The sequence below is a fragment of the Salvelinus fontinalis genome, chromosome 4, assembly GCF_029448725.1.
Source record: "Salvelinus fontinalis isolate EN_2023a chromosome 4, ASM2944872v1, whole genome shotgun sequence".
NCBI lineage: Eukaryota > Metazoa > Chordata > Actinopteri > Salmoniformes > Salmonidae > Salvelinus > Salvelinus fontinalis.
The window spans coordinates 38,052,517-38,340,874 of NC_074668.1; the positions used below are offsets into that span (position 1 = coordinate 38,052,517).

Sequence of the window (288,358 nt, forward strand, 5' to 3'; positions counted from 1 at the left end):
TACAGTCGTGGCCAAAAGTTGAGAATGACACAAATATACATTTTCACAAAGTCTGCTGCCTCAGTTTGGATGATGGCAATTTGCATATACTCCAGAATGTTAGGAAGAGTGATCAGATGAATTGCAATTCATTGCAAAGTCCCTCTTTGCCATTCAAATGAACTGAATCCTCCAAAAACATTTCCACTGCATTTCAGCCCTGCCACAAAAGGACCAGCTGACATCATGTCAGTGATTCTCTCGTTAACACAGGTGCGAGTGTTGACGAGGACAAGGCTGGAGATCACTCTGTCATGCTGATTGAGTTTGAATAACAGACTGGAAGCTTCAAAAGGAGGGTGGTGCTTGGAATCATTGTTCTTCCTGGGTCAACCAAGGTTACCTGCAAGGAAACGCGTTACGTCATCATTGCTTTGCACAAAAAGGGCTTCACGGGCAAGGATATTGCTGCCAGTAAGATTGCACCTAAATCAACAATTAATCGGATAATCAAGAACTTCAAGGAGAGCGGTTAATTTGTTGTGAAGGCTTCAGGGCGCCCAAGAAAGTCCAGCAAGCGCCTGGACCGTCTCCTAAAGTTGATTCAGCTGCGGGATCGGGGCACCACCAGTACAGAGCTTACTCAGGAATGGCAGCAGGCAAGTGTGAGTGCATCTGCACGCACAGTGAGGCAAAGACTTTTGGAGGATGGCCTGGTGTCACGAAGGGTAGCAAAAAAGCCACTTCAGGAAAAACATCAAGGACAGACTGATATTCTGCAAAAAGGTACAGGGATTGGACTGCTGAGGACTGGGGTAAAGTAATTTTATCTGATGAATCCCCTTTCCGATTGTTTGGGGCATCTGGAAAAAAGCTTGTCTGGAGAAGACAAGGTGAGCGCTACCATCAGTCCTGTGTCATGCCAACAGTAAAGCATCCTGAGACCATTCATGTGTGGGGCTGCTTCTCAGCCAAGGGAGTGGGCTCACTCACAATTTTGCCTAAGAACATACCCATGAATAAAGAATGATGGAGCACCTTGCCATAAGGCAAAAGTGATAAGTGGCTCAGGGAACAAAACATCGATATTTTGGGTCCATGGCCAGGAAACTCCCCAGACCTTAAACCAATTGAGAACTTGTGGTCAATCCTCAAGAGGAGGGCGGACAAACAAAAACCCACAAATTCTGACAAACTCCACATTGATTATGCAAGAATGGGCTGCCATCAGTCAGGATGTGGCCCAGAAGTTAATTGACAGCATGCCATTGCAGAGGTCTTGAAAAATAAGGGTCAACACTGCAAATATTGACTCTGTGCATCAACTTCATGTAATTGTCAATAAAAGCCTTTGACACTTATGAAATGCTTGTAAATATACTTCAGTATTCCATAGTAACATCTGACAAAATATCTAAAGACACTGAAGCAGCAAACTTTGTGGAAATTAATATTTGTCATTCTCAAAACTTTTGGCCACGACTGTACACGTGTGTTCAGAGGAAACTAAATGCTAAACAATAGAACTATTCACTTTCTAGCATTGCACCTGAGCTCAGTAAGCAAGATGCTCCTTCTGGCATGTTTCACTCTCACTGTGGAGAGCAGATCAGCCTTTCCTGTGAAACCGCCAGCACCCTCTGCTCTGTGGGTCGTGGCTGCAGATTGATCAGAGAGAGATAAGGGGCTCACAGAGCGGGGCTTGGAGCACACCCATCCATCCAGCACAGTAATGAACAAAGCCCAAACTAAAACCAGGAAACTGGGGTTATATTCCGCTATGTGGGCCAACGTGTATTAACCCATGCTCCAGATCAATAGACTGGGGGAGAAGGTTAAACCATCACAGTTTCTATGGTCCATATCACATACCGAAATGTTTTATTACACACCCTATTACAATGTTTCGAACGTATCCTTCCTTCTCCTAGTAGATGGTAGCTTCAACAATTATACGTGGATAAAATATTATTTATTAAGTGTTACATAAAATAAAATAAAACAAAGACAACAGAAGAAAAAAACCTATTTACATGAGATTTAAAAACATTTACAAAAAAACTGTACAATATACACATGGAATTGGCATCAAAGTGTCCAGAGCTGAATAGACAAAACATTGGAAATACTGTTCGCTGAATAAAAGAGGTGAAGCACACAATCGAGATCTTCATCACATTGGGCATGAATCTAATTGTAATGTCAGTCTCTTCCAGCATTGACAGCTTTCACATTTCACTTTCAGGAACTTTACCCAAACATCAGTGTGCCTTTGCCCTCATCACCCTGCTGTCCTTTCAGAAACTTAGTCCTGTCCTCCATCTTTAGCTCAATGACTGAAAAGGGAAAACACAGGTAAGGATGTGTGTCTGTGTGTCTGTTTCCATGGGGAAATGGTTAACACCTGATGATGTAATGCTTACACATGTAAGAATGACTTGAGGCATCTGATGAGATCCAAAATCAAGTATTGAACTGTGTGTAAGAAGAAAAAAAAAGTGTACAGGTTCCATCTGTAATGTGTCATGTCTGCTCTCTTGTGGCCAATATATACAATGACAAGAACATTTTACTTTCTAGAGGTGTTGAAGTGGTTGTGGAGAGTTCTGGAGCTGGTGCTCTCTGCTGCATTCTCAAAAGCACAGCCAATGAAACTATTGGAGGGGGAGAGGATGAGAGAAATTAGAGGCAGAGCAAATGAAAGGAAACAATTTGCAATGGTCATTTTTGGTTTTCCCACAAAACACAACCAAGAACATTCAAGTGCTGTAATCTTGCACACGACCGACACACGTTATGGACTCACTTCTTCTTGTCGGATGTCTCAGACTCAAGTGGGATGCCCAGAACGATGACAGTTCCCTTCAACACCCATGTGTGTGTACCTGGAGAGGAAGTCAAGGGCCTTGAGGAAGTTGTCGCCAGGGCTCTCATCCTTCTCAGTGTTCTCCAGCAGGGCAACAGCAGCGTGCACCACATCATTGGCCAGGAAACGATTCTTGAAGCCAAAGTGAACGCCGAACGTCTGGATACAGATGTCCGTCATAGTGAAGGAACAGTGATAAAAGCATTTAAAATGATAGTTATTGGGTATATTAAGAGAGGAGAATATTGTATTCATCATATACACAGTCAGACGGAGGAACCCATTGATACTGGGGATTATTTACAGATTCAGGTAACTGGCAAAATAAATTGACCACCACCATAAAGTGTCTTTAATAGGCACTGGGCCACCACGTGCCAGAACAGCTTCAATGCACATTGACATAGATTCTACAAGTCTCTGGAACTCTATTGGAGATGTGACACCATTCTTCCACGAGAAATTCCATAATTTGGTGTTATGTTGATGGAAAATGCTGTCTCAGGCACCGCTCCAGAATCTCCCATAAGCGTTCAATTGGGTTGAGGTCTGGTAACTGGGACGGCCATGGCATATGGTTTACATCGTTTTCATGCTCATCAAAACAATCAGTGACTACTCGTGTCCTGTGGAGAGGCATTGTCATCCTATGGGGACATAGCTTTGGTAGCCAAAATAATGGTCTGCACAGGACTTTTATACACGACCCTAAGCTTGGGTTGTTACTGCTTAATTAACTCAGGAACCACACCTGTGTGGAAGCACCTGCTTTTAATACACTTTGTATCCCTCATTTACTCAAGTGTTTCCATATATTGATGCACTAGAACAGACACTCTTACCTGTATTTGTTGGATGATTCTTCTATGACTTCTCGCAGATTGTCTTTGATAGACATGTCCATGGATTTGAACTTCTGCTTCACCTGCTTCAGGGGCAGGCTGGACAACACAAACAGTGAGTCTTTAATAATCATTCAAACAACTTATTATCATCAATAAATCAAATGACAAACTGCTGCTCGTTACTCTTGATGAAGTGACATTTGTCCTTCAGAGGCCACTGACTAATTGATTAGTAAATTATACTCAAGAATTTGAGTCCCGCATGTCCCTAGAGTGATAATTTGCTTATTTGACAGATGATTCTAGTTGACAGTCAAAACTTGAGGATAGCATACCCCATGTCAGCAAGGAACTCTTGGAGTTTCCTCTGGCCGTGCATGGACCAGAGCTTGAAGTTGCAGGAGGTTTAAGAGGAGTTACATATACAGAAACCAGTGTTGGTACAGGGCCAGACGCAGACTGAGACAGTGTTTCAAGGGGTTAACACACAAAGAACGCAGGACAGAGAGCAGAGGGTGACAAGCAGGACAGCATACACACAACCAGCCACAAAAATGTGGCAACGCTTAAGGTGTCAGCATACAGTGCATTCGGAAAGTATCCAGGCCCCTTCACTTTTCCCACATTGTTACGTTAGCCTTATAAAATGTTCCTCAAACTACACATAATAGCCCATAACGACAAAGCCAAAACATGTTCAGACATTTTAGCAAATGTGAAATGAAAAACAGGAAATACCTTATTTACATAAGTATTCAGACCCTTTGCTATGAAACTCAATTGAGCTCAGGTGCATTCTGTTTCCATTGATCATCCTTGAGATGTTTCTACAATTTGGAGTCAACCTGTGGTAAATTAAATTGATTGGACATGATTTAGAAAGGCACACACCTGTCTAAATAAGATCCCACAGTTGACAGTGCATGTCAGAGCAAAAACCAAGCCATGAGGTGGAGATGGGAGAACATTCCAGAAGGACAACCATCTCTGCAGCACTCCACCAATCAGGCTTTTAATGGTAGAGTGACCAGATGGGCCTTTTACAGAGGAGCGGCTTCCATGAGAGCCCACTTAAGAGTTTGTCAAAAGGCACCTAAAGGACTCTCAGACCATGAGAAACAAGATTATCTGGTCTGATGAAATCAAGCTTGAACTCTTTGGTCTGAATGCCAAGAGTCACATCTGGAAGAAACCAGGCAATGCTCATCACCTGGCCAATACCATCCCTACGTTGAAGCATGGTGGCAGCATCATGCTGTGGGAATGTTTTTCAGTGGCAGGGATTGGAAGACTAGTCAAGATCGAGGGAAAGATGAACAGAGCAAAGTACAGAGAGATCCTTGATGAAAACCTGCTCCAGGGTGCTCAGGACCTCAGACTGGGGCAAAGGTTCACCTTCCAACAGGACAACGACCCTTAGCACATAGCCAAGACAATGCAGGAGTCGCTTCGGGACAAGTCTCTGAATGTCCTTGAGTGGTCCAGATGTCCGTTTTTAATACATTTGCAAAAATGTCTAAACATGTTTTTGCTTTGTCATTATGGGGTATTGTGTAGATTGATGAGGGGAAAAAAAACAATTTTACCAATTTTAGAATAAGGCTGTAACGTAACAAAATGTGGAAAAAGTGAAGGAGTCCCAATACTTTCCAAATGCACTGTACATTCAGTTTGCTCCTAGCAAAACTAGGCTAGAAAAGTCTGTGCTCGCATACTACCTTAAATACATTCGCTTGAAAAACAAGAAAAAAAGGCAGCAATATTGCGGTTTGTCCCTCCTCAGACACTGTAAGCCAGTATACTTCCTCAAATTAGTCAGAATTCATCTAAAATAACTCAAGAAATCTGTAATTCCTTTTGACGTTTTTGGTCTTAGTCGCGCAAATATACATCTAAGATGTTTGATGCAGTATTTCTCAATTGAAAAAAATGTGCATGAAAACTAGTTGTTGGCAGTTAAATGACAAACATTTAGTTGAAAAATCCCTACTGTTGACCAACTCACCAACGAAGGGGTGTAGATTTTGGGTACCGTACTAAGACTAGTCTAAAGAAAAAAAAAATACCCAAAGGTCTCAAAAAGTAATGTCTCAAGTTCTCATGCACAAGTCTAAGCTCCCCTGGTCCTTGCTGAGTGATTTTATCATGAACCCAATTGGTCAGTCAGCCCAATAATGGCCCACCTGTCAAAACATCAAAGTCAACATAATTGTACTGTCATTGTCATCTTCTGCCCATGCAAATAAACAATTATAGAATTTCACATTTACAAAAGAAGCTGTCAAAAATATTAAAAAAGGCAGCATGCAACAATTTCAAAGATATTACCCCCCCCCCTGGACAATCCCGCAGATAAAGAGGATGGATGTGGAGGTCCTGGGCTGGTGTGGTTATAAGTGGTCTGCGGATATGAGGCCGGTTGGACGTACTGACAAATTCCATAAAATGACGTTGGAGGCAGCTTATGGTAGAGAAATGAACATCCAATTCTTTGGCAACAGCTCTCCTGGACATTCCGGCAGTCAGCATGCCAATTGCACACACCCTCAAAACTTGAGAACTTGAGATATCTGTGGCATTGTGTTGTGTGACAAAACTGAACATTTTAAAAAGTGGCCTACACAAGGTGCACCTGTGTAATGATCATGCTGTTTAATCATCCTCTTGATATGCTACACCTGTCAAGTGGATGGATTATTTTGGCAAAGGAGAAATGCCCACTAATAGGCATGTAAACAAATGTGTGCATGTATGGAACATTTGGGGAATTTTATTTCAGTGCATTAAACATGGGACAAACACTTTACATGTTAAGTTTATATTATTTTTGTTCAATATATTATTAAATTACACATACACAGTGCCTTCGGAAAGTATTCAAACCCCTTGACTTTTTCCATTTTGTTAAGTTACAGCCTTATTCTAAAATGTATTAAATCCCCCCCCCCCCCCCAATCTACACACAATACCCCATAATGACAAAGCTAAAACAGTTTATTTTTTATATTTACATAAGTATTCAGACCCTTCACTCAGTACTTTGTTGAAGCACCTTTGGCAGTGATTACAGCCTTGAGTCTTCTTGGGTATAACGCTACAAGCTTGGCACACCTGTATTTGGGGAGTTTCTCCCATTCTTCTCTGCAGATTCTCTCAAGCTTTGTCAGGTTGGATGGGGAGCGTTGCTGCACAGCTTTTTTCAGGTCTCTCCAGAGATGTTCGATCAGGTTCAAGTCCAGGGCTCTGGCTGGAACACTCAAGGACATTCAGAGACTTGTACCGAAGCCACTCCTGCTTTGTGCTTAGGGTCGTTGTCCTGTTGGAAGGTGAACCTTCACCCCAGTCTGGAGGTCCTAAGTGTTCTGGAGCAGGCTTATCAAGGAACTCTCTGTACTTTGCTGCATTCATTTTTCCCTCGATTCTGACTAGTCTCCCAATCCCTGAAAAACATCCCGATAGCATGATGCTGCCACCACCATGCTTCACCGTAGGGATAGTGCAAGGTTTCCTCCAGACGTGACACTTGGCATTCAGGCCAAAGAGTTAAACCGTGGTTTCATCAGACCAGAGAATCTTGTTTCTCATGGTCAGCGTCTTTAGGTGCCTTTTGGCAAACTCCAAGTGAGCTGTCGTGTGCCTTTTAGTGAGGAATGGCTTCTGTCTGGCCACTCTACCATAAAGGCCTGATTAGTAGTGCTGCAGAGATGGTTGTCCTTCTGAAAGATTCTCCCATCTCCAGAGGAACTCTAGAGCTCTGTCAGAGTGACCATTGGGTTCTTGGTCACCTCCCTGTCCAAGGACCCTTCTTCCCCAATTGCTCAGTTTGGCCGGGCGGCCAGCTCTAAGAAGAGTCTTGGTGGTTTAAACTTCTACCATTCAAGAATGATGAAGGCCACTGTGTTCTTGGTTACCTTCAATGCTGCAGAAATGTTTTGGTACACTTCCCCAGATCTGTGCCTCAACACAATCCTGTCTCGAAGCACTACGGACAATTTCTTCAAACTTATAGCTTGGTTTTTGCTCTGACATAGACAGGTGTGTGCCTTTCCAAACATTGTCCAATCAATTGAATTTACTACAGGTTGACTCCAATCAAGGTGTAGAAACATGTCAAGGATGATCAATGGAAACAGGATGCACCTGAGCTCAATTTTGATTCTCATCGCAAAGGGTCTGAATACTAATGTAAATAAGGTATTTGTTTTTTATATATTTGCAAAAAATTCTAAAAACCTGTTATAGCTTTGTCATTATGGGTTATTGTGTGTAGATTGCTGAGGATTTTTATTATTTTTTAATCAATTTTGGGATAAGGCTGTAACTTAACAGAATGTTAAAAAAGTTAAGGGGTCTGAATACTTTCCCGAAGGCACTGTGTATGTGTGTGTAATATAGATACACAATACCAGTCAAAATTTGACACACCTACTCTTTCAAGTAGTTTCCTCATAGCTACCCTTTGCCTTGACAGCGTCGCACACTCTTGGCATTCTCTCAACCAGCTTCATGAGGTAGTCTCCTGGAATGCATTTCAATTAACAGGTGTGCCTTGTTAAAAGTTAATTAAGGGAAATGATTTCCTTCTTAATGCGTTTGAGACAATCAGTTGTGACAAGGTAGGGGTGGTATACAGAATATAGCCCTATTTGGTAAAATACCAAGTCCATATTATGGATAGAACAGCTCAAATAAGCAAAGAGAAATGACAGTCCAGTATTACTTCAAGACATGAAGGTCAGTCAATGCAATAAATGTCAAGAACTTGAAAGTTTCTTCAAGTGCAGTCGCAAAAATCATCAAGAGCTATGATGAAACTGGATCTAATGAGGACCGCCACAGGAATGGAAGACGCAGAGGATAAGCTTATTAGAGTTACGCGGCTCAGATTGCAACCTAAATAAATGCTTCAGAGTTCAAGTAACAGACATCTCAACATCAACTTTTCAGAGGAGACTGTGTGAATCAGGCCTTCATGGTCGAATTGCTGCAAAGGAACAACTTCTAAAGGACACCAATAAGAAGAAGAGACTTGCTTGGGCCAAGAAACACGAGCAACGGCCATTAGACCGGTGGAAATATGTCCTTTGGTCTGATGAGTCCAAATTTGCTATTTTTGGTTCCAACCGCCACAGAGTAGGTGAACTGATGATCTCTGCATGTGTGGCTCCCACCGTGAAGCATGGAGGAGGTGTAATGGTGCTTTGCTGGTGACACTCAGTGATGGTTTATTTAGAATTCAAGGCACTCTTTACCAGCATGGCTACCACAGCATTCTGCAGCGATACGCCATCCCATCTGGTTTGCGCTTAGTGGGACTATCATTTGTTATTCAACAGGACAATGACCCAACACACTTCCAGGCTGTGGAAGTGCTATTTGACCAATAAGGAGAGTGGTGGAGTGCTACATCAGATGACCTGGCCTGCACAATCACCTGACCTCAACCCAATTGAGACGATTTGGAATGAGTTGGACCACAGAGTGAAGGAAAAGCAGCCAACAAGTGCTCTGCATATGTGGAAACTCCTTCAAGACTGCTGGAAAAGCATTCCAGGTGAAGCTGGTTGAGAGAATGCCAAATGTGTAAAGCTGTCATCAAGGCAAAGGGTGGCTACTTTGAATTATCTAAAATATATTTTGATTTGTTTAACACTTTTTTGGTTACTACATGATTCCATGTGTTATTTCATAGTTTTGATGTCTTCACCATTATTCTACAATATAGAAAATAGTAAATATAAAGAAAACCCCTTGAATGAGTAGGTGTGTCCAAACTTTTGACTGGTACTGTGAGGATTAGATAGAGAGGACCCAGTTTCAACATAATATATAATCCGTACTCACTGAAGTCCCACGGTATTCATAATGCTCATAGTCAAACAAGATCTCGCGTCTGAAATGAAAATGTTTCAATAGTCACAATCTGCACGACATCATTACTGTTTAAACTTTTAAAACTCTAAAGAACCATTCCCTTCGTGCCTCCCACTCTCTCTTTGCTCTATCCTTCTCTCCACTGCCCCCTAAAACATGGGAACATGTTGGTATAAATAGCAATACATCACTGCAATATGATCGGCTTTGTCCACTATTTGTGGAATCATCATTGTCATTCACACAAATCAAATTACACCGGACAATTGTTTAATAAGAACCATAAATATGAGAAAGATACACCTAGGCTCAAAGGGTTATTTATGTAGAGGTGGGATGGGATCAATAGAGGGTATATATTCTTTGTCATAACTTTTGTGACATCAATATGGTAATACCTCATCGTATCGTCTCCCAGAAGGCACTGAGCCTCCGTCGCTCTTATTCCCAGAGTCCTCGCTGCCTTCCTCTTCATCATCTTCATCGCGGAAGATGTCGTCATAGGAGAGCACTCCAAGGCCATCATCCTGCTTTATCATCAGCTTCACCTTGGGGTGGGGGTGGGGGGGTTGTGGGAGATTGGGTTCAGAACACTGGTTGATGGTGGTTATGCCATCTGGACAACAACTTCTTTGCTCTTTAGCATTTCAAGGGTAGTATCCTCAAGGACTTTTCTCCTGTGAAGTCACCCAACTGCTGCCAAAGTCAATCAACCACTTGTGAAGGACTAGCCCAAACTTAGACCTCATTATTAATAATTTAATTTATTAATAATACAAGGTCTAATTGTATTCCAATAGCAAATGCTTTCAAGAACTCACAATCAAATTACTACGTGTGTAGTGGCACATATTCCACGTTGGAATGTATATCCATAGTCAGTAGACAGTTCTTAAAAATCCCTCCCTTACATGGCCACGCAGTGCACAAGAAACTATTAAATCAAATTGTTAGATGCTACCACCGCCCTCCAAATCAAAACCAAACATGCATTCTATGTTGTGTTCTCGCTTTGCGTGCACACCTGTCTGTTTCTCACACTTGTTTGTCCTAGCTAATCAGCCTTGCAATATAGGAGCCATGATGCCACAGACAAGAAGCAGAATGAGGCATGCACACACTGACATCAATGTTTTGTTTTGATTTGGAGGGGGTAGGGTCAACAATTGGATTTAATTATTTCCCGGGCACAACAAGGCAATGCAAACAATGCATTATGAAGAGAATCCGTCCACCAAAGAGCCACAGACAAACGCCGGTAAATAAGTGGGCTAGGGTTATACGGCTAGACATAGAATATAATCTTGGTCTAGAAGCTGGGCTAGTAAAGGACCAGTGTACCCTAAATAACAGACCTTGACTATGTCCCAAATGGCACCCTATTCTCCACATAGTGCACTACTTTTGCACTTTTTACAAGAAAAGGTGTAATTTGGGAGATAGACATTGACTGCTCACCTGGGTGTCATTGTAGACATTGACTACATCCACAGGTCTGTGTGTGTCACAGATGAAGAAGATGGAGTCTTCCTCTGGCTGCAGGGGTTCCAGGAGATCAACATTTGCTCCACAGTTGATCAGGACAAAATAGTGGAACTGAAATTAGAGCAAATAACACACCTGTCATGGAGGTTTGTGTTCTTGATAGTCATGTTTGACACCATAAGATTAACTCCTGGGCTATCAGGACTGGACAGGAGTCTCACACTACCTGCTCCTTGTGCTCTAGGAAGGCGGTACCAAGGTCTTGCCACCCTGTCACTGGCACCAAGGTGTACTGGACCTGGTCACAGTGAAACAGTGCCTGTGTAGAGGGTGGTGTAAGAAGCAATCAGAATACATTTGAATTACACAACTATGCAGCAGAACAGTTGACAACAAACAGTGCAGCTATGTCAGATAGTTAACTTATTTGACAGCAAACGAAAGGGCTCTAATTTACCTGTAATATCTTACAGGCGCAGAGTGCATCGATATCCGATGACACCAGGAGAGAAATTCTCTGACAACAATGCAATGGAGGAACATAACAATTTAAGTCACAGAAGCTTGTAAAAGTAACATCGTATTCACTTGTTGCAAAATAGCAGGGAAATTAACGTTAGCCGACTGAAAAATAGTCCTCTCCTCTCTATTGTTAGCTAAGTACGTTAACTAATTACAGTAGTCAACGTTATCTAACTAACTAGTTAGCATGCAGGAAGCTAATTTCCGTTTCAGAAGCTCGCACCTGGTTGACAACAATGTCGTAGAATTCCTTTCTTATGTCCGTAATAAACGTTTCACGCTATTTTCGTAAGGTTGCATAAAAATATAATATATTTGTTCTTTGAGCTCAAGTTGCAACGCCCGGGGCTTTTTGTTGTATGCCCAACATTTCCTTGAGAAAATATCACGCCAAATTCGCACGTCAGCTGACGAAATTTAAACAGACAATAAAACTCCACTTTGTAGAGTTTGTGTAAAACTGAACAATAGAAATTGCATGCTGGTAGGTCTCTATCCATCCAGCTCTTTGAGCCAATCGCGTAGGATGTGATCTTGTTTTGTGGATTATGATTACTGTTCATGCTTTGTTTTGTGATATTCGTCACTTCCTGCTGTCATCGTGGCTAAGCGGAAAACAACATTGGAGTTTCAGCCAGCAGCCAGTTTGCCGGAGCAGTAATAAGCTATTTAATAGAAGAAGAATAACAAATACGCTATTTATTATAGCTTTATTCAATACATTTTGATTTATAACGTTTGGCGTACAGTAGCACATGATGGTAAGTAGTCAATAACATTGGTTTTGACTGTTGCTTATGTCAAATAGTACCTACAATAACAACATCGCATTCGAAATTCACTAGCTAAGTTAACTACCGTTAGCGATAGGAAATAGGTAACGGTAGCTAGCTCGCCATTTAACTCAAATGATACATTGTCTCTATGCGATTTAAGATTAAATGAATATCTCTACCTTGCTCAGATACTTTACTACTTTTCTTGTGAATCGTACTGCTTTAAAAAATCGTTATAAGGTGTCACTTGTCAGCTAGTTTTACATTACTCAGGCTAGCTAGTAGTTATGAAGATGTTTGAAATTAAAGATTGTTTTTTAAATAAATCGGGGTATGTTAGCTGCAGTAACCAGTTGGCTAACTGTCTCAAAATAGCTTATTTTAACCTAACATCACTGCCTAATTGTTTTTCGAAATATATGTCACAGTTTTCCTTCAACATGTTTGATCACCCGATCCCACGGGCTTTCCAAAACCGTTTCTCCACTCAATACCGCTGCTACTCTGTGTCCATGCTGGCGGGTCCCAACGACCGGTCAGATGTGGAGAAAGGAGGAAAAAGTAAGTAATCTACGTGATGGCTGTTCTATGAATTATACATTCGAATATATCGTAACTATACAAGGAATGTATGGAGTTTAACACCTATGCTTTGCACCAGTTCCCCATACACAAGTGAGAGATTGCAGTTACCCTCATCATACTGTCAAAGTAGTATTTATTATCCTGCTCTAAGTGTTCTTCAGTGCTCATATCACTGTAATGTTTTCTCCTTATAGTTATAATGCCGCCATCAGCACTTGATCAACTAAGTAAGTATACTCTTCCTACATTATCCAGATTTAAACTCTAATCTACAAATGCCATTTACCCAGCAGATGTTTTTTTTTTTACCCTTCACTCTTTTCCCCCAAAGGCAGACTTAACATTACCTACCCCATGTTGTTCAAACTGACCAACAAGAACTCAGACAGAATGACACACTGTGGTGTCTTGGAGTTTGTCGCAGATGAGGGTATTTGTTACCTGCCACACTGGGTGAGCAGGGTTGTTTTATTTCAACACTTATTTTTTATAAACTGATGAGGTTTTAATAAACATATTCATAGCCCCTGGAATATATCTAGTGCCATATTTCAGTTTTCTATCAAAGGATGTTTTAAATTAGAGACACACAGTGTAGGTTTATAAGTCACACTCATTAAAATCTTTGCTCACATATAGCCAGCTCTCTGTGGCCATGACCCATTTTGTGTAGTGTGTCTGTAGTGATATGGCTGTTTGTGTGTTTCGCTGTAGATGATGCAGAATCTCCTGCTGGAGGAAGGGGGCCTGGTCCAGGTGGAGAGCGTTAACCTCATGGTGGCAACATATTCCAAGTTCCAGCCTCAGAGCCCAGACTTCCTGGATATCACTAACCCCAAAGCAGTGTAGGTACAGTTATATACTTCTCTTTCTGCACATTGAATTGCCATTGAAAATAGACACAAAAACTAACTAACTAACTCTGAAATTATTCTCACATTCTGCTTCTCTGTCTTATAGGTTGGAAAATGCCTTGAGAAACTTTGCCTGCTTAACCACAGGAGATGTTATTGCAATTAACTACAATGAAAAGGTAACAATTTAAAGTTATTGGTACGATGACTGGGTTACAAGGCAAAACTGTAATGGAATTTCACTTTCCAGCAGAATGTTGCTTCTAAATTTAAGGTGTGGCATACAGTTGTGCCTGACCTGTATTATCTTTCTAACATCTGTTTTTTCTCTCTATACTGATTTCAGATCTATGAACTGCGAGTGATGGAGACTAAGCCAGACAAGGCAGTATCTATCATTGAATGTGATATGAATGTAAGATCCTCTGTACTATCTATCATACCATAAATGGAGACACAACACTGTAGCTTAGATTATGGTACCGAATAGCTCTACCTCACTCAGCCATACATGTTGTTGTCTCTCAGGTGGACTTTGATGCTCCGCTGGGTTACAAAGAACCAGAGAGACGTTACAAAGCACCAGAGGAGCCCACAGTAAGAACCACACATATTTAATATTTCTAATCTGGTCTCAGTGTTTATACTGTATGTTTGGATGAACTCTAATCACTCCTCACAACAGGAAGAGGAAGAAGACCCCAGCACTTGGACTGACATGGACATGAGATTCAGAGTGAGTTTGCTTATATTTTTATGACTTACTGCAGTTTATACACATACTGTATGGTTCACTTTCATTTATTTGTATCTCATACACAGTCATTTGCAATTTAACCCATGAATTAATCTATGAATACTTATTCTCTATAGGCCTTCACTGGTTCAGGCAATCGTCTGGATGGCAAAAAGAAAGGCATTGAGCCTAGCCCCGTCCCCATCGATCCCAGTGACATTAAAAGGTTGGGAGCTATGACCAGTCTAAAACCAACCCCTACTCCTTTTCCCCATATCCTGTCACTTTTGTATTTGCAGATCAGATCTGCATATCTCCCTGGATGCACATGTGACTAGGGTTGCAAAATTCTGGGAACTTTTAAAGTTCCTGGAATTTTGCAATCCTACATGTGACATGCTATGATGACATCAGCTCTGATCTGAACCTTTAACCCCTCTCTGTCCCCATACAGAGGGATTCCTAACTACGAGTACAAGGTCGGAAGGATCACCTTCATCAGAAACTCCAGGCCTCAGCCCAGGAAAACAACAGAGGATGTAAGTACGATGGTCAAAAAAGTAAAATGTAATAAACCGCTCAATCCCTTTCCTGCAAAACTGAAATTCAGAAACGTATAAAAGCCATATTTAGACGGTTCGTATTGGATGTGCCAAATTTGAATGCATTAAGCTGAAGCTGGTCTTATTTATTTACAGGAGGATTCAGAATTCATCGCCTTTTCTGGTGAGGGACAGTCACTACGCAAGAAAGGTGGCAGAAAACCTTGAGGCACTACAGTATTCAACTGCAGAGACTGACTGACTTACTGTAGACTCTACATACCCACACGCCCATCATAAGAAACCAATAAAAGCAAGTCATGAAAAGAGCTGGGTTCATTTTTCTGTCCCTTAGCAGGAATCAGCAAGGTTTTACTTTCCTTTGATGATATTGTAACGGTCTTTTCCATGGTCAGCATGTTAAAAGCTCTTCTAAAAAACGGAATGCTATTCGGACTGAGGTTAGTCAGTGGAGACTTCTGCAGGGAGAACGGCTCACAATAATGGCTGGAACGGAGCGAATGGAATGGCATCACACCATGTCTTTGATGTATTTGATACCATTCAACTTGTTCCGTTCTAGCCATTACCGTCGTCCCCAATTATGGTGCCACCAACCTCCTCTGGTTAGAGTACAGGGTTGCTGGTCTGAGCCCAGCCAAAGCCAGCTACCCTTTCCTTTTGCTTCAATATGATGAATAAAAAAAAATTCTACCTTGTTTTCTCATAATGGGTTTACCATTGTTGATGATGGAGTGGGCTAGAATTTGCTTTGAATATGTATCAAATTAATTAGGAAACGCTTCTGACATTGGAACCTGTTGAACTCGAACTTTGAGAGTGATGAGTGGCAGAGAGCCATTTCCTTTGTTTATTTATCAACTCTGAAATAAAGTACAGCGTTTTGAATAAAGTGCACTCTGTATAAATCTCTGTTTATTTTTGTCTTTAAATAATTGTGTGTGGAATGATTTTAACATTTTGGTTTATAGAGCCCAAAGTAAATGTGTATCAGCAGGTATTGAAATGGCTACATATTGTAATTCATACGTGTGTAATAAGCACAGTAAAGGGATAGAACAACTTAAACATAAATGTGAATAATTTTCTTTGCATGCAAATATCACCTTCTTGTTCTCGAGTTCATTCATTACCGGAAGTGGGTGGGACTCCTGCTTTTTCAGTTTTCCATTAGTTACCATAGCCACAAAGACATCGTACATTTTTTTATGAAAACAAAAATGTGATTTTTGCTCTTAATTTTGGGTTATAGATAAGGTTAGCACGGTGGTTAAGGTTAGGTTTAAAATAACATTTTAAGAAGCGGAATTATAGAAATAGACGGGGTTTATGAATTTGTGGCTAAGGTAACTAGTGACGACCTTTTCACAGTTCTTGATTGGCTGTTTTCGTCCTCTTGTCAAAAGTCATAACAACGGAGGTGATGATGGCAGATTCTGGAGCAATGTGGAGGGTAATGTACCAAATTAATGTATTGTTTATGATAACGTAAGGTCACCGTATTTCACTAAAGGCCCTAGTCACCAATGTAACTAGTTTGTAGCTAGCTAACGTTAGCGTTACATGACTCGATAGTGTGCTCTGCTGTTCGAGGCTAAAGTGTAAATGTTAGCTAGCAAGCTAAAACCACATTGAAAGGGATAGCATGAATTTGAGCAAAGATTTTCTTCCCTCGCCTGATCCTCCGACTTGAATGTCGATGCTAGATAACCAACTAGCCATAGATTAGTTAGTATCTAGCAAATTGGCACTTTGATAGGTGTTGTTTAGTGGACGGTCAAGGCCTCACCATTATGTGCTTTTCTTGAACTCGGATTATACTGACATATCTCAGTTTCAAGGTCTCAGTTTAGAGAGGAGTTGTTCGTCTGTCACATGTTATGAAACCGTATTGTTCGGTCACATGTAACAAAATGGTAATGATTCATGAATTATGCTAAATTATGCAAATATTACTTGTCTGTGTATAGCTGTATATAACGCAACTGTTGGGTCTACCCAAGGAGAGCTCCTGATTGACATGTGTACTATGGTGTATTGAGTTGGTTGGAACCTCTCCAGCGTGCGGACAATAAACGATGATTCATTTAATATTGACTTCAAGTGTACCTGTGTAAGAATTGTTCCACAAAACGTGGAACAGAAAACCAGACCGTATCTGATGTGACCACCATTTGCCTCATGGAGCGCGACACTTTGGAAGTTGCTAATGTAACTATGGTTCTACGAATACCTGGAAGACGGTTGAAAGTATGGATTATATTCTTCGCGCTCTGTGCAGATCGAGTAATAATAACAAAGTCATGCCGGTGTGGGAGGACGTGCCCGGCGCGGTTCATATAAAACTGTATGTCAGACCACGCACCGGTTTAGAGAATCTTCTCGCCCAAAAGGTTCAGAGTGAAAGGAAAGTACTGACGGTCGTCCAGGTATTCGTAGAACCATAGTTACATTCGTCAATTCCGTTCTACTTCATACCTTTCAGACCGTCAGTATGGTTGAAAGTATTGTAATGAAACAGGCAGGGAGCGGGTCTCGAACCCTCGACCTTCTAGCCCGAGGTCCGGCGCGCTATCGACTGTGCCGCAAAAGCATGCTCGAGCGGCAGAGTCGATTTCCGCGCTTATAAACCCAGGGTCGTTACACTACTCCCTCCTTTCAAAGAGCGCGTCCTCGCGCTAGCTTGCGACTTTACGTCTTACAGGAACGCGCTCAAATCAAATCAAATTTATTAGTCACATACACATGGTTAGCAGATGTTAATGCGAGTGTAGCGAAATGCTTGTGCTTCTAGTTCCGACAATGCAGTAATAACAACAAGTAACCTAACAATCTAACATAACCTAATCTAACCTAACAATTCCGCAACTACTACCTTATACACGCAAGTGTAAAGGGATAAAGAATATGTACATAAAGATATATGAATGAGTGATGGTACAGACGGCATAGGCAAGGTGCAGTAGATGGTATAGAGTACGGTATATACCTATGAGATGAGTACTGTAGGGTATGTAAACATAAAGTGGCATAGTTTAAAGTGGCTAGTGGTACATGTATTACATAAAGATGGCAAGATGCAGTAGATGATATAGAGTACAGTATATACATATACATAAGAGATGTGTAATGTAGGGTATGTAAACATTATATTAGGTGGCATTGTTTAAAGTGGCTGGTGGTACATTTTTACATAATTTCCATCAATTCCCATTTTTAAGGTGGCTGGAGCTGAGTCAGTTTGTTGGCAGCGGCCGCTAAATGTTAGTGGTGGCTGTTTAACAGTCTGATGGCCTTGAGATAGAAGCTGTTTTTCAGTCTCTCGGTCCCTGCTTGGATGCACCTGTACTGACCTCGCCTTCTGGATGATAGCGGGGTGAACAGGTAGTGGCTTGGGTGGTTGTTGTCCTTGATGATCTTTATGGCCTTCCTGTGACATCGGGTGGTGTAGGTGTCCTGGAGGGCAGGTAGTTTGCCCCGGGTGATGCGTTCTGCCGACCTCACTACCCTCTGGAGAGCCTTACGGTTGTGTGCGGAGCAGTTGCCGTATCAGGCGGTGATACAGCCCGACAGGATGCTCTCGATTGTGCATCTGTAGAAGTTTGTGAGTGCTTTTGGTGACAAGCCGAATTTCTTCAGCCTCCTGAGGTTGAAGAGGCGCTGCTGCGCCTTCTTCACAACGCTGTCTGTGTGGGTGGACCAATTCAGTTTGTCCGTGATGTGTACACCGAGGAACTTAAAACTTTCCACCTTCTCCACTACTGACCCGTCGATGTGGATAGGGGGGAGCTCCCTCTGCTGTTTCCTGAAGTCCACAATCATCTCCTTTGTTTTGTTGACGTTGAGTGTGAGGTTATTTTCCTGACACCACACTCCGAGGGCCCTCACCTCCTCCCTGTAGGCCGTCTCGTCGTTGTTGGTAATCCAGCCTACCACTGTAGTGTCGCCTGCAAACTTGATGATTGAGTTGGAGGCGTGCATGGCCACGCAGTCGTGGGTGAACAGGGAGTACAGGAGAGGGCTCAGAACGCACCCTTGTGGGGCCCCAGTGTTGAGGATCAGCGGGGTGGAGATGTTGTTACCTACCCTCACCACCTGGGGGCGGCCCGTCAGGAAGTCCAGGACCCAGTTGCACAGGGCGGGGTCGAGGCCCAGGGTCTCGAGCTTGATGACGAGTTTGGAGGGTACTATGGTGTTAAATGCTGAGCTGTAGTCGATGAACAGCATTCTCACATAGGTATTCCTCTTGTCCAGATGGGTTAGGGCAGTGTGCAGTGTGGTTGCGATTGCGTCGTCTGTGGACCTATTGGGTCGGTAAGCAAATTGGAGTGGGTCTAGGGTGTCCGGTAGGGTGGAGGTGATATGGTCCTTGACTAGTCTCTCAAACCACTTCATGATGACGGAACTGAGTGCTACGGAGCGGTAGTCGTTTAGCTCAGTTACCTTACCTTTCTTGGGAACAGGAACAATGGTGGCCCTCTTGAAGCATGTGGGAACAGCAGACTGGGCTAAGGATTGATTGAATATGTCCGTAACACACCAGCCAGCTGGTCTGCGCATGCTCTGAGGACGCGGCTGGGAATGCCGTCTGGGCCTGCAGCCTTGCGAGGGTTAACACGTTTAAATGTTTTACTCACCTCGGCTGCAGTGAAGGAGAGCCCGCAGGTTTTGGTAGTGGGCCGTGTCAGTGGCACTGTATTATCCTCAAAGCGGGCAAAAAAGGTATTTAGCCTGTCTGGGAGCAAGACATCCTGATCCGCGACGGGGCTGCTTTTCTTTTTGTAATCCGTGATAGACTGTAGACCCTGCCACATACCCCTTGTGTCTGAGCTGTTGAATTGCGATTCAATTTTGTCTCTGTACTGGGACTTAGCCTGTTTGATAGCCTTGCGGAGAGAATAGCTACACTGTGTGTATTCGGTCATGTTTCCGGTCACCTTGCCCTGGTTAAAAGCAGTGGTTCGCGCTTTCAGTTTCACGAGAATGCTGCCGTTAATCCACGGTTTCTGGTTTGGGAATGTTTTAATCGTTGCTCTGGGTACGACATCGTCAATGCACTTCCTAATGAACTCGCTCACCGAATCTGCATATTCATCATTGTTGTTGTTGGACGCCGTGCGGAACATATTCCAATCCGCGTGATCAAAGCAGTCTTGAAGCGTGGATTCAGATTGGTCGGACCAGCGTTGAACAGACCTGAGCGCGGGAGCTTGTAGTTTTAATTTCTGTTTGTAGGCTGGAATCAACAAAATGGAGTCGTGGTCAGCTTTTCCGAAAGGAGGGCGGGGGAGGGCCTTATATGCGTCGCGGAAGTTAGTATAACAATGGTCCAGAGTTCTGCCAGCCCTGGTCGGACAATCGATGTGCTGATAGAATTTAGGGAGTTTTGTTTTTAGATTAGCCTTGTTAAAATCCCCAGCTACGATGAATGCAGCCTCAGGGTGTGTGGTTTCCAGTTTACAGAGAGTCAGATAGAGTTCGTTCAGGGCCATCGATGTGTCTGCTTGGGGGGGAATATATACGGCTGTGATTATGACCGAAGTGAATTCCCTTGGTAGATAATGCGGTCTACATTTGATTGTGAGGAGTTCTAGATCAGGTGAACAGAATGACTTTAGTTCCTGAGTGTTGTTATGATGGTCACACCACGTCTCGTTAATCATGAGGCATACCCCCCCGCCCCTCTTCTTACCAGAAAGATGTATGTTTCTGTCTGCGCGATGCGTGAAGAAACCAGCTGGCTGCACCGACTCCGTTAGCGTCTTTTCAGTTAGCCATGTTTCCGTGAAGCAGAGCACGTTGCAATCCCTGATGTCTCTCTCGAATGTTACCCGTGCTCGGATTTCATCGACCTTATTCTCAAGAGACTGGACATTGGCGAGTAGTATGCTAGGGAGTGGAGCGCGATGTGCTCGTCTCCGAAGCCTGACCAGGAGACCGCTACGTTTGCCCCTTTTTCGGCGTCGTGTAGCTTCGCCGGCTGGGATCAGGTCCATTGTATTGGGTGGAAGGCAAGACACTGGATCCGTTTCGGGAAAGTCATATTCCTGGTAGGAAGGGTGGTTAGTTGACGTTAATCGTATATTCAGTAGTTCCTCCCGGCTGTATGTAATGAAACTTAAGATCACCCGGGGTACCAATGTAAGAAATAACACATAGAAAAACAAAATACTGCATATTTTCCAAGGAACGCGAAGCGAGGCAGCCATCCTGTTCGGCGCCGGAAGTATATATCACCGGCCAAGCACACGCACTGTCGTGGATGCGAGGTCCGATCACTTCCGACACCAATGTAATGAAACAGGCAGGGAGCGGGTCTCGAACCCTCGACCTTCTAGCCCGAGGTCCGGCGCGCTATCGACTGTGCCGCAAAAGCATGCTCGAGCGGCAGAGTCGATTTCCGCGCTTATAAACCCAGGGTCGTTACAGTATGGATGACTCATACCAACAAGGTCACGAGGAATAGCACTACTAACTATGGTCATATAATCTAGGATTTATTTTTAACCAAATGTTGCAATTGCGATTTGACTTGCGAATTAGGGCAAAACTGTTAGAATCATGGAAATATAATGACTATTCTAATTCTTTAGTTAGAATATAATAGTGGGCACTTTGAATACAGTGTTTGAGATGACAACGAATTAAAATGCCAGGGAGTTATTGTGACAGGGTAGGAACTAGTGTTGTGTTTCCTAGGGGACCCTATAAACTTAGGCTACATTGCATGTATTCTCTTAGCTACATCATGTAGCTAACATATTCTGGCTTTGCATATTCCTCATTGATTTATAAGATACTGTTGCACAAACAACATGCCAATTTAGTTCTACACCATCACTGGTATTATCAGGCTGTATTTGCTAGCTACGTTTGCTCTTACTCAGTACATTTATTAGCTAGCTAGCTATTAGCATTAGCGGCTAACAATTATTGTTTCACAAGATTTAGGGCAACTTGCTAAGAAAAGACAAACTAGCTGTTTGCTGATGTAAGAAACACAAACTAATAGTGTCATAATAGAATGCTAGTGGATTTATATTAAGAAGCAAGGTGAAAACAACATTGTTCTCATCAACATTGTTGCATGTGCTGCATTGACCATGCAGACTGAACACGTCTCCTGGTTGAGGAACATCAGATGCGCTCCTTGAGTGACAGGTGGCGTGGCTAGGTCTGTGGAACGTGGCACGGAGAGAGATGACTCAAGTAGTGAAGTAAACTATAAAAATGTACATTACACATGGCGTATCACATTTAACAAAACAAACATTCAAATACCGGTATAGAAGGTAAAGTAAAAACCCAAACCGGTCCCTGCATCAATACCGGTATGTCATAAAATACGGTATACCACCCAGCCTTACTACTAACCTCTGATTAATGCACCAGTGCCACTGGAAGAGTGGCAGAGCCTATGGTCTGGCAGGATGCGACGTTGACCTTGTAAAATCTTGAGAACGTACAGGGTGACGACCAGGTAGCAGCTGCACATATCTAATTTATGGGGACGCCTCTCAGCTCAGCCCAGGATGTGGCGACACTTCTGGTCGAGTGACATATCACACCTTCTGGGACAGGGAGCCCTACACCCTTGTAGGCCTGAGTGATTACATCTACAACCCAGTGTGAAAGCCTCTGCTTGGACAATGCAACTTCCCACAGAAACAGCTGGTCTACCTTCTTTTAGTGCTCCGAGGCTTGCATGTAGCGTTTGAGGGAACTGACTGGACACAGGAGATTTGCTTGCTCCTTCTCCGCATTCTGGAAAGGAGGGAGGCAGTAGGCCGCCAGCTCGATGGCTTGATTGCTGTGAAGGGGTGATAAAACCTTAGGCAAAAAGGCTGGATTGGGCCATAAGGTCACGCCTAGGTTGTCTGCCTTCCTATGTTGGCTGCCTTCCCGGCAGACCGGGCTCATAGAGAGCGTGTGGAGCTCACTCACACGTTTCGCTGATGAAAAGCTAAGAGGAAAGCAGTTTTCAGAGAGAACCATTTTATGTCTGGTTTCTCTGTATGTTCGAAAGGAGGTTTCGTCAAAGCCTCCAATACTAGTGGCATGTCCCAGGATGCAGTGCTGACGGTCTTGCGGCGATGCAGCCGACAGACACCTTTGTAAGAATTGGCAGATGAGGTAGTGGGCCCCCTTGCCGATTTTCCATTGACTAGTAAATGGTTATCCGACATGGTTGAGGCATACACCTTCAAGGTAGAGGAAGAGCGACCTGAGTCCAATCATTTCTGAAGGAAGCTCAGTATAACCGGTACAGAGCAGGACACTGGTTCCTCAGCCCTCGTGGAGCACCATTCGTCAAACAGCTTCCAGCGACCAGCATACATCATCCTGGTCGATGGGGCTCTGGCGTTCTGTAACGTCTCGATAATGGCAGGATCGCAGCTGATCAGTGGAGGGTCAGGCTCTTCAGAGGTCACACCCATAGCTGTAGTTGGTCTGGGCTGGGATGCCATATCCTGCCATCCAACCATGAGAGCAGGTCCTATCTGGGAGGGAGCTGCCATGGCTCCAGAAGACTGAGAAGGGTTGGAAACCAGGGTCTCGCTGGCAATCTGGAGTCGACAAGCAGCAGCCTGTGCTAAGCCTGAGAGACCTTGTGCAGCGTTGCTAAGATCGGGAGGTTGGAGGGAAAGCATACAGTAGGCCCTGTGGTCATGTGTGAGCTAAAGCGTCCATGCCCAGGGGGTTCTTGGACTGCCAGAGAGAAACAGAGGGAGCAGTGGGATGTTTGCGCTGAGGCGAACAGGTCCACATGCTCTGTTCCTAACCGCTGCCATTTTATCTTAAACTACTTGAGGTCTCCGTTCCCCCGAGGGGGGGGGGGGGGGGGGCTTGTTCACCTTGCTTGGGAGATGAATGGCTCGTAGGGAGGCTAGATATGGTAAGGCACATATCAAGAGTTGTTGGGCCGCCTGTAGGGACCGTTTGTGTCATTGTGTCACTTCTCTTGCGTTCAGTGCAAGCAGGGTCAGGCTATATGCAGCAGTTTGGGCCGCCCGTCTCGTTGCAAACTGTGTGAAGACCATTTCTTCCTAACAAAGACCATAATTAATTTGCCAGAATTTTACATAATTATGACAACAGTGAAGGTTGTGTAATGTAACAGCAATATTTAGACTTAGGGTTGCCACCCGTTAGATAAAATACCGAACGGTTCCGTATTTCACTGAAAGAATAAACTTTTTGTTTTCGAAATTATAGTTTCTGGATTTGACCATATTAATGACCTAAGGCTCAAATGGTATAGAGAGAAATAGTCCTATAATAACTACAACCTAAAACTTCTTAACTGGGAATTTTGAAGACTCATGTTAAAAAGAACCACCAGCTTTCATATGTTCTCATGTTCTGAGCAAGGAACTTAAACGTTAGCTTTTTTACATGGCACATATTGCACTTTTACTTTCTTCTCCAACACTGTGTTTTTGCATTATTTAAACCAAATTGAACATGTTTCATTATTTATTTGAGACTAAATTGATTTTATTGATGTATTATATTAAGTTAAAATAAAAGTGTTCATTCAGTATTGTTGTAATTGTCATTATTACAAATATATAAATAAAAATTGTCCGATTAATCGGTATCGGCTTTTTTTGGTCCTCCAATAATCGGTATCGGCATTGAAAAATCATAATCGGTCGACCTCTAGACAAGACTGTAACTACCAATTGGATACCACGAAATAAGAGACAGTGCAAGGTCTGACGTAGTTTTATATGAACCGCGGGGGCACGTCCTCCCATGCTGTCATGTCACCGGCTCGACCTGCGCAGAGTGCGAGGGATATAATCCATACTTTCAACCGTACTGACGTATGAAGTAGAACTTGCATAGTTTGTGGATGTGCGAAGTTGCTGGATATTGGTGGGAACTGGAACACGTGGTCGTACACGTCGATCCAGAGTATCCCAAACATGCTCAATGGGTGACGTGTCAGGTGAGTATGCAGGCCATGGAAGAACTGGGACATTTTCAGCTTCTAGGAATTGTGTACATGGGGCCGTGCAGTATGCTGAAACATGAGGTGATGGTGGCGAATGAATGGCACGACAATGGGCCTCAGGATCTTGTCACGGTATCTCTGTGCATTCAAATTACCATCGATAAAAATGTAATTGTATTTGTTGTCTGTAGCTTATGTCTGCCCATACCATAACCCCACCACCACGTGGCACTCTGTTCACAACGTTGACATCCGCAAACCGCTCGACCAAACGACGCCATACACGTGGTTGTGAGGCCGGTTGGACATACTGCCAAATTCTCTAAAACCACATTGGAGGTGGCTTATGGTAGAGAAATTAACATTAAATTATCTGGCAACAGCTCTGTTGGCCGTTCCTGCAGTCAGCATGCCAATTGCATGCTCCCTCAACTTGAGACATCTGTGGAATTGTGTTGTGACTAAACTGCACATTTTAAAGTGGCCTTTTATTGTCCCCAGCACAAGGTGCACCTGTTTAATGATCATGCTGTTTAATCAGCTTTTTGATATGCCACACCTGTCAGGTGGATGGATGATCTTGGCAAAGGAGAAATGCTCAATAACAGGGATGTAAACAAATTTGAGAGAAATAAGCTTTTTGTGCGTATGGAACATTTTTGGGATCTTACAACACATGCTGTTTATATTTTTGTTCAGTGTAAATATGGCAGAAGTATCAACCTCGATCACGTCATATGCTTATGTCTATTTACCTGTAATATGTGACCGCCATAGCCGCCCCGGACCTGTGATGACTACTGGAGTGAATTCAGACACTGCAAAAGCCTGTGGAACCGTTTCCATAACTACTATGCCCATGGCACATCCCCCTCCTGCGGACAGTGGAAAGAAGACTACTACTCATGTAGAGAGTGGGAGAAGAACCCAGGCCCAGAGACCAAGGTACAGTTTAGCACTCAATCATCACTTCTGCTGCGAGGGGAAATGGCCTAATCAACATTGGAACGGCAATACTGTATTTACAGGGAAACTGCCATCAAGGTCCAGAAATGTTGTCTACAGTTTTCTTCTGTATAGGATACTACATTTGTGATATGTCTCAATTGTGAGAGGATCAACCAACCAACTCGGTCTGTTCTCTCTCTTATGCTGTCCCTACTGCAGGAGTCTTTACAGCAGAGTGAGAGAAACCGGGAGGCGGAGCAGAGGAAGTTCACCCCTGTGTGGGACCTGAGACGAGATCCGCCCAGAGACTGGCACATGCCCCTGCACCAGGGAAAGTCCCCAGATTCCCAGTCCTAACCATCCCCTGGGTCAATACTGCAATGGCCCTAAACATGGGCAGACCAAGGTCAATGTGGCATCTGAGATCTGTTTCACTACATAAACTTAACCAATTCTTCTGGCTTTAACTGTAGAGATTGTGGCTAGGGAGCCATGGTCCTGGGGTTATTCAGAGCAATCCATTGACATTAGAGCTAGAATTTTAAAGTACAAGTATTTTTGGAACAAGTCATAATTGTTCATGGCAGAATGTATGTTCTACACAATGTATTTTATCTTTATGTTCTTGAACTTTGCTGAATATGCCCCTTGCAGAGGGTGTGAATGCTTTTGCTTTGGTTAAGAGCTAATATGCTCTTAACCACCTGACTCTTATTGGTTCAGTTGAAACCATGTTTAGAAAGGTGTTTTAGTGCTAGGCTTGGCTGCTCTCCAGGAACAAAACCACTCTGGCGTAGATTTTTGTGTCCATATCTCTTTACTGGTATTAGGGCGGTGTTCTCTACTGCTAGAAAGTTCTACTCTAATCAAAAACACAATTATTGATAGTGACAGAGTGCTGTGCATGCTTTCCATACATTATACATATGTAAATGTGTGTATACTGGGAAATACTATTTTAGGGAACAGCTAAAAGAAATACTGGATTGGGAAAAGGGTAAGCGCACCATCCAGTATTCTGGCTTCCACCAGCGGTCTGACTGTTTTTGTCTAGTCATTGTGTAGACAGAGACTCAACTCTACCCATTGCAATTGAGGCCAGTGTTTCTGTAACACCGTTACACAGGATCTTTGCCTTTTATTATTTCACATGATACCTTATCTACAGTGTTACATACATGCATACATAAAAATGCATTTTAAATAAAACAAATGTGAATCTTTTATTTCAACCCCCTGGTATGTTTTACTTACCTGACTATTTAAACCTATGAGATCTATGAATGTAACATTACAGAGCACACACACTACAGAATGTGAATCACTTCATGAGTGTGAATTGAAATGTGTATCCATGCTAGGGCAGTTGTCAATACGATGAATAGGTCATGGTCAGTAAGCAGTTAAATTACCCTTACTTTGAATGAGACATACACCCACTATTGGTGCCCGGGCCATTGTTCTGAGCAAGCTTTAATGTCTCATCTTCTTTCATGAACATCCTCGTCAAATATTTAGTCTGTCCGATCAAATCATGTAAAAACATGGATGTAACAACCATGTCAACACGTATTATGCCCACAATGTTAATATCCCCCACCCTCTCGCTGGGTGTAAACTTTGGTGATGTTGTATTTGCCCTCAAGTGCCTCATACTGGGCCTCGTGAAGCTGGATCCCTGGTGGTTGAAAGGGAAGAGCAGGGGGTTTGGCATCAGTGATGCCTTGTAGAGCTCCCCTCACTCCAGCCTCAGCTCCTCCAGAGCATCCCTCTTGGCCTCCACAGCCAGGCCTACTGCCTCCATCTCAACCCGGTGCTGGGTCTGCTCATAGAGGGGCAGGGTGGAAAGAAATTAAAATGTGGCACAGGAACTGGGTATAACAAAATGTCTGCAAAGAAGGTACTGTAAATTGTCTGCTCACTGTTTTTTTGCTTCTAAATAAGGATCATTAACAGGGCTGTGGTGATAAAGCTTCGACCAACATTGGCTTACAAGATCACATACCTGTTTGTAGCAGGACCACTCCTTCAGCAGTAGAGCCCGGCATTCACTCTCCTCAAAGGGAAGCCGAGGAACACAGCGCACCCTAGAGGAAATAAACAAATAGAGTAGGGACCTGTTCAGGTGTACATTAGGACAGAGCAATGCATTTGAATTGCACTAATAGTGCTCTTTACGAGGGTCCACTTTCTTCTTCTTTGGCTCCGCCCTGTAAGGGCACACATAGGCAGAATGAGTGAGAGTTGAGCCTGTAGTGCAATTATAACAAATGGTGCCTATAGCAAACAGAGTATACGACGACAACTAAAGTGCACCAGAGAACAAACTCTTTGTAGACAACAAGGACCTTGTCTGACTTGACCATTCACTCCAATCAAAGAGCTGTTCAGAACACAGCAAGTAAGAGGAAGGGGAGTACTAGTTCGCTAAATCTAGCCCCTGTAACAGCACTGCAGTGAATAGATAACTTAGCTAGCTAACTGGCTCAGGTTTTAGCATACAACTGGACGACAACCATGAGAGAATTAAATACAAAATGTAGCTACATGTGGAATAAAACATGTTCAACTGCTGTAACAACGTTCGCTTGCCTATACTAAACATTGCTAGATATGCACACGGTGCATGTTACAACTCACATTGGCACTGCAGTCTGTCGGGACAATACCCTACACAGGGTACGCGATACAGCCAGATACGTGATTGCTATACTATATGACTCGTGTTTAAACACGTCAAATAACAGTTATTACCGTGTATCAACAAATGTTATCATTGCTGCCCCCTTGCTTGAAAATGGAGAGAATGAAGTACATTCATCTCGAGTTTCACATGGACACTTTCGGTAACATTGATCTGGTTACGTCAGAGATATAAAATTGGTAACATTAGAATAGACATAGCTACATCACTGAATAAATATTCTATCAGTAACCATTTAAAAATGTCCTTCCAGTACCATCTGAACATGAAACGTTCGTTGTATCGAATGTTGTTGTCTCAATGATTAGTTACACATTATTTAGGTAAAAGGTCAAGATTTGCCAGGGTTTGGCAGAAGGCGCCCATAAATTCACACAGATTCGCTGACCTTCGTGGACGTGAGGAGGAATCAATATGTCACTTATCAGAAGTAAGTTATATTTTGATATTTAGCATAAACCACGCACTCACCACGAAATGCATTCTTTTCTATGAACATGCTTTGCTTGCTCTGCAAAATAAAGGCAGTTATGCATACTGCGTGGCACACGTTAACATCTGTAAAATAATAACCAGGTGACTCCGGGAAATCGGTAAAGTTCTAGCTAGTGTTCATAGATTATTAAAACAATCAACTTTGAGCTGATTAATTTGTTCCTGTCTTTGGAGCTGTCGCTATTCAATGTACGAATGACAGCTGTCAGTCTGTCTACATGTAAACAAAGCTATTTAAGTTTTGTCTTGCCACATAGTTTAACAATTGCCTCTCTATCGTTACATTTCTATCGGCTAGGTGAGTTGGAGATGAATGTAGGGTAAAGGTGACAGTAACATTTCTTAGTTACATGATAATTACAATGGCACTGTAGTGGAGATTTATGATAGGACTCTAAAGCAGTGAATCTAGGCAAGGCAGCACTTTTCAAGTCAAATATTTGTATTGCTTTAGATATTCACAAAGATTATGTCATCAACAACTCTAAAGCTGCAGTAAAAATGGATTAGTCACCTCACACCCAAACCCTCTTCTTTCTCTCCATCCAGGTGTGTTTATTGTGTCTGCTAAGCGAACCCCGTTTGGCACCTACGGCGGGGTTCTGAAAGACCACAGTGCAACAGACCTAGCAGAACATGCCTCCAAGGCTGCTCTCGCCGCTGGGGGAGTGGCACCCGAGCTTGTCAACAGTGTCATCTTTGGAAACGTCATGCAGGTGTGCTTAAAACTCCAAAAAGCAAGCAGAGGCACCAATTTGTAAGTCGCTCTGGATAAGAGCGTCTGCTAAATGACTTAAATGTTAAATGTTAGAGGCAAGGATAAACTCAAGGAAGGAAATGTTTGAGCTGACTATACCTCCCTCTCCCAATCTCCTTCCCTTCAGAGCTCTGCAGATGCTCCATACATCGCCCGTCACGTGGGCCTGAGGTGTGGGGTGCCCATCCCAGTGCCTGCTCTCACCGTAAACCGCCTGTGTGGGTCTGGCTTTCAGTCCATCATCAATGGAGCTCAGGTATAGTAGACATATAAACACTGAGACTACACCAGGGGGGTCAAACTCATTTTGCTACAGGTGCTGCATTAGGTCTTCAACAAGGTCTGGAGGGCTGCACTGAAAAAGGGTTTTATTTTCTTGCTGTCAAAATGTGTTAAACATAGTCCTCTATTGCTTTGGGAGTTTTCTATGCTCCCTGAGCTGAAGAGCCAATAAACGTTGAATGTAGTTCCATTGACTGTGCACAGTGATAATTAGTGATCTGGACAGTCAATAAACGGTATGAATATAGGTCCATTATCATTTTGAGTTGTTTTTGTCATTTTAAAGTATATTGACCTCTTGTCCTCTTTAAGACCCTGTCTGTGTCTCTGTAGGAAATCTGTCTGAAGGACTCAGAGGTGGTATTGTGTGGAGGCTCAGAGAGCATGAGCCAGGCGCCATATGCTGTCCGCAACATTCGCTTCGGAACAAAGTTCGGACTCGACCTCAAGGTATTGAATTAATAAATGAGGAGAGATAAAATACCAAATGGGTATAGATTTTGTCACTTTTGACCATAAGGGCCCTCTAACAGCTGCTCTGAACCAATGCCAAGAACTAAGCTAACGTGTTTTCTGTTGCCTTTGTCTCAGCTGGAGGACACTCTGTGGGCAGGACTTACTGACCTGCACATTAAGATCCCCATGGGCATCACAGCAGAGAACCTGGCAGTGAAATACGAGATCAGCAGAGACGACTGTGACAAATACGCACACCAGACACAGCAGAGGTGGAAGGCAGGTCAGAAGTCAACCCTTACCCTAACTAAGCTCACATGTTTACAATCTCTGCCTTGATTAATCAGGGATTCCTGATTATCTGCCCTCAGAAATATTATGACAGTGAACTGCATATTACCATGACAATAAACTGTTTTTCCAGATTTCCATCTGAATGCTGACCACATCCCTGAGCTTGTCTGTGTGCTCTCTAAACCTTAGCTCACGAGGCAGGCCACTACACGGCAGAGATCGCGCCCATCGATGTGAAGGCTAAGAAGGGCAAGGTACCCATGACCCAGGACGAGCACCCTCGTCCCCAGACCACCCTGGAGCAGATGGCTAGGCTACCTCCTGTCTTCAAGAAGGAAGGAACGGTCACTGCTGCCAATGCATCAGTGAGTACTAAATAAGACTGATTCAATTCTGGACCCAAGCTCTTCCACCCAGTTCCTACCATCTTCTGCTAACAGAGTATCACATTCAATCTGTCCCCAAGCACACCGGTTTTAAATGGAGTGCAGATCATTTTAGTTTTCTGGGTGTAAATCCTGTGTGCTAGTTTTGAATGTACTCATCTTCATGTTCTGTTCCTATTCCACAGGGTGTGTCTGATGGAGCTGCTGCCGTGGTGATAGCCAGTGAGGAAGCTGTGAAAGAGCACAAGCTCACCCCATTGGCAAGAATAGTGGCATATCACGTCTCCGGATGTGACCCAAGCATTATGGGAATCGGTGGGTGACTGACAACAAATGGCTTATGTACTTGATGAAAACATATGATGCATCCCAATATATAGGCCTTTCTAGCATGCCCATCTAGTGATTTCTGTTGGTAAGGTTCTGTTATTCTCCCCCATCAGGCCCAGTTCCAGCCATCACTGAAGCCCTGAAAAAAGCAGGTCTCACCCTCCAAGACATGGATCTGGTGGAGGTATACTCGTCTGTTTTATGTTCATAAATAGGAACTGATGTAGAAAGTGGCAAATATTTGGTTGCTCTGTTTTGGTATACTCTGGGTCATGTAGCTTACCTGATAGAATTAACAACCTCCTTTTGTCTCCTTTTCACTTGCTCTGTCTCTCCCTCTCTTTCTCCTGCTCTTCTCCTGTCCTTCTCTCTATCCCCTCTCCTCTCTCTCAGGTGAATGAGGCGTTTGCTGCTCAGTACCTTGCGGTTTCCAAGGCTTTGGGTCTGGACCCAGAGAAGAGTAATACTGATGGGGGGGCCATTGCCATCGGTCACCCCCTGGGAGCCTCGGGAGCACGCATCACTGCGCACCTGGTCCACAAGCTCAGGTAACCCCACCACTCCAGTAGTCTTCTTACTACTCCGGATCACGTCTTATCACTGTAAATATGTAGACAAATATTGTCAAAAAAAATCTGAACAATTCATTGTTGTCTCATGTGAAGTAACAGGCAAATGCTTTTAACTAGAAAAAAATAAGACAATTCAATGGCTGAGCAATTCATGTTATGTCACAGAGAAGTGGTTTAATGATTAATTTGTGTTTTTCTTTCTCTCAGGTCGATTGGGGGAAAGTATGCTGTGGGATCAGCCTGCATCGGTGGTGGACAGGGCATCGCCATCATCATAGAGAACACTCACTGAGGAAGAGACCAAACCATGCACACTCAGAAGCGTACTACTGTACCATCCCCACTCAAAAGTGTACTTTCAATACCATCCACACTCAAAAGTGTACTTTCAATACCATCCACACTCGAAATACACCACACCCTACATACCCAATAGAGTACATGCCATATACACACTCGAATGCGACTTCAGATTTTTGTCCAATGTGGAGTTTAAACACCGAATTGCATCGACTTGAAATGTAAGAATATCCAACCCTCAAGATTTTTGTATGTTTGATGCATACTTTGAAACATCCCAAGACTCTACCACCTACACTCGAAGAAATACACAAGATCTCATCACTTGTCAATTACTCCAGAAAATGATTGCTGTTTACCTAAACACAGAAACAAGGGTGTTTTGTGTATTTAGTAACCCAAATATCTGTGATAAACTCCCTCCTTGCATACTTCATATTCCTTTTACCTTTTCTAAATGTTTATGTCTGTATCTGCTTAAAGAGGCCTTGTGAATCTGAAGGGCTAAATCTGTTTTTTTTGTAAGGGACTGTCTTTGTGTTTGCCTTTGACAGTGCTAGCTCATTGGACATACTATTTACCTCTCGCTGTAGCTTATTAACAATTGAGATGAGAAGTGTGGTTTGAGTTGGAGTGAAGTTGCTTTCTGTGGAAGGAGAGAAGCATCTCTGCCTCTTCCTTACAGCCTATCTCTTGCCTTGTGTTTTAATATGAATTATCACTCTGCAGGGATCACCATTGCCCTAGATATGTACGTGTGCTAGTATGTAAACTGCAAGGTTGCATTTAAGATTTGTTCGATTTTTCAAAATAAAAAATTATCAATACATTTGTGTAGGATTGTTCACATTCCTTAAATAATATTATTTACTAGGCCTATTGCAATAATAGTCCCATTTTGGGATGTCATAATGCCTGGAGAAGTATTTTTCTCAGGAACCACGTCAGTATAGCAATGTAGGTGACCTGGAACGCCACCGTAATCTGGGTCCTGGAAACTGACCCTTTGAGAAAAACTGATATGAGTCTCTACAGATTGGTATGGATACATACAGTATATTTTCAAAGGCAGCTCATTATTTTATGAGTGCTAAAAGCTAACCTAAAATGTAGATCTATGAATTACAAATATGACTCAGTCATTAATAATTATTTTATCATACAAATACAGCATTTACGTGTTTTAATTAAGCAATAAAGCTACCACGGATAAGGGCTTTTCTTAAGCACGACGCAAAGCGGAGTTCCTGGATACAGCTCTTAGCCGTGGTATATTAGCCATATATCACAAACCCTCGAGGTGCCTTATTGCTATTATAAACTGGTTACCAACATAAATAGAGCAGTAAAAATAAATGTTTTGTCATACTCGCGATATACCACGGCTGTCAGCCAAGCAGCATTCATGTTCGATCCCTGAATGCTGATTGGCTGATATCAGACCGTATACCACGGGTATGACAAAACATGTATGCTCTAATTACGTTGGTAACCAGTTTATGATGGCAACTATTGCTTAAATATTTACTGATTACAAATTGTTGCATTTTATTGATTCTCTGAACTACAAGCCCCCAATATTTTTTGCGTCGTTTTTGCATCCTTACGTCGACGTGACATGCAACGTAGACGTATACGTATACGTAACTTCCCCGGATGTCGGTCTTTTTTTCATAGCAAAGGTAAGAATGGTTTCTCCCCACCCAACTGCATAAATAAAATCGGTGTTCATCTGTGCAAAATGGACTAAATAACAATTTCACATTCGCATGGGAATGTTATTTGTATCCTAAGCAGTTAATATGTATGACAATTGTTGTGTTTTGTGTGGTGACATGTAAATACATTGCTTTATGTTTTTGAAATTTAGGCCCACGGCTACATGCTAGCGCAACGCGTTGTAACTTGAGCAGATTTCACGTTTGACCAATATTACGTTTATGTACCCTAATTTATACGTTAGTGGCTTGTCAGCGGATATGACTTATCTATGTGTAATGGCATATTATAGAGAATTGCCGAAATAGTCAAAAGGTTAGCCAGCTAGTTTGCTAGATGTAGCTACCAGCTATGGTATAACGTCATGCGTGCGTGTTCACTCCCAGGTTTGAGGTGTTTTGGCGAACTCTGGCATATTGACAAGTTTGTCGTGCCTAACTAGTTAATTGACAGTTAAATTGTCAGCGTTTTACCTGCACGCTGGCATGTATTTGTTTATGTTATGCTAGCAAGTCGCAGATGGGATCTATCAAAATGTATATGGCAAACTAACTACTTAACAATGGCTAAAAGGCCACCTCCCAGGATGGGGCCTGCTGGTTATATTGTATTGGAATATGACAAACTAATATTTTGGTTACCTGTTATTGAATATCTGGAGCCACAAATCTGCCTAACTTAGTTTGCTAGCTCTCCTCACCTATGACCTGCATCCTCTGAGCATCATACCATCAAAGGATCTAGCTAGCCAGCATGATCAGTTCATGATTCACCAGTAATGCATCCAGTCATTCTATAAATATTGTTCTATACTATTTAATCCATGTGTTTTAACCCATTTGGGTCCCCTGGTCTGTCCCAAGATGGCAGAGGGAGACAAGAAGAAGGTGGCCAAGAAGGCTCATTGCAGTCGGAATCCTGTCCTGGCCAGGGGCATTGGTCGCTACTCCCGCACCGCCATGTACGCTCGCAGGGCCATGTACAAGAGGAAGACCAAGACCACTGAAACCAAGGTGAGAGAAGGGAGGCACAGTCTGGGGAAAGCCGTCCCCTTGGTTCTCTACATTGGACCTGTTAGACTTCAAGTTTGTATGTGTAGTGTACTGAAGTGTCTTGCTTGTTTCAGATTGAGAAGAAAATGAAGGTCAAGACTCCATCCACAATCACCAAGACTGTTGGTGGAGACAAGAATGGAGGCACTCGTATTGTCAAGATGCGCAAGATGGTGAGTCATTGGCTCAAACAGTTTCCTTAATTGTAGTTGGTGTCATGTTGCGTTTGGATCGATGCAATTGCTCTTGGATCGACAGAATTGTCAGTGAGTTTTGCAGCTCACAATCATTCAGCAGATTAACTTTTCGCCATTTCAATATACTGCAGTAAGGTCTGATTGCAAAACATGGCTGATGGTTTTAAATGGTTCTACACCTGTGAAGTAGTTTGATCCCCTGAGTCTGTGCCCCCCAGCCCCGTTACTACCCCACAGAGGATGTGCCTCGTAAGCTGAAGAGCCATGGTAAGAAGGCTTTCAGCCAGCACAAGAGGAACCTGCGTGCCACCATCACCCCAGGAACCGTGCTTGTACTACTCACTGGGCGCCACCGTGGAAAGGTGAGATCACACATAGACTCGTGCGTGCACAAACGCACACATCACCTCTGAAACAGACTCATGCACCACCCCCGGAAGAGTTCTTGTCCTGCTCACTGGACACCAGTGCAGGAAGGTGAACACTTGCATGGCTACTCATGACACTGCCATCACTCATAAATATACATTGCTTTCGCATTCTCAAGCTAACTCACAGTAGCATTATTTATACGACCTATTATATTGCTGAGATGGCGTGCTGTGCACACTATTCTAAACCCTTGTTGCACTGCTACCCTCCTTAGAACTGTCGTTTGCTCTACATGCAATAAGCTGCACGATACTCCCACACTACCAAATCAGTTTCCTTTTTTCCCACACTGAAAAACACACGTTCAAGCCTCACACAGGCATATTACGGTAGTGCCCACACACAGGACTGCGCCCACACACTGAATGCACGTAGCAGGGCCTGCTGCTATGGTTTCAGCTTTTAAGTGCTGCTCAATTGGCAGAGGACACTCACAGCGTTATATTGGAAGCACATAAATGTGTGAAGTGGAGAATTTCGAGTTGATAAACAATATCTGAACAGATTTGTTAGATTTATGTATGCTTTTCCCAATACATTTTAAATAGTCAGTGGTCTAGTACAATTTTGTTGTACTAGTGTTGTGGATATTTTTCTTACTGTAACAAGTAGATTGATCAGCTCTACATTCTAATGGAAGGCCAGCTTGTTTGGTTTCGGCTATGGCACTATTACCATTGGTTTTTCGAAGTCTTAATAGTTTTTCAGAACCAGGATTGGTTATCACTTCAGTAGCATGTTCATGTGGTAGATGTTGCCCTGTGCAATGCAGTAACTGACTCTTCTCTCCCCTCAGCGTGTTGTGTTCCTGAAGCAGCTCTCCAGTGGTCTCCTGCTTGTAACTGGTAAGAACAACCAGTGCCTTGAAACATTCCTATTAATCAGTGAATTGGCCAAACAAGTGTCGCATAGAGTAGTTCTGGTCAGAATGTCCAGTGAGATTTTATAGCTCACATTCACGTCTGTGCAGCTGCAGTACCCCATCAGGTAGCCTTATCTTGGTGTGATGTTTGGAAAAGTATGCTGTTCTTGCGTTTTCAGTTGTAACTCAATCACCCTCTTGCTTTCTCCATCCTCTAGGTCCCCTGGCCCTGAACCGTGTTCCCCTGCGCCGGGCACACCAGAAGTTTGTCATTGCCACAGCAACCAAGGTCGACATCTCTGGCATGAAGATCCCCAAGACTCTGTCAGATGCCTACTTCAAGAAGAAGAGGCTGAGGAGACCCCGCCACCAGGAAGGAGAGATCTTTGACACAGAGAAAGAGGTCAACCCCAGACTACTAAATATACACAAGCTATACACACTTCAAAACCCTCCTGGGATTTAGACTAGTGGGGGGGTGTAATGGTTACTATTGAGTGCTGTTATTGGACAAGTAACATAAAAACCATGGCGCATTAATCCTACATTTCTTAGAATGTTATTTGGAGAATGCAGTCATTAACCACCTTCCATCCACTAGAAAAGTCATACCATATATTTAAAAAAGGAATCGTACAAAATCAGGACTGCTGTGATAGGAAACAGGAAGTGTCGGCACAATTTTATAAATGCCAACGTTTGTTCGACATGGTGGGTAAAATGATGCGAGCAATGGCGCAAATATTTATTTAATAAGATTTCAAAGTAAACTGAGTCACTCGATGACATGGTGTGTAGTCCTCCCACTACTACTCAGTTAGGCTACAGATAAATGTCGATGGTCCTATTCTGGTGACATGATCGATGCTTGACAGCCGTCTGACAAGAAAAATATTCTCGCTCTTATCCATAATAATCTCGTGTTGTAGACTAACCTACCTGTATCTGTCTGTGAGCTGTTGGTTAGAGTGTACGTGCCAAGACTGGAGTAGGCACATTTGCTATTTAACGCAAGCAATTGTTTGGTAGAGTTGAAAATGCGATGGAAACACATTGAACATTACATTTTTATTCGGTACAGGAAAACTGAAGTGATAAAGTACGTTTTGTGTACACTGTCATCACGCACTGATTTTTATCCGCCGCAATTCAGTTTGGTGGAAAGACCACTGGTGGGAGAATGTGCATAATTTATGCAGATTTTTGAATATTCACATTAATCTGTCCCAATTGGTTGGAACTCTAGCTAATGTCCTGACTGCTCAAATCTTTTGATTGGGAGTGGGTCTTTTGCTTAATATAGCATGCTTTTAACTGGGATGTCACAAGCTATCTGAAACTCTTACCTCTCCCCCCTCTACAGAAGTACCAGTTGACAGTGCAGAGGAAGGAGGACCAGAAGGCTGTGGACTCTCAGCTTCTACCCCTCATTAAGAAGGTTCCCCAGCTGAAGGGCTACTTGCGATCCTCTTTCTGCCTCTCCAATGGGGTTTACCCTCACAAACTGGTTTTCTAAATGTGTTGTAATAAAGAGTACCACCACAGTCCTATCTCACCTTGTGATTGTGTGTAAATGGGCTGATTGAGTTTCAAATACACAAAGCATTTGGGGACTTCGTTGTCATTCAGTAGCTCCCCTGTAACTCAAACTCTTAATGGGGTTCTATTGCAGCCTGGGCTGTCAAAGGCATTCAGGACACATTAGGTGTTTGGTTGCTGCTATTGTATTGACAAATCAGTTTGCTATTGGTCAACCCCTTACAGCTCCACCCTTACACTTACAGAATGAGTGTCTTCACTGACATTTAAGCTTTAAGCCATTCGGCTTGTATTTACGATGGAACAGTTTGGTAGGTTGTGCTAGACTAGTCAAACGATGTTGAGTTGCATAAATGCTCAGCATACAGTTGCATTGACAGTAAGTTACCATCTTTTGTTGTAGAAAGGGTGGCCATTTTTAGCATGGGCCAGACTAGATTTACGCTCCCTGGACCAGGTTTTTTTTAATCACAAAGGGGTCACTACCAGTCACTTGGCTGCATTGCCTTAAGTACTTTATATTTTTCACTACATTCCTAAAGAAAATGTACTTTTGGGTGTCAGGGATGTGTTCCACTGACAAATTCACACTTAATATCCCTGGTCATCCCAACTGCTTCTGATCTGGCTGACTCACAAGTGTGCCCCTGGCTATCAGTCTTATGGTGCAGTCTGGTTTGCTTAATACCTTAATGGTTTATACTTTTACGTGATACTTAAGTACATTTGAGCAATTCCATTTACTTTTTGACTTTCTCTTTTACCGTTGGGAGTCATTTTCTATTAATGTATCTTTACTTTTACTCAAGTATGCCAGCTGGGTACTTTGCACCACAAGTCCTTTTTGCTGTTCTAGCTATAATTGACTCATGCCATCTAAAGTTTTGGCAATGTGAATTATTTGGACGATTATCACCTTTTCATTGTGACCAATATTTACCTGGGCTAATGTAATTCATTTTCAAGTGGGATGAGAATATATTTAAAGCCTGGTCCCACATGTAGTTTCTGGTTATCAGGAGAAACCCATTTCCCTTCAATCAGTGCTGTCATTCAATACATTTGGATGATGGACCTCAAGATGCTTCATAGTAGGTGAACACATAGCTAAAATAAACTACATCGGGTAACCCCAGAAAGCCAAATGATATCGCTTTTATTTAAAATCAAATTAGTGACAATCTACTGCAATAGAAAACATAAATACAAGTGTTTCATTTCTCTCACATGGCCAGGTATTTTCTTTAAACAAAGGAACAAAATGGTAGAAAGCAGCACAGAAAGGTGGTTCCCGTTGACCAGGAATGATAGAGCCTTTCTGTTGAGTCAGTCAATATTTAATGGTCAGTTGATGTTAAAGGGGCTGGGGCGGCTGGCTCCTCAGCCAGACTTGAAGAGCAGGATGGCCACCTGGCCCAAGTAGAAGTAGATGAAGTGCTTGGTCTCATGGGTCACGTAGCTGCCAAAGTTCCTCCCTACAATGCAATGCCAGGTGGGGTTGTACTTCTTGTCAAACTCCTTGGAGGGGCGGAGACAGGAATGCATGATTAACAGGGATCAACAAGACAGCAGTGTTAAATTTTTTACAATCCAGTGACCCTGCACCACTGTAGTAAATGTCATACAATTTGACTTAGATTTATAGTTAACCAGTAAATCAGGTAGCTAACATTAGTTAGAATGAAGGTCGGACTACTTGAACTCAATGTTATACCAAAGCCTGGGGATAACATCCCTTTCCCCATGTATGCAATTCAACAAATCGTTTGAGCATTGAACGATATTTTAGACAATCATAAAATATGGATAGCCACAGAATGAATCAATCCCCCCAGAGAGTAACTTTTGGCAAGAGTCACACTGCTCTGTATGGGGAATAGGCAGGGAGTCATTCAGCCACAGACCATGATAGTTATTGAATAGGTAAGTCTGGGGTGGGTACCTTCTTGATGTATGCGGCGATGTCTTTCTCGATGTTGTACTTCTCCAGAGCCTGCGTGGCGCACTCCACTGCATCCTGCTGCATCTCCTCTGACATGTCGGCATTTTTTATGACTGCTTTTCTGTCAGACATGGTTGCCCTAGGAAACCAAAACAGCACGGTATTAACCAACAGCACAGAATGATAGGGTTCAACCTGGGCTCACCCAGCATTTTAAACGCTACTCACTAAACACTTCTAGAAAGAACTTGGCGTGTTAAGACTCATCATCCACTAGCTAACATCTTCAGATCAGCGCTTAACACACCAAGCAATAGCCAGAATAGATTCCGAACCCCACGCTTGCTTACTGGCGCCAGCAAGACACCGCAGAGCAGGATATGGCTTGGAAAACATACCTCACTCAACCCAGGGGTGAGAAATTAGGTGTACTCCGAATTGTCCCATTACCCCAACTGTTACACAGAAGTAAAACAACTGCTAGAGTAGCATTCATTCAATCTTCTCGGTGTAACAGTGAATTGGACAAATCGGAGTACACCGCATTTCGCATCCCTGGATTGAGGTACGTTTTCCGAGCCATGTCTTGAGCCAGCTCCGCGGTGTCTTAATCTAAACATGCAGCCTGTCCGAACCTTAGCGCAGCTGTAAGCAAGAGTAGGGTCGGAATTCATTCTGGCTAACCAACCGTGGCTTACTGCTGTGCAAATACCAGTTAAATAATGACTGGCACATGGCATGGCAACCGCGCTCTGTGTAGTTTCTATGGATACACTTCTAATAGAGTGGTGAGGAGGAAGGTGAGCTCTGGACCCTTAGTGTCCGGAAGTAATTTAGCCATTCATTGTAGTAAATGCGATCTGTATAGTTTATATATTTTCTCGAGATCTCATGTCAATTAACTCGTGACATTTCTGGATTACTCAATAAATGTCAGATTTAATCAACAAATACAATAGTAAGTTGAAAAAAGGTTACAAGTACAAGACTGTACACATCTGGCTGTGTCGGCAAAGCAATGATATCTTTCGCTACTGTTGTCTTGGGACATTTATCTCAAAACAGTCATGACTATTCAACAAAACATATATTTAATTGTAAAGTTTCTTTCCAGGTAATTTCTTAATTACCTGATCGTATAACTACCAAAGGAGTTTTGAAGTTGAGGGTGCAGCATTTATGAAGTTTGACAATGAGGATGAAAACTAGCAGAGTTCAGCAAGCCAGCTAGTTTAGCCAGGGAAAACAAGCTCAGGCGTAGTGCACATGTGAGCAGTAGGCTAAATCAGGAGCTGGTGGCAAAATGTTTGATTAAACAATTCAGAGTCTAAAACGAATAAATCAGATGACACACACGTATATATTATATATACACTGCTCAAAAAAATAGACCTCCAGCAGGCCACAAATGTGCATGTGTCAGCATATGGTCTCACAAGGGGTCTGAGGATCTCATCTCGGTACCTAATGGCAGTCAGGCTACCTCTGGCGAGCACATGGAGGGCTGAGCGGCCCCCCAAACAAATGCCACCCCACACCATGACTGACCCACCGCCAAACCGGTCATGCTGGAGGATGTTGCAGGCAGCAGAACGTTCTCCACGGCGTCTCCAGACTCTGTCACGTCTGTCACATGTGCTCAGTGTGAACCTGCTTTCATCTGTGAAGAGCACAGGGCGCCAGTGGCGAATTTGCCAATCTTGGTGTTCTCTGGCAAATGCCAAACGTCCTGCACGGTGCTGGGCTGTAAGCACAACCCCCACCTGTGGACGTCGGGCCCTCATACCACCCTCATGGAGTCTGTTTCTGACCGTTTGAGCAGACACATGCACATTTGTGGCCTGCTGGAGGTCATTTTGCAGGGCTCTGGCAGTGCACCTCCTTGCACAAAGGCGGAGGTAGCGGTCCTGCTGCTGGGTTGTTGCCCTCCTACGGCCTCATCCACGTCTCCTGATGTACTGGCCTGTCTCCTGGTAGCGCCTCCATGCTCTGGACACTACGCTGACAGACACAGCAAACCTTTTTGCCACAGCTTGCATTGATGTGCCATCCTGGATGAACTGCACTACCTGAGCCACTTGTGTGGGTTGTAGACTCCGTCTCATGCTACCACTAGAGTGAGAGCACCGCCAGCATTCAAAAGTGACCAAAACATCAGCCAGGAAGCATAGGAACTGAGAAGTGGTCTGTGGTCACCCCCTGCAGAATCACTCCTTTTTTGGGGGTGTCTTGCTAATTGCCTATAATTTCCACCTTTTGTCCATTCCATTTGCACAACAGCATGTGAAATTTATTGTCAATCAGTGTTGCTTCCTAAGTGGACAGTTTGATTTCACAGAAGTGTGATTGACTTGGAGTTACATTGTGTTGTTTAAGTGTTCCCTTTATTTTTTTGAGCAGTGTACATAAACATATAGTATATGGACACCCATTCAAATTAGTGGAGTCATCCATTTCAGCCACACCCGTTGCTGACCGGTGTATAAAATCAAGCACACAGCCATGCAATCTCCATAGCCAAACATTGGCAGTAGAATGGCCTTACTGAAGCTCTCAGTGACTTTCACCATGGCATCGTCATAGGATGCCACCTTTCCAGAAAGTCAGTTGGTCAAATTTCTGCACCGCTAGAGCTGCCCCAGTCAACTGTAGTGCTGTTATTGTGACGTGGAAACATATAGGAGCAACAACGGCTCAGCCACAAAGTGGCAGGCCACACAAGCTCACAGAACAGGACCGCAGAGTGCTGAAGCGCATAAAAATAGTATGTCCTCGGTTGCAACACTCACCACCGAGTTCAAACTTGCCTCTGGAAGCAACATCAACAAAATAACAGTTCCTCGAGAGCTTCAGGAAATGGGTTTCCATGGCCGAGCAGCCACACACAAGCCTAAGATCACCACGCGCAATGCCAAGCGTCGGCTGTGGTTGGTGGAAACGCGTTCTCTGGAGTGATTAATCACGCTTCACTATCTGGGTTTGGCACATGCCAGGAGAACCCTACCTGCCCCAATGCATAGTGCCTACTGTAAAGTTTGGTGGAGGAACAGTAATGTTCTAGGGCTTTTTCATGGTTGGGGCTAGGCCCCTTAGTTCCAGTGAAGAGAAATCTTACTGCTACAGCATACAATTACATTCTAAATGATTCTGTGTATCCAATTTTGTGGCAACAGTTTGAGGAAGGCCCTTTCCTGTTTCAGCATGTCATTGTCCCCGATCACAAAGCGTGGTCCATACAGAAATGGTTTGTCAAGATCGTTGTGGAAGAACTTCACTGGCCTGCACAGAGCCCTGACCTCAACCCCATCAAACACATTTGGGATGAATTGGAACGCCGACTGCGAGCCAGGCCTAAATCGCCCAACATCAGTGCCAGACCTTTCTAACACTCGTGCCTGAATGGAAGCAAGTCCCCGCAGCAATGTTCCAACTAGAGGTCGACCGATTATGATTTTTCCACGCCGATATCGATTATTGGAGGACCAAAAAAGCCGATACCGATTCAATCGGCCGATTTTTAAAAATGTATTTGTAATAATGACAATTACAACAATACTGAATGAACACTTAATATAATACACCAATAAAATCAATTTAGCCTCAAATAAATAATGAAACGGCCTCCCGGGTGGCCAGTGGTCTAGGGCACTGCATCGCAGTGCTAGCTGCGCCACCAGAGTCTCTGGGTTCGCGCCCAGGCTCTGTCGCAGCCGGCCGCGACCGGGAGGTCCGTGGGGCGACGCACAATTGGGCTAGCGTCGTCCGGGTTAGGGAGGGTTTGGCCGGTAGGGATATTCTTGTCTCATCTCACTCCCCAGCGACTCCTGTGGCGGGCCGGGCGCGCTAACCAAGGGGGCCAGGTGCACGGTGTTTCCTCCGACACATTGGTGCGGCTGGCTTCCGGGTTGGAGGAGCGCTGTGTTAAAGAAGCAGTGCGGCTTGGCTGGGTTGTGCTTCGGAGGACGCATGGCTTTCGACCTTCGTCTCTCCCGAGCCCGTACGGGAGTTGTAGCGATGAGACAAGATAGTAATTACTAGCGATTGGATACCACAAAAATTGGGGAGAAAAGGGGAGAATTTATAAAAATAAAAAATAATAATAATAATAAATAATGAAACATATTCAATTTGGTTTAAATAATGCAAAAACAAAGTATTGGAGAAGAAAGTAAAAGTGCAATATGTGCCATGTAAGAAAGCTAACGTTTAAGTTCCTTGCTCAGAACATGAGAACATATGAAAGCTGGTGGTTCCTTTTAAAATGAGTCTTCAATATTCCCAAGTAAGAAGTTTTAGGTTGTAGTTATTATAGGAATTATAGGACTATTTCTCTCTATACCATTTGTATTTCATTAACCTTTGACTATTGAATGTTCTTATAGGCACTTTAGTATTGCCAGTGTAACAGTATAGCTTCCATCCCTCTCCTCGCTCCTACCTGGGCTCGAACCAGGAACACAATGACAACAGCCACCCTCGAAGCAGCGTTACCCATGCAGAGCAAGGGGAATAACTACTCCAAGTCTCAGAGCAAGTGACGTTTGAAACGCTATTAGCCCGCACCCCGCTAACTAGCTAGCCATTTCACATCGGTTACACCAGCCTAATCTCAGGAGTTGATAGGCTTGAAGCACAGCAAAGAGCTTCTGGCAAAACGCAGGAAGGTGCTGTTTGAATGAATGCTTAGGAGCCTGCTGCTGCCTACCATCGCTCAGTCAGACTGCTCTATCAAATCATAGACTTAGTTATAACATAATAACACACAGAAATACGAGCCTTAGGTCATTAATATGGTCGAATCCGGAAACTATCATCTCGAAAACACGGCGTTTATTCTCTCAGTGAAATACGGAACCGTTCCGTATTTTATCTAACGGGTGGCATCCATAAGTCTAAATATTCCTGTTACATTGCACAACCTTCAATGTTGTGTCATAATTATGTAAAATCCTGGCAAATTAGGCGGCCCAAACTGTTGCATATACACTGACTCTGCGTGCAATGAACGCAAGAGAAGTGACAATTTCACCTGGTTAATATTGCCTGCTAACCTGCATTTCTTTTAGCTAAATATGCAGGTTTAAAAATATATACTTCTGTGTATTGATTTTAAGAAAGGCATTGATGTTTATGGGTAGGTACACATTGGAGCAACGAAACGCACCGCATCGATTATATGCAACGCAGGACATGCTAGATAAACTAGTAATATCATCAACCATGTGTAGTTAACTAGTGATTATGATTGATTGATTGTTTTTTATGAGATAAGTTTAATGCTAGCTAGCAACTTACCTTGGCTTCTACTGCATTCGCGTAACAGGCAGGCTCCTCGCAGAGTGCAATATAATCAGGTGGTTAGAGCGTTGGACTAGTTAACTGTAATGTTGCAAGATTGAATCCCGAGCTGACAAGGTAAATATCTGTCGTTCTGCCCCTGAACGAGGCAGTAAACCCACCGTTCCTAGGCCGTCATTGAAAATAAGAATGTGTTCTTAACTGACTTGCATAGTTAAATAAAGATTAAATAAAAGGTGTAAAAAAATATTTTTTCTTCTTCTTAAATCGGCCAAATTGGTGTCCAAAAACACAGATTTCCGATTGTTATGAAAAGTTGAAAATCGGCCCTAATTAAATCGGCCATTCCAATTAATCGGTCGAGCTCTAGTTCAAACATCTAGTGGAAAGCCTTCCCAAAAGAGCAGAGGCTGTTAAAGCAGCAAAAGGGGTCCAACTCCATATGAATGCCCATGATTTTGCAATGAGATGATAGACAAGCAGGTGTCCACATACTTTTGGTCATGTTGTGTATTTATTTAAGGAGAGCAAATCTATATACATCCTCGAAATCAGCTGTTACTCTCAATCGTAAAACGATGTTTGACTGTACCCTGGATAGAGAAAATTAATGGTGAAATCGCATCCGGACACGGTAGACTCCTCCTCACCACTATTGTATAGCTAGAATTCTCATCTTCTCCAATCTATTCAAGTTGTCAAGCAACATTTTTGCTATTTCAAACGAAACAAAAACCATAACTCACCATTTCCCGAAATCAGTCAAGTTAAAATTAGCATAATAACTTACACTTTGCAAGCTGCAAACATTAATGTTTTCCTTTAAATTCGTAAGACAGGTGCTATCATAAAATTAGTAATTACAATACTAGAAATTGGCTTTAACCGTCTTATGATGGGCTAAAAGTCAGCCATTTTGGTCAGGGAGTTGCTAACTGGTTGCACATGGCAAGTGTATATGTACATGCAGTTAGCAAGTTGGACATTTTTGAGTTTCCGAGATCCAACTAGCATATGAAAGCAGCACTGGACAAGTTGTAAAATAATGCAACAAGTACTGGTGTTGTATCATAATAAACACACACCTTTCTAATTAGACAAATGTATCCATTTATGGTCTGTCGATATAGATACACACACGAAGTGTAGATATAAAACCTGTATGATTTTTCTATTAACTTACAATATTTTAGGTTGACACATTTTATTACAGAATTTATATCGCATGCTTTACTTTTATTTTCCTGCATAAGTAAAAGCAGGAGGATTATGCCTCTGCCATTCATTAAAATTAGACTGGTTTTGATTTCTCCCTGACCAATATGGCTGCCATTTTTCACCACATTCTGGAACTTTTTGGGATTCACATGCCCCCTCTAGTAATTTAATAGGATCTCCATGGGTGCCACCTTGCAAACAAGTCATTAATGATATTATGTTAGATGTCGTAATGTAACTTAATATCGGGCTGGCAATCTAACATGAACTAGCTAGCTGCCGTTAGTGGGCTAGCTTGTAGAAGATTAATTAATGACGCCTGTTGTGTGCCACTCAGACGCAAATAGCTAGCGGGTTCAACTGTAATTATCAACTCAGATCGCAAATTATTCCTAGACCACCTACACTAACTAAAAAAATGAAGGAGAGTTCATAATAGCCTAACAATTAATTTTACCTTATTATCCAACGCCGGTTGTCTCCGCTATATGGACGCTTGATTTCACAGCTACAACTCCCGCTAAGTGGTGGACAAAAAGTAATGTGGGTGTGTAACTGCCAGAAGACACGATCGCACATATATCCTATTGGCTAACCGTTATGCACACGGTGTAGTTATTGGTCAATCCCTCGCAGCTTTTGCTGGTATTTCTTGCTGCATTTTATTTCAGCCCATCATGCTTTGCGGTTCACACGTCGTTGGTTTCCCTGGCAACCGCTGTGTAATTGTAAACAACATTAGCAAAGACAGTACTATTAGGCTTCTGCTAATGCTTAGCAGTACAGAGTCAAAGGCATGTAGCTAGCTAAATAGAAGTCTATTTTTATTTTTTTATTACTCATAATATGGATTTATTACACACAAACCGGAATATACGTTTTGTACGTCCATTGTGGCTGGCCTGAAAAAGTGTGCCCAGTCTTCAGTTGTCCAGACCTATCGAAATAGATTATATTTTTTATGCAGACAGACCTAGGTACCCATTTAGTAAATTGCCTATCGCCTTTACTCAAATAAACTTAATTTACTCTGACAGGGTGATCTTTTAATATGTCTTGGAGAGGAAAATATACATTTTCTGTAAATGTCTTTATTTCACTCACCCATCATTATAAACAATGGAACACATTACTTAAATACATCTAAGTATCTATACCTATAGTGACAGCATCATCATAACATATACAACACATGCACCATTCTCTTGATTTCTAACATGGGTTACTAAAAACACAAAATGAATAGTATGCTGTTAGCTAGCAGTACCAAAAACACCTTTCTCGGAAATCTTCAGGTTTGGGGGGGGGGGGGGGGGATTCCACAAGGGTAGTTACTTTACCTCTCCATGTCCAGCTTTACTCAGAATAATAGTACAAATGTTAGGCCATCTCGACATGTTTATGGGCACCATTTATTCCCTAGAAATCATGAGGATAGAGCTCAATTACAAACAGTGTTACATTTCCACCCATAAAATTAATTTAAAAAATCTGGACTCCAACTGCTCACGGGTACATCTGGTTCTAAAAAGACAGAACTATATGTAACATAATATCCATTAATCACTCCAAGTGTTTTCCTCTTGGAAGTAACTTCATCTCAAAAGCATGATTCATGTCTCCCAGACATAATACATATACAACTTGACAGTGAGTGAAGGAAACAACAATGTACAAAAGATGCTGCAGGAGTGACTAGTCAGGCATACTAAAAGATCTGGTATTGTTATAACAGTAGCCCTGTGCTTTAGCCTGGTAGCCAGTCTATTGCTGCAGTCAAGGTAACATTGTTGCCTAGCTAGCCAAACAAGACAGTGACAAAGCAGTAACAGACTGCGTTGCTGTTCGATACACAAATGATTTTAGCAAAATAAAAATATATTTGGATGATTCTCCTGACAGACAGCAACGTAAACAAATAATTCTATCTTGGCATTGTCAGAGAGTAGAAATCTCTGGTGATGTCGTCAAAAAAAAAACAGATCACGAACATCACAAGAGTTAGAGTGTTTGAAAGTATATTTTAAGTAGACATGTTCTGTCAATCTATGGGAGAAACCTCAGAACAACTTCAAAAAGACCAACAAGGTTGTGCTATTTTTACCTCCTGGGAAAACAGACACCAAAATAAAAAGAAAACGCAAGACACATAGATAAACACAAACATACACAATTTTCAGCCTTGTTGGCAGTTAAATCACGTGGGGATAAAAAGTGTCTTTCATCCCTTCTTTCACTCGCTGCGTTCTTTGGGCTCTCTGTATTTCCATTGGATGTAGTCAAAGACATCCTTCTCACTGTCCACCATCAGAGGTTCCCCGGCCATACCTACAACCACAGAAACACAGACATGAACTAACCTTGCTGTTTAAACTGACTTTACACAGTTGGCTAACCCAACTGTGACAGTGAGATGGATACATTGCTGAATTTCAGTAAATAAGATACAGATGCCTAATCATCCTCCAGACACTTTGATCTGAAGGATTCATTGCATGCCTTCCGAAAGTATTCACTGGCATACACACAATACCCCATCATGTCAAAGTGGAATTATGTTTTTAGAACATTTTCCAAATTAAATAAAAATGAAAATCTGAAATGTCTTGAGTCAATAAGTATTCAACCCCTTTGTTATGGCAAGCCTAAATAAGTTCAGGAGTAAAAATGTGCTTAACAAGTCACTATTACATGCCGCGTGCAATAGTGTTTAACATGATTTTATGACAACCTCATCTCTGTACCTCACACATACAAATATCTGGAAGGTCACTCAGTCGAGCAGTACATTTCAAACACTGATTCAACCACAAAGACCAGGAAGTTTACAATGCCTGGCAAAGAAGGGCACCTATTGGTAGATGGGTAAAAATAAAAAAATCAGACATTGAATATCCCTTTGAGCATGGTGAATTTATTAATGACACTTTGGATGGTGTATCAATACACCCAGTCACTACAAAGATACAGGTGTCCTTCCTAAGTAGGTTGCCGGAGAGGAAGGAAACTGCTCAGGGATTTCACCATGAGGCCAATGGTGATTTTAAAACAGTTAAGAGTTAAATGGCTGTGATAGGAAAAAACTGAGGATGGATCAACAACATAGTAGTCACTCCACAACACTAACCTAAATGACAGAGTAAAAAGAAGGAGGCCTGTACATAATACAAATATTTCAAAACATGCATCTGGTTTGCAAAAAGACACACACACAAAACAAAAGTCTACAATAAGACACTAAAAAACTGCAACAAAATGTGTCTAAGAAATGAACGCTTTGTATTCTGAACATAGTTATGTTTGGAGCAAATCCAACACATCACTGAGTACACCACTTCATATTTTCAAGCATGGTGGTGGTTGCATCATGTTATTGGTATGCTTTTCATCATTTCCAACAGACACTGGGAGGCAAATTCACCTTTCAGCAGGGAATAACCTAAAACACAAGGCCAAATATATACTGGAGTTGCTTACCAAGATGACATTGAATGTTCCTGAGTGGCCTAGTTAAAGTTGACAACAACAAAAAATTGTCTTGAAAATCTTTGGCATGACTTGAAAATGGCTGTCTAACAATGAACAACCAACTTGACAGAGCTTTAAGAATTTAAAAAAGAATAATGTGGGCCTCCCGGGTGGCGCAGTGGTCTAGAGCTGCGCCACCAGAGTCTCTGGGTTCGCGCCCAGGCTCTGTCGCAGCCGGCCGCGACCGGGAGGTCCCTGGGGCGACGCACAATTGGCTTAGCGTCGTCCGGGTTAGGGAGGATTTGGCCGGTAGGGATATCCTTGTCTCATCGCGCTCCAGCGACTCCTGTGGCGGGCCGGGCGCAGTGCGCGCTAACCGAGGGGGGCGGGTGCACAGTGTTTCCTCCGACACATTGGTGCGGCTGGCTTCCGGGTTGGAGGCGCGCTGTGTTAAGAAGCAGTGCGGCTTGGTTGGGTTGTGCTTCGGAGGACGCATGGCTTTCGACCTTCGTCTCTCCCGAGCCCGTACGGGAGTTGTAGCGATGAGACAAGATAGTAATTACTAGCGATTGGGTACCACGAAAATTGGGGAGAAAAGGGGATAAAATAAAAAAATATATATATATATATAATAAAAAAAGATTAAAAGAAATAAAAATAGAATAGAATATTGTGCAAATATTGGACAATCCAGGTGTGTAAAGCTCATGATGACTTACCCAAAAAGACTCACAGCTGTAATCACTGCCAAATATGGTTCTAACATGTACTCAGGGGTGTGAATACTTACGTAAATTAGATATTTATGCATTTCATTCTGTATTCACCGAGGTCCATAGGGCCGCACAATTGTTTTTAAAGATTTCGTCACTGTCAAAATGTGTAAATATTTTCCCCCCAAAATGATTTTGATTATATCTAGATTACATTTTATTACTAAAAACGTGAGTCACATTGAATTGGCTCACGGGCCCGTATGTTTGACACCCTGCTCTAGGAATAGGGGCAGGTTCACTCCTTTCACTCCCTCCTCTCTACATTTTCCTCTTCTGTCTCTGCTGCTAAAGCCACTTTCTACCACTCTAAATTCCAAGCATCTGCCTCTAACCCTAGGAAGCTCTTTGCCACCTTCTCCTCCCTCCTGAATCCTCCCCCCCCCCTCCTCCCTCTCTGCGGATGACTTTGTCAACCATTTTGAAAAGAAGGTTGACGACATCCGATCCTTGTTTGCTAAGTCAAACGACACCGCTGGTTCTGCTCACACTGCCCTACCCTGTGCTTTGACCTCTTTCTCCCCTCTCTCCCCAGATGAAATCTCGCGCCTTGTGACGGCCGGCCGCCCAACAACCTGCCCGCTTGACCCTATCCCCTCCTCTCTTCTCCAGACCATTTCCGGAGACCTTCTCCCTTACCTCGCTCATCAACTCATCCTTGACCACTGGCTACGTCCCTTCTGTCTTCAAGAGAGCGAGAGTTGCACCCCTTCTGAAAAAACCTACACTCAATCCCTCCGATGTCAACAACTACAGACCAGTATCCCTTCTTTCTTTTCTCTCCAAAACTCTTGAACGTGCCGTCCTTGGCCAGCTCTCCTGCTATCTCTCTCAGAATGACCTTCTTGATCCAAATCAGTCAGGTTTCAAGACTAGTCATTCAACTGAGACTGCTCTTCTCTGTGTCACGGAGGCGCTCCGCACTGCTAAAGCTAACTCTCTCTCCTCTGCTCTCATACTTCTAGACCTATCGGCTGCCTTTGATACTGTGAACCATCAGATCCTCCTCTCCACCCTCTCCGAGTTGGGCATCTCCGGCGCGGCCCACGCTTGGATTGCATCCTACCTGACAGGTCGCTCCTACCAGGTGGCGTGGCGAGAATCTGTCTCCTCACCAAGTGCTCTCACCACTGGTGTCCCCAGGGCTCTGTTCTAGGCCCTCTCCTATTCTCGCTATACACCAAGTCACTTGGCTCTGTCATAACCTCACATGGTCTCTCCTATCATTGCTATGCAGACGACACAATTAATCTTCTCCTTTCCCCCCTCTGATAACCAGGTGGTGAATCGCATCTCTGCATGTCTGGCAGACATATCAGTGTGGATGACGGATCACCACCTCAAGCTGAACCACGGCAAGACGGAGCTGCTCTTCCTCCCGGGGAAGGACTGCCCGTTCCATGATCTCGCCATCACGGTTGACAACTCCATTGTGTCCTCCTCCCAGAGCGCTAAGAACCTTGGCGTGATCCTGGACAACACCCTGTCGTTCTCAACTAACATCAAGGCGGTGGCCCGTTCCTGTAGGTTCATGCTCTACAACATTCGCAGAGTACGACCCTGCCTCACACAGGAAGCGGCGCAGGTCCTAATCCAGGCACTTGTCATCTCCCGTCTGGATTACTGCAACTCGCTGTTGGCTGGGCTCCCTGCCTGTGCCATTAAACCCCTACAACTCATCCAGAACGCCGCAGCCCGTCTGGTGTTCAACCTTCCCAAGTTCTCTCACGTCACCCCGCTCCTCCGCTCTCTCCACTGGCTTCCAGTTGAAGCTCGCATCCGCTACAAGACCATGGTGCTTGCCTACGGAGCTGTGAGGGGAACAGCACCTCCGTACCTTCAGGCTCTGATTAGGCCCTACACCCAAACAAGGGCACTGCGTTCATCCACCTCTGGCCTGCTCGCCTCCCTACCTCTGAGGAAGTACAGTTCCCGCTCAGCTCAGTCAAAACTGTTCTCTGCTCTGGCACCCCAATGGTGGAACAAACTCCCTCACGACGCCAGGACAGCGGAGTCAATCACCACCTTCCGGAGACACCTGAAACCCCACCTCTTTAAGGAATACCTAGGATAGGATAAAGTAATCCTTCTAACCCCCCCCCTTAAAAGATTTAGATGCACTATTGTAAAGTGGCTGTTCCACTGGATATCATAAGGTGAATGCACCAATTTGTAAGTCGCTCTGGATAAGAGCGTCTGCTAAATGACTTAAATGTAAATGTAAGGGGTTGATTTTGAACTGCTGATATTTTAGCGTGACTCACCAGTGACCCCCACTGGACGGATGGTGTACTCGTTGAGGGTGAAGCCTTTCTCCAGAGCGTGAGTTCTCATGTTCTTATTGAAGATGTCACTGCCAGTGAAATACAGCACACCACAGTAATACTGGTCCTTAGGAATTAACCTGCAGTGAGATAAGGGAAATTGTATTTCTGTTATAGCAAGGTGAAGGAAAAGATAATCAAATGTTGTTGAAAGTGCTCTGTCTGACCATCCTCCAGGCAACAGAGTCATAAGAACCACGTGATTAGGTGCGTTTATGGAGGGTAACTAGCTACCCACCTGATATCAATGCGTCTGTGAAGATATTCCTCCTCGTCTTCATCATTCCGCTGCAGCTGGCAGACTCCCTAGAAACATATTAATGACCATGTGGTAGAGGGGTAGGACACTTTTATAGCTAAATAAAGACTGAATAGATAAGCTTTCTGACTGATGAAACTAATTCTGCTGACAGACCTCCTAGAGAGAGAGCAACAATCACATAAATAACCAGTGAGCCATCTGCTTGAATGGTTGCTTCCGATTTAGTAAAGTATAGACCCTCCCTGCACAAAATACATCACCAATGACAAGATAAAACATCTTAGTTACTAGACAGATTAAGCAACATTCCTTGCAGCTTGCTAGCCACAAAAAGTCCTCACCATGTATTTGGTGTCTCCTTTGGACAGTGTGTCTGTAATGAACCCAATGGATTCAAAATGCTCCACTACGGCATGGAGAAGTTTGGGCTGGAAGAGGAAGAGCAAAGAATTATGTTATGAGCATATGCGAGTCATAAGAGTTATCTTCTGTTGAATGCAATGATGTTGGAACATTGCTGCGGGGACTTGCTTCCATTCAACAACAAGAGTATTAGTGAGGTCGGCGATTAGGCCTGGCACGCAGCCGGCATTCCAATTCATCCCAACGGTGTTAGATGGAGTTAAGGTCAGGGCTCTGTGCCGGCCAGTCAACTTCTTCCACAACGATCTCGACAAACCATTTCTGTATGGACCTCACTTTCTGCACAGGGGCATTGTCATGCCGAAACAGGAAAGGTCCTTCCCCAAACTGTTGCCACAAAGTTGGAAGCACAGAATCGTCTAGAATGTCATTGTATGCTGTAGCGTTAATATTTCCCTTCACTGGAACTAAGGGGCCTAGAACAAACCATGAAAAACAGCCCCAGACCATTATTTCTCCTCCACCAAACTATGCATTCTCCTGGCATCCGCCAAAATGTTTGAATCAACTACTCACCACATTTTATGACCTACAGTGCTAGCAAACTGTAGCTTATGCTTTCAGTACTAGATTCATTCTCTGATCCTTTGATTGGGTGGACAACACGTCAGTTCATGCTGCAAGAGCTCTAATAGGTTGGAGGATGTCCTCCAGAAGTTGTCACAATTACTGTGTAAGTCTATGGAAGAGGGTGAGAACCATGAGCATCCTAGGTTTTGTATTGAAGTCAATGTACCCAGAGGAGGGCGGAAGCTAGCTGTCCTCCGTCTAAACACCATGGTTCTACCCTACAGAGTGCTGTTGAGGCTACTGCAGACCTTCATTGCAAAACTGTTTGTTTAATCAATTATTTGGTGACATTAATATATTTTGAATAGTTTTATCTAAAAAGGATACATTTTTAAATGTTTCACTGTTTTTATGAAATTGACTGAGGAGGATGATCCTCCCCTGCTTAATATATATTAAATCAATACAGTGCCAAAGCAGCAGTTGGCATTGTGGAGTTTGGTGGTTACCTGTTTCTCATCCACAGAGGTATAGTTTGGGTGGGTCAGTAAGATATCAATATCCCCACTGGATTCAGCACCTGCAGGAGGGAATGCAGGAACAGTTAAATAATGAAGAAATTACCTAAAAAAAAATTGACATGCAAAAAAATCTGTCTTCCAGTGCAATCACTTCCTTGATACAACATGACAATTGCAAATATAAACACTACACAGTTAGTAATAGTAAAAACCACCAAGTACATGGTGGACTCACCTCTCCTGTAGCTTCCACAGATTGTCCCAATGTAATCAGTATCCACCAACTCCAGCTCCTGCATAATGAGAGTCTGGACAAACACACAAGAAGCATAAGACAGAGGTAAGAGTAAATACATGCCATTCTAACCACTTTAAAAAAATTAAATCCGAATTATCTCTCTCACAATAGTAATTTCACTCACCTCCATCTTCGTCATCTCAGTTCGTGGAATCCTCTTCTCAAACTCCTCAAAGTACCTACAGCGGGCACAGGGCAGCGCCACCAAGCATGCAAAGGAAAGGAAAGGAAACTTACATTGGAATGTATGAGTCACCAACCAACGATGCACATACAACATTAGCAAAACACTTACATTGGTGCATGCAGACTGAGCCACTGACATAGGAAATTCATACTTACTTGAGTCCAATCTGCTGATGATGATTGAGCTTGTGTTCGATTTTCTTCAGATCTAAAAGCACAACAGTGTTAATGTAGTCTAATAACAATTGAAGTTACTTTTGAAATTGTATGGCATTCCTACATATAGTGGGGCAAAAAAGTACACTGCTCAAAAAAATAAAGGGAACACTTAAACAACACAATGTAACTCCAAGTCAATCACACTTCTGTGAAATCAAACTGTCCACTTAGGAAGCAACACTGATTGACAATAAATTTCCCATGCTGTTGTGCAAATGGAATAGACAAAAGGTGGAAAATAGAGGCAATTAGTAAGACACCCCCAAAAAAGGAACGGTTCTGCAGGTGGTGACCACACACCACTTCTCAGTTCCTATGCTTCCTGGCTGATGTTTTGGTCACTTTTGAATGCTGGCGGTGCTTTCACTCTAGTGGTAGCATGAGACGGAGTCTACAACCCACACAAGTGGCTCAGGTAGTGCAGTTCATCCAGGATGGCACATCAATGCGAGCTGTGGCAAAAAGGTTTGTTGTGTCTGTCAGCGTAGTGTCCAGAGCATGGAGGCGCTACCAGGAGACAGGCCAGTACATCAGGAGACGTGGAGGAGGCCGTAGGAGGGCAACAACCCAGCAGCAGGACCGCTACCTCCGCCTTTGTGCAAGGAGGAGCACTGCCAGAGCCCTGCAAAATGACCTCCAGCAGGCCACAAATGTGCATGTGTATGCTCAAACGGTCAGAAACAGACTCCATGAGGGTGGTATGAGGGCCCGATGTCCACAGGTGGGGGTTGTGCTTACAGCCCAACACCGTGCAGGACGTTTGGCATTTGCCAGAGAACACCAAGATTGGCAAAATCGCCACTGGCGCCCTGTGCTCTTCACAGATGAAAGCAGGTTCACACTGAGCACATGTGACAGACGTGACAGAGTCTGGAGACGCCGTGGAGAACGTTCTGCTGCCTGCAACATCCTCCAGCATGACCGGTTTGGCGGTGGGTCAGTCATGGTGTGGGGTGGCATTTCTTTGTGGGGCCGCACAGCCCTCCATGTGCTCGCAAGAGGTAGCGTGACTGCCATTAGGTACCGAGATGAGATCCTCAGAGCCCTTGTGAGACCATATGCTGACACATGCACATTTGTGGCCTGCTGGAGGTAATTTTGCAGGGCTCTGGCAGTGCACCTCCTTGCACAAAGGCGGAGGTAGCGGTCCTGCTGCTGGGTTGTTGCCCTCCTACGGTCTCCTCCACGTCTCCTGATGTACTGGCCTGTCTCCTGGTAGCGCCTCCATGCTCTGGACACTACGCTGACAGACACAACAAACCTTTTTGCCACAGCTCGCATTGATGTGCCATCCTGGATGAACTGCACTACCTGAGCCACTTGTGTGGGTTGTAGACTCCGTCTCATGCTACCACTAGAGTGAAAGCACCGCCAGCATTCAAAAGTGACCAAAACATCAGCCAGGAAGCATAGGAACTGAGAAGTGGTGTGTGGTCACCACCTGCAGAACCATTCCTTTTTTGGGGGTATCTTACTAATTGCCTATAATTTCCACCTTTTGTCTATTCCATTTGCACAACAGCATGGGAAATTTATTGTCAATCAGTGTTGCTTCCTAAGTGGACAGTTTGATTTCACAGAAGTGTGATTGACTTGGAGTTACATTGTGTTGTTTAAGTGTTCCCTTTATTTTTTTGAGCAGTGTATTTAGTCAGCCACCAATTGTGCAAGTTCTCCCACTTAAAAAGATGAGAGAGGCCTGTAATTTTCATCATAGGTACACTTCAACTATGACAGACAAAATGAGAAAAAAATCCAGAAAATCACATTGTAGGATTTTTAATGAATTTATTTGCAAATTATGGTGGAAAATAAGTATTTGGTCAATAACAAAAGTTTATCTCAATACTTTGTTATATACCCTTTGTTGGCAATGACAGAGGTCAAACGTTTTCTGTAAGTCTTCACAAGGTTTTCACACACTGTTGCTGGTATTTTGGCCCATTCCTCCATGCAGATCTCCTCTAGAGCAGTGATGTTTTGGGGCTGTTGCTGGGCAACACGGACTTTCAACTCCCTCCAAAGATTTTCTATGGGGTCGAGATCTGGAGACTGGCTAGGCCACTCCAGGACCTTGAAATGCTTCTTACGAAGCCACTCCTTCGTTGCCCGGGCGGTGTGTTTGGGATCATTGTCATGCTGAAAGACCCAGCCACGTTTCATCTTCAATGCCCTTGCTGATGGAAGGAGGTTTCCACTCAAAATCTCACGATACATGGCCCCATTCATTCTTTCCTTTACACGGATCAGTCGTCCTGGTCCCTTTGCAGAAAAACAGCCCCAAAGCATGATGTTTCCACCCTCATGCTTCACAGTAGGTATGGTGTTCTTTGGATGCAACTCAGCATTCTTTGTCCTCCAAACACGACAAGTTGAGTTTTTACCAAAAAGTTATATTTTGGTTTCATCTGACCATATGACATTCTCCCAATCTTCTTCTGGATCATCCAAATGCTCTCTAGCAAACTTCAGACGGGCCTGGACATGTACTGGCTTAAGCAGGGGGACACGTCTGGCACTGCAGGATTTGAGTCCCTGGCAGCATAGTGTGTTACTGATGGTAGGCTTTGTTACTTTGGTCCCAACTCTCTGCAGGTCATTCACTAGGTCCCCCCGTGTGGTTCTGGGATTTTTGCTCACCGTTCTTGTGATCATTTTGACCCCACGGGGTGAGATCTTGCGTGGAGCCCCAGATCGAGGGAGATTATCAGTGATCTTGTATGTCTTCCATTTCCTAATAATTGCTCCCACAGTTGATTTCTTCAAACCAAGCTGCTTACCTATTGCAGATTCAGTCTTCCCAGCCTGGTGCAGGTCTACAATTTTGTTTCTGGTGTCCTTTGACAGCTCTTTGGTCTTGGCCATAGTGGAGTTTGGAGTGTGACTGTTTGAGGTTGTGGACAGGTGTCTTTTATACTGATAACAAGTTCAAACAGGTGCCATTAATACAGGTAACGAGTGGAGGACAGAGGAGCCTCTTAAAGAAGAAGTTACAGGTCTGTGAGAGCCAGAAATCTTGCTTGTTTGTAGGTGACCAAATACTTATTTTCCACCATAATTTGCAAATAAATTCATTAAAAATCCTACAATGTGATTTTCTGGATTTTCTTTTCTCGTTTTGTCTGTCATAGTTGAAGTGTACCTATGATGAAAATTACAGGCCTCTCTCATCTTTTTAAGTGGGAGAACTTGCACAATTGGTGGCTGACTAAATACTTTTTTGCCCCACTGTATACTCAACCTTTCACCATATGCACTGCAGGCTACTCTGGTATCTTCTTCTAAATGTAAAAAAAATAGCTTTAAAAGCTGAGCAAACCTTCCAGAGTCTTCACTCCCTCATCAAAGAACTTTCTGGCAGCAGCAGGACTAGCGGAGGAGAAAGAAAGAGTTAACTGCTCAGGTGTCTTAAAGAAGGGCTGGAACAAAATCATGCAGAACGGTAGCTCTCCACGAGAAGGGTTTACCACCCAGGGGCTAGGGTCAGGGATTGGGTTTAACAAACAATGCAGAAGACATACCCAATACCAGTGACTCTGGTAAGGAAATTGATGGAGGAGCTGGTGTCATCATTACGAATCTGGGAAGATAAACACAATCCATTAGCCTGCATCAAACTGAGTGAAATTAATAATATAATTATCAACTTTAAAAAGGTTATTTGTGCATTTTGTATTGTGGTCACAGGGGACAAAGAAGTGACAGACTGCAGAGCTCACTGTCCTTGCATTAAGTTTTACATGTCATCCCTCAAACACTTACCTTTTCTAACTTCTTAAGTGTTCCTGTTTGTAAAAACTCATCTATCTTCTTAGCGATCTCTTTTCCAACGCCATCCTATTTAAAATAGATGAACACAATAGAAAGTATAATGATATATTGTTATAGTAAGTCACTGGTGAGCATTGGCTGTCATCAGATGAGCTTTCAAGTCAATCAACTACAGTCGACCACCGCTATAACAGCACTGTACTGTCTGTGACATATTTCTCTCTCATCACTTATGCCCTCACCAGTTTCTTGGCCTCTTCCCCATTTTTGATCTTCTGGGGGTACTTGGAGATCACTGAAGCTGCTTTCCTGAAGAACACAGTGGCACAACACAGATAAAGTTATTTACAGTAAATGAGGGAGTAAACAGGGCGTAAACAAACAAAAAATATGTTCGTATGACCAAGGACTGAATGAGCCAGACAAATAACTTAAACAGATGTCTGTTGTGAAGGGACACTCACATCCCCCACTACACTACTCCCATCTCTTACCTGTAGGTATTGTACTTGTGTATAGCTCTGTTGACATTCCTCTCATAGTTGGCCAATTCTGGGAGAAAGAAACAGATACAAAAGCACACTCACTCACAGGCTTTGCATATGGAAGAAACAAACTCTAACAGAATATTGGAGAGATTAACAGGCTATTAACCATGAGCATCACAAATGCTCACATTCTACCTCACCAATGACAGGCTGTGTAAAGTTTATTTTTTCAATGTGTGATTGGTTTGACACAGCCGCCATCCTCATCATCATCATCATCAACACACACACACACACACACACACACACACACACACACACACACACACACACACAGAGAGTTACAAGGACGACGGGGTTAGATTTTAAAGATCGAACTAATAGCTAAATCTAGTTACCATACAACCTGCAAGTTTCCATTCGTGTTTCATTGCTAGCTAGTAAAAATCTATCAATATTAAGTTGCGATGTTTGGGTGCAAATGAAGATAGCTAATGTTAGCTAGCTAAACTATCTATTATGTGCTAGCCAGCTGTCGTTAGCTAGCTAGCTAGCCTTCAAGTCTCTTGGCTTACCGGTAAGAAAGTCTGTTATTCCCTCGTTTGGGGATTCCTGTGGCGCTTTCCTTTTACTCATCTCTGTATTCAAGCTTTTCCAAAATTGTATTGTATTGTATTCTTATTTTACGTGCTTGCAAGTAGTGTAGCTAACACTGCCTTTCTTCTGCTGCTTCTTCTTCTTCTTCTGATGGTTTTACCGCGGACTACAACCCCAAAATGAGTATTGCTGCCACCAAGTGGACGGTTGAAAAACCAAAACAAGGTAAAAAGAAAATCCATATCCACCCAAATAAAATAGTACATTGACAAAACCAAAACAAAACTCCCACTTCTTCCTTCTTTCAAATCTCGATATCTCCCTTCTCAGGCTCTAGGGCTCCTCTGCTGAGAAATATTGCCGCATCCACAATATCTATCTTCCTGGACCTTCTCTCCACCAGCTATAAAGGCCTCAAAGTCCACCTTCTTAACCTTTAACATGTCAGGGTCCTGCTGGTGAAACACATATGCTGCATATGAAATACTCTGTACAGCACTGACTTTGGACATCTCATTCTCTTTAACCCTTGTCGGGCAATTGAAATATATAGCTTTTTGGTTCCAACCACATTTGCAACATGTCACATGAGAAAAAGCTTTACAATGTTCACACTGCATTGGTCTTTGGATAAATGCTCTGACTCTGTAGTTTATATACCCCAACTGCACTTGAGTAGGAAGAGACTCCATATAAAAGAACAGATAGACTTAACTTTTTCACCATTCACCATACGATTCATCCAACGTGCATCAATCACTCCAGGAATATTTTTAATCTTTTCAAAATCGACTTCCCGCAAGACGTCAGATATAACCCCCTTGAGGGGTGCCCTGTTCCAAAGAAACACACATGACACTTCAAACTTATCAAATTGGGTGAGACGCAACAAACGTTCCTTCTGATCCGCAGAAGCACAAAAAATCAAACCCAGCACTCTCTCCAACAGTTTGGATAACTCAAATGATTTCTTCAAGATTGGGCATCTGCTCAGCTGCTCCTCATTAACAAACCATACTCCTACTAGATATGAAGGGACATTCTCATCACTGTACACTACTTTGCTCCGTTTTCCATTCATTTGGACCTGTGGTTCCCAAATTTTTATAGTCCCGTACCCCTTCAAACATTCAACCTCCAGCAGAGTACCCCCTCTAGCACCAAGGTCAGCGTACTCTCAAATGTTGTTACATTTATTAAACATAAGAATGAGTGAGTTTGTCACAAACCGGCTTGTGGGAAGTGAAAAAGAGCTCTTATAGAACCAGGGCACAAATAATAATATAATCAATAATTTTGGTCTTTATTTAACCATCTTACATATAAAACATATTGAAAATTGAGAATGACTCACCACAGGTTAATGAGAAGGGTGTGCTTGAAAGGATGTACATAACTCTGCATTTTTGGATTGTATTGGAGAGAGTCTCAGTCTTAAATCATTTTCCACACACACAGTATGTGCCTGTATTTAGTTTTCATGCTAGTGAGGGCCGAGAATCCACTCTCACATAGGTACGTGGTTGCAAAGGGCATCAGTGTCTTCACAGTGCGATTTGCCAATGTAGGATACTCTGAGCGCAGCCCAACCCAGAAATCTGGCAGTGGCTTCTGATTAAATACAATTCTCACAGAACCGTTTGTTGCAATTTCGATTAGTCTCTTTTATTCAGATATCAGTAAATGGACTGGAGGCAGGGCATGAAAGGGATAACGAATCCAGTTGTTTGTGTCATCTATTTCGGGAAAGTACCTGCGTAATTGCGCACCCAACTCACTCAGGTGCTTCGCTATATCACATTTGACATTGTCCGTAAGCTTGAGTTCATTTGCACACAAAAAATCATACAATGATGGAAAGACCTGTGTGTTGTCCTTGTTAATGCAGACAGAGAAGGGCTCCAACTTCTTAATCATAGCCTTAATTTTGTCCCGCACATTTTAAATAGTTACGGAGAGTCCTTGTAATCCTAGATTCAGATCATTCAGGCGAGAAAAAACATCACCCAGATAGGCCAATCGTGTGAGAAACTTGTCATCATGCAAGTGATCAGACAAGTGAAAATCATGGTCAGCAAAGAAAACTTTAAGCTCGTCTCTCAATTTTAAAAAACGTGTCAATACTTTGCCCTTTGATAACGATTGCACTTCTGTCTGTTGTAAAAGCGTTTACATGGTCGCTGCCCATATCATTGCATAATGCAGAAAATACACGAGAGTTCAGGGGCCTTGCTTTAACAAAGTTAACCATTTTCACTGTAGTGTCCAAAAAGTATTTAAAGCTGTCAGGCATTCCCTTGGCAGCAAGAGCCTCTCGGTGGATGCTGCAGTGTATCCAAGTGGCGTTGGGAGCAACTGCTTGCACGCGTGTTACCACTCCACTATGTCTCCTTGTCATGGCTTTTGCGCCATCAGTACAGATATCATCATGAGCAGCAGCTATGTTTGGCTACATACGGACCATTAGTGGAATTCCTGCGAGAAAGTAACGGTTAATGTGATTGGATGTTAATTATTTGACTAGGCTACCTGTATTTGACATTGTGTTGTTATTTCAATGAACACTAGATGGTTACATTTTATTTTTGGCAGTGAAACGAGGCTACTCAGGCGAGAAAAAAACCTCACCCAAATGTTTAGCCCCTTTGGAAAATATTAATGTTTGAAAATGTGAAGAGAAAAAAATATATATTTATATATAAAATAAAATAAATGTGAATCACATTTTTATTTGGCGTACCCCCGACGGCATTGCGCATACCCTAGTTTGGGAATACCTGTTTTGGACAATACTCAAATTCGCCTTGATTCTACCGCAATTGTATTGAGAATCCACTCCACTTAAGCATGCATTTGGTCTCATCATCAATCAATCAAATGTATTTTATAAAACCCTTTTACATCAGTTGTCACAGTGCTTTACAGGTACCCAGCCTAAAACCCCAAAGAGCAAGTAATGCACATGTAGAAGCACAATGGCTAGGAAAAACTACCTACAAGGCAGGAACCTAGGAAGAAACATAAAGAGTAACCAGACTCAGAGGGGTGGCCTGTTATCAAAAACCTTCAGCTGTGGAGGTAGATATGCCAATACACAGCTAATATCCTCATTGGAGGAATACATGTTTACATGTGAGCTGGAGTCAAAGTTCATCCATTCGTTCAATCAGAGGCAATTTTAAGGTGCCTCACATGTAAACCTCACATGTAAATCTCACATGTAAATCTCACATGTAAATGTAAGCCTCACATGTAAATCTCACATGTAAACCCTGGTTCCCTGTATGGTTTTGGGTGGCTGGACGAAGTGAGGGGGATCTCCCTCACCCGACGTACGTTCTCTTTTCCGTAGTCACACACCAGCTGCTCTGTGGGACAAACCGAGATTACATGGAACGTGACAGAGGTACCACAGTCTAACCGTGTCTGTTTAACCTTTTGAATATATTTTCCTGTATATTAAACAACATCCACCAACCTTGCATATAATGTACTACAATGAGATAAAGTCTAACTATTCTAAGCATGCACTCCAACCACAGATGTGGCTTTGAATTTGACATGGCGTTGAGAAAGAGGGAGAACCCCTCCAGTTTGAGCAGGGCCCCTGTCACCCCTCTCTGGCTCCTCTCCAGGATGTGTGTGGCGTTAGGGCTAATTCATTGGTGCTGAGGGATGGGTGTGCTGTAGAAGCCTGAGTACAACACAGGGTCCGGGGTAAGGGGACCAGAGAGAAAGGCTGGACTCCGAATCAGCGTTCCCCTCCAGGCGACCCCTAGCTGGGATAAGACTCGTCCACAGAAGGATGGGAGTGTAAGGAAGACAATGAACAGTAAGACACTGGGTGACATGTTGTACCAACAATTATTGGGATTTTTAAAAGCTGTACATGTTAGCTATCTTACCAGAGACAGGACGTTTGTAGTATTTGGGGAGAAAGGAGTGCTCTGGGGGTATGTGCTCAGATATAATGGAGGGACCCTCACACATCCCTGAACACCTGTTGCAACACAGAGACCAATACAGCAATTCTAAATTAGGTTAGCTAGCTAGCTAGAGATTTTTCACTGAGTTCACATTTCAGAAAGTAACGTTATCATGTCAGTAAAAAAGTAGCTAGCTTGCTAGCCAGTTAGAAAAAAAACACTCCGACCATGACCTGCTGTTAGAGAAAATGTGGTTGTTAGCTCTTAAATGTTAAGTCCGCTATTTAGCACTACGGTGTTGAACACTAAGCTGTAGTCGGTGAACAGCATTCTCACATACAGTTAAAGTAGGAAGTTTACATACACCTTAGCCAAATACATTTAAACTCAGTTTAACAATTCCTGACATTTAATCCAAGTAAAAATCCCCTGTTTTAGGTCAGTAAGGATCACCACTTTATTTTAAGAATGTGAAATGTCAGAATAATAGTAGAGAGAATGATTTATTTCAGCTTTTATTTATTTCATCACATTCCCACTGGGTCAGAAGTTTACATACACTCAATTAGTATATAGTAGCATTGCCTTTAAATTGTTTAACCTGGGTCAAATGTTTCGGGTAGCCTTCCACAAGCTTCCCACAATAAGTTGGGTGAATTTTGGCCCATTCCTCCTGACAGAGCTGCTGTAACTGAGTCAGGTTTGTAGGCCTCCTTGCTCGCACACGCTTTTTCAGTTCTGCCCACAAATTTTCTATGGGATTGAGGTCAGGGCTTTGTGATGGCCACTCCAATGCCTTGACTTTGTTGTCCTTAAGCCATTTTGCCACAACTTTGGAAGTATGTTTGGGGTCATTGTCCATTTGGAAGACCCGTTTGCGACCAAGCTTTAACTTCCTGATTGATGTCTTGAGATGTTGCTTCAATGTATCCACATAATTTTCCTCCCTCTTGATGCCATCTATTTTGTGAAGTGCACAAGTCCCTCCTGCAGCAAAGCACCCCCACAACATGATGCTGCCACCCCCGTGCTTCACGGTTGGGATGGTGTTCTTCGGCTTGCAAGTCTCCCCCTTTTTCCTCCAAACAGAACAATGGTCATTATGGCCAAACAGTTCTATTTTTGTTTCATCAGACCAGAGGACATTTCTCCAAAAAGTTTGACATTTGTCTCTTTGTCTCCATGTGGCTAGTTAGTCTAAATTAGGCTAGTTAGTCTAATCATGGCCGAAATACCAACCGGGCATCGAACGTACGTCGGTTGAGGGAGATCCCCCTCACTTCGTCCAGCCACCCAAAACCATACAGGGAACCAGGGTTTACAGGTGAGATAGGCACCTTAAAATAGCCTCTGATTGAACAAATGGATGAACTTTGACTCCAGCTCAAATGTAAACATGTATTCCTCCAATGAGGATATTGATTTTGTTAGTCACTCTCACTCAGATAATATATTAACATGGCATGAATCATGGCAATTGCAGGAATAATTGTAGAAATGCAGGAAATAAGCTTTAAAATAGCAGAAATGTCTCTGCACTCCATGGCAAAATGTGTAGAATTTAAGGAAATTAGCTGTAAAACTGCAACAACAAAAAAAGTTGTGTCAAGCAAGCTTATTTGTTTACCTTTTTGTTAATGAAATATTTTTCTGCTAACACATCCCTCTGTACATATTCAATTTGAGTTTTTAATCCCGGTGCTGAGTTAATGTGCAGCGGCTAATTGTATAGCTAATAGGCTATGTTTTTGTAGATCAACTGGGGTGAATGAAGCTACAGCAACCAATGCAATAATGGCTAGGGTAATTTTTGCTTGTTTTTGCTGTTCTCCAAATAGCATTTTAGGGTTTTTAAATTGTATAGGAATGCAGTTAATGAGCTTCAACTTTAACTAAGACCCGTACTAAGGCCCTTGACTCGCTCAGGCGGAACAAACTTGAACCTTTTTTCAATGCTGATTTGAATGTCATTGAGAAAACAGAAAGGTGTCAAAGAAATCCTTTCTGAGTTTAACAGTGCAATATGCAGTAATCACTTCACCGTTTCCTGGTTGCAAAAATTCTAATAGCCTAATTTCAGTTTATGGGATAAAATTAGCAATGTATACTGTAGAGAATCATTGTACCATCTAAACCACTGTGAAATGTATTTTCAATAACCCAAAATATTTTATTTTCAGCTGGTTGAAGTTGGTGTCCAAAACCGAAAGTAAAAGACAAAAAAATGAAATTTAACAACGGGAAGCATAAAAATAGGGCACATAGAATCGATCTACCGTTTCTTAGATTTGCTTTCAGTGAGAATGACCGATCTATAACTCAATTTGGTCTTGTCACCCAAAAAGTTACATATTGCAGCTTTAAAAGTAATCCTAGAAGTAATCATCTATTTTTTTCTCAAAAGTATCTGTAGTCTGATTACAATATCTTTGCTGGTAAAGTAATGGATTACAGTTACAGTTTATTTATTTGTTTTGTAATCTGTTACTCCCCAGCCCTGAGCTTGAAGGCTACTGCAAACCATAAACATAAACAAGCTTTCGAAAACAGTTATTGGCTACTTCTCTCTTTGTTCAATGACAATTACACAATGACCCCGCCTTTTGTGTCAGAATGATTGCGCCTGCTCAGTCCGCAACTCTGTGCTTTCTCCTTCACGGTGCCCTATTGCGCGAGACACAGAACGTTCTGAAACTTCGCTCATCGCCCCTCGAATAAGGTAGGAAATTCATGGCACCTTCAGGGATATTTTATTGTGAAAAGACTGTCTATTGGATTGATACTGAAAATATATTTGACTTATTTGATTGTTCTTTAGATGGCTTAGACGCGTAAAGTGTGGAAGCGAGAATACAGTGTGGTAGGCCACAACATAATAGGACTGCAGGACATACAGGCCTGTCTGTTTAAAAACGGTAGATATCTCAACACTTTAGGGATATTTAAGAATTATTCGTACAAATTAGATTCCTATAACACTAGACTATGCAGGTTGACTATAAGCTATATAATTAATTATGGGCTATACAACCTAAAATAAACAGATTTGATTGCTAACTAGTGCGCATTACGCACAGTATTTAACTTTTGCTAATTACATGCAGTCTCTGAATTTCAGCTGGATATTAAAATGGTTAAGAGTTATTTTCAATTTTATTGTAGAGTTTGTAATTATTTCGAGAGACTGTCTATAGTTCTAGCGCTATATATTTTTGTAAACAGAGCAATGCATTGAACTATGAACAATGGAGACCTAGGCTAGCCATTTGTCTATTCCAAAGGGCAATATATATCATCCCATAAATTACACCCTATATGATAGTGTCCGTGTTTTTGTAAAATGTTTTGTAAAGTTGAAGGCCCATTAACAGCATGGTTTGTGCTGCAGAAACAAGGAGGGTTAGGTTTATCTTCGGGTTGGCACGGTGGACTTTACGCACGCTGGTTCTGGTGTAACATGCAGCAAATAAATAATCCACTCTCGATTGTTGGAGCCACCTGACCTTCTACTATGTTCATTCATGAGCGTAGTAGACGGTCGGCCCACCAACAGGAATGAAGGTGAAAAAGATTGGGGATTTCAAGTGAATGTGAAAACATTGTGTGATGGCACAATAGGTGTTTTGCTCTTTTTGAACCTTTGTTGCTCTCTGAAGTTCTGGAATCCTATTGCGCCGCCGCCTATGGACAATAAAGAATGATACAAACCTTGCTTATTATTGTGGTAGTAGTGTCTGAAGCAGTAGGCCTAGGCCTAGTAATACGCCTGCTGAGAGAAGGCCTATAGATACTTCTAGTAGGTTCAAGTTTAGACTCGTTAAAAGAATGCTATTAATCACAATCAGGCAGTGGTGTAAAGTACTTAAGTAAAAGATACTTTAAAGTACTACTTAAGTCGTTTTTTCCGTATATATAGGTCCATGTACACAGGCTGAATATCAACCCCTATAGGAACATGGCTGTTCTGAAGTGCCTGGCGTTGGGTGGAAGGAATGCACTGTTGAGTAGGTCAAAATGTGATGCCACATGGCCGGACCGCTCATTAGGCAGGATTAGGCAGCCGCCTATGGCTGCAGATTGACAAGGGCAGCATTTTCTGAGCTACCCTGGCCAAGGCGCACCTCTAACAACAAGAATAATTCTGCTCAACAATGTCAATTTCTCTCAATCAGTGGCATATGGGCTTTTTAGGTGAGCACTGATGCCGCCCTTTGATAAGCAGTGCCCACTTTGTCAAAGGCAGGGGCGCAAAATATTTTGCGTGTCAATTCCCAGCACACCTCTCCAGGGTGCTGTTGGAGAGACGCATCTCTGCAGCGCTCCACCAACGTTCCCTCAATTACAACAAAAATCGAACAGAAATCATGTATCAGATATAGGATATGGTAGAAATAGTATGTGGCCTTTTCTGTAGCCTACAGGCTGGACATAAAATGTATGACAGTGTAATTATACAGACACTTTTTTTACCAAATGCAGGTTTCTCTGATCAAATAGCCTAACCTAACTGCCGCTCAATCAAATAGAACATTTGTTGACATGTTAACAAACAACATATCCTCAAAACAGGACAGGTCAAAGAAAAATGGACAATGTAGAATGGACAATCACAACAGTGAGTTTCACCCCATTGTCATGATCAGTGGTTTCAAGTTTGTGTCCGTCAATTTTTGACAAGCTGATCATAGCAAAAAATAAAATATTTCTGCATTTCCCGTTGTGTAAACACATTGCAAATAGACTCGTGATAACTCCTGATAAAGTTGGGTAGCTGATATTCAGAGCTTAAATAGCCAAATCGATTAGTCACAGGAATCAGGACTAATATAGCCAATGCAATGGCCTGTTTAAAAAACGGTGGGCCTAACACCACATGGATGGATGGGCGTTCGTAAAGTTCCATTGAGGGCCAACATGGTAGGCTACACCACAGTAAGCACGAGCCGACGTCTTTTTTTGGTCCTGTCTGGGTGTCGTTTTTTTGTTACAAACGGTAAGCTTACAACAAAAAATCAAATTTCAGGCAACGCTGTAGGCTACACCTCAGTAAGCACGGACCAACGCCGACACCTTTTGGACGTCTTTTTTTTGTTGGTACAATTCCGGACCGGCCATGATTTCCACAACCACAGACATTGGTCTCGCCTATGGCGGAAGAACGGCAAGTGCATGGGTAGCCATAGCTAACCCATGCACCACTGTACATTCAGGCTATAAGTTCACAAGGTGTAACTTCACTTCCCCCGACCTTATCTCACACATTCCACTACCAACATGCCACATAGGCCCGTCTGGGTTACACTGCATGTGAAGATCTGTTTTATTAATTGCTGAACATTATCAGCCTACATCGTTTGTTAAACATTGGATTAAAAATAGATCAATGTAATATGGTTTAAAAAATGTTTACTACTGAGTAACAAGCATATAATAATGGTTTGTACGTCGTATATAAGCAGACCTTAAGTAAAGCGTCACCCTCGCCTGTCCCTAGTCAGTCTCCATCACCAAACCAGTTTCTTTGAGCTGACATGATAATTTTTGCAGCTAACTGATCTCCCCAACAATGATGCTTATTTTTGTTTGAATGGCATAAAGACTAAGGACTACTATGGTGAACGATGTCTGGTTGGTAACTACATTTCCCAGGATCCCACTGGATGTGTTATGCCTATCTGTTTTCAGTTGTTTTCCTGTCCTGTGCGTAGCTGATTTATGAATGTCGTTGTGACCCCTAGAGCTCAGTGAATGTGTTTGACATTGTTTGGTGGACAGGCTAGTGAAGTTGTCAGAGGGGGCTGTGCGTGGGGAGTGAGGAATGGGGGTGTGGGGGGGGGTCAAGGTAGAGGAAAGTAGGGGTCGAGAGGATTTATGGGGGTGGGAGTTGGGCGGGAGTGACGAGGTGTGTGAGGTTAGGGTTGCAAGAGGTAGAGGAGTAAAGCACCCATTTCAAAATGGCGTGGCCATATGAGGTATGGTGTTGAGTTCACCTGGGTTATTTATAGAACAGAGGTTAGGGGGGGGGAGGAGAAGGGGGAGGAGAGGGTGAGGAAGCTGGGAAGAAGGAACTGAGTAAGTAGGGAAGAAAGGGGGCAGGGTGTGTGTCGGTGGGGGTTGTGGGGGGGGGGGTGATTGACAAAGACAGATTCCACACCATGCTGAGTCTGCAGAATGCCCCCCTTGCATCAGTCAGCTGACTATCATAAAGCCTTTGAGCATAGACAACAGCACTGAGACAGGCATAGAGGACAAAAGGTGCGTCCGTGTGTATGTTTGTGCCTGTGTGCTAAATTCCCGTGTGTGCGTATGTTTGTGCATGTGTGCAAAATTCCCAGTGACACCAGGGTAATCGCCACGAAAGCAAATCATCCACCTCACCGCTGTGTCCCCAAATCACCAGATGCTCTCGGTACCATAGTATTGTATGTGTGTGTGTGTATTACCAGATCACTATGTTCTCATAGATGGGCGTGTGCTTGTCATCTATAGAGCCTATTGCTTTGGGTGATAAACATGTCAGTCATATGGGCCATAGAACAGTGTTATTGTTTTTATTTTTAATAGCTTTTTACCCATTTTTCTCCCGAATTTTCGTGATATCCAATTGGTAGTTACAGTCTTGTCCCATCGCTGCAACTCCCGTTATGGACTCGGGAGAGACGAAGGTCGAGAGCCATGAGTCCTCCGAAACACAACCCTGCCAAGCCGCACTGAAGCGGGCTGTGATTAAAAAAAATATATATATATATAGGGCAAAAAACACATCACGACAAGGGAGACACTACATAAAGAGAGACCTAAGGCAACTATATTGCATGGCAGCAACGCATAACAACACAGCATGGTAGCAGCACAACATGACAACAACATGGTAGCAGCACAACACATGGTACAAACATTATTGGGCACAGACAACAGCACAAAGGGCAAGAAGGTAGAGACAACAATACATCACGCGAAGCAGCCACAACTGTCAGTAAGAGTGTCTGGAAGCCAGCCGCACCAATGTGTTGGAGAAAACAACATACAACTGGAGACCGGAGTCAGCGAGCATGCGCCCGGCCCTCCACAAGGAGTCGCTAGAGCACAATGGGACAAGGACATCCCGACCGGCCAAACCTTCCCCTAACCCGGACCACGCTGGGCCAATTGTGCACAGCCTGGGGTCGAACCCGGGACTGTAGTGACACCTCAAGCACTGCAGTGCCTTAGACCGCTGCGCCACTCGGGAGGCCCCATAGAGCACTGCTTGATCAGTGTTGACACACCCTTTGGTTCAATATTAGAGTAATAGTTGCAGGCCCTGCCCTGGAGACGCGCTCATGGGGAATTGATCATGTGTTCTGCCAAATGTGAAGAGCTCAGAGGAAAGGGACTGTTTGATTGCATACGTGGCTTTAGAGTCAAAGTGCTACATGGACTGTGATGATCACCATGCCGATATAGCGCATGCAACTAAGAGAACTTAAAGAGACTGCTTCGGCTATCCTTTCCAAAACCACTTCCAACAAAAGGCAGCACCTAAAACTCAATACAAATTCACAAAGATATCCAGTCCAGTTAAGCTGAAACAGACCAAGTACAGACACCACCAGCATTGTTGTGAAAACAGAGATTGCATGCCTAAGTCTTCTGTCCTTCCTTCCCCACATCTGAAGAGTCATGTCAGACAAAGGCGGAGAGAAGGCGAGCCTGGTGAGGAAGGAGGGGGAGAGTCCAGCAGCACAGGCCAGTCAGAACAAAGGAGCTCACTGTGTGCCATGTTGCCACAAGGGTGAGTGAGGGAGGGAGGGAGGGAAGGAGGTGGGGGAGATACGGAGGTGGGTGAGAGAGGGAGGTGCGGAGACAAAGATGTTATCAGGGTCCCCTCGACTATCTGAATCGATTGATCAATCTACCTGTATCTATCATTCCAGAGAGTAGGCTTTGTCCTAACAGTCTTAGACCGCCTTGTCCCTGTCTCCATTCCTTCATGACTTCTGATTTGAAAGGACTTGATCGGTCACATGATATGTTCAATATGACAAGCCACTAATCTGAAAGGTAGGAAGGTATGTGTGAGGGTTGGGACACAGCCCCTGGACACCAGCAAGAGCACAAAGAGACACACTGCCATGGCAAAGTCACTTTCATGCACGCATGCACACACCGGTAATTTATCCTAGCAGAGACTCAGGGGACCCTGGTGACATCATAAAAGCTAGCATAGTGCAGTTGTGTGCAGTGGTGATAGTTGCTGACCAGCCAAACCCTGGCTTAGGCTTACTGTCGCTCAACAGCACATAGTAGAGCGAATGCTGTGGCGTATACTGTGATTGCTATATGGCATACATCTTCTTCCACTTCACGCTAACCGTTTCATTCCCAGGCAGCTAGCTACTAACAATGCTGACTTAGGCAAAAGAGGTGGCAAGATTTTAAAGGCACAGTTCACCCCAAAATCAACAAACTTTAATCATACCATGGCCCCATTCAGGCTCTCCCTAATATGGTGCCATGTGGTTTCCTGTTTAGAGAGATGATTACCTGGTATACCAGTGGTCAAAACACAAGTCAATAACATTAACTTAAACCATGCTAGCTAGCGGTTCACTAATGGACTGATGCCAGGAATACATTGAGTTAAACTAATTGGCTGGGCTAAAGTGGGGATGTAGGGGAAAGCGACAGGCAATATATCACAGGCCCAGTAGACCAGACCAGGCAGGGCCAGTGTAGCTGGCAAGGCCGTCAGTACTTCACAGTACGTTGGCTTTACAAAACACACCTTAATAAAGGCTTCAACAAAACTTTGGATACTACTTTAGTATGAAGCAATGTATTGACCATTCATACTGAATAGCCTAGTATGCTAGTGTGGATATTATTTAGGACACAGTCAAGGAATGTACGAGGGACTTACCAAGGGTAAGGTATTAGTGGGCCTGTAGATCCTCTAGTTAGTAGACGCTGTGTGGTGTGTATGTTGGTGTGTGTTTGCTTCTGTTGAAAACCTTTCTAGAGCAGCGTGAGGTGTGTGACTGTGAACGCATAGATGGACGCTGTGTTGACACTGTGTGTAGGCCTTGATGCTGTGTATGTTTGCTTCAGTTCAAAGCCACTTCACTATAACACAGCAGTGTTCTGTGTGAAGTCATAGGTAGGTACTGTGTTGGACATATTTTGCATACAAGTAATGTGATGTTTTGCTTGTGTGCTGGAGGCCGTGCTCCATTTGTACAGCATTTGTCCTCCTGTGACTCAGAGAAGTGATGTTGTAGTATCAGAGATACACCTAAACCTGTCTCTCTCTCTCCACAGTCACCATGGCTGTTCCTCCTGCATACTCAGACCTGGGAAAAGCCGCCAAAGACATCTTCAGCAAGGGCTATGGTAAGTCAGCCCCCCACCCACCACCACCACACGCAAGGAGAAAGGGAGGACACAATTACATATTTCATGTGTCTGTAAGCTCTTAGGGTCACTCCAACCTAGGTCTCTCTCCTTTCTTTCTCTCCTCTCTTTCTTTCTTTCTCTCTCTCTTGCTCTCTCCCTCTGAGAACATAAACCTCAGCTGGTCATCAAGGACTCTGTGACCTCTAACCTTATTTATGGCCCCATGGGTCAGCGGATGGGGGTAGGGGACTCAGTGTGTGTGTGTTTTTAGACTTGTTTCATGCTCATTTATATTGAGTCAAACAGTGCCTCTTGTCATCTTTGTTTCATACCATTAGATCTACTTTTCTGCAAATGTTCTTGTCTCACAACCGTAAAGCTTGGATGACCCTCAATGAAGACCCTCAATGAAAACCGTCATGTGAATGATGTATCCAATAACGAAGGGCTACAGAGAAGTATCCCAAATCAAAATGGGGTCTGCTCCTCTATTTTTTTATGAATAGAGACATGATTTTTCTTTTCCCCCTCTCTTCCTTTCTCTTTTCCCCTCCAGGCTTTGGAATCGTGAAACTGGACCTAAAGACTAAGGCCCAGAGTGGAGTTGTAAGTACAACCTCTCTCTCTAGCTCTCTCTTTCACATTTATTGAATTCCTCCTCTGTTTTATACATTATACCAAATGTTTCTTGGAGTTTGGCGAGAGCGTGGTTGTCCTAATGTTTATTTTGCATACAACCTTCCCACAACTTTCTGGGAATGGTGCAGGATACCCAGCTAGCACATGACGTTCTGAGAACCTTAAGTGGGAATTTCAGTACTTCAGCATTTCTGCAGGTTTCCTCGTGGTTCTATTTTAAAGTCATGTTCTCAGAACATTAAGAAAACTTTACATAAAAACCACAAGAAAACATAAGTAACGTTCAAAGAATGTTCTAAGAATGTTATTTAAAAACATATACACTCTGTTCTCAGTGTCAAAAAAACTTTCTATCTTCTATCTTCTGTGTTCAGGTGTGTTGGCTGCATCCACTAATTGGCCACACCTGATCTTAATGAGTGCTTGTTTCCTTTGAAATGGGGTCTGTTTGAATAGACTAAAATGAACAGCTTTATATGAGTAAAAAAAACATGGCATGCTAGCTCCATCATGGTGGTGCAGTGGACTAATTCCATGGATAGAGAACAGAAGATGATAGGTTCTCAGAACGTTATTTAATTACCTTAAAATAACCTATAAAACCTCACAGGAAAACTTTCAGCGAACCATAGTAAAACATTCTTAGAACATCCCTGCAACCTAAAAATGAATGTTCCCTGAACATTTTCACTTCTATTCTCAGAATGTTTAAAAAAAGTTTTACCGGTCAGGAAACGTATTGCTTCGTTCCCAGGACCAATGGGAAACCAAAAACCCACAACTTCCCTATGAACCAAATGTGCTACCTGGGGGTAGACTCCTCTCTAAGCTAAAATATATTTACCTAGGATTGCCATGCAACACTCATTGATCAGATGTGTAATATTTGAGAAATACTAACACACACATTCACATTACATTGTGGTGCTGGGGATAAAAAAAAAAACATTTCAATTAATTTATCACATATGTGTAACATTTACATTTAGGCCACTCTCGAACAGAGTGACCCATGCAATAGTCTGTGTGTTTGTGTAGTCTAGCCTTACAGTATAAGCTGCATGTCTAGACCTTAACCTCAGGGCTGAACAGGAAAGTTGAAATGGCTGACTCACTGTCTGCTGGCAGTGTGTGTGTGTGTGTGTGTGTGCCAGAGAGTCTGACAAGCTGTCTAAACCAGTCAGCTTGGCAGATCACTGTCTGACTACAATCTACCTCTACGTTAGAACAAAATGGATACCGCCCATAGCATTGCTGCTCCCTAAATACTATGCGTTATATTCTCTTAAAAGGTGTCAGGGGCAACAATACTGTGTATAGGATTATGTTGTTTTTTGTCATTGTCTTCATCTTGTTTCGGCCTGTACACATTTTGGATATGGTCGATTCCAGAGTTATGGACATTACATTTGCGGGCAAAATCACAACTTTAATGTCTCACAGAATGGACAAACAAAATGTAAATGTTGATGTGTATGTTTATAGTACCCCTTGGGGGGAGTGTATAGCCCCGCAGCAGACTTCTAAATATTGGCATGTTGGAGAAACAAAGCAAATAAGAAGAGTTCTGGATGTAACATGGACAAGCTTTTTGGGGAGAGTGAACATATTAGCAAACGTCTGTGAGTTTGCAAGTATTAGGTCAAAACATGGATAGCGATTTTGAGGGATAGGCATGGCTGAACACAAAAATGATCATTTTGAAAATATTGTCATTTCCATTCTTACTTTAGAGAGGGAAAACTACTTTTATGGATGTTACACCCTCCATTATGCATGTTAGAGTTTTGAAATAAACATTAAAATCTTAAAGATTTCATTATCAAAATCTATCATTACACATTTGATGTCATTTGGATGGTTTTTCAAGGGTCAGCAGAAGGATTGCATAATTACAGGTAGCCTGAATAGGCCAGTCCTGATTGTTTTTTTCCCCCTCTACTTTATATACACTGCTCAAAAAAATAAAGGGAACACGTAAACAACACAATGTAACTCCAAGTCAATCACACTTCTGTGAAATCAAACTGTCCACTTAGGAAGCAACACTGATTGACAATAAATTTCACATGCTCTTGTGCAAATGGAATAGACAACAGGTGGAAATTATAGGCAATTAGCAAGACACCCCCAATAAAGGAGTGGTTCTGCAGGTGGTGACCACAGACCACTTCTCAGTTCCTATGCTTCCTGGCTGATGTTTTGGTCACTTTTGAATGCTGGCGGTGCTTTCACTCTAGTGGTAGCATGAGACGGAGTCTACAACCCACACAAGTGGCTCAGGTAGTGCAGCTCATCCAGGATGGCACATCAATGCGAGCTGTGGCAAGAAGGTTTGCTGTGTCTGTCAGCGTAGTGTCCAGAGCATGGAGGCGCTACCAGGAGACAGGCCAGTACATCAGGAGACGTGGAGGAGGCCGTAGGAGGGCAACAACCCAGCAGCAGGACCGTTACCTCTGCCTTTGTGCAAGGAGGAGCAGGAGGAGCACTGCCAGAGCCCTGCAAAATGACCTCCAGCAGGCCACAAATGTGCATGTGTCTGCTCAAACAGTCAGAAACAGACTCCATGAGGGTGGTATGAGGGCCCGACGTCCACAGGTGGGGGTTGTGCTTACAGCCCAACACCGTGCAGGATGTTTGGCATTTGCCAGAGAACACCAAGGTTGGCAAATTCGCCACTGGCGCCCTGTGCTCTTCACAGATGAAAGCAGGTTCACACTGAGCACATGCGACAGACGTGACAGAGTCTGGAGACGCCGTGGAGAACGTTCTGCTGCCTGCAACATCCTCCAGCATGACCGGTTTGGCGGTGGGTCAGTCATGGTGTGGGGTGGCATTTCTTTGGGGGGCCGCACAGCCCTCCATGTGCTCGCCAGAGGTAGCCTGACTGCCATTAGGTACAGAGATGAGATCCTCAGACCCCTTGTGAGACCATATGCTGGTGCGGTTGGCCCTGGGTTCCTCCTAATGCAAGACAATGCAAGACCTCATGTGGCTGGAGTGTGTCAGTAGTTCCTGCAAGAGGAAGGCGTTGATGCTATGGACTGGCCCGCCCGTTCCCCAGACCTGAATCCAATTGATCACATCTGGGACATCATGTCTCGCTCCATCCACCAACGCCACATTGCACCACAGACTGTCCAGGAGTTGGCGGATGCTTTAGTCCAGGTCTGGGAGGTGATCCCTCAGGAGACCATCCGCCACCTCATCAGGAGCATGCCCAGGCATTGTAGGGAGGTCATACAGGCACGTGGAGGCCACACACACTACTGAGCCTCATTTTGACTTGTTTTAAGGACATTACATCAAAGTTGGATCAGCCTGTAGTGTGGTTTTCCACTTTAATTTTGAGTGTGACTCCAAATCCAGACCATGGGTTGATAAATTTGATTTCCATTGATCATTTGTGTGATTTTGTTGTCAGCACATTCAACTATGGAAAGAAAAAAGTATTTAATAAGAATATTTCATTCATTCAGATCTAGGATGTGTTATTTTAGTGTTCCCTTTATTTTGAGCAGTGTATATCAAAATGAACCTTTACCAGTTAAATGTAGACATAAATATAATATTTTTTTTATATATTACAACTTTTCTGAAATATGCAAATTAGACAATATACATGTGCCTATACTGCCAATCCACCTTTCTGGACCCTGGATAAAGTCTGTATATTTTGGGGGCTTTCATTTGAAGAAGAAAATAATACTCCACGATTATTCACAGATTGTTGAAAAACACTTTATTATCGTTCTATCTAAAAAAAATAAAAACAACAGAACTGCCATGTATGAGAAATGCATTTCAGCATATATTTTCCAAGAGAATCTTGGCTAGAAAACGTCATTTTCAAGATATCAACAATTGCTTCAGTAAGAGTCTGAAGAATACATCCCAGAACAACCACACAAAATGTGAAGGCACAATCCTCTGAAGCTAAAATAGGATACATCAATATCCATCCCATCCACCACCGTAATGGAAGTTATGGATATCATAACAATGAAAAAGGACATTGACAATGAAAAGAGAGAAACCAATTATAGACCATATACAACCTTGAAAGTTATCTTTACAGAGAAAGTTTCAAGACGATCCGATGTAAAGTGCATGTTTTTACAAAAACGTCCTTAACCTTATGGACGTTACATTATCTGTGCCATTCACACCCCTATCATTACAAGACTGTAGAAGACACAAACACAACTCAAGACACTTCAATTTGGTCTGTATTGTTTCATTAACATCTCATCTGAATCTCATCTGGGGGACAGCTGTGAGTGGAAAAACAAGCTATGTGAGCCCTTTCTAAAAGCCATGAAATATGATTGACTGAAAAGCCTTTTTTTAGTCTTGCTGTCAAAATTCATGCAATATCCTTCTTAAACTTTTGAAATAAAACCTAAACTCCAACAAGACCTTAAGCATAATTATGAACGTGGTTTCATTAGGGCATGCTCATGTTGACCTTTCCACGGAATTGCCCATAACTATATCAGCCGTTTGGATAACTCATCTTCCTCTCCCTGTGATTGAATTGAATCACAAAGCAGATTTCATGAAATACACTTTACTTGTACGATCATTTCCCCTAAAAGTCAAGCGTGTTCTGTAAATTAGATGTTGTATATCTATGATTCACAGTTCAAACAGTTGGTTGTGAGAGTGTTCAGTTCAGCTTTGGTATCTCTGGTACATACATTATGTGCATTAGAATCTTCTTTTCTGAAAGAGTGGGAAAGTGATTGAATGTGAATATCTGTATGGTTCTGACCTAACGATATCTGCCTCTCTCTCTCTGCCTTTTTTCTGCTTCCTCTCTGGACTTCATTGTCAGATGGTAAGGTTGTGTGTGTGTGTGTGTGTGTGTGTGTGTGTGTAGAAGGCTTTTCCTCCTTGCAGCCGTTCTTGCAGCAGTGTCCCAGCTGATTGATTGATACCATTCCCCTTGCACTGCTAAGGCCATATTGACATTGACTCCTATCCCCGGACAGACATTTAGACTGGTCTAACTGGCCCGGTTACTGGTCTACAGGTTACTGGTCTGCCAGTGACCAGATGACTGGCTTGAGCATCTACCACTACTCAAAACGGTAGCTGCTGACTACAGCCAGTCATGCAAACCTGAGAGGAATTGCTTGGCAGAGATGTGGTAGGGGTACTTATCTATTTCCCTGTCTCTATTTATCTTTATCTCTGTATCCCCCGTCTCTTTCTCTCATCAGTGAGGAGTGTGCTAAGCTCTCTTTAACAGCCTCCTCTCCTGTAACAACAGTTCCCCTTCTCTTCTACATTTTCTCTCCTATGCTCCAGTTTCTTCTGCTGTGCTCTCTTACTTTTCTGCTGTTAACCATCCCTCATTTCCCTCTTCCTCACCTGCCACTCTCCTTCCATCTCTCAGGAGTTTGCGACCTCAGGCTCCAGTAACACAGACACAGGGAAGGCAGCAGGTAACCTGGAGACCAAATATAAGGTGAAGGAGCTGGGCCTGAGCTTCAACCAGAAATGGAACACAGACAACACCCTGACCACCGAGGTCTCCATGGAGGACCAGGTGAGTTTGAAACCAGTTTAGCCTAAAATCAGGTTACACCGCACCAAACCAGCTTCTGACATCACTTGATGTTAACTCATTGATCACCAGTATGTAAATGCATCCAATAGACTCTGAACATTAAACCCAAAGTTTAGTCAGTAATATTACCCCTATTGTTCTCATTGTTCTGTGTCTGCTGTTCACCAATATATAATCACTGGAGGCTGCTGACGGGAGGACGGCTCATAATAATAGCCGGAACGGCGCAAATGGAACGACATGAACACCTAAAAACCGTGTGTTTGATGTATTTGATACCCTTCCATCTATTACTCTCCAGCGAGTAACCACGAGCCCGTCCTCCCCAATGAAGTTGTCACCAACCTCCTGTGTATGTGCTGTATCTCCTTCTCTGTCCTGTGTTTCTGTAGTTGGCTAAGGGCTTGAAGCTGGCTCTGGACACATCGTTCGTGCCCAACACTGGGTAAGCTAATCACTCACTGGTCAATCATTACCTCCCTCCATATGCCTTAGCGGTGCACACGAACATTAAGGATTTTGAAATAAACAGCACCAGTAAAGGGAGTAAAACGGTCACTTGGGCAGTTTCGTTCATCCGTTGTCAAATTGGGGAACATAATGTCACAGCAATCCTGACACCCTCTCTACGTTCATCCTGTCCCCTTCCCCTCTGTCTGCAGTAAGAAGAGTGCCAAGTTGAAGACTGGTTACAAGCGGGACTTCATCAACCTGGGCTGTGACCTGGACTTTGACATGGCCGGCCCCACGGTCCACGCGGCTGCCGTGCTGGGCTATGAGGGCTGGCTGGCTGGGTACCAGATGGCCTTCGACACAGCCAAGTCCAAACTGTCCCAAAACAACTTTGCCCTGGGATACAAGGCTGGGGACTTCCAGCTCCACACCAATGTGTGAGTACCACTACACCTAACCTTGACTACTGTCCCGCAGAGGTTATTTTGTGTTTGCAGAGTTGTTTTCTCCATGTGCAATTTTTGTTGTCATGATCCACCAGAAGTTGATTTAAGAGCTATGTAGCACCCTATTGATGAAGCCCATGGTGTTTTGTTCTCTCAGTAACGACGGTACAGAGTTCGGTGGCTCCATCTACCAGAAGGTGAACTGCCACTTGGAAACAGCCATCAACCTGGCCTGGACGGCCGGCAGCAACAACACCCGCTTCGCCATCGGAGCCAAATACCAGCTGGACAAGGACGCTTCCCTGTCTGTGGGTACCACAACCACACATACAGAACCACATACCAGTCCATAGTGCCAGAACAAGAACCACACAACCATGCAAATACATGCTTGTCTCACCTCTGTGTCTGTCTCCCCCTGCAGGCCAAAGTCAACAACGCCAGTCTGATTGGAGTCGGCTACACACAGGCCCTCCGGCCAGGTAACTCAAAACTGACCTTTACACCAGATAACTAGCTGCATCTGTCTATATCTACACACCTTGCCTATTAGTACCACAGGTTGTGGTTAGAAGAAAGGAAGAGGTGATGTCTATGCTCTATATATGAAAGGAGCTGTACTTTGTGTGTTAAGACTGGTGTCTCTCTCTGTAGGAGTGAAGTTGACTCTCTCAGCTCTGATCGATGGGAAGAACTTCAACGCAGGCGGCCACAAGGTTGGCATGGGCTTTGAGCTGGAGGTGTAAGGATGGAGGGGAGAGGATAAGAGGGGGATGGGTGAAGGAAGGGAAAGATCCCGAATCTGACAACACACACACACACACACAGAGAGTGTGCTTTTTGGCCTTAACCCTACAGCCCTTAGCACCCTCTGAGACCTCCAGTACTATATTAAAATGGACAGACTGTCGAGGAACCAAGTTTTTGGTTAGTTTTTAGTTGTTTTAGTTCTCTCTGTATTATCTCCTTAGCAATACCACTATGTAAGGGACATCTGTCATGCCATGGCACTGGAGCAGCAGCCAGTGAGCAAGTCTCAAATAACACTCTATTCACCAGGAGTTTACTAATTCACGTAGGGCTCTGATCAAAAGTGGTGTACTGTATGCAGAACAGGGTGTTTGAAACAGACAAGTCTGGAGTCAACCTTTTGTTCCACTTCCTCCCCATAAGCAGACATGTCCTCTTTTCTGTGTGTGCACCTTTTTAGTAGGGTTTGATTGTGTGGTATAATTTCACTTTGCCTGAGATCATGTGTTTAATCTACTTTTGACTTGTGACAAAAAAAAATGTTTGATTGACAGTGTACTTTTGTTTGTGTATTTGTGGTACATTCTATTGATTTGATCAAAGCCAAAGGGGAGTTGTTTTCAAGGAATAACTTGAAGTTCTGTTGTCCCAGACCTTTTACAGACCTATTTGTGGATGGATGTCCACTTTCAGTGATGCATAAACAGGGACACATTGACACGAGCATACTGCAATAAAATGGGTGGCTAAGAACTTGAAAATGAGACCGGTTGATATTCTGTTTCCAAATCAGGGAAAATATCTGTAGTACAGAGAACTTGAAGATTCCACCTTGACAGTAAGATTTGTTGACTGACTTGTATTCCCATTCCAGAACATAAAGCAATGTAACAATGGCTGAATGTTCTGCCCAGAGCCATACATTTAGAAAGTTAGGCCAACATTCTGTTACATACCATTGTTTAAATATTCCCCATGTGATGTTAAGGAAGCTAACGTGGCTGCCATAGAATGTTTAAGTGTCATGTAAATGCATCATAATGCAGAAACCGCATTGGCCTACTAAATACATGGTTCTGGTTCTGCCTAATGTCCCACTGTTTTCTCAACGTCTCTTGTTACCTCTGTTTTGCCCATTTCAACTCTCTGTGTAAGTATCTCTGATTGCCAAACTAATACCCCATACATTTCTCCATTTGAATTCTCTTATTTTGGTTCAGAGTTTTGAGAAGGCATACAGGCATGGTGGATATCTTCCTTACCTCTTTGTAATTAAATTTGTTGTATTTTATTTTCTGAACTCTACCACTATCATGCCATTTTGTGTCTGCTGTGCTTGGGTCAGGGAAGGTTGTCAATAGTTGAAACCTCAAACTGGAATTCATGGAATAAAGAAGAATTTCAAAATCTTTGTTCTTGTTTTCATGCACAGTGACTTGAGAAATACTGCACCAAACATCTTGGTTAGATGTAAGACCTTGGCAAAACCGTCAAAATTAATTACAGATTTCTTGAGTTATCTTTGGATTAATTTTGACTATTTTGACATTGTACTGGCTACGGCATCAAACAGTAATATTGCAGCTTTTTTCTCATTTTTCAAGCAAAGGAATTTTAAGGGAGTATGCGAGCACAGACGTTCACTTCGCCTAGCTGAATTCTGCTAGGAGCAAACCGAACCTATGTATGCGGATACCTTTATAGTTTGTTACAATATCTGTCAGGCAGATAGTTCCTTGGTGGTTGAAGTTCAATTCAACCAGATACACGTACTTACACTTAACAATAATAAGACCACACTTAACAATAATAAGACCACAGTAAAATACAACAAAATCAAACAACCAAATGTTATACTGCAAAATATGTTGAAACATCAATCAAAAATATACAGTATACACAAAAACCCAGAGAATATCCTGCATCAGCCTTAGTTACGTAAAGTGAATTTGGATAGTATTAATTCGGAAAGAATATGAAAGCTACAGCTAAAACTTTGGTCAGAAAATATTTGGTGGCAAGCATAAAATAAAATATTTGAAAGATTAGGAATCATCACCAGAGTTCAGTCCAGACCAGACTTGACCCCTTTAAGGACCAGTACCACCAGGACCTTAGTCAAGAGGACAGTTTGGATCTGACCAGGCCATTGGTTTAAATACAGCTATGTCACCTGGTTCAGTAAATACATTTCCCCCATACGAATCTACTGGATTACTCCAATGCACCATGGTGTAGATTACAGGGGGTGTTGGCCATGTTAACGTGGACCCCCCCATAAGCCTGGAAAAGAGAAATTTTGGTTCAATACATTATTTTAGGGGCAACTCCAAGAGTCAATGTCAAATGGCGCAATGCACTCTGTTGCAGTAAGTCTTCCCCACCACACAGCAGCAGCAGAGGACCACAGCAGGGAGTCTGGAACGGGACAGCGCTTCTGTTTGACATCAGCTTGAGACACACCACATCAACACACTATCTGTCCACCTGAAGGTGATAGGTGTGTGTGCATGTGTCTGTATGTACTCACGGCTGCTGTAGGCTGGGTCTGGGGGTCAGTAGAGGCAGAACAGAGGAGGAAGAGCGGACCCCATCCACAGGACTCCCACTCACGGGGCTGCACACTTTACTCTGAATAACAACAAAGGATACACACTGATCAGGAGATCACACACACACACGAGTAAAAGTAGAGATACCTTAAAAGAAAATGACTCAAGTAAAAGTGAAAGTCCCCCAGTAAAATACCACTTGAGTAAAAGTCTAAAATTATTTGGATTTACAGACGAAGCATTTGTGTTTAGTGAGTCTGCCTGATCAGAGGCAGTAGGGATGACCAGGGATGTTCTCTTGATAAGTGCGTAAATTAGACCATTTTCCTGTCCTGCTAAGCATTCAAAATGTGACAAGTACTTTTGGTTGTCAGGGAAAATGTAAGGAGTAAAAAGTACATTATTTTCTTTAGGAATGTAGTGGAGTAAAAGTAAAAGTTGTCAAAAAATATAAATAGTTAAATAAAGTACATATACGCCAAAAAACTACTTAGGTAGTACCTTAAAGTATTTTTACTTAAGTACTTTACACCACTGCATATTACCTCAATTACCTCGACTAACCGGTGCCCCCGCACATTGACTCTGTATAGCCTCGTTAAAGTTATTTTACTGCAGCTTTTAATTACATGTTACTTCTATTTTTTATTTTTCCATTTTTACTTAACACTTATTTTTCTTAAAACTGCATTGTTGGTTAAGGGCTTGTAAGTAAAATTTGTTTTGATCTTACTGCAGGGAGAGAGTGAAAACGCAAATGTGTGTATATGTAACGGCATCTGAGGGGTGTATAGACTAGTGTGTGTGTGCATGAGTCCCTGAGGTGTGTCGAAATCTTTGAGTTCTCTCGTAGAACTGGAATGCCTGGACCACCAGATGCACTACCTACTGACCCCCCCCCCCCCCCCCCCCTCCCCCCATACCTCTGGTCTGGAGAGAGGGAAGAGAGAGAGAGATCTGGAGACAGAAAGAGATAGAGATGGAGGAAGGGAGAGGGAAGGGAGAGGGAAGAGAGAGGGAGAGTGGAGAGAGCGGGAGAGCGAGAGGAAGAGAGAGAGAGGTTGTTTTCCATTCTATAATGACATGTTCTCAGAATCACAAATAGACATCAGGTGTCTATAATCTATGTGACGGTAAATGATCATGAAGGGAGAAGTGGTAAACCAACCTCCGGGGTTTCTCTCTGAGTTTGCGGAACAACTCCTTGGCCTTCCCCTCACTGTGGCCCGAAAGAGGTGAGAACAGAGAATGAACATTTACAGTATTAGCTCACTAAAGGCCAAGTATCAGCTGACACTATGAAACTGGTTAGATGTATTTATAGATCTTGCTCTGAGTTAACTGGACTGTTGAGATGTTTCTGTCTGTCTCTTACAGTGTGTCCAGGGCCTCTCCACTCATCCACAGTTGTCTCTTGAGCTCCACAATGTCTGTCTGGAGGAGCATCATCTCCTCTCGCGTCACTGGGCAGCTCACGGCTGGGTTTCCCTTTTTAGTCCATAATAGTTTGCAAGCCCTGCCACATTAGATGGGCATCAACAGCCGGTTTAGTAGGATTCAATCTTAGTCCTGTATTGACGCTTTGCCTGTTTGATGGTTTGTCGGGGGGCATAGCGGGATTTCTTATAAGTATCCAGATTAGCTTCTTGATCCTTGAAAGCGGCAGCTCTAACCTTTAGCTCGGTGCGGATGTTGACTGTAATCCATGGCGTCTGGTTGGGATATGGTCACTGTGGGGACTACGACGTCGATCCACTTATTGATGAAGCCGGTGACTGAGGTGGTATACTCCTTGTATGAATCCCAGGAACATATTCCAGTCTCTGCTTGGAAAACAGTCCTATAGTGTAGCATCCACGTCATCTGTCCACTTCCGTATTGAGCGAGTCACTGGTACTTCCTGCTTTAGTTTTTGCTTGTAAGCAGGAATCAGGAGGATAGAATTATGGTCAGATTTTCCAAATGAAGGGCGAGGGAGAGCTTTGTATGCGTCTCTGTGTGTGGAGTAAAGGTGGTCTAGAGTTTTTCCCCCTCTGGTTGCACATATGACATGCTGGTAGAAATGACGTAAAATGGATTTAAGTTTGCCTGCATTAAAGTCCCCGGCCACTAGGTGCGCTGCTTCCGGATGACCATTTTCTCGTTTGCTTATGACCTTATACAGATCTTTGAGTGTGGTCTTAGTGCCAGCATTGGTTTGTGGTGGTAAATGGACGGCTATGAAAAATATACATGAAAACTCTCTTGGTAGATAGTGTGTTCTACAGCTTATCATGAGGTACTCTACCTCAAGCGAGCAATACCTCAATACTTACTTCCTTAATATTAGACATCGCGCACCAGTTGTTATTGACATATAGACACACACCACCACCCCTCGTCTTACCGGATGTAGGTGTTCTGTCCTGCCGATGCATAGAAAACCCAGCCAATTGTATATTATCCGTGTCGTCAATCAGCCACGACTTGGTGAAACACAAGATATTACAAGATATTATTTTTAATGTCCCGTTGGAAGGATAGTCTCGAACGGAGCTCATCCAGTTTATTCTCCAGTGATTGCATGTTGGTCAATAGAACGGATAGTAGAGGCGGGTTACCCACTCGCCGGTGACATCTCACAAGGCCCCCGAATCTGCTCCCCTTGTATCTCCATCTCTTCTTCATGCGAATGACGGAGATCAGGGTATGGTCCAGGAGAAACAGTATATCTGTCATGCCCTGATCTGTTTCACCTGTCCTTGTGCTTGTCTCCACCCCCTCCAGGTGGAGAACCATCCGTTCTATCCCTGGTGTATTTAACCCCTGTGTTTCCTGTCTCTCTGTGCCAGGTCGTCTTGTTTATCAAGCCAAACAGCGTTTTTGTGTCTCAGCTCCTGCTTTTCCCAGTCTCCCTTTTTGTCACCCTCCTGGTTTTGACCCTTGCCTGTCCTGACTCTGAGCCCGCCTGCCTGACAACTCTGCCTGCCCCTGACCTCGAGCCTGCCTATCGTCTTGTACCGTTTGGACTCTGACCTGGTTACTGAACCCCTGCCTGTCCTGACCTCGAGCCTGCCTATCGCCTGGTACTGTTTGGACTCTGACCTGGTTTATGAACTCTCGCCTGTACCCGACCTGCCTTTTGCCTACTCCTTTTGTTATAAACAATATTAGAGCTCAACCATCTGCCTCCTGTGTCTGTATTTGGGTCTCGCCTGGTGCCCTTATAATATCCTTCACGTCAGACTCATTAAAGAAAAAATCTTCATCCAGTTTGAGGTGAGTAATTGCTGTTCTGATATCCAGAAGCTCTTTTCGGGCATAAGAGACGGTAGCAGCAACATTATGTCCAAAATAAGTTACAAAAAATGCAAAAAAACGCACAGAATAGCACAATTGGTTAGGAGTCCGTAAAATGGCGGCCATCCCTGCAGCGCCATTATACATAGTGTATAACAACATGCTCACATATAGAGAGTAGAGGCAGTTGCTTTAAGTTGAATTCTAGAGGAGAGAGAGAGAGAGAGAGAAAGAGAGAGAAAGAGATGGCCCATTTTCATTATTATTTTTCAATTTTCTTAGCATTAGTGTTTGCATGTATTCACGGACAAAGCGTATATTTTCTGGCATTGTGGATGGGGTGAACTGTGGCTCATAGATGCAGGAGGAACGGTCAAACAGAAACACCAGAGAAAGGTCTGCCCACCTCCCGTCTATCTCCTGAGAGAGAGAGAAAGAGAGAGAAATAGAGTGACGATCCGTGAAGACTTCTGAGCTTTCTTATTAGACTTTACCAATGCAATACCATGACTGCTCTATATGAAACACATTTTGATTGGATTATAGATTAGGTATAACATCAGATAGATTAGTGTAGTCGATGGCACACTGCTCCGCCTCTCTCTGTGGCTGCAGGGCTAGTCCCTCCTCCAATAGTAGCTCTTGATTGGTTGGAGAGATGTTGGTCTCACACATGATTTGTTGCTGCAGATCAGCCTCGCTCTCATTGGCCTAGACAGAGTAGGTGAAGATCTTAGCAGGCACCATGTTCAATAATTGAACCACCTAGAGGGCTCCCGAGTGGCGCAGCGGTCTAAGGCACTGCATCTCAGTGCTAGAGGCATCACTACAGACCCTGGTGCGATTCCAGGCTGTATCACAACCGGCCGAGATTGGTAGTCCCATAGGGCGGCACACAATTGGCCCAGCGTCGTCCAGGTTAGGGTTTGGCCGGGGTAAGCCGTCATTGTAAATAAGAATTTGTTCTTAACTGACTTGCCTAGTTAAATAAAAATCTATAAATAAATAGAGAGAAAGAGAGAATAAACAAAACCAATCCTTCTATTACAACCGAGTGTCTTGCCAACCAAGGGTCATGTGAGAGAGATTTGTATTGAATTAAAGACAGAGAATGGATCTGAACGTGTGTGTCTGTGTAGTTTACCTTTTGCTCCAATATAGTCACAAGCTGAGAGAAGCAGTCGGAGGTGGTCTGGGGGTCTGCCTCTCTCCTGGGGAGCCCACCTCACCTCAGCTGCAGCCAGCCTTCTAGACGCACCCAGCAAAAGACTACAACACAAATGCACACCCCAATTATCAAATAACTTATCTTATGTTTTCTTCAATTTAAAGTTCTTTAGTGTTCTTTAGCTTTTAGCGTTTACTGCAGCTTTTTAATTACATGTTACTTCTATTTTTTCTTTATCAATTTTTCACTTAACACTTATTTTTCTTAAAACTGCATTGTTGGTTAAGGGCTTGTAAGTAAGCATTTCACTGTAAGGTTGTATTCGGCGAATGTGACAAATAAAATTAGATTTGATCTTACTGCAGGGAGAGAGTGAAAACGCAAATGTGTGTATATGTAATGGCATCTGAGGTGTGTGTAGACTAGTGTGTGTGTGCATGAGTACCTGAGGTGTGTCGAAATCTTTGAGTTCTCTCTCGTAGAACTGGAATGCCTGGACCACCAGACGCACTACCTCCTGACTTCCCCCCCTCCCCCCATACCTCTGGTCTGGAGGGAGGGAGGGAGGGAGAGATCTGGAGACAGAAAGAGATAGAGATGGAGGAAGGGAGAGGAAAGGGAGAGGGGAGAGAGAGGGAGAGGAGAGAGAGCGAGAGGAAGAGAGAGAGATAGGTTGTTTTCCATTCTATAATGACATGTTCTCAGAATCACAAATAGACATCAGGTGTCTATAATCTGTGTGACGGTAAATGATCATGAAGGGAGAAGTGGTAAACCAACCTCCGGGGTTTCTCTCTGAGTTTGCGGAACAACTCCTTGGCCTTCCCCTCACTGTGGCCCAAAATCAATCAATCAAGTTTATTTTATATAGCCCTTCGTACATCAGCTAATATCTCAAAGTGCTGTACAGAAACCCAGCCTAAAACCCCAAACAGCAAGCAATGCAGGTGTAGAAGCACGGTGGCTAGGAAAAACTCCCTAGAAAGGCCAAAACCTAGGAAGAAACCTAGAGAGGAACCAGGCTATGAGGGGTGGCCAGTCCTCTTCTGGCTATGCCGGGTGGAGATTATAACAGAACATGGCCAAGATGTTCAAAATGTTCATAAATCACAAGCATGGTCAAATAATAATCAGGAATAAATGTCAGTTGGCTTTTCATAGCCGATAATTAAGAGTTGAAAACAGCAGGTCTGGGACAGGTAGGGGTTCCATAACTGCAGGCAGAACAGTTGAAACTGGAACAGCAGCAAGGCCAGGTGGACTGGGGACAGCAAGGAGTCATCATGCCCAGTAGTCCTGACGTATGGTCCTAGGGCTCAGTTCCTCCGAGAGAGAGAAAGAAAGAGAGAAGGAGAGAATTAGAGAGAGCATACTTAAATTCACACAGGACACTGGATAAGACAGGAGAAGTACTCCAGATATAACCAACTGGTTAGAGGTGAGAACAGAGAATGAACATTTACAGTATTAGCTCACTAAAGGCCAAGTATCAGCTGACACTATGAAACTGGTTAGATGTATTTATAGATCTTGCTCTGAGTTAACTGGACTGTTGAGATGTTTCTGTCTGTCTCTTACAGTGTGTCCAGGGCCTCTCCACTCATCCACAGTTGTCTCTTGAGCTCCACAATGTCTGTCTGGAGGAGCATCATCTCCTCTCGCGTCACTGGGCAGCTCACGGCTGGGTTTACCTTTGTAGTCCATAATAGTTTGCAAGCCCTGCCACATTCGACGGGCGTCAACAGCCGGTGTAGTAGGATTCAATCTTAGTCCTGTATTGACGCTTTGCCTCTTTGATGGTTTGTCGGAGGGCATAGCAGGATTTCTTATAAGTATCCAGATTAGCTTCTTAATCCTTGAAAGCGGCAGCTCTAACCTTTAGCTCGGTGCGGATGTTGACTGTAATCCATGGCGTCTGGTTGGGATATGGTCACTGTGGGGATGACGACGTCGATCCACTTATTGATGAAGCCGGTGACTGAGGTGGTATACTCCTCAATGCCATTGTATGAATCCCGGAACATATTCCAGTCTCTGCTTGCAAAACAGTCCTATAGTGTAGCATCCGCGTCATCTGTCCACTTCTGTATTGAGCGAGTCACTGGTACTTCCTGCTTTAGTTTTTGCCTGTAAGCAGGAATCAGGAGGATAGAATTATGGTCAGATTTTCCAAATGAAGGGCGAGGGAGAGCTTTGTATGCGTCTCTGTGTGTGGAGTAAAGGTGGTCTAGAGTTTTTCCCCCTCTGGTTGCACATATGACATGCTGGTAGAAATGACGTCAAATGGATTTAAGTTTGCCTGCATTAAAGTCCCCGCCACTAGGTGCGCCGCTTCCGGATGAGCATTTTCTCGTTTGCTTATGACCTTATACAGATCTTTGAGTGCGGTCTTAGTGCCAGCATTGGTTTGTGGTGGTAAATGGACGGCTACGAAAAATATACATGAAAACTCTCTTGGTAGATAGTGTGTTCTACAGCTTATCATGAGGTACTCTACCTCAGGCGAGCAATACCTCAATACTTACTTCCTTAATATTAGACATCGCGCACCAGTTGTTATTGACATAGACACACACCACCACCCCTCGTCTTACCGGATGTAGGTCTTCTGTCCTCCCGATGCATAGAAAAAACAGCCAATTGTATATTATCCGTGTCGTCAATCAGCCACGACTTGGTGAAACACAAGATATTACAAGATATTATTTTTAATGTCCCGTTGGAAGGATAGTCTCGAACGGAACTCATCCAGTTTATTCTCCAGTGATTGCATGTTGGTCAATAGAACGGATAGTAGAGGCGGGTTACCCACTCGCCGGTGACATCTCACAAGGCCCCCGAATCTGCTCCCCTTGTATCTCCATCTCTTCTTCATGCGAATGACGGAGATCAGGGTATGGTCCAGGAGAAACAGTATATCTGTCATGCCCTGATCTGTTTCACCTGTCCTTGTGCTTGTCTCCACCCCCTCCAGGTGGAGAACCATCCGTTCTATCCCTGGTGTATTTAACCCCTGTGTTTCCTGTCTCTCTGGGTCAGTTTGTCTTGTTTGTCAAGCCAACCAACGTTTTTGTGTCTCAGCTCCTGCTTTTCCCAGTCTCCCTTTTCTCCCCCTCCTGGTTTTGACCCTTGCCTGTCCTGACTCTGAGCCCGCCTGCCTGACAACTCTGCCTGCCCCTGACCTCGAGCCTGCCTATCGTCTTGTACCGTTTGGACTCTGACCTGGTTACTGAACCCCTGCCTGTCCTGACCTCGAGCCTGCCTATCGCCTGGTACTGTTTGGACTCTGACCTGGTTTATGAACTCTCGCCTGTACCCGACCTGCCTTTTGCCTACTCCTTTTGTTATAAACAATATTGGAGCTCAACCATCTGCCTCCTGTGTCTGTATTTGGGTCTCGCCTGGTGCCCTTATAATATCCTTCACGTCAGACTCATTAAAGAAAAAATCTTCATCCAGTTTGAGGTGAGTAATTGCTGTTCTGATATCCAAAAGCTCTTTTCGGGCATAAGAGACGGTAGCAGCAACATTACGTACAAAATAAGTTTCAAACAATGCAAAAAAACGCACAGAATAGCACAATTGGTTAGGAGTCCGTAAAATGGCGGCCATCCCTGCAGCGCCATTATACACAGTGTATAACAACATGCTCACATATTCACATATAGAGAGTAGAGGCAGTTGCTTTAAGTTGAATTCTAGAGGAGAGAGAGAGAGAGAAAGAGATGGCCCATTTTCATTATTATTTTTCAATTTTCTTAGCATTAGTGTTTGCATGTATTCACGGACAAAGCGTATATTTTCTGGCATTGTGGATGGGGTGAACTGTGGCTCATAGATGCAGGAGGAACGGTCAAACAGAAACACCAGAGAAAGGTCTGCCCACCTCCCGTCTATCTCCTGAGAGAGAGAGAAAGAGAGAGAGAGAGAAAGAGAGAGAGAGAAAGAGAGAGAAATAGAGTGACGATCCGTGAAGACTTCTCTGAGCTTTCTTATTAGACTTTACCAATGCAATACCATGACTGCTCTATATGAAACACATTTTGATTGGATTATAGATTAGGTATAACATCAGATAGATTAGTGTAGTCGATGGCACACTGCTCCGCCTCTCTCTGTGGCTGCAGGGCTAGTCCCTCCAATAGTAGCTCTTGATTGGTTGGAGAGATGTTGGTTTCACACATGATTTGTTGCTGCAGATCAGCCTCGCTCTCATTGGCCTAGACAGAGTAGGTGAAGATCTTAGCAGACACCATGTTCAATAATTGAACCACCTAGAGGGCTCCCGAGTGGCGCAGCGGTCTAAGGCACTGCATCTCAGTGCTAGAGGCATCACTACAGACCCTGGTGCGTTTCCAGGCTGTATCACAACCGGCCGAGATTGGTAGTCCCATAGGGCGGCACACAATTGGCCCAGCGTCGTCCAGGTTAGGGTTTGGCCGGGGTAAGCCGTCATTGTAAATAAGAATTTGTTCTTAACTGACTTGCCTAGTTAAATAAAAATAAATAAATAAATAGAGAGAAAGAGAGAATAAACAAAACCAATCCTTCTATTACAATCGAGTGTCTTGCCAACCAAGGGTCATGTGAGAGAGATTTGTATTGAATTAAAGACAGAGAATGGATCTGAACGTGTGTGTCTGTGTAGTTTACCTTTTGCTCCAATATAGTCACAAGCTGAGAGAAGCAGTCGGAGGTGGTCTGGGGGTCTGCCTCTCTCCTGGGGAGCCCACCTCTCCTGCAGCCAGCCTTCTAGACGCACCCAGCAACAGACTACAACACAAATGCACACCCCAATTATCAAATTAATTATCTTATGTTTTCTTCAATTGAAAGTTCTTTAGTGGCCAGGAGAAATGGCCCCAGCTGGCGATGTAGCAACTCACGTGTTAAGGTTGTTGGGCTGGGGCAGGTGACCTCCCCTGTCAGGTCCTCATAAACCACAATGTCATGATCCTGCTTCAATTTCAACTTTGTGCCTGAGAGAGGGAACGAGAAAGAGAGAGAGAGAAAGAGGGGAGAAAGAGAGGAGAGAGACAAAGAGGAGAGAGAGAAAGACAAGAGAGACAGAGGAGACAGAGAGAAATAGAAGAGAGAAAGAGAGGAGAGAGAGAGGGCAGATCATTTGTATAATAACTATAATGTTGAAATAAATTCACAGGCATTCATGTATGCACATACACAGACACACACACACTGCAAGCTTGGCAATGCCAGTCCTTTCAACACTGGCCACAGAGGCCCTTGTGGGCAGTACACACATTTTCCCTCATTGTTCAGTTCTTAACAGACTTTGATAGCGTGTTGAAATATAATATTATAACATGAGTCTGGCGTGTGACCTATCATAACCAAACATCCTACCCTCTAGGAATAACATTCAACAGGTTTATTTTATTGTAGCTCAAGATTTTAAACAGGAAAAAGAAACAATGGGTATGTGTGTGTTTCTAACAGGTGCAAGAACTATACGAGGGTTAGCTGAAGGGTGAGAACGGACATAAAACTGGTTTATTTTCCCCAAAAAGAAATACAGTGAAAAAATGTACTTGACAAAGAGGAAGCTATAAGAGCTAAAATAAGAGAGGGAACGTGAGATCAGTTGTATCCACAAAGCATCTCAGAATGGATCAACTCATAAAAGTTTCTCTCAGCTGTGAATTCTATAGCACGCTTCAGACAACGGTGAATGTGACTGTTGCAATGGTAAAACGTTTGTATCATCATATATCATTTTTCAGCTGACACGATCACTTTGCCTTGTCTTAATTATTGCCTAATATGTTGGCATGCATAACCTTTTTTTTTTTTATACCAATTCCAATGGTTATGAAAAGCAGAATTATTAGTATGTTTACATGTACACTAATAATTCGATATTAAACTAGCTATGGCAGAAGGTCGAGTATGGCATTAGTCATGTAAACACATTACTCTGTTTATCTTTATCGACGGAAGGTCATAATCGAAGTAAGCATACGCCGATTAAAACATCTTGTTTTCTGAGCAATCTTTCAAATTATTAGGACATGTAAACAGTTTAATCGTAAAAACTGAAAGTATACATCTTAAAAATACTTTTCACATCAAAACATTAAATACATTTGCAAAAATGTCTAAAAACCTGTTTTTGCTTTGTCACTATGGGGTATTGTGTGTAGATTGGTGAGGGAAAAAACGATGTAATCCATTTTAGAGTAAGGCTGTAACGTAACAAAATGTGGAAAAAGTTGTGGTCTTAATACTTTCCCGAATGCACTGTAAATATTCTTCGAAAAAATAACGTTCACTGTGGTAGAATGCTTCTTTTGATTGATGATTTTCTGCATTTATCAAAGTCCCATCAGTAGCCTGATTTCAGATGTGTTCTGTTAAAACCTGTTTTACATGCAAAGCACGTCAATAAACGTTTTTAATAGACTATTATATTAACCTGACTATCTACAATAATCACATTATTGTGTGCATGTAACCATGCTCAATATTACTGTTATATCTACACACCTGTCACCAGTGGTGTTAAGTACTTAAGTAAAAAATATTTTAAAGTACTACTTAAGGCATTTTTGGGGATATCTGTACTTAACTTTTTATATTTCTGACAGCTTTTGCTTTTACTTAACTGTAATGTATTCCTAAAGAAAATAATGTACTTTTACTGAATACATTATCTCTGGCACCCAAAAGAACGTGTTACATTTAGAATGCTTAGCAGGACAGGAAAATTGTCAAATTCACACACTGATCAAGAAAACATCCCTGGTCTTACCTACTGTCTCTGATCTGGCGGTACAACGAGTGCGCTAGGAAGCAAGTTCAGGGAATGAGTTTTAATAAATAGCAGACACAATGAACACGAAACACAAACAACGCACCGACATGAAAACAGAGTCAATAACACCTGAGGAAAAAGTCAAGGGGAGTGACAAATATAGGGAAGATAATCAAGGAGGTGATGGAGTCCAGGTGAGTGTCATGAGGCGCTGGCGCGCGAGACGATGGTGACAGGTGTGCGGGATAATCAGCAGCCTGATGATCTAGAGCAGGGGTGTCAAACTCATTCCACGGAGGGCCTAGTGTCTGCAGGTTTTTGGTTTTTCCTTTCAATAAAGCCCTAGACAACCAGGTGTGGGGAGTTCCTAACTAATTAGTGATGTTAATTCATCAATCAAGTACAAGGGAGGAGTGAAAACCCACAGACACTCGGCCCCCCGTGAAATGAGTTTGACACCTGTGATCTAGAGGCTGCAGAGTGAGTATACGTGACAGGAGGACTCAATAAACACACGTGCTTCATGTGCAAATGGTGTCTGAGTGTTGGAGTGTGCCCTTGGCTATCCGTACATTTAAAAAACAAGAAAATAATGCTGTCTGGTTTGCTTAATATAAGGAATTTGAAATGATTTAAACTTCCACTTGTACTTTTGTTACTTCATTATATTTTAGCAATTACATTTACTTTGGATACTTAAGTATATTTAAAACCAAATACTTTACTCAAGTAATATTGTACTAGGTGACTTTCACTTGAGTCATTTTCTATTAAGGTGTCTTTATTTTTACTCAAGTATGACAATTGGGTACTTTTTCCACCACTGCACATCGCTTTGGCACAATAGGCATTAAATCACTTGTCGATAATGTTGCATACAACGATTGAAAGGTCTATCATTTTCATTCAACACAGTCAAGTTTAACATAAGCCCTAGATGCCTTCAATTGCACAATTTATAGTCATGGCCAATTTAGGCATCTTTTTTAACAACGTTAAGTTATGCTCCAAATGGATAACTTGAAATAACATAATGTAGTTAATTGAATAATCAAAAGAAAAACATGTTTACTTATTAGCCTAGTGGTTATTAGTATTTAGGCAACTCATGTGAACTAGGCCTCATGTGAAATCATTGTCAAAGGCGCAAGAGATACTGTTGCATGTAGGTCTAGATTATTTATGGATTGATCATATAAAACATTACTTTAATAACTCCAAAGCAATTGCATGTGGCTCAGGAACCACTGACTCGCTGCATTTTTATTTTATTAAGACACCTGCTGGTAACTCTTAACTGGTTAGGACAGTTCATGAGGTCTCCTAAATATCAGTCGACTAGGTGTGACTTACAGTATGACAGAGGCTTAACATAGCTTTAATTTGAACCCATAAGAGTAGGAGTGAAATGTCTATTCTCAGCACTTAAAACCAATTTTCTACTCCGAGACGCTTTGTGGATACGGGCCCAGTACAACCAGAGAGAGATACACAAATAGAAAAGATAGAAGTAGTGTTCGCCACAGTAGCACCACGCACTAGGTATTGCAGTGTTCCGACGAATGAGGTACACAAACTGTTCTGGTCCAGCTCCTTGGCATAGCAAAGATCTATGATCTTATGTATCAACGACAGAGAGAGGGAGAGAAAACAGGATAATGATTTATTACACTATATGGAGTATTCTTAGTATTTTCTAAGAAATTACATAGCAAAACAGTAACTACACATAACATACAATTAACTACTAAATATCAAATCTACTTTGGGGCTCTACTGCCTTTAAGAACCCCTTCATTTAATAGTTCTACGGCCCCTGCCTCTCAATGCAAGCACTGAACTCCAAGCACACACCTTCACCAGGAGGGCATATAGTATTGCTGTTCGCCGATGAGTGAAACATTTCACAATAAACATTTTTACGGTCAATTTAATCCAGACAGAAATATGTGTGTTTTGTGCTGTACCCTCAATGTAATGTTGTAAAACAATACAAGGGCATACAGAAACACATAAACACAGCAAGAACTTATTTTAATATGTCTGTCTGGCCTTCGTTACATAACTCTAATTGTGTCCATGCAAACCTATTTAGGAGTTTAGGGATGGATGGTATATTGCATCATTGACAAGATGGGGACACATTGGGCAAGGTAGGAACTATTACAGAGGGTGGGTGTCTGTCTGCATTGGAGTTTGCAGTGTTTGTGCTTCTGTGATTATCCAGGTATTGTCTGTGTGATTCAAAATCATGTTAGCTTGTTGAGCTAAAGCCTCAGAATTTGTCAGGGAGCAGGAGTGCAAAGTCTTCAATTCCTAAAATCACACAGGGAGACCCACTCTCTTCTCTCCCTGCTGGAGGACGATGTTCTCTAGCTTCAGATCTCTGTGGATGATCCTGTTCTTATGGAGGTAAGTCAGTGCATAGGCTAGGGGGGCTAGAGAGCGAGAGACAGAAGTCTGGAAAAATATCCTCTGTGTACAACGTAAAACAACAAATAATGCATGCAGAGCAGAATTAGGCCGATATCCGATAATTATGAAAAATTCAGGTAAGAAATGTTCAATTCTACAACCACCTAAAAGGAAGCGATTCCCAAACCTTCCATAACAAAGCCATCCCCTACAGAGAAATTAACCTGGAGAGGAGCCCCCTAAGCAAGCTGGTCCTGAGGTACTGTTCACAAACACAAATAGACCCCACAGAGCCCCAGGACAGCTACACAATTAGAACCAACCAAACCATGAGAAACTAAAAAGATAATTACTTGACACATTGAAAATAATTTACAAAAAAACCAGAGCAAACTAGAATGCTATTTGGTCCTAAACAGAGAGTACACAGTGGCAGAATACCTGACCACCGTGACTGACCCAAAATTAAGGAAATCTTTGACTATGTACAGACTCAGTGAGCATAGCCTTGTTATTGAGAAAGGCTGCCGAAGGCAGACCTGGCTCTCAAGAGAGGACAGGCTATGTACACACTGCCCACAAAATGAGGTGGAAACTGAGCTGCACTTCCTAACCTCCTGCCAAATTTATGACCATAATAGAGACACATATTTCCCTCAGATTACACAGACCCACAAAGAATTTAAAAACAAATCCAATTTTGATAAACTCCCATATCTATTGGGTGAAATACCAGTGTGCAATCACAGCAGCAAGATTTGTAACCTGTTGTGCCTCTGTGTGTGTGTGTGTGTGTGTGTGTGTGTGTGTGTGTGTGTGTGTGTGTGTGTGTGTGTGTGTGTGTGTGTGTGTGTGTGTGTGTGTGTGTGTGTGTGTCAGGGCCCAGAGGGTGGTACAATGTAAAACTCTCATCAGCAGGAAGTTCCCACCAAAGGTCACCAGGGAGACAGGAAGATTAATCATTTGTGTCTCTCTCTCTGTGTGTGTGTGTGTGTGTTTGTGCATGTTTGCGTGTGTGTGTGTTACAGGTTGAGTATGGTGTGAGTGCATGTTTAGCATGTCTGCATTTCAAGTGTTTTCACTTGTCTGTCTGTGCCTGCTCTCAGAGATGTGAGATGTATGAATTAACATATGGATTCCTGAGCATGTTTGTGTTTGTATATTTACGTGTGTTTCCTGTGAGTGAATATGGTGTGAGTGTATGTTCTGTACATTTCCATGTGAGTGTTCGGGTGTAGAAGTCTGTACACAGTCTGCTCTTTCAAATCTGTGTGCATACCGGAGGGCGAGAAGATATATGATTTGGTGTGTGTTGGATAATGTGTGCCTATGAATATCAGGAAGTTTGTGGTTAGTTTCTAGAGACTTGCAGCTTCATATTTAGTATCGTCAAGTCTGGTACACAGGGTGATGGAAAATAATTGTATCAAAGTGTGGATAAATTAAACTGAAGTGAAACACAGTTCACCTAATGTCGAGCATCTAAACAGGCCCACTCAATAATGACTATGAAGAACAATAAAAATGTATGTGTGGCCCCTCTTCTCCAGGCCTCTCTTCACTATGTAATATACATGTAACAACATAGTAATTTACAAGACGCTATTATCCAAAGCAAGTACCTTACAGTAAACACGTACGCTATATATGCAAAGGTATGTGGACATCCCTTCAAATGAGTGGATTCGGCTATTTCAGCCACACCCGTTGCTGACAGGTGTATAAAATCAAGCACACAGCCATGCAATCTCCATAGTCAAACATTGGCAGTAGAATGGCCCGTACTGAAGAGCTCAGTGACTTTCAACATGGCACCGTCATAGGATGTCACCTTTCCAACAAGTCAGTTCGTCAAATTTCTGCCCTGCTAGAGCTGCCCCGGTCAACTGTAAGTGCTGTTATCGTGAAGTGGAAACGTCTAGGAGCAACAACGGCTCAGCCATGAAATGGTAGGCCACACAAGCTCACAGAACGGGACCGCTGAGTGCTGCAGCTCGTAGCGCGTAAAAATCGTCTGTCCTCGGTTGCAACACTCACTACCGAGTTTGAAACTGCCTCTGGAAACAACGTCAACACAAGAACTGTTCGTCGGGAGCTTCATGAAATGGGTTTCCATGGCCGAGCAGCCGCACACAAGCCTAAGATCACCATGCGCAATGCCAAGCGTTGGCTGGAGTGGTGTAAAGCTCGCCCCCATTGGACTTTGGAGCAGTGGAAAAGCGTTCTCTGGAGTGATGAATCACGCTTCACTATCTTGTCAGTCCAACAGACAAATCTGGGTTTGGCGGATGGCAGGAGAATGCTACCTGCCCGAATGCATAGCTCCAACTGTAAAGTTTGGTGGAGGAGGTATAATGGTCTGGGGCTGTTTTTCATGGTTCGGGCCCCTTAGTTCCAGTGAAGGGAAATGTTAACGCTACAGCATAAAATTACATTCTAGGTGATTCTGTACTTCCAACCTTGTGGCAACAGTTTGGGGAAGGCTCTTTCCTGTTTCAGCATGACAATGCCCCCGTGCACAAAGTGAGGTCCATACATAAATGGTTTGTTGAGATCGGTGTGGAAGAACTTGACTGGTCTGCACAGAGCCCTCACCTCAACCCCATCGAACACCTTTGGGATGAATTGGAATTCCGACTGCGAGCCAGGCCTAATCGCCCAACATTAGTGCCCGACCTCACTAATGCTCTTGTGGCTGCAGCAATAATCCAACATCTAGTGGAAAGCCTTCCCAGAGGAGTGGAGGCTATTATAGCAGCAAAGGGGGGGAACCAACTCTATATTAATGCCCTTGATTTTGGAATGAGATGTGACGAGCAGGTGTCCACATACTTTTGGTCATGTAGTGTGTATTCAGTACATGTGGCCTGAGCAGGAATCAAACTCAGGGCTGTGGGTTAGGGCCATTGATGATGTCACTCTAAAGGTCAGACTGACAGATGTGTGTATGTGTGACACAGACGGGCTTGCCCATTTACTCCATCCAACAGGAAGTTGATCACACATTAACTTCCGCCTCTCAGGCAGTGACTCTGTGATGTCTCCCTCAGGAATGTGGAACTTGGCCAAACTGCTGGCATATGACACAGACACCATACTGCAGGTGGCAGCTACACAACATCAAGAACTTTGAGAACTCATGGAAAACACTGTGTAAATGGAATCCACTAGAGATACTGACATGCAGTACCAGTGAAAAGTTTGGACACAACTACTCATTCAAGTACTATTTTCTACATTGTAGAATAATAGTGAAGACATCAAAACTATGAAATAACACATATGGAATCATGTAGTAACCAAAAATGTGTTAAACAAATCAAAATATATTTTATATTTGAGATTCTTCAAATAGCCACCCTTTGCCTTGATGGCAGCTTTATACACTCTTGGCATTCTCTCAACCAGCTTCATGAGGTAGTCACCTGTAATGCTTTTCAATTAGCAGGTGTGCCTTGTTAAAAGTTAATTTGTGGAATTTCTTAACTTCTTAATGTGTTTGAACCATTTGTGTTGTGACAAGTTAGGGGTGGTATACAGAAGATAGCACTATTTGGTAAAAGACCAAGTCCATATTATGGCAAGAACAGCTCAAGCAAGCAAAGAGAAACGACAGTCCATCATTACTTTAAGACATGAAGGTCAGTCAATCTGGAAAACTTCAAGAACTTTGAAAGTTTCTTCAAGTGCAGTCACAAAAACCATTAAGCGCTATGATGAAAGTGGCTCTCATGAGGACCACCACAGGAAAGGAAGACCAAGAGTTACCTCTGCTGCAGAGGATAAATTCATTAGAGTTACTAGCCTCAGAAATTGCAGCCCAAATAAATGCTTCACAGAGCTCAAGTAACAGACACATCTCAACTTAAACTGTTCAGAGGAGATTGTGTGAATCAGGCCTTCATGGTTGAATTGCTGCAAAGAAACCACTACTAAAGGACAACAATAATAAGAAGAGACTTGCTTGGGCCAAGAAACATGAGCAATGGACATTAGACCGGTGGAAATTTGTCCTTTGGTCTGATTTTTAGTTCTTTGTGAGATGCAGAATAGGTGACCGGATAATCTCTGCATGTGTGGTTCCCACCGTGAAGCATGGAGGAGGTGTGAGGATTTCGGGTGCTTTGCTGGTGACACTGTAGGTAATTTATTTAGAATTCAAGGCACACTTAACCAGCATGGCTACCACAGCATTCTGCAGCGATACGCCATCCCATCTGGTTTGCACTTAGTAGGATTATCATTTGTTTTTCAACAGGACAGTGACCCAAAACACACCTCCAGGCTGTGTACGGGCTATTTGACCAAGAAGGAGAGTGATGGAGTGCTGCATCAAAATAACCTGGCCTCCACAATCACCCGACCTCAACCCAATTGAGATGATTTGGGATGAGTTGGACCGCAGAGTGAAGGAAAAGCAGTCAACAAGTGCTCAGCATATGTGGGAACTCCTTCAAGACTGTTGGAAAAGCATTCCTCATGAAGCTGGTTAAGAGAATGCCAAGAGTGTGGAAAGCTGTCTTCAAGGCCAAGGGTGTCTACTTTGAAGAATCCAAAAAATATTGTGATTTGTTTAACACTCTTTTGGTTACTACATGATTCCATGTATTATTTCATAGTTTTGATGTCTTCACTATTATTCTACAATGTAGAAAATAGTGAAAATAAAGAAAAACCCTTGACGGAGTAGGTGTGTCCAAACTTTTGACTGGTACTGTATGTCCAGTAGCAGAATAAGGATGGAACCCACGATTCATTCCACAGCAGTTCTCCAACAGGTTCAGATACTGGAGACACACAAACACACACACGAGAAACATGAACAGTAGAAGGCTTTATTCGCCACATGCAGAGGATATCAGGTATGAAGTTAAGACCCAGATGCAGACAACGTTGAATTAACAATGGTTTAATAATCCAACAGGGGGAGGCAATAGACAGGTCAAGGCAGGCAGGGGTCAGTAAACCAGAGGTGGAGCAACGGTACCGGACGGCAGGCAGGCTCAGGGTAGGCAGAGGTCAATAATTCAGAGGTGGGGCAAAGGTACAGGACAGGGTCAAAACCAGGAGGGTGAGAAAAGAGAGACTGGGAAAAGCAGGCGCTGAGACAAAAACTGCTGGTTAAGTGCAAAGAAATATCCGCCATGTTGGAGTCAATATTAGTCAGAAATAGCATTATAAATATTCACTTACCTTTGATGATCTTCAACAGAATGCACTCCCAGGAATCCCAGTTCCAAAATAAATGTTGGATTTGTTCGATAAAGTTCGTCATTTATGTCCAAATTCCTCCTTGTTGTTAGCGCGTTCAGCCCAGTAATCCATCTTCATGAGGCGCGAGCACTATGTCCAGACAAAGTCCAAAAGTTCCGTTACAGACCATAGAAACATTTCAAAAAATGTATAGAATCAATCTTTAGGATGTTTTAACCATAAATCTTCAATAATGTTACAACCGGAGAAATCCTTTGTCTATAGAAAAGGCCAAGCTCGATAGGCCAAGCTTTCAAAAACTACAAACCTCAGATTTCCCACATACGGGTTGGATTTTTCTCAGGTTTTCACCTGCCATATGAGTTCTGTTATACTCACAGACATCATTCAAACAGTTTTAGAAACATCAGAGTGTTTTATATCCAATACTACTAATAATATGCATATATTAGCATCTGGGACTGAGTAGGAGGCAGTTTACTCCGGGCACGCTTTTCATCCAAAAGTGAATTGCTGCCCCCTATCCCAAACACGTTTAATGCCATTGGATGAATCCAGGAACATATTCCAGTCTGTGCTAGCAAAACAGTCTTGTAGCGTAGCATCCGCATCATCTGAACACTTCCGTGTTTAGCGTGTCACTGGTACTTCCTGCTTTAGTTTTAGCTTGTAAGCAGGAATCAGGAGGATATAATTATGGTCAGATTTGCCAAATGGAGGGTGAGGGAGAGCTTTGTATGCATCTCTGTGTGTGGAGTAAAGGTGGTCTAGAGATATTTTTCCTCTGGTTGCACATATGACATGCTGGTAGAAATGACGTAAAATTGATTTAAGTTTGCCTGCATTAAAGTCCCCGGCCACTAGGAGAACCGCTTCTGGATGAGCATTTTCTTGTTTGCTTATGGCCTAATACAGCTCCTTGAGTGCGGTCTTTGTGGTGGTAAATAGACGGTTACGAATAATATAGATGAGAACTCTCTTGGTAGATAGTGTGTTCTACAGCTTATCATGAGGTATTCTACCTCAGGCAAGCTATACCTCGAGACGTCTTTAATATTAGACATTGCGCACCAGCAGTTATTGACAAACTGCTTGCCTTACCAGACGTAGCTGCTCTGTCCTGCCGAAACACGGAGAAGCCAGCCAGCTCTATATTATCCGTTATTTAGCCAAGTCTTGGTGAAACATAAGATATTACAGTTTTTAATGTCCCATTAGTAGGATAGCCTTGATCGTAGATCGTCTTACAAGGCACCCCGTCCTCCTTCCCCTTTTCCTCCGTCTTTTCTTCGCGCTGATGACGGGGATTTGGGCCTTGTCTTGACAAAGCAGTATATCCATCACGTCAGACTCATTAAAGAAAAAAAACTTTGTCCAGTCCGAGATGAGTACTCGCTGTTCTGATGTCCAGAAGCTATTTTCGGTCATAAGAGACTGTAGCAGCAACATTATGTACACAATTAGCTACAAACAATGCGAAAAAACGAACAAAATAGCACAGTTGGTTAGGAACCCGTACAACGGCAGCCCTCCCCTCTGGCGCCATTATCACCATTACCACTAGATGGTGTCATTTAGTGGTGTAGCGTGGCCGATTTTGAACGCAGCAACTAATCATTCTCAAATTCATTAGACATTAATTAATTGAGTCTATATACCACATCTGGAGTCAATCTGACTTATGGTTCATGAGAATAATTTTGTAATTTTAAGTATTTTTATCCATTAGCATGTGTTAACGTGCATCTATAGGTACAGTGGCCATATTTGAATGCAAAAACAATAAAGAAACCTCAAAACCAAAGAGTGAATCTGACATATGGTTCATGAGGAGAAAATTGTTGCTATGATTTTGAGCATTAGCGTTACATATGCAAAGAACAAGTTATTAATAGTTTCCTTGTTTTTTGTGATATCAATACCTAATACAGTGTGGCTCATTTTAGGGTTGTCCATGATAGCGATGACAAGTTTCAAGTTGATAGGCCACTGTGGAGTGGATTGACAGTGGTTTGACAAGTAAAATCAGATTTTTTGTTTGTCAATAACTCTGTTGTGTTTTGACCAATCCCTTAGCTTTCTCAAACTATGTTAAGACATGTACTATGGGCCTACATTTCACATTTGGTGTCACTTGGTCTTATGGCTCATGAGAAGAATTTTTTTGCCATATTTTAGCATATTAGTGTATGTGCAAATATGCATCTACTGGTATAGTGTGGCCATCTTTGAATGCATCAAGGTAATTTTCTCAATCTCTTTAGGGAATATTGTGATAAATCGAAAGACCACATTTGGAGTGAATCTGACTTTTAGTCCATGAGTAGATTTGTATGATTATTTTAAGCATTACATAGACAAAAAAGTAAATTGTTAATATTTTCCTTATTTTAAGATATGCCAAACTTAACCTGGTTCATCATGATCATGTGTTAGATTCGCCTAAAATGTTTCAAGTTGAAAAATCCACCTCTCTAAAAACAAGTCTCTCACCGTTGCCGCCTGCTATAGACCACCCTCTGCCCCCAGCTGTGCTCTGGACACTATATGTGAACTGATTGCCCCCCATCTATCTTCAGAGCTCGTGCTGCTAGGCGACCTAAATTTTAACATGCTTAACACCCCAGCCACCCTACAATCTAAGCTTGATGCCCTCAATCTCACACAAATTATCAATGAACCTACCAGGTACCACCCCAATTCCGTAAACACGGGTACCCTCATAGATATCATCCTAACAAACTTGGCCTCCAAATACACCTCTGCTGTTTTCAACCAAGATCTCAGCGATCACTGCCTCATTGCCTGCATCCGTAATGGGTCAGCGGTCAAACGACCTCCACTCATTACTGTCAAACGCTCCCTGAAACACTTCAGCGAGCAGGCCTTTCTAATCGACCTGGCCGAGGTATCCTGGAAGGTTATTGATCTCATCCCGTCAGTAGAGGATGCTTGGACATTTTTTTTAAATGCCTTCCTCACCATCTTGAATAAGCATGCCCCATTCAAGAAATTTAGAACCAGGAACAGATATAGCCCTTGGTTCTCTCCTGACCTGACTGCCCTTAACCAACAGAAAAACATCCTATGGCGTTCTGCATTAGCATCGAACAGCCCCCGTGAAATGCAACTTTTCAGGGAAGCTAGAAACCAGTATACACAGGCAGTTAGAAAAGCCAAGGCTAGCTTTTTCAAGCAGAAATTTGCTTCCTGCAACACAAATTCAAAAAAGTTCTGGGACACTGTAAAGTCCATGGAGAATAAGAACACCTCCTCCCAGCTTCCAACTGCTCTGAAGTTGGGAAACACTGTCACCTCCGACAAATCCACTATAATTGAGAATTTCAATAAGCATTTTTCTACGGCTGGCCATGCTTTCCACCTGGCTACCCCTACCCCGGACAACAGCACTGCCCTCCCCTCTGCTACTCGCCCAAGCCTTCCCCATTTCTCTTTCTCCCAAATACAGTCAGCTGATGTTCTAAAAGAGCTGCAAAATCTGGACCCTTACAAATCAGCCGGGCTAGATAATCTGGACCCTTTCTTTCTAAAACTATCTGCTGAAATTGTTGCCACCCCTATTACTAGCCTTTTCAACCTCTCTTTCGTGTCGTCTGAGATTCCCAAAGATTGGAAAGCAGCTGCGGTTATCCCCCTCTTCAAAGGGGGGGACACTCTTGACCCTAACAGCTACAGACCTATATCTATCCTACCCTGCCTTTCTAAGGTCTTCGAAAGCCAAGTCAACAAACAGATTACCGACCATTTCGAATCCCACCATACCTTCTCCGCTATGCAATCTGGTTTCAGAGCTGGTCATGGGTGCACCTCAGCCACGCTCAAGGTCATAAACGATATCTTAACCGCCATCGATAGGAAACAATACTGTGCAGCCGTATTCATTGACCTGGCCAAGGCTTTTGACTCTGTCAATCACCACATCCTCATCGGCAGACTCGACAGCCTTGGTTTCTCTAATGATTGCCTCGCCTGGTTCACCAACTACTTCTCTGACCGAGTTCAGTGTGTCAAATCGGAGGGTCTGTTGTCCGGGCCTCTGGCAGTCTCCATGGGGGTGCCACAGGGTTCAATTCTTGGACCGACTCTCTTCTCTGTATACATCAATGATGTCGCTCTTGCTGCTGGTGATTCTCTGATCCACCTCTACGCAGACGACACTATTCTGTATACTTCTGGCCCTTCTTTTGACACTGTGTTAACAACCCTCCAGGCGAGCTTCAATGCCATACAACTCTCCTTCCGTGGCCTCCAATTGCTCTTAAATACAAGTAAAACTAAATGCATGCTCTTCAACCGATCGCTGCCTGCACCTGCCCGCCTGTCCAACATCACTACTCTGGACGGCTCTGACTTAGAATATGTGGACAACTACAAATACCTAGGTGTCTGGTTAGACTGTAAACTCTCCTTCCAGACTCACATCAAGCATCTCCAATCCAAAGTTAAATCTAGAATTGGCTTCCTATTCCGCAACAAAGCATCCTTCACTCATGCTGCCAAACATACCCTTGTAAAACTGACCATCCTACCAATCCTCGACTTCGGTGATGTCATTTACAAAATAGCCTCCAAAACCCTACTCAATAAATTGGATGCAGTCTATCACAGTGCCATCCGTTTTGTCACCAAAGCCCCATATACTACCCACCACTGCGACCTGTACACTCTCGTTGGCTGGCCCTCGCTTCATACTCGTCGCCAAACCCACTGGTTCCAGGTCATCTACAAGACCCTGCTAGGTAAAGTCCCCCCTTATCTCAGCTCGCTGGTCACCATAGCAACACCTACCTGTAGCACGCGCTCCAGCAGGTTTATCTCTCTGGTCACCCCCAAAACCAATTCTTCCTTTGGCCGCCTCTCCTTCCAGTTCTCTGCTGCCAATGACTGGAACGAACTACAAAAATCTCTGAAACTGGAAACACTTATCTCCCTCACTAGCTTTAAGCACCAGCTGTCAGAGCAGCTCATAGATTACTGCACCTGTACATAGCCCATCTATAATTTAGCCCAAACAACTACCTCTTTACCTACTGTATTTATTTATTTATTTTGCTCCTTTGCACCCCATTATTTCTGTCTCTACTTTGCGCTTTCTTCCACTGCAAACCAACCATTCCAGTGTTTTTAGTTTTTATTTTACTTGCTGTGTTGTATTTACTTCGCCACCATGGCCTTTTTATATTTTTATTTATTTATACATATATTTGTTTGCCTTCACCTCCCTTATCTCACCTCACTTGCTCACATTGTATATAGACTTATTTTTTTTCACTGTATCATTGACTATATGTTTGTTTTACTCCATGTGTAACTATGTGTTGTTGTATGTGTCGAACTGCTCTGCTTTATTTGGCCAGGTCGCAATTGTAAATGAGAACGTGTTCTCAATTTGCCTACCTGGTTAAATAAAGGTTAAATAAAAATAAAATAAAAAATAGGCCATCGTGGAATGGATTTACAAAGGATTTAAAAATGGACACGTAAAATCTGATTAACCAACCCCATATCTTTTCTCAAACTAAATTAAGAGATGTACAATGGCCTACACACCAAATTTTGTGTTATTTGGATTTATGGCCAATGAAAATAAGTTATTCAAAGGTTTGCAAAAATGTCCAAGATGGAGGAAAATCTATCCTGAAGGACCTTATGGGCCCTTGAGGCAAATTTGTTCAGCGTGAGGAATGACACCTACATACAACATTTCACGTGGTCAAACGGGGCAACCAATATGACGGTTTAAGTGCGATTTTTTTTCTCTGTTTTCCATTAGAACATAAGAAAAAAATCTAAAAATCCACAATGCAGCTGCGCTGCTATCAGCAACAGTTTGGGTTTTACGGTGGGTGCCTTTCAGATGTTTAAGCATTGCACTTGTACTACCACTACGGATTACTGTACCTCTATTCCACTTCGCAAAGTTTACATTTCCTTCTTATTTCACTTCTCTAAGTTTTGCCATACTGAACTTCGCTGCTGTCGCTTGCCTTTCTCTGCAATTTTTCCAACTCTTAACGACGATGTTGTAGTTGTGGAGAGTCGAGTTCAAAATGACTCCTTGCATGTGGACTCAGCGTTCACTCCCATTTCTGAGAATCAAGATTCGATTCCTAGCTCTTAAGATTAAGTATTTTGGAACGGAGGAGACTAATAAATTGCCATACTTCCGAGAACAACTCGCATCTTTTCATAACGAGCTAGCGAGGGACAGAGAGAGGGGAGGGGCACAGTATAGACAAGTCGGCACCAGGCAGACAGTCTGAACCAGGGTCCTTGCCGCGACCAAAAAATTCCGCCCCCACAAAACTAGAATTGCCCCAGTAAGCAAAATGACGTTGAAAAGACGTCTAAAAGACAGCTTTTCCAGACGTTGAAGTGAAGTTCAATTTAGGTTCTGAATGACTGGTGAAAAGGTATTTTAAGTTTGTTTAAAATACATATTTTTCAGGATGTTGAAAAGGCATCTTTTCTGGACATAGAAAAATACGTATTTTCCATACGTTGAAATCAGGTTAATTTTCAGTTCTGAATAAAAGTTGAAAATACTTATTTTCCTGATGTTTAAAATACGTATTTACAGTCATTGAAAATACGTATTTTCCAGATGTTGAAATCAGGCTCATTTTTGGTTCTGAATGAAAGTTGAAAATAAGTAATTTACAAACGTCTATGTTTGGGACAAATCAAGGCTGGTTCATACCAGACATAATCTGAACCAAACCAAACATAGAAAAAAAGCTACGTCTGTTGATGTTGAAATCAAGGCCGGTCTGGACCGCACCAAATCTGAACAAAACATAGACGTCCATGATTGGTTCACCTTGTGCAGATGCTGGAGGAAACAGGTACAAAAGTATCTATATCCACAGTAAACCCAGTCCTATATCGACATAACCTGAAGGCCGCTCAGCAAGGATGAAGCCATTGCTCCAAAACTGCCATAAAAAAATCCAGACTACAGTTTGCAACTGCACATGGAGACAAAGATCGTACTTTTTGGAGAAATGTCCTCTTGTCTGATGAAACAAAAATAGAACTGTTTGGCCATAATGACCATCGTTATGTTTGGAGGAAAAAGGGGGATGCTTGCAAGCCGAAGAACACCATCCCAACCGTGAAGCACGGGGGTGGCAGCATCATGTTGTGGGGGTGCTTTGCTGCAGGAGGGCCTGGTGCACTTCACAAAATAGATGGCTACATGAGGTAGGAAAATTATGTGGATATATTAAAGCAACATCTCAAGACACCAGTCAGGAAGTTAAAGTTTGGTCGCAAATGGGTCTTCCAAATGGACAATGACCCCAAGCATACTTACAAAGTTGTGGCAAAATGGCTTAAGGACAACAAAGTCAAGGTATTGGAGTGGCCATCACAAAGCCCTGACCTCAATCCTATAGAACATTTGTGGGCAGAACTGAAAAAGCGTGTACGAGCAAGGAGGCCTACAAACCTGACTCAGTTACAGCAGCTCTGTCAGGAGAAATGGGCCAAAAATCACCCAACTTATTGTGGGAAGCATGTGGAAGGCTACCCCGAAATGTTTGACACAAGTTAAACCATTTAAAGGCAATGCTACCAAAAACAAATTGAGTGTATGTAAACTTCTGACCCACTGGGAATGTGATGAAAGAAATAAAAGCTGAAATAAATAATTCTCTCTACTATTATTCTGACATTTCACATTCTTAAAATAAAGTGGTGATCCTAACTGACCTAAGACAGGGAATTTGTACTCGGATTAAATGTCAGGAATTGTGAAAAACTGAGTTTAAATGTATTTGACTAAGGTGTATACAAACATCCAACTTCAACTGTATGTGAGAATGTTGTTCATTCTACTACAGCTTAGCGTTCAACACCGTAGTGCCCTCCAAGCTCGTCATCAAGCTCTGGTCCCTGGGAATGAACACCTTCCCCTGCAACTTTATCCTGGACTTCCTGACGGGCTGACCCCAGGTGGTGAGAGTAGGCAACAACACCTCCGCCACGTTGACCCTCAACCTTGGGGGCCTCTCAGCAGTTTGTGCTTAGCCCCCTCCTGTACTCCCTGTTTACCCACGACTACGTGGCTATGCACGACTCCAACACCATCATCAAGTTTGCTGATGACACAACAGTGGTAGGCCTGATCACCAACAGCGATGAGTCAGCCTACAGGGAGGAGGTCAGAGACCTAGCAGTGTGATGCCAGGACAACAACCTCTCCCTCAATGTGAGAAAGACAAAGGACATGATCATGGACTACAGGAAAAGAAGGGCCGAACACACTCCCATTCACGTCTAAGGGGCTGTAGTGGAGCGGCCGGAAGTTTTAAGTTCCTTGGTGTCCACATCACCAACACACTATCATGGTCCAAACACACCAAGAAAGTTGTGAAGAGGGCACAACAACGCATTTTCCCCCTCAGGAGACTGAAAAGATTTGGCATGGGTCCCCAGATCCTCAAAACGTTCTACAACTGCACCATCGAGAGCATCCTGACCAGTTGCATCACCGCCTGGTATGGCAATTGCTCGACATCTGACCGTAAGGCGCTACAGAGGGTAATGCGTATAGCAGAGTACATCACTGTTGCCAAGCATGCTGCCATCCAGGACCTATATACTAGGCGGTGTCAGAGGAAGGCCCAAAAAATAATCAAAGTCTCCAGTCAACCAAGTCATAGACTGTTCTCTCTGCTACCGCACTGCAAGCAGTACCGGAGCGCCAAGTCTAGGTCCAAAAGGCACCTTAACAGCTTCTCCCCCAAGCCATGAGACTGCTGAACAATTAATCAAATGGCCACCCTGACTATTTGCATTGCCCGGTACCCCTTGTATTTAAAACTTGTTTTTACACTGCCGCTACTTGCTGTTTATTATCTATGCATAGTCACTTTACAGCTACCTACATGTACAAATTACCTTGACTAACCTGTACCCCTGCACATTGATTCGGTATGAGTACCCCATGTATATAGCCTCATTGCTGTTATTTTATCGTGTTACTTTTATTTTAACTTTTTTAAACTTTAGTTTATTTAGTTAATATTTTCTTAACTATGTTTTATTAAAACTGCGTTGTTGGGCTTGTAAGTAAGCATTTCACGTCATGGTCTACATCTGTTTTATTCGGGGCAGGTGATAAATACAATTTGATTTGATTTGATTATGAGACACAGCTTTCGATTGCCAATAGATGGGCCGAGCGGCAGATTGACGAGGTTGGCATTTTCTGAGTTGAAACTGACCGAAACCCAACTCCAACAACACAAAACCTCAGATAATTTTCCGAAAAACAATGACAATTGCTCTCAACCAGTGGTATATCATTTTTTTAGGTGAGCGCTGATGCCGCCCTTGTAACGGTCCTGACCTGTTTTATGTTGTTTTTGTATGTGTTTAGGTCAGGGCATGTGTTTTGGGTGGGCAGTCTATGTTATCTGTTTCTATGTTGGTTTTGGTTGCCTGGTATGGCTCTTAATTAGAGGCAGGTGTTTTGCGTTCTCCTCTAATTAAGAGTCATATTTAGGTAGGGTGTTCTCACTGTTTGTTTGTGGGTGATTGTCTCCTGTTTCTGTGTCGATGTTACACCATACGGGATTGTTTCGGTTTGTTCGTGCGTTTATGTAGTCTGTTCCTGTGTCGGCGTGCTTCGTGTATTTGTAAGTTCGTTTTGTTCAGGTCTGTCTACATCGTTTTGTTATTTTGTTAGTTATATCAAGTATAGTTCGTTTTCGTCTTAGTTTGGTCTGTTTTGTTTATTTAATAAATAATCATGTATTCACAACCCGCTGCGCCTTGGCTCGATCACTACACCTCCTCTTCTTATGAAGAAAGAGAGGAACGCCGTTACAGAATCACCCACCATTCCAGAGCCAAGCAGCGGAGTAATTGGAGTAAGGGACAGGAAAACAAGGATTTCTGGACTTGGGAGCAGATATTGAATGGAGAAGGTCCCTGGGCTAAGGCAGGAGAGAATCGCCGCTCTCAGGAAGAGAGGGAGGCAGCTAAAGCCCAGGAGCGGTGGTTTGAGGAGGCAGCAAGGAGACGTGGCTGGAAGCCCGAAAAGCCATGGGAGCAGCTGGAGGCACTGGGGAGAGCAGAGGCTACCGGAGAGAGGAACCGGAGCTATGAGGGAACGCGTCTGGCACGGAAGCCCAAAAAGCCCGTAAGTAATTCCCAAAAATTTCTTGGGGGGGGGGGCTAGGAGGTAGTGGGCCAAGGGCAGGTAGGAGACCTGCGCCCACTTCCCAGGCTTACCGTGGAGAGCGGGAGTACGGGCAGGCGCCGTGTTACGCAGTAGAGCGCACGGTGTCTCCTGTACGAGTGCATAGTCCAGTGCGGGTTATTCCACCTCCCCGCACTGGTAGGGCTAGATTGGGTATTGAGCCAGGTGTGATGAGGCCGGCTCAACGCGTCTGGTCTCCAGTGCGTCTCCTCGGGCCGGCATACATGGCACCGGCCTTACGCATGGTTTCCCCGGTTCGCCTACATAGGCCGGAGCGGGTTATTCCACCTCCCCGCACTGGTCGGGTGACCGGGAGCATTCAACCAGGTAGGGTTGGGCAGGCTCAATGCTCAAGAGTGCCAGTACGCCTCCACGGTCCGGTATTTCCGGCGCCACCTCCCCGCCCCAGCCTAGTACCTACAGTGCCTACACTACGCACTAGGCTATCAGTGCGTCTCCTGAATCCAGTTCCTCCTCCACGCACTCTCTCTGTAGTGCGTGTATCCAGTTCGGTGCCTCCAGTTCCGGCACCACGCACAAAGCCTCCTGTGCGTCTTCAGAGCCCTGTACACACTGTATCTTCTCCCCCTACTAATCCTGATGTGCTTGTCCTCAGCCCGGTGTCACCAGTGCCGGTACCTCGCATCAGGGATAGAGTAGGCTTTGAGAGTACAGTGTGCCCTGTCCCTGCTCCCCGCACTAGTAGGAAGGTGCTTATCCTTAGCCCGGTGCCTCCAGTTCCGGCACCACGCACCAGGTCTACAGTGCGCCGTATCCGGCCAGAGCCATCCGTCTCCCCAGCGCCATCTGAGCCATCCGTCTCCCCAGCGCCATCTGAGCCATCCGTCTCCCCAGCGCCATCTGAGCCATCCGTCTCCCCAGCGCCGTCTGAGCCGCCCGTCTGCCATGAGCCTGCAAAGCCGCCCGTCTGCCATGAGCCTGCAAAGCCGCCCGTCTGCCATGAGCCTGCAAAGCCGCCCGCCAGACAGGAGCCGCTAGAGCCGCCCGCCAGACAGGAGCCGCTAGAGCCGCCCGCCAGACAGGAGCCGCTAGGGCCGCCCGCCAGACAGGATCTGCCAGAGCCGCCAACCAGACAGGATCTGCCAGAGCCGCCACCCAGACAGGATCTGCCAAAGCCGCCAACCAGACAGGATCTGCCAGAGCCGCCAACCAGACAGGATCTGCCAGAGCCGCCAACCAGACAGGATCTGCCAGAGCCGCCAACCAGACAGGATCTGCCAGAGCCGCCAGCGAGCCATGAGCAGCCAGAGCCGTCAGAGAGCCATGAGCGTCGAGAGCCGTCAGAGAGCCATGAGCGTCGAGAGCCGTCAGCCTGCCATGAGCGTCGAGAGCCGTCAGCCTGCCATGAGCGTCGAGAGCCGTCAGCCTGCCATGAGCATCGAGAGCCGTCAGCCTGCCATGAGCATCGAGAGCCATCAGCCTGCCATGAGCGTCGAGAGCCGTCAGCCTGCATAGACCTGCCAGAGTCCCTCAGCCAGGATCTGCCAGAGTATATCAGCCGGGACCTGCCCCTTGTCCGGGTGCTGCCCCTTGTCCGGGTGCTGCCCCTTGTCCCGGTGCTGCCCCTTGTCCCGGTGCTGCCCCTTGTCCCGGTGCTGCCCCTTGTCCCGGTGCTGCCCCTTGTCCCGGTGCTGCCCCTTGTCCCGGTGCTGCCCCTTCTCCTGGTGCTGGCCGTTTATTTAGGGGATGTGAGTTTTAGGGTGGTCATTGGGAGGGGAAGACAGAAACGGGGAGTGACTATGGTGGTGTGGGGACAGCGTCCAGAGCCGGAGCCACCACCGTGGTCAACTGCCCACCCAGACCCTTCCCTGGACTTTGTGCTGGTGCGCCCGGAGTTCGCACCTTGAGGGGGGGGTTCTGTAACGGTCCTGACCTGTTTTATGTTGTTTTTGTATGTGTTTAGGTCAGGGCATGTGTTTTGGGTGGGCAGTCTATGTTATCTGTTTCTATGTTGGTTTTGGTTGCCTGGTATGGCTCTTAATTAGAGGCAGGTGTTTTGCGTTCTCCTCTAATTAAGAGTCATATTTAGGTAGGGTGTTCTCACTGTTTGTTTGTGGGTGATTGTCTCCTGTTTCTGTGTCGATGTTACACCATACGGGATTGTTTCGGTTTGTTCGTGCGTTTATGTAGTCTGTTCCTGTGTCGGCGTGCTTCGTGTATTTGTAAGTTCGTTTTGTTCAGGTCTGTCTACATCGTTTTGTTATTTTGTTAGTTATATCAAGTATAGTTCGTTTTCGTCTTAGTTTGGTCTGTTTTGTTTATTTAATAAATAATCATGTATTCACAACCCGCTGCGCCTTGGCTCGATCACTACACCTCCTCTTCTTATGAAGAAAGAGAGGAACGCCGTTACAGCCCTTTGATAAGCAGACCCCACTTTGTCAAAGGCAGGGGCGCAAAAACAGGACAGGTCAAAGTAAAATGGACAATATGAATGGACAATCACAGCTGTTTTCCGGGAGTTTCACCCCATTGTCATGATCAGTGGTTTTAAGTTTGTATCTGTACATTTTTGACAAGCTGATCGTACCATCATGGACACCTATGTTTGGTTCAGATTTGGTCTGGATCAGACGTGTGTGGAAACCAAGGCCGGTCCGGAAGTGCACCAAAAAAAGATATCCAAAAGGCATCAGCCCGCGTTTACTGAGGTGTAGCCTACAGTGTTGTCTGAAATTGCATTTTATGAATGCCCATCTATGTGGTAAGCCTACCATTTGAAAAACACAAAATAACGACGTCCTGACAAGACCAAAAAAAGACGTCCAAAAGATGTCGGCTTGTGCTTACTGGGGCGTACCCTACGACGTCTGCCCCCAACTGAATTTTACGAACCCCCATCCATCCATGTGGTGTTAGCCCACAGTTTGTAAAACAGGCCATTGCATTGGCTTTATTAGTCCTGATTCCTGTGACTAATTCGTTTGGCTATTTAAGCTCTGAATATCAGCTACACAAAATTACCAGTTATCGTGAGCCCATTTGCAATGTGTTTACACAACGGGAAATGCAGAAGTATTTTCTTTTTCGCTATGATCAGCTTGTCAAAAATGTACAGACACAAACTTAAAACCACTGATCATGACAATGGGGTGAAACTCCCGGACAACAGTTGTGATTGTCCATTCATATTATCCATTTTACTTTGACCTGTCCTGTTTTTAGGATATGTTGTTTCTTAACATGACAGCTACTTTTTTAATTGATTGAGCACCCTTTAGGTTAGGCTATTTGATCGGAGAAACCTGTAAAAAGTGTCCGTCTCATTACATTGTCATACATTTTATCTCCAGCCTGTAGGCTACAGAAAAGGCCACACACTCTTTCTACCATATCCTATATCTGCTACATGATTTATGATACATCTCTCCAACAGCACTCTGGAGGGGCGCGCTGGGAATGGACAAGCTAAATATTTTGCGCCCCTGCCTTTGACAAAGTGGGGTCTGCTTATCAAAGGGCGGCATCAGCGCTCACCTAAAAAAACGATATACCACTGGTTGAGAGCAATTGTCAATGTTTTTCGGAAAATTATGTGAGGTTTTGTGTTGTTGGAGGTGGGTCTCGGTCAGTTTAACTCAGAAAATGCCGACCTCGTCAATCTGCCGCTCCGCCCATCTATTGGCAATCGAAAGCTGTGCCTCATAATTAAATCAAATCAAATTGTATTTATCACCTGCGCCGAATAAAACAGATGTAGACCTTAACGTGAAATGCTTACTTACAAGCCCAAAAACACAGTTTTAACTAAAGTTTTAAAAAAAGTAAAAAGAAAAGTAACACGGTAAAATAACAGCAATGAGGCTATATACATGGGGTACTCGTACCGAGTCAATGTGCAGGGGTACAAGTTAGTCAAGGTAATTTGTACATGTAGGTAGGGATAAAGTGACTATGCATAGATAATAAACAGCAAGTAGCGGCAGTGTAAAAACAAGTTTTAAATACAGGGGGTACCGGTCAATGCAAATAGTCAGGGTGGCCATTTGATTAATTGTTCAGCAGTCTCATGGCTTGGGGGAGAAGCTGTTAAGGTGCCTTTTGGACCTAGACTTGGCGCTCCGGTACTGCTTGCAATGCGGTAGCAGAGAGAACAGTCTATGACTTGGGTGACTGGAGACTTTGATTATTTTTTGGGCCTTCCTCTGACACCGCCTAGTATATAGGTCCTGGATGGCAGCAAGCTTGGCAACAGTGATGTACTGGGCTGTATGCATTACCCTCTGTAGCGCCTTACGGTCGGATGTTGAGCAATTGCCATACCAGGCGGTGATGCAACTAGTCAGGATGATCTCGATGCTGCAGTTGTAGAACGTTTTGAGGATCTGGGGACCCATGCCAAATCTTTTCAGTCTCCTGAGGGGGAAAATGCGTTGTTGTGCCCTCTTCACAACTTTCTTGGTGTGTTTGGACCATGATAGTTTGTTGGTGATGTGGACACCAAGGAACTTAAAACTTTCGACCCGCTCCAGTACAGCCCCATCGATGTGAATGGGAGCGTGTTCGGCCCTTTTCCTTTAGTCCACGATCATCTCCTTTGTCTTTCTCACGTTGAGGGAGAGGTTGTTGTCCTGGCATCACACTGCTAGGTCTCTGACCTCCTCCCTGTAGGCTGACTCATCGCTGTTGGTGATCAGGCCTACCACTGTTGTGTCATCAGCAAACTCGATGATGGAGTTGGAGTCGTGCATAGCCACATAGTCATGGCTAAACAGGGAGTACAGGAGGGGGCTAAGCACAAACTGCTGAGAGGCCCCCGTGTTGAGGGTCAACGTGGCGGAGGTGTTGTTGCCTACTCTCACCACCTAGGGTCAGCCCGTCAGGAAGTCCAGGATAAAGTTGCAGGGGAAGGTGTTCATTCCCAGGGACCAGAGCTTGATGATGAGCTTGGAGGGCACTACGGTGTTGAACGCTAAGCTGTAGTAGAATGAACAGCATTCTCACATACAGTTGAAGTCGGACGTTTATATACACCTTAGCCAAATACATTTAAACTCAGTTTTTCACAATTCCTGACATTTAATACTAGTACAAATCCCCTGTCTTAGGTCAGTTAGGATCACCACTTTATTTAAAGAATGTGAAATGTCAGAATAATAATAGAGAGAATTATTTATTTCAGCTTTTATTTATTTCATCACATTCCCAGTGGGTCAGAAGTTTACATACACTCAATTCGTTTTAAGTAGCACTGCCTTTAAATGGTTTAACTTGTGTCAAACGTTTCGGGTAGCCTTCCACAAGCTTCCCACAATAAGTTGGGTGAATTTTGGCCCCTTCCTCCTGACAGAGCTGCTGTAACTGAGTCAGGTTTGTAGGCCTCCTTGCTCGTATACACTTTTTCAGTTCTGCCCACAAATTTTCTATAGGATTGAGGTCAGGGCTTTGTGATGGCCACTCCAATACCTTGACTTTGTTGTCCTTAAGCCATTTTGCCACATTTCTGTAAGTATGCTTGGGGTCATTGTCCATTTGGAAGACCCATTTGCGACCAAGCTTTAACTTCCTGACTGGTGTCTTGAGATGTTGCTTTAATATATCCACATAATTTTCCTACCTCATAATGCCATCTATTTGTGAAGTGCACCAGTCCCTCCTGCAGCAAAGCACCCCCACAACATGATGCTGCCACCCCCGTCCTTCACGGTTGGGATGGTGTTCTTCGGCTTGCAAGCATCCCCCTTTTTCCTCCAAACATAACGATGGTCATTATGGCCAAACAGTTCTATTTGTGTTTCATCAGACCAGAGGACATTTCTCCAAAAAGTACGATCTTTGTCTCCATGTGCAGTTGCAAACTGTAGTCTGGCTTTATTATGGCAGTTTTGGAGCAGTGGCTTCTTCCTTGCTGAGCGGCCTTTCAGGTTATGTCGATATAGGACTCGTTTTACTGTGGATATCGATACTTTTGTACCTGTTTCCTCCAGCATCTTCACAAGGGCCTTTGCTGTTGTTCTGGGATTGATTTGCACTTTTCGCACGAAAGTATGTTCATCTCTAGGAGATAGAACGGGTCTCCTTCCTCAGCGGTATGACGGCTGCGTGGTCCCATGGTGTTTATATTTACGTACTATTGTTTGTACAGATGAACGTGATACCTTCAGGCGTTTGGAAATTGCTCCCAAGGATGAACCAGACATGTTGAGGTCTACAATTTTTTTCTCAGGGCTTGGATGATTTATTTTGATTTCCCCATGATGTCAAGCAAAGAGGCACTGAGTTTGAAGGTAGGCCTTGAAAAACATCCACAGGTACACTTCCAATTGACTCAAATGATGTCAATTAGACTATCAAAAGCTTCTAAAGTCATGACATAATTTTCTGGAATTTTCCAAGCTGTTTAAAGGCACAGTCAACTTAGTGTATGTACATTTCTGACCCACTGGAATTGTGATACAGTGAATTATAAGTGAAATAATCGGTCTGTAAACAATTGTTAGAAAAGTGACTTGTGTAATGCACACAGTAGATGTCCTAACCGGCTTGCCAAAACTATAGTTTGTTAACAAGAAATTCATGGAGTGGTTGAAAAACAAGTTTTAATGACTTCAACCTAAGTGTATGTAAACTTCCGACTTCAACTGTTTGTATTTCTGTAGTCCAGGTGGGAGAGGGCACTGTGGAATGCAATTGAGATTGCATCGCCTGTAGATCTTTTGGGGCAGGAAGCAAATTGGACTGGGTCTAGGGCCCTCATGTGCGGCTTGGCATTCCTTTTGTTGAAGCGTGCATAAAATGCATTGAGTTCATATGATGAAGAGTTATCTTTGGGCATATCACAGCTCGGTCTTCCTTTGTAATCTGACATGCGTCAAGTGTCAGAGCCGGTGTAATAGGATTCCACCTTGTTCCTATAGTGTACTTTTTCCTTTTTTTTTTTTTTGATCGCTCTGCGGAGGTCGTAGCGGGACTTCTTGTTTGTGTCCTCAGCCGTAGCGGGATGCGTTCGTGTCCTCAGCCTTAGCCACGGGGTGTGTGTGTAAGAATAACACACCTTCCTCAGGTCTCCTCCTTGGGAGTACTCCATGGCCAGTAGATGCAGATCGTTGATGCCTAAGGAGGACTGCAGTCCTTCAGGAATATCCCTCGCTGCTACCACACTTACATGGTCCAGTCTGAGAGAAAGAGAGAGAAGGGAGGAGAGACAGTTATGTACTGTTACATAACTCTACAATGTATAAATGTGTTTTTAATTGTCGCAGAATTAACTGTCCTAAAACTGTCTAAACCTGTAAAAACCCTAAGGACTTAATTGGTTCCAGATTCTACAGGCAAAACAATAACATTGGAACATTATGAACAATACCACTGTATAATGTTTAACTATCAAACTGTACTTAATATGGAACAATAACACTGTATAATGTTTAACTCTAGTACTACACTGTACCTAATATGCAAGTGGTTAGGCAGTACAGATGATAGTAATCATTAGGATAACAAATAGTCATGAGGTCATCATCGGTCAGCAGAGAATATACAGTCAGTGTGTTTTAGTCACATAATCGTAGTCTGAGAAATAACTGATTGCTAACCCGAACACGATCAGAATATTATAACAACCCATTCCCCATTGGAAACTGTGACACAGTAAAGTGAAAAATGTATAACTGGACATGGAAAGCATCTCCCTCTTCTCCGTAGTGGCTGTAAGGTTAGCCAGGGGCGAGAGTAGATTTAATTTCTTCCTACAGTATGATTCTTTCTTAATTTCTTCTTCTATGGTATATGTGCAGTACCTCATAAGTGAGCACACGCTTGCGCATGCAATAACATTTTTGGGGGGCCTAAACATAGAATTCCTATTAATTTTATACATTCTCTGTGGGCCTAATAGTAAAGATTTATCGTTTAACTTTGAAAATGTATTACCTTTCAGTGTGACAAAAACATAACCACCCAGCTATCACATAACGTTCTGAGAACCATGTGTTTCTTAGAGCTTGTTGAGCGCGGGGTTGTCCTATGGTTATTTTGCATACAACCTTCCCACAACTTTCTGGGAATGGTGCAGGATAGTTGCTTGGCTTTGAAAAATTATGAGCACATGGACCTTTACAAAAAAAATAACATTATTTTTTACTTTAACAGAACATTTCCTAAAAGTTAAAAAATGATCACACTTACATTTTGGTAATGTTCTAGGGACGTTTTCCAACTGTTTTGGCTTTGGAAATGCTCTCAAAACGTTCAGAGAACATTAAGAAAACATTTTCTTCTGTGGGAATTTCAGTACTACAGCATAACGTTTTCTACAGGTTTCTTCATGTTTCTATTTAAAGTCATGTTCTCAGAACATTACAAAAACGTTCCATAAAAACACAAGAAAACATTAGTAACGTTCTAAGAATGTTATTTAAAAACATATACTGTACATTCCGTTATCAGTGTCAACAAAACTCTCTCTATCCTCTGTTAGTGTGTTCAGGTGTGTTGGCCGCACCCACTAATTGGCCACACCTGATCTTAATGAGTGTTTATTTCCTTTGAAATGGGGTCTGTTTGAATTGACTAAAATGAAGAGCTTTGCGTGAGTTAAAAAAACATGACATGCTAGCTCCATCCTGGTGGTGTTGTGGGCTAATTCCATTGATAGAGAACAGAAGATTGTAGATTTGAATCTCACTGACGTCGTGCCACAGTAAAAAAAGAAATGTGTTTGCACGATTAATGCCTAAGCAAAATAATTTACATGTGTCCTATCTGTGCTTGGACTTCAAAACAGTTAACCTAAGATAGCAGTGTTATTAAAGTCTTAATGAAACGTTAAGGAAGTTATTAAAAACTTCCAAAGTTCCAAATTTCGTTCAAAACATTCACAACAGTTAGAGAATGTTCTCAGAACGTGTTTTAAATACCTTCAAATAATCTTAATTTCTGTTTTCAGAACATTAATAAAACCTCCCAGGAAAACTTTCAGGGAACCATAGTAAAATGTTCTCAGAACCTCCCTGCAACCTAAAAATGTATGTTCCCAGAACAGGCGGTGTTATTAAAAGTAACACTGCCTGTGTTATTAAAAGTCTTAAACATTCAGTGAAAGTTTTAAGGAAGTTATTCAAAAACATCCAAATAACCTTTACATTTCCTTCAAAACATTCACAACATTTAGAGAATGTTCTCAGAACCTTAATTACCTTCAAATAACCTATACATTTTGTTCTCAGAACATCAATAAAACCTCCCAGGAAAACTTTCAGGGAACCATAGTAAAACGTTCTTAGAACCTCTGCAAGTTCCCTTTAACCTACACATTTGGAGTGTTTTCATGTCCATTCGCTAATTCCTCATGCAGGTGACATGATGTAATGATAAATAATAGTGTAATAGCCTAAAGGTTTCTTGGCATCTTTTTTAAAATTCCTGTGATAGGCTCATGTTCAACCAGTACGGTGTAGCCTACCCCCACTATTTATTTCACCCCTGAGGTTAGCTGACGTACGCTGGGCAGTGTGTGTGAAGTTATTGGGGTGTATGATATCGTGTGTATGAGGTATTATAATGTATCTGTGAAAGTGTGACTCAATCAAAGGCTTTCATGCCACACACACACAAAACCTGAACCTGAAGCTGACTTTGGCTCAACATGGAAGGGCTGATTAAGAAAAATGTATTATATTCTAATAAGGCAAATATTTACGTTGTACAGTTGACATTGGCTGCAAATCTGATGTTATTACATTGATACGATAGCAACCTGGGTTTATACTCTGCATGGACAAAGCTACGACAATGTGTACGTGTGTGTGTGTGTGTTTGTGTGCGTGTGTGTCCTGAGGTTTCGCAGTACGTGGGTGCAGGAGAGGGTTGTGGTTGAGACCAAGTCTGTCTGACAACAACACAGTCGTTAAAGCATGACCTGAAAACAAGAAAGCCTCACACCCATTCTCTCTCTCACAAACACACAAAAGCACACTTACAAATTACCTCTCCACACCCACACCCATATTGACACCAAGAATTAGTCCCCCCCGCCTACACATTAAATCCGACACCAACCAGAAATAATTGTCACACCCCCACACACACTGCCACTCGCCAACAAGCTACCACTGGCATCAAAGCGAAGACGATCCTATGCCAAATGACCAACACAGAACCCACATACTGAAATAGCCACAGCTTTCAGGTCATTTTACTACTGCATAAGCTAAAAATAGCTGTGTCGTAGTTTTTTTCCTGCCCCATTGTGGACCGCAATAAAACTAATTAGGGAACATAACAAGTCAGAATGTCATCAGAGAATCATGGAATGTGCCATGACATCTTATGTGGCCTGAAAGATGCAAGATTTCCGGAAAGTTTCCATCTAATCTAAGTGATGCTGTGAGTAATTTAGGCTCCTAGTGGTATTTGGTAAAAATATGGTAATGAACCTAATCTGTCAGGTTCAAAGTGTCATCTTCCTATCATACTCTACTCCATAGCTACCCCTAGATCTGATGCAAACAGATACACGACATTACTCAAAGTATGTGGACACCTGCTTGTGGAACATCTCATTCCAAAATCATGGGCATTAATATGGAGTTGGTTCACCCTTTTCTGCTATAACAGCCTCCAATCTTCTGGGAAGGATTTCCACTAGATGTTGGAACATTGCTGCAGGGACTTGCTTCCATTCAGCTACAAGAGCGTTAGTGAGGTCGGGGACTGATGTTGGGTTGATTAGGCCTGGCTCGCAGTCGGCGTTCCAATTCATCCTAAAGGTGTTCGATGGGGTTGAGATCAGGGCTCTGTGCAAGACAGTCAAGTTCTTCCACACCGATCTTGACAAACCATTTCTTTATGAACCTTGCTTTGTGCACGGGGGCATTGTCATGCTGAAACAGGAAATGGCCTTTTCCAAATTGTTGCCACATGGTTGGAAGCCCAGAATCGTCTAGAATGTCATTGTATGCTGTAGTTCACTGGAACTAAGGGACTTAGCCCAGACCATGAAAAACAGCCCCAGGCCGTTATTTCTCCTCTACCAAACTTTTCAGTTGGCACTATGTATTCGGGGAGGTAGTGTTCTCCTGGTATCTGCCAAACCCAGATTTGTCCATCGGACTGACAAGATGGTGAAGAGGGGTTCATCACTCCAGAGAACGCTTTTCCACTGATCCAGAGTCCAATGGGGGTGAGTTTTACACCACTCCAGCCAATTATTGGCATTGCGCATGGTGATCTAGGCTTGTGTGCGACTGCTTGGCCTTGGAAACCTATTTCATGAAGCTTCCGACGAGTTCCTCTGCTGACGTTTGGAACTCTGTATTGAGTGTTGCAACCAAGGACAGCCAAGTTTTAACTCGCTACGTGCTTCAGCACTTGCCGGTCCCTTTTCTGTGAGCTTGTGTGGCCTACCACTTTGCAGCTGAGCCGTTGTTTCTCCTTCGACGTTTCAACTTCACAACAACAGCACTTACAGTTGACCGGGGCAGCTCTAGCAGGGCGGAAATTTGACTAAATGACTTGTTGGAAACGTGGCATCCTATGACGGTGCCACGTTGAAAGTCACTGAGCTCTTCAGTAAGGCCATTCTACTGCCAATGTTTGTCTATGGGGATTGCATGGCTGTGTGCTCGATTTTATACACCTGTCAGCAACGGGTGTGGCTGAAATAGCCAAATCCACTAATTTGAAGGGGTGTCCACATACTTTTGTATATCTAGTGTAGGTCTACAGCTCCCCTAAACCCATCGTAAAGCTAGGTGAAGCCAATACCATATTGCTAACACCTATGCAAGTCCCTCGAGATAGGTAAGAAAAAAATAGTTTTCACCTCATCGTGATCTGTATCTCCAGACACCAGCGCTCTCTGTTCCTCTCAGTCAGCTCCTGATGAGTTATCTGCTCCTCTGTGTTCTACACGACAACACACACATAGGATTAGACACACACACACACACACACACACACACACACACACACACACACACACACACACACACACACACAATTAAAACACATAACAATACATACAGTAAACACACAGAAAGAGACAGGTCTGACATAAAGCCTGTCTGAAGTATAATAGCCACATAAATCAAATTAACACTTAAATTATGAGCAACACATAATGAGCTGTACGACTTGTTCTCATCACTTATTTTGGGTATTACGATGGCCTCATCAACAATACAGGAAGTAACGGATCTCATCATCACCAATGATTCAGGAAGTAGCAGATGTCCCATTAAAACAATGCCAGTGGGAGGGGCTGGCAGCGCCCTCAAGCTCTTTCCTCCGTGTCATTTCCACTTCCTATGACCCACCAAGTTACGTGGAAGTAACACTGATCGTTACTGTACATGTCGTTTTTACCCTCTGTCTTTTCTACGAAGGTGCGTTTTCTAACCACAAATGCATTTTTAACATGAATCATCAACCCCGACCTTGCCCTTAACCTTCAGTTAAGGACATTGATCATGTAGCCTACTTCCTCATTCAGCTCTAATGCTTGGTATCCGTTCTAGCTAACTGGCAACTACCCTGATTGGTTACAGGATGAGTGAGTGTTCTACAAACAGTGTCATCAGTCCCCAGAGAAAAGGATCACGGCCTACACTGGTCCAAAATACAGCCAGCACACAGACATGGCCCGCCAGGAGTGGAGTGAGCAGTTGTGGACAATAAGCAATGGAGACTATAGACTGAAAGGTGGCTGAAGGGCCAGAGCATGAGATCCAGGAAAAGGAAGTTAATGTATGTGAGCATTAGACCTTTCTCTCTGACTCCTAAATGGTCCTTTATATAACGTCACTACTCAGGTAGATCCAATGACCTTTCTCTCTCTGTGGTCTCTGAGGAGCTCATCAAATCAAATCAAATATTAATGCCCACATACATTGACTTCCTTTTCATAACTCTTATAATATTAAATGACAACAAATCATGTTAAGCATCAGCCAGCATAGGGATTTGATACCATACTTGCAGGCACTGTCATTACCACTGACCTACATAGTTGGTGGGGGTCCACACAGTACTACCACTGTGCCCTCTAAGCTGAATTCACTTGAGACTACACTAAGCAGCATTTCCAGTAAATGAAGTGGTGCAGACAGACAGACAGACAATGCACAGACAGTGGAGGGAAGGGCTAACTGAATGGGTGTGGACCAGTTCCCATGGTGTGATCTATAATACTGTACATCTACGTCTCTCATCCTGTGACTAGGTGTGATGTCATAGGCCAGCAAGGATGTAGAGTTCTATGGGCCGGGTGAAAGGATAAAGCTGAGTGCATTTCCTGTAAGTTAAATATAAAGCATTCACCCCATGTAGAGAGGGAATGAGGGAATTAAATATTACATCCAATATGACTGTGCAGCAGCATAGCTTGTAGGCTATCTGATGACAGTAAGAACCATAAAGGTTTATGCCATCACTGAGGCAGCTCATACATGACTATTAGCCTATCATGTATATAGTCCTAAGCATGCCTGCTAGCACACAGTATCAGTATCAAAGCCAATGCCGAATTTTCAAACCACCGTTTACGCACATGTGTCCTGGCTCTGGCCCAACCAATCAGTTTTTCTGGACCAATCAGACAGCCCCAAATGTGTTCGCATTCAGATCCAGACTCATTTCAGAGAAGAAACTAATGTCTGTGGTCATGGCGTTTGCCAGCACAGACCCATCATTGCCAGCAAAGATGTTGAAATTGTCAGCACCTACAATCCAAGTATTTTAAAATCCTTTTATTGCTGTTGCTAGGGAGAGTAAATCCAGACTGGAAGATACCTGGGGACAATTCTTGACAACAAGCTGCAATGGGACAAGAACTCAAAGGACATTCACTCATAGGCCCAAACTCTCAGTTGTCAACATCAAATAAGTTCTGTTTTCTTAGGAGGAAAAGTCTCTGCTGGGTCTTTGAGTGAATGGCCTTTGAGTTCTCCTCCCATTGCAGCTTGCTGTCAAGAATTGTCCCCAGTTATCTGGGTTTACTCTCCCTAGCAACAGCACTAAGAGGATTTTAAAATACTTGGATTGCTTTCAAATGTCTTATCAAAGCCTTACAGACCCCTAGGTCACATCACATAATACATCTGGACCAAGATCAAGCGGAAAAATCTTTACACTTGTAACGGTCCTGACCTATTTTATGTTGTTTTTGTATGTGTTTAGGTCAGGGCATGTGTTTTGGGTGGGCAGTCTATGTTATCTGTTTCTATGTTGGTTTTGGTTGCCTGGTATGGCTCTTAATTAGAGGCAGGTGTTTTGCGTTCTCCTCTAATTAAGAGTCATATTTAGGTAGGGTGTTCTCACTGTTTGTTTGTGGGTGATTGTCTCCTGTTTCTGTGTCAATGTTACACCATACGGGATTGTTTCGGTTTGTTCGTGCGTTCTTTGTAGTAAGTACTTGTTCGTTCGTTCTGCGTGTGTTATGTCAGTTCGTCGTATTAAGTCTGTCTACTTTCGTTTTGTTATTTTGTTAGTTTATTTCAAGTATAGTTTGTTTCGTTTCGTCTTATAAATAAAACTCATCATGTTTTCACAACCCGCTGCGCCTTGGCTCGATCACTACACCACCTCCTCTTATGAAGAGAGAGAGGAACGCCGTTACAGAATCACCCACCAGGCTAGAGCCAAGCAGCGGAGTAAATGGAGTAAGGGACAGGAAAAGAAGGAGCAATGGACATGGGACGATATATTGGACGGAAAGGGTTGCTACACATGGGAGGAGATCCTGGCTGGTAGGGATCGCCTCCCATGGGAACAGCTGGAGGCACTGAGGAGAGCAGAGGCTACCGGAGAGAGGAACCGGAGCTATGAGGGAACGCGTCTGGCACGGAAGCCCAAAAAGCCCGTAAGTAATTCCCAAACATTTCTTGGGGGGGGGGGGGGGCTAGGAGGTAGTGGGCCAAGGGCAGGTAGGAGACCTGCGCCCACTTCCCAGGCTTACCGTGGAGAGCGGGAGTACGGGCAGGCGCCGTGTTACGCAGTAGAGCGCACGGTGTCTCCTGTACGAGTGCATAGCCCAGTGCGGGTTATTCCACCTCCCCGCACTGGTAGGGCTAGATTGGGTATTGAGCCAGGTGTCATGAGGCCGGCTCAACGTGTCTGGTCTCCAGTGCGTCTCCTCGGGCCGGCATACATGGCACCGGCCTTACGCATGGTTTCCCCGGTTCGCCTACATAGGCCGGTGCGGGTTATTCCACCTCCCCGCACTGGTCGGGCGACCGGGAGCATTCAACCAGGTAAGGTTGGGCAGGCTCAATGCTCAAGAGTGCCAGTACGCCTCCACGGTCCGGTATTTCCGGCGCCACCTCCCCGCCCCAGCCTAGTACCTACAGTGCCTACACTACGCACTAGGCTATCAGTGCGTCTCCTGAGTCCAGTTCCTCCTCCACGCACTCTCTCTGTAGTGCGTGTATCCAGTTCGGTGCCTCCAGTTCCGGCACCACGCACAAAGCCTCCTGTGCGTCTCCAGAGCCCTGTACACACTGTATCTTCTCCCCCTACTAATCCTGATGTGCTTGTCCTCAGCCCGGTGTCACCAGTGCCGGTACCTCGCATCAGGGATAGAGTAGGCTTTGAGAGTACAGTGTGCCCTGTCCCTGCTCCCCGCACTAGTAGGAAGGTGCTTATCCTTAGCACGGTGCCTCCAGTTCCGGCACCACGCACCAGGTCTACAGTGCGCCGTATCCGGCCAGAGCCATCCGTCTCCCCAGCGCCATCTGAGCCATCCGTCTCCCCAGCGCCATCTGAGCCATCCGTCTCCCCAGCGCCATCTGAGCCATCCGTCTCCCCAGCGCCATCTGAGCCATCCGTCTCCCCAGCGCCGTCTGAGCCATCCGTCTCCCCAGCGCCGTCTGAGCCGCCCGTCTGCCATGAGCCTGCAAAGCCGCCCGTCTGCCATGAGCCGCTAGAGCCGTCCGCCAGACAGGAGCCGCTAGAGCCGTCCGCCAGACAGGAGCCGCTAGAGCCGTCCGCCAGACAGGAGCCGCTAGAGCCGTCCGCCAGACAGGATCTGCCAGAGCCGCCAGCCAGACAGGATCTGCCAGAGCCGCCAACCAGACAGGATCTGCCAGAGCCGCCAACCAGACAGGATCTGCCAGAGCCGCCAACCAGACAGGATCTGCCAGAGCCGCCAACCAGACATGAGCAGCCAGAGCCGTCAGCCCGCCATGAGCGTCGAGAGCCGTCAGCCCGCCATGAGCGTCGAGAGCCGTCAGCCCGCCATGAGCGTCGAGAGCCGTCAGCCCGCCATGAGCGTCGAGAGCCGTCAGCCCGCCATGAGCGTCGAGAGCCGTCAGCCCGCCATGAGCGTCGAGAGCCGTCAGCCCGCCATGAGCGTCGAGAGCCGTCAGCCCGCCATTAGCGTCGAGAGCCGTCAGCCCGCCATGAGCGTCGAGAGCCGTCAGCCTGCATAGACCTGCCAGAGTCCCTCAGCCAGGATCTGCCAGAGTATATCAGCCGGGACCTGCCCCTTGTCCCGGTGCTGCCCCTTGTCCCGGTGCTGCCCCTTGTCCCGGTGCTGCCCCTTGTCCCGGTGCTGCCCCTTGTCCCGGTGCTGCCCCTTGTCCCGGTGCTGCCCCTTGTCCCGGTGCTGCCCCTTGTCCCGGTGCTGGCCGTTTATTTAGGGGATGTGAGTTTTAGGGTGGTCATTGGGAGGGGTAGACAGAAGCGTTGGGTGACTATGGTGGTGTGGGGACAGCGTCCAGAGCCGGAGCCACCACCGTGGTCAACTGCCCACCCAGACCCTCCCCTGGACTTTGTGCTGGTGCGCCCGGCGTTCGCACCTTGAGGGGGGGGTTCTGTAACGGTCCTGACCTGTTTTATGTTGTTTTTGTATGTGTTTAGGTCAGGGCATGTGTTTTGGGTGGGCAGTCTATGTTATCTGTTTCTATGTTGGTTTTGGTTGCCTGGTATGGCTCTTAATTAGAGGCAGGTGTTTTGCGTTCTCCTCTAATTAAGAGTCATATTTAGGTAGGGTGTTCTCACTGTTTGTTTGTGGGTGATTGTCTCCTGTTTCTGTGTCAATGTTACACCATACGGGATTGTTTCGGTTTGTTCGTGTGTTCTTTGTAGTAAGTACTTGTTCGTTCGTTCTGCGTGTGTTATGTCAGTTCGTCGTATTAAGTCTGTCTACTTTCGTTTTGTTATTTTGTTAGTTTATTTCAAGTATAGTTTGTTTCGTCTTATAAATAAAACTCATCATGTTTTCACAACCCGCTGCGCCTTGGCTCGATCACTACACCTCCTCCTCTTATGAAGAGAGAGAGGAACGCCGTTACAACACTTGCGTTTCCTAAGCACGTTTGTCATGAGACATTGGGCGGCACCCCAAAGAGACATCGGGCACCCCTAAGTGAATGTATAATTTGAACACTGGGGTTTTCAATATAAGTTTGGTTCAGGCACTGTGTGCAATAGTTTACTCTCCCTACAATCCTGATGAGAAATACAGTACAGTACAAACATTGGCTAAGGGGAAAATTATTTTCCTCATGCAAACACACCTGTGTTGCACCCAATTTGTAAGTCGCTCTGGATAAGAGCGTCTGCTAAATGACTTAAATGTAAATGTAATGTGTTGTGAGCAAACTTACTAAAAACAAAGGTGTCTATGGAATTGGGTGCTCATCGGGGTAAACATGTAGTCCAAAAAATAAAGTATGAGGGATGGCATCTCCCATAAAGAAAGGATTTACAATGCATGGTGTACTTATTTTCATTTAAAAAAACGTGCAGTTTTTTTGGAAGATACCACCATAAGGTCTTAGCACCTCTTGGACCAATAGTGATCTTACTTTAGGCCTGCATAAGTAGGCCCTATTAGGCCAATCCCTGTTTGGCACAGTGGAATGTCATAATAACGGAAAATTAGGGTACATTTTCTACTTGGAAATTACCCTACACTCTTAGAAAAAAGGGTTCCAAAATGGTTCGTCGGCTGTCCCCATAGGAAAACTGTTTTTGGTTTCAGGTAAAACCCCTTTTGGTTCCAGTTAGAACCCTTTTGGGTTCCATGTAGAACCCTCTGTGGAAAGTGTTCTACATGGAACCCAAAACAGTTCTACTTGGAACCACAACAGTCTGCTCTCATAGACTAGACGTAACATAGTAAACGTACGTTCGGGACACTCAAATTATGTGAAGTTTGGTGTGGTTACATAAGACAGAAGATTCCTGTTGAAATTGCTTTTGCTGTGGCTGAACGATAGAATTTAAGCATGGAGAGGCCATAGATAGACAGACTTGTAAATTGGGCTAAGAAACAGAAGTTGGGTGTTGGAGAAACACCCCGCCAATGCAGCGGATGATGGTTATGGACAGCGAGGAAGAAGGAGAAGAGCCGAGTGTAGTGGGAAGATGTATGTTGAGGAAGAATGGTGCCAGACATGATAAAGAAAAATCTGGACCAGTAGGACTGACATTTTTGGAGAAAGTGGACGCTTGCCTTTTGGCAGATCCATTTGTGGTTTCAGGGTGGATGACAAAGGAGTTGGGTGCAATTGAATCAGTGACGGTAACCTGTAGTGGACTTGTGATATTTGTTTGTGTTTCTTCTGACTGAGCAGGCACTCTTTGTAACGCAACTTGGGTCAAGATCTGTTTCTTGCTTTGCCCTAAGTATAAGGGCACCATTGAAAGGAGTGATTTCTGGGGTAGCGTTAAGTGTGGAGGTGGAGCGATTGAAGTTGAAAATTCCTGGTGTTTGTGACACCCGCCGTTTGGTTTGACGCAGACCCGATGGGGATCATGGTGAAACAAAGGAGTCACTGTCAGTCCTTTTGAGTCCGAGTCTCGACCAGATAAAGTAATGTTAGGATATATCAGTTATCCTGTTAGAGGGTTTGTGCAGAATCCACTGCACTGTTTCAGGTGCAACATTTATGGTCATGTTGCAGTAGTGTGTAGGAGGGAGATTCTAAGATGTGGGAAGTGTGCAGGTGGGCATGGGATAGAGGATTGTGTAGTTTCCGTGGATAAAGTTGTGTGTCAACTGTAGTGATGCTCATGTTGCTGGGGATCGGAAGAGTCCAGTGCGAGAGAGCCAGGTTGAAGTGGCCAGATTCAGAGGTAGTGCAGAAGGTGTCATATGCTGAGGCAGTGAATAAAGTAGAGGAGGATGGGTCAAGGGTGAGGGATCCTGAGAGGATCCCAGTGAGTAGATTTGTATAATGTTTTTATATATATATATATATATATATATATATATATATAGTACTTTTTACCCCTTTTTCGTGATATCCAATTGGTAGTTACAGTCTTGTCCCATCGCTGCAACTCCCGTATGGACTCGGGAGAGGCGAAGGTCGAGACCAATGTGTACTCCTAAACATGACCTTGCCAAGCCGCACTGCTTCTTGACACACTCCTCACTTAACCCAGAAGCCAGCCGCACCAATGTGTCGGAGGAAACACCGTCCAACTGGCGACTGTGCCTGCGCCCGGCCCACCACAAGAGTCGCTAGAGTGCGATGGGACAAGGACATCCCGGCCAGCCAAACCCTCCCCTAACCCGAACCAATAGTGCGCCACCTTATGGTTCTCCCGGTCGCGGTCAGCTACGACACAGCCCAGGATCAAACCCGGATCTGTAGTGACGCCTCTAGCACTGCGATGCACTCTGGAAGCCCAAGAGTCATAGATTTGTGCCAGCACAGAGGGATAGGGCAACAAGTGATTTATGCTTCAGTAACATGCTGACCAGACCGGACACGTCGCGTGCGCGAGCGTCGCAAAATAAATGTAGAAATCCATGTTATTCAATTATTGCACCCACACTGCTTGCGCGCGCCAACGAGCGTCTGCGACACCAAGGGCTAAAATAGATGTCGTTCCTATTTCTGACGCAGATCGCGCTGCAAGTCCTGCCTCTCCCATCTCCTCATTGGTTTATAGAAGCAGGTACCCACGTGCCATCTCCTCATTGGTTTATAGAAGCAGGTACCCACGTGCCATCTCCTCATTGGTTATACCCACGTGGGTGATAGAAAGACTAACTGTTTTGCCGGCAGTCGTGGTAATACAATGACAGTTTAGATGCGATCACCATATAATTTAAACGATGAAAAAGCCTGGAAGGAGGAGATATGACTAGAAACGATTCGGTTGGCTGTTTTATGTGTGGATTAATTGTCGGAGTAGAGATCCTTGTGCATTTCAGGTAAAATAACAACTCAATGTTTATATCCCAGGACAAATTAGCTAGCAACAGCAAGCTAGCTAAATAGGACAAATTAACGTTAGCTAGCAAGTGCAAGCTAACTAGCTCAATTACCATACATGTTTAATGCTTTTCGACCTGTCCCCAAATTAATGTCATTGGTTCAGAGTTTGTTTTGATATTTTAACCTGCGTGTCGTGATCGCGTTTGGTGTGGGGGGGGGGAAATAAATTTATGCACGATAGCGCATGATGGCGCACGCGTGCAGCCAGTTTGGGCAAGGTGTAAGGTTAGCTGTGTAGCGTTCCAAGCAATGGTTATCAACTGTACCGCAGAAATGGAACGTCACAGAAAATGGATGTTGAGGTGGGCAGCTGCAGATAATTTTTTCATTTTAGGAACAGGAATAATGAAGGAGAATTTAACGTAGGTAGGCCATGACTGGTCTTACGCTCCAGTGCAGTCGATGGAGGTGTTTGCACCTTAAAGTTGGATGCGATCCGCCAATCCAATCCCAAAGAAAAAGAAGAAGGGTGTCTAGCAACCCAAAGTTTGCGTGTTCGAATCTCATCCCCAGTGCTTGACTTGGGGAAAAGAAGTTAGGCGCTGTCTTTTTCCAAGACGGTCCATTAGATTATGTTCACCGAAATTCACAAATGACATTATGCTATAGAGACCTCTGATTATTCAATGTTAAGGGTTCATAGACATTTTCAATGACTCCTGTAAGGTCCTGTAACGCTCGTCGTCAGAAGGAGTGGACCAAAGCGCAGCGTGGTAAGTGTTCATGATTTTATTTAATATCAAAAACACTTGAACAAAGTAACAAAACGAAAAGCGAACAGTTCTGTCAGGTGCAGACACTAAACAGAAAATAACTACCCACAAATGAAAGAGGGAAAAGGGACTACCTAAGTATGATTCCCAATCAGAGACAACGATAGACAGCTGCCTCTGATTGGGAACCACACTCGGCCAAAAACAAAGAAATAGAAAACATAGAAATAAAGAAACTAGAATGCCCACCCTAGTCACACCCTGGCCTAACCAAAATAGTGTATAAAAACCTCTCTATGGCCAGGGCGTGACAGTACCCCTCAAAGGTGCGGACTCCGGCCACAAAACCTGACTCTAAAGGGGAGGGTCCGGGTGGGCATCCCTTACGGCGGCGGTTCTGATGCGGGACGCAGACCCCCCTCCGCCCGCAGATGCCTCCGCTTTGGTGCCGGCCCTGGTGCATGGACCTTCACTGGAGGAACCGGGCCGCAGATCATCGCCGGAGTAACCAGACCGCCAATCGTTGCCGGAGGCTCCGGACTGTGGCCCGTCGTTGGAGGTTCTGGACTGTGGCCCGTCGTTGGAGGTTCCGGACTGGGAATTGTTGCCGGAAGCTCTGGACTGGGAACTGTCGCCGGAAGCTCTGGACTGGGAACTGTCGCCGGAAGCTCTGGACTGGGAACTGTCGCCGGAAGCTCTGGACTGTGGAGGCGCACTGGAGGCTTGATGCGTGGGACCGGTACCGGTGGCACCAAGCTAATGACACGCACCTCAGGGCGAGTGCGGGGAAGAGGTACAGGACGTACTGGACTGTGGATGCGCACTGGAGGCCTGATGCGTGGGACCGGTACAGGTGGCACCGGGCTGATGACACGCACCTCAGGGCGAGTGCGGAGAGGAGGCACAGAACGTACTGGACTGTGGAGGCGCGCTGGATACCTGATGCATGGGACAGGTACAGGTGGCACCGGGCTGATGACACGCACCTCAGGGCGAGTGCGGAGAGGAGGCACAGGACGTACTGGACTATGGAGGCGTACTGGAGGTCTAGAGCGCAGAGCTGGCACCACTTGTCCTGGCTGGATACACCCCTTAGCCCGGCAAGTGCGGGGAGCTGGAACAGGCCGCACTGGGCTTTGCTGGCGAACCGGGGACACCGTGCGTAGAGCTGGCGCAGGATAACCTGGGCCGAAGAGACGCACCGGAGACCAGGAACACTGAGCCGGCACAATCCGTCCTGGCTGAATGCCTGCTCTAGCACGGCCACTGCAGGGAGCTTGCACAGAGCGCACCGGGCTGTGGATGCGCACTGAAGGCATGGTGCGCAGACCCGAATAGCCTGGTGCTTGACCGGTCACTCGCTCCCCACGGTAAGCACGAGGAGTTGGCTCAGGTCTGAACCCTGACTCTGTCACTCTCCTCGTTTCCCCCCCCAAAAAAATATTTTTGGAGCTTCCTCTCGGGTTTCCGTGCTAGCCGTGTCCCCTTGTATCGTCGCCGTTCCTCTTTCGCTGTTTTCACCTGTTTCCATGGCAGGGTCTTGTGCCCTGCCGTAACCTCCTCCCAGGTCCAGGATGTCCTCCATTTTCTTTTCTCCCGGGCCCAGGATCCCTGTTCCTCTTGAACACGCTGCTTGGTCCTTTTTTGGTGGGTAGTTCTGTAACGCTCGTCCTCAGAAGGAATGGGCCAAAGCGCAACGTGGTAAGTGTTCATGATTTTATTTAATATCAAAACCACTTGAACAAAGTAACAAAATGAAAAGCGAACAGTTCTGTCAGGTGCAGACACTAAGCAGAAAATAACTACCCACAAATGAAAGAGGAGAAAAAGGACTGCCTAAGTATGATTCCCAATCAGAGACAACGATAGACAGCTGCCTCTGATTGGGAACCACACTCGGCCAAAAACAAAGAAATAGAAAACATAGAAATAAAGAAACTAGAATGCCCACCCTAGTCACACCCTGGCTTAACCAAAATAGAGAATAAACACCTCTCTATGGCCAGGGCGTGACAGGTCCTCTATAAACAGAAACTCACTTCCTTGACAACTTCCTTCACAACAGCTCTGTGCTGCTCTGCGAAGCACAATAAGTATAAATGCCCTGACTTCTGCATAGGACATATCACTGTAAATGCTGCACGGCCAATGCAGATGTCGGATTGACCATGCAACACCTTTGCTAGCTAGCTTGGCAAATCATCATAACACTTGAAGAATCATGTTGTACTTTGAGGTAGAAGAACACTTTTTATTCAGAACCATATTTATTCAAGCGTGAATTTACTGAGGAGGAACTTGTGCGGCTGGATGTTGAGCGAGCACAGACGGAAGATGAATGTCAGCGGCAGAGCCGGTGAACAAGCTAACTGGAGCAGTGGCGAAAGCCAGGTATGAGGGGGTTTGGTAGTGCAACTGCGGGGAATGCCAACCCACGGCAACCGACGATGAGTGTTTGTTCTGCAAAGAGTGGGACTTGTTACTGTCATCATTTAGGGGGCTTGATATATCCGGCGAAGAAAGCAGCACACCGTGAGACTAAGAGTAAATTTATGCTTGATCTGAAAAAGTGGTCGGAGGCGCCGTATGGATGGTGTGACGCAATTGCAGAGCCCAAATTGAGCTCATCGCAGTGAGCCTCTCAAATTTTGTAACAATACGGAGTGCTCCATATAGCTCCGCATTGGCGTTCGGAGAGGGTCCTGTGCGTTCCACCACCCAGCGCCCCGGCTCCCATCCCGATGGAGTTGGGAGGGGCCGCGCCTAGGGGTATCGGAGGAGGAGGCCTCCCCTGCACCAGCTGTGGTCGGAGAGGACACACGGCCGATCGGTGCTGGGAGGGTCTGTCTGGGAGTCGAGATGTCAGGCGGAACGCTTCTCGATCACCCCAGGTGAGTCAGCACCAAACTCACTCAGAACCCCCTGTCGGTCACATGTTTGTCTCAATTTTTTTCCTTGATTTTTTTCCCCTCTTCCCAGCATAGGGCACTAGTCGATTCAGGTGCAGCTGGGAACTTTATGGATCGCGGACTCGCCCGAGAGTTGGGCGTTCCGCTTGTGCCGATAGATTCTCCCTTTCCCGTGCACTCCCTAGATAGCCGGCCATTAGGGTCAGGGGTGGTCAGGGAGGCCACAGTTCCCCTGGACATGGTGACGCAGGGGAATCATAGGGAACGTATCAGTCTCTTTATTATTGATTCGCCTGCGTTTCCAGTGGTGCTGGGTATTCCCTGGTTGGCCCGGCACAATCCCAGTATTTCGTGGAGACAGGGGGTTCTCCAGGGGTGGTCAGAGGAGTGTTCTGGAAGGTGTCTGGGAGTTTCCATTGGTGCCACGTCGGTGGAGAGTCCAGACCAGGGTTCCACGGTGCGCATTCCCCCCGAGTATGCTGATTTGGCAATCGCTTTCTGTAAAAAGAAAGCGACGAAATTAGCACCACATCGACCGGGTAGAGATTGTGCGATAGATCTCCAGGTTAACGCTGCTCTTCCCAAGAGTCACGTGTACCCTTTGTCCCAAGAGGAGACGTTGGCTATGGAGACATATGTCGCGGAGTCTCTGGGACAGGGGTACATTCGGCCCTCCATCTCACCCGTCTCCTCGAGTTTCTTTTTTGTGAAGAAGAAGGAGGGAGGTTTGCGTCCATGTATTGATTATAGAGGTCTAAATGCCATCACAGTGGGGTTTAGTTACCCACTACCTCTCATCGCTTCGGCGGTGGAATCATTTCACGGAGCGCAGTTCTTTACAAAACTGGACCTCAGGAGCGCGTACAGTCTGGTGCGTATTCGGAAAGGAGACGAGTGGAAAACCGCATTTAGTACCACATCGGGCCACTATGAGTACTGCGTCATGCCGTATGGGTTAAAGAATGCTCCAGCTGTTTTCCAATCCTTTGTAGACAACATTCTCAGGGACCTGCACGTGCAGGGGGTAGTTGTGTATATCGATGACATTCTGATCTACTCAACTACTCAAGCCGCGCATGTATCTCTGGTGCGCAAAGTGCTTGGCAGACTGCTGGAGCATGACCTATACATCAAGGCTGAGAAGTGTGTGTTCTCCAAACAAGCCGTCTCCTTCCTTGGTTATCGCATTTCCACCTCGGGGGTGGTGGTGGAGAGTGACCGCATAAAGGCCGTGAGTAATTGGCCGACTCCAATCACGGTGAAAGAGGTGCAGCGGTTTTTGGGTTTTGCCAACTACTACCGGAGATTTATCCGGGGTTTTGGTCAGGTAGCGGCTCCCATTACCTCACTGCTAAAGGGGGGCCCGGTGCGGTTGCGGTGGTCAGCGGCGGCGGACGGAGCTTTCAACAGGTTGAAGGCTCTGTTCATGGATGCTCCCGTGTTGGCGCATCCGGATCCCTCTTTAGCATTCATAGTGGAGGTGGACGCGTCCGAGGCTGAGGTGGGTGCCGTGCTATCACAGCGCTCGGGTACGCCACCAAAACTCCGCCCCTGCGCTTTCTTCTCTAGTAAGCTCAGTGCAGCAGAGCGTAACTATGATGTGGGGGATCGGGAGTTGTTAGCGGTGGTCAGGGCTCTGAAGGTGTGGAGACACTGGCTTGAGGGGGCTAAGCACCCTTTTCTCATCTGGACCGACCACCAGAATCTGGAGTATATTCGGGCAGCTCGGAGACTGAACCCGTGTCAGGCAAGGTGGGCCATGTTTTTCACCCGGTTTAGGTTCACGTTGTCCTACAGACCTGGTTCCCAAAACGTAAAGGCTGACGCACTGTCTCGCCTTTACGACACGGAGGATAGGACCACCGAGCCCACTCCCATCATCCCCGCCTCGAGGCTGATAGCGCCAGTGGTATGGGAGGTGGACTCGGACATCGAGCGGGCGTTACGGGCGGAACCCACGCCTCCTCAGTGCCCGGCGGGCCGTAAGTACGTACCGCTTGGTGTTCGGGACCGACTGATTCGGTGGGCTCATGTTCTACCCTCCTCGGGTCACCCTGGGGTGACGAGGACAGTGGGGAGCCTTCGGGGAAGGTATTGGTGGCCTACCTTAGCTCGGGACGTTAGGGTTTATGTCTCCTCCTGTTCGGTATGCGCTCAGAGTAAGGCTCCTAGGCACCTTCCTAGAGGGAAGTTGCAACCCCTCCCCGTTCCACAACGGCCATGGTCTCATCTGTCCGTGGACTTCCTGACCGATCTTCCCCCTTCTCAGGGAAACACTACGGTTCTGGTAATTGTGGATCGGTTTTCTAAGTCCTGCCGTCGAGGTGTGTTATCGATTAATTAAATTAAAGATTAAAACTCCCTTCCTATTATCGTATTAACCCCTCGTTTCATGTGTCTCTCCTCAGGCCGGTGGTAGCTGGTCCCCTGCAGGACGGTGAGGTGCCGGAGGTCCCTCCCCCCCCTCTGGACATCGAGGGGTCCCCGGCGTACACGATACGGGCCATTCTGGACTCGAGACGCCGGGTGAGGGGCCTGCAGTACCTCGTGGACTGGGAGGGGTACGGTCCGGAGGAGAGGTGCTGGGTACCGGTGGAGGACATTTTGGATCCATCTATGTTAAGGGATTTCCATCGCCTCCATCCGGATCGCCCCGCGCCTCGTCCTCCGGGTCGACCTCGAGGCCGGTGTCGGCGCGCTGCGGGAGCCGCGCGTCAGAGGGGGGGTACTGTCACGACTTCAACCGAGGCAGGCTCTCCTTCCCGTTCGGGTGGCGCTCGGCGGTCGTCGTCACCGGCCTACTAGCTGCCACTGACTCTTTTTCCTCCCCCTCCTTATGTGTTTATTTGTATCACCTGTGTTCAGTTAATTGTTAATTAGTGTGGCTTTATTAGTCAGCCAGCCCGTACGCTTCTTTGTGCGGGATTGTTTCATTGTGGCTTTTGGATTTCGGGAGTGGATGTTATTATTGTGGACTGGGTTTGTTTATCGTGTCGTTGGACCGTTGTGTGTGACACCCAGTACGTCCGTGTTGGACATTGTGTTTGCAAGTTGAGTATTAAAAGACTCAACATATTGAAGCTCTGCTGTTCCTGCGTCTGACTTCGCACCTCCCGACACTCAGAGCGTTACAGTAAGCAACTATGTTGTAGATTTGGCCTTGTGTTTTAGGTTATTGTCCTGCTGAAAAGTTAATTAATCCCCCAGTGTCTGGTGGAAGCAGACTGACCCCGGTTTTCCTCTAGGATTTTGCCTGTGCTTAACTCTATTCCGTTTCTTTTTATCCTAAAAAACGTCCTAGAGAAGCCTACCCATCACATGATGCAGCCACCACTATGCCTGAAAATATGAAGTGGTACACAGTAATGTGTTAGATTTGCCCCAAGTATAATGTTTGTATTTAGGGCATAAAGTACATTTATTTGCCACATTTTATTGCAGTTTTACTTGAATGCCTTATTGCAAACAGGATGCATGTCTTGTAATATTTTTTATTCTGTTACAGGCTTCCTCCTTTTCACTCCGTCAGTTAGGTTAGTATTGTGGAATAACTACAATGTTGTTGATCCATCATCAGTTCTTCTATCACAGCCATTAAACTCTAACTGTTTTAAAGTCACCACAGTTATCATGGTGAAATCCCTGTACGGTTTCAGATATAATTCAATCCTTCCTCTTTGGCAACTGAGTTAGGAAGGACGCCTGTATCTTTGAAGTGACTGTGTGCATTGTGTCACGTTCGTCATACGAATGAGACCAAGGTGCAGCGTTGTATGCGTACATTCTATATTTATTAAAAGAATGAACACTGAACAAACTAACAAAACAACAAAACGAACCGTGAAGCTAATATCAATAGTGCAGACAAGTAACAAAACATAGAACAAGAACCCACGAACACAAAAGGGAAAATGGCTACCTAAATATGATCCCCAATCAGAGACAACGATAAACAGCTGCCTCTGATTGGGAACCATATCAGGCCACCATAGACATACAAATACCTAGACCTACAAAACCCCTAGAACTACAAAAACCATAGATAATACAAAAACTAGCATACCCACCCTCATCACACCCTGACCTAACCAAAATATAAAGAAAACATAGATATTGACACACCATGTAAAGTGTAATTCATATCTTCACCTTGCTCAAAGGGATATTCAATGTCTGCTTTTTAAAATACTTTTATTTTTATACTCGTCTACCAATAGGTGCCCTTAATAATCTTCCTGGTCTTTGTGGTTAAATCTGTGTTTGAAATTCACTGCTCGACTGAGGACCTTACAGATAATTGTATGTGTGGGGTACAGAGATGAGGTAGTCATTCAAAAATCATGTTAAACACTATTTTGCAGTCCATGCGACATTATGTGACTTGTTAAGCACATTTTTTACTTCTGAACTTATTTAGGCATGCCATAACAATGGGGTTGAATACTTATAGACTCAAGACATTTCAGCTTTTCATCTTTAATTAATTTGTAAATGTTTGTCACGCCCTGGTCTTAGTATTATTTGTTTTATTTATTATTTTAGTTAGGGCAGGGTGTGACATGGGGTATGTGTGTATTTTGGGGTATTATATGGTAGAGGGGGTGTTTGTTGTAGTTTATAGTTTTGTGTTGAGTGTATGTGTCTAGCTGTGTCTATGTTGGGTGTAGTTCTAGGAAAGTCTATGGTGGCCGGAATGGGTTCTCAATTAGAGACAGCTGATTTCGGTTGTCTCTGATTGGGAGCCATATTTAAGGCTGCCATAGGCTTTAGCTGTTTGTGGGTCATTGTTTGTGTATATATATAGTTCGACGTAAGTAGTTTGTGTGTGCACTTACGTTTGAAGTTTTCACGATCGTTTGTTGTTTTCGTTAGTGTTGTATAAGTGTATAGTGTTCATCTTCGTCGTTGCTATTAAAAAATAAGATGTATTCAAATCATGTTGCGCCTTGGTCCTCTCGTTCATGTCAACGCGATCGTGACAGAATGACCCATCAATATCAGATCAAGCAACATGACCAGCGGCAACAGGATCAAGGCATTAAGGATTCATGGACATGGGAGGAGATTTTAGATGGTAACGGACCTTGGGCGCAACCGGGAGAATATCGCCTCCCTCGTGAAGAGCTGGAGGCAGCGAAAGCCGAGAGGAGGCGATATGAGGAGGCAGCACGGAGACAAGGCTGGAGACCCGCGAGTACTACCCAAAAATTTATTGGGGGGTGGCTAAGAGGTAGTGGGCCGAGGGCAGGTAGGAGACCTGCGCCCACTTCCCAGGCTAACCGTGGAGAGCGGGAGTACGGGTGGACACCGTGTTACGCAGTAGAGCACACGGTGTCTCCTGTACGTGTTCATAGCCCGGTGCGGGTTATTCCACCTTCCCGCACTGGTAGGGCTAGATTGGGCATTGAGCCAGGTGCCATGATACCGGCTCAACGCGTCTGGTCTCCAGTGCGTCTCCTCGGGCCGGTATACATGGCACCAGCCTTACGCATGGTGTCCCCGGTTCGCCTACATAGCCCGGTGCGGGTTATTCCACCTTCCCGCACTGGTCGGGCGACGGGGAGCATTCAACCAGGTAAGGTTGGGCAGGCTCGATGTTCAAGGGAACCAGTACGCCTGCACGGTCCGGTATTTCCGGCGCCACCTTCCCGCCCCAGTTCAGTTCCACCAGTGCCTACACCACGTAACAGGCTTCCAGTGTGTCTCCAGAGCCCTGTTCCTCCTCCACGCACTCGTCCTATGGTGCGTGTCTCCAGCCCGGTACCACCAATTCCGGCACCACGCACTAAGCCTCTTGTGCGTCTCCAGAGTCCTGTGCATCCTGTTGCTGCTCCCCGCATTAGCCCTGAGATGCGTGTCCCCAGTCCGGTACCACCAGTTCCGGCCCCACGCACTAGGCCTAATGTGCGTCCCCAGGGTCCAGTATGCCCTGTTCCTTCTCCCCGCACTAGCCTGAAAGTGCGTGCCTTTAGCCCGGTGCCTCCAGTTCCGGCACCACGCACCAGGCCTACAGTGCGCCTCATCCGGCCAGAGCCATCCGTCTCCCCAGCGCCGTCTGAGCCATCCGTCTCCCCAGCGCCGTCTGAGCCATCCGTCTCCCCAGCGCCATCTGAGCCATCCGTCTGCCCAGTGCCGTCTGAGCCATCCGTCTGTCCAGAGCCATTAGAGCTGCCCGTCTGTCCGGAGCCGCTAGAGCCATTCGTCAGTCAGGATCTGCCAGAGCCGCCAACCAGACAGGATCTGCCAGAGCCGCCAACCAGACAGGATCTGCCAGAGCCGCCAACCAGACAGGATCTGCCAGAGCCGCCAACCAGACAGGATCTGCCAGAGCCGCCAACCAGACAGGATCTGCCAGAGCCGCCAACCAGACAGGATCTGCCAGAGCCGCCAACCAGACAGGATCTGCCAGAGCTGTCAGCCAGCCATGAGCGTCCGGATCCGTCTGCCAGCCATGAGCGTCCGGATCCGTCAGCTAGCCATGAGCAGCCAGATCTGTCAGCCAGCCATGAGCCGTCCAACCAGGATCCGCCGGAGCCGTCATCCAGCCAGGATCTGCCCATTATCCTGGTGCTGCCCCTTATCCTGGTGCTGCCCCTTATCCTGGTGCTGCCCCTTATCCTGGTGCTGCCCCTTATCCTGGTGCTGGCCCTTATCCTGGTGCTGGCCCTTATCCCGGTGCTGGCCCTTATCCCGGTGCTGCCCCTTATCCCGGTGCTGCCCCTTATGACTATGGTGGGGTGGGGACCACGACCAGTGCCGGAGCCGCCGCCGTGGAAGGAAGCCCACCCAGACCCTCCCCTAGACTATGTGTTGGTGCGTCCGGAGTTCGCGCCTTAAGGGGGGGGTTATGTCACGCCCTGGTCTTAGTATTATTTGTTTTATTTATTATTTTAGTTAGGTCAGGGTGTGACATGGGGTATGTGTGTATTTTGGGGTATTATATGGTAGAGGGGGTGTTTGTTGTAGTTTATGGTTTTGTGTTGAGTGTATGTGTCTAGCTGTGTCTATGTTGGGTGTAGTTCTAGGAAAGTCTATGGTGGCCGGAATGGGTTCTCAATTAGAGACAGCTGATTTCGGTTGTCTCTGATTGGGAGCCATATTTAAGGCTGCCATAGGCTTTAGCTGTTTGTGGGTCATTGTTTGTGTATATGTATAGTTCGACGTAAGTAGTTTGTGTGTGCACTTACGTTTGAAGTTTTCACGATCGTTTGTTGTTTTCGTTAGTGTTGTATAAGTGTGTAGTGTTCATCTTCGTCGTTGCTATTAAAAAAGAAGATGTATTCAAATCATGTTGCGCCTTGGTCCTCTCGTTCATGTCAACGCGATCGTGACAATGTTTCTAAAAACATTATTCCACTTTTACATTATGGGGTATTTTGTGTAGGCCAGTCCCCCCAGAAATCAGAATTTAATCAATTTGAAATTCAGGCTGTAACACAACAAAATGTGGAAAAAGTAAAATGGTGTGAATACTTTCTGAAGGCACTGTAGCTAGCTACGTGAGCTAACGTAAGCTATTGAATTGCTTGAAAATACGTCCAGCAGTGTCAACAATCTTCATTCGCGGTTACTAGGTAAAAATATTGCTTTGGACGTGTCTGCCGATGTACTCTTCCACACTTTGCTTACTTCCTTACAAATAAAAATTGCAGTACACTGAAGTATAACTGCAGTTAGAGTGCAGTATAACTGCAGTATGCTGCAAAAAATAACACAGTTTTTTTTTACTGCAGTAGTTTTGCACCTATTGGTAGACGAGTATAAAAATATTTTAAAAAGCAGTACACTGCAGTTATTCTGCAATTACTGTGTCCAAAATACCACAGTTGACTGCAGTTACTGAAGTTTCAAAACCGCAATCTTTTTTTGTAACGGTTGATATCTAGTGAACTCGTTCAAAACTGCCACTGTCCTGCTGTGTCAGTTGACCAACTGTGTTTACACTCGAACACAACTTATCCTTGCGCCCATCATCACAGCGGATTAATGAAATTATCACGTTTCAGGAGAAGACCCAGTTGCAGACAGTGTCGAAGTAACAAAAGTTTATTACTCGAACAGGGGGCAGACAAAACGACAAGTCAAGGGCAGGCAGAGGTCAGTAATCCAGATCAGAGTCCATAAGGTACAGAACGGCAGGCAGTCTCGGGGTCAGGGCAGCCAGAGGTCAATAATCCAGGGTGGTGTGACAAGATACAGAACGACAGGCAGGCTCAGGTTCAGGGCAGGCAGAATGGTCAAAACCGGGAAAACTAGAAAACAGGTACTGGAAAAGGACAGGAGCAAGTGGGAAAACGCTGGTAGGCTTGACAAACAAAACCAACTGTCAACAGACAAACAGAGAACACAGGTATAAATACACTGGGGATAATTGGGCTCCTGAGTAGCGCAGTGGTCTAAAACACTGAATCTCAGTGTAAGAGCTGTCACTGCAGTACCTGGTTTGAATCCAGGCTGCATCACATCTGGCCCTGATTGGGAGTCCCAATTGTGGTGCACAATTGGCCCAGCGTCGTCTGGTTTGGCTGGGGTAGGCTGTCATTGTAAATAACAATTTGTTCATAACTGACATGCCTAGTTAAATAAAGGTTAAAAATTATATATATATATTTTTTTTAAGAAACAAAAAAATACAAAAAAGATGTGGAAGATGGGCGACATCTGGAGGGGGGTGGAGACAAGCACAAAGGCAGGTGAAAAAGATCAGGGTGTGACAGAAATACACAGTTTGGAGATTTTAAAAAAATAATGAAAAAAATGATTTAGAAATTGTGTAATCTAATATATACTTGTTAAGAATACTGAGCGTACAAAGTGCGAACCACACAGCTTTGGATTTGTTAGAATGTCTATTTCTCTGCTTTTGAGAGGAGCTGGCTAGTACATACAGTACAAATTGACTTTCAGCAATTGCCCTAAGCTAATGATGTGCTACTTTCAAATTCCTTCAAACTGCAGAGACATAAAAATGGTATCCATGAGTTTGTATGACTCTGGGTAAGGAGGAAATTACCCAAAATCATCAAATCCCAAAGTATCCCTTTAACCCCTAAGCCTAACCCCTGGCCTAGCTAACAATATCCACCTAGCTAATTGAAATGTTAGTCGCTTATCTAACATTAGCCAAAATAAATTGGAATTCGTAAAATATCATACAAATTGTCATTTGTAACATATCATACCATTGATGGACATCCACATATTGGATCCACTCTACTCAGCAAATTGGATGCAGTCTATCACAGTGCCATTCGTTTTGTCACCAAAGCCCCATATACTACCCACCACTGCGACCTGTATGCTCTCGTTGGCTGGCCCTCGCTTCATATTCACTGGTCACCATAGCAGCACCCACCCGTAGCACGCGCTCCAGCAGGTATATTTCATTGGTCACCCCTAAAGCCAATTCCTCATTTGGCCACCTTGCCTTCCAGTTCTCTGCTGCCAATGACTGGAAATAATTGCAAAAGTCATTGAAACAGGAGACTCATATCTCCCTCACTAACTTTAAGCACCAGCTGTCTGAGCAGCTCACAGATTACTGCACCTGTACATAGCCCATCTGTAAATAGCCAATCCAACTACCTCATCCCCATACTGTTATTTTTATTTTCTTGCTCCTTTGCTCCCCAGTATCTCTACTTGCACATTCATCTTCTACATATCTATCACTCCAGTGTTTAATTGCTAAATTGTAATTATTTCGCCACTATGACCTATTTATTGCCATAGCTCCCTTATCTTTCAATGATGTTTCTAGAGACAATATCTCTCTCATCATCACTCAATGCCTAGGTTTACCTCCACTGTATTCACATCCTACCATACCTTTGTCTGTACATTATACCTTGAAGCTATTTTATCGCCCCCAGAACCCTGCTCCTTTTACTCTCTGTTCCGAACGTCCTAGATGACCAATTCTCATAGCTTTTAGCCGTACCCTTATCCTACTCCTCCTCTGTTCCTCTAGTGATGTAGAGGTGAATCCAGGCCCTGCAGTGCCTAGCTCCACTCCTATTCCCCAGACGCTCTCTTTTGATGACTTCTGTAACCGTAATAGCTTTGGTTTCATGCATGTTAACATTAAGCCCCCTCCCTAAGTTTGTTTTATTCACTGCTTTAGCACACTCTGCCAACCCGGATGTCCTAGCCGTGTCTGAATCCTGGCTTAAGAAGACCACCAAAAACTCTGAAATCTCCATCCCTAACTACATAATTTTCAGACAAGATAGAACGGCCAAAGGGGGCGGTGTTGCAAACTACTGCAGAGATAGCCTGCAGAGTTCTGTCCTAATATCCAAAACAATTTGAACTTCTACTTTTAAAAACGCATCCCCCTAAAAACAAGTCTCTCACATTTGCCGCTTGCTATAGACCACCCTCTGCCCCCAGCTGTGCTCTGGACACCATATGTGAACTGATTGCCCCCCATCTATCTTCAGAGCTCGTGCTGCTAGGTGACCTAAACTGGGACATGCTTAACACCCCAGCCATCCTACAATCTAAGCTTGATGACATCAATCTCACACAAATTATCAATGAACCTACCAGGTACCACCCCAAAGCAGTAAACACGGGCACCCTCATAGATATCATCCTAACCAACTTGCCCTCTAAATACACCTCTGCTGTTTTCAACCAAGATCTCAGCGATCACTGCCTCATTGCCTGCATCCGTAATGGGTCAGCGGTCAAACGACCTCCACTCATCACTGTCAAACGCTCCCAGAAACACTTCAGCGAGCGGGCCTTTCTAATCGACCTGGCCCGGGTATCCTGGAAGGATATTGACCTCATCCCGTCAGTAGAGGATGCCTGTTTTTTTTTTTTTAAATGCCTTCCTCACCATCTTAAATAAGCATGCCCCATTCAAGAAATTTAGAACCAGGAACAGATATAGCCCTTGGTTCTCTCCAGACCTGACTGCCCTTAACCAACACAAAAACATCATATGGCGTTCTGCATTAGCATCGAACAGCCCCCGTGATATGCAACTTTTCAGGGAAGTTAGAAACCAATATACACAGGCAGTTAGAAAAGCCAAGGCTAGCTTTTTCAAGCAGAAATTTGCTTCCTGCAACACAAACTCAAAAAAGTTCTGGGACACTGTAAAGTCCATGGAGAATAAGAACACCTCCTCCCAGCTGCCCACTGCACTGAGGATAGGAAACTCTGTAACCCCTGATAAATTCACTATAATTGAGAATTTCAATAAGCATTTTTCTACGGCTGGCCATGCTTTCCACTTGGCTACCCCTACCCCTGTCAACAGCACTACACCCCCCACAGCAACTCGCCCAAGCCTTCCCCATTTATTCTTCTCCCAAATCCAGTCAGCTGATGTTCTGAAAGAGCTGCAAAATCTGGACACCTACAAATCAGCCAGGCTAGACAATCTGGACCCTTTCTTTCTAAAACTATCCACCGAAATTGTTGCAACCCCTATTACTAGCCTGTTCAACCTCTCTTTCGTGTCGTCTGAGATTCCCAAAGATTGGAAAGCAGCTGCGGTCATCCCCCTCTTCAAATGGGGGGACACTCTTGACCCAAACTGCTACAGACCTATATCTATCCTACCCTGCCTTTCTAAGGTCTTCGAAAGCCAAGTCAACAAACAGATTACCGACCATTTCGAATCCCACCGCACCTTCTCCGCTATGCAATCTGGTTTGAGAGCTGGTCATGGGTGCACCTCAGCCACGCTCAAGGTCCTAAACTATATCTTAACCGCCATCGATAAGAAACAATACTGTGCAGCCGTATTCATTGACCTGGCCAAGGCTTTCGACTCTGTCAATCACCACATTCTCATCGGCAGACTCGATAGCCTTGGTTTCTCAAATGATTGCCTCGCCTGGTTCACCAACTACTTCTCTGATAGAGTTCAGTGTGTCAAATCGGAGGGCCTGTTGTCCGGCCTCTGGCAGTCTCTATGGGGGTGCCACAGGGTTCAATTCTTGGGCCGACTCTCTTCTCTGTATACATCAATGATGTCGCTCTTGCTGCTGGTGAGTCTCTGATCCACCTCTACGCAGATGACACCATTCTGTATACTTCTGGCACTTCTTTGGACACTGTGTTAACAACCCTCCAGACGAGCTTCAATGCCATACAACTCTCCTTCCGTGGCCTCCAACTGCTCTTAAATACAAGTAAAACTAAATGCATGCTCTTCAACCGATCGCTGCCTGCACCTGCCTGCCCGTCCAGCATCACTACTCTGGATGGTTCTGACTTAGAATATGTTGACAACTACAAATACCTAGGTGTCTGGTTAGACTGTAAACTCTCCTTCCAGACTCACATCAAACATCTCCAATCCAAAGTTAAATCTAGAATTGGCTTCCTATTTCGCATCAAAGCATCCTTCCCTCATGCTGCCAAACATACCCTTGTAAAACTGACTATCCTACCGATCCTCGACTTCGGCGATGTCATTTACAAAATAGCCTCCAATACTCTACTCAGCAAATTGGATGCAGTCTATCACAGTGCCATCCGTTTTGTCACCAAAGCCTCAAATACTACCCACCACTGCAACCTGTACGCTCTCGTTGGCTGGCCCTCGCTTCATACTCGTCGCCAAACCCACTGGCTCCAGGTCATCTACAAGACCCTGCTAGGTAAAGTCCCCCCTTATCTCAGCTCGCTGGTCACCATAGCAGCACCCACCTGTAGCACATGTTCCAGCAGGTATATCTCTCTGGTCATCCCCAAAGCCAATTCCTCCTTTGGCCGCCTCTCCTTCCAGTTCTCTGCTGCCAATGACTGGAACGAACTACAAAATTCTCTGAAACTGGAAACACTTATCTCCCTCACTAGCTTTAAGCACCAGCTGTCAGAGCAGCTCACAGATTACTGCACCTGTACATAGCCCATCTATAATTTAGCCCAAACAACTACCTCTTCCCCTACTGTATTTATTTATTTAGCAGCCCATTATTTGTATTTCTACTTTGCACATTCTTCCACTGCAAATCTACCATTCCAGTGTTTTACTTGCTATATTGTATTGTATTTACCTCGCCACCGTGGCCTTTTTTTGCATTTACCTCCCTTACCTCACCTCATTTGCTCACACTGTATATACTTATTTTTCTACTGTATTATTGACTGTATGTTTGTTTTACTCCATGTGTAACTCTGTGTTGTTGTATGTGTCGAACTGCTTTGCTTTATCTTGGCCAGGTCGCAGTTGTAAATGAGAACTTGTTCTTAACTAGCCTACCTGGTTAAATAAAGGTGAAATAAAAAAATAATTAATACATACCACACGAAACGTAACATATCAGTCCCCCGGATTTACATTTACTATGCTACGTCTACCCCTGAGTCCAGGTTGACAAAAAGCATTCTACCTTGAACCAGAAAGGGTTCTTCAAAGGATTATCCTATGAGACAGCAGAAAAACCCTTTTAGGTTCTAGATAGCACCTTTTTTTCTAAGAGTGTAAGTAATCCTGGTAAAAACCTAGTGCTATCATGTTCACAATGCTATGCAATGACATTGCCTTAAGTCAGATAGCACAATGATTTGTCAGTTGAGGGGGGCGAGTGTCCCATAGAAGTGACGCCACCTGATGTAAGACAATAATGCAATGACTGTTGCAACAGATTATTGGCACTCAAAAGCTCAGTTTTTCCAGAATAGTGTCATCAAAAAGAAGTCTACTTGTTTGTAATGAAAATGTCATCACATTTCCAGATCAACAACAACATGAAACATCCTTCCCACATCCGGCTGATTTGCACCCTCACTGTGGTTCATACCTATCCTGTATACATGCTTTTATTTATGTACAAAAACTCCACGCATATGACGTAGACAAAGTTTTTACACTTGTGACGTGTGCTTTGTATGTGCATAGAGCCTCTAACTGAGTGGCCTATGTTTAGAGGAACTTATTTCCTGTTTACATTTACTAAAAATGGTGTTGTTTCCTGGTCCTGTTGGCTTAATATGGGGTTTTGTAAAAAGGCCTAGTAATGTCACAATTACAGTACACTGCCTTTGGCCTAAATTAACTCTGCTATACACAAAACTATACATCGTAGTAGAGGTGAAAGTGTATAGCTGTAACTTGATATAGTTCCAAATGTGCATGCCTTAAACTAACAAAAACCTGAGTTGTAGGCCTAATACCTTCACTATGCGTAGTACCAAATTGTGCACCAAACCCTAGATTCATGTTGCGTTGCGTTGCGTGCGCTACATGCCTCCAAAAGAGGGTCAAAACTGTTTCACGGCATTGTGGTCATCGCAACTGCATCAATTACAGATCATTATTTAGTTGACATGATTATGGTTATATTTGCATCCTTATTCATAAAGTAGTACGAGCACAACCGTATCGTGACACAATCAGTGACAAACGTGTGTGTACTGTAAGTGTGTGTGTGTGTGTGTACTGTAAATGTATGCGTGTGTTTCCTCATCAAACCCTGGTGACTCCACACTAATCTAACAGAAATTGAGTTGACAACGACATGTTCAATTCACTTCCCCAACCACTAAATTAGTCCATAAAAAAAGTCTGCTCTCCCAGTAGAATAAAAGTTAAACAACTTCAGCTATATTCTCCGTAACAGCACACAAGGACAATGTTTTGAAGTCTTTGTAGCAGCCCCTAAAGTGGAGTTGCAATGAAGAAGCTGTAGAATTAGAATTTCTGTTGTTCAATTTCTATTGAATGAGTTGCTGTTCAGGACCAAGTTTTTCAAAAGTTATCTATCTGGATTTCGGGTATCAGATAGGGTTAAATGGCATGGAAATAGAACGAATAGAACAGGGTTCCCCATTCAAGTCAATGAGTTGTTCGTTCAATTCATTTCAATGTATTTGAAAAAAGAAATGAAAAGTGGGCACTGGTGACTGAGTGATTGACAGACTTCCTGAGGATGGGATGGGTCAAGACAGGGGATTGTGGGATGTCAGAGAACCACAATGGGGTCACAGCCCTGGTGCCAGATTCACCACTAACTGGATTTTCATTGGAATTGAACCCACCCTGTCACGACTGCCTTAACTCTGGCCTGGCCAGGAGCCATTGGGAGGCCAATGACAACCAGCTACACACACACACACACAAACAGACAGTCAGACCAATGCCTCTGGAAATAGTCAAATCATGTATAGTAACAATAGAAAAATCTACGTTTTCAACAGAAGTGACTCAACATATCGAGTGGCAATAACTCACGTTGTGAATACCTCATTGACGCTGACCTCATACTCTAGCTATTATACGCTATCCGTTATCAGTTGTTTATATGCTCTAATCCGGAGCCAACCCAGATACCCGCCCAAACCGCATCATCATCGGGCAAGCCTGCCTCTCTGGGCTCGATCATTTCCAAACAACCCTCCCTCTTCCGCAAAAAAAACAAGAGGCTCGGATAAAAACCGAGAGAAGCAGAGCAGCGATCACACTTCATCGTCAACCCGCCCTGGACCCCCGAACCCAATTGTCACGAGGGATATTGAGGACTAGAAACATACCATACACAAGGACAAGGTAAGGATATGGATGTCAATACAACCACATTGCCTTCTGTTTTCCAGATTTCAGTTGGTGTTTAGGCTTTTGTAGAAGTGATTGAATTAGACTACAACATTTTGCGGATTATTTATGTATAGCAAGCATACTTCCTTCACCATGGAGTGGATTTAGTCCGCTAAATAACAGTTGGTTTCTAATGGAATGCCAAAGGATTTCAGTAATAACGTTACTGTACTCAAATGGAATGTCAAATCAAATTTCAATGAACTTTTCACGTTTTTTCCCCCACGTTTTTATTAATCGAGTTTTTCCATGCTTTGACTTTGTGCATATTTTTAAATCTGAATGCATAGTTAGGCTAATTATAATTAAGTCATTATAGCAGTTTCTCATAGGTTGTAGTTTTGGATGCTTAGAAATGTTTTTATTTATTTTATCTATAGATGAGATTACAGATGAGATTATAGATGAGATTAGTTGAATCTATACTTTAGTGTTTCCCTTAATTTATTTATCAGGAATATGGACCAATTCAATTACATCTAGATTTGGTTTATAAACTACTGTATGTCCTATGGAGACCTGGGTTCCAATACTATGTATTTGAGGTATTTAAAATAAAATAAAATCTGTGTATTTGAGTATTTTAAAATAAACAGTCCAAAACAAATACTTTCATTTGAGTATTTGAATGGTTATTTGTAAAGAAAGTATTTTCAAATAACATTTTCAAATACCTGGGTTAAATGCATGGGAATGTAATTTAGTCAGTGTATTTGAGTATTTTCAAATACTTTACAGGTGTATTTCCAAATACATTCCGATATTCAACTACTTGTCTTTTCAAGGAAAACATATCTGAATACTTCATTTGAAATGTATGTAAAAGTAATTGAGATATTTCAAATAGTATTTGAACCCAGGTATGCTCCTATGGGGATTTGGATCAGTTAAGGGTGTAAATGGCAAGCGGATATTTACACTCTTGGTTCCTATTGTGTAGTCTAGTTATGCTCCATTACTTACACAGTATATAGCTCTCATGTATTTCAGGTCTATAGCATTCTTGTCACCTGATGGCGGATGTCTCCGCACCTTGGCACATGTAGGCTATGTTGGGAGTGACAGAGTTAGTCAGTCAAAAGGAATTCACCTATTAGTGCTTTCTCACTGCTCAAAACAACTACTGCTGACCATTCCCTGCCACATCTCTCTCTCCCACATTCCTCTCCCCTTCTATCACAAATCTTTCACACCCAAACTCATCTCTCTTTCTCCTTCCCTCCACCTCTCTCTCTCTCCATTCATCTCTCTTTATCCCTTTCTCCACTTGATACTCTTCTATTCTTTCACTAATGTCATCGTTCTCGCTCCATCCCTCCACCTCTCTCGCCATCCCTCCACCTCTCTCTCCATTCTTCGCTCTCTATCCCTTACTCTCTCAACCTAATACTCCCCTCACATTCTGTTTCATACCGTCATCTCTCCCCCACCTCTCTCTCCAGTGTTCATCTCACTATCCCGCTCTCATTTCATCATCCATCAGTTCTCTCAGTAATCAACAGCTCGAGAATGAGGTCATTCTAAAACTTCTTGTTGCAAATACTTGTAACAAGTGAAGCAGTGTTATTTCAGATAACAGGACAGAGATTACACTGAGAATATGTTTCTTGGAATGTGGTTCCCTGGAGGTAGCTGTGTGTGTGTGTGTGTGTACAGTTGAAGTCGGAAGTTTACATACACCTTAGCCAAATACATTTAAACTCAGTTTTTCACAATTCCTGACATTTAATCCCAGTAAAAATTCCCTGTCTTGGGTCAGTTAGGATCACCACTTTATTTTAAGAATGTGAAATGTCAGAATAATAGTAGAGAGAATGATTTATTTCAGCTTTTATTTCTTTCATCACATTCCCAGTAGGTCAGAAGTTTACATACACTCAATTAGTATTTGGTAGCATTGCCTTTAAATTGTTTAACTTGGGTCAAACATTTCAGGTAGCCTTCCACAAGCTTCCCACAATAAGTTGGGTGAATTTTGGCCCATTCCTCCTGACAGAGCTGGTGTAATTGAGTCAGGTTTGTAGGCCTCCTTGCTCACACACGCTTTTTCAGTTCTGCCCACAAATTTTCTATAGGATTGGGGTTAGGGCTTTGTGATGGCCACTCCAATACCTTGTCTTTGTTGTCCTTAAGCTATTTTGCCACAACTTTGGAAGTATGCTTGGGGTCATTGTCCATTTGGAAGACCCATTTGCAACCAAGCTTTAACTTCCTGACTGATGTCTTGAGATGTTGCTTCAATATATCCACATCATTTTCCTACCTCATGATGCTATCTATTTTGTGAAGTGCACCAGTCCCTCCTGCAGCAAAGCACCCCCCGTGCTTCACGATTGGGATGTTGTTCTTCGGCTTGCAAGCATCCCCCTTTTTCCTCCAAACATAACGATGGTCATTATGGCCAAACAGTTCTATTTGTGTTTCATCAGACCAGAAGATATTTCTCCAAAAGTACGATCTTTGTCCCCATGTGCAGTTGCAAACTATAGTCTGGCTTTTTTTACGATGGTTTTGGAGCAGTGGCTTCTTCCTTGCTGAGCGGCTTTTCCGGTTATGTTGATATAAGACTTGCTTTACTGTGGAATAGATACTTTTGTACCTGTTTCCTCCAGCATCAACACAAGGTCCCTTGCTGTTGTTCTGGGATTAATTTGCACTTTTGGTAACGTTCATCTCTAGGAGACAGAACGCATCTCCTTCCTGAGAGGTATGATGGCTGCATGGTTCCATGGTGTTTATACTTGCATACTATTGTTTGTCCGGATGAACATGGTACTTTCAGGCATTTGGAAATTGCTCCCAAGGATGAACCAGACTTGTGGAGGTCCACACATTTTTTTCTGAGGTCTTGGCTGATTTTGCCATGATGTCAAGCAAAGAGGCACTGAGTTTGAAGGTAGGCCTTGAAATATATCCACAGGTACACCTCCAATTGACACAAATGATGTCAATTAGAAGTTTCTAAAGCCATGACATAATTTTCTGGAATTTTCCAAGCTGTTTAAAGGCACAGTCAATTTAGTGTATGTAAACTTCTGACCCACTGGAATTGTGATACAGTATAAGTGAAATAATCTGTCTGTAAACAATTGTTGGAAAAATTACTTGTGTCATGCACAAAGTAGATGTTCTAACCAACTTGCCAAAACTATAGTTTGTTAGCAAGAAATGTGTGGAGTGATTGAAAAACAAGTTTTAATGACTCCAACCTAAGTGTATGTAAACTTCCGACTTCAACTGTAAGTGTGCGTGTGTTGGTTCCACCTTGTGCCTGACTAGCCCCGTATATAATTGGAGGCTTTAAGCAGCTCTCTTAACTTGGGAATTCCTCTGGACAGCATCTCTCAGTACTACAGCACACTCTTAGTGTCCTCGGATACACTGTGAATGAACGAGACAAACATGAGGTGGCTCACATGCACCACCATCAGGACAGGGTCCCTTCCAGGAACCGACTGACGATTAAGGGGCTGCATAGTAGTCCAAACTCAGCTATGTTGCTTAGTAACAAGTTGATCCCAGATCATTGCTTACGGATCAGTGCATTTAGTGCATTCTTTGCTCTGAATGAGTATTGTAGTCTGTTAGTGAGTGTTGTAGTGTGGTGTGTCACCAGGCTTTGTGTGGCGGCTGGGCTGGCTGGTGGTTCAGGCCAGGGGCCCACTCAGTGCTCTGTCTGATTCACAGGTCATGAGTGACTGGCCTTCTGTGGTCACTGGTCGGCCAGTCTGTCTGGTCATAGAGTGATACGTTTAGTGGGTTTCATTTGTTAGACAGTGGGTGCTCTATTCGATGTCTAATTTTAAAATGTGATCTGATTGCTCTTTATGTATAATCTCTCTATCTATCCAATCCATTGGTCCATCCTTCCTCCCTATCTCCTCTACCCTTTCTCTCTGCAGCCTACGGTTGATGATTCAACTATTCTCTCCATACAGCTAGCTGCGGTGGACTCATTCACTACCCTGCTGACTTCAGGGGTTTGCTTTCCCCTCTTTTTCGTCTTTGTATTCTGTTACTTTGTCACTTTTCCCTCTTTCTCTCTACCCCTTTTTTCTCTTATGTCGCTCCTTTCTCTTTCGCCTGAATCTCTAATTTTTCTTCTCATCTTTGTTCTCTCCCTCTTCTCCCCCTTCCCTCTCTCTAAACCGGAATGTCTTTCTGTGGCTACGTTCACCGTCTCTCTGATGAACAGAGCAGGTGTTATACTGTGGTTGCGTCCCAAATTGTACCCTATTTCCTATTTAGTGCACTACTTTTGTCCAGAGCCCTAGTAGTGCACTAAATAGGGAATAGGGTCTCATTTGGCACACAGACCATGTGTAGAGTGGGCATGAAAGACCACAATGGCACCTCTGTAGTAGACCCCCACAACAGACCCCCTTTAGAGGGGTTTAGATAAAGACCCCGGCATAGCAGGCATGGCTCCAGCCAAGTAGCTTACCATACCTAAGTAACACATAGTGTCATCACAGTGTTAGGTCAGTTGTCATAGGCAGACATCAGCTTTCATGACATGTGTTATATCATTATTATGACACAGTTAATAACTTAGTACAATCCTTATGATAGTGTGGGCATAACATATCCAGTGTCTCGTCCCCAAAAAGTAACGACGAGACATTGTCGCGTGTGCAGCCTTTCTGGCCTCTAGGTCACCAGGCTGCTCCTTATGGCGCACACCTGTCACCTGTCACACCTGCACACCTCCATCACTTCCCTGATTACCTTCCCTATATATGTCACTCCCTTTGGTTCCTTCCCCAGGCGTTAGAGTTTCTGTTCCTGTGTCATGTCTGTGCGTTGTTCGTGTTTCTTGTTTTGTATTTAGTTGTGTTTATATATTAAAACACTCACTCCCTGAACTTGCTTCCTGACTCTCAGCGCACACGTTACAGACATGGAAAATAAGACTATTTTAGAGTATAGGAACCAAACCGAGGAAGAGAAGGAAAGGAAGATAATTAGCTAGAACCAAACCACAGGTGCGTATCATTCTAGTTCACTCTGGTTCAATGTGATGCTAATCAGATCACTCCTATGGCTGCCTGGTTTCCCTCAGTGCAGAGTAAACTCTGTTATAACTGTGTTAAGGGCATGCCATCATGGCACATATATATGCATAGTCCCATACACCATAACATACACACACAGCTCCCTCTGTCTACAACTGTTTTCTTCTTTTCAAATCAATTCATTAAGATTTATTGGTATGGGAAAATAATATTTTACCAACAGCAACATGTGTACTATTGTTTAACTGCACACTTTAAAGTTGTTTCCTCTAGTTAGTTCTTATCCTCGCTCTAGCAGCTTTAGATCGGTATTTCAAAACATCCTTATTCAGTTTGATGATCGTCCTGATTTTTGACTAGAGTACTGTGTACTGCTGTGCTGAGTTAAGTAAAACACTAACCTCTGACCCTAACACCTAAGCCTTACTTCCTTATATCCCCTGAGAGGTGAAATGGCCGCTGTCTGAGTCTCTATCTGCTGAAGCATTCCTGTGGTCACTGGTCTGCACGTCACCCAGCCTTACTGTACAGGTCGGCCAGGTAGACTCGTCTCTCAGACTGACAGGGGGAGTAGGAGTTGTGCTCAGCACTTCGAGACAATTCTGTTAGCGTAATCAGAATCAGCATTATTCGCCAAGTCTGCTGCATGACTTAACACGGATAGGAAATTAAGCTAGGGAGTTACCCGCATACTGATGTGGTTGTTGTGGGGGAGTTTGATTAGTTTGTGTGTCTGAATATTAGCCTAGTGTTCTGGTGTGAGGCTGATGCTGTTGATAGTCTATAACTGACTAAACTCCAACAGCAGGCTTCAACAGTCTCTCATTCACATCAACACTCAGACTTGATCTACTAAGAGAGCAGAGGTTTCCTCTGGCCCTCATGGGTCTGAAGGGAATATACGGTCATACATTTTTCTGAAGAAACCACTGACTAACTAGGTGGGACAGACAATTGCCTCCTAATCCGTGCTAGGAAATGAGTTAAACTCTCATCAACTAAAAGCGAGAGAAAAAACAAATGCCAATTGTTTCCCTTTTAATCTTGTAAAATGCTACCAACAAAATAGGGCTGTGCAACTGTATATGTGTGTTTGTGTTTTAGTGTGTGTGTGTTGGATCTTGAAAGAGCTGGTTTAGTAGAATCGTTGCCAGGCCACAAACCTACACAGACACACCACATTGTGGGATTATCAAACAGCAATTGATAATCCTGTGGTGTCTGAGGAAGCCCCCCCCCACGTGTGTGTGCGCGCGTGTGTGTGTGTGTGTGTGTGTGTGTGTGTGTGTGTGTGTGTGTGTGTGTGTGTGTGTGTGTGTGTAATAGACACATGTTAATGATAGAAGACGGGCACTAAGTGTGTGTGTGTGTGTGTAATAGACACATGTTAATGATAGAAGACGGGCACTAAGCGTGTGTGTGTGTGTATGTGTGTGTGTGGGTCTGGACATGGGGACTACACTCTTAGAAAAAAGGTGCTATCTAAAACATAAAATGGTTACTCGGCTGTCCCCATGAGAGAACCCTTTGAATAACTAGTTTTGGCTACCGGTAGAACCCTTTTGGTTCCATGTAAAACCCTTTCTACCGAGGGTCCTACATGGAACCCAAAAGAGGTCTACCTGGAACCAAAAAGGGTTATCCTATGGGGACAGCCAAAGAACCCTTTTGGAACCTTTTTTGCTAAGAGTGTATGTGTGTGTGACAGATAAAGCATAAAAGTGAGTGACATGGGATACACAGGCTCAGTGTTAGCAGGAAACATATGGCCTGGTCTGACAGACTAAAGGGAGGGACGGTAGGAAACAGAGAACAGAACACAGCGGAACAGCTGCACCAAGGAAACCGGGATGGAAACTAAACCCAGCGAGAAAAACTCATGCTCTGCCAGAGAGGCTCAGCTAGGGTATAGAAAACACAGCCTGAATACACCTGGGGGTTTCCTCCAGCTGAGAAACACCTGGCTTGAAAGGGATATGTGTGTGTGTGTGTGTGTGTGTGTGTGTGTGTGTGTGTGTGTGTGTGTGTGTGTGTGTGTGTGTGTGTGTGTGTGTGTGTGTGTGTGTGTGTGTGTGTGTGTGTGTGTGTGTGTGTGTGTGTGTGTGTGTGTGCGTGTGTGCGTGTGTGAGTTCCACAAGTACAGTCCTGCAGTCATCCCAGTAAAAGACTCAGGGAGTCTTTTTCCCAGGAACATCTTGTCTTTGTGTCTTGTGAGTTGATTAGGTTCACGTTCCTGAGCAGTGTGTGTGTTTGCCAGCGTAGCAGTTTGACCTCATTTATATCAAAACAACAGCGCTATTAGCCCAGTCAGACACACATGATGAGTCAGACAGCCGCCAGCCGGCTGCGGTGTGTGTGTGTTTGAAGTTTATATGTTGGTCTTGGTACCATCCGATGACCACAGTGCTGGAGTCTTCTTCAGTCTCTTTTCACTCTTTCCATCTTCTTTGAACTTTCTAGGTTTTTCACCTTTTGTCTTTCTCCTCTGTCTTCCCCCTTCTCTCTAAGGTTGAGTCATGGTTAGTCACAGTTGACAGATAGGCAATGGTTCCTAACAGGGTTTTGCAATGCATCTCCAATCTGACATGTATGTTTACAGAGAGAAGTAGATTCATTCACATTTTATTACAATGTGTATTTTACTTTAACGACTGTGATATGTGTTTGCCTTACCTTCCCTAGTTGAATGCACTTACTGTATGGCGCTCTGGATAAGAGCGTCTACGAAATCACCTAAATGTAAAATTCCATTAGCAGACACCCTTATCCAGAGCAACCAACAGCATAGCCAAATAGCACGATCATCACACCTCCACCATCACCACACATTAAAAAAAAATACCTAAGTTACAAATGTCAGTTTAAACTAAGTGTGTTGTGTGGTTAGTCGCTAGTGCAAAAAGGCTTTTTGGAGTCAGACTCTGTAAAGTTGCCGGTCATTTCCCCCCTCTTCTCCTCTCATCTCTCTCTGTGTTGTCGTGAGTCATTCTACCCGCCCTACATCTGCTCGTCTCTTTAGGAACCGCTTCCATACTGCTCTGGCTTGGAATGTTGGGAAAGGGCTTCAGCAATGTTTTGTGAGCTCACACACTCAGATACACTCAGATACACTCAGATACACTCATACGCAGCTCTTTAGACTTTCCATTGCGTGTCCGGCTGTGTTTAGATTGTTTGACACTGTTCTTTGTTCCTTAGGATTAAGGGCTATGGTCTCTGTTAGACACTCATTCACTGGAGGGAGAGAGAAAGAGTGAAGAGGGTCTCTATCCTGTTTATCCCAGAGGCAGCACAATCTTGTAAACACAGCGGACAATGGTTATGAGTAGGGAGGTGAGACGAGGACAGGGGGCAGGAGGTAGGGGCAGAGGACAGGGGGCAGGAGGTAGGGGCAGAGGACAGGGGGCAGGAGGTAGTGGCAGAAGTTCTGCAGAGGGACAAAGGAAACATTTTCTTTATTTAACTAGGCAAGTTAGTTAAGAACAAATTCTTATTTACAATGACGGCCTAGGAACAGTGGGTTAACTGCCTTGTTCAGGGGCAAAACAACATATTTTTACCTTGTCAGCTCTGGGATTCAAACCAGCAACCTTTCGGTTACTGAACTAACACTCTAAACACTAGGCTACCTGCCACCCCATGTTATGTATCAAACTACAGGATACATTTTCTGTCATCATCGAAGTTCTTTCCAACGTAAACACAGACTCACTCTGTTGATTCTGAAACTGTACATGCAGTTGGCATCAGTATGACTTACACACACACACACACACACACACACACACACACACACACACACACACACACACACACACACACACACACACACACACACACACACTATGCCACGCCCACGGACCTTCGTTTCTTCCCCGTAATGAGTTTGGATCTGAGTAACTCCCCCACCAAATGTGAAAACATTCGGGGCCGCCTGATTGGTCCAGAAACCGATGGGTTGGGCCAGAGTTGTACAATATGTCATTGGCTTTGATATTCTGATTGGTTAGAGACGATCCAATCGTTGATTACTTTGTTTTGTAAACGCCCCTTATCACCACAACCGACTTAAATGAGGTCAGTCTCAGACTTCAGTATGTAGCGAACGACAGAGCAGCAGAAGAGCCATCAGCAATTCCCCAAAACATTCCACCTTTCTCTGTCTCTTACTCAAAGGAAGGGTCAGGGTTAGGGTTTGAGGAAGGGTTAGTATTGAAGAGTCCATCCATCCTCTACAAACATCAGAGTATTATAATGGTGACATCAAATCACATTTTATTGGTCGCATTCATATATTTAGCAGATGTTATTGTGGGTGTAGTGAAATGCTTGTGTTCCTAGCTCCAACAGTGCAGTAGTATCTAACAATTCACAACAATACAAACTAATCTAAAAGTAAAAGAATGGAATTAAGAAATATATAAATATTAGATCGAGCAATGTGGGAGTGGCATTGACTAAAATACAGTAGAATAGAATACAGTATAAACATATGAGATGAGTAAAGCAGAATGTAAACATTATTTAAACATTATTAAAGTGACTAGTGTTTCTATATTAAAGTGGCCATCCAAGTCTATGTACATCCAAGTCTATGTACGTAGGGCAGAAGCCTCTAAGGTGCAGGGTTACGTAACCGGGTGGAAGCCGGCTAGTTGGACCTATTGTTCACGAGGATATGTTTTGAAACCAATGACTTGACTTGTTCTGAAACAACCAATAGTCTCTTTCACATAAACCTTTACTTATGTATGTTTTAATTTATTTTCCAGCAGAAAAGATCCAGACACAACCATGGCCAGAATATTGGGACTTCTGCTCTTTCTGTCAGCTCTCTGCTGCTCCCTAGCGGACAAAGTAGGTACCACACCCACTGCACTAACCACAGCTACAGATGGATATAGAAGTTGCCCTTTGGGTGCAGGTCTAAGAACAGCTTAACTTCTCAAAATGCGTCAGGTGGAAAATGCTAAACTGACCATAGATCTGCGTCTAGAGTTAACTTCATCACTACTGTTGCCATGCAGACATGTGTGTTTGTTGGTACTGTGGAGCTTTGAGACTATTTCTCTTACCTCTCCCGTGGCAGATTGAGCTTCATCGCGCGAAGAGAGGGACACGCTACTATAGAGGTGAGCTTGGATCGCCCGCTCTGCCATCTACAACTGGGTCAATCTACCCTCACCCTCTGACAACCCACGTCTGTCCTTCTCTCCACACTTATCATGTGTTAGCTACAATCAATCATTTGTTTGTGTGTCACTTACACCTTGTCTTTGAATCTTAAATGACTCATGTGTCTGTCTCTCTGTGTGTATGTCTGTCTCTCTGTTTTTGTGTCTGTCTCTGTCCCTGTCCCTGTGTGTGTGTGTGTGTGTCCCTTTCCCTGTGTGTGTGTGTGTGCGTCTGTCTGTGCCTGTGCCTGTGCCTATGTGTGTGTGTGTCTCAGCGCGTTGTGTGGATGGCCAGTCAGCTGCGGTGCGTGGTTATGGGGACACATGGATGAGATGGAGGGGCCAGCGTGTGGAGTACTGCCGCTGTGCATCACAAGGACGAGAGCGATGTCACTACGTGCCCGTCATCAGTGAGTGGAAACACAGACACACTTACACATAGATATAGATACAGACCAACACACACACGCTCACAAACCCCCACACCGTCTAGGGCGGCAGAGTTACTACACTGTTCAGCCTGTAATTTCTGTCAGTGTATGTGTCTTGTTCTCTTTCCCAGTCTTCCTTTTCCACTGTTTGTCTTTGTTGAATCAACAGAACCCCCATCCCCCTCCCTCTGTCTGTCTGCCCCCATCTCGCCACTCTATTTACAGTACCTCTCTCTTCTGTTTCCCAACTTCCTCCACAATGGAGAGTGGTTGGTGTCATGGAGAGAGAGGGTGCAGTCTAGGATGGAGAGTCATTAGAACACTCACCCATTGTGACTTTCACCATGTTTTAACACTCTTGGCACAAACCCTCCCATAAACACGTCCCTTCACCCCCACTGAACAACGCTGTGAGGCATGACCACCCTCGCCGATGACAGACAAATCACTGCCATATTCTCCGCCTGTGTGAGGTTGTACGCTGTCAACAGAGAAATTGGAGGTTGAAGCTGTTCTGACAAAGGGAAATGATGAGAATTTGTGACGTAAAAGAGGCTAGGACATTTGCTATAAGAGGCGGGCACTTCGTCTGCGCTGCAGCAAATGATTGTTGTTAAAGAAAGAGAAGAGGTGTATAAAATAAATACATCCAACATATCTAATCATCGCTCTCTACACCCCCCCCCCCCCCCCCCCCCCCCCCCCCCCCCGTCCCTGTAGCCTGCTATCAGTCAAGGTGCTACAACGGGGGAACCTGTAAGGAGGCGGTCTACTCCTCTGACTATCTGTGCCAGTGTCCACCAGGCTTCACAGGAGCCCAGTGTGAGATCAGTAAGTGGAATACATTCAGAGATCACACTACACTACACTGTCAATAAATACTCCTCCTCTGGGCCCATATACTACTGAAAAACAAGGACAAGGGGATATAAGCAGTATCCATTCTATCCCCTAGTCTTTACATAGGTTCATTTGGCCAGCAGCATACCACCCTGCATACCACTGCAGGCTTGCTTCTGAAGCAGGGTTGGTCCTGGTCAGTCCCTGGATGGGAGACCAGATGCTGCTGGAAGTGGTGTTGGAGGGCCAGTAGGAGGCACTCTTTCCTCTGGTCTAAAAAAAAATATCCCAATGCCCCAGGGCAGTGATTGGGGACACTGCCCTGTGTAGGGTGCCGTCTTTCGGATGGGACGTTAAACGGGTGTCCTGACTCTCTGAGGTCATTAAAGATCCCATGGCACTTATCGTAAGAGTAGGGGTGTTAACCCCGGTGTCCTGGCTAAATTCCCAATCTGGCCCTCAAACCATCATGGTCACCTAATAATCCCCAGTTTACAATTGGCTCATTCATCCCCCTCCTCTCCCCTGTAACTATTTCCCAGGTCGTTGCTGCAAATGAGAACGTGTTCTCAGTCAACTTACCTCGTAAAATAACGGTAAAATAAATAAATAAAATAAATAAATAAAAATTTAGCACGATATAGCGCCACTATAAGTGGAATAACACAACCTTAGCCCCGGGCTAATTTGGCTGTGCACTGCTATTGAGTCTTATCTAGTACTATCTAGTAGTAATCCTGGTTACCATCATCATTAGACCAGTAGACACGCAGGACATGGTAGAATGCAATCCTGCTACAATGACTCATAGCGGTTATGGAGTTGTGGTCTGTGGGCCAGCCGGGAGAAAATCTGAAACTCCATGGAACCCAGCGGTTTGCTGACATAAATCAGTTTGTTTTATTCCGTTTGGAGGCCGTTGTAGACACCCTACCCACTCAACATTTAACATGTCAGTTCCAAATAACATGCTGACTGTTTAATGAGTGCGTTCACAGCCAAATGAGTGAGCCCAGAGTCATATCATGTGACGCAATCTATCAGCGTCATCATTCACCAATGGTCATTTGTTGAAACCACAGCGGACAAAATCTCCACATATGACTCTGAGTGAGCCTAGCCAGACCAATATGCTCTCTAAATGAGTTTAATCAATACTCATGCGTGTGTCATTTCATGGATACCATAAGATCAGGGAGCCAAAACACAGAAGAGATGTGTGAGTGAGTCCTTAGTCATGTAACCATGATGCAGGACGACAGGAGAATGCCATAAAGGACGACAGCTAGACAGACACACAGAGAGACTATCAGATCAACATGGTTGTTATGATGTGGTTCCTCATAGATACCAATGACGGTGTCCAAAATGGCACCCTATTCCCGACATAGTGCTCTACTTTGGACCAGAATCCTTAGTGCCCTGGTCAAAAGTAGTGCACTATAAAGGAAATGGGGTGCCATTTGGGACATAACCTATGTGTTTGGATGGCTGGATTGTAAGACTAATTTCTCTCTTTCTCCACAGACACCAATGAGAAGTGCGTGGTGGGCCAGGGTAAAGGGTACCGTGGTACGTGGAGTATCAGTCGGATCGGCTCAGAGTGCATCAACTGGAACTCTACCACCCTCAGAGGGAAGAAGTTCACCGCCAAGAAACCAGAGGCTAACAGCCTGGGGCTGGGCAACCACAACTTCTGCAGGTACACACACGCACGCACGCACGCACGCACGCACTCACACACACACACACACACACACACACACACACACACACACACACACACACACACACACACACACACACACACACACACACACACACACACACACACACACACACACACACAACAATCAAGCCCTCTAGATCAATTTTCCCCTCCCCTGTTCTCTCTCTCTCAGGAATCCAGACAATGATACTAAGCCATGGTGTTATGTCTACAAGGGAAACCAAATAGTCTGGGAGTTCTGTACTCTCTCCAGCTGCTCAGCAGGTAATAACATGATTAACTATGATACCATTATAGTGTACTGGTATTTGGTTACATTGTTGCCTTGCCAAACTATGACAAGTAGGTTAAATCAAAAACAGATTGGCACCCAGGTTGCTTTACTGACTAACGTTATTTGGTCCACAGATTAAATAAAATCTGAGGTTTATCTGCGCCTCACCCTGTGTGTTTTTCCAGACCAGAGGCCAGTGGAGTGTGTGCAGGGCTCAGGGCAGACGTACAGGGGGACGGAGGCCGTCACTAAGAGGGGCTCCAGCTGTCTTCCCTGGGACTCACCCCTCATCACCCGCAAGTTCTACAACGCATGGAGGTCTGACGCCAGACAGCTGGGGCTGGGGAGTCACAACTTCTGCAGGTAGGATCAAAAACATACACAAACTCTCTTTCTTACGCACATATACACCACAGGAGGTTGGTGGCACCTTAATTGGGGAGGACGGGCTCATGGTAATGGCTGGAGCGGAATGAGTGGATGGTTTCCATCCTCAAGGTTGTACATAGCCCATCTGTACACAGCCCATCCAACTACCTCATCCCCATACTGTATTTATTTATTTATCTTGCTCCTTTGAACTCCAGTATCTCTACTTGCACATTAATCTTCTGCACATCTAACATTCCAGTGTCTAATTGCTATATTGTAATTACTTTGCCACCATGGCCTATTTATTGCCTTACCTCCCTTATCTTACCTCATTTGCACTCACTGTATATATACTTTTTGTTTTCTTTTTTTGTACTGTATTATTGACTGTATGTTTGTTTATTCCATGTGTAACTCTGTGTTGTTGTATGTGTCGCACTGCTGTGCTTTATCTTGGCCAGTTCGCAGTTGCAAATGAGAACTTGTTCTCAACTAGCCGACCTGGTTAAATAAAGGTGAAATAGAAAATACAATAAAAATGTGTTTGATGCCATTCCATTTGCTCCGTATTATGAGCTGTCCTCCCCTCAGCAGCCTCCACTGATATACACAAACACTCACTTATACACTCTCCTCTGGCTCTCTTACAGGAACCCAGACGGTGATCTCGGCCCCTGGTGTCACGTCTACAAGAACATGAAGCTGACCTGGGAACTCTGCGATATTACCAAATGCCGTGAGTATCCCCGTTACCCTGTTACCATGACTACATTCCAATAATATCGGCCACAATACGCATCATCGTCCTCTCATGTGCCGGTCAAATGGCCACTGTCTCTTCTGCCAAGTATTTCCATCATCATCATTACCTACAGTAGCTTACTGTAATGTACACGATAACTAAGAAGACAATGAGTCAATGTCTGTCAGGATTGTAGTGAGTGAAATGTGTAGGAGGTTAAATTAAGTACACTTGCAACTGTAGTCACACTATATGAGTACTTGATATCTAACGTCATACTGAACAGTATCTGTTGTTTGTTTTTTAGCGAGGAGACCAACCACCATTACTACTCTAGGCCCCAGGGCTCCCACCAGCAACAACAACAACAGAGGTAGGACAGCCACAAAATAACACATCCAATTCACCTCTACACAGCGTTTCTCCTCATCCACACCCCCCACTCTCCTTCTATTCCTCATCCACACCTCCCACTCTCCTTCTATTCCTCCTCCACACCTCCCTCTCCTTCTATTCCTCCTCCACACCTCCCACTCTCCTTCTATTCCTCCTCCACACCTCCCACTCTCCTTCTATTCCTCATCCACACCCCCCACTCTCCTTCTATTCCTCCTCCACACCTCCCACTCTCCTTCTATTCCTCCTCCACACCTCCCACTCTCCTTCTGTTCCTCCTCCACAGCTCCCACTCTCCTTCTATTCCTCCTCCACACCTCCCACTCTCCTTCTATTCCTCCTCCACACCTCCCACTCTCCTTCTGTTCCTCCTCCACACCTCCCACTCTCCTTCTATTCCTCCTCCACACCTCCCACTCTCCTTCTATTCCTCCTCCACACCTCCCACTCTCATTCTATTCCTCCTCCACACCCCCCACTCTCCTTCTATTCCTCATCCACACCTCCCACTCTCCTTCTGTTCCTCCTCCACACCTCCCACTCCTTCTGTTCCTCCTCTACACCTCCCACTCTCCTTCTATTCCTCCTACACATCTCCCACTCTCCTTCTATTCCTCCTACACACCTCCCACTCTCCTTCTATTCCTCATCCACACCTCCCACTCTCCTTCTATTCCTCATCCACACCTCCCACTCTCCTTCTATTCCTCCTCCACACCTCCCACTCTCCTTCTATTCCTCCTCCACACCTCCCACTCTCCTTCTATTCCTCCTCCATACCTCCCACTCTCCTTCTATTCCTCCTCCACACCTCCCACTCTCCTTCTATTCCTCCTCCACACCTCCCACTCTCCGTCTATTCCTCTTCCACACCTCCCACTCTCCTTCTATTCCTCCTCCACACCTCCCACTCTCCTTCTATTCCTCCTCCACACCTCCCACTCTCCTTCTATTCCTCCTCCACACCTCCCACTCTCCTTCTATTCCTCCTCCACACCTCCCACTCTCATTCTATTCCTCCTCCACACCCCCCACTCTCCTTCTATTCCTCCTCCACACCTCCCACTCTCCTGGGACCCTCACCTCTCCTACCCATGAATGTTGAGGTTTTTCTATCTGCAAACAGAAAACAAAATCTAATATAAAGGCCGTCCCCCGCGGGTAGATACCTGTGGCCAGCGTGCTGACAACAATCTCCCCTCCTTCCGTATCCTGGGAGGAGCCCGGAAGAGTGACATCACAGAGCAGCCGTGGCAGGCAGCCATAAACGTGTACCGGCCCAGAAACAAAGCACACTTCTTCCTGTGTGGAGGGGTCCTTATAGACTCCTGCTGGGTCCTCTCTGCTGCACACTGCTTCGACGACGGGTATGTCTAGTACACACACTCATGTACGCATTCACACACATACACACGCATCCACGCACACAGTGCACACCCACACACATGGGTGTAACTCAGTGATCTGCTGTCTCCGTCAGGTTTAAACCACAGCGGCTGCAGGTGGTTCTAGGCAGGACGTTTCGTAAGAACTCCTCCAGCAGTGAGCAGATCTTTGAGGTGGAGAAGTACTGGAGCCACGAGAAATACAACAAGACAATCTTTGACAACGACATTGGTGAGCCAATGCAATGTTAAAGGCCCAGTGCAGTCAAAATTCAGTTTCCCTGTGTTTTCTATCATATTGTACAAAAGCTGATGAAAAGAATGTATCAGTGTCATTTCCTGTTAGTTGCTGGTTGAAAATACAATTTATATAGGACCTTTTAAATCAGCCTGTTTGCATGGGCGGGAGTTTTGGCTTGCCTGGTGACAGCACCAGGCGGTAAATTGGTTAATAGACCGATAACAAAGAGAGTTCCAAACCTCTCTGCCAATAACAGCTAGTTTTAAGATTTCCCCTCCCCACTCAGACCACTCCCAGACAGTCCTAGCTAAATTCTCGCATGAGAAATAGTTTTTTTTACTAAAAAGCAATTTTTGTCAATTTTAATAGAAAACTATTACGATAAGGTAATTAATTGTCACCCAGAAATGATTTGATATGAAAACGTCTGCATTTGGGCCTTTAAGCACTGACACGTCAATCCTTAATAATAACCATTACTAATGGTTATGACATGGCTATGACATGACTATGTAGCATATATGAAGAGCCATTAAAACCATAGTATAGCACAATCACTCATTCTCTCCCGGCCCTCCTCCTCCTCGGTGCCCTCTCCTCATCTTCTTCCTCCCTCAGTCTTGATGAAGTTGAAGAGTGATATTGGCCTGTGTGCTGTGAACTCGCCGGAGGTCCTACCCGCCTGTCTGCCTGACCCAGGCCTGGTACTGCCCGACTGGACCGAGTGTGAGATCTCCGGCTACGGCAAGGAGAAGGAGTGTAAGACAAACATCATCCTTTCTTGGAATTCTTCATCTCTTTTTTAAACTGGTTCTATGGTTTATTTTCTGTAGCCTAAATCACACAAAATCATTTTAAAATACCTAAGGCAGTGTTTCTTAATCCTGGTCCTAGGGACCCAAAAGGGGGAACATTTTTATTTTTGCCCGAGCATTACACTCCTGATTCCACTAATCAAAGGGTTGATGATGAGTTGATAAGAGGAATCAGGTGTCTAGTGCTAGCTAGGGCAAAAACTAAACCTTTACAGGATTAAGAAACTGACCTAAGGGAATACATGCATACATTTAATACAGTATCTTCTGACGATAACCCTTGCTATTTTTTTTAATGGTGTCTAGAGATGTAACAATGTTCTATAGGCTATAGGTGCATTGAGGAATGAATCTAATACCCTCCCCTCTCCCCATAGTTGATGCGATGTACTCTGAGCGGGTGAAGAGGGGTCACGTGAGGTTGTGGCCTCAGGACCGCTGTGTCCCTAATGTCTTATCTGGACGTGTGGTCACCTCCAACATGCTATGTGCCGGGGACACCCGGGGTCTGGACGATGCCTGCAAGGTGAGGAGGGCTCTTTTTCTTCCCTCTCCTAACACTCTCTGTCTGCATCCCAAATGGCACTCTATTCCCTATATAGTGCATTTGTCCATAGTAGTGCACTATATATGTAGGGAATAGGGTGCCATTTGGCATGTAGTATGCACTCTCTGCAACACTCAGCACTTAAATAGCTAGTTAGCTGGTATGGTTGAAACAAGTATGTGTCATGTTGGATGTTAGTACTACTGCTAATCTTTATCAAATGGAACTGTATGCCTACTGCTGGACCATGACTGAACCACAACTGACCCATGTCCCTCGTCGCCTCCTCTCCTCTGCAGGGGGACTCTGGTGGTCCTCTTGTCTGTCCCAAGGATGGGAGGATGACTCTGATGGGGCTGATCAGCTGGGGAGATGGCTGTGGGAAGAAAGACACACCCGGGGTGTACACACGTGTTACACAATACACTGACTGGATCAGCAGCAAGAAACAGGAAACTAGCCAGTAAACAAACACACAAACACATGCACATACACACACCTGGAGAGAACTTGTGAGAGAATTCATCTGACTCCATCATCAGAGAATTCATCAGACTCCTGTCCATCAATCGCAATGAATGCCTTAACCAAGGAACGGACAAGCACTTAACGCACAAAAGGATCCGCCAGTACTCCAGTACATTCTGTGTAAGCATTGTTTAACTCTTGTGCTTAGAGGTAGGATGCAGTAAGGTCAGAAGAAACTAAGAACACAATGTCTCCAAAGTGAATAGACTGATAATCAGTCCAGCTCAGTGCCTTCCAGCTGATTCCTGTTCTACCCAGAGTTATATATCTCCACATGCAGCTCACAGAATGTTGGACATTTACTTTGCACACAAGGTTCCATAGGAATGTATATAACCACTCCAATTAACATTTTTCAGTTCATTTAGAGGGGATTTTACATTGGTGGCTTGCTGTCTGAATGTTGCCATGTTACATCAGTGCGTATGTGACCCTACCCCACTGTAACATTAACCACAAGACAATCTGCTGGATCAGAGTCAATGTAAGACAGCGGCTGCATTCCAAACGGATCATTGAACTGCATGAACAAAGGGGTTGAGTTGTCAAATTGGAACAACGCCAGAGCCTGAACACAGCCACCATTATCTGTCTCCATTCCATAAGCGTTGGGTTGAGCCCAGCGATCAGCGTGTACAGTATTTTAATGTTGGTTTTATGTTGAAAAGGACTGGGAGGTGTTTGCAATGACTGGGTGTTTGTACTGTATCTAACAAAAGCTCTTTACTTGCAAAGCACTTGGACTCCACTTCCCTCCCATAGTATTTGGTTATGTTTGAGTGGGTGTGCATGTTATGTAGTATCTCATAAACATACACCCTCTCAAGGACAGTCATGTTTTATTTGATTTTACTTATGTGTATTAAGTTAATATTTATGTCTATTAATATTACACTTTTTTTTCTACTGTAATAGTTTATGTTTTTTTAGTAGTTCAATGTGTAGTGTTTTGGAATTGCTGTTTATGTTTATCATTTATTTCTGGGGGTATCATAAGAAAGACATACACCCATCTCTTTAAATAAAAAAACATTTAAGTGAAGTTGATGGTTGATCTCTTGTTGTTACAGGGGTAAGCTGTGCCATAGACTAGAGGAAGCCTAGAGGCCTAGACACATTACAGCACATACACACAGAAGTCATTTTAGTGAATGTATCATCGTGCCAGCACACACTGATTCCTTCCAAACCACTCGTTGAATTTACGATTTCCAACTTGTTGTGTAATGTTTATGTCCAATGCCCGATGAGCACTGATACGTTTTATCTCTAATTTCTCTTCATTATTTCTCTTCATGATGGCGCCGGGGGGGGATGGCTACCGTCTTATCAGCTCTTAACCAACCCTGCTATTTTGTTAGTTTTTTCACGTTGTTCCTAACTTGTTTTGTGCATAATGTTGCTGCTACCGTCTCTTATGACCGAAAAGAGCTTCTGGACATCAGAACAGCGATTACTCACCTCGAATTGGACAAATACTTTTTCTGTAATGAGTCGGACGGGAAGGATATACTTCAATCACCCGAACAGACCCTCATCCCCGTCATTCGCTGGAGAAGGAAACTGAGATTTTGCGGAAAAAGATTAGGGTGCCTTGTGAGGATCAGGCGTCGAGTGGCTAATCTGCCTTTGCCTTCAGTCCTGCTAACTAACGTTCAATCGCTGGAAAATAAATGGGACAAACTGAAAGCACGTATATCCTACCAACGGTACATTAAAAACTGTAATATCTTATGTTTTACCGAGTCGTGGCTGAACGACAACATTAAGAACATACAGCTGGCGGGTTAAAGACTCTATCGGCAGGATAGAACAGCAGTATCTGGTAAGACACGGGGCGGGGGCCTATGCATATATGTGAACAACAGCTGGTGCACAATATCTAAGGAAGTCTCAAGGTTTTACCCACCTGATATGGTGGGTAATCCATAAATACCGATTTCCGATTGTTACGAAAACTTGTAATCGGACCTAATTAATCGTCCATTCCGATTTAATCGGTCGACCTCTACTAACTAGTGTTGCATGGTATTTTGAAACTGTTACTTTTTTTGATACTAGAACATAGGTCCCGTGTGGCTCAGTTGGTAGAGCATTGCGCTTGCAACGTCAGGGTTGTGGGTTCATTCCCCACGGGGGGACCAGGATGAATATGTATGAACTTTCCAATTTGTAAGTCGCTCTGGATAAGAGCGTCTGCTAAATGACTTAAATGTAAATGTAAATGAGTATCTCATGATAAACTGTAGACCACACTATCTACCTAGAGAGTTTTCATCCGTATTTTTCATAGCTGTCTACATACCACCACAGACCGATGCTGGCACTAAAACCGCACTCAAATAGCTGTATACCGCAAAAGCAAACAGGAAAACGCTCATCCAGGGACGGCACTCCTAGAAGCCGGGGACTTTAATGCAGGGAAACTTAAATCAGTTTTACCTCATTTCTATCAGCATGTTAAATGTGCAACCAGAGGGGAAAAAAATTCAAGACCACCTTTACTCCACACACAGAGATGCGTACAAAGCTCTCCCTCTCCCTCCATTTGGCAAATCTGACCATAATTATATCCTCCTGATTCCTGCTTACTGGTGCTTCCTGCTTTTATTTTTGCTTGTGACTCGGTCTATAAAAAAGTGGTCAGATGAAGCAGATGCTAAACTACAGGACTGTTTTGCTATCACAGACTGGAGCATGTTCCGGGATTCTTCCGATGGCATTGAGGAATAAACCACATCAGTCACTGGCTTTATCAATAAGTGCATTGAGGATGACGTCCCCACGGTGACTGTACGTACATACCCCAACCAGAAGCCATGGATTACAGGCAACATTCGCACTGAGCTAAAGGGTAGAGCTGCCGCTTTCAAGGGGCGGGACTCTAACCTGGAAGCTTAAAAGAAATCCCGCTATGCCCTCCGATGAACCATCAAACAGGCAAAGCGTCTGTAACGGCTGTCATATTCTTCCTCCACCTCGGACGAGGAGAGGCGAGAAGGATCGGACCAATACGCGGAGTGGGTAGTGCTCATGATGATTTATTATATCGAAACTGAACACTAACATGAAACAAAATAACAAATAGAATACAACCGAAAACAGTCCCGTGTGGCACGAATACTAACACGAAAGACAAACACCCACAAAACACACGTGAAACCCCGGCTGTCTTAGTATGATTCTCAATCAGGGACAACGATTGACAGCTGCCTCTGATTGAGAATCATACCAGGCCGAACACAAAATCCCAACATAGAAAATCACACATAGACAAACCCACCCAACTCACGCCCTGACCAACTAAATAAATACAAGACAAAGGAAAACAGGTCAGGCACGTGACAGCGTCAATACAGGACTAAGATCAAATCGTACTACACCGGCTCCGATGCTTGTCAGATGTGGCAGGGCTTGCAAACTATTACAGACTACAAAGGGAAGCACAGGCGAGAGCTGCCCAGTGACACAAGCCTACCAGACGAGCTAAATAACTTTTATGCTCGCTTCGAGGCAAGTAACACTGAAACATGCATGAGAGTATCAGCTGTTCTGGATGACTGTGTGATCACTCTCTCCGGAGCCGATGTGAGTAAGACCTTTAAACAGGTCAAATTTCATAAGGCCGCAGTGCCAGATGGATTACCAGGACGTGAACACAGAGCATGCTCTGACCAACTGGCAAGTGTCTTCACTGACATTTTCAACCTCTCCCTGTCTGGGTCTGTAATACCAACATGTTACAAGCAGACCACCATAGTCCCTGTGCCCAAGAACACTAAGGTAACCCGCCTAAATGACTACCGACCTGTAGCACTCACGTCTGTTGCCATGAAATCCACATCACCAACAAACTAACATGGTCCAAGCACACCAAGAAAGTAATGACAAAACCTATTCCCCTAAGGAGACTGAAAAGATTTGGCACGGGTCCTCAGATCCTCAAAAGGCTTCACAGCTGCACCATCGAGAGCATCCTGATGGGTTGCATCACTACCTGGTATGGCAACTGCTCGGCCCCCGATCGCAAAGCACTACAGAGGGTAGTGCGTACGGCCCAGCACATCACCAGGACCTCTATACCAGGAGGTGTCAGAGGAAGGCCCTAAAAATTGTCAAAGACTTCAGCCATAGACTGTTCTCTCCGCTACTGCATGGCAAGCGGTACCGGAGCGCAAAGTCAAGGTCCAAGAGGCTTCTAAACAGCTTCTACCCCAAGCCATAAGACTACTGAACAGCTAATCAGATGTCTACCCAGACTATTTGCATTTCCCCCCCCCCCGCCCCACCCTCTTCCACGCTGCTGTTACTCTCTGTTATTATTTTTAATAACTCTACCTACATGTACGTATTACCTCAATTACCTCGACACCGCTGCCCCCGCACATTGACTCTGTACTGGTACCCCCTGTATATAGCCCCGCTATTGTTATTTACTGCTGCTCTTCAATTATTTGTTATTCTTATCTCTTCGTTTTTTGGGGGGTATTGTCTTAAAACTACATTGTTGGTTATTAAGGGCTTGTAAGTAAGCATTTCACTGTAAGGTCTACACCTGTTGTATTCGGCGCATGTGACAAATAACATTTGATTTGATTTGATTTCATATGACAAGGATTAAAAGGGATTTGCCAGTAGATTGTTGACTTGATTCATGATGATGACTGCTAGCTAAGATTTTGAAAGTAAGATGTTGACATGATCAGTCCAATAAAAGCTACTGTACATATAACATGATTTGACATAATTTTATCTGTGGCCAATGACCTTGAGCCTTCCTGGATGGGCACTTCTAATATATCTCTATGGCAGTACCCAAGTGGCTAGAATTTGTAGCTCTACCCTTAGACTTGGCCTTGACGTAGTGTCCCCATGAGTGACAGAACGCTGAGCAAATTATGGCGCAATGCTCCATATTTTCTGCTGGCTTGCCCCACCACCACTGAATCACCTGCATTTTGGAGCTGTCTTACTCAAGAAAACAAAAAAGAGACCATGTTTGTATACGGCTTTATTAACTAAATTATATATATTTTTATACATTGTTTGCAAACTAATATGTGACACGTATTAATGCCAAAATAACATCTATCAAAAATAAAAATGGCTAAAAATGCGGGGCTCAAAACAGGTGCCCTGAACTACCCCACCTGCCCTGAATGACGGGTCTCCACTGGACAGCCTGGTCTCAGAAGTTAAAGTGCGCTCTTCCTTATACTGCATATAGGACCATAAAACTTTACTGATTCAACATTATGCTGGGGAAAAATTTAACTTTAACATTTATTTAGTTTTTTTTAGCGACAGCCAGGCAACAAGTAGGCTAGGCTGTAAACCAGGTGGCACTTAGCAGTCAGAGTGACGGAGTGGAATGCAAATGATCAGAGAGAGAGAGAGAGAGAGAGGCGCATCAGGACTGTTGTAGCTGCTAGCCTAACTGTTCATAGTTCAGTGTTCCTTGTCCCGCTCTTACTCTAATGTGTATTTGCATCTGAGGCCAGCAACAAAGGAATTTCCTCATGAGTTGAGAAGAGAGACTCCAAAATTATGACAATGGTAACGTACAGTTTCAATTTGTTACCTTCTGAAAATAATCAGACAATAATAGAACATACAAACTTTAGAACATTTAAACGTTGTACAGACCTCTCACTTTGCGGCGATAAAAGGAAATTACACATAGCCCAATTTGCATATAACATTGCAACAAATTGTTCAGAAACGTAGAAATACAGTAGTAGGCTACCTTCATTACGGAATGGAGAACTGTGAGGATTGTTATAATGATGAGTCATACACTTTTACAGTGTTATACAGTGTGGACTTTCACTTTTCGTACAGTGGCTTTGTTGTTGATCAAGTAAACGGTGTCACCTGCTCCCAGTTATTGCGTTCAATTGCTCTGCTACACAAACTCCCAACATCAACAGTCACAGCTGTGTAATGCCGAAGATTAGAATGTTTACCAGTCATTAAAATCATTCCCTAAATGAAAGGTTTTCACTGCAACATGTCCATGCGCATCAATAGTGCGCATCAATTATTTATTTGTTATTAAATAATGATACCTGTAGTGATTGAAAGGGAACAGCTGATGCAGGGTTTGAGATCCATTGGTGTTTTCAGGGGTATGCGCCAATAATATCTCCTTTCTCCTGAAGTGTACACTCGTTCACTACTCCACACAAATGTAAAAGTATAGGATTGGGCTAGAGAGAGAGTTTCCACCATATTTCTTATATCAGTCATTATCTTTTAAATCAGTGAAGGTAAGTGAAGAAGTGCACACTTCGGGAAGATGATGAGATATTGGAATGTGGCCAGAGGGAGCCACAACCACCTGATCTGTGCCAGAAAGGTGCTGACCTCTTGGAAGAGGTCGTAGTAGCGACGATTACATACTGGGAGGCTATCTGGCCTAGTAGTATTGAAGTCCATGGTAGCTAAGAGTTTTGCTTGTACAATAGTAAGGTGCCATGATGTGAAATACACTGTAAGATAAACCTCTAGAAAATAGTTACCCAATACATGTATGGCTGTACCATTGCACTTTACTAGGCAGAACCAGAAGCCAGCACACCTGTGAGCAGCTTAGCATTAGCCAGTGCAACTGCACTGTGCTCTGTCCCTGTTTGCATCAGATACTGTTTGCATAGTCACACGGCCATTTCCCTTTTCTACTGGTGGTTTATGGTCTCCCACGGTCCATAACAATGTCCTTTTCTGTGGTCACTATCACTCTCCCTTGCTTAAAGGGCTAGCTCAGAACACAATCATAAATGTATCGTTTTCATATCATAGATGTTGTCAAGCCGAGCTCATTCTTGAACACATTGCCTGCTCCCTTCTCGAAAATTAGACTGGGATTTTCATACTGGGTGAAAAACAAGAGATTGCTATTTGAAATTGTTTACGCAGATACTGTTAATTGGATAATGAACATGCGTGACAGATTTAAACTCTGCTGCCTGGGACACAAACAATAACAAAGTAAGGAATCCTCAGCTTACTTGCTGTATTTGCTGTACTTTTATTTATTTCGTAATCAACATGTTGCGGTCTTTCTTGGTCTATATACAAACTACTTCAAAGGTAGGAAAGACATGAGTTATTCAATTAACAACACTAAACAGGACATGCCAATGATTTAAGACGTGTCAGGACATGAATATGTTATAGACGGCGCCTAGGACTGTAACAATGGGGGAAATTATATTCAAAGTAGTGTCGACCTGAGGCATAGATATCAGTTATGACTCATGACATCTTCCTTTCCACTAATTAAACAGACCTACAGCTTGCTAACCATAATGCCAGAGGATCCCTGCAGTCTATAAAATGTTCATTGAATGATTAGTTGATAGATTGACTGATAGATTCATTGATTGATAATGACACTGTTTAAGTAATGGGATGCAGTAGAACAGAAAATTGATTTGTTTGCTAAAGAGAGACTTTATCAAAGACCATGTGGGCTGGCTTTGTTCATTATCAATGTTGACGCACAGGATATCTAAACATTAACCAGATGAATCAACTCAAACTGTTCTTCTCTTGCCTTCTCCCCCCCCCTCCTCTCTCCCATATCCACTCTCACCCCCCCCCCTCCCATATCCACTCTCCCCGTCTCACTTTCCCCTTTCCCTCCCCCTCTCTACTTCTGAGATAATTTACATCAGTCCTTCCTCTCCTCTCTGACCTGCCATGCTGTGAAAACACAGCCAAGTACACTTCCTGGTTTAAGTCATCTGTTTCATCACGGGGACAGTGTGCCACACATTACAGCCTCAATTATCCTCCTCTCCCAGATACACACATTGATGTGGCTTCACTAGATCATTTGTCATTTGTGTAAATAGTTTCTTTCACCTAGTATAAAAGATGTCTTTTAGATTGTTGGACATTTAAATTCCCAATATTCCCCTGTGGTAGTTTGTGATAGTTTGTCATCTTCAAAGTTGTTTCATTCTAATTTATTCTGACCTGAGGTCTTGGCTTTGGATTAAAGCTCTTTTGTCTAGCTTAGTGACCTTCGGTAGATAAATCAGTCATTGACACAGCCTGTGTAATAGCTCTGATAGCGAGTCTGATGGGAGAGTTAATTACATGTAAATATCTGGGATGGGCCAGACATACAGTATAACGGCACCGTTTATCGTATGATGTCACACAACCGGTATAAAAACGATAGTGTTGAGATTGCATCGTGACTGCGTTCGTGTGTGTGCTACAGACTTCACAGTCAATTCTGTTTTCTTTTTCAGAGTTTCTTTGGAAAATTCAAGAACCTGTAAGTAGCCTACAGTGTAGATAAACGTTTTGTTCGTCAGTCTTATATGACACCGCACGCAAGTAACATTTCTCTTCTTCATTACAGACACAGTGGGCCTCCAGCTCCACCCAAAAGAATAGGTGAGCCTTCAGGAAATCCCCCTTATTATGCTCGTTGTAATAGGGTTCCTCTTTGTGGAAGTTGTAATGTAATGTGCTTCTTCTGCTCTCTCCCTCATCGCTCTACCGCTCTTCTCCCCAACTTCTCTCTCTCTTTCTCCATCCCCCTTCTCTACTTTCTCTCTGTCTCTATTTATTTGTTTCAGAAAACAGTGCGGGGTACGGTGGCTGGCCAGAAGACGAGTTTGTAAGTAGAAAGACACACACATACACACGGACCCAGACTGACACGCCAATGGATACTTTGTTGTGAGAGGTCCTGTGTGGTCTTCTTGTGTGTATCACAGGACGATGAGGATGGGAACACATATGAGGCTCCCCCCTGTGAGCGACCGGCCATGAAGGTTCCTCCCAGACATGTGGAGGAGAACGTTTATTTGGGTAACACCACCACTGTAGACTATCATTCTCATTTGAGATTTGCTCAAATCTGACTTTCATGGAAAGTATGCATTGATGCCAATGGGAGTTTGGTGCGTGGATCTCAAGTTATAATTTGTATGTATTGTTTTGAGGTGTGTTTTCATGAAAACACAATTTTTTTTTTGCTGTTTTTGTGTTCCACAGATAGCTCTTCAGAGAGGTCCAATCGTGTTCTTCCCAAAAGGCAGGCAGCTCCGCCCCCAAGGCCAGCCAAGATGGCGCCCATGGGCAAAGCATCGGTAAACTATCAGAGTATCAATGCCCATGCCTACCTCTGACTAGCATGTCTCTGTGTGTCTGCATACCTTTAGTGTTATTTAATGTTGTCTTTTCCCTCTATAGAAACAGCAGCCTCACCATCAGCCTGACCCTGAGGAGTTCTACATTGACCCCAACACCAAGAAACGTGAGACACCTCTCTCTATCCCCGTCTCTCTATCCTCCTCTCTCTATTCTCATTTCTCTATCCTCCCCTCTCTCTATCCCCATCTCTCCATCCTCCCCTCTCTATCCTCCTCTCTCTATCATCTTCTCTCTATCTTCTTCTCTCTATCCTCTTCTCTCTATCCTCCTCTATCTTCTTCTCTCTATCCTCCTCTCTATCCTCCCCTCTATCCTCCCCTCTCTGTTCTCTTCTCTCTATCCTCTCCTCTCTCTATCCTCCTTTCTCTGTCCTCTGTTCTCCTCTCTCTGTCCTCTTCTATCTATCCTCCTCTCTCTATCATCTTCTCTCTATCCTCCTTTCTCTATCCTTCTTTCTTTGTCCTCCTTTCTCTGTCCTCCCCTCTCTGTCCTCCCCTCTCTGTCCTCTTCTCTCTATCCTCCCCTGTCTAACATCCTCTCTCTATCCTCCCCTCTCTCTATCTCTATCCTCCTCTCTGTACTCTTCCTGCTCTGAGGACGCGGCTGGGGATGCCGTCTGTGCCGGCAGCCTTGCGATGGTTAACACGTTTAAATGTTTTACTCACGTTGGCTGCAGTGAAGGAAGGTTTTGGTAGCGGGCCGTGTCAGTGACACTGTGTTGTCCTCAAAGCGAGCAAAGAAGTTGTTTAGTTTGTCTGGGAGCAAGACATCGTGGTCCGCGGCAGGGCTGGTTTTACTTTTGTAGTCCATGATTGACTGTAGACCCTGCCACATACCTCTCGTGTCTGAGCCGTTGAATTGCAACTCTACTTTGTCTCTATACTGACGCTTAGCTTGTTTGATTGCCTTGAGGGAATAGCTACACTGTTTGTATTCGGTCATGTTTCTGGTCACCTTGCCCTGATTAAAAGCAGTGGTTCGCGCTTTCAGTTTTGCACGAATGCTGCCATCAATCCACGGTTTCTGGTTGGGGAAGGTTTTAACAGTCACTGTGGGTACAACATCACCAATGCACTTGCTAATAAACTCGCTCACCGAATCAGCGTATTCATATCCTGGATGGGTGGGAGTTTCTCCTAAATGATGATTGTGTATTTTAAATCTGGATATGAATTGTGCCCTATACATAGATGTGAATATTGATTGATGAAAAGGTGAAAAAGGTCATGTAATTCTTGAGGCATGTATTGTACAGGAGAATTAACAAACCAGTAAGTTAAGTTTGAATGGTCAAGCTTCCCTCTCTCTCTCTCTAGCTCCTGAGGTAGACAGGAAGGAGAAGCCAGGGAAAAGGTCTACTCCTAAGAAGTCTGCCCCTCCTCCTTCCCGCCCTGCCCCTGCTCCCACCCCTCCCCCTGCAGAGGAAGGTAAATGCTACAGTTACAGGTCTAGTTCCTGCCCGACTAGTAATTTAGGTGCAAGCAGTGCATTACATCAACCAATGGTTGCATTCCAAGTCATCGACTGTGCATAGCTGATATGTTAAATACCTATCCAGTTGTTGTAAGATCTGGCATGCATCTGCAATGTAGACGTGCAGGATCTCGACCAATAATCATACCCTGGAACCCTGATAGGACATTGGTGCTATTACATCAAGTCACCACTAGAGGTATGTGTGATACTGCAACAGCATCAGCCTCTGTTTTCTCTGTTATGCATTGCAGATGTCTACCTGGATCCTAATGAAGGACAGGTGAGCCCAACACATCGTTAACAGACAGAGCCTCACCCCTACCTCCAGCCCCCAAACCTTAGCCTTTTTATCCGCTGTACCCTTTTAACACATTCTTGATGGTCAATCAGTATATTCATAGTTTCATAGGGCCATGGTTGGTCTGGTTTCTGGACAATTTCTAATTCGGCCAGAGAGAGGTGATTAATATGCGTGTTGTGTCTCTGTTTCAGGCAGACAGTGATGACCTGTATCTGGAGCCCACAGCAGGTCAGTTACTCCTGTAGACCCACTAATACAGCCTCAGTGTCAATGCATTTATACTGAGGTTTTGACTAGAGAATATATTTTACATGAGATAAAGAGACAGGACATGAATTCCAAATGATTAAAGAAAAAACGTATTTAGCTTATTTTGAGAAAAAAAATCCTTGGCACTGTCAAAAATAAGTACTCCTGTTTCTCCAGCTTGCCCCCCTGCTCCTCGCGGGCCCATAAGGATGCCCCTCCTACCCAAGACAGCAATTGCCCCTCCCCCCATGCCCATGTGAGTACACCTGTCAAGACATGAGATGAAAAATGCACAAAATCATCTTGGTGTAATTTAGGTGTATATCACCACTTCCATTCTTTTCATAGTTATGCAAATGCAATAACTGCATTTCAATTCACCTCCTGAATTGACTACGTTAAACTGGCCTTGACACCATCCCTGAAACCAGTGCCATTCTATGTCATGAGAGAAGCCATGTTATTGTTTTTTAGTTTTGTTTGACATGCGATATCAGCTCAATCCCATTGTGTCTGTCTGTCTGTCTCTGTAGAAAACCTCCAGTGCCCAGAGCCAAGTCGGTGAGTTTCTCCATCCATTCTCGCACATTATTTAACACACCACGGGCACATGATTTAACACATCACACCACTGGCCGGTTTCTAACACAGAATTTGCCTATTTCAGAGATTCTCCACTGAACATGTTTTTTAGTGCAGGAGTGTAGGCCTTATCTGTGTCCACATTTGAATGAGTTTCACACTTTCCTGCATTCCAGAGTTCTCTACTGGTCAGTGAGGCAAAGACAGGTAAGTGAAACTACATTCTGTCTGACTAAAAATAGATGGATCATGAGGATAATGTCTGCATCCCAAATGGCCTATTCCCTACATGCACTACTTTTGACCAGAGGGAACTGAGTGCCATTTGGAACAAAACCATGAAGTGAAAATGCAGAACCTGGTCCATTGCTGTGTTTCTGTGACCCTCCCCAGCTCCTCCGCCCGATGTGAAACGCTCCACGTTCCCTGGCAAGCTGCCCCCACCCACCCTTGGCATCAAACCCTCCCTCCCCGCATCCCTAAAGGAACCCAAACCCAGGTGAGGCTTGGGAACACAGGCACCCTCACAGCACTATGCATGTACACACTGGATGAGACCACGCTATACGCTGCAAGAACATACATGTTTTATATGTGTTAAACATGTTAAGCAGGTTCATGCTTTATGAACTTTCAGTCCTGTACAAGCAGCAACAGTCAAACACATGGATACTACTTACTATTGCCTGATAACGATTTCCATTCTGTTGAGGTCTATGAAGAGGATCTTATGTTTGAAGTGTTAAGATGGCGCCGAAGAAGATGACTGACGTGTTACATGCTCCTAACCAACTGTGCTATTTTGTTAGTTTTTTTGTATTGTCTGTAACTTATTTTGTACATAATGTTGCTGCTACCGTCTCTTATGGACATCAGAACAGCGATTATTCACCTCGAACTGGAAGAAGCTTTTTCCTTTCACGAGTCCGACGAGAAGGATATACTGCTTTCCCGGGAACAGGCCCAAATCCCCGTCATTTGCGTGAAGTAAAGACGAAGGAAAAGGGGGCGCAGGTCAGGCTGCCTTCTGAGAATCCGTAGGCAAGCAAGTAAAACTCCCACTGCCATCCGTTCTACTGGCTAACGTGCAATCATTGGAAAATCAAATTGATGACCTACGATTACGACTATCCTACCAACGGGACATGAAAAACGGGAATATCTTATGTTTCACTGAGTCATGGCTGAACGACGACACGGATAATATAGAGCTGGCGGGATTTTCCATGCACCGGCAGAACAGAGAAGAAGCTTTGTCATGTAAGACGAGGGGTGAGGGTGTGTGTCTTTTTGTCAATAACAGTTGGTGCGTGATGGATATTAATATTAACTCATTATTAATATTAAAAAAGTCTTGAGGTATTGCTCGAGTACTCGAGTACCTTATGATAAGCTGTAGACCAGACTATCTACCAAGAGAGTTCTCATCTTTATTATTCGAAGCCGTCTATTTGCCACCACAGACCGATGCTGGCACGAAGACAGCAACTCAACCAACTCTATAAGGCCATAAGCAAACAAGAAAATGCTCATCCAAAAGCAGCACTCCTATTAGCTGGGGACTTTAATACTAGATAGACCACCTTTACTCCACACACAGAGATGCATACAAAGCTCTCCCCCGCCCTCCATTTGGCAAATCTGACCATAATTCTATCCTCCTGATTCCTGCTTACAAGCAAAAACTAAAGCAGGAAGTACCAGTGACCTGCTCAGTATGGAAGTGGTCAGATGATGTGGATGCTACGGTACAGGACTGCTTTGCTAGTACAGACTGGAATATGTTCCGGGATTCATCCAATGACATTGAGGAGTATACCACCTCAGTCATCAGCTTCATCAATAAGTGCATCGACGACTTCGTCCCCACTGTGACCGTACGTACATATCCCAACCAGAAGCCATGGATTGCAGGCAACATCCGCAGCGAGCTAAAGGCTAGAGCTGCCGCTTTCAATGAGCGGGACACTAATCCGGATGCTTATAAGAAGTCCCGCTATGCCCTCAGATGAACCATCAAACAATTAAACAGGCAATACAGGATTAAGATTGAATCCTACTACACCGGCTCTGACGCTCGTCGGATGTGGCAGGGCTTGAAAACTATTATGGACTACAAAGGGAGACCCAGACGCGAGCTGCCCAGTGACACGAGCATACCAGACGAGCTAAATGCAAGCAACACTGAAGCATGCACGAGAGCACCAGCTGTTCTGGATGACTGTGTGATAACGCTCTCGGTAGCCGATGTGAACAAGACCTTTAAACAGGTCAACATTCACAAAGCCGCGGGGCCAGACGGATTACCAGGACGTGTACTCAAAGCTTGCACGAACCAACTGGCAAGTGACATTGACATTTTCAATCTCTCCCTGACCGAGTCTATAATACCTAAACTCAGCAAAAAAAGAAAAATCCCTTTTTCAGGACCCTGTCTTTCATAGATAACTCGTAAAAATCCAAATAACTTCACAGATCTTCATTGTAAAGGGTTTAAACACTGTTGCCCATGCTTGTTCAATGAACCATAAACCATTAATGAACATGCACCTGTGGAACGGTTGTTAAGACACTAACAGCAATTAAGGTCACAGTTATGATAATTTAGGACACTAAAGAAGCCTTTCTACTGACTCTGAAAAACACCAAAAGAAAGATGCCCAGGGTCCCTGCTCATCTGCGTGAACATGCCTTAGGCATGCTGCAAGGAGGCATGAGGACTGCAGATGTGGCCAGGGCAATTAATTACAATGTCTGTACTGTGAGACGCCTAAGACAGCGCTACAGGGATACAGGATGGATAGCTGATCGTCCTCGCAGTGGCAGACCACGTGTAACAACGCACAGGATCGGTACATCTGAACATCACACCTGTGGGACAGGTACATGATGGCAACAACAACTGCCCGAGTTACACCAGGAATGCACAAGCCCTCCATCAGTGCTCAGACTGTCCGCAATAGGCTGAGAGAGGCTGGACTGAGGGCTTGTAGGCCTGTTGTAGGCTTGTAGGCCTGTTGTAAAGCAGGTCCTCACCAGACATCACCGGCAACAACGTTGCCTATGGGCACACACCCACCGTCTCTGGACCAGACAGGACTGGCAAAGAGTGCTCTTCACTTACGAGTCGCGGTTTTGTTTTACCAGGGGTGATGGTCGGATTTCCGTTTATCATTGAAGGAATGAGCGTTACACCGAGGCCTGTACTATGGAGCGGGATCGATTTGGAGGTGGAGGGTCCGTCATGGTCTGGGGCGGTGTGTCACAGCATCATCGGACTGAGCTTGTTGTCATTGCAGGCAATCTCAACGCTGTGTGTTACAGGGAAGACATCCTCCTCTCTCATGTGGTACCCTTCCTGCAGGCTCATCCTGATATGACCCTCCAGCATGACAATGCCACTAGCCATACTGCTCATTCTGTGCATGATTTCCTGCAAGACAGGAATGTCAGTGTTCTGCCATGGCCAGCGAAGAACCCAGATCTCAATCCCATTGAGCACGTCTGGGACCTGTTGGATCGGAGGGTGAGGGCTAGGGCCATTCCCCCCCAGAAATGTATGGGAACTTGCAGGTGCCTTTGTGGAAGAGTGGGGTAACATCTCACAGCAAGAACTGACAAAGCTGGTGTAGTCCATGAGGAGGAGATGCACTGCCGTACTTAATGCAGCTGGTGGCCACACCAGATACTGACTGTTACTTTCGATTTTGACCCCCCCCCCCTTTGTTCAGAGACACATTATTCAATTTATGTTAGTCACATGTCTGTGGAACTTGTTCAGTTTGTCTCAGTTGTTGAATCTTATGTTCATACAAATATTTACACATGTTAAGTTTGCTGAAAAGAAACGCAGTTGACAGTGAGAGGACGTTTCTTTTTTCGCTGAGTTTACATGTTTCAAGCAGACCACCATAGTCCATGTGCCAAAGGTAGCGAAGGTAACCTGCCTAAATGATTACCACCCCGTAGCACTCACGTCGGTAGCCATGAAGTACTTTGAAAGGCTGGTAATGGCTCACATCAACAACATCCTCCCGGATACCCTAGACCCACTCCAATTTGCATACCGCCTCAACAGATCCACAGATGATGCAATCTTAATCGCACTCCACACTGCCCTTTCTCACCTGGACAAAAAGAACACCTATGTGAGAATGCTGTTCATTGACTACAACTCAGCATTCAACACCATAGTGCCCACGAAGCTCATCACTAAGCTAAGGACCCTGGGACTAAACACCTCCCGCTGCAACTGGATTCTGGACTTCCTGACGGGCCGCCCCCAGGTGGTAAGGGTAGGCAACAACACGTCTGCCACGGTGATCCTCAACACTGGGGCCCCTCAGGGGTGTGTACTTAGTCCCCTCCTGTACTCCCTGTTCACCCACGACTGTTTTCCAAACACGACTCCAACACCATCATTAAGTTTGCTGACAACACAACAGTGGTAGGCCTGATCACAGACAACAATGAGTCAGCCTATAGGGAGGAGGTCAGAGAACTGGCAGTATGGTGCCAGGTCAACAACCTCTCCCTCAATGTAAGCAAGACAAAGGAGCTGATTTTGGACTACAGGAAAAGGTGGGCCGAACAGGCCCCCGTTAACATCAACGGGGCTGTAGTGGAGCGGGTCGAGAGTTTCAAGTTCCTTGGTGTTCACATCACCAACGAACTATCATGATCCAAACACACCAAGACAGTCGTAAAGAGGGCACGACAAAACCTTTTCCACCTCAGGAGACTGAAAAGATTTGGCATGGGTCCCCAGATCCTCAAAAAGTTATTTAGCTGAACCATCGAGAGCATCCTGACCGGTTGCATCACCGCCTGGTATGGCAACTGCTCGGCATCTGACGGTAATGCGCTACAGAGGGTAGTGCGTACGGCCCAGTACATCACAGGGGCCAAGTTTGCTGCCATCCAGGACCTATATAATAGGCGGTGTCAGAGAAAAGCATATAAAATTATCAGAGACTCAGGTCACCCAAGTCATAGACTGTTTTCTCTGCTACCGCATGGGAAGCGGTACCGGAGCACCAAGTCTTGGACCAAAAGGCTCCGTAACAGCTTCTACCCCCAAGCCGTAAGACTGCTGAACAATTAATCAAATGGCCACCGGACTATTTACATTGAACCCCCCCCCCCCCCCCCGCCCCCATTTGTTTTGTACACTGCTGCTACTCGCTGTTCATTATCTATGCATAGTCACTTCACCCCTTCCTACATGTACAAATTACCTCAACTAACCTGTACACCCACACACTGACTCGGTACCGGTACCCCCTGTATATAGCCTCGTTATTGTTATGTTATTGCGTTACTTTTTATTATTTTTCCCTTCAGTTTATTTGGTAAATATTTTCTTAACTCTTCTTGAACTGCACTGTTGGTTAAGGGCTTGTAAGTAACCATTTCACCTTAAGTTCTACACTTGTTGTATTCGGTGCATGTGACAAATAAAGTTTGATTTGATCTGTGATAACATAGCTAAGTCTTTGAAGTATGAAGGCCTACTGTTCTTGCGTATTCAATATTGTTGTAGCCACAGGCCTATATTGCTCATAAGCATGTTGGCTAACATTGGACCTGTTGTCTGTGTTGCAGCCCCCCTCCCCCGCCCATTATAGACACTACCGCAGCAGGTAAGAGCATGCTGGGAACAGGACCAGTTTTGGGTCACAGCTGAAGGATAGACAGCCATAGAAATGTAAATAAAGGATGTGTGGTACTCTGAAATGCTCCAACTGTGGTTTGCTAATCAGAGGGAAGGACATCCTTCATTTCTTTACATTTGTGTTGTTTTTCTGTCCACATAATATGAACATGTTGGAGCTGCTTATTGTTCATTTTTCATTACCTATGTGAATTGGAAGCCATTTCCATTATAACGTGAATTATAACATAATTATAACTTGTTTAACCCCGTCATCTAGGGTCACTGTGGCTACTATCAGTAGTGCTGTCCAGCATACTTGTGGCCTTGATTGCAACTACATGCTTTATTTTGAATAGACTGTAGAGCAGGGTTTCCTAAACTCGGTCCTGCTCCCCCGCCCCCAGCTGTGGAGTGCTAGGGCAAAACCCAAACCATGCACCCAGGGGGGGATGGGGGGGAACCAAATTTGGGAAACCCTGCTGTAGAGCACTCTACACGTTGGTCAACAACTCATTATTTCTCTCTATGCCAAAGTTTCTCCCTCTGTTATGAAGACAACCATGCAGGCAGGAAAGGAGGTATGTGTCTTTCCCTCTCATACCGTACCTCTCATGTAACCATGCATAATACAGTGTTAAAGTGCTACAAATGTTGCTGCAAACCTTAGTTAAATGGTGATATACCTGAAGTATGGGGTATCCTTGGATATAACTGTGGTGGCAGGCAGGGGAGGGCATCATAGAGAACTGTGGTGTGTTACAGGAGAAAGAGTGGTTCGCTGGAAACTGCAATAGAAAGACTGCTGAGGACCTCTTACTGCAGATCAACAAGGTGGGATACACACACACTGGAGATGAGCACACACACACAAATGCACACACACACACACACACACACACACACACACACACACACACACACACACACACACACACACACACACACACACACACACACACACACACACACACACACACACACACACACACACACACACACACACACACACAGTTCTTGAAGTACCATATAAAATAAAAACTGAAAATCCCCAGCTCTGAAGGACCTGGCCAATGTGATTCCTGAATCAATATGAATAGTTACAGTTAGTTAGCCAGTATTCCTCAACAGTGAATCAATACTTCATTGATCTATTAGCCTGTCCACTTGGTCCTCTGTGGTTCTCTCCTCTCCTCTCTATGTGTTGCTCAGTAGCTGCTGATGTTTTGTGATTATGTGTTATAATGCTGCTGATTATATGAGTGTATCTGTCTCTGGCCCTTTGTCTTTACTAACACAGCCGACCTGTTTCATTTCACGCTGAAATAGACAAGTAACGATGTGAGAGTAATCTCGGTCGTAACTCCCCTTTATTTGACTGTGTGTGTGTGTGTGCGTGTGTGTGTAGCCTCGGGTTACAGCTGACACATACACACACCATCACTGAGTCTGATTAATCTGTGCTCATTCAAAGACCCTGTGGGTTTTGATACTGATATCCATTCTCTCCTCCCTCCCTCATTCGCTCCGCTCGCCTCCCCTCCTGCTGCCTATTCCTCCCCCCTCTCTCCCTCTCCCTCTTGTAGGACGGGGCATTCCTTATACGTCACAGTTCAGCCCAGAACGCCCGTCAGCCCTACACACTGGCTGTCCTATACAGACAGAAGGTCTATAACATCCCCATCCGCTTTCTGGAGGAGACGCGCGGCTACGCCCTCGGAAAGGAGGGCAAGAAGAACGAGGAGGTGAAGAGGCGGGGGGGAAGAGAGGGAGAGTGCTAAACAAGGGGTAAAATAATGAATCGGTGAAAGAGAATGGGAGGATGAGGACGAGTGTGAGATGGGGGACAGAGAGAGAGATAGAGAGAGAGAGGGGGGAAATGAAAATGTGAGAGGGTAGGGAGGAGGGGAAGAGAGGGATAGGAGAGGGGAAAAGACAGAGGCTACAGGAGGAAAGGAGGATTTGCAAAAATAATTTGCAAAGGGAGAATGTGGGGGGGGGGAAAGAATGAAGAGGTCAGGTGGGATAGAGGGAGGATGTGGGAGGAAAGGAGGATGTGTGGAAAAGAGACGAAGGAATGCAACTTAGTACTGTACTGTAACCTCTGCAATAACTATACTGTAGTAACTCTCTCTCTCTCCCTTCCTCTCTCTCTCTCTTTCCCTCGCTACTCCCTCCCTCCATCTCTCTCTCATAGTTTTTCAGTAGTCTCCAGGAGATCATCTCTCACCACAAGAATAACCAACTGCTGCTGATCGATAGCAAGAGTCAGGCCAAGCACACCACGTATCTCACCCATCCAGCCCATCCATAAACTACATTATCCATAACCCCCACAAAATATATATCACCCACCCAGACTGACAAACTACACTACACTACTATAGGGTGGCAGGTAGCCTAGCGGTTAGAGCGTTGGGCCAGTAACTGAAAGGTCGCTGATTTGAATACCTGAGTCGATAAGGTGAAAATTCGGTCAATGTGCCCTTGAGCAAGGCACCTCATTTGCTCCAGGGCCGCCATGCTACTATTGCTGACCCTGTAAAAAAACACATTTCACTGCACCTGTACATTTCACTTCGCTGTATGTGACAATAAAACTAAATCTTTTCATAACCCACAGAAATGTGTATCTCACCTACACCAGCCCATTCATAAAGTACATTAAATGCTACCATTAATAACTAAATACATTTGATAACTTGGAAATACTACCTTCAATAGTCATGTTCCTCACCGCAACATATCCATTACAAACCCTCGTTTTTGTTTTGTGATGAAAATGGCTAGAAGTGTACATATTACCGTATATCTGTGTACTGTATGTGTTTGTGTTTTAAGTATGCTGTAATTACGTCTGTATGACTTTATTAACCTATTTTTGATTTAAATTAGATTAATTTTAAAATGCTTGCACCTGAATAGAGTAGTGAGTAGTCTATGAAAAGGTATATTCAATACCTGATTCTTGCTCTGACTCTTTATGCAGTGCTTGTTTCAGTGAGGGATGGGCAATTCAATTTTGTGTCTACACCTGTATTGTGACTGAATACTGTGTAAGTGGGCCATCTGTAAGTTTCTATTTATATAATAATATAGTCTGAAATGTTTTGAAATCCTGTTTGTGTTTTATCATTTTGTTGTATTTGCAACACCACAGCGTGAATGGCATTTATTTCCCTCAAAGTTTAAGTTGTTAGTTTAGATCTCCATAAATGCAAGGATTCACTAATTCCACAAATTAACTTTCAAGAAGGCACACCTGTTAATTGAAATGCATTCCAGGTGACTACCTCATGAAGCTGGTTGAGAGAATGCCAAGAGTGTGCAAAGCTGCCATCAAGGCAAAGGGTGGCTATTTGAAGAATCTCAAATATAAAATATATTTTGATTAATTTAACACTTTTTTGGTTAATACATTATTCCATATGTGTTATTTAGTATTTTTGATGTCTTCACTATTATTATACGATGTTGAAAATAGTAAAATTAAGAAAAACCCTTGAATGAGTAGGTGTTCTAAACTACAGGTAACTGCCAAAATAAAGGGAACACCAACATAAAGTGTCAATAAGGCGTTGGGTCACCACAAGCCAGAACAGCTTCAATGCACCTTGGCATGAATTCTACAAGTGTCTGGAACTCTATTGGAGGGATGTGACACCATTCTTCCACGAGAAATTGTTGATGTTGGTGGAAAACGCTCTCAGGGGTTTCTTCAGAATCTTCCATAATTGTTAAATTGGGTTGAGAACTGGTGACTGAGACGGCCATGGCATATAGTTTACATTGTTTTCATGCTCATCAAACCATTCGTGTCCTGCGCATGGGAGCATTGTCATCCTATGAGGAAATAGCCACGGCAGCCAAAATAATGGCATGCCCAGCAGTTTTATACATGACCCTAGGCATGGGATGTTAATTGCTTAATTAACTCAAGAACCACACCTGTGTGGAAGCACCTGCTTCAATATACTTTCTATACCTCATTTACTCAAGTGTTTCTATTATTTTAGAAGTTACCTGTATGTGCACATACATAGCATAAATCAAATCAAATTGTATTGGTCGCATACACATATGCGCATATGTTATTGAAGGTGCATCGAAATGCCTACTCCTACCTTGACTAATACATCATTTAAGTTCCTCTTTTACAATCCCAACATATTTTCTCACTAGTAGACACTTTTCATAGGGTGGGGTAAAGGCATATTCCCAACGTCTCAGCACTTGAGTTTGCAGAAATCGGAAGGGGAGTGGGCGCCTGTCACGTGCCTTTATTTCGACATAGGGAAAATGAAGGGGAAGGGGCAGCGGAGGGGTACATTGAGGACATCCGAAAAAATGTTCTGCATTGGTAGGGTATTTGTGAGGAAATCCTCTTGGTTAGCCGTAGGGCTTATAAGTAGCAAGTGTATTATTTTGTATAATACTGTAACCAACATTAGAGCTTCATAAAACGAGTTATCTCCCAGAGCTAGTGTAATTATGTTTTGGACTATTTTACTTAGCGGAAGCGTAGAGTTTTGGTTCTGGAGTGTTGTTTGGGTGCTACTGAACGAGAGCAGGCAGTGAATTCAGGTGATATCAACGCAAGCCGGCGAGACCCCTGTCATTGCACATCGTATTTTACTTTTGGGGGCGTTTTGGGGACTTTTAATACAATACAACATTCATTCCTCTTCGTGTCCCCTTCCCCTTTCCTTTTCTCCGGACATTTGAAACATAGAAAGCCTCAAGAATGGCCCAGATACTGCCGATACGATTTCAGGAACATCTGCAGGTAAGAAGACTCTAACAGCCCGAAAAAAAACGCAGTACAGATGCATTTTCGCGCAGTTCTTTAGCTTTCCAGGCCCGCACGTAGAAACACAACTACGCATTTAAATGGAATCGTACATGGGGCTGTAGCCTGCAGGGAGAATGCTCAATATAGCCACAGGCCTAGCTAGCTTGTGCAGGGCAGATGATGACTTGATGAAATTGAACAGTCAAATCGTACTGGGAGGCTATAGCCTGCTTACTGCAGACCCGAAAACACAGGCAGTGATTCACGCCGCAGTCTGTTCAAGTGGAAAAACGTCGCTGTCACAACTCAAAGCTCGAAACCGCAGTGTTTTGACACTTTGATGCCGTGATCGCGGCACTGAAGTGCCAAGATTGTTAATTAACCCTACATGACACATCCGATTTAACGAATACGTGTCAAATGTATACAGTTTTACCTCGATAGAATGAGTTAGAGGAAAGTTAATCGGATCGTAAATCATAGCGCTGTCCACTCAACTAGAATCAAGATCTCGTGATAACGGTTTTGGTCATGGTTCTCAATCTGAATCGATTGGTTATTTAGGCTATGTTGCAAGATTTATATGCATAATTAAGGTATTGGCTGTTAGTTAATGAGCTATAGGCCTACACAATTAACTATTGTTAGAATTGAGATAAATGCATGCAGTTATATAAATCTGTCTTTAGGATGTGGCTAGATTATATGGCTTCATATTTTTTAATTAGTAGGCCTTGTTGGAGAACCCACCAGTAAACCTCTCCATATGCGTAATGGATCACCTCAATGCGGTAATGTTGTCAATTTTGGTAACTGCCTAGGCCCAGTTTCTTGGGACCAAAGTGCAAGTATCTTGTGATGCGCTGGTTCATGCCCTACTCTGCTCGTTCCCCCTCCATTCCTACAAATGCATCCATTGAAAGGCAACACACCATTATTTGAGATTTGATCAGGCATGTCTATTAATTGATAGTGGATCCATTTAGTCCTACCCCATGTATGCTGTGCATGGTAGGCCTCTGTGATTCTAGGTGGTTCCAGCCGAGAGAAAAATGCCCGGAATAAACTGAGGATTTTGGGCCTCAAGTTGCTTTGTTTTTTTTCTCCTGAATTGGTATTTACAGCCTCTATGCATTGAACAGTAGAGTATGGGTGGGTTTAGGTATGGATTTACATGCACTGCCATGTAGACACAGATGAGACCGGCTTTGTTGTTTTAACTCTATGTAGAACTACTATAATGCACTACGTATGTGGAGACACCTTCAAATTAGTGGATTCGGCTATTTCTGCCACACCCATTGCTGACAGGTGTATAAAATCGAACACACAGCCATGCAATCTCTATAGACCACAGGTGTCAAACTCATTCCACGGGGGGCCGAGTGTCTGCGGGTTTTCGCTCCTCCCTTATACTTGATTGATGAATTAACATCACTAATTAGTTAGGAACTCCCCACACCTGGTTGTCTAGGGCTTTATTGAAAGGAAAAACCAAAAACCTGCAGACACTAGGCCCTCCGTGGAATGAGTTTGACACCCCTGCTATAGACCAACATTGGCAGTAGAATATCCTTACTGAAGAGCTCAGTGACTTTCAACGGGGCTGTCGTAGGATGCTACCTTTCCAACATGTCATTTCGTAAAATTTCTGCCCTGCTAGTTAGAACCGTCGGGAGCTTCATGAAAATGGGTTTCCATGGCCGAGCAGACCCACACAAGCCTAAGATCACCATGCGCAATGCCAAGCGTCGTCAAGAGTAGTGTAAAGCTCACTGCCATTGGACTCTGGAGTCCAATGGCAGCGCGTTCTCTGGAGTGATGCTGCGCTTCCAGTGGAAGTGATGCTGCGCTTCCAGTGGAAGTGATGCTTCAACATCTGGCAGTCCGATGGACAAATCTGGGTTTGGAGGACGCTGCCTGCCTGACTGCGTAGTGCCAACTGTAAAAATTTGTTGGAGGAGGAATAATGGTCTGGGGCTATTTTTCATGGTTCGGGCTTGGCCCTTTAGTTCCAGTGAAGGGAAATCTTAACGTGACAGCATAGAATAACATTCTACACGATTCTGTGCTTTCAACTTTGGGGAATGCCCTTTCCTGTTCCTGTTTCAGCATGACAATGCCCCTGTGTACAAAGCGAGGTGCATACAGAAATGGTTTGTCGAGATCGGTGTGGAAGAACTTGACTGGCTTGCACAGAGCCCTGACCTCAACCCCATCGTTCACCTTTGGGATGAATTGGAACGCTGACTGCGAGCCAGGCCTAATCGCCCAACATCAGTGCCCGACCTCACTAATGCTCTTGTGCCTTAATGGAAGCAAGTCCCCGCAGCAGTGTTCCAACCTTTAGTGGAACGCCTTCCCAGAAGAATGTAGGCTGTTATAGCAGCATAGGGGGAACCAACTCCATATTAATGCTCATGATTTTGGAATGAGATGTTTGACAAGCAGATGTCCACATATTTTTGGTCATGTAGTGTATATGCCATTCAGCAGATGCTTTTATCCAAAACAACTTAGTCATGCGTTCATACATTTTTACTCATGGGTGATTCTGGGAATCGAACCTACTACCCTGGCGTTACAAGCGCCATGCTCTACCAACTGAGCTACAAAAGACTATAGAACTATTACACTGCTGGTCTTTTCACAATTGTATAAGGCTAGGAATAAACAGAGCACCCTCAAACATTGGCCTACACACACACACACACACACACACACACACACACACACACACACACACACACACTGTTAATTAAGCATTGCTAGTGTCTCATTGTGTGGGCTTGTACATGTAGTTAAACACTAAACTGTGTTTAGCGTAATTCTCCTTTTCCCCAGGCTTGACTGACTGACCCTAATCTAGGCCGTGTGTGAGGTAGAGGTCTCCTTGGGTCCAAAAGGACAATCAGACATGGATGGACCCGAGGACAATCAGACCCAAACCCAAATGGACCCAACAACAATCAGACCTAGACCTGACCCATACCCTAACTGGTCCAGGCTGTATCCCAACCGGCCGTGATTGGGTGTCCCATAGGGCGGCACACAATTGGCCCAGCGTCGTCCGGGTTTGGCCAGTGTAGGGCGTCATTGTAAATAAGAATTTGTTCTTAACTGACTTGCCTAGTAAATAAAGGTTTAATTAAAAAAAGAATAATAATATCAGCCAAGTTGCTCTTCTCGTTAATGAATACAGTGCCTTCAGGAAGTATTCACAGCCCTTGACTTCTTCAACATTTTGCTGTGTTACAGCCTGAATTTAAAATGGATAAAATCTAGATTTTGTGCCACTGATCTATATACAATACCTCACAATATTAAAGTGGAATTTTGTTTAGAAAAAAATTCTAAACTGAAATGTCTTGAGTCAAGTATTCAACCCCTTTCCTATGGCAATCCTAAATATGTTCAGGAGTAAAAATGTGCTTAACAAGTTGCATAATGCGTTGCATGGACACACTGTGTTCAATAATAGGGGTTAATATGATTTTTGAATGATTACCCCATCTCTCCACCCCACACAGGTCTCTCATTCGAGCAGTGAATTTCAAACACAGATTCAACCACAAAGATCAAGGAGATTTTCCAACGCCTGACAAAGAACGGCACCTATTGGTACAGTAGATGGGTAATAAATAAATAAAAAGCAGACACTGATTATCCCTTTGAGCATGGTAAACTTATTAATTTAGCTTTGGATGGTGTATCAATACATCCAGTCACTACAAAGATACAGGCGTCCTTCCTAACTCAGTTGCCGGAGAGGAAGGAAACCGCTCAGGGATTTCATCATGAGGCCAATGGTGACCTTAAAACAGTTACAGTTTAATGGCTGTGATAGGAGGGAACTGAGGATGGATCAACATTGTAGTTACTCCACAATAATAACCTAAATGACAAAGTGAAAAGAAGGAAGTCTGTACAGAATGAAAATATTACAAACATGCATCCTGTTTGCAAATAAGGTACTAAATTAATACTGCAAAAAATGTGGCAAAGAAATTAACTTTTTGTCCTGAATATACATCACTGAGTACCACTCTTCATATTTTCAAGCATGGGTGGTGGCTGTATCATATTTTGGATATGCTCGTCATCGGCAAGGACTAAGTAGTTTTTATAAAAAGAAAATCCTAGACGAAAACCTGGTTCAGTCTGCATTCCAACAGACACTGGGAGATGAATTCACTTTTCAGCAGGACAATAACCTAAAACACAAGGCCAAATATACACTGGAGATTCTTACCAAGACAACATTGAATGTTCCTGAGTGGCCTAGTTAGTTTTGACTTAAATCTACTTGAAAATCGATGGCAAGACTTGAAAGCGGCTGTCTAGTAAAGAGTTTTTAAAAATTATTATGGGAAAATATTGTACAATCCAGGTGTGCACAGCTCTTAGAGACTTACCCAAAAAGACTCACAGGTGTATTCGCTGCCAAAGGTATTGACTCTGGGGTTGAATAGGTATCTAATCAAGATATGTTAGTATTTTATTTTTCATTACACTTACATTTATTTTTAAAATTCTTCCACATTGACATTAGAGTATTTTGTGTAGATTGTAAAAAAAAAGAAAGAAGAAAGACATCTATTTTAATCCCAATTTGTAACACAGCAAAATGTGGAAAAGGTCAAGGGGTTTGAATACTTCCTGAAGGCACTGTAGGGGTTTATGGCTCGGCCTTCTGTAAGTCAATAAATTCACCTTGTTAGTGTAAAATAAATATGCTATAGGCTGTGCAGAGCTGTGGTCGGGTCCATTCGGGTCTATCAGCTGTAGTTACATAGACCCGAGACCCGATGACAATCAAACAGGATCCGACCTGTACCGAGGGAAAAGTTTGCATTTTGGACCCAGACACTCTCGGGTGTTTGGGTGGACCCGTGAAGACCTCTAGTGTGAGGGAGAAAGAGTGTCTGAGTAAATGGATTCTTGACCTATGCCCTTTGGTAGTTCATTTACAGTGCAGTACAGTGTGTGCATTAGTCTACTAGCAGATTCATGATTATTCTGGGGCTCTGTCTGTGACAAATTATGCTCTGCATTATGTAGGGCAGATATTGCTAAAAGCACCCACCCTCTGCTTTAGCTCAGCGGGCTAATGCAGTCATACGTCTCACAGAAGACCTACGTTTAATACCCTGTCATTTAGCCTCAGCCTGACACTGCCCTAGTAAGAGGGAGATACCTGTAAGGGGTTTAGCCAATCATAAAAGGATTGGATATGGGGCAATTCGGGCAAGTGCCAGATGGGCTGGTCCATCTTTAGCCCAGTGTGCTTGTCTATTTATACTTTTTTTCTGCAGAAGTATGGATCATTATTTGGCTAATAATGGGGGACTTGAGAGAGAAAAATTGTCCAGTGTATTAGAAATGCCTGGGCCGATTTCTTGTCCCAGTCCGTCCATGTTGCCTGTCCACCCTGCTTTGTGATATTACTCTACACAGAGGGTGGTGAGGACGGCCCAGCATATCACGGTCTCAGCCATTCAGGATATACACACCAAGCGATGTCTGTGGAAGGCCCGAGGAATTGCCAAAGACTCCAGCCACCACTGCCATAGATTCTCTCTGCTTCCGTTCGGCAGGCGGTACCAGAGTATCAGGTCTCGGACCAGCAGGCTCCGAGACAACTTCTACCCCAAGCAATGATACTTTTTAAACAGATAGACAATAGCTGCCCACCCCCACCAAGGACTATATGCACTGACTATGCACTCTTACTGCTCTCTACCAACACACGCCTACATTGACACTCTTGTGCACACTCACACTTAACACCCACACACACACATACACACACACACTCATTACCACGCAGACTACCACTTATGCTGCTGCCATATTGTTTATTATTATTATTAATCCTGCTACCAGTCACTTTCTCCTAATCTCTGCCTAGATATGTACATACAGAGTGGGAAATTAACAGCCGCAGTGGCTGGCGGATAGCCAAGTTTTACCAGCCACTCCATTTTATTACCAGACTCATTTTTTTCAGGATAAAATAAAGAATTAAGATGCATCACAGAAAACACTGTAGCGTTGAGATTCTCTCTTCCAGACTGCCACACACACACACACACACACACACACACACACACACGTTTGTTTTTTTACATGTGGGCTCTGGTTTGGAAAACAATAATGCTTCCAAATGTTCTATGACAACCCGCTAATGTGGCTGGTAAAAATAAGACATTCTACCAGCCAATGGCAAAATCTACCAGCATTTGGCTGGTGTTAATTTCTCACTCTGTGTACATACTGTATCTATCTCAACTACTCCAGTATCCCTGCACATTGTACATTTGGTACTGGCACTGACCCTGTATAAAGCCTGCAAATTCTCTTTTTTATTTTATTTTGTGTTTTTGTTTGTTATACTATATTGAATACTGCGTTGTTGGGAAGGGCTTGCAAGTTAAACATTTCACTGTACTTGTGCATGTGACAAATAAAACTTGAAACTACTAACAGATGACCAGCTTCCTGCTCTTGGCAGTTGCTGTTGTCTCCATTAATAGACAGATGCGGTAAGCAGGCCCATTTAACCCAGCAAACCACATCAAGGCAGGAAGGGGAAGTGAGGTGATCATGATCATCAGGCCCAGCAGAGCACCTCTGGCAGGAGAACTGTTGCCTGGAACTGCTCTGTCTAATGGCTGGAGTACCGTCAGTCAGGCATATTGATGCATACTACCCCCCCCCCCCCCCCCCCCCCCCCCCCACACACACACACACACACACAAACCACAGTCTCAGCTGAAACAATGCGCCTAACTGGAATGAGCCGTCCTAAAACTGTAGTCTGTTATTGTCAGCCTATATTGTTATGACTATAGCAACAGTGGTGATAGTGAAGATGGCTAAGATTAAACTGACAGCTATGGTTTTACTGTCATACAGTAGTCACTATTTAACTCGTGGTACAGCTCCTTACTGTTTTACAGCAAAGGGGTTGGAGTCCCTAAGGAGCTACTGGTGGGGGGGTTACATAAACATAATTAAAGCTAGAGGAATATAGCAAACACATCTGATCTGTGTTCCTAGTTAACACAATACACACAATAGTAGAGTACAGTCGTGGCCAAAAGTTTTGAGAATGACACAAATATAAATTTTCACAAAGTCTGCTGCCTCAGTGTCTTTAGATATTTTTGTCAGATGTTACTATGGAATACTGAAGTATAATTACAAGCATTTCATAAGTGTCAAAGGCTTTTATTGACAATTACATGAAGTTGATGCAGAGTCAATATTTGCAGTGTTGACCCTTCTTTTTCAAGACCTCTGCAATCCGCCCTGGCATGCTGTCAATTAACTTCCGGGCCACATCCTGACTGATGGCAGCCACAAGTTCTCAATGGGATTAAGGTCTGGGGAGTTTCCTGGCCATAGACCCAAAATATCAATGTTTTGTTCCCCAAACCACTTAGTTATCACTTTTGCCTTATGGCAGGGTGCTCCATCATGCTGGAAAAGGCATTGTTCGTCACCAAACTGTTCCTGGATGGTTGGGAGAAGTTGCTCTCGGAGGATGTGTTGGTACCATTCTTTATTAATGGCTGTGTTCTTAGGCAAAATTGTGAGTGAGCCCACTCCCTTGGCTGAGAAGCAACCCCACACATGAATGGTCTCAGGATGCTTTACTGTTGGCATGACACAGGACTGATGGTAGCGCTCACCTTGTCTTCTCCGGACAAGCTTTTTTCCGGATGCCCCAAACAATCGGAAAGGGGATTCATCAGAAAATGACTACCCCAGTCCTCAGCAGTCCAATCCCTGTACCTTTTGCAGAATATCAGTCTGTCCCTGATGTTTTTCCTGGAGAGAAGTGGCTTTTTTGCTGCCCTTCTTGACACCAGGCCATCCTCAAGTCTTCACCTCACTGTGTGTGCAGATGCACTCACACCTGCCTGCTGCCATTCCTGAGCAAGCTCTGTACTGGTGGTGTGCCGATCCCGCAGCTGAATCAACTTTAGGAGACGGTCCTGGCGTTTGCTGGACTTTCTTGGGTGCCCTGAAGGGTTCTTCACAACAATTGAACCACTCTCCTTGAAGTTCTTGATGATCCGATAAATGGTTGATTTAGGTGCAATCTTACTGGCAGCAATATCCTTGCCTGTGAAGCCCTTTTTGTGCAAAGCAATGACGGCACGTGTTTCCTTGCACATAACCATGGTTGACAGAGGAAGAACATTGATTCCAAGCACCACCCTCCTTTTGAAGCTTCCAGTCTGTTATTCGAACTCAATCAGCATGAAAGAAAGATCTCCAACCTTGTCCTCGTCAGCACTCACACCTGTGTTAGCGAGAGAATCACTGATATGATGTCAGCTGGTCATTTTGTGGCAGGGCTGAAATGCAGTGGAATGTTTTTGGGGGGGATTCAGTTCATTTCTGGGGCAAAGAGGGACTTCGCAATAAATTACAATTCATCTGATCACTCTTCATAACATTCTGGAGTATATGCAAGTTGCCATCATACAAACTGAGGCAGCAGACTTTGTGAAAATGAATATGTGTCACTCAACTTTTGGCCACTACTGTACATACACATGCAGGTAGGCCTGCTGCCTCAGAGGATATTTTATTTTTTATCTATTTGTTAATTTTATTTTTAACTGCATTGTTGCGAAAGGGCTTGTAAGTAAGCATTTCAAGGTAAAGTCTACACTTGTTGTATTCGGCGCATGTGACTAATAAATTAGATTTAGGCTAAACAAACAGCGATGGATTACACTCATAACCATGGTCCGCAACGAATGTGAGATTGTAACACAAATGTCCATGGAGGTGTGGTGTGTGTGACTGTATGTTGGTTGGTTCTTCAATCCCTGTATGGACCTAAAATCCCCAAAAGTTCCCACAAGGATAGTAAAACAAGGAAATGCTCCCTCTTTAGGACATTTCCCACATCCCCATGTGGACAAATGCTATTTTAAGTTTAGGGTTTAGCGTTAGGGTTACAATTAGGGTAAGGGTTTTGGGATAAGGTTAGGGATTTTGAATGGAAATACATTTTAGGTCCCCACAAGGATAGAAGAACAAAACGTGTGTGTGTGTGTGTGTGTGTGTGTGTGTGTGTGTGCGCGCAGGTGCACTCACTGGGCTGTGGAAACTGAGTGTGTCAAGACACCGGGGGTGTTTCTCAATTTGCATACTACGGTGCTCTGAGCACGCAAACCGGAGCATACAATGGTCAGAGTTTTTGAAACGGAGCACGGAGGGCACTTCTTGGGTGCATACTTTGTTTTTGTTCACCTTTCGAAGCATGCATCGACGCAAGCTTCAACTTCAAATATTTACAGGATTGTTGACGTAATGTGACGCCTAGACGCAACCGTGTAAAAACGATGGAAAATGTTATTGAAATCAATGGTGGCTGTTTTGCAGCTGAAGCGAGAAAATAAACTCCGACTTCCGAATGAAATGTTGCCCGTTCACATCTCATATGTTGCCTGACTACAATCCATTTATCTTGATACGTTAATAAATACATACTGTGCTAATTCTGACATGTTTACCTGCCTACAATACCCACTGTCGTGTGGGTAGATCGCATGACCATAGCCAGTTAGCCCTATTGGATTTACTATCTAGCTACCCACAAAGAATTGACAGCTAGTCATCTACCTCACATAACATTAGCTTTAGGTTGTTTTTGCCCGTTAAACCAGCTGGCTAGCTAGATGATTACTATTGACTTATAGCTAGCTGATAATTATTAAGTAAAAAGGTTTGCTTTGTGTACGTCTAGTTTAGTCTCTATTGCCATTATCCTGGCTGAAAGAAGGTTCAGTGAATGGGGATATACAGCGTGAGGTAATACAGTAGATGGAGTGCGAGTGCTTTTATGCGTTCTCCACACTCTCGTCCTCACAAGAACGTACTAATAAGAACGTCCTCGGAGAATACACTCAGGGCATAAGAGTGTGGAGCACTGTAAAAATGCATATTGAGAAACACCCTGGGTTGTGGTTGCGAGTGATTTAGTCTGGAATGTTCTGTATAGGAACGGGGGTGCTTCCGGTGACTCAGCCACCCCACCCTAACCCAGGCTTCAAACAAGCACTGTATTCCAGGAATTCTTGAATCCAGTGCCCCCCCTCCCCAATTCCCCCAGCTTACTGGTTACCTCTTCCTTTACTTCTCTATCCCCCTCTATCATCCCTCCTCCTGAGAGATTTCTGGCAGCCAGCGGAGATATCTCCTCTTTTGGCCTCTCCTCTCTGATGTTATCGTCTGATTTGGTGCTGCATCCTAACCCCTGACCCCCTCACAGAGCTGGGTGAGGCCCAGTGGAGACCTAGAGACACGAGTCAGTTTGTGTTTTTCCCCCATCATGGTTAGGGTATGGGGAGGGCAAGGTGATCCTAGATCTGTGCCTAAAGTCAAGAACAACTTCACCTGGAATTTAGCCAGTATCACTGAATACTAGTACTGAAAATGTTTGAAAACCTTCAGGTGGTATGTTGTGGTTGTAAACTGAACATGGTTGGTTATCTTCAGAGCAAGAGGCTTCTTCTCATTAGGACAATGATATGCTCAATGATGGAGATAATCTACTACTGAGAATCAGTGGAGATCTGTCTCTCTGAAAATGATGACCTGCTGGGAGAGAAGATCACATCACACTCTAGATCAGGGCTGTGTCCCAGTTGGCACCATATTCCCTATATAGTGCACTACTTTTGACCAGGGCCCTGGGCCCTACACACACTAATGAATAGGGTGCCATTTGGGAGGCACACTAGAGATCAGGGCACATTCTCAGCCTACTCCGGGAAGCCCCTGTGAACCCACTAGCAGAGGTCTGTGCTGAATCAACCATGTAAACAGGCTGCTGTTTACATGGTATTTACTTAGAAATAACGTAACATGGTAATTACACAATAATTACATAGGTACCGTATTAGTGTTCGGCATCTGAGATTCATGAAACAAACTATGTACAGTTTTGTATTTCGTAGTGTTGGGTTATTTGAATTAAATAAGCAGCAGAAACTACTGTTGCATGTTATGGTATAATGCCTCAGTAAAAGCTAAATGAATAGCAGCTGTCATTGAAAATATAGCTTTTCAGAGTCAGCCTAATATCCTGTTGTTGTCTGTCTGCCTGCCGTATGCTACTGTATGCCCACACTGTTTCCATGGGCTGACTGTGATGGGTGCCACCACCGCCTAACCTTCTTGGAAATGACATTTAAGAATATCCTCCTCAGAAAATTGGACAAGAACGGGAGTTCTTTTAATAGAGGGAGTGATTTTGGTACCAACTGTTTTCCCCACCTTTAGGCAAATGTCAGCAACTGGTGCCTTTGTTTTTTCCTATAATTATTTTCATGGAGGAACGACTCCAGCAAATCTCACTGCTTCTTTGGGTGTTTCAGTGTTTTCCACAAGCACATGTAGTAGCCAGCCAGACTCCCCTGTGGGGGGGGGGGTGTTATGGATTTTTGTTTGCCTAAAAATCTCTATTTTGGTGACCTGTGGTACATTCTAATGCTAGATTATATTTTCATCCAGCAACTATCAGGAAATAACACTGATCAAACATTCACACTTTTACAGTGTTAGTTTCATCAGTTATTGTACAATATGATATAAAATAGGAAAAACATAATTTTGACTTCACTAGGCCTTTATCCCCTGATTCACTCCAGACGTGACTGCCCTTGACCAGCACAAAAACATCCTGTGGCGTACAGCATTAGCATCAAATAGCCCCCGAGATATGCAACTTTTCAGGGAAGTTAGGAACCAATATACACAGGCAGTTAGGAAAGCAAAGGCTAACTTTTTCAAACAGAAATTTGCATCCTGTAGCACAAACTCCAAAAAGAGCACCTCCTCCCAGCTTCCCACTCCACCGAGGCTAGGAAACACTGTCACCACTGATAAATCCACGATAATTGAGAATTTCCATAGGCATTTTTTCAACGGCTGGGGCCATGCTTTCCACCTGGCTACCCCAACCCCGGTCAACAGCCCTGCACTCCCCACAGCAACTTGCCCAAGCCTCCCCATTTCTCCTTCACCAAAATCCAGATAGGATTTGCAAAATCTGGACCCCTATAAATCAACCAGGCTAGACAATCTGGACCCTCTCTTTCTAAAATTATCCACCGAAATTGTTGCAACCCCTATTACTAGCCTGTTCAACCTCTCTTTCGTGTCGTCTGAGATCCCCAAAGATTGGAAAGCTGCCGCGGTCATCCCCCTTTTCAAAGGGGGAGAGACTCTAGAACCAAACTGCTACAGACCTATATCTATCCTACCCTGCCTTTCTAAGGTCTTCGAAAGCCAAGTTAATAAACAGATCACCGACCATTTCGAATCACACCGTACCTTCTCCGCTATGCAATCTGGTTTCCAAGCTGGTCATGGGTGCACCTCAGCCACGCTCAAGGTCCTAAATGATATCATAACCGCCATCGATAAGAGACAATACTGTGCAGGTGTATTCATCGACCTGGCCAAGGTTTTCGACTCTGTCAATCACCACATTCTTATTGACAGACTCAACAGCCTTGGTTTCTCAAATGATTGCCTCGCCTGGTTCACCAACTACTTCTCAGACAGAGTTCAGTGTGCCAAATCGGAGGGCCTGTTGTCCGGACCTCTGGCAGTCTCTGAGGGTGCCACAGAGTTCAATTCTCGGGCCGACTCTTTTCTCTGTATACATCAATGATGTCGCTCTTGCTGCTGGTGAGTCTCTGATCCAACTCTACACCATTCTGTATACTTCTGGCCCTTCTTTGGACATTGTGTTAACTAACCTCCAGACAAGCTTCAATGCCATACAAATCTCCTTCCGTGGCCTCCAACTGCTCTTAAATGCAAGTAAAATTAAATGCATGCTCTTCAACCGATCGCCGCCCACACCTGCCCGCCTGACCAGCATCACTACTCAGGACGGTTCTGACTTAGAATATGTGGACATTTACAAATACCTAGGTGTCTGGTTAGACTGTAAACTCTCCTTCCAGACTCACATTAAGCATCTCCAATCCAAAATTAAACCTAGAATCGGCTTCCTATTTCACAACAAAGCATCCTTCACTCATGCTGCCAAACATACCCTCATAAAACTGACTATCCTACCGATCCTTGACTTCGGCGATGTCTTTTACAAAATAGCCTCCAACACTCTACTCAGCAAATTGGATGCCATCTATCACAGTGCCATCCGTTTTGTCACCAAAGCCCCATATACTACCCACCACTGCGACCTGTATGCTCTCGTTGGCTGGCCCTCGCTTCATATTCGTCGCCAAACCCACTGGCTCCAGGTCATCTATAAGTCTTTGCTAGGTAAAGCCCCGCCTTATCTCAGCTCACTGGTCACCATAGCAGCACCCACCCGTAGCACGCGCTCCAGCAGGTATATTTCACTGGTCACACCCAAAGCCAATTTCTCCTTTGGCCACCTTTCCTTCCAGTTCTCTGCTGCCAATGACTGGAACGAACTGCAAAAATCACTGAAGCTGGAGACTCATATTTCCCTCAATAACTTTAAGCACCAGCTGTCAGAGCAGCTCAATGATCACTGCACCTGTACATAGCCCATCTGTAAATAGCCCATCCAACTACCTCATCCCCATACTGTTATTATTATTTTTTCTCCCAGTATCTCTACTTGCACACCCATCTTCTGCACATCTATCACTCCAGTGTTTTAATTGCTATATTGTAATTATTTGGCCACTGGCCTATTTATTGCCTTACCTCCCTTATCCTACCTCATTTGCACACACTGTATGTATACTTTTTCTATTGTATTATTGACTTTATGTTTGTTTATTCCATGTGTAACTCTGTGTTGTTGTTTGTGTCACACTGCTTTGCTTTATCTTGGCCAGGTCGCAGTTGTAAATGAGAACTTGTTCTCAACTAGCCTACCTAGTTAAATAAAGTTTAAATTTAAAAAAAAGTCTGCTGACTTCCACAGGCTTCAAGCTTCCTTCTCAGCTATCCACATACAGCTATGATTGAAGAATGAAGCAGGTGTTAAGCATTGGCTTTGCTACTCAGAATGCAGCAGTTGACTACTTCATTGTCAGCACTTTGAATTAAATCAGTAGACCGATATCAATATCTTTGAAAATACCATGTACTGTAAGTATCATTAGCTTTTAAAACAATTAAATCTGTTTTCTTTTATCATATTTTGTATCAGAGTGAGGCTATCTCATCACTAGTCTAACTATTGTTCCTGCAGGGAAGAGGGTTCACCATCTTCATAGACTGTTTTCATAATTTATCTGCAGATAATTGCCAAAAAGCCTTCCAGTATGAATATTTGGGGGCCAAATGAACAGCTCTCGTACTGATGCAATTCGGTAGGCTACTGACAGGGTTGGGTAGGTTGCAATTCGGTAGTCTACTGACAGGGTTGAGTAGGTTGCAATTCGGTAGTCTACTGACAGGGTTGGGTAGATTACTTTCTAAATGTAATCCGTTACAGTTACTAATTACCTGTCCAAATTTGTAACAATGTTACTTTTGGATTACCCAAACTAATGTAATCTGATTACGTTCAGTTACTTTTTGATTACTTTTCCCTTAATAGTCAATTAGAAGAAGGATAAATCAATGTTAAAGTTTACATAGCTGGCCATATATAGATGTTAAATTTAACTTTATGGGTTGGTTATGTAGGCTTCTTCTAACTAAACCATCGCTTTCTACTACATATAATAACACAATTTAAACTTTGTTTTTAAATGGAAATATATAATTTATCAGAATTCCAGTCATTCTAATAAATGTTATACCCCTTGATCTTCAAGAATAGGACTTGAAAATATGGAAGTATAGATTAGCCAAATTGTTTACCTGAGCATAACACCAAAACTAAGGATTTATTAGCCAGCCCTACTCTGTTGTTTATGATCCAATTTGTAAGTCGCTCTGGATAAGAGCGTCTGCTAAATGACTTAAATGTAAATGTAATTTTGTTGTCATGGAGGACTGATTGTGCTCATTGATTCGAGTTGAAAAATATATGCTGTGCTCATGGAATGGCATGCTTTGAGCACAACTGAAAAATGAAAATGAAAAAATGAATGCCATGTTCTGCATTTGCTAAAGGCCTATTGTTTCACTTTTTGTTGGTGACACTTTGATATCTTGCTAATATGCAGCTGTTTAAAGGGCAAATCCACAGATGAAACAATAACAAAACGGACCTCTGTTTTGGTAAATAGCTAAAGGAATGGGCCTGGAGAAATGTAACCACTCTCAGGTTAATAGATCGAGCTATGGATGGACTAACCATCCATGATATCAACATTATTGTTTTAACCATGTTATGAGGCTATACAGTGTTTGTTTACATTGACAATTTTTACAAACATTGAAGAAAAACAAGCTTATATTTTGGGTTCTCATGGAGTTTGACAATTGAACTAAGCTCATGAGGCATTTATAAGTTATATTCTTCAAGAATCATATAAGTCCTAAAATGGATGTAGCAACTACAGATTGCCCCGTTTTAAGTATATCAAGTGTGTGAGTTTTGAGCATGTGTCCATTAGGCCTTTGGATTTTTTATTTAGATTGAGAAATAAAAGCCCCACTTTTATTCCACAGGCTGGGATCCGCACTGTGCAGCTGTTGCAAGAGCACACTTTTCACTGGCTGTCCACTGGTTTCAAAAACAAAGATTGATAGGCACCCTAAACCTCTTGTCCGGATCGATACCATGGACATATAACTACGTTATATGATTTTATGAATGGCCAGGATATATGAGATCGACTATATTCAGTCAGTTCAACACCTTTTATGAACTAGTCAAGCTTGCTGTTCGTCAATCAAAGCACAGGAAATACCAGCAGCATTTCTACTGGCCCTGACATGGTGTATTTCTTAAAGGGTGGAATGCTTTTTCTCTATATTCAGCTATTAATATAACATAATAATAAAATGTAGTTATTACACGTATTAAAAAGCTGTGCAGTATAATTTAGCAATGTAAGTCATTACTCAATTCTTTAGAATTGTATTAATTGCATTCATTTTTGTTCTTAAAGTATGTCATTTTGAGATTTGAAAATGGACGCTGCCCCTTTAATAAATGTTGCAAAAGAGGTATGGACATGGCTACAGTAGGCTAGCCAAGAGGAATGATAGGTGTATTTTGTTTTTAGCTTTCTTTTTGCAGACTATCAACAGTGTCCGGCACATTGCTATTATTTACTATTGAAGGTTAACTTTTGTAAATCCCTTTCCCTAAAATAAATAAGATCAGCGAGTAGATTGCTGGGTGCTTCTTTTTTTGCTCGGGACAGCTTGCATGTGCTGTGTGAAGGCATCAACGCATGACGGCTACTGCTGGAGAAGTGACTTGCGGGAAGTGTGTAGGTGCTTGAATGAACGGCCAAGAATTTTGCTCAAATGATATGACATGTACGGGTGTAGTCATCAATGGTTTGCAATGGTAAACTGCGACAGAGCAGGTAAATGTTGAACTGGAATGCAAAAAATGCACTGAAAAGTTACTGACCTGACAAGATCCACTGGCCCAACACATGTTTATACTGCGGGCCATCATTAACCTCTAAAAGTCTACCAAGGATCATTTAGCTAGGCTATTTGTTTTAGAATTTTAGGACCCCTTTAGGTATCCCAAAAAATATTTTAAAAGTATGTGATAAAATATTGAATGTGTGCTTTACTACTATAGCCCATAGTAACGCATTGATGAATGGCAAAAAAGAACAAGTTAGAAATGACATCATAAGGAATAAGGTTTTTGAAGTGTCGGCCCTAATTCTAGGAGATATAAGAAAGTTCAGTAAATATATTTTTGGGGACACATATTTAACCCCTTATATTTAAGTCCAGTGACTGAGAAGACTGCCCTTTCCACATTAGAGTCCGTTTGTAGCCCAAACTGTTTGGATGCTACAGACAGAAGTTGGCACTTCAGCGTTACCGACTTCAGGCGGGTCCTGTAGGGCTTGTGGGGGTCGTAGAGCATAACGGAGAACACCATCGTGTAGGCCAAACCGTTCGGATGCTACAGACGTTTGTGAGAAGACCGATTTTTGGCATGTCTCATGGTCTGAGACACGGCTGTAGCTCGGCCACCTTCCACCGCAGATGCGGAAGGGCGTGAAACACAGCAGAGATATCTAGCTTAAACTGACGGATTTAGATAGAGATGCTTGTATTATGTTAATTAGATTGACGCACGGGTGCACAAGCATTTCGCTACACTCGCATTAACATCTGCTGACCATGTGTATGTGACCAATAACTAACATTTGATTTGATGTGCGCAATAATGGCACACATTTCAACTATCCCAAAAGAGGTCAAAATATACCCAATCCATTGAAACAGCTGTGTGTGTTGCGGTGTGTTTCAGCTGCAGAACCTGGGGGTGAACCCGGCTAACATTGGTTTCAGCTACCTGACCATGGAGTCTGACAAGTTCATCTGCATCCGGGAGAAGGTGGGCGAGCAGAACCAGGTGGTGATCATAGACATGGCCGACCCCAATAACCCCAGCAGACGTCCCATCTCTGCTGACAGTGCCATCATGAACCCTGCCAGCAAGGTCATCGCCCTCAAAGGTAGGGTACCACCACGACCCCACGACCTTATGCTTGCCTCCCAAGTGGCACCCAATTCGCCCATGTAGCCCACAACTTATGACCAGGGCCTATAGGGCACTCTGTAGGGAATAGGGTGCCATTTGGGAGTCACATTATGATCCCGCTCCCTGACCGACCCTCGTTGGGCTCCTTATTCGACCAGTGTAATAACAACAACCAAAACGCTCTGTTACAATGCACTCACTAAGTCGCTCTGTTACAATGCACTCACTAAGTCGCTCTGTTACAATGCACTCACTAAGTCGCTCTGTTACAATGCACTCACTAAGTCGCTCTGTTACAATGCACTCACTAAGTCGCTCTGTTACAATGCACTCACTAAGTCGCTCTGTTACAATGCACTCACTAAGTCGCTCTGTTACAATGCACTCACTAAGTCGCTCTGTTACAATGCACTCACTAAGTCGCTCTGTTACAATGCACTCACTAAGTCGCTCTGTTACAATGCACTCACTAAGTCGCTCTGTTACAATGCACTCACTAAGTCGCTCTGTTACAATGCACTCACTAAGTCGCTCTGTTACAATGCACTCACTAAGTCGCTCTGTTACAATGCACTCACTAAGTCGCTCTGTTACAATGCACTCACTAAGTCGCTCTGTTACAATGCACTCACTAAGTCGCTCTGTTACAATGCACTCACTAAGTCGCTCTGTTACAATGCACTCACTAAGTCGCTCTGTTACAATGCACTCACTAAGTCGCTCTGTTACAATGCACTCACTAAGTCGCTCTGTTACAATGCACTCACTAAGTCGCTCTGTTACAATGCACTCACTAAGTCGCTCTGTTACAATGCACTCACTAAGTCGTTTCTTGTTAATCCAATGCTGCTGCTATGGTAATTGCAGCATTACTACAGTACACCGCAATATGAGCAGCCTATTTCTTCATTTGTTCCTGAAAAGTTCCCTAAGAACAGTAGATGCGTGTCGGCTTTAACGTGCGTAGTATTCACACAGGACTGCTGTTTATGTAACTCCAGCGTTAACATAGTTGTCAAAAGAAGTGTTGGGTCTATCTGTTATAATGCACTATTTCCTTCCGTGCTATAAATACCAGGAGTCAGTGCACTCAGACATATTGCCTGAAGTGTACTAAATTGGTCATGTAAGTTGATTTTCCGCCACTGCTTCTAGCCCTTAGAGCCCAAAGCGCTTTAGCCTTCATGTCTGTATCGGTTTGCCTTACTTCTGATGCTTTCTCTTCAGGCTTTGCACAACTCTCTCTACCTCTCTCTCCCCCTCGTTTTTTCCTTGACTGACTCTTTGCTTTCTTCCCCTTGCTTTCTGTCATCTATCAGAGGGTGAGTGTTTCTCTCTCTCCCTCTCCTCCCTCTCCCTCTCTCGCCGCAAAGTCTGCCTATCTCTCCTTCTTCATCTCTCTCTTCCTCTTTTTCTCGGACTGACTCATGGCTTTCTTTCCCTTGCTTTCTGTCTTGTCACCTCTCAGACGGTGAGTTCCTGTCTGTCTGCCTGTCCGTCCGTCCGTCCGTCTGTCCGTGGTGTCTTTGGTCATCATGTCCCTTCTCATAAAAGCTTCACCACCTTCTTAACCCACTGAACTCATGTATTCTGGTTACTTCTGACAAGTAACCGGATCAATGAGACTGTTTTGTGGACAGAGGAGCATTTGATTCTGTACATTTGAATCCACACATTGTAACCGTCCCACATGGTAACCCCCCCACACCCCCTGACGTGACCTCTCAAGATTTAGAACTTTTCAGTTTCAGTCAGAGTTTCCCCAAAACAGCCCCCCCCTCCCTCCACACACACCTTCACATACTTTTATGAGAACCATACACATGTTAGCATGACCTGTTGTATGCTGGTAGACTGTGTGTGGTATGCATCATCAGATATCATACACACTGGAAGGTGTGTGTGTGTTAGGGCTGGGCGGTAAACCATAAAACACAATATAACAGTATTCATTCACAGACTGGTTTGGATTTGATTTGTTACATTAAATAGTTCAGTAATGACAAAAAAAAAATATGGCAATCATCTGTTTCTATTGCCAGTGAGAAACATGCAAACAGCTGAGAAGAGAACTGCTAGCTAACTTGCAAGCATAACATGTCAACAACAATCGTCTGACTACACCTAGTGGCGAAAGTAAGAACTGCAATTGAAGCCGAAAATGCAGTCAGGAGAAGGATTGTTCTGTCAAGGATGTTTTGTTGTTGGGAATAGCGATATACTAAGTCAATGGCAACGTGACATGGTGTGTAAGTGATAGCAAATGAGTGCAGGAAATGAAGAAATTGATTACAATGCTGGAAGAGAATGCTGGAATTGAACAAATAACTATGCAAATGGGAACAATGGGTCGAGTACCAGAGTTAGAGGCTATAAAGAGGATTTTGATTCTTATGCAATATTCTACAAATAGGACTACCTTACTGTCAGTTTTATCCATTATTTTTGGCTGAAGTTTGGCTGAAACAATTAGAATGGGAAAAGCCCATCAACCATATCGCCCAGCCCTAGTGTGTGTAAGAGGTTTTGGTCTCCAGCCCTAGATCACTCTCTACAGTGTACCAGGTATGTTGTACCTTTTCACCTACATGTTATGGTCTCTGTGAAACCAGTTCCGTTCCTCGCTCACTTCACTGTGCAAACCTAAAACTACCGGACATGCTGTCAGTACTAGTCTAGTTTCATCTTCAAATGCTGTCCCTTAGGCTTAGTTCCATTTTAAACTGGTTGTGATATGGGACGTTAGTAAAGTATGGAGATTGACATCCACACTCATTACTCTCCGCATGCCAGAAACTAGAACAGTTCAGTAGTAGGCAGCGACACTGATTCTAGAAGCTCTTTTTCACTTTTTCTTCGAAATAGTCTAAATGGCTATGCCTCTGTTAAGAATACTTGGGCCTGGAATGTGTGACAAATGTCTTTTTTAAAATATATATATTTTTTAAACCTTTTTTTCACGACCTACGAGATTGAGAACACATTCTCCTTTACAGCAACAACCTGGGCAGGGAAGAGTTGCAAAGTTGTCCTCGAGGATCTGTCTTCTAGATACTATCTATTAGGTCTATTGAGCGTGTTATCTATCTACCTCTCTCCTCTTTATCCCCACTGCCTCTACGCTCTCACTGGACAGGGAAATTGAGCACTTTTGACTTATAGAAATCCAGTTTGGCCAGTTTGCTGGGAACTTAAAGGGATAGTTTACACACGCTACAGATTTGTGCAAAGTACAAATCTCATCAATACCTAGAAAGAAGTCCCATGATCCTGGATAGTCAGCTAGCAACTCAAATGATGTGAGTTCACTAGCTACAGTTTAGCATTAGCTTCATTCAGGTTCAGGGCAAAACAATGTGTTGTCTCACTGTTTCGTCTCTCTCCCCTCCCTCGGCTCTCAGCTGCTAAATGCCTGCAGATCTTCAACATTGAGATGAAGAGTAAGATGAAGGCTCACACCATGACTGAGGAAGTCATGTTCTGGAAGTGGATCTCTGTCAACACCGTCGCCTTGGTGACTGAAGCGGCCGTCTACCATTGGAGCATGGAGGGGGACTCACAGCCCATCAAAGTGTTTGATCGGCACGCTAGTCTGGCCGGATGCCAGATCATAAACTACAGAACAGACGAACAGCAGAAGTGGCTCCTCCTTATAGGGATCTCGGCACAGGTACACACACACACACTCCTTATGATCAGTCTTCTATTGTCTCACATACAAACCCATACTTCGCAGCGTGTGCACACATCAGACATACGGTGTAAGCTTTGCATTCTAAAAGCACCGTACTTCGGTTCTTTTCTAGCATGTTCAGATAGTGATGACATCCCCTCGTTTCTATCCTGCAGCAAAACCGTGTGGTGGGGGCCATGCAGCTGTACTCTGTGGACAGGAAGGTGTCTCAGCCCATCGAGGGACACGCTGCAGCCTTCGGAGAGTTTAAGGTGGAGGGCAACACCAAAGCCTCCACTCTGTTCTGCTTCGCTGTGCGCAGCCAGGCTGGGGGCAAGGTGAGAACCGGACACTGGGGGGTATACAGGCATGGTGAACCTAGTAATGACTCCATAACAAACCAGGACACCCTCTGTAAGCATTACTTGTGACTGGAGAAACTGGAGCAAGCTTGTGGCTGACTCTTCTGCAGTCGAATGATGATGATGATTACTTAATGCATACGGTCATTGCATACGGTCATTATGTGTGGTTAGTATGCGGTCACTATGTTGACCTGTGTGGTCATGTTGTGTTCCAGCTGCACATCATAGAGGTGGGTCAGCCGGCTACAGGGAACCAGCCGTTTACTAAGAAGGCGGTTGACGTATTCTTCCCTCCTGAGGCTCAGACAGACTTCCCCGTCGCCATGCAGGTAAGGACCCCTAAAGACCCACCAGGGAAGGACCCACTCAGGGTGCCTCTCTCAATGACTGAATGAATGAATGCATATCAGTCGAGCCAGACTGAATCTGCTGGGAGGTTTTCTTAATGCATATTTAACCAGTACAACTGAAGCGGTTTGTTTTCTGTCTGAGTTTACCCTTCACTTGGCAACACTTACTTACTTACCAGTAACCCGCACACACATATGTTCAGGATTCTTTAACTATTAAAACACTTAACTGCCATTCAACAATGCTGATAAGACATTGGTGTTGTACAATGCTATGATAAGGCCCACACAGAGGGTATAATCTCTGTATCCCCGGTTTCTCTGTCCTCAGATTGGCACCAAGCACGGTGTGATCTACCTGATCACTAAGTATGGCTATATCCACCTGTACGACCTGGAGTCAGGAGTGTGTATCTACATGAATCGCATCAGCGCCGAGACCATCTTCGTCACCGCCCCCCACGAACTTACCTCCGGCATCATCGGGGTTAACAAGAAGGGACAGGTAAGAATGTCAGACCCATTAGAATTACAATACGGATGTATACAACAGGATCTCTATGGTCATTTTGTTATGGGTGAATACCAGGGAAAGCATGTACGCATATACACATTATCCAGCTAAATAAAACTTATTTATATATATTTTTTAATTCGTTTTTGTGTCATGTTCTTGATTGATTTGATTCATAAATGTTCTGCATCCCCCTCAGGTGTTGTCAGTGTGTGTGGAGGAGGAGAACATAGTGAACTATGCCACCAACGTGCTGCAGAACCCAGACCTGGGCCTGAGGATGGCCGTGCGTTCTAACCTGGCCGGGGCTGAGGAGCTGTTTGCCAGGAAGTTCAACACACTGTTCGCCCAGGGCTCCTACTCCGAGGCTGCCAAGGTGGCCGCATCCACACCCAAGGTAGGTCAGACGCCAGGACTAGGGGAGGTGATCTGTTGGGTTGGTTTGGGCTGAAGGAGGGTTGCAAAATTACAGTAACTTTCTCAATATTTCCCCAAATCCTGGTTGGAAGAGTCCTAGATTCAGGAGGGAATAAGCAGTAAATACGGAAACCCCCAAACAGAATTTCTGGAAAACCTGAGAATTTGGGGAAGTTACTGGAATTTTGTAACACTAGGTGGGGAAAATACAGTCTCTTTCTGGATCCTCCTTAGTCTTGCTATACACTTAGCAACAATAACATTTAATTACTGCATCTAATCCTCTTTCTCTCCTCCAGGGTATCCTGCGCACAGCGGAGACCATCCGTAAGTTCCAGAGCGTGCCAGCCCAGCCGGGCCAGGCCTCTCCCCTGCTGCAGTACTTTGGCATCCTGCTGGACCAGGGCCAGCTCAACAAGTTTGAGTCTCTGGAGCTGTGCAGGCCCGTGCTACAGCAAGGACGCAAGCAGCTGCTGGAGAAGTGGCTGAAAGAGGACAAGGTAGGACTGACTGGAGATGGAGCAGTGGATTGGGCAGCCTTGTTACTATGCTCACACACACATCAAGACTAAGGCTGTGTGTATGTAAACAGAAGTCCCCCACGGACCTCCCGAGTGGATCAGTGGTCTGAGGCACTGCATCACAGTGCTAGCTGTGCCGCTAGAGATTCTGGTTCAAGTCCAGGCTCTGTCGCAGCCGGCCGCGACCGGGAGACCCATGGGGCGGCGTACAATTTGCCCAGCGTCGTCCGGGTTAGGGGAGAGTCTGGCCGACAGGGATGTCCTTGTCGCATCGCGCACTAGCGACTCCTGTGGCGGGCCAGGCGTAATGCGTACGGTGTTTCCTCCGACACATTGGTGCGGCTGGCTTCCGGGTTAAGAGGGCATTGTGTCAAGAAGCAGTGCGGCTTGGTTGGGTTGTGTTTCGGAGGACGCATGGCTCTCGACCTTCGCCTCTCCCGAGTCCGTACGAGAGTTGTAGCGATGAGACAAGACTGTAACTAGCAATTGGATACCACGAAATTGGGGAGAAAAAAGGGGTAAAAATAAAAACAGTTCCCCCCCTCCATAGTCTGTCAATCGATTCCCTTTGTGCTTGTATATTTACCCTGAAATTGCAGTATAGCTAAAGTTGATGTGTTGCGTGTGTGTAGCTGGAGTGTTGTGAGGAGCTTGGTGACCTGGTTAAGGCAGTAGATCCTACGCTAGCCCTCAGTGTCTACCTCAGGGCCAACGTACCCAGCAAGGTGATCCAGTGCTTTGCTGAGACCGGACAGTTCCAGAAGATAGTGCTCTACGCCAAAAAGGTACACTTCACTCTGAGAATGGATGGACTGTTTTAGTAGTACATTTGATTGATCTGAAGTACCTAGTTTTAAAATGTCAGCTTGCCCATTTGTCTTGTCAGATGACAGCATTATGTGGACTCTCCTCTCTCGCTCTCTCTCTCCCTCCCCTCTTTCTCTCTCTCCACTCTTTCCCCCCCTTACTCTCCCCCTTTTTTCTCTTTCTCTCCCCCTCTTTCCTCCCTCTTTTTTTTCTCTCCCCCCTCTGTTCTCTCCCCCCTCTTCTCCCTCTCTCTCTTTCTCTCTCTCTCTCTTTCTCCCCCTCTTTCCTCTCCTAGGTGGGCTACTCTCCAGACTGGGTGTTTCTGTTGAGGAATGTGATGCGGGTCAGCCCAGACCAGGGTCTACAGTTCTCTCAGATGCTGGTGGCAGATGAGGAGCCCCTGGCCAACATCAACCAGGTAACACACAGCACAGAAACACAGACACACAGGCCAGTGAGGGGCCTCCCCGGTCTGTTATTTTTCCTTTTTAAGGGCATATTAACGTTCCCCTCCTCTTGTCTTAACTGGCTCTGGCTAAAAGTTGCCCACAAGCATAGACCTATGGGCCCTGGCCAAAAGTAGTGCACTGTATAGGGAATATGGTGCGAATTTGGGACATACCCTTAGAATCAGCAGTTTAGAGGTAACTTCATCCTATCTAATCCAGTAATGCACTTCCTTATTCAGCAGGATTATGTCCTTGTGACTCTTGATTACCTCTTTCTCTACTATTATTGGCTGCTAATGTCCCCCCTCTCTCTCTCGTGATTGGTGTAGATAGTGGATGTGTTCATGGAGGGAAGTCTGATCCAGCAGTGTACCTCCTTCCTATTGGATGCTCTGAAGAACAATCAGCCAGCCGAGGGCCACCTACAGACACGCCTACTGGAGATGAACCTCATCCACGCCCCCCAGGTACAAACACACACACCTTTCATAATGTTTGTTGTGTTTCTGTTGGTGCAGTATGTGTTGTAATTGGTGGTTCTGTGTGTATCCAGGTCGCTGACGCGATCCTTGGCAACCAGATGTTTAGTCACTATGACCGTGCCCACATCGCCCAGCTGTGTGAGAAGGCTGGACTGCAACAGAGGGCTCTAGAGCACTACACTGACCTGTTCGACATCAAACGGGCTGTCGTACACACACACCTGCTCAACCCTGAGGTACGTAGGTGTATGTGGGGTGGGTTCAAATGTAACCTCTCTTGTTCTCCTCTCTCTCTCTCTCGCTCTCTCGTGTTATAACCAGCTTCTACCCCCAAGCCATAAGACTCCTGAACAGCTAATCAAAGGGCTACCCAGACCCCTCTTTTACGCTGCTGCTACTCTGTTTATTATCTATGCATAGTCACTAACTCTACCTACATGTACATATTACCTCAACAAACCGGTGCCCCCACACATTGACTCTGTACTGATACCCCCTGTATATAGCCTCGCTTGTTATTTTACTGCTGCTATTTAATTATTTGTTACTTTTATTTTCTATTTTCTACTTATCTATTTTTTTCTAAACCAACAATGCTTTAAGAAGTTAAGGGCTTATAAGTAAGCATTTCACTGTAAGGTTTACACCTGTTGTATTTGGCACATGTGACAAATAAAATTTGATTTGTGTTAACCCTCTCCTCTCTCCTTGTAGTGGCTGGTGAACTTCTTTGGCGCCCTGTCAGTAGAGGACTCAGTAGAGTGTCTTCGGGCCATGTTATCAGCCAACATCCGACAGAACCTTCAGCTGTGTGTCCAGGTGGCATCTAAATACCACGAGCAGCTGGGAACAAACACCCTGGTGGAGCTCTTTGAGTCCTTCAAGAGCTACGAGGGTACGTCTGGGTTTTGCTTCTCTTATGTTTAAAAACGTGTCGGCTTGTGGTCCAGCTATTAGAGCCACAGAACCTGGCACACATGCACAGCTTAGGATGCTAGAGCCTAGGATTGCTAGATCAAATCAAATGTATTTATATAGCCCTTGCATCAGCTGATATCTCAAAGTGCCGTACAGAAACCCAGCCTAAAACCCCAAACAGCAAGCAATGCAGGTGTAGAAGCACGGTGGCTAGGAAAAACTCCCTAGAAAGGCCAAAACCTAAGAAGAAACCTAGAGAGGAACCAGGTTATGAGGGGTGGCCAGTCCTCTTCTGGCTGTGCCGGGTGGAGATTATAACAGAACATGGCCCAAATGTTCATAAATGACCAGCATGGTCAAATAATAATAATCACAGTAGTTGTCGAGGGTGCAGCAAGTCAGCACCTCAGGAGTAAATGTCAGTTGGCTTTTCATAGCCGATCATTCAAAATATCTCTACCCCTCCTGTTGTCTCTAGAGAGTTTAAAACAGCAGGTCTGGGACAGGTAGCACGTCCGGTTAACAGGTCAGGGTTCCATAGCCGCAGGCAGAACAGCTAGAGCCTAGGACGCTAGAGCCTAGGACGCTAGAGCCTAGGACGCTAGAGCCTAGGACGCTAGAGCCTAGGACGCTAGAGCCTAGGACGCTAGAGCCTAGGACGCTAGAGCCTAGGACGCTAGAGCCTAGGACGCTAGAGCCTAGGACGCTAGAGCCTAGGACGCTAGAGCCTAGGACGCTAGAGCCTAGGACGCTAGAGCCTAGGACGCTAGAGCCTAGGACGCTAGAGCCTAGGACGCTAGAGCCTAGGACGCTAGAGTCTAGGCTACCATATGTTTTCACAGGGAAACTAGGAAACCTATTCAATTGTGAAACGGTGTTCTTCCTCTCCCAGGTCTGTTCTACTTCCTGGGCTCCATAGTGAACTTCAGTCAGGACCCTGACGTCCATTTTAAATACATCCAGGCGGCCTGTAAGACAGGGCAGATCAAGGAAGTGGAGCGCATCTGTAGAGAGAGCAACTGTTACGACCCGGACAGGGTCAAGAACTTCCTCAAGGTACGGGGGCTACCCCAGGAGTGTTGGTTAGGTGAATGTTTATTTGTAAGTCGCTCTGGATAAGAGTGCCTGCTAAATAATTAAAATGTTTAAAAACAAATGTTTAGCCTGGAAGACTACAAACCAGGTTCACTAGCTTTCAGTTACATGTAAGATCGGAAGTGACACGAACCAGACTGAATTCTCACCTTTCACAGTTGTTTCATGGGATATCAGCTTCCTTTTGCAAATGTAATGAAATGTAACTATTGATGTTCTGTGTTGCCTCTCTCTCCCCCATCAGGAGGCTAAATTGACAGACCAGCTGCCGTTGATCATAGTGTGTGACCGCTTTGACTTTGTCCATGACCTGGTGCTCTATCTCTACCGCAACACTCTGCAGAAGTACATAGAGATCTACGTTCAGAAGGTAAGATCCGCCTGGCAGTAGGCCCAGTGAGGAACACAGCACTGCAGGGCAGGAAGAGAGGATGAGAGATGTCAAGATACCTTTATTGTTGGTTTTACCGATAAATAGCACTTTTTTGTTGTTGTTGCTGTAATTGCCATAGCCTCGCCTTGACGTGTGTGTACTGTAGGTGAACCCCAGCCGTCTGCCTGTGGTGATAGGAGGTCTGTTGGATGTAGACTGTGCTGAAGACGTCATTAAGAACCTGATCATGGTGGTGAGGGGACAGTTCTCCACTGATGAGCTGGTGGCAGAGGTGGAGAAGAGGAACAGGTACAGACACTTACGCATGTGGTCTCCCAACATTGTCGGCTCCTATTCTTCAAATAGGGAGAACACTTTGTCAGAACTTTCAGGCTTGGCCTTTCCCCCTGTGAGGCAATGCCTCAAAGATCCCAGACAAAATGTTTCACGAGGGTTTCTCAAAAGGAGATTTTGTGTGTGTTCCAGACTGAAGCTGTTGTTGCCGTGGCTTGAGTCTCGTATCCATGAGGGCTGTGAAGAGCCGGCTACCCACAATGCCTTGGCTAAGATCTACATTGACAGTAACAACACCCCGGAGCGCTTCTTGAAGGAGAACACCTTCTACGACAGTGCTGTAGTGGGGAAGTATTGTGAGAAGAGAGACCCCCACCTCGCCTGTGTCGCCTATGAGAGGGGCCAGTGTGACCTGGACCTTATCAAGGTCTGAACACACACACACACCACACCGCACACACCCACGGGAGATGACTATGATGCATTGATTGGTTTGGTTTCATTGTGCTCTGCTGTAGGTGTGCAATGAGAACTCCCTGTTCAAGAGTGAGGCTCGCTACCTGGTCCGACGGAAAGACCCAGAACTATGGGCCAACGTTCTTGAGGAGAACAACCCTTATAGACGCCAACTCATAGACCAGGTAAGTACAATACCCTCTGATAACACTATGTTGGTATCTCCCTGTGTTCTGACGTGTATCTCCCTGTGTTCTGACGTGTATCTCCCTGTGTTCTGACGTGTATCTCCCTGTGTTCTGACCTGTATCTCCCTGTGTTCTGACCTGTATCTCCCTGTGTTCTGACGTGTATCTCCCTGTGTTCTGACCTGTATCTCCCTGTGTTCTGACCTGTATCTCCCTGTGTTCTGACCTGTATCTCCCTGTGTTCTGACCTGTATCTCCCTGTGTTCTGACCTGTATCTCCCTGTGTTCTGACCTGTATCTCCCTGTGTTCTGACCTGTATCTCCCTGTGTTCTGACGTGTATCTCCCTGTGTTCTGACGTGTATCTCCCTGTGTTCTGACGTGTATCTCCCTGTGTTCTGACGTGTATCTCCCTGTGTTCTGACGTGTATCTCCCTGTGTTCTGACTTTTGTTTCCCAGGTGGTGCAGACCGCGCTGTCAGAGACCCAGGACCCAGAGGAGGTGTCTGTGACGGTCAAGGCCTTCATGACAGCTGACCTGCCCAATGAGCTCATCGAACTACTGGAGAAGATTGTACTGGACAACTCAGTCTTCAGCGAGCACCGGTCAGTCACCACGCACACACAAACACTTTTCAAACACTTTACTTGGCCTCGCATTTAAATATGGAGGTTGAAAAGACTCAAATATTTCAAATGTTCTACGAATACCTGTAGTTAGAAGTCTTATCTAGCCTCTGTGTGTCTTCTCTGTTTCTCCCCCAGAAACCTCCAGAACCTGTTGATCCTGACGGCCATCAAGGCAGACCGGACGCGTGTGATGGAGTACGTCAACCGCCTGGACAACTACGACGCCCCCGACATCGCTAACATCGCCATCAGCAACGAGCTCTTCGAGGAGGCTTTCGCCATATTCAAGAAGTTTGACGTCAACACCTCCGCCATTCAGGTTAACAAGAGTCTGAAGATAATGCAAAATATTTAGCTAAACATTGTACCCTGTTTTGTTTCAATGCACCAGCAATACTTTTCTTGACTTTTCTTTCTGCACCTTACAAATATTTTATTTAATTATTTACTTTATTTATTACTGACCAACTGTCTCTCTAGGTCCTGATCGAGCATATCAGTAACCTGGACAGAGCCTATGAGTTTGCAGAGCGTTGTAATGAGGCCGCGGTATGGAGTCAACTGGCCAGAGCCCAGCTCCAGAGAGACCTGGTTAAAGAGGCCATCGATTCCTACATCAAAGCTGACGACCCGTCAGCCTACATGGAGGTGGTCAGCGCTGCCAGCAAGAACAGTAAGACAACACATCACACTGTGTGAGGGACAGAGGAACACGGAAAAGCAAGGAAACTGAGGCAGTAGCGGGGATAAGTCCAACAAGGCAGTAGCGGGGATAAGTCCAACAAGGCAGTAGCGGGGATAAGTCCAACAAGGCAGTAGCGGGGACAAGTCCAAAAAGAGTTCACTTGAAGCCTCCTATGCACTGTATGTGTGTATAATGTATAGAATTTATGGTGTGTGTGTGGTTGTGTGTATTTTAGATAACTGGGAGGACCTGGTGAAGTTCCTTCAGATGGCTCGGAAGAAGGCCAGAGAGTCGTATGTAGAGACAGAGCTCATCTTTGCTCTGGCTAAAACTGGCAGACTGGCCGAACTAGAGGAATTTGTCAGCGGCCCTAACAATGCCCATATACAACAGGTAAATGTGTCAAATATGTACAAAATGCACATTTATCAACATGGAACGTTCTGTTCGCAGAGACCTTTGGTTTCACCTTTGAACTCACCCTCTCGTTCTCCTCCTGCAGGTGGGAGATAGGTGTTATGAAGAAGGGATGTACGATGCTGCCAAGCTGCTGTACAATAACGTGTCCAACTTCGCCCGCCTGGCCTCCACGCTGGTACACCTAGGAGAGTACCAAGCTGCTGTGGACAGCGCCAGGAAAGCCAACAGCACACGCACCTGGAAGGAGGTACATCTAAACATTCTTACACACACATGTTCTGCTGTACGTACGTGTAAGTAATTTGTCGGGTTGTGTATCATGACTTCGCTCGATCTCTCTCTCTCTCTCTCTCTCAAGGTGTGTTGTGCGTGTGTGGATGGGGAAGAGTTTCGATTGGCTCAGATCTGTGGTCTACACATTGTTATCCACGCTGATGAACTGGAGGAGCTCATCAGCTACTACCAGGTAAATCCCCTGAATCACTTTAACCTACTGGTGTCCTCTATAGTTTAGTACCAGGTAAAGGGAATGTTTTCAGATAGTTTAGGTGTCTGTACAGTGTCTGTGGTTAACTCATGTTGGTGTCTGTGTGTATCAGGACCGGGGTTACTACGAGGAGCTGATAGGCCTGTTGGAGGCCGCGTTGGGTTTGGAGCGCGCTCATATGGGCATGTTCACAGAGCTGGCCATCCTCTACTCCAAATTTAACCCCCAGAAGATGAGAGAACACCTGGAACTCTTCTGGTCCCGCGTCAACATCCCTAAGGTGTGTCTCTCTCTAAATAAATAAAACGATTGTAAATATTTATCTTTTCCCCCATATCTGTCTATGTGAACTCACTTCCTGTGGTTGTCCAATCAGGTGCTGCGAGCGGCGGAGCAGTCCCATCTGTGGGCGGAGTTAGTGTTTCTGTATGATAAATATGAGGAATATGACAACGCTGTCCTCACGATGATGTCACACCCTACGGACGCTTGGAAGGAGGTGCAGTTCAAGGACATCATTGCCAAGGTAGCACGACCTCATCGGTCCTCACTCACGAAACAGTTGAAAACCTCACTGAAGGGCTGAAGGGATTCTAACCACAACTGTAGCCACCTCTCTCCGCAAGGAACTTCATTGTGTTGTATGACTCTTTCTAGGTGGCCAATGTGGAGCTGTACTACAAATCCCTTTCCTTTTACCTGGACAACAAACCTCTGCTGATGAATGACCTTCTGACCATACTGTCACCACGGTTAGACCACAGCCGCACGGTCAGCTACTTCACCAAGGTAATCAGTCAAAACACCTGTCATTAAACCCGGAATAGACTGAGAAACATGTTCCCACAATACTACAACCCTGCAAATTTAGCAGCAACGCAAGACCAAATAATATGACGCTTGCGTGGGTCTCCAGGTTAACCAGACGAAGTTGGTAAAGCCTTACCTGAGGTCAGTTCAGAGTCATAACAACAAGGGAGTCAACGAGGCCCTCAATAACCTGCTGACAGAGGAGGAGGACTACCAGGTGAGGGAGTGTGTGTGTGTGTTCTAGTTATGCTCTTATGTTGTTCTATGGCACTATGTGTTGTGGTCTCCAGGAAGCATGACTTGTATGTCTGTTTTGTCCATAGGGTCTGAGGGCGTCTATCGATGCATATGATAACTTTGACACCATTGGTTTGGCCCAGAGACTGGAGAAGCATGAGCTGATTGAGTTCAGACGCATCGCAGCATACCTCTACAAAGGCAACAACCGCTGGAGACAGAGCGTGGAACTCTGCAAGAAGGACAAATTATACAAGGTTAACATTTTTGGGGGATACTAGTTGTTCCTGCCAAACCAGCATCTGGATCCAGACACACTGCTGTGCAAAGTTTTTATTATTTTTATATATTATTTTTTTTACTTGTCTTGCACTGTAAATATTTTCTGGGACCTTTTCACACTTCACTCTACTTTGACTAGAGCCTGATGGGGGCACTGTTTCACGTTGGAGGACAGAAATAGTGAATATTTAGTCAAATGCAACCTGTTGAAATACGTGTCTTTCTTCAGTTTTCTCCTCTGTAGTTTTTCAGCTTTGGAATGATGTAACCACTGGTGCAACATCTGTGAGAATCAAAATGTTCCCGTGTTTCATCATCCACCCATCCATCCATCCACACATCTCTTCCCCTGTCAGTCTGTCTCAAGATGGGATGCTGTATGCTGCAGAGACATGACTTCGGTCTCAAGTCAATCTTTTAATCAAATCAATCAACCCCCCTCTTACTGCGTGTGTTTGGCAGGATGCAATGCTGTACGCTGCTGAGTCTAAGGAAGCTGAGCTGGCTGAGACCCTGTTGCAGTGGTTCCTGGAGGAGGGCAGGAAGGAGTGTTTCGCTGCCTGTCTGTTTGCCTCCTACGACCTGTTGCACCCTGACGTGGTGCTGGAGCTGGCCTGGAGACACAACATCATGGACTTTGCCATGCCATACTTCATCCAAGTCATGAGGGAGTACCTCACCAAGGTCAGTTCTGCTCCAAAAACGGCAAGCACATGTTGTGTCCCTAATGGCACCCTATTCCCGACAGTGCACATCTTCTGACCAGAGCCCTATTGGCCCAGGTCAAAAGTAGTGCACTATATAGAGAATAGGGTGCCATTTGGAACGTACACCAAATCTTAATTTCGGTCGGTGAAAATGTAGTAAGCTAAATAATGGATTTCTTCCTGCTAATTTGACTTACAAGAAGATAAAATTATCTGGAAACCAGAGACGGACAGTTGTCCTTGACCTTTTCTCTGTAGGTATTGTAAAAGCAGACAGGGTTTAGAGAAATACTTTTGGTAATACAAATTAAAATAGTAGAAAGTTTACTTAAATATAGCGATAACGCTCCTGGAGAAAGCATTCACAACTTTATTATTTTGTTTTTCTTCACTTTGTGTTTGTAATTAAGTTAAAACATGAGACACTCTTTAAGTGGGGAAGACAACCATTCCTCTAGAACAATGTCTAGTAATGACACCACTTCCTGTAACCTTTGACCCCAAGATATGTGAGCTCATCTCTGTGGGTTCTCTTCCAGGTTGATGAGGTTGAGGAGAAGGTGACGGTCTCTGGCTCTCTTTATTTATCTCCTTTTTGTTCTGTCTGTTCTGTCTGTTTCCTGTTCTAACATAGACCCTAGGTTTCTGATGTAGACTGAGAATCCTTAACATAGGTCTGGCCAGTCCTGGTCCTTTAGAGTGTCACAGGGGGTGCAGGGTTCTGTTTCAGTCCAGCACCAACCTTTCTAGATTGAAGACTGAATCAGATATGTAAGAGCGGGGCAACAAAAGCTATGCTCACACTCAACCCCCTAGAACCAGGACTGGCCACCCTTGACCTACCCCCCCGGGTCTCTCCTCTCACTGATAATCACAGACTGTTTACTCCTGGTTAACAGGAACACATGATAGAAGATGGAACAGTATGATAGAACAGTAACACATGATAGAAAATGGAACAGTATGATAGAACAGTAACACATGATAGAAGATGGAACAGTATGATAGAACAGTAACACATGATAGAAGATGGAACAGTATGATAGAACAGTAACACATGATAGAAAGTGCTGCACTATAGTCCTCCGCATCAGTAGTAGCCTGAGTGACAATCTGTTTGTTCTACCATGTCAATGCCTTGTCACTTATTTGGCCTGACTAATGACCGCAATGAGCACAAACAGATCTGGGACCAGGCTAGTAGTTAGCAGCTCCAAGACTGCAGTGTCTGCTGGATTCCTATGTCTGCCATTAAACTGATCAGTGAAGAGCAGCATGGAGATGAAGAGCAGCAGACACTTGGCCCTCCCTGGAGGACTGGAGTCGAAGCCCCCTGCTGCAAACACAGTTCTGTCGGAGTATTCTCATGTAGCTTTAACAGCTATGTACAGTACCACCGTAGTGCACAATACCACATTGTGAGAAGCATCCCCTAGCTATACAGCAACTAGCTAGCTATACAGCCACTTGCTAGCTTTACAGTCACTAGCTAGCTCTATAGCCACTAGCTAGCTATACAGCCACAGAGAACCAAACCACCTCTCCCACACACTGGTGTGCATCCCAAATGGCACCCTATTCCCTACATGTGCATCCCAAATGGCACTCTATTCCCTATATAGTGCACTACTGTTGACCAGAGCTGGACAAGTAGTGCACTGTATAGGGAATAGGGTACCATTTGGGTTGCACGCCATTAATTAGCTTATTTATCAGAGGAGGCGCATACTCCCTTGTAGTTGTTTTTTTTGCTGCTGAAATTCTTACCATTCACACTGCCAGTTTATTTTGTAGTTATGACATTCTAATTCTTTAGTTCGTTTTAGTTATTTGTCCATACAGACAAGTCACATCTTCACAGCTATTATTACTCTAAATATAATCACTTTTTGGAATAACTTCGAAATGATTTAATTACGTAACTTTAATACAATAATACACACATTTCTGTTTGACTCTTGAATACATCAGAAACCTTGCTTGATTTGTTTTCTTTAGCCTATATTTGACACTACTGCTCACACTTCTGAAGCACTGCCTACGAAGATCGCTAAACATTTACTTGAGCAAAATTACCTCAACTAGCTTTGGATAAGATAGCAGTTCACAGTTGAAAAAAAAGATGCATGCTCTTAACCAAGCAAAATACTTTTGATAAACTGCTCTAGATAAGTTGGTGAAATATTGCATTTTGTTAGGCAAGGAGGAGTGCCCTGTAGCTGAAGCATGTTATGTTGTGATTGAGGTTTGTCTGTTTTTCTCCTGGACTGGGATGTGTTTCGCGTTTTCTAGGCTTGAATGAAAGTGGAGTGTCAGCATCTTGGCGTGGGCCAGGCTTCTCCACAACACAGAGAATACAAAATTTGCTTCCACAAGCCTTGCTGTATACAGTGCTTCTAGAGTAGTTTAAAGATGCTCCCTCACTTGTAAGGAAAACTGTAGTTTCTCACCAATCCCGCATGGCATCTTCTCTAAGGCATCCTCACTGTAGAAATAGATACTAGTCTATAAAGTCTGATATTGAAAGGTGAAGTATAATATTATGCATATTGTTGTCTTCATGACAAGTTAACATCGCCAATAAAATATTAGCAGAATGTATCTCTGTAGAACGTTAATTGACAAATAATTTACAACGCCACAGTTTTATTATAGTGAGCCCACCCATTAGGCGACTGACTGGCTTTTCTCTCTGACCTCTGTCTGACCCTTTGTTCTCAGGTGGACAAACTGGAGGAGTCAGAAAGCCAAAGGAAGACTGAGGAAGAAGTCACAGAACCCACCCCCATAGTTTTCGGTAGGCTCCGTAATGCAATTTATATGATATATTCCAAATCTCAAACTCCCTCTTGTCCTTCTAGCCCATTAAAAGGCTTGGTTAAATGAGTAAGGGAATCTGAATGGAATGCTAGAAAGACAGCTGTTTATTATCTGTATGTTTAACTCTGTGTGTGTGTGTGTGTGTGTGTGTGTGTGTGTGTGTGTGTGTGTGTGTGTGTGTGTGTGTGTGTGTGTGTGTGTGTGTGTGTGTAGGTCAGCAGCTGATGTTGACGGCAGGCTCGGCTCCAGTGGCTCCCCAGCCCGGATACCCAGGAGGCTACGGCTACGCTGCCCCAGGCTACTCCCCCCAGCCCCCCTACAACATGTAGACCACCTCTACCCCACCCAGCCTCCCTACAACATGTAGACCACCTCTACACCACCCAGCCCCCCTAAAACATGTAGACCACCTCTACCCCACCCAGCCTCCCTACAACATGTAGACCACCTCTACACCACCCAGCCCCCCTAAAACATGTAGACCACCTCTACCCCACCCAGCCTCCCTACAACATGTAGACCACCTCTACCCCACCCAGACCCCCTACAACATGTAGACCACCTCTACCCCACCCAGACCCCCTACAACATGTAGACCACCTCTACCCCACCCAGACCCCCTACAACATGTAGACCACCTCTACCCCACCCAGCCCCCCTGGGCTACAGTAAGGCTGCGTCCCAAATGACACCCTATTCCCAGTATAGTGAACTACTTTTGAGCAGGGTCCATATGACTCTGGTCTAAAGTAGTGCAGTATATATAGGCTATATGGTGTCGATTGGGATGCAGATCATGTAGACCTTAAGGTCCCAATAATTCTACCTGGAGCTTCTAACACGCTCCCCTCGGCCAACCTCAGGCCCCGACCTGAACCACACTTACCCTGCACTGGGATACAGATACAGCTTGCTTATGGATTCTATATGTATTCCCTGCCTTGACACCCCTGATACTCCTAATCTCACTACTCTGAGACACACCTAGCCCACCTATGGACACTACTATCCCCCACACCCAAATCTCTCAACTGAAAAGACCTCCTCTCGCTCCTCACCTCTTACTCCCACTTCCTCTTGCTCCCCCTCTCCCTCCAATGGAATACAGCAAGACTAAGTGACCCCTCTACTTAGGCTGAACCGACCAGCCCACCCGCCATTCACCACGCACCGCATGACAACAGCGCTTAGCTCCTAGAGAAAATAACTAATAAGACGTCGCTAATGTACAGTACACCTCTCTGTCCAGGTATTCTATTACTGTTCTATAGACTGTATCAACTGTGTCAACCATAGAACAGCTTTTTTTTTTTATCCTAATGTTTTTCTAGAGATTATAATACAGCACTGATGGTACAGAGACTTTGTTACTGAGGAGCCAGAGAGGGAGCGGGTGAAGGGGGAGCAGCACCGAGTGCCCCCACCCTCTCCTAAGCACTGCTAGGCCTTATACAGGAGGAGGTTTCAAATTTGAGTCATTGTTTATGTTTGTTTCAAGACTGTTTCTGTGCAATATAGATCTTAACAGGTACCATGTGTTGGAGATACAGTACTATATGGACTAGGAATACTAGTTACTTGGGTTATGGTGTACTGTCTGTGTGTAGTTTGTCAAGCATGTAGGGATCTGTTGACAACACCAAGACTGGGAAGGTTTGCGCTGTTCCTTCTCTTCTCTAGAGTCGTATTATCTGATAATAACCAAGTCAAGATGGACGTTGGGTCTCTCCACTACACTGTGATGTACGCTACAGGATCCCACAGCTCTGGTTGTTGATGATGTGAAACATAACTGCGATATGCTGATGTCTGTGCATGTGCTGCCAAACATATAATGCTGTAACAATGCAACCAGGAGCACAATTTCCATGTTACACATATACCAAGTATTACCTATGTTGTGTTCAAAACTAAACAAATGTATTTTGAAGCCTTTTACTGTCTCACCATTGACAACAACTAACAGAATGGTGAAGAAAATCAAATGTTACACAGAGAATGAAAACATACTAGAGGAATAGAACTCGTATGTAATCCCTGTACCAGTGGTTCAGAGTTAACAATTAATGTACTGAAAAAAACAGTGTATAATTTAAGATATGTTGCGATACTTAAATAATCAAATAAGTCCATTATGGAATAAAATAGTGTATTGTCTATAGTGCATTGTTGTAGTCTTAAGCATTATTATGATACTTTTTTTCAAAGAAAATTACAAAATACAAAAAGAGCAGAATACAAACATAAACTATTCAGCATGATTGCTTGCAGCAGCCATCATCCTGGGGTTCGTTTTCTTCCTGTTCAAGTAGAACCTGTCTGGTAAATGTTCTGGAAAACTATCGCTAGGGTTTATGGGTAAATCTGGCCTCGTGCATCCGGACAGACGGCCATGTCCACTGTTGTCCATTGGACCCTGAGCTGTGCCGCGACATTGTAAAAACGTTGGATTGGGGTTTTGTAGGAAAACTAAATCTAAACTGTGTACAAGCACTACCGTATCTGCACAAGTCATGGTCTCTGAAGGATAATAAAGTTTACACACACATTATCTGTCTGTGATCATTTCACGATGCTCATAGTAGTAACTAGAGGGAACTTGGGTGTCTATTTGGTAATAGGTGTTTGCATTGTTGTACTATCAACCCTGGGTTTTACTAAAAACCTTTGGTCATAAAGCCGACAACACTGTCAGACAGTCACAATGGTTAATCTCAGCTAATGACACTGTCCAGGCTGTTGATTAAAAAATGTTTTAATTGTTATGCGTCCTTATGATGAAGGTTTTAAGTCAAGTGTTTGCATTGTCACCTTATTCCATTCAAATCTGACTCACTGACTTGGTCAGTTTACAGGTCATTCACAAACTTCCTTGATCAGGTTTGGTGTTTTTTTTCCTCCACTTCCTTCTATGATGTTCCTTCTAAGACGTCAGTTCCACATCTACGCTGAACAAAAATCTAAATGCAACATGTGAAGTGTTGGTTTCATGAGCTAAATAAAAAAAAATCCCGGAAATGTTCCATACTCACAAAAGCTTATTTCTCTAAAATGTTGTGCACAAATTTGTTTACATCCCTATTGGTGAGCATTTCTCCTTTGCCAGGATAAATCCATCCACCTGACATGTGTGGCATATCAAGAAGCTAATTAAACGGCATGATTATTACACAGGTGCACCTTGTGCTGGGGACAATAAAAGGCCACTTTAAAATGTACAGTTTTGTCACACAAAACAACGCCAAAAATATCTCAAGTTTTGAGGGAGCGTGCAATTGGCATGCTGACTGCAGGAATGTCCACCAGAGCTGTTGCCAGAGAATTTCTCTACCATAAGCTGCCTCCGTTGTTTTAGAGAATTTGGCAGTACGTCCAACCGGCCTCACAACCGCAAACTAAATGTAACCACTCCAGCCCAGGACCTCCACATCAATCAATCAAATGTATTTATAAAGCCCTTTTTACATCAGCATATGTCACAAAGTGCTATACAGAAACCCAGCCTAAAATCCTGAACAGCAAACAATGCAAATTTAGAAGCACGGGGGCTCCCCAGTGGATGGGCCTGGCGGCCAAGTGGATGGGCCTAGATTAGGGCCTAATGAATTTCTTTCAATTGACTGATTTCCTTATATGAACTGTAACTCTATAAAATTGTTGACATTTTTGCATGTTGTGTTTTTACTTTTGTTCAGTATAGTTTTGATTTACATTTGAGTTGTCAACTAATGTGAATTCAACAAAACATGTCACCATTTCATTCGATTTAGGTTAAAAGTTGGGTAAAAAAAATATGAAATGCCCTTATGTTGATGACTTTCTGCAAATCCACGTTGATTCAACGTCATCAAATTGTTTTGGGGGGGTTGAAATGAAGTAGAAACAACATTGATTTGACCAGTGGGGCAAGGTGCTAGACTTTGTGCACTGTCCAACTGGACCTTGCCTTGCCTGACACTGGCGAAATTCTCTGTCAGTCTAGCTACTCCTATGACATGACAACCATAGTCAGGGGAGTTGGTGAAAGCACACACAGTGGGGTCTGAAATGATTTCCACCCTTGATTAAGATGAGCAATAATGACTGTATAAAATAAATAGTTAAAATACTGAGCTATATTGTATGCTCAACAAAATGTGAATGATATTATTTTATACTAATACAATAGCTCAGAGAAATATTTAGTTTAACAAGTAATACATTTTTCTCAAAAAGGGAGGGGTCAGAATTATTGACCCCCCTAAGGATTCTTATAAATAAAGTAGTCAAAAGTTTAGTATTTGGTCCTATATTCCTAGCACACAATGACTACATCAATCTTTTGACTACAAACTTGTTGGATGCATTTGTTCGTTTTGGCTGTGTTTCAGATTATTTTGTGCCCAATAGAAATGAATAGTAAATAATGTATTGAGTCATTTTGGAGTCACTTTTGTTATAAATAAGAATAGAATATGTTTCTAAACATTTGTACATTAATGTGGATGCTACTGTACCATGATTACAGATAATCCTGAATGAATCGTGAATAATGATGAGTGAGAAAGTTACAGATGGTTAAAGATCATACCCCCAAGACATGCTAACCTCTCACCATTACCAATAACGGGAGGTTAGCATGTCTTGGGGATATGATATTTTACCCTCTGTAACTTTCTCTCATTATTCACGACTCATTCCGGGTTATCCGGAATCATGGTAGCATCCACATTATTGTACAAGTATTTAGAAACATATTTTATTTTTGTTTACAATAAAAATGACAATACATTATTTACCATTCATTTCTATTGGGCACAAAATTATCTGAAACCCAATCAAAACAAACTACAAATGCATCCAACAAGTTTGTAGAGTCACAAGATTGATGTAGTCATTGTGTGCTATGAATATGGGGCCAAATACTTTACTTTTGACTACTTTATTTATAAGAATCTTTAGGGGGGGTCAATCATTTTGATCCCTACCTTTTTGAGAAATAGAAATATTACTTGTTCAACAAAATCTCTTTCCCTAAGTAATTGTATTAGTATAAAATAATATAATTTCCCAATTTTTGGTGAGTACAATATAGCTCAGTATTAGAATGATTTATTTTATACAGTCATTAGTGCTCATTTTTATTAATGGTGTCAATAATTTCAGACCCCACTGTATGTCTGTGACCAGGCCAGACTACTCAAAGGAAAGCGTTCACTCTCTACTAGCACTGTTCCAGGACCAGTCCCCTGCCACAGTCATGACTCTCCTGATGGTCTGGCTGATGACGGTCTCTGACCAAAACGTCAGGCAATGTTTTTAACTTTGAATTTGCAATAAGTCATACATTTCTATAATGGAGAGAGTGTTGTGCTCCAACTTCTGATACCACAGTCCTGGGGGACACCAGTTGGAGCTGAGGAGCAAAACTGTCCCTGGATCAGTGGAGGTAGAAATGTACTGCTGCACCTTGACCTCATCTTGGGAACAACATCCGATGGAGAAACGGATCAAACATTCTGTATGTCCACCTGTCATAGTAGAGGTTTTGTACACATGTGGCCTTGTGTACAGGCTACATCACTTCAATTCAAAGTAGCATCTGTTCATCTCCATTATCAGAATAGAAAAAACGGAAGAAAATGTGATTATGGTAAATGATTTGTTCATGTAAGCATAGGTCTAATTTGTAAATGAGGCTAGGAACAAAATACAATGTTTCAGTTGTGGTTAACTTTATTTTTATATGATTTTTCTATTCATAGCAAGGCAAATAAATCTGTCTCAGTATTGTTTTGGTTGCATCCTTCTCGTGGATGTAGCATATAGGGATAGATGGATGTCACTGGGGCACAGCACTTGATTGATGGTGTTTTGGGTCTGAATCACCTTTGTACAGCCTTGACCACTTCTCTCTCTCTCTCAACAGCTTGGCAGCAGAGTTTAAGAGGTTAATAATATTATGCTGTCTAATGGGGTTGATACTTTAATTGACATATCTGTTTGTTTGCTGAACTGGGGAATGTACAGTATGTTATGCTAATGTAGCGCTCCACCTCATAGCGAGGTTTGCGCGTGCAAAGATGTGAGACCCGCCCTTCTGGTGTGGAACCGAACTGCCCCGTCTCTCCTCCCTCAGCTACAGGATATATAGCTTTCTCTCCCAGCACGACTGCCAGCTGTGTAGTAGCCTACTGTCCACATACAGCGGGGGTCTGAAGGCTACACTCAGCATCACTGGTCAGACAGCATCACAGCGAAATTGATCAGTCCTTAGTCTTGGTGTGCATGCACTGAACGTTATATTAACCATACACTCGTTTTTTAGGACAAAATAACAGTTTGGCAGACTTAGTTTTATAGCTAGATAGATATTTGTTAAATTATTTCTTTACAATGGAAGGAAACAGGCAACTAATCAGTCCCTTTCACCGACCACGGTGCCTGGCGGCGGCGGCACCTGGAGGAAAAGCCAAATTAACTCACCCAGGGAAGGCGATTCTAGCAGGTAAGTTTTGTAATCCTTTGTTCAGACACCACATATGCCAATATATATGGTTTTACATTTTTGTGATACACGGTTTAATGCTTTTACTTGATAGAGAATCGGCGTGGATGGAGCATCAGCCTGTAGAATAAAGTACCATTGTTTTTCCCGATCATGTCACTTTCACTGACAGCCAGGGGTTGTAAATCATGTGCGGATGGTGTTTCATTGGTTAGTAGCCGTGCAAGAAGCGAGCGCTTCCATGTCATTGAGTAGAACTGTCATGTTGTATTGTGTTCAACAGTTCATTAACAATAAAATATAAAAAATGCTAGTCCTGGTTATTAATATCAGTTTCACATGCAGTGTGTGCATTTCACTAAAGATGGGATTGGCTTGGGCTGCCTGTAGAGCGCATAACAAAATAGTGAGACTGTTTAAACTAGTAGCCTACTGGCTTTATCATTTATTTATTTTAAATGTTCTACTTAATATGATTTAGAATCTAATCAATAGGATTTCAAATGGATGATTATGAAATGATCTAATCTGTAACTGACAGTGGTAACATGCTCTAGCCTTCTAATAGTGTAGAGCAGAACTGCCTGGTTTTGAGAGAACACCACAGAACAATCACTCCTCAGTTCTCCCCTTTAGTGCCAGACAGTAACAACTCAGTTAGTTATAAGGACTGGTGAATGCTAAAATGTTCACCTCCTCTTGCATTATGCTATGATAGACAGATCATTCATGTTATTGTGCAGTTTAACTGAGATGACAAAAAAGCATCTGTTGCAGATCCATCTGTCCGGTTAGCAAACCACAGCATTTAGTTCCCACTAGCAGCCCTGTTCTTTTTAGGCAGCAGACACAGTCATTATTATGGGGTGTCTTCTGAAAATGACTCCACACTGTGCAATTCAAACCAATAACCCTACAATTGAACTGGAATGCATTTGAAGTAAACCACCCAAAAACCACCACGTCGCTCTCTGAAGGAAGACAAAAACAAGCATTGCATGAGGATCAAATATAGAAACCCAAACACTGTGGACTGAACAGCAGAATGTCTCTAAAATGAGGTTTGAATAGCTCAGACGTCTACCTATTAGTAGTAGTAGCCAATGGTGTATATAAACCTGTACTGCTGATGCTATCTATTGGCTATTGAGAGGCTTTGAAGCCACCGGTCGGCCATATTGGCACTCCCTAGAAGGAGCAGTCCTTCATAGTAATGGATGGAATTCTACAGTGTTTCAATTAAGTGTTTCAAGGACAAAATGACATGTATTTAAGTATTTACAAAATGACATGTTTTGTTGTTGTAAATTGTTCTTTTTTTTATGTTTAACTCACATATTATAATTTAAAAGTGGGCATTAAGGTATATGTAATAACTAATGTAGACATTAATAAATGCATTTATATAGCTTCCAAAATGTTTTTTTTTTTTTTTTTTTTTTTTTTTTTTACATTGGAGTAGTGCTAAGATGGAGGCACAGGGGCTTCAACAAATCACCCCCTAAAAGTAATCTAGTGTATATACTGCATACATCACTGGTAGTAGCCTTCATCACGGAAATCTCCATTCCTGTGATGGATACTGGTGAAGTATACCAAACAAAAATATAAACACAACATGTAAAGTGTTGGTCCCATGTTTCATGAGCTGAAATAAAAGATCCCAGAAATTTTCCATATGCACAAAAAGCTTATTTTTCTTAAATGTTGTGCACAAATTAGTTTACATCCCCGTTAGTGGACATTTCTTCTTTGCCAAGATAATCCATTCACCTGACAGTTGTGGCATATCAAGAAGCTGATTAAACAGCATGATCATTACACAGGTGCACCTTGTGCTGGGGACAATAAAAAGACACTTTAAAATGTGCAGTTCTCACACACAATGCCACAGATGTCTCAAGTTATGAGGAAGCATGCAATTTGGTATTTGGTATATTATTAGGATCCCCATTAGCTGTTGCAAAAGCAGCAGCTGCTCTTCCTGGGGTCCACACAAAACATGAAACATGACATAATACAGAAAATGAATAGACAAAACCAGCTCAAGGACAGAACGACATAATATTTTTTTAAAGGCACACGTAGCATACATATCAATACATACACACAAACTATCTAGGTTAAATAGGCTTTATCTGTTTTTTGAAAGCAGGTTTGCTGTTTATTTGAGCAATAAGAGATGGAACGGAGTTCCTGTATGCTTTTTTGAATTTGTTCTGGATTTGGGGACTGTGAAAAGACCCCTGATGGCATTTCTGGTGGGGTAAATGTGTGTGTCAGAGCTGTATGTAAGTTGACTAGGCAAACAATTTAACACAATGAAAAAAAAAAACTTATAAAAATAAGAAATGATGCAGTCAGTTTCTCCTCAACTCTTAGCCAAAAGAGACTGGCATGCATAGTATTTACACTACCAGTCAAAAGTTTTAGAACACTTACTCATTCAACGGTTTTTCTTTATTTGTACTATTTTCTACATTGTAGAATAATAGTGAAGACATCAAAACTATGAAATAACACACATGGAATCATGTAGTAAACAAAAAAGTGTTAAACAAATCTAAATATATTTGAGATTTTTCAAATAGCCACCCTTTGCCTTGATGACAGCTTTGCACCCTCTTGGCATTCTCTCAACCAGCTTCATGTGGTAGTCACCTGGAATGCATTTCAATTAATAGGTCTGCCTTCTTAAAAGTTAATTTGTGGAATTTCTTTTAGGGGTAGTATACAGAAGATAGCCCTATTTGGTAAAAGACCAAGTCCATTTTATGCCCAGAACAGCTCAAGTAAGCAAAGAGAAACGACAGTAGATCATTACTTTAAGACATGAAGGTCAGTCAATGCGGAACATTTCAAGAACTTTGAAAGTTTCTTCAAGTGCAGTCGAAAAAACCATGAAGCGCTATGATGAAACTGGCTCTCATGAGGACCGCCACAGGAATGGAAGACCCAGAGTTACCTCTGCTGCAGAGGATAAGTTCTTCAGAGTAACGAGCCTTAAAAATTGCAGCCCAAATAAATGCTTCACGGAGTTCAAGTAACAGACACATCTCAACATCAACTATTGAGAGGAGACTGTGTGAATCAGGCCTTCATGGTCAAATTGCTACAAATAATCCACTACTAAAGGACACCAATAAGAAGAGACTTGATTGGGCCAAGAAACAAGAGCAATGGACATTAGACCGGTGAAAATTTGTCCTTTGATCTGCAGTCCAAATTGGAGATTTTTGATTCCAACCGCCATGTCTTTGTGAGATGCGGTGTGGGTGAACGGAGGATCTCCACATGTGTATTTCCTACTGTAACGCATGGAGGAGGAGATGTTATGGTGTGGGGGTGCTTTGCTGGTGACACTGTCTATTTAGAATTCAAGGCACACTTAACCAGCATGGCTACCACAGCATTCCTCAGCGATACACCATCCCATCTGGTTTGGGCTTTGTCCCACTATCATTTGTTTTTCAACAGGACAATGACCCAACACACCACCGGGCTGTGTAAGGGCTATTTAACCAAGAAGGAGAGTGATGGAGTGCTGCATCAGATGACCTGGCCTCCACAATCCCCCGACCTCAACCAAACTGAGATGGTTTGGGATGAGTCGGACCGCAGAGTGAAGGAAAAGCAGCCAACAAATGCTTAGCATATGTGGGAACTCATTCAAGACTGTTGGAAAAGCATTCCAGATGAAGCTGGTTGAGAGAATGAGAAGAGTGTGCAAAGCTGTCATCAAGGAAAAGGGTGGCTATTTGAAGAATCTCAATTATAACATTTATTTTGATTTGTTTAACACTTTTTTGTTTACATGATTTCATATATGTTATTTCATAGTTTTGATGTCTTCGTTATGTGTCTTCTACAATGTAGAAAATAGTAAAAATAAAGTAAAACCCTTGATGAGTAGGTGTTCTAAAACTTTAGACCGGTAGTGTATATCAGCCCTCTGATTACAATGACGAGCAAGACGTGCTGATCTGTTCTGGGCCTGCTGCAGTTTAACTAGGTCTTTCCTTGCAACACTTGACCACGCGACTCGACAATAATCAAGATAAGACAAAACTAAAATCTGCAGAACTTCCTTTTTGGAGTCAACCATTGAATCTATATGTTTTGACCATGACAGTTTACAATCTAAGGTAATGCCAAGTAATTTAGTCCCCTCAACTTGTTCAGATCTGCCCTGCGGTACATCACACTTTACATGTTTGACATTAGAGAAGCTTCCATTAAAGAAAACCCTTTGAGTCCTATTAGATAGACAGCTCTGAAACAATGATATGGCAGAGGTTGAAAAGCCATAACAAATACATTTATTCAACAACACGTTATGGTCAATAATATCAAAGGATGCACTGAAATCTAACAGTACAGCTCCCACAATCTTCTTATTATCACTTTCTTTCAACCAATCATCAGTCATTTGTGTCAGTGCAGTACATTTTGGTTTCCCTTCTCCATAACCATGCTGAAAGTCTGTTGTTCATTTGTTTACAGAGAAATAGCATTGTATTTGGTCAAACACTATTTTTTCCCCCAAAGTTTGCCAAGAGCTGGCAGCAAGCTTATAGGTCTGCTGTTAGAACCAGTATTTGTATTTGTATTTATTATGGATTCCCATTAGCTGCTGCCAAAGCAGTATCTACTCTTCCTGGGGTCCGTCAAAATTCATTCAGTTATACAATTTTAAAAACATTACAATACATTCATAACAGATTTCACAACGCACTAAGTGTGTGCCCTCAGGCCCCTACTCCGCTACCACATATCTACAACACAAAATCCATGTGTACGTGTGTATAGTGCATATGTTATCATGTGTGTGTAAAGGCTACTTTACCACTCTTGGGTAGCGGAATTACTTTGGCTTCCATCCAGGCCTGAGTACAAATACTTTCCTCAAGTGTCAGATTAAACATACGACAAATAGGAGAGGCTATAGGGTCAGCTAACATACTCAGTAGCTTTCCATCTAAATTGTCAATGCCATGAGGTTTGTCAATATTGATAGTTAACAATCATTTTTCCACCTCTCCCACACTAACTTTACAAAATTCACACGTGCATTGCTTTTTTTAAATTATTCGCTTTTCTATGCATGAATACGATTGCTCACTGCTCGTTGTTGGCATTTCCTGCCTAAGTCTGTCAACTTTGCCAATGAAGTAATCATTAAAATAATTGGCAACATCAAATGGTTTTGTGATGAATAAGCCATCTGATTCGATGAAAGATGGAGTTGAATTTGTCTTTCTGCCCATAATTTCATTTAAAGTACTCCAAAGTTTTTTGGAGCTTCCTTATGAGCGGACAGCTTGATGAAAACCAGCCAATATTCAGGTCCTCAAGAAAGTAGACCTCTGTTTACATCACATACACTATCAAGCATTTAACACATATTATTTAGATACTGACTGTTAGCACTTGGTGGCCTATAGCAACACCTCCCCCAAAAAGGCTTTAGATGTGCCAGGTGAAACTGCAACCACAACACATACGATCTTCTCTAAGCATTACATGGATATGGCTCTGAATATATACAGCAACACCTCCCCCATAAGCATTTGTGTCTCTTCTATAGATGTTTTATCCTTGTATTGCTACTGCTGCATAATCAAGTGAGTCTCAGAAATGGCTAATATATGAAAGTTATCTGATTAGCAAGTTATTGATTTCATGAACCTTATTTCTAAGGCTACATATATTAATATGGGCTATTGTCAGCCCTTTCCTGGGTAGCTTATCAGAGACAGGCATAATATGGAAAAGAGCTAAAAAAGCAAGAGAAGAAAATATACATCCAGCAGTGTATTAATCAATTGGTGTGTGTGTGTGTGTGTGTGTGTGTGTGTGTGTGTGTGTGTGTGTGTGTGTGTGTGTGTGTGTGTGTGTGTGTGTGTGTGTGTGTGTGTGTGTGTGTGTGTGTGTGTGCGTGTGCGTGTGCGTGTGTGTGTGTGTGAGTTCATGTGGGGTTGAAGTTACGAACCCATAGGCTTGGCTCTCTCATCCCTTCCAGGCTTCTGGGAAGGAGGGTGGTCAATGAGCCTGTCATAGCGGATGTATGTCCCAACGCAGCTTTCTTATCTGGGATAAGTTCTTTCCTCTTCTGGCGCACAGCTTCAGGATAGTCCTCATTGAGGAAGATACAGTGCATTCGGAAAGTATTCAGACCCCTTGACTTTTTCCACATTGTTACATTACAGCCTTATTCTAAAATTGATAAAATTGTTTTTTCCCCCTCTTCAATCTATACACAATACTCCAAAATGACAAAGCAAAAACAGCTTTTTGTATAAAAAACAACAACAACGGAAATATCACATTTACATAAGTATTCAGTCCCTTTACTCTGTACTTTGTTGAAGCACCTTTGGCAGCGATTACAGCTTCGAGTCTTCCTGGGTATGACGCTACAAGCTTGGCACACCTGTATTTGGGGAGTTTCTCCCATTCTTCTCTGCAGATCCTCTCAAGTTCTGTCAGGTTGGATGGAGAGCGTTGCTGCACAGCTATTTTCAGGTCTCTCCAAAGATTGTCGATCAGGTTCAAGTCCGGACTCTGACTGGGCCACTCAAGGACATTCAGAGACTTGTCCCGAAGCCACTCCTGCGTTGTCTTGGCTGTGTGCTTAGGGTCGTTGTCCTGTTGGAAGGCGAACCTTTGCCCCAGTCTGAGGTCCTGAGGGCTCTGGAGCAGGTTTTCATCAAAGATCTCTCTGCACTTTGCTCCGTTCATCTTTCGATCCTGACTAGTCTTCCAGTTCCTGCCACCAAAAAACATCCTCACAGCATGATTCTGCCACCACCATGCTTTCACTGTAGGGATGGTGCCAGGTTTCCTCCAAACATGACGCTTGGCATTCAGGCCGAAGAGTTCAATCTTGGTTTTATCAGACCAGACAATCTTGTTATTCATGGTCTGAGTCCTTTAGGTGCCTTTTGGCAAACTCCAAGCGGGCTGTCAGGTGATTTTTACTGAGGAGTGGCTTGCGTCTGGTCACTCTACCATAAAGGCCTGATTGGTGGAGTGCTGCAGAGATAGTTGTCTTTCCAAATGAGTTCCAATTGATAGAATTTACCACAGGTGGACTCCAATCAAGTTGTAGAAACATCTCAAGGGTGATCAATGGAAACAGGATGCACCTGAGCTCAATAGCAAAGGGTCTGAATACTTATGTAAATAAGGTATTTCTGTTTTTACATTTTAATAAATGTGTAAACATTTCTACAAACCTGTTTTCTCTTTGTCATTATGGGGTATTGTGTGTAGATTGAATTTTATTTTATTTCACCTTTATTTAACCAGGTAGGTTAGTTGACAACAAGATAAAGCAAAGCAGTGTGACAGAAACAACAACACAGAGTTACACATGGAATAAACAAGCATACAGTCAATAACACAATAGAAAAAAAAGAACGTCTATATACAGTGTGTGCAAATGGCATGAGGAGGTATGGCAATAAATAGGCCATAGTAGCAAAGTAATTACAATTTAGCAGATTAACACTGGAGTGATAGATGAGCAGATGATGATGAGCAGACGATGGTGTGTAAGTAGTGATACTGGTGTGCAAAAGAGCAGCAAAGTAAATAAAAACAATATGGGGATGAGGTAGGTAGATTGGGTGATGAGGAAAAGGTTTTATTTAATCCATTTTAGAATACAGTAAGGCTGTAACGTAACAAAATGTGGAAAAGTCAAGGGGTCTGAATACTTTCGAATACACTGTGTACATTCCTCTCAAGTTCTTGGCTCTTTCCAGAACAGCTACCTTGTCCTTGAACCTCAGGAACTTGACCACTATTGGCCTGGGCCTGTCACCTGGGCTGGTGGTGGGTTTTCCAGTCCTGTGGGCATGCTCAACCTCAATCTTCCTGTGGTCCATCTTCAATTTCTCAGAGATCATTTCCCTCACTTTGTCCTCAGTCTCGAGGAGATTCTGCAATTCCATCCACAACCATGTTGTTCCGCCTTGATTGTCCCTCGACAATCCGTCATTGTTATCATGGATTCACACACAAAATTGATGTCCTCTCTCAATGACTTACAGATGTCTGTCATCTCGCCGTTCTCCTGTTTCAACTCATTGAGCTGACCCTGGGAGAACTGCAAACTGTTCTTCAGGTCCTGGACCTCTCTGGTCAGGTAGTCTATTATTTTATTAGTTGAATCCACCAGTATTTGGACACAACACTTGAAGCTATTTGCTTGTTGTTGTAACAACTGCTTGTAGAACTATTTTTCTTCATTTAAAAAATCCTTTGCGTGTGACAGAGAGACACCACTGCCTTCAATGGTACTCCCGCTGGCTTTGGTCTTTATCATGGTAGCTTAGCAACGTAGGTTATGCTGTTACTCCACGCAGTTCCAGACAGGGCAGGTCACAGGGAAGATTGAAAACAACAAACGGCAGGGATCTAGACAGCCACAGACCTGAGACAATCTGCGGTCCCAACCACAATGGCTAACCGCGTTCCGGGCTGCTTTCAAGCCCTCAAGAAAACCTTGCTAGCTTGATATTAAATATAGCTGCTAGCTAGCTGTCTAAATTAACTCAAGTAAAAAATAAAAGAGGAACAATAAAATAAAAACAATGAGGCTATATACAGGTGGTACCGGTACCGAGTCAATGTGTGGGGTACAGGTTAGTTGAGGTAATTGAGGTAACATGTACAGTACCAGTCAAAAGTTTGGACCCCAACTCATTCAAGGGTTCTTCTTTATTTGTACTATTTTCTACATTGTAGAATAATAGTGAAGACATTAAAACTATGAAATTACAAAGTAGCCACAGAAACCGTCTAAGTGAAGCTCATCTGCGTGCTCGTTGTCCTCACCAGGGTCTTGACCTGACTGCAGTTCGGTGTCTTAACCGACTTCAGTGGACACATTTTTACCTTCAATGGCCACTGGCATGCTGGAGAAGTGTGCTCTTCACGGATGAATCCTGTTTACAACTGTACCGGGCAGATGGCAGACAGCGTGTATGGTGTTGTGTGGGAGAGCGGGCCACACAGGTCACATTCCACAGGCCACAATCATCAACCTGATCAACTCTATGTGAAAGCGGTGTGTCGTGCTGCATGCGGCAAATGGTGGTCACATCAGATACTGACTGGTTTTCTGATCCACGCCCCTACCTTTCTTTTTAAGGTATCTGTGACCAATAGATGTATATCTGTATTCCCAGTCATGTGAAATCCGTAGGTTAGGGCCTAATGAATTTATTTCAATTGACTGATTTCCTAATATGAACTGTAACTCAGTAAACCTTTGAAATTATTGCATGTTGCATGTAATATCAACACAGGGAGACCGATCAATTAGTTATAGTATTTTTACTAATATACATTTTGTTTATGAATTATTAAGTGATTAAAACTCGAAACTCAAAAAAACTCATTGGTAACGGAATTTGGCTTCAATAAGATATCATAGTAGTTACAAACCACAGTTGGATCACCTGCTACTGTCCTCCCTTCCACTGGCATACTTTTGGTCGCAGTTTTTTGGTCTGGTCTGGACCAGCCTTGATTTCAACATCCACAGACGTCTGGCCTTCATTGGCCCAAACATAGATGTCCATGATTTGTTCAGATTTGGTCCGGTCCAGTAGAGCACAGTACAGTAAAGAAAAGTAGAGTATAGTTCAGTACAGTACATTATAATCCAGTAGAGTACAGTACAGTACAGTACAGTACAGTACAGTAAATAAACATAGAGTATGCTTCAGTTCAGTACAGTACAGTCATGTATTGTACAGTAGAGTAGAATAGAGTGGAGTACAGTTCAGTACAGTACACAGTAGAGCACACTAGAGTTGAGTACACTATAATGTACTGAACTGTACTATACTTTACTGTACTGTAACGTACTCTACTTGACTGTACTCTACTTTACTGAGTCCTACTGTGCTGTACTTTGATGTCCAAACTTGTGAATAGACATCTATGATTGGTTCAAATGTATTCTTGTTTAGTGGCAGAGCTCATTAAAATAAAAGCCTGTGTGTAGAATAATACCCAAATATGCAAAGGAGGATATTGTAATCCACTTCACTTACTGTAGTTCAATAACCAAAACAGATTTTTTTAACCTCAAGGTGTCATGTCCTAGCTGACACCCCATTCTTTCTGCAGACATCTCTGAATCTTAATTTGGAGCAGATATTCAACAGAGTTTTTGGAAAATGTAGTCACATTTTACCTCAAATCTGTTACCAAAGTTGGCATCTGCACAGTTCTTCCAGTAAATGTGTTTTTGTAAAATTGTCTGTGTAATTTGTTAAAAGCGGTCCTTGTGCATAGAGTTGTATGGTTTGTTAAACTTTGATGAATGTTTTTTGTTTGGCACACTTTTTAAGTGAATAATCTCCGCTCAATTCCGTTTCCGTGAAATTGCCCATAGTGGTTTTTCACTGTAACCTCTAGCTGAACTAGGTTACATTTGAACTCATGACTTTGGTACCGCAGGTTTGTGCAAATAAAATGTCCAAATACCTTTCACAACCCTAACAGTCTATGGTGCCATTTCATAAACAGTCTCTCCTGACTCTCCTCCTCTCAGCCATTGGTAAATATAAAATGAGGCCATCAATCAAGATTTTAGATTTGAGAAACCCAACTGGCCTCCTCCCTCCCTTCCTATCCTTTCACCCAGACTAATCAGACAAGCTGGCCGGGAACGCTAACAGCCAAAGGAACAGGCTACTCTCTCTGTCAGCCAAACTCTTATTTAACCTGTTTGCTCTAGTTGTACACTCCACTCATCTTAGCCAGTTGATTCCTGCTTATCTGTAGAATCTTTCTCTCTCTCTCGTCCCTGTTTTTATTACAGTCTGAATCTATGGGTGCAAATTTATGGGGAGAACAAGGGTATTTTGTTATGTAGATGAATAGCTTGTGTGTGTATGTCTAGTTAAAAAAAGGTTAAATAAAAATAAATAAAAATGTATAGTATATGAGTGTGTGTGTTGAAGTCACAGTGTCATACCCAAGGACCTGATCTACTCAGCGAGATAAAAGTAATCAGGTAAAGTGCTCGTGTCTAATTCTGACCTGAGATATTACTCAATCAACAGCCAAGCTAATGTTTAACTACACCAAGAAGATACACAATCCTCCTGACACCCAGTTTGACAGTTAATAAATCAGACTAGCACTTCTCTCAGTGCCCAGACATTGAACCACAGATATTTTCAGTGATGGAATAATAACTCTAATGTCACAATTTAGTAAAAGTAAGGACACCTTAATAGAAAGTGACTCAAGTAAAATTCACCCAGTAAACTACTATTTGAGTAAATGGCTAAAAGTATCTGGTTTTAAATGTACTTAAGCACAGTGGTGGAAAAAGTACGACATCGCCATGCTTGAGTAAAAGTAAAAGTAAATGCTATACATCAAATTCCTTATATTAAGCAAACCAGATGGCACAATGTTCTCGTTTTAAAAATGAACGACAATCAGGAGCACACTTCAACCCTCAGACATTACTACAAATGCCGTATTTCTATTTATTGAGTCCGCCAGATCAGAGAGAGTAGGGATGACAGCGTGTTATATTTATAGGTGCTTGAATTGAACCATATCACTGTCCTGCCTGAGCATTCAAAATGTAACAACTACTTTTGGGTGTCAGGGGAAATATATGGGAGTAAAAAGTATCTATTTGTTTTGGAATGTAGCACAGTAAAAAATATAAATAGTAAAGTACAGATACCCCCCAAAAACGACATAAGTAGTACACCACTGGCTATATCTGGTTATTCTTCTCTACACTTGGAGGAGTATGTGTGTATGCGAGAGATTGTGAGTGTGTACTGCTTGTTTGGTGGCAGTCTTTGTTTAGTAACTGGAGTACATATCCTAGATTAATTTCAGAATGAATAAACTTTTGTGTTTCTATGTCAAACGGCTTTGTTATATTTCAGTCGTCTGTGATGCATATAAAGTGTAATATTGGGATGCACACTCAAAATGTAATACATTTCAAATCTATATCTGAAATGAAACAGGTGTCTTTTTTTAAAGCCCAAAACCATGTGTGTGAGGTGTATACTCTTGACTACCAAGAAACACTCCGTGTGACCCTGATTTAATCCACTGCAGTAAAAGGTTAACTCAGGGCCGTAGATAAAGACTACAGCCAGTTTGACTCAGTATGACTCTACAGTAGTTTGACTCCACGTGTGTGGTGTCATAACTGATGTAGCTTAGCCTTTGAGAAATATTCCCTTTTTGGCACTGGTGTAATGCAGGAAGGGGTAAAAGGGTGGAGTGAGTTAGTATGTGTATGTGTGCATGTGTGGTTGTATAGGTCTTGTATAGGCCTGGAGGGGGGAAGTGACATGGACAGAACAGAGAAAGTCGTAGCTTAATGGAAGAAAAATCCTACATCTCTTACAAACCCAGACAATGGCTTTGAGGCACATGCTGGGTGTTTGAGCTCCTTCTACTCCCTCCCCTGCACTCCTAGCAGCTAATGGCAATGGGTGATGTTGAGAGGTGGAGGCTGTTGATATGAGGCAAGATTGGCCTGGGGGATGAGAGCTTTAAATGGGTTTCTGGTTCTGATGGGTTTTCTGTGTGTGTGTGTGTGTGTGTGTGTGTGTGTGTGTGTGTGTGTGTGTGTGTGTGTGTGTGTGTGTGTGTGTGTGTGTGTGTGTGTGCTTCGTGCGTTTGTGTAAGTGTGTGTGAGGTTTGAGAGAGTACTTTTGTATTGCTCTGTGCTTGCAGGGTTGTCTGGAGCAACTTTTCTCCCTCTCTCTCTCCATTTCTCTCTCGCCCTCTTTTTTACTTTCTCTCGTGCTCCAGTTAAGTTCTTTGAGTGGCTGTCTCCTCTCAGACTCAGAGGGCTTGTCAAAGTGTGTACTCACTCCCTGCTCATTCACACTCCACTGCACCCAATACACTAGGTAATAGACTCTACACACTCTCCCTGAATCTGACTCACGACCCACCAGCGCCCTCGGGGGCAAAACGTCAAATCCCGAAACCCCTGTTGCCCTTCCTGTCAGACACACACTCTCTCTCTGTCTTTCATTTTCTCTTCCACTTCTCTCTTTCTCCCACTCGCTCTCTCTCTAGTCTCTGTTGTTAAAGAACATATTTCATTTTAATATGACTAGCTTGGATAAGTAAGAATATATTTAAAGAATACATCATTTTCCCATGTTTAGTATTTTTTGTGTTCTTACACATTATGGTGTTCTGGTCCAGAAACTGTGGTGTTGCAAGATAGGGTTATGTTTATTGTTTGCCAGGTCTGGTGATTTTGAACGTTAGTTTTTCTCAGTGAAGTTCTCATCAGGAGCAGATGATGTGGCCAACACTCATTAGAGTTACCTCAACAGCAGGCCAATAGATAGCACTTCAGAGGTCTTCTCTATCGCCCTCTCTGCTCTTGCACATATTTTCTCCCTTGCTCGCTCTCCATTTGTTGCTATCCACTTTCTTCACAATTTTCCATCTAACTCTCTCTCTCTCAACCCTCTTAATCTCTATTTTCCTCTCCCTATCTCTCGTTCCCTCTGTCGCTCTGTCTCTCTCTGTCTCCCTCCCTCTCTCAGTCTGTCCCTCTGTCTCTGTCTGTCTCTCTGTCTCTCTCTGTCTCCCTCCCTCTCTCAGTCTGTCCCTCTGTCTCTCTCTGTCTCCCTCCCTCTCTCAGTCTGTCCCTCTGTCTCTCTATCTCTCTCCTCCATGGTTGATCTAATAGTGTGTAATGGTGTGGAGGGTTCCTATGGGTTGTTTGGCTGGGATGTGTGTCTCTACTGCTGGGCTGCAGCCTGTCCACTCAACCAGGCCCAAGACAATACATGTTCTGTACTCTGACGATCAGCCCCAGTGGTGTGTGCTTGTAATCGTTAAGGACTGGGACGTTTTCAGAAGGGGAAAAAATACATGGAATGGAGCTAAGCACAGGCAAAATCCTAGAGGAAAACCTGGTTCAGTCTGCTTTCCACCAGACACTGGGAGATTAATTCACCTTTCAGCATGACAATAACCTAAAACACGGCTAAATCTACACCTGAATTGCTTACCAAGAAGACAGTGAATGTTCCTGAGTGGCCAAGTTACAGTTTTGACTTAAATCTACTTGAAAATCTATGGCAAGACCTGAAAATGGTTGTCTAGCAATGATCAACAATCAATTTGACAAAGCTTGAAGAATTTTGAAAAGAATAATGGGAAAAAAGAAGAAACCTGCACACTGCCCTTGATAGCAACACTGCTCTTTAATAAGCTTTACGTATCGACCTCAAGGGCTTCGTCTGAGCTTTTGTGAGTTTTTTTCAATTAGCATCCTTATGTAGACATAGTTCCACCCACATCCATTCAATGCATCAAATGGGGTTGGAGTTGAGGGAAAATAAGTACGTTTCACCAAATATAACAATGTGTATTTCATAAGTATTCAAATAAAGTGTGTATATAAAACATATTAAACACGTCTGTAAAACCACAATGAGGACTTCGACACATCAAGCAAATTTTCATAAATCATTGGGTACAGCGTGAGAAAAATGTCAGAGTAATCTGAAATGGTGGCTTTAATTCATAATTCATTTTATTCAACTGTTACTATGCACCTGCAAAAAAGATAGCTCAGATGTGCGAGTGCCTTTTGAATTTTGAAAAGAATAATGGGCAAATGTTGCACAATCCAGGTGTGGAATGCTTTTGAGACTTACCCCAAAAGACTCACTGCTGAAATCGCTGTTTCTACAAAGTATTGACTCAGGGGTGTGATTACAGAACTCTAAGTTCTATATTTATGTATTTAAATTTTCAATAGATTTTTTTTTTTAAATAGATTTTTTTTTATACAGTATTTAAATAATTTTGAATTCAAGCTGTAACACAACAACATGTGGAATAAGTCAAGGGGTATGAATACTTTCTGAAAGCACTGTAAATCTGCTTTGTAAGGGTGGAGTATGTGTGTGTGTGTGTGTGCGCGTGAGGGATGGTTGTAAATGAGAATGATTTGTCGATGGGTTATATAGAGTAAGGGTGGACAGGGTTGGATTGGGCTCTATTTAGGTTGAGAGTTTGAATCATATCACAGACAATTTTAGCATTATGAGCAACTTTTCAACTACTTACTACTTTTTAGCTACTTTGCAACTACTTAGCATGTTAGCTAACTCTTCCCCTAACCACAACCCTAACCCTTTAACCTAACTTATCCCTAACCACTAACCCTAACCCCTAGCCCACCTAACATTAGCAAGCTAGCTAGAATTCTTAACTTATCATACGTTTTGCAAATTCATAACATATTGTACATTTTGCAAACGAGACACTCAATTTAGTATGATATGAGTGTCTCGGATTTACTTACAGAATAATACAAAATGCTCTGAGACCAGGTTGTTTACCAAAATAATTTGTTGCAGATAAAAATCAAGTAGTGCACACAAAATTTATTTTTTCACTTACGTTTTCATGTACCTAATAAAAATGTCAATGTCAATGTGTTTCCATAGCATTTGCCTTAAATAGCAAATGTGCCTACTCTGGTCTTGGCATGTGCACTCTAGCCAACAGCTCGCAGATCAGACTGGTCTCATAGACTAGACGTTGTAACTAGACGTTGTAAATCCAGGAGACAAATTAGTATGATATGTTACGGTTGATATGGTTACATAAGACAGAAGGTTACTTAAGGTAAAAACATAAGGATAGTAGGTTGCCTGTTTGAGTCTCATCACGGACAACTTTATAATTTCTGCTAATTAGCAACTTTTCAACTACTTACTACTTTGTAACTACTTAGGGTGTTAGCTATCCCCTCCCCTTCCCCTAACCATTTTAGCTAACCCTTCCCATAACCCTAGCCTTAACCCTTTAACCTAACTCCTAACCTTAAGCCTAACCCTTAACCCCTAGCCTAGCTAACATTGGCCAGCTAGCTAATGTTAGCGTTATCCACCTAACTAACATTAACCACAACAAATTGGAATTCGTAACATATCATATGTTTTGCAAATTTGTAACATGACACTGCTTCACCAATAGCTTCACATGTAAAACTGTAGTTCTGTCTGGGATGAATGAAGCCTATTGTAGACATACTGACCTGTACATCCTGGGTGAGTTTGCTAGTGTGAAATGTAGTGGACCTCATGTGATCTGCTGAACCTTACTTAACACTGGGATTAGAGGAATTAGAGCAGTGTGTGTGTGTATGTGTGTGTACAGGGATCATGACTTAGCTTTCTAGACTGTTGTACAACCTTATCTTGGCTGAGAAAAACACTGTGCAAATGCATTAAGCCCTTCTGAATACTCTCACTCAACCATACATCAATGTGTAATTTAACTGAAATATAACCAGCAACCACTTAAAATCCTTCTATATCTTCTGTATATGTAATGGGTTAAATATATCTCCTGTCACCTGCAGAATAATGTAATTCTAAGTGCTGCAGGGAAGAGATAGAGAGGTTTGGCCTACAATAACAGCAGAAGTTGGATGGATGCCAAGCTGTCACACAGTTGGATGACATATCTGAACCCTTCCCATTATTTCTTTATACAGATGGGCCTCTGGGATTTGAATGTGAGTGTGTGTGAGAGAGAGAGCGAGAGCGAGAGCGAGAGCGAGAGAGAAGAAATGAAAATGGGGTAATTCTGTGTGTCATTGAGCTAATGGAGGTCTTGGCCTGTGTAATGGAGCCCCTCCCTCTGGACAGAGCAGATAATTTAATTAACGTCAGCCTTCACTCCTCCCTCTCTCCTCTGCTTCTCGCACTCCCTTCCCTCTTTTCTAAGTGACTCATCTGCACACAGTGCTGCTCTTAACACTCTCATCCCCATCCTCTGAACTAATCCACAATGTAGAGCTGTCCAACATCCTACATCATTCATTCATTCATTCATTCTTTTGTTCTTCGTTCATTGGACCTAATAGCTACACGTTCATGCATAGAGAAAATGGCTCTATCCATCTTTATCCAGTACATTACATTCCTCTCACACTCTCTGGGCTTTTATGTTTTAAAGATGGCAGCCATATTTAGGGTTATTGTTATGATCCATGATGTACTGGCTCTGCCCAAAGTGAATGCCTGCTTTAGCCAGCCTGTCATTGTAGAAGGCAATTTGTTGGTACCAACTGTCTGGTACCAAAGGCTAGCTACCCAAAGATTCACAAAAGGAATCTTCTGGTTGATAAGCTTAGCTGACCAATGCTCTCTGTTTTCTGCATAGTTCAGACTCATTCGCTACAAAATGACGATGACATACAGAACCCCAGCAAGCACAGACGGTTCGACAACGTTTGCGTTTGGTTCAAGTCTGATGCCATTTTTGAGATCGACCCTGGCCTGAATGTGGGCGGTTTACAGTAACTAAATGTCGCTTTCCTTTCTGTCCATCTCATTCTACAGATTGTAAAGCTTTATCTGACCTCCGCTCTGTGTTTTCTACAGGTGGTATAGCAGGGGGTATAGAGATCTGTATCACCTTCCCTACTGAGTATGTGAAGACTCAGCTACAGCTGGACGAGAAGGCCAACCCTCCCAAATACAGGGGCATTGGTGAGTGTCTGACTCTGTGTGTGTGTCCTCTCACCCGGCAACACAAGACTTTCTCTATCCATCTCCCTTCATACCTCTCTACCTCTTCTTCCCCGATGCATCTAACCTTTCTGAGATACAGGGTCGTCAGTGTGTCGACCAAATCAATTCATCTATCTCTTGCTCACGCTCCATTTCTTCTTCTCACTATCTCGCTCCCTCTCTCTCTTTCTCTGTCCCTCTTAGGATCTAATTATCAAATTACCCATCATCCTCAGGTGCATTAGTGATTCTGGCAGGCTGTCACACTACTTGTTTGTATGACACACACACACACACACACACAGTCAGTCTGGCTTCTCTTGGCTGGAGCTCTGAGGATCTGAGACCATCTTAATGAGCCCTGCACACAGCTGTCTCTGCCTCATACTAAATAGCTATGTTCGTCAAGGAGTTCTCTCTCCATGTGTGAATATGAAGTTATTTGAATACTCTCCGTGTGTCCGTAGCTGGTTGTGTGTTCATGTATTGATGTGTGTGTAGGTGACTGTGTAAAGCAGACGGTACAGGGTCACGGGGTGAGAGGACTGTACAGAGGACTCAGCTCACTGCTCTACGGATCCATACCCAAATCAGCTGTCAGGTATGTGGATAGCATCTAGCCCTAAACACACACACACACACCAATTATTTTGGTCTATTACTCACAATACATAGCTGAAATGTCCCACTGGTCTTGTGTGTAATTATGTTATTCTTTCCCAGAGGTTATATTTATTCGACCTACCTGCTTTATTCCACACACGACCGTTCTATGGAGACCTCAGTCTCAGACAGGGTTATTTAGCATCTCTCTTTCTCTGAATGTGTTTGTTTGTGTGTATGTGTGTTACAGAGCAGAGCCTGTCTTTAGAGTGGACAGACCCAGCCAAGCGGAGCAGAGCTGCCAATTCTTGTATAAGTAGAGATACAGAGATGAAAACCTGTTGGTGTGTGTTTGTGTGCGTGTGTGTCTGTGTCAGCCAGCCTAGGGGAAGGGCTCAGTAGGGAAACAGTGCATAGAGATGGACAGGGCAACAAGAGTAGGCCACATCATCTGTCTAGTCTGACAGCTGTGTGTGTGTGTGTGTGTGTGCGTGTGTTTTACATAATTGGGTTATGAAAAAAGGAGGGAGTGCTTTTCTTCTCCCCACTTCTTCTCCCATTCCCTCTGTCCCCCTCCCCCTACCAATCCATAATTTTCTCCCCTTTCCCACCATCCCCCCCATCCCATTAGCTGATTGCCTGTTATGTACAGTGTGGAGCAGTGGGGGGAAGGACGGGGAGTGAAGGAGATAAGAGAGTGGTGAGGGTGAGGCCAGAGAGACACTGGGCTTTAGTGGAGAGACTGACCTTTTTCATCCTCCCATTTAACTCCACCTGCCTTCTCATCCACCCCTTTCCTTTTTCCCTCATCCTTTACTTTCCCAAATACCTCCCTCCTCCCCTCATCTCTTGGCGAGGGGCAACTGACTTTGCAGATAGAGCCCCAATGGGGTTTTTAGAGATGTTCCATGGTCTCTGTGACGACCAAGGTGCCTCTGACTCATTCTGGACTTTGGCTGCCGGACCAACTGTTATTCATCATGTTGGGACGATTAAAAAAATTCTGTCACTTTGAATTGGCTAAAGAGAGGAGGTAGTTAAGCCTTGGCACATTGAAGTAATTTTAATGGGGTAAGGTATAAAATAGTGAAAAAACCTATACTGCCACTTCCTTGCAGTCCAATTAAGGTGGATGAGAGAGAGACACCTGTTTTGAAACTACTTTCAATCTATAAAGGCATCATTGCCTTTTGTTTGCCAGTCCGTGTCTGTGTGTTCCTGCACTACATCGTATGCGAGTTGTGAAGCGGCTATCACTCAAACAAACGAACATGATTCTTGAGTAGAGACAGAGAAACAGATGCTGCATTTTAATGAACAAAAAAAAACGAGGCAAAAAAAAGACAGCGAAAGAGAGTGAGAGCAAAAGGAGGGGTGGAGGGAGAAGAGATGACGAAATAGAACAGCGAGACACACCCAGAGATGGAGACAGATCGTCAACGTCCGAGACAGACAAGAAGACATCGGTCAGACCAGAAACTCTCGGGTGAGAAGGCAGAGGCACAAGAAACCTAGCCTCGTGAAACCCGCCTGATCTTGCAATGTTTATTTGTCACATGCGGCGAATACAACAAGTGTAGACTTTACCTTGAAATGCTTACTTACGAGCTTTTTCCCAAAAATGCAGTTAAAAAGTATGAAAATTCAAAAATAGATAACAAGAAAATAGTAACACAATAAAATATCTGTATTTATTTTTACCAGGTTACAAGAAAACAAACCTTTAATCAACACTAAGTGGCAAAGTGTCTTTCCTCCCCCTCTCCCCTCCTTCCCCTCTCCTCCTCTCTTCCTCCATGTTGTGTTTGGTCCTGAAATCACCACAATCCAATTCCTGCTATAAATAACCTTCCCAGTGAAGGACTCCCTGGCACAGCATCTCCTAACTGATTACAGTGAAGCTTAACACACACATACACACACTCCTGGGGTGAGACAGAACACTCAGCTCGCTTTCATGGTAGCAGTTGCCGGGCATCCGTTGCTTGCTGAGTCATCAGACTTTATGGCTACATTTTTAAACAAGGATGTGCCTTACCTGCTGGGTAGTAAAACATTCTGCATCAATAGAAGTTTGTTTCACTTCACCTGGGCATCGAACAAAGTCGTTTGCCTCTTGCCTCAAATCAAATCAAATTTTATTGGTCACATACACATGGTTAGCAGATGTTAATGTGAGTGTAGCAAAATGCCTGTGCTTCTAGTTCCGACCATGCAGTAAAATCTAACAAGTAATCTAACAATTTCACAACAACTTCCTTTTACACACAAGTGTAAAGGAATGAATAAGAATATGTACATAAATATATGGATGAGCGATGGCTGAACGGCGTAGGCAAGATGCAGTAGATGGTATAGAGTACAGTATATACATATGAGATGAGTAATGTAGAGTATGTAAACATTATATAAAATGGCATTGTTTAAAGCGACTAGTGATAGGACTGGGCAAAGACTTCTACTAAGATTACTAAGCAGTTGTATGATGCTCAGAGAGGAAGCTTGTGTGAAATTCTGCTCATCAGCTGATTAAACCCAACCTGGCTTCCTCTAAGGTGTCCAGTGGAGTTAGAACTCTTTGAAGACTCTTTGTTGTTTCCATATCTCATCCAGAGATATCAGCAACTCTGACCCTTTTCATCTTCACAGTTATACAGTATCAGTCTATTTGTTTTACTGTCACCTAGGTAACAAGGAGCCAGGATAGAGGGATATTCTATTGAGTCTAATGATTCTAAAACTGTCTAGATTGAAGGTTCTAGTCTGATATTCTATGAAATTCTAGTATTAGATTTTAGACCAGTGGTCACCAATATTTTCTGAGTCAAGATCACGTTCTGAGTCAAAATGCCAAGATCTACGGCTCTTATTTTTTATTAACATGACTTAAAAATATAAGCCTATGCAACAATAACACATTAAAAACAGTACTATAGCAATGATGTTTGTGCAGTAAGCTATAGGCCCAATACATTATCACCACATACTGGCTTTGCTTGAATTTACCTGCCAATGAATTGTTGTTCGGGACATTTTTTTTAAATTATATAAAAAAATTGGAGATAGGCTATATGATCACACAGGTAATCGATCCATGGTTGTATTACTTGTGAGGTATGATCACACAGGTAATCAATCCATGGTTGTATTACTTGTGAGGCACAGCTGAGTGATCATACATTTAAATAATGTGATTTTTATTTTACTGGGCTGATGGTGCCTGTATCTGATGGTCAGTCTCAGCAGAGGGAGAAAGCAGCAGACTGCGGGTCCGTCTCTCAACATCCCTCCGCTCTCCCTTTCCTCCACTGACACTGACCAAAAAGGGACACTGTCTTCCAGCTGATGGCGAACTCGAGTCGCACCACAAATTCATGTTGTTAATCCTGTGAACAGAGAAAGTAAAATACCCCATGATTTTAAAAAAGACCCAAGCCGCTAATAATAACAACAACTCAAGCCTATAGATACACTTTCCTACTCATTTATTACTGCCGCACTGCTTGTTGTAGCGCTGAGTGGAAATAGGAAGAACGCGCATTTTATGGGTTATAAAAGTGTTGAATACAAAGTGTTGACAGTGCTGAGTAAGAACTTCAACATGAACTCACTCATAAAAACAGCAGCTCTTTGCTGTATTCGTTGACAGTCTCTCTAGTCATGGTTTTAAACGTTTTGATATCTCACAGTATCAATTTTGCCGTAGCTTTCTTTTACACCTGCTACGTTACTGCAGACTCGGTCATCTGAACAATTTGATTGGCCAGCGGAAGCATAGTGCACTTGATTTCCTCTCCAGGCCCACAGGGAAGGCAGAGTTTGTACCTTCAGACACATGAAATGGCAACAGTTTGCCTACCCGGCGCGCACGGTAGTTGAATTGGCCGCACCTACCAACAACAGCGCGCGAGACTAATAAAAAAATAAAAACACAAGGCTTTATCGTTGTTTTTTTTTACAGAAATGTTTGGCGATCAACTAGAAATGCCTTGCAGATTAACGGGTCGATCACACCACTGTTTTAGACAATATTCAAACTCAAGTCTAGAATCAAGCCTAACTCTTCCTGATATCACTGTATCACTCTCAAACCTGAGCAACAACTACTCTGCTTGTTATCAATGACTATCACTCATGAGAACAACATTGATTGAACTAATCGACTGGGCTGTATACTAACATGTTATCTCTCATGAGAACAACATTGATTGAACTAATCGACTGGGCTGTATAATAACATGTTATCTCTCTCCATCTTCCTCTCTCTCGCTCTCTCCTCAGGTTTGGTGTGTTTGAGTATCTCAGTAACCATGCCCGTGACGAGGCAGGGAAGTTGAACAGCACCAGGGGTCTGTTATGTGGGCTTGGTGCTGGAGTCATGGAGGCTGTAGTCATAGTCTGTCCCATGGAGACTGTCAAGGTATGTCTGAGACAGAGCATCTCTATAGCCTTCTTTATAGCTCCGTCTCCTCTTCCAGTCTCTTCTCTATAGCCTCGTATCCTCTCTCTGTCTCTCCCTCTCTCTTGTCTTTATCCCCCCACCCCCCTCCTCTCAGATTTGTCACTGATACCCCCTACCCACCGGTAAGGAGTCAGCTGTCTAGCTGATCATTTTTTAGATCTGAATAGGAAGACCTCATCCCAAATCAGTCTCTATTTGATACAAATCTAATCCAACAGCTGAATGAGGGTTGACCCGAGCCTTCCAGGAATGTATTCCCTTCAATCATACTCTTTAATATTCTCTGAATTAAAGGTCAGACAGATAAGAACATCTCTCAAGGCTGTCTGTCTGCTCTCAGTGCTCTGTCAAACTGATAATACAATAAAGAAAAAAACATAATGCTCTTTTTCCTGGAGCACAGTTGGGTTTCTTAATAATACTGTCTGTCTGTCTGTCTGTCTGTCTGTCTGTCTGTCTGTCTGTCTGTCTGTCTGTCTGTCTGTCTGTCTGTCTGTCTGTCTGTCTGTCTGTCTGTCTGTCTGTCTGTCTGTCTGTCTGTCTGTCTGTCTGTCTGTCTGTCTGTCTGTCTGTCTGTCTGTCTGTCTGTCTGTCTGTGTCTGCGCGTACGTGCGTGTATCTGTGTATGTTTGGTGGTCAAGCTGTTCCTGTGTTCTCTCTCAAGGTTAAATTTATCCACGACCAGTCTTCAGCCAACCCCAAATACAGAGGCTTCTACCATGGAGTCAGGGAGATCATCAGAACCCAAGGTAAGGAAGGAGGGGGAAGTTGCCCTAGACTAGACACTGATTTAAGGCTAGGGTTTAGGGAGGGTAATCCTACCTGATCCTACCACCCTAACCTTGAATGATCAACAAAGGCCATGAATATGTCCCAAATTACACCTTTTTGCCTATATAGCGCCCATAGGGCTCTGGCCAAAAGTAGTGCACTAGGGAATAGGGTGTCCTTTGAGATTCACACTTACATTTATTGTTTAAAGATGAACGAAACTTGAGAATCAACTTCTCTCATTGGAAACGGCTTATGTGACATCGATTTTAGTCAGAAACATTTCCAGTACCAAAATTGACTAAAAAGTGCAAGTAGGTTCGTTTTGTTCATATGGTCAAGTGCTGCAAAGAAAGACCTAGTTAAGCTGCAACTGGCCCAGAACAGAGCGGCACATCTTGCGCTTCATTGTAATCAGAGAGCTAATATTATTACTATGCATGCCAGTCTCTGTTGGCTAAGAGTTGAGGAAAGACTGACTTCTTGTTTTTATAAGAAACATTCACGTGTTGGAAATTCCTAATTGTTTACCTAGTCAACGTATACACAGCACTGACACACACACTTACCCCAACAGACATGCCACCAGGGGTCTTTTCACAGTCCCCAGGCCCAGAACAAATTCAAGGAAACGTACAGTATTATACCTAGCCATGAGTGCATGGAACTCTCTTCCATCTTATATTAGCGCAAGTGAACAGCAAACCAGGTTTAAAAAAACAAATAAAGCAACACCTCACAGCACAACGCCTCTCCTCATGTGACCTACTTATTGTGTGTATGAACTGTCATACACTACCGTTCAAAAGTTTGGGGTCACTTAGAAATGTCCTTGTTTTTGAAAGAAAATACCATTTTTGGTCCATTAAAATAACATCAAATTGATCAGAATTACAGTGTAGACATTGTTAATGTTGTAAATTACTAATGTAGCTGGAAACGGCAGATTTTTTATAGAATATCTACATAGGCATACAGAGGTCCATTATCAGCAACCATCACTCCTGTGTTCCAATGGCACGTTGTGTTAGCTAATCCAAGTTTACCATTTTAAAAGGCTAATTGATCATTAGAAAACCCTTTTGCAATTATGTTAGCACAGCTGAAAACTGTTGTGCTGATAAAAGAAGCAATAAAACTGGCTTCTTTAATTTAAGTAAGTGATACTGGCTTTGTACCTATGGTGTCTCATGGGGGACAAAAATCAGTAACTGCCACATTGAACCAACACCCCCAAGATTGAAATCTTATTTTTCTTAATGAGCAACAGAAAAAACCTTGCAGAATTTCAGTCACTCTTTAAAGAGGGCAGTGCATCATGCTGCTACTACATCCAGTGATGCTAACTGCTGCTCTCTGCTACTGTCCCCCAGGTATTAAAGGGACGTACCAGGGCCTGACGGCCACCGTCCTGAAGCAGGGCTCCAACCAGGCCATCCGTTTCTATGTCATGACCTCCCTCAGGAACTGGTACAAAGGTACGGGAGTGTCAGCCATCATTATCAGGATTCCAGGGGCCATATGTATCAAGTGTCTCATAGTAGGAGTGCTGATTGGGGATCAGCTTAGCCTTTAGATCACAATGAGTATGATTGCAATGAGTATGATTGCATCGACAGAAGGGAGCTGATCCACTCCTACTCTGACACGTTTATGAATACCGGCCCTGGATGCCTGTCTACACCACACAGACAATGCTGACCTCTAGTGGATCTCTATACCTGTAAAAAGGTACTCTCTTTGATAAGCGTACTGTGTATATCCCACTTGGGTGAGTGTTAAAGAACATTCTGTCCGTATCTCCTCTCCCCAGGGGATAACCCCAATAAGGCTATTAACCCTGTGGTGACGGGAACGTTTGGAGCCGTCGCTGGAGCAGCCAGCGTGTTTGGGAACACCCCCCTAGATGTTATCAAGACCAGGATGCAGGTACAGGATAGAGTACCGCTACAGGCACTTGTGTACATCTGAAAGGATTGAAAGTGTTCGAAATACATGTAAGGCGTAACTCCACGCCTGTCTAAGTGAATAACCCTGCGTCTTTCTCTCTAAGGGTTTGGAGGCTCATAAGTATAAGAGTACGCTGGACTGTGCCTTGAAGATCATGAGACACGAGGGTGTACGAGCGTAAGTGCACCACTATACACTTCTATACGATCAAACGTTACGTATAACTCCCTTAAGGAACCTAATGGTATCGTTTACTGCTCATTTCGTCTCATTCCTGAGGTTCTACTCCATAGAGATCCTGAGTTCTACGGATATGATGTTCTACTCTCCTTGTTCTGTGTTCTCTAGGTTCTATAAGGGGACGGTTCCTCGGCTGGGTCGTGTGTGTCTGGATGTGGCCATCGTCTTCATCATCTATGAGGAGGTGGTCAAGGTTCTCAACACGGTCTGGAAGACGGAGTGAGGGGGCGGGGCTGGAGCCTCTTCTGACCTCACTGGGCCAAACACGATGTGACTGGACAACTGAGCCTTCTACCAGTCTGCGTCTCAAACACCACCTTATTTCCTATATACAGTAGTGCGCTACTTTTGACCAATCAGGCTCCTATCAGGGTCTGGTCAAAAGTAGGGCATTGTGTAGGGAATGGAGTGCCATTTCAGACACAGCCTACCCATAACTGTACTCACCAGCTGAGCTGTAAGCGGAGTGAAAACTATCATACTAATAATATCTATTTGGACATAGCCTACCTATTTGGATGCAGTGGTCACAAACCCTGGTCCCGGAGAGATACAAAGTGTACAGGCTTCTGTTCCATCCCTGCACTAACACACCTGATTCTTCCAAACAAGGCCTCCATGTGTTGAATGAGGTGTAGCGCTAAACTGGGACAAAATCCTGCACGTAATGTCACTCTCCAGGACCTGGATTGAAGAACACTGAAATACACTGCTCAAAAAAATAAAGGGAACACTTAAACAACACAATGTAACTCCAAGTCAATCACACTTCTGTGAAATCAAACTGTCCACTTAGGAAGCAACACTGATTGACAATAAATTTCACATGCTGTTGTGCAAATGGAATAGACAAAAGGTGGAAATTATAGGCAATTAGCAAGACACCCCCCAAAACAGGAGTGATTCTGCAGGTGGTGACCACAGACCACTTCTCAGTTCCTATGCTTCCTGGCTGATGTTTTGGTCACTTTTGAATGCTGGCGGTGCTCTCACTCTAGTGGTAGCATGAGACGGAGTCTACAACCCACACAAGTGGCTCAGGTAGTGCAGTTCATCCAGGATGGCACATCAATGCGAACTGTGGCAAAAAGTTTTGCTGTGTCTGTCAGCGTAGTGTCCAGAGCATGCAGGCGCTACCAGGAGACAGGCCAGTACATCAGGAGATGTGGAGGAGGCCGTAGGAGGGCAACAACCCAGCAGCAGGACCGCTACCTCCGCCTTAGAGCAAGGAGGTGCACTGCCAGAGCCCTGCAAAATGACCTCCAGCAGGCCACAAATGTGCATGTGTCAGCATATGGTCTCACAAGGGGTCCACTAGAGTGAGGGCACCGCCAGCATTCAAAAGTGACCAAAACATCAGCCAGGAAGCATAGGAACTGAGAAGTGGTCTGTGGTCACCACCTGCAGAATCACTCCTGTTTTGGGGGGTGTCTTGCTAATTGCCTATAATTTCCACCTTTTGTCTATTCCATTTGCACAACAGCATGTGAAATTTATTGTCAATCAGTGTTGCTTCCTAAGTGGACAGTTTGATTTCACAGAAGTGTGATTGACTTGGAGTTACATTGTGTTGTTTAAGTGTTCCCTTTATTTTTTTGAGCAGTGTATATACATTTTTTTTTTTATGTCTACGTAAATGAATTACAGTATCATAATGAGTTAACTGTATGGTAGTGGGTACCATATCATCCTGAGTTAAAGCATAGTGGTTCTGCCTTGACCTGAGGGTCTAGCTACAGTAACAGTTACAGTAGCAACTACATGAATTGTAACTTCTCCAACCCTTTTTGAGAATGTATTACCAACCCTTTTATGCAATCATTTTACTTGTGTGATATGATTTTTATTTTTATAATGCATATTATGGTTGACTATTAATGTTTAATTGCTGAGTATATTGTTTTACTCAGTTCCAGATGCCAAGTACATCCAGTAGCAAGCTGCCAAGTTGTGACAAATTATACTAATTATTGTCACAGTTCTACTGTAATACCACTCACCCTTTTGGGCTAGCCATGGCTAACGTCTTTTTCCTCAAGTGAAACGTATACATAGAGTAATATATTCTTACCAAGAGAAGAGAAAATGGGTAAATAATATATATTGATTCATAATATATTGATCAGAGTCTTTTCAATATATTTATTGAATGTTGAATGTGTAGTAATGAGTCTCTGTTTGAGACACGCTGTTATACTGTGCAGTGTTATGTACAGTTCTAACTTGGAAGCGAATGCTTCATAGTGTTAACATTACAGTACTGTATGGATTGGGTGGGTGCAAGAGGTCACAGCTTTTTTTGTTCCTGTATGGTATATCCACAGATAGAACAATGAGACAGATATTTCACTGGATGTATAAATATGAAGCATCCACTTGGTGTTTCCATTCACTACCAAATATGCTAGTGAGAGAAAGCCCACTGGTGCGCAGTGGTAGAAAATGGAACGAGATGGATTTTGGCCTACATTCTGCAAATGCTCTCATCGATTAAACATTTGATCTCAATACAGTTTTCTGTTCCCAAAACTATAATCTGTTATGAATAGAGTTGACTAAGTTTTGTAGACTTTAGCCATCGCACAAGCGAAGTTCACAGAGTAGGTGTTCCCTAACGGAAATATGCAGATATTTTCTAGAACGGGCCAATAGGATCTCGCTAGTTCGTGCTTGGCTCTGCCCACCTCCTTGCTTGTTCTGCCCACTATGACTCATATGTTCCCATCGGAAACAACAGGCTGTGGTCCATCTTGGTTAAGTTATAAAAAATCTTTGGTATATCACAACTGGTCGCCATTCGGGCTCAACCATACAGTAACTCAGTTTCCCAGCTCAGATTGCCTCCTGCCACAGATGGTCGCATTCCAGACAGTTCAGCATTGTTCTGAGATGGAAACTTGAGGGAACCTTCCCATTCCATTTTCCCACATTCATATCATTCTAGAGGCCTTTGTTGTCAAAATGGCACCACATGTAACATAATCCTTGACATTATGTTACAATTGGTGCCATTTTGGGGGTTGTTTTAGTTCTAACTTCATGAGGAAAACAAACATTTTGAAACCATTACAATGTATTTTTTTTATCAATCTCATCTGGGTTTTCAGGGTCTTGATCATAAAGTGTATTTTGCCACAATCATCAATTGCTGTGTGTTGTAGCCATGGTAACATATATTATTATGTAAGAGCATTCTGAATCTGCACAAATATCTGCCCTGACGATTGTGGTCAAATCTATAACAAGAAAATATGGCTTTATTTAGCATCGGTGGAATAGAAAATGAAACGCATTACTTTGCTTTTAGAGCCTTTGTGTTGTCGGTAACAGTATACTGACTGTTTTGACTCTGCTTTTACATAGTGTTGTATATACAACATGTACTGTAAGGTATGGGAGGCCTCAGTCTCCTCACCATATACTGTCTAAAATATCATCATCTCACCATCAGAATTAAATGGATGTCATTCCAAATTCCTAGAGGAATGCACTGTGTTTCTTACGTTATTATAACCTCTAAATCTAAGGTGGTATTACACCAAGAACCAATAAATAACCACTGTCTTTGCATTCCTTTATTTTCAATTTGAAAGTTTTTCCAATTGTAGAAGAATGTGTTGTTTGTGTGTGTCTGTGTGTGTGTGCGTATTTCCCTCCCTCCTACTCCCCTTTCACAGGGTCAGGGATATAATCACTGTAGCTGTCCCATCTGGAAATCTGAAAGTGAAAGAAACAATTCATTTTTATAGTTACAGCGCCATTATTATGAGGTGGTTTATGCATTCAAACAAAAGAATGTTATCTGGGGTCCATTCAATCTCAACTGAATAATGGCTCTGACTATATTTACAAGATAATGTTAGTGAATAGTAGCTGTGGTGGCCATATACAGTGCCTTCAAAGTATTCACACCCATTGACTTTTTCCACATTTTGTTACAAAGTGGCTTAAAATGGAGTTAAATGTAATTTTTGTCAACAATTTACATAAAATACTCATGTCAAAGTGGAAGAAAAATTCTAACGTTTGTAAAAAACAAACAAAAAAAACACACTAATATCTCTTGATTAGATACAGTGTAAGTATTCAACCCTCAGAGTCAATACATTTTAGAATCACCTTTGGCAGCAATTACAGCTGAGAGCCTTTCTGGGTAAGTCTCTAAGAGCTTTCTACACCTGGATTGTGCAACATTTGCCAAGTATTATTTTCAAAATTCTTCAAGCTCGGTTAAATTGGTTGTTGATCATTGCTAGACAACCATTTTCAGGTCTTGCCACAGATTTTCATGCAAATTTAAGTCAAAACTGTAACTCGGCCACTCAGGAACATTCACTGTCTTCTTGGTAGTAACTCCAGTGTAGATTTGGCCTTGTTTTAGGTTATTGTCCTTCTGTAAGCTGAATTCATCTCCCAGTGTCTGATAGAAAGCAGACTGAATTTTGCCAGTGCCTAGCTAAATTATATTTCTTTTTTATCCTGAAAAACTCCCCAGTCCATAACAATTACAAGCATACCCATAACATGATGCTAACCCAATAGTTAGTTATGCCATACCCATAACATGATACTTTAGTGCCTTGTTGCAAACAGGATGCTTGTTGTGTAATATTTTTATTCTGTACAGGCTTCCTTTTTTCACTCTGTCTATTGGGTTAGTATTGTGGAGTAACTACAATGTTATTGATCCTTCCTCAGTTTTCTCCTATCACAACCATTAAACTCTGTAATTGTTTTAAAGTCATCATTGGCTTCATGGTGAAATCCCTGAGCGGTTTCCCTCCTCTCTGGCAGCTGAGTGAGGAAGTACGCCTGTATCTTTATAGTGATAACTTCACCATGCTCAAAGGGATATTCAATGTCTGCTTCTTTTTTACCTTTGTGAGGCATTGGTGTTTGTGGTTGAATCTGTGTTTGAAATTCCCTGCTCGACTGAAGGACCTAACAGATGTGTGGGGTACAGAGATGAGGTAGTCATTAAAAATTAATGTTAAACACTATTATAGTTCATGTGACTTGTTAAGCACATTTTTACTCCTGACCTTATTTCGGCTTGCCATAACAAAGGTGTTGAATACTTGACTCAAAACATTTCAGCTTTTCATTTTTTATTAATTTGTAAAAATTTCAAAAAACATAATTTCACTTTGAGATAAGACATTGTGTGTAGGCCAGTGACAAAAGAAATTGACATTTTATCAATTTTAAATTCAGGCTGTAACAACAAAATGAGTAACAAGACAAGGAGTGTGAATAATTTCTGAAAGCACTGAAGGTAACTGTATATTACTCTTATTCTATTCCTATGGCTCTGGCTATGTGCAGTACACAAATCAGGGTGTGGATATCAGTCCTTTAGACTACAGTTGGGATAATTAGAGAATGTAATTTGATTTCAGCAGATTGTTATATGAAGTGTCTGTACCTGTATTTTCTATCCTGTTTTTTAAAAAACTTTTTCCTGAAAAGTCTTCTCATCAATTCCCTCTCATCTTGCATTTCTTTTATCTTCCTCGCATATTTCTGCTGCTCGCTCTCTCTTTAGTCTTTGAGGGAATCGTTTACCATCACTACTAGTGTCTGTCACATTCCTCAGATTTTGTATGACATTTTCCAGTCTTTTTTTTATCTTTCCCCAGCTCCGTCAAAGCTTTTACTCCTCCTTCATTCTCTCCTTTTCATCATCCACCTCCTTCACCCTCTTCTCTATGTACTCATTCTCTTTCTTTTCCTTCTTCATCAACTCCATCTCTTTATCAATCTCTTCATACCACATATTTTTCAGTCTTCAACTTCTCCTTTAATCCTTCCAAATCCTTCCTCGATCTCTCCACCTCATCCTCTCAATCCCATCTTTCTCTGTCCTCTTCTCCTCCACTCTCTCCATCTCTGTCTTCCACATCTGCCTGTATCGTATTCAACTCCCCCATTTCCCACCTCACTCACTCAACCTCCTCCTTTTCACCTCCTTATTCTCTAGCATCACCTTATTTAACATCCTCTCTCTTTCATCTTCTCCGTCACTCCTTCCAACCCCTGTCTGTTTCTATCCACATCCGCTTCTCTCTTTCTGTCGATCTCCTGTCTCTCGTTTATTTTATCTTTTACAATCAATTCTCTAAATCTCTCCATTTTGACCTTCCACTTTTCCTCTGTCCCCACCTTCACCTGCTCAACCCGCTTCTCCATTTCTGCTGTTACCCTCTCTACCTCCACCTTCAGCTTCTTCTCCATATCCAACTTCGCCTGCTCCACCTCCCTCTCTTCCTTCTCCTCTATTGCTGCGTCACCCTCTCTACCTCCACCTGCAGCTTCTCTTTCATATCCAGTCACACGCTTCACCTCCTCCTTCCTGTGCCCAAACTCCTCTCTCTCTCCATTTTTTCTCTCCATCTCTTTTCCCCTTTCAATCTTCTCCTTCAATCCCTTTCACTTTCTTAGTCTCTTCATTTGCCTTCTCTTCCACATCTAAACTCAGTAACAAAAAAACCATCCTCTCACTGTCAACTGCGTTGTGACTAAAATAAATGGAATAATGTGTCCCTGAACAAAGGGGGGGGGGGTCAAAATCAAAAGTAACAGTCAGTATCTGGTGTGGCCACCAGCTGCATTAAGTACCGCAGTGCATCTCCTCTTCATGGACTGCACCAGATTTGCCAGTTCTTGCTGTGAGATGTTGCCCCACTCTTCCACAATTGCACCAGCACGTTCCCAGACATTTCTGGGGGGAATGGCCCAAGCCCTCAACCTTCGATCCAACAGGTCCCAGACGTGCTCAATGGGATTGAGATCCGGGCTCTTCGCTGGCCATGGCAGAACACTGATATTCCTGTCTGCAGGAAATCACGAACAGAACGAGCAGTATGGCTGGTGGCATTGTTATGCTGGAGGGTCATGTCAGGATGAGCCTGCAGGAAGGGTACCACATGAGGGAGGAGGATGTCTTCCCTATAACGCACAGCGTTGAGATTGCCTGCAATGACAACAAGCTCAGTCCGATGATGCTGTGACACACTGCCCCAGTCCATGACGGACCCTCCACCTCCAAATCGATCCCGCTCCAGAGTACAGGCCCCGGTGTAACGCTCATTCTTTCGACGATAAACGCGAATCCGACCATCACCCCTGGTGAGACAAAACCACGACTAGTCAGTGAAGAGCACTTTTTGCCAGTCCTGTCTGGTCCAGCGATGGTGGGTTTGTGCCCATAGGTGACGCTGTTGCCGGTCATGTCTGGTGAGGACCTGCCTTACAACAGGCCTACAAGCCCTCAGTCCAGCCTCTCTCAGCCTATTGCGGACAGTCTGAGCACTGATGGAGGGATTGCGCGTTCCTGGTGTAACTCGGGAAGTTGTTGTTGCCATCCTGTACCAGTCCCGTAGGTGTGATGGTCGGATGTACTGATCCTGTGCAGCTGTTGTTACACTTGGTCTGCCACTGAGAGTACAATCAGCTGTTCCTTCCTGTCTCCCTGTAGCGCTGTCTTAGGCGTCTCACATTAGACATTGCAATTTATTTCCCTGGCAACATACCTCCTTGCATCATGCCTAAGGCACGTTCACGCAGATGAGCAGGGACCCTGGGTATCTTTCTTTTGGTGTTTTACAGAGTCAGTAGAAAGGCCTCTTTAGTGTCCTAAGTTTTCATAACTGTGACCTTAATTTCCTACCGTCTGTAAGCTGTTAGTGTCATAATGACCGTTCCACAGGTGCATGTTCATTCATTGTTTATGGTTCATTGAAGCATGGGAAACAGTGTTTAAACCCTTTACAATGAAGATCTGTGAAGTTTAGATTTTTACAACTGATCTTTTAAAGACAGGGTCCTGAAAAAGGGAGGTTTCTTTTTTTGCTGAGTTTCTTTTTATTTGATCATTTTTCTATTAAATCGTCTCTCCTGTTCTTGTCATTTTCTTCCATCTCTCATCCACTTTTAACCTTTCCACTATGTTATTCTTCCTCTCCAACTTCTCTTTCTCCTTTTCCAACTCACCAACTTTCTCCAATATTTCCCAGCTTGGTGCTCTTCTTCTCCAGTTTTTCTTTCTTTATCTCCTTGTCCATAAGCTCCTTAATTCTCTCTCCATTTCCCTCCTCAAGCCCTCTCGCTCCATCTGAGGAGCTGGTTAGCGGAGATCTGGTGAACTGATCGGAGGAATCCCAGGTCTGTTGTGCCTTGGAGAACTAAACCTCTACACTGCTCCAGGACCACTGGTCCGGGGTTGACTCTCTCCATGTATGGTGTCAGCTGGTTTAGCAACTGGGAAAGCAAAATACATTTTCTGAAGATCTATTCAATTGTATTCTATTGCGTTCTAGTCTAATCTTGTCCAGTCAACTCTAGTCTGTCCAGTTAAAATGAACTCATATCAAATTTACTCAACCTAATAAATAAACGGAACATGTTTGACACAGTGACGTCTCCGGATGTGGGGAAACTCAATTTCTTCTCCATGGTGCCATCCTGGTTTGAGACAAAGTTGAAAGTAGCTTGGGCTGTTGCTTGTAATCAGCATAGATCTTCTCAGTTCAGTCTTCACTGATTACACAACCTCTCCATGAAGACATTTATAGGATGATGGTCTCTGATGGAGGTGAATAGTACATCTTAGGATATTATGTAGGCTACATGGGGAAAATGTTGACTTTTTTTTACTAGAAGAGTTTAACTTTGAAGGAATTCATAGTGAATTATAGGGAGTGAATATAATTTATTTTGTAGGAATGTGAAATTAAAGGGGTAGCCTACTCCTGTCGTTCAGGTTCACTAATGCTTCTGCCTGTAAAACAAACATCACTGCTCAGAAGACATTTTATGCAGTGACAGATTCTTCTGCAATCACTGTAACATGTATACAACTATCATAAGCCATTTAACTTAATGATATAGCCTACAAAATAAACAAACGTACATGTTTCACTTTCTTCATCCTTTAAGGACAAAAAATAAAAAGTCCTCCATAACAAAAATGGCTTAATTTCCGCAATAAGGTATAGGTGTTTGACCATTACTTCCTTCCAAAGAAAATCCTCTTTACCCTCAGATTTAAATCAATAAAAAAAACTGTATTTCGACTTATTTGAACATCTCCACAGGCCTTTCCCGATATGACATCTCCATAAAAAAAAGCATTAGACTCATGTATTGCGTCATATGACATTGAGAACCAGTTGCGGACTGGGACCAGAAATCAGCCCTGGCATTTCTAACACACTGACCCATTTTATTCCTTGAGGCCCCCACACCAGCCCATGTTTTTCCTCAAGACCCCCACACCAGCCCATGTTTTTCCTCAAGACCCCCACACCAGCCCATGTTTTTCCTCAAGACCCCCACACCAGCCCATGTTTTTCCTCAAGACCCCCACACCAGCCCATGTTTTTCCTCAAGACCCCCACACCAGCCCATGTTTTTCCTCAAGACCCCCACACCAGCCCATGTTTTTCCTCAAGACCCCCACACCAGCCCATGTTTTTCCTCAAGACCCCCACACCAGCCCATGTTTTTCCTCAAGACCCCCACACCAGCCCATGTTTTTCCTCAAGACCCCCACACCAGCCCATGTTTTTCCTCAAGACCCCCACACCAGCCCATGTTTTTCCTCAAGACCCCCACACCAGCCCATGTTTTGCCTCAAGACCCCCACACCAGCCCATGTTTTTCCTCAAGACCCCCACACCAGCCCATGTTTTTCCGCAAGACCCCCACACCAGCCCATGTTTTTCCTCAAGACCCCCACACCAGCCCAATTTTTATACAAGACTCCCACACCTGACAATTTGTTTTCTTGAGACCCCCCCATGATTAGCCAGATAATGTTTGCAAAAAAGACAAGTCAGACAGGTCCACTTGGCTAAAAATGGACAAGCCCATCAGGGATTTGCTTGAAATGCCAGACGACCAGTATGCCCCACTTTCACTCTGGATAACATTGATGCACAATGATACTGTCCTGCCAATGAGTAATTGTAGGCTTCTGTATACCTGATTCTCTTATACTGAATGCTACTGTATAGGCTACTTGATGTAATGCTTGCTCTTTGAGAGAAGTAATAACACAACTGATCCTACACTACATACAATCCCTTCAGAAAGTATTCACACCCCTTGACTTAATCCACATTTTGTTGTGATCAGGCAAATCCTAGACAAAAACCTGGTTCATTCTGCTTTTCACCAGACACTGGGAGATGAATTCCCCTTTCAGCAGGACAATAACCTAAAACACAAGACTCAATCTACACTGGAGTTGCTTATCAAGAAGACAGTGAGTGGCCGAGTTATGGCAAGACCTGAAAATGGTTGTCTAGCTATCGTGAACAACCAGTTTGACAATTTGGAAAGAATAAATGGACAAATGTTGCAAAATCCAGATGTGGAAAGCTCTTAGAGACTTACCCAAATAGACTGTAATCACTGCCAAAGATGCTTTGACAAAGTATTTACTCAGGGGTGTGAATTCTTACAGTACCAGTCAAAAGTTTGGAAAAACCCTTGAATTAGTAGGTGTGTCTTTATTTGTACTATTTCATACATTGTACAGTCGTGGCCAAAAGTTGAGAATGACACAAATATAAATTTTCACAAAGTCTGCTGCCTCAGTTTGTATGATGGTAATTTGCTTATACTCCAGAATGTTATGAAGAGTGATCAGATGAATTGCAAATAATTGCAAACTCTCTTTGCCATGCAAATTAACTGAATCCCCAAAAAACATTTCCACTACATTTCAGCCCTGCCACAAAAGGACCAGCTGACATCATGTCAGTGATACTCTCGTTAACACAGGTGTGAGTGTTGACAAGGACAAGGCTGGAGATCATTCTGTCATGCTGATTGAGTTTGAATAACAGACTGGAAGCTTCAAAAGGAGGGTGGTGCTTGGAATCATTGTTCTTCCTCTGACAAACATGGTTACCTGCAAGGAAACACATGCAGTCATCATTGCTTTGCACAAAAAGGGCTTCACAGGCAAGGATATTAAGATTGCACCTAAATCAACCATTTATCAGATCATCAAGAACTTCAAGGAGAGCGGTTCAATTGTTGTGAAGAAGGCTTCAGGACGCCCAAGAAAGTCCAGCAAGCGCCAGGACCGTCTCCTAAAGTTGATTCAGTTGCTGGATCGGGGCACCACCAGGACAGAGCTTGCTCAGGAATGGCAGCAGGCAGGTGTGAGTGCATCTGCACGCACAGTGAGGCAAAGACTTTTGGAGGATGGCCTGGTGTCAAGAAGGGCAGCAAAAAAGCCACTTCTCTCCAGGAAAAACATCAGGGACAGACTGATATTCTGCAAAAGGTACAGGGATTGGACTGCTGAGGGTAAAGTCATTTTCTCTGATGAATCCCTTTTCCGATTGTTTGGAGCATCCTGAAAAAAGCTTGTCCGGAGAAGACAAGGTGAGCACTACCATCAGTCCTGTGTCATGCCAACAGTAAAGCATCCTGAGACCATTCATGTGTGGGCTTGCTTCTCAGCCAAGGGAGTGGGCTCACTCACAATTTTGCCTAAGAACACAGCCATGAATAAAGAATGGTAACAACACATTCTCCGAGAGCAACTTCTCCCAACCATCCAGGAACAGTTTGGTGATGAACAATGCCTTTTCCAGCATGATGGAGCACCTTGCCATAAGGCAAAAGTGATAACTAAGTGGCTCGGGGAACAAAACATCGATATTTTGGGTCCATGGCCAGGAAACTCCCCAGACCTTAATCCAATTGAGAACTTGTGGTCAATCCTCAAGAGGCGGGTGGACAAACAAAAACCCACAAATTCTGACAAACTCCAAGCATTGATTGTGCAAGAATGGGCTGCCATCAGTCAGGATGTGGCCCAGAAGTTAATTGACAGCATGCCAGGGCGGATTGCAGAGGTCTTGAAAAAGAAGGGTCAACACTGCAAATATTGACTCTGCATCAACTTCATGTAATTGTCAATAAAAGCCTTTGACACTTATTAAATGCTTGTAATTATACTTCAGTATTCCATAGTAACATCTGACAAAAATATCTAAAGACACTGAAGCAGCAGACTTTATGGAAATTAATATTTGTGTCATTCTCAAAACTTTTGGCCACGACTGTATAATAATAGCGAAGACATCAACACTATAAAACAACACATATGGAATCATGTAGTAACTAAAAAGTGTTAAATCAAAATATTTTATATTTGAGGTTCTTCAAAGTAGCCACCCTTTGCCTTGATGACAGCTTTGCACACTATAAAGTAATTCCTTCTTTACCAAGGCAAATCTACTGTGGCAATTTACCCGACACTGTATGAATGGAAACTAATCTTGGTATAGCCTACTGATATTACTTTATTTGTTTCATATTTATGTTACCAATCAAATACAACAGTCTAAAATAAAAGTGTTTGGTATGGTCATTTATTATCCCTGGAATGTCAATATTTGAAATGTGTAACTAAATGTAAATTGGGGGAATTTAGTTATTTGGGCCAGAAGCGTGTGGGCAGAAGCCCTAATCTCTAGGCCACCCCAGGCAACAGTTGAACTAGAATTTTAAAATATTGTTTGGTGCCCACTCATGGAGAAAAAGTGAACTGCAGGTTAAGTTTAAATTTCCTGATGCGCAGGGAATTTTTTGGTGACAAAATAGTGATCAAATTAAGATGCAATATCTGTACAGGTGGCCACTGACACTATTTCCAGCCTGAAAAAACCTAGCAGTGTTCTAAAGTGCTCCCTTGATACTCAGTTTATTAAACATGACAAAATATACAGTACATTTTTCAAAGGAATTGTGGTTAAAACATGTATACAGAGACAATTCCATAAATAAACAAATACTATCATGGTTTCTCTGACTTAAATTCTGCCCTTATTGTGATATTCAATATGATGTGTTGGCAATACAGAGAGAGAGAGAGACAAGACATGTACTTCCCGGTCTTTGTTAACTGACTTGCCTAGTTAAATAAAGGTGTACATTATTTTTTTTAAATAAATAAAATAAAATAAAAATCGACCAAATCGGTGTCCAAAAATACTGATTTCCGATTGTTATGAAAACTTGAAATCGGCCCTAATTAAATCGGCCATTCCGATTAATCGGTCGACCTCTAGTACATACCCCAACCAGAAACCATGGATTACAGGCAACATTTGCACTGAGCTAAAGGGTGGAGCTGCCGCTTTCAAAGTGCGGGACTCTAACCCAGAAGCTGACAAGAAATCCTGCTATGCACTGCGACGAACCATCAAACAGGCAAAGCGTCAATATAGGGCTAAGAATGAATCATACTACACCGGCTCCGACGCTCGTCTTATGTGGCAGGGCTTGCAAACTATTACAGACTACAAAGGGGAGCATAGCCGCGAGCTGCCAAGTGACAAGAGCCTACCAGACGAGTTAAATCACTTCTATGCTCGCTTCGAGGCAAGAAACACTGAGGCATGCATGAGAGCATCAGCTGTTCCGGACAACTGTGTGATCACGCTCTCCGTAGCCGACGTGAGTAAGACATTTAAACAGGTCAACATACACAAGGCTGCGGGGCCAGACGGATTACCAGGACGTGTGCTGACCAACTGGCAGGTGTCTCCATTGACATTTTTAACATGTCCCTGATTGAGTCTGTAATACCAACATGTTTCAAGCAGACCAACATAGTTCCTGTGCCCAAGAACACAAAGGCAACCTGCCTAAATGACTACAGACCCGCAGCACTCACGTCCGTAGCCATGAAGTGCTTTGAAAGGCTAGTAAGGGCTCACAACACCATTATCCCAGAAACCCTAGACCCACTCCAATTTGCATACCGCCCAAACAGATCCATAGATGATGCAATCTCTATTGCACTCCACACTGCCCTTTCCCACCTGGACAAAAGGAACACTTATGTGAGAATGCTATTCATTGACTACAGCTCAGCAATCAACATCATAGTACCATCAAAGCTCATCACTAAGTTAAGGATCCTAGGACTAAACACCTCCCTCTGCAACTGGATCCTGGACTTCCTGACAGGCCGCCCCCAGGTGGTGAGTGTAGGTAGCAATACATCTGCCATGCTGATCCTCAACACTGGAGCTCCCCAGGGGTGCGTGCTCAGTCCCCTCCTGTACTCCCTGTTCACCCACGACTGCATGGCCAGGCACGACTCCAACACCATCATTAAGTTTGCAGACGACACAACAGTGGTAGGCCTGATCACTGACAATGACGAGACAGCCTACAGGGAGGAGGTCAGAGACCTGGCCGGGTGGTGCCAGAATAACAACCTATCCCTCAACGTAACCAAGACTAACATCGAGAGCATCCTGACTGTTTGCATCACTGCCTGGTACGGCAATTGCTCGGCCTCCGACCGCAAGGCACTACAGAGGGTACTGCGTACGATCAAGTACATCACTTGGTGCTAAGCTGCCTGCCATCCAGGACCTCTACACCAAGCAGTGTCAGAGGAAGGCCCTAAAAATTGTCAAAGACCCCACCCGCCCCAGTCATAGACTGTTCTCTCTACTACCACCGCATGGCAAGCGGTACCGGAGTGCCAAGTCTTGGACAAAAAGGCTTCTCAACAGTTTTTACCGCCAAGCCATAAGACTCCAGAACAGGTAATCAAATGGCTACCCGGACTATTTGCATTGTGTGCCCCCCAACCCCTCTTTTATGCTGCTGCTACTCTCTGTTTATCATATATGCATAGTCACTTTAACTATACATTCCTGTACATACTACATCAATTGGGCCGACCAACCAGTGCTCCCGCACATTGGCTAACTGGGCTATCTGCATTGTGTCCCGCCACTCACCAACCCCTCTTTTACACTACTGCTACTCTCTGTTCATCATATATGCATAGTCACTTTAACCATATCTACATGTACATACTACCGCAATCAGCCTGACTAACCGGTGTCTGTATGTAGCCTTGCTACTTTTAAAGCCTCGATACTGTTATTTTTCACTGTCTTTTAACTGTTGTTTTATTTCTTTACTTACCTAATACCTTTTTTGCACTATTGGTTAGAGCCTGTAAGTAAGCATTTCACTGTTGTATTCAGCGCACGTGACAAATAAACTGTGATTTGATTTGAATAAAACCCTCTTATTTATTGAAAGGAGCATCAACCTCATCACTGTGCACACTTTCACCACCCTGTGAAGTTCATCAAAATGTATTTAATCTGTAGCCTGAAACGGCATGCTTTCCCATGATGTCGTGTCATTTTTTATTCAACATTTGGGCTACTTTACAGCATAAAAAAGGTTTGATGGAAACCTGCTAAATGTCAAGCCATTTTGAGGATGCCTACAGGAGACTTTTAAAGTAGCCTAATCAGATTAAAACATTGTGACTGGTTGTGTTTATGCCACATATAAAAATGTAATACATTTCAAAAGTTAAATGATAAATATTTAGGCTATATTGAAGCTTAGGTTCTAGGTGCGCGAGGTACAGCTGCATGGATTGGAGAGGAGGCAGAGTGTGTTTTAAGCTTTCCTGAATAACTGGGCCTGCCGGGAGCATTTGTTGCCACATTATTATAGGACAACTTGGGAGAATGATGATCTGAAACAGACTGCGCATTCAGTATCAGAAGTAAAAAATACAGCCAGACTGGCCTGCTACTGTGCCTTTTTAGACCTTATAAACTGTTGTTAACAGACCCACAACTGATCCAATTCAAATGAAACATTCAAATCACAGGGCTTTTGCGCCATTATTCAAATGATATTTTCACCTCAGTCTAAAGTAGGATTTTTACTCACTTGAATACAATAAAGCAATTATTCAATGCATTGTGATGTTGTCAGTTAGTCTAGTTATGATACATGTACTGTCCCTAAACAAGATCAATAGAGGAGCTTTTTGAGCTGTGTGTTTCATGTCTGTTCTTTCATGCGCAATGATGCACCTGGCCTGTCCGCTGCCTACAGTATCAGCTACTCCTATTTGTACTTGTCAATTCATATTGAAAATTGATGCAACTTTGAATGCTTTTATGTGTGGTATGATTGCTAGTTAGCCTATTTCCGATCTGGACAAACGATCCACCTACCACTATTATCACTATGCATGGTGGATAGACTTAGACTGGTACTGACCTGTGGTATAGTAATAGTTAGCACATGGAAAAGCGTAGTGCATAATGGAAGTACCAAAACACCTTGACATAGGGGAGGTGCATGCAAGCAGAAGAGGAAATTTGACTAGGATGGAAGAAATTATATAGTAAAACCTGCAAGAGTTAATGTTAACCAGGAAGAAAAAAAAACATTACCCCCCTGTGCCCAATAAAAAAAACACACAACCCTCCCCAAAGCAACAACAAACAAAAAAAGTTTGACAACCCTCCCCTATTTTGGGCCACCCTTCCGTCCCAGTAAATGTGATCTATCCCTAAACACATTGCAAATAGGCTCAGGAGAACTCATCCTGAAAAAGTTGTGTAGCTTATATTGATTAGTCACAGGAATCAGGAGCCAATGCAACAGCCTGTTTTATAAACGGTGGGCCTACCACATGGATGGGCATTAATACATTTCCATTGCATGGTAGGCTACATCCCAGTAAGCACGGACCGACACCGACATCTTTTGGACTGTATTTTCTTGGTCCTGTCCGGACCGGCCATCTTTTTATGGTATTTTACAAAACATAGGCCTACCACATAGATGGGCATTCCTAAAATTACATTTCAGGCGACACTGTAGGACCTATACCACAGTAAGCACGGACCGACACTGATGCCTTTTGGATGTATTTTTTGGGGCCTGTCCGAACCTCATTTGTTGGTGCAGTCCAGACTGGCCACTGATGTTGGATTTTTGTCCAGTCCGGATCAAATCTGAACCAATCATAGACGTCTATGTTTGGTTCAGATGTTGTCCAGTCTGGACCAGCCTTGATTTGGCCCAAATATAAACACAACTGAAAATTAACCTGAATTCAATGTCTGGAAAATACGTCTTTTCACCATTCATTCAGAATCTAAATTGAAAATATGTCTAAAATATTTATTTTCTGTGTCATTATTTTGCATATTGGGACCATTTTACTTTTGCAAGGGCAGCCATTTTTGTGTTGCCTAGGGCAGTAGAATGGCCAGGACCAGCCCTGAATATGAGTAGTCACATATCAAAAGTGAGTCAAGTGGATTACCTATTTCCACAGGAGGGAATTATATGAGGATGACATTTAGCTCAATGACATTAGGTTGGCCTAGTGCCCACGTAGGTTCAGATAGACAATGGGAGGACATGCCCTTACCAGAAGATGTGGTTGGTTGGTGTCTATGTAGGTGGCAAAGTTGAACTCTGTCTCAAACGCCTTGGTTAGATGCCAGGGCCTGTGTATCTCCACCTTCATGGAGTAGATTATACTGCCATGCGCCCCATGGAAAGAAGAGGGGAAGTTCCTGAATGAAAATAAGTGCAACAATAACGGTCAGACCTTGAGCATGCAACAATGAATAAAGCAAACAACTATAGTACTTGACTTCATACAAACCCTTGTGGAATGTGGAATGTGAACGGGTACACATGGGTTCCTGGTTGAAATGTGGTGTTAGGGACCACAGAAGGTGGAAAACAAAATAGTGAACGATTTAAACACCACAGTTATGATCATAACTCCAATATGATCACAGTTACACGGGAGCGCACACACAGGTGTATCAGAATTCAGATTACTTTGTAGCTATCTTTATTTTCTTGCAATACGACTTGAGACGTTGAATAATTCCAGCTTTGCCGAGTGAACTCGTGTCGTCTTTGTGTTGTCCACTGTACCTTTGCTTTCCATTAAATGTCATTGTTATGGAACTGAGCTTTGTTTTCTTCGAAAGATGAAAATAAATCTGACCGGTCAGCGTCTCCGCTCGAGAAAGTCACTCTCGGATTTAAAGCGTTAAAATGTATAGTACTTTTTTTTAAGGTTCTCCAAATATTTTTTCACAATTAAAAATATAAATTTCTAGAGGCTCTATGTTTTAGTTCATTGCAACAAAAATTTAAATGTTGAATTGTCTTACGAAGAAAAAGCAACAATTAACGTTACAGTGGTGGGTGTCGACAGTTTAGATCAGACAAGGGCGTGTCTTGTGGTTCTTCTTGAATGGGAATTTTAACCCGTTCACTCAATCAATTTATATCCAAAAACGTGTAACATGTGCCATACCACGGTTTAGTTAGTAATGGCGATTTCGTTGAGTGTAGCATGATTTAGAGATGCAGACACATGTATTAAGTTCGATTCATTAACTGCACTGACAATTACAGCCGAGTACGAATAGCCACAGCATAAGTTAGCTAGTTAACTCTAACTATTAACCATAGTTAGCTCAGTTTTTCCATCCTTCAAAGCATCATTCGTTCCATCGAGAGCAGCCGAGTGAGTATTTTGAGTGAAATTTATGCACTTCACACGCGCTGGTCAATGTATGTTGTCGAGCTACGGTAGTTTGATTTGCTTTATTTGTGAGAAGTTACAGCTAAGTTACTAACTACTCAAACGTGCACGGAGAAAGCCAATACACACCTTCCAACTCGATTGCTAACAGGTGCCCTTTGCCAGAACAGCTAGCTACTTCGGCCTGGCGCTGTGTCAACACTAGCCTGGGCTGCCGCTAGTGGGCTTCTTCTTTATGGCGGCTGCCTAGGCTATGTCAACACCTGGGCCTTGTTCAGTAAGACACTGAGAACATTCATTCAGATAGAAATATAACCGACAGACATGCATTTTACATGTAGAGTAAGGAATATTTTCAGTACTGCAGATGGAATTTACTTTACATGTCAGAGGCGTGTCTAACACAAAATACACTTCATAACGAAGTATGTGGACACCTGCTCGTCGAACATCTCATTCAAAATCATGGGCATTAATATCAGTGGTGTAAAGTACTTAAGTAGAACTTTAAAGTATTTTTACTTAAGTAGTTTGTTGAGGTATCTGTACTTTACTATTTATATTTTTGACACATTTTACTTTACTACATTCCTTAAGAAAATATACTTTTTACTCCATACATTTTCCTTGACACCCAAAAGTAGTGCTTACATTTTGAGTACTTAGCAGGACAGGAAAATAGTGAAATTCACGCATCAACCAAACATCTCTACTGATGTCTGAATGTTGTGGCTTTTTGTAAATGAAAAAAAATAACAAGAAAGTGGTGTCATCTGACTTGCATTATATAAAGAATTTGAAATTATTTATACTTTTACTTTTGATACTTAAGTATATTTTAAACCAAATAGTTAGACTTTTACTCAAGTAGAATTTTACTAGATGGCTTTAACTTGAGTTCTTTTCTATTAAGTTATCTTTACTTTTACTCAAGTATGACAGTTGGGTACTTTTTCCACCACTGATTTAATACAGAGTTGGTCCCCTCTTTGCTGCTACAACAGCCGCTTTCCACTAGATGTTGGAACATTGCTATGGGGACTTGCTTCCATTCAGCCACAAGAACATTAGTGAAGTTGGGCACTGATGTTGGGCGATTAGGCCTGGCTCGCAGTCGGCGTATCAATTCATCCCAAAGGTGTTGGATGGGGTTAAGGTCAGGGCTCTGTGCAGGCCAGTCAAGTTCTTCCACACTGATCTCAACAAACCATTTCTGTATGGACCTTGCTTTGTGCACGAGGGCATTGTCATGCTGAAATAGGAAAGGGCCTTCTCCAAACTGTTGCCACAAAGTTGGAACCACAGAATCATCTAGAATGTCATTGCATGTTGTAGTGTTAAGATTTCCCTCCACTGGAACTAAGGAGCCCGAACCATGAGAAACAGCCCCAGACCATTATACCTCCTCCACCAAACTATGCAGTAGGCACTATGCATTCGGGCAGGTAGCGTTCTCCTGGCATCCACCAAACCCAGATTCATCTGTTGGACTGCCAGATGGTGAAGCGTGATTCATCACTCAAGAGAACACGTTTCCACTGCTCCACAGTCCAATGGCTGCAAGCTTTACACCACTCCAGCTGACACTTGGCATTGCGCATGGTGATCTTAGGCTTGTGTGTGGCTGCTCGGGATTGGAAACTAATTTCATGAAGCTCCCGATGAACAGTTATTGTACTGACGTTGCTTCCAGAGGCAGTTTGGAACTCTATAGTGAGTTTTGCAACCGAGGTGAGCTTGTGTGGCCTGCCACTTCACAGCTGAATTGTTATTGCTCCTAGACGTTTCCACTTCACAATAACAACACTTAGTGGGCCGCAGCAACTGACTTGTTGGAAAGGTGGCATCCTATGGTGGTGCCATTGTTGAAAGTCACCTGAGCTCTTCAGTAAGGCCATTCTACTGCCAATGTTTGTCTATGGAGATTGAATGGCTGTGTGCTTGATTTTATACACCTGTCAGCAACAGATGTGGCTGAAGTACCTGAATCCACAAATTTAAAGGGGTGTCCACATACTTTTGTATATATAGTGTATGTCCATGTGAAAGTTCCACAACAGTGCCCTAGTAGCCTAATGAACTAAGAAACACAATCTGATTTACATACCAACCTTCCCTCTGATCTTACTTCTTCAGGTACGTTCTCAGACCAACCAGGAGGTGACAGACCACAGTGTCCAGCTCCAGCCCAGCAGTAATGGCTCCCCCTACCACTGGTGCTGCTTCTCCCAACCCTCAGGTCAGAGAGAACCCCCCTCCCATGCAGGGCAGGACTCGCCGGGCCCGTGGAGGAGGAGGCCACAGCCGCCGCAGCCTCCTCCGCTTCAGTGTCATGCTAATGACGGTAAGACGCATGGTTACCAGTCACACCAGCCTGGTCAGACGCTTACTCCCCTTCCTGTCCTCCATGTGCTCTAGCCTGGAACGCATTGCTGTGGCAGCGGAGGGGTACACCACCACCAATACTCGCTCCACCAATGCAAATGCTCCCTCTATTGGGTCCTCCTCCACTCGTCCTGCCTCCACCACCCCAGCCACTGCTAGCAGTGCGCCCTCTAACCCAGCCAATCCACCCAGAGCACTCTCCACCACCACCTCTCAGATCCGCAGTCGTACTCGCACAACCGGCACCCGTCGATCACTCATCCGAGCCCGGACCAACCGCAGAATGGGCCTGTCTCGTATCATTGAGAGCCATCTGTCCAGACGAGGCTCCCTCCGTGAGAGGGACAGATGAGGACTAAGGAATGAGAGACTCAGATGGGGTTTCTGTTTGCTATGTTGCCTACCTTCTTTTTGGTGACCTGTTCCTTGGTTTGTTTTAATAAATGCCACCTATGAATGTAGATGGGTTTTGTTGGCCTGCTAGCATTGCTGGCTGCATGTACAGTTATCTGTGCCCAGTGACGTTTATTTTTTGTGAAATGTACAGATTCATTACCCTTACAGTACATTTAATTTTCATGTGGGTTCAAAGAGGTTCTACTCCATTTCCATTTCCTGGTGATATTTGAATTGATTGTGTTTTATAATGTTAGCTAAAATCAGTGTTTCCCTTAGCCTAATTAATAATTGCAGACTATTCCTCAATGGTTAATGATCTATCATTGTTTGGTCCAGTGAAAGCACTGACTCTGTATTTGGAGTAATACTATGTACTTCAAAGGCATTGGTTGTTATGATGCTGTGGCACTGGTTCTTTACAAATTACATTAGTGCTACTGTGCAAGCCAAGCACTGGCCCTCTAATAGTAATGGATTTTAATGCAGTGCTACAAGACTCTGACTCCTCTCATGTAGAAACTGCTCTGCCCTCATCAGGTTTGGTACCCATCATCTAACTATACCTATAAGGATGGTAACAATCGCTAATGGACAACATCACATGGTTATTTACTGAGCAATAACATTGCAAGAGATTGGGGAAGGTACCACACTGAGGAAAAGGATGGGAGAGAGCTTTTGTGTGGTGTAATTTTTCTAGCTTATTTTGTTATGCATCTGTCAATGTCAAAATGGGCGTCAATATGATTTATAAACCAAAGAATTTGTATATTTACTACTATTGCATATCAAATACTTGATTACTTTTGTTATATGTTTACTTGTTCATTTGTTTGTTCCTGACATCAAATAAAGATTTGAATTGATTTTGACAATGAGTTTTTAAGTGTTGTACATTCAGAGATGGTTACAACCAAGGTGTAGTGTTTTTTTCTTGCCACTAGATGGTGATGGTTCCTTTAATTTTTAGACGTTTAGTGTTTCATCTGAGTAGTTCAACGAAGACAACTTTAATAGTCCTAGGTTGTCATCCTTTTAGACTAGAGTCAGAGGGAGCAAGCCAACAATCTGTGCAGGCAGCAATGAGACCTATACACACACACACACAGCCATTTTGATTGTGCGGTTGTTGATAGATGAATGTGTTTAATCTTAGAGGTAGCCTATCGGTAACACATTTTAAATATCAATATTTTCAATTTCCTGAATCAATCTGCAGTTGTATTTTCATAGCTGTACTCTCCTCTGGTTTTCAGAGATAAAACAATCTCCACATAATGTTAAATTGTCTTAGTTAAGAGCCAAGACAAAATCACTTGACACAAGTTTACTTTGAGCACATCTTTCCATTCCCATTGTCTCGTTCATGTTGAACTTAGCAGAGATAATTCATAGTGCCAGTGCTCTTGTCTTTGGTGTGAGTATACTATGGGTGCCCCCCATTCCTCTGATCAAAAGTAGTGTACTATGTAGGGAATAGGGTTTCATTGAATCCATCTCACGAGAGGGCAGTAAAGTACAGTGAACAAATGACTTGTCAGGGGTCGTGCTGGGCTGTGTAGATGTATGGAGGCCATGCATTACCCACGAGACGTAAAGCATATCTTGGTCTTGTAACAATGAGAGTTACTAGACAGCTATCGTACCACACTGAAGGGCTCAATAATCAATGCTGTCAGAACACTGCATCTTGACAGTTACACACGACTACACCAAATGCATGGATTCTATTATATTGAGTCCTCTTAAAGGCCCAGTATAGTCAAAAACATGATTTTTCTGTGTTTTATATTTATTTCCACACTACGAGGTTGGAATGATACTGTGCAAATGATAATACCCTTTTAGTGTAAGAGCTGTTTGAAAAGACCGGCTGAAATTTTGGCCTTCCATGGTGACATCGCCATGCAGTAAATTAAAGGTGCTACACATTGGATGTTTAAAAATGATTCCATTTTGCATTGTGTAATGATGGTGTTTCACAGTATTACTTACCCACCAGTGTTGTGATATGCTGTGATATTTTCCTGTTGTCAAACTGGGACCGCTGCTCTGACTTTGGCTGTACATTTTTCGCTGGTAAAGTAGCTATTGGCAATGTCAGAGCTAGTAAGGGGAAAAGAGTCAAGTGCAAGTGTTAGTTCACAAAAGTATTTTTTCTTTTTTTTTGGTGGGTAAGGAGGGATGCTATGGGATTAGATAAAATACTCTTTAAAAAGGTAGGGTTTCAGATGTTTTTGGAAGATGGACAGGGACTCTGCTGCCCTAGTTTCAGGGGAAAGCTGGTTCCACCATTGGGGTGCCAGGACAGAGAAGAGCTTGGACTGGGGTGAGAGGGAACTGCCCTCCCGTAGGGGTGGGAGGGCCAAGAGACCAGAGGTGGCAGAACGGAGTACTCGGGTTGGGGTTTAGGGTTTGAGCAGAGCCTGAAGGTAGGGAGGGGCAGTTCCTCTTGCTGCTCCGTATGCAAGTACCGTGGTTTGTAGTGGATATGAGCTTCCAATGGAAGCTAGTGGAGTGTGCGGAGGAGCAGGGTGATATGATATTTTCAGTAACAGTGGAGGGTAGAAGTCTGTATCAAAGGTACCTCAGTTTTGTACATGGGTACTAATCCATGAGAAAGGGAAACCGGCTGGTTTAAAAGTGGAAGTCTATTTGTTGTGGGCGAGTGTTTGGCACGCTCTGCTACGAGGCTCCTGCTCCAAGGCAACTGGTCCTTTGACTATATACACACGCACGAATAGGCAGACTCACATAAAAACACACACACTTGGCTGTGGCATTTGTAATGGGCTTTGACTTTAGCTGTCTTGTTCATGGCACCTATCAGGTTTAGTCCTGTTAGCTCTGTAAACTAACCACACAGGGTACAAGACACACACACACACCTGTCTCTCCACCTCTCTATCTGTAGTAGTATCACATTGCATAGTCTAAAGTAGATCATCCAGACATTGTTGATGTGGTGATTGGTGTGTGTCTGGTTTGTGTTTATAGCATAAAAATCTCTATGGTTTAGATTGGCAATTCTTCCTAGTTTAGGATGTCTGGTATCATTGTCATTTTGATAGTGTTATTGTCTGTAGACCAGTATTCTCCATTCTGTACTTACGTAGAAGCACTCATAAACAAACCTTATTAGGTACCAGGTATTGTGTTCAACCAGTTTTTCTTGTTAGAGCGGTGACGTGCATACACCCCTTTACATTTACCTGGCAAGTTTTGACATACAGGCATCCCTATATACTGTAATGACCAGAGAGAGGGAAAAGAAAGAGAAGAGACGAAATACAGAAACAAATTACTTCCATATTGAAAGAGCTTAACAATATTTAGGCCGTTTGACCTGCTTTTAGGCCAACTGAACTGTATTTCATGTTTAGGACAATATGCATCTTCTTATTTGCAACTTATTTGCATAAAGAGTCCCCTCATTCAGAAATGTCTGAATCAAAAGCAGGTTAAGACAACCCAATATCAGGACTCAAGGTAAGACCCAAAAGCATACGCATCGAATTGACAATGGTTTAATCTTCCAACATGGGTAGGCAATAGACAGGTCAAGGCAGGCAGGGGTCAGGAAAGCAGAGAGGGGCAACGGTACCAGACGACAGGCAGGCTCAGGGTCAGGGTAGGCAGAGGTCAACAATCCAGAGGTGGGGCAAAGTTACAGGTCAGCAGGCAGACTCAGGGGCAGGCAGAGTGGTCAGGCAGGCGGGCTCAGAGTCAGGACAGGCAAGGGTGAAAACCAGGAGGGAGAGAAAAAGAAAGACTGGGAAAAGCAGGAGCTGAAAACAAAAATGCTGGTTTACTTGACAAACAAGACAAACTGGCAACGGACAAACAGAGAACACTTGTTTAAATATACGGGGGATAAGGGGGATGATGGGCGACACCTGGAGGGGGGTGGAGACAATCACAAGGACAGTTGAAACAGATCAGGGTGTGACACCCAATTGATACGTGAGTTATTGATCTCTTGTTTCTCTGTACTGCCTCTCCACTTTTGTTAATCCACAGCAGTGTTACTCACATTTTTTTGTAAGGGGGCCACTTTGGGTTGAGACAATCATTCAGAGGGCCGCACCGATCTTTAATTTATTGTACTTTTTCTTCCAATATTTTCAATTATCAATTGTAAGCAAATTCAGAGCAATAGAGCACATGCAATTGATTTGATGTACAGCACATCACAAAAATATACATACACACATCAAATAGGCTACATCAGATGTATAAAACCCATATTAAGGGTTAGCTCAGTATTTAGATGAGGGAATATGTCCCTTCTGCTCCTTGACTGAATTCATTCAAAATGTATAGTCTGTTGTTGCTATCCTTGTGAGGAAATCCAATCAATCAAATGTATTTATGAAGCCCTTCTTACATCAGCTGATGTCACAAAGTGATGTACAGAAACCCAGCCTAAAACCCCAAACAGCAAGCGATGCAGGTGTAGAGTCAGGGTGGCTAGGAAAAACTCCCTAGAAAGGCCAGAACCTAGGAAGAAACCTAGAGAGGAACCAGGCTATGAGGGGTGGCCAGTTCTCTTCTGGCTGTGCCGGGTTGAGATTATGGCCAAGATCTTCAAATGTTCATAGATGACCAGCAGGGTCAAATAATAATAATCACAGTGGTTGTCGAGGGTGCAACAGGTCAGCACCTCAGGAGTAAATGTCAGTTGGCTTTTCATAGCCGATCATTCAAAATAGCTCTACCGCTCCTGTTGTCTCTAGAGAGTTTAAAACAGCAGGTCTGGGAAAGGTAGCACGTCCGGTGAACAGGTCAGGGTTCCATAGCCGCAGGCAGAACAGTTGAAACTGGAGCAGCAGCACGACCAGGTGGACTGGGGACAGCAAGGGGTCATCAGGCCAGGAAGTCCTGAGGCATGGTCCTAAGGTTCAGGCCCTCCGAGAGAGAGAAAGAAAGAAAGGAAGAGAGAAAGAGAGAAAGAAAGAGAGAGAATTAGAGAGAGCATACTTCAATTCCCACAGTACACCGGATAAGATTGGAGAAATACTCCAGATATAACAGACTGACCCTAGCCCCCCGACACATAAACTACTGCAGCCTAAATAATGGAGAATGGATCCAGGTGTGCATTGGTCAGTCTGTTTCTCTGTTTTTGTTTCACAATGTTGATTGTTGAAAATGTTGCTTCACATGGATAAGTGCGGACAAAAAATGTCGTATTTTGCACACACTGCTTCAAAAGTGGATACTCTGTGTCTGACACAAGGCTCAGACACAGAGGGTAACAGCTGATCTTAGTTCACCTTGCAATGTATCATTTGCCTGCAACTCCACTATCTCACTCTCTATTCCAGCAAGGTCAGTAGAGGGCTGTGATGACTGGGGTCAGAGATGACATTGGCACATAAAAGGGGTTCTCAATGAAGTTGAAAAACTCCTTGTACTCCATGATATCCTTGAATCTTGATTCAAACTTCAATTTCAACTTTTCCAACACACACAAATGCATCATAGCTAAAATGTTGCAGTATGTCTGGGTTGGATGTGGTGACTGCTCTGAGTTTTGGGAAATTAACAAACTGTCTGTCAGGTTTTAGCTTTCCCTTGGAGTTGGAGAGTCACCGTGTTCAGGTGGCAGCTGATGTCAGTTAAAAAAGCCAGCTTTAATATCCACTGTGGATCATCCAGCTCTGGCTCCTCTTTCCAAAACTCTGCCACGAGACAGCCATCTCACCTCACTGTGAAATATCAAGCCGCCGCTGTCTGGTATTCCTCCAGCAACTCCCAGGATTGCCAGTGATTCAGTGCCCTCGCAATAATAAAGTTCACCACGCGCACAACTTGCTGCATCACATTCTGTAAGTAAGTCTTCGAGTTTAGCCTCAAGTGCTTCCTGGTGAATGATACAATGAAACATAACAAATTTGGGAATATCCTCTCTCTTTCTCATCAGGCCTATG

General features: G+C 43.8%; 11 protein-coding genes, 5 long non-coding RNA genes and 1 pseudogene across 24 annotated transcripts in view; 9 read left to right on the plus strand and 8 right to left on the minus strand.

The window, feature by feature from the left end:
- Positions 1–11,146: 11,146 nt before the first annotated feature.
- Positions 11,147–12,158, minus strand: LOC129853721 (uncharacterized). Its single transcript, XR_008759168.1, has 3 exons — positions 11,795–12,158; positions 11,276–11,347; positions 11,147–11,160 (listed from the first exon to the last, which is right to left on the minus strand). It is a non-coding gene; the product is annotated as an uncharacterized LOC129853721 (long non-coding RNA).
- A 6-nt stretch (positions 12,159–12,164) lies between these two features.
- On the plus strand, positions 12,165–15,993 carry LOC129853716 (ubiquitin recognition factor in ER-associated degradation protein 1). Its single transcript, XM_055920060.1, has 12 exons — positions 12,165–12,332; positions 12,776–12,908; positions 13,127–13,159; positions 13,264–13,385; positions 13,647–13,777; positions 13,893–13,965; positions 14,133–14,201; positions 14,315–14,383; positions 14,472–14,522; positions 14,660–14,748; positions 14,977–15,061; positions 15,221–15,993. Exons 1-12 carry the CDS (start codon positions 12,327–12,329, stop codon positions 15,290–15,292), a joined length of 933 nt encoding a protein of 310 aa, XP_055776035.1. The 5' UTR covers positions 12,165–12,326; the 3' UTR covers positions 15,293–15,993.
- A 263-nt stretch (positions 15,994–16,256) lies between these two features.
- On the plus strand, positions 16,257–27,226 carry c4h22orf39 (chromosome 4 C22orf39 homolog). The gene is made up of 3 exons (XM_055920063.1): positions 16,257–16,538; positions 25,824–25,991; positions 26,214–27,226. The coding sequence occupies exons 1-3, from the start codon at positions 16,509–16,511 to the stop codon at positions 26,349–26,351; spliced, it is 336 nt and encodes a 111-aa protein (XP_055776038.1). The 5' UTR covers positions 16,257–16,508; the 3' UTR covers positions 26,352–27,226.
- On the minus strand, positions 27,087–28,935 carry LOC129853720 (uncharacterized). Of its 2 annotated transcripts, XR_008759167.1 has the most exons (3): positions 28,635–28,884; positions 28,000–28,204; positions 27,087–27,816 (listed from the first exon to the last, which is right to left on the minus strand). It is a non-coding gene; the product is annotated as an uncharacterized LOC129853720 (long non-coding RNA). The 2 variants fall into 2 exon arrangements; XR_008759166.1 differs by having other exon boundaries at positions 28,000–28,935.
- An 82-nt stretch (positions 28,936–29,017) lies between these two features.
- LOC129853715 (3-ketoacyl-CoA thiolase, mitochondrial-like) lies at positions 29,018–33,397 on the plus strand. Its single transcript, XM_055920059.1, has 10 exons — positions 29,018–29,128; positions 29,743–29,909; positions 30,078–30,206; positions 30,566–30,682; positions 30,824–30,971; positions 31,172–31,347; positions 31,554–31,683; positions 31,812–31,882; positions 32,092–32,246; positions 32,478–33,397. Exons 1-10 carry the CDS (start codon positions 29,113–29,115, stop codon positions 32,560–32,562), a joined length of 1,194 nt encoding a protein of 397 aa, XP_055776034.1. The 5' UTR covers positions 29,018–29,112; the 3' UTR covers positions 32,563–33,397.
- An 830-nt stretch (positions 33,398–34,227) lies between these two features.
- Positions 34,228–38,376, plus strand: LOC129853717 (60S ribosomal protein L6-like). Its single transcript, XM_055920061.1, has 7 exons — positions 34,228–34,252; positions 35,153–35,302; positions 35,416–35,514; positions 35,757–35,900; positions 36,767–36,815; positions 37,051–37,235; positions 38,196–38,376. The coding sequence occupies exons 2-7, from the start codon at positions 35,153–35,155 to the stop codon at positions 38,346–38,348; spliced, it is 780 nt and encodes a 259-aa protein (XP_055776036.1). The 5' UTR covers positions 34,228–34,252; the 3' UTR covers positions 38,349–38,376.
- A 1,134-nt stretch (positions 38,377–39,510) lies between these two features.
- Positions 39,511–47,423, minus strand: LOC129853718 (dynein light chain 1, cytoplasmic-like). Its single transcript, XM_055920062.1, has 3 exons — positions 47,287–47,423; positions 40,314–40,452; positions 39,511–39,889 (listed from the first exon to the last, which is right to left on the minus strand). The coding sequence occupies exons 1-3, from the start codon at positions 47,406–47,408 to the stop codon at positions 39,752–39,754; spliced, it is 399 nt and encodes a 132-aa protein (XP_055776037.1). The 5' UTR covers positions 47,409–47,423; the 3' UTR covers positions 39,511–39,751.
- Positions 47,424–47,900: 477 nt separating this feature from the next.
- Positions 47,901–60,834, minus strand: LOC129853722 (DNA polymerase beta). Its single transcript, XM_055920065.1, has 14 exons — positions 60,648–60,834; positions 60,079–60,136; positions 59,827–59,893; positions 59,576–59,650; positions 59,335–59,393; positions 59,133–59,182; positions 55,751–55,802; positions 55,533–55,587; positions 55,346–55,418; positions 55,099–55,169; positions 53,998–54,084; positions 53,633–53,700; positions 53,335–53,474; positions 47,901–49,157 (listed from the first exon to the last, which is right to left on the minus strand). The coding sequence occupies exons 1-14, from the start codon at positions 60,706–60,708 to the stop codon at positions 49,063–49,065; spliced, it is 1,011 nt and encodes a 336-aa protein (XP_055776040.1). The 5' UTR covers positions 60,709–60,834; the 3' UTR covers positions 47,901–49,062.
- A 6,370-nt stretch (positions 60,835–67,204) lies between these two features.
- LOC129853723 (voltage-dependent anion-selective channel protein 2-like) lies at positions 67,205–83,242 on the plus strand. 3 transcript variants are annotated; one of them, XM_055920066.1, is made up of 10 exons: positions 67,205–67,314; positions 72,254–72,369; positions 73,896–73,967; positions 74,527–74,576; positions 80,011–80,163; positions 80,577–80,629; positions 80,847–81,074; positions 81,241–81,391; positions 81,508–81,565; positions 81,738–83,242. In XM_055920066.1, the coding sequence occupies exons 2-10, from the start codon at positions 72,258–72,260 to the stop codon at positions 81,827–81,829; spliced, it is 969 nt and encodes a 322-aa protein (XP_055776041.1). In that variant the 5' UTR covers positions 67,205–67,314; positions 72,254–72,257; the 3' UTR covers positions 81,830–83,242. The 3 variants fall into 3 exon arrangements, with proteins under 3 accessions (XP_055776041.1, XP_055776043.1, XP_055776042.1); XM_055920068.1 differs by having other exon boundaries at positions 81,508–81,569; positions 81,738–81,816; XM_055920067.1 differs by lacking the exon at positions 72,254–72,369 and having other exon boundaries at positions 67,206–67,314.
- Positions 83,086–85,253, minus strand: LOC129853724 (uncharacterized). The gene is made up of 2 exons (XR_008759169.1): positions 84,364–85,253; positions 83,086–84,251 (listed from the first exon to the last, which is right to left on the minus strand). It is a non-coding gene; the product is annotated as an uncharacterized LOC129853724 (long non-coding RNA).
- Positions 85,254–89,227: 3,974 nt separating this feature from the next.
- On the minus strand, positions 89,228–134,869 carry LOC129852870 (inhibitor of nuclear factor kappa-B kinase subunit beta-like; annotated as a pseudogene).
- Positions 134,870–152,676: 17,807 nt separating this feature from the next.
- LOC129853725 (tissue-type plasminogen activator-like) lies at positions 152,677–172,374 on the plus strand. Of its 2 annotated transcripts, none has more exons than XM_055920070.1 (15): positions 152,677–152,795; positions 162,631–162,715; positions 162,948–162,990; positions 163,308–163,442; positions 164,184–164,294; positions 165,831–166,005; positions 166,205–166,296; positions 166,492–166,669; positions 167,329–167,414; positions 167,728–167,793; positions 168,982–169,183; positions 169,297–169,433; positions 170,061–170,201; positions 170,635–170,783; positions 171,104–172,374. In XM_055920070.1, the coding sequence occupies exons 2-15, from the start codon at positions 162,653–162,655 to the stop codon at positions 171,269–171,271; spliced, it is 1,746 nt and encodes a 581-aa protein (XP_055776045.1). In that variant the 5' UTR covers positions 152,677–152,795; positions 162,631–162,652; the 3' UTR covers positions 171,272–172,374. The 2 variants fall into 2 exon arrangements, with proteins under 2 accessions (XP_055776045.1, XP_055776044.1); XM_055920069.1 differs by having other exon boundaries at positions 152,722–152,795; positions 162,634–162,715.
- Positions 172,375–176,729: 4,355 nt separating this feature from the next.
- LOC129853726 (B-cell linker protein-like) lies at positions 176,730–191,886 on the plus strand. Of its 2 annotated transcripts, none has more exons than XM_055920073.1 (19): positions 176,730–176,888; positions 179,597–179,622; positions 179,710–179,744; positions 179,930–179,970; positions 180,071–180,164; positions 180,351–180,445; positions 180,549–180,612; positions 181,826–181,936; positions 182,237–182,265; positions 182,478–182,514; positions 182,713–182,791; positions 183,069–183,096; positions 183,294–183,324; positions 183,511–183,616; positions 188,722–188,759; positions 189,308–189,351; positions 189,536–189,604; positions 190,357–190,558; positions 190,968–191,056. In XM_055920073.1, exons 1-18 carry the CDS (start codon positions 176,880–176,882, stop codon positions 190,549–190,551), a joined length of 1,131 nt encoding a protein of 376 aa, XP_055776048.1. In that variant the 5' UTR covers positions 176,730–176,879; the 3' UTR covers positions 190,552–190,558; positions 190,968–191,056. The 2 variants fall into 2 exon arrangements, with proteins under 2 accessions (XP_055776048.1, XP_055776047.1); XM_055920072.1 differs by having other exon boundaries at positions 176,734–176,888; positions 190,357–190,515; positions 190,968–191,886.
- Positions 191,887–193,123: 1,237 nt separating this feature from the next.
- On the plus strand, positions 193,124–231,718 carry LOC129853727 (clathrin heavy chain 1-like). 2 transcript variants are annotated; one of them, XM_055920074.1, is made up of 33 exons: positions 193,124–193,556; positions 210,955–211,162; positions 214,590–214,858; positions 215,038–215,199; positions 215,442–215,555; positions 215,908–216,081; positions 216,290–216,487; positions 216,807–217,007; positions 217,661–217,813; positions 218,131–218,253; positions 218,614–218,751; positions 218,838–219,002; positions 219,481–219,661; positions 220,577–220,740; positions 221,024–221,149; positions 221,319–221,461; positions 221,639–221,873; positions 221,965–222,087; positions 222,550–222,695; positions 222,855–223,038; positions 223,200–223,392; positions 223,640–223,797; positions 223,907–224,071; positions 224,183–224,290; positions 224,424–224,591; positions 224,688–224,837; positions 224,969–225,100; positions 225,228–225,338; positions 225,445–225,615; positions 226,103–226,324; positions 226,887–226,913; positions 229,069–229,144; positions 229,381–231,718. In XM_055920074.1, the coding sequence occupies exons 1-33, from the start codon at positions 193,515–193,517 to the stop codon at positions 229,494–229,496; spliced, it is 5,046 nt and encodes a 1,681-aa protein (XP_055776049.1). In that variant the 5' UTR covers positions 193,124–193,514; the 3' UTR covers positions 229,497–231,718. The 2 variants fall into 2 exon arrangements, with proteins under 2 accessions (XP_055776049.1, XP_055776050.1); XM_055920075.1 differs by lacking the exon at positions 226,887–226,913 and having other exon boundaries at positions 193,125–193,556.
- A 3,553-nt stretch (positions 231,719–235,271) lies between these two features.
- Positions 235,272–262,621, plus strand: LOC129853728 (tricarboxylate transport protein B, mitochondrial-like). Its single transcript, XM_055920076.1, has 9 exons — positions 235,272–235,654; positions 253,099–253,206; positions 253,729–253,828; positions 258,112–258,250; positions 258,957–259,041; positions 260,437–260,541; positions 260,877–260,992; positions 261,117–261,190; positions 261,362–262,621. Exons 1-9 carry the CDS (start codon positions 235,543–235,545, stop codon positions 261,474–261,476), a joined length of 954 nt encoding a protein of 317 aa, XP_055776051.1. The 5' UTR covers positions 235,272–235,542; the 3' UTR covers positions 261,477–262,621.
- A 1,657-nt stretch (positions 262,622–264,278) lies between these two features.
- Positions 264,279–279,889, minus strand: LOC129853729 (uncharacterized). 2 transcript variants are annotated; one of them, XR_008759171.1, is made up of 3 exons: positions 279,771–279,889; positions 278,502–278,649; positions 264,279–264,970 (listed from the first exon to the last, which is right to left on the minus strand). It is a non-coding gene; the product is annotated as an uncharacterized LOC129853729 (long non-coding RNA). The 2 variants fall into 2 exon arrangements; XR_008759172.1 differs by lacking the exon at positions 279,771–279,889 and adding an exon at positions 278,742–279,408.
- Positions 279,890–285,936: 6,047 nt separating this feature from the next.
- The window catches only part of LOC129853730 (uncharacterized), a 3,588-nt gene continuing 1,166 nt past the window's right edge, over positions 285,937–288,358 (minus strand). Inside the window, exon 2 of one of the 2 annotated variants that reach the window (XR_008759173.1) lies at positions 285,937–287,319. This is a non-coding gene — a long non-coding RNA (uncharacterized LOC129853730). Of the gene's footprint in view, positions 287,334–288,358 lie in introns of both variants that reach the window. The other variant, XR_008759174.1, reaches the window with a different exon arrangement.

Bases quoted from the DNA above. Each gene is read 5' to 3' on its own strand.
- LOC129853716 (XM_055920060.1), top strand. The intron at 13,386-13,646 runs GTGAGCAGGGTT...GTTTCGCTGTAG, and splicing joins TTTGTTACCTGCCACACTGG to ATGATGCAGAATCTCCTGCT. The intron at 14,384-14,471 runs GTAAGAACCACA...TCCTCACAACAG, and splicing joins AAGCACCAGAGGAGCCCACA to GAAGAGGAAGAAGACCCCAG.
- LOC129853723 (XM_055920066.1), top strand. From the start codon at position 72,258: ATGTCAGACAAAGGCGGAGAGAAGGCGAGCCTGGTGAGGAAGGAGGGG. The intron at 80,630-80,846 runs GTAAGCTAATCA...CTCTGTCTGCAG, and splicing joins TCGTTCGTGCCCAACACTGG to TAAGAAGAGTGCCAAGTTGA. The intron at 81,566-81,737 runs GTAACTCAAAAC...CTCTCTCTGTAG, and splicing joins CACACAGGCCCTCCGGCCAG to GAGTGAAGTTGACTCTCTCA.
- LOC129853727 (XM_055920074.1), top strand. From the start codon at position 193,515: ATGGCCCAGATACTGCCGATACGATTTCAGGAACATCTGCAG. The intron at 215,556-215,907 runs GTAAGGACCCCT...CTCTGTCCTCAG, and splicing joins ACTTCCCCGTCGCCATGCAG to ATTGGCACCAAGCACGGTGT. The intron at 226,914-229,068 runs GTCTCTGGCTCT...CTTTGTTCTCAG, and splicing joins AGGTTGAGGAGAAGGTGACG to GTGGACAAACTGGAGGAGTC.
- LOC129853715 (XM_055920059.1), top strand. The intron at 29,910-30,077 runs GTGTGCTTAAAA...CCTTCCCTTCAG, and splicing joins TCTTTGGAAACGTCATGCAG to AGCTCTGCAGATGCTCCATA. The intron at 30,683-30,823 runs GTATTGAATTAA...CCTTTGTCTCAG, and splicing joins AGTTCGGACTCGACCTCAAG to CTGGAGGACACTCTGTGGGC.
- LOC129853726 (XM_055920072.1), top strand. The intron at 183,325-183,510 runs GTAAGTGAAACT...GACCCTCCCCAG, and splicing joins GGTCAGTGAGGCAAAGACAG to CTCCTCCGCCCGATGTGAAA. The intron at 190,516-190,967 runs GTGAAGAGGCGG...TCTCTCTCATAG, and splicing joins AGGGCAAGAAGAACGAGGAG to TTTTTCAGTAGTCTCCAGGA.
- LOC129853718 (XM_055920062.1), bottom strand. From the start codon at position 47,408: ATGTGCGATCGTGTCTTCTGGCAGTTACACACCCACATTACTTTTTGT. The intron at 40,453-47,286 runs GTAAAATTAATT...TTGGTTTCCTAG, and splicing joins AACCGGCGTTGGATAATAAG to GGCAACCATGTCTGACAGAA. The intron at 39,890-40,313 runs GTACCCACCCCA...CGCCCCTCCAAG, and splicing joins TCGCCGCATACATCAAGAAG to GAGTTTGACAAGAAGTACAA.
- LOC129853717 (XM_055920061.1), top strand. From the start codon at position 35,153: ATGGCAGAGGGAGACAAGAAGAAGGTGGCCAAGAAGGCTCATTGCAGT. The intron at 35,303-35,415 runs GTGAGAGAAGGG...TGCTTGTTTCAG, and splicing joins CCAAGACCACTGAAACCAAG to ATTGAGAAGAAAATGAAGGT. The intron at 35,901-36,766 runs GTGAGATCACAC...CTCTCCCCTCAG, and splicing joins CTGGGCGCCACCGTGGAAAG to CGTGTTGTGTTCCTGAAGCA.
- LOC129853725 (XM_055920070.1), top strand. From the start codon at position 162,653: ATGGCCAGAATATTGGGACTTCTGCTCTTTCTGTCAGCTCTCTGCTGC. The intron at 166,006-166,204 runs GTACACACACGC...TCTCTCTCTCAG, and splicing joins GGCAACCACAACTTCTGCAG to GAATCCAGACAATGATACTA. The intron at 166,297-166,491 runs GTAATAACATGA...GTGTTTTTCCAG, and splicing joins TCTCTCCAGCTGCTCAGCAG to ACCAGAGGCCAGTGGAGTGT.
- c4h22orf39 (XM_055920063.1), top strand. From the start codon at position 16,509: ATGATGGCAGATTCTGGAGCAATGTGGAGG. The intron at 16,539-25,823 runs GTAATGTACCAA...TGACCGCCATAG, and splicing joins ATTCTGGAGCAATGTGGAGG to CCGCCCCGGACCTGTGATGA. The intron at 25,992-26,213 runs GTACAGTTTAGC...TCCCTACTGCAG, and splicing joins ACCCAGGCCCAGAGACCAAG to GAGTCTTTACAGCAGAGTGA.
- LOC129853722 (XM_055920065.1), bottom strand. From the start codon at position 60,708: ATGAGTAAAAGGAAAGCGCCACAGGAATCCCCAAACGAGGGAATAACA. The intron at 59,651-59,826 runs GTGAGGGCATAA...TATTTTAAATAG, and splicing joins GGGAAGAGGCCAAGAAACTG to GATGGCGTTGGAAAAGAGAT. The intron at 59,183-59,334 runs GTATGTCTTCTG...CTCCTCCGCTAG, and splicing joins ACCAGAGTCACTGGTATTGG to TCCTGCTGCTGCCAGAAAGT.
- LOC129853728 (XM_055920076.1), top strand. From the start codon at position 235,543: ATGGAAGGAAACAGGCAACTAATCAGTCCCTTTCACCGACCACGGTGC. The intron at 235,655-253,098 runs GTAAGTTTTGTA...TGTTTTCTACAG, and splicing joins AGGGAAGGCGATTCTAGCAG to GTGGTATAGCAGGGGGTATA. The intron at 258,251-258,956 runs GTATGTCTGAGA...TTCTCTCTCAAG, and splicing joins GTCCCATGGAGACTGTCAAG to GTTAAATTTATCCACGACCA.